The 250,125-nt window shown below is 47.2% G+C and overlaps 3 protein-coding genes and 1 long non-coding RNA gene across 6 annotated transcripts; 2 read left to right on the top strand and 2 right to left on the bottom strand.

The window, feature by feature from the left end:
• Positions 1-6,899: 6,899 nt before the first annotated feature.
• LOC144590107 (histone-lysine N-methyltransferase PRDM9-like) lies at positions 6,900-19,674 on the top strand (the record flags this gene model as incomplete). Its single annotated transcript, XM_078394969.1, has 5 exons — positions 6,900-7,171; positions 7,940-8,007; positions 15,132-15,322; positions 18,680-18,805; positions 18,836-19,674. Coding segments are annotated over 5 exons (1,496 nt in total), but the record flags the coding sequence as incomplete, so codon positions are not given.
• Positions 19,675-21,838: 2,164 nt separating this feature from the next.
• On the bottom strand, positions 21,839-224,789 carry LOC144590102 (sialic acid-binding Ig-like lectin 13). Of its 3 annotated transcripts, none has more exons than XM_078394965.1 (9): positions 224,712-224,789; positions 45,292-45,373; positions 43,579-43,944; positions 39,040-39,333; positions 38,146-38,427; positions 29,916-30,197; positions 26,912-27,028; positions 24,539-24,603; positions 21,839-23,243 (listed from the first exon to the last, which is right to left on the bottom strand). In XM_078394965.1, the coding sequence occupies exons 2-9, from the start codon at positions 45,329-45,331 to the stop codon at positions 23,187-23,189; spliced, it is 1,503 nt and encodes a 500-aa protein (XP_078251091.1). In that variant the 5' UTR covers positions 45,332-45,373; positions 224,712-224,789; the 3' UTR covers positions 21,839-23,186. The 3 variants fall into 3 exon arrangements, with proteins under 3 accessions (XP_078251091.1, XP_078251090.1, XP_078251092.1); XM_078394964.1 differs by lacking the exon at positions 224,712-224,789 and adding an exon at positions 64,136-64,206; XM_078394966.1 differs by lacking the exons at positions 29,916-30,197; positions 224,712-224,789 and adding an exon at positions 64,136-64,206.
• On the top strand, positions 80,853-106,600 carry LOC144590106 (histone-lysine N-methyltransferase PRDM9-like). Its single transcript, XM_078394968.1, has 10 exons — positions 80,853-80,876; positions 82,025-82,147; positions 83,723-83,753; positions 86,367-86,489; positions 86,812-86,882; positions 87,293-87,386; positions 92,157-92,428; positions 93,204-93,271; positions 101,707-101,897; positions 105,504-106,600. The coding sequence occupies exons 1-10, from the start codon at positions 80,853-80,855 to the stop codon at positions 106,598-106,600; spliced, it is 2,094 nt and encodes a 697-aa protein (XP_078251094.1).
• Positions 224,790-226,274: 1,485 nt separating the features above from the next.
• LOC144590103 (uncharacterized) lies at positions 226,275-231,199 on the bottom strand. The gene is made up of 4 exons (XR_013546172.1): positions 231,101-231,199; positions 229,606-229,753; positions 227,990-228,081; positions 226,275-226,353 (listed from the first exon to the last, which is right to left on the bottom strand). It is a non-coding gene; the product is annotated as an uncharacterized LOC144590103 (long non-coding RNA).
• Between the last annotated feature and the right edge of the window lie 18,926 nt (positions 231,200-250,125).

The raw sequence follows: 250,125 nt of genomic DNA, 5'->3' as shown, positions 1-250,125 counted from the left end.
GATCTACACTCTATCCCCCCCTCTCTCTCTCACCCCCCTCTCTACCCCTCCCTCCCTCTCTCTCTTCCCTCTCTCTCTTCCCCCCCCCCCTCTCCCCCCCCTCTCTCTCTCTCCCTCTCTCTCTCCCTCTCTCTCTTCCCCCCCTCCCCCCCTCTCTCTTGTTGTACTTCGTGGTCCGGTACCTGTTGTACCTTTAGTGACTCTGGACGGACCACAAGTACACGTGTATAAAAGGTTACAATGCTGGAGCTCAACTCCAGGCTGTTTATTCCGTGGTCATCTGGATCCAGAGTGACCACCCAATCACACCAACCTCTTATATACGCACTCCTGCACATGCAAACAAAGTAGTCCTTGGGATACACAAAGTAGTCCCAGGCAATATCACAACATCCCCCTTGTCTTATAAAAGAAATATATATATATATATATATATATATATGTAACAACAAACTCTAAACACAAACGTTTTTTTGAAACACCATAAAACATTAACAAATATCAACGGTAACGTGCAGGTTTCTTACTGGCACGTCCCGAGCGTGTCACATAATCCCCATCATCATTACGGGCCGGTCGTTCCTCCGCTTCACATTGGGTCTCAACCCTATCGCTGTCTGGGGGGACACAATAGGGACCAACCCCTGGCTTCTCCAGTGGAAGATCTCTCAACTGCACTCGATTCCTCCTGAACCGATTTCCATTCGGCGTCTCAATAATGTAAGACCTTGACTGGGGTTCGTCGCAGACCGATCTCACTTCTGCTGGAACCCAGACCTGATTCGCTTTATCCAGAACCCGGACCTTCTGTCCAGCGTGCAATGGCAACAAGTCATGTCTCTTGACCGAACTGTCAAACTGTGCCTTCATATTCTGCTTACGCTCCTCAAGTCGCTCAAAGGTCCTCTGCCCTTCGTATGCCTTGTTCATGTCAAGGTTCGTGGGGAGACGCGTCCGAATCTGTCTTCCAAACATCATCTCCGCCGGTGACGGTAACTTGGAATCAATCGGTGTAGTGCGCAAGTTGAGTAAAGCTGCTGCTACACTCTGTCTCGTTGCCAAGGACTTCTTGATAATAGACTTCACCGTTCGTACCATGCGCTCAGCCAGCCCATTCGACTGAGGGTACCTAGGCGACGACGTTTTATGGGTGATTCCCCATTGCTTGCACATGGACTGGAAAGCTTCACCCACAAATTGTGGACCATTGTCGGAGATGATCTCCGTCGGTGCTCCTAGCAGACCAAACATTCCAGTCACCATATTAGCAACCATGGCACTCGTGGTGCTAGTCAGTCGGTTGACCACCGGAAACTTGGAATGGTAATCCACCATGACAAGATATTGAACGTTGTCAATTTCAAACATGTCCATTGCTATTTTGGTCCAAGGTGTGACTGGTATCTCATGTGGCATGAGTGTTTCCCTCATTTGCTCTGGCATGTGCATCTGGCACGGACTACACCTTCGGACAAGGTCATCAATGTGTTGGTTCATGTTGGGCCAATAGACCATTTGTCTCGCTAGAAGTCTCGTCTTCTCAATGCCTTGGTGGCCAACATGAAGTTGCTGCAATACATCCTGTCTCATCGACTCAGGAATGACTACTTGCCGTCCTTTGAAAATGGCCCCATTTGACATGCCCAACTCATCTCGAAAAGACCAGTAGGGCCGCAGGTCGGTAGGTATCTCCTGTAGGGTCGCCGGCCATCCGGAATGGACATACTGCATAACCCTATGCAGTATAGGGTCACGACAAGTTTCTGTCTGCAGCTCCACCCTTTTGAGTTTGCCGAAGTGTATCAAGTCGACACCTAGCGTGTCCTCGATGTTGTCGAAGAAGATGCTCTCTACATGTACATCGAGATCTATGCTCTCTGTCTTCTCCGGATTGGGCAGCCTGCTGAGAGTGTCAGCAATGATCATCTCAGCCCCAGGTCTGTGCTCTATGGTGAAGTTGTATCCTTGCACCTTGATGAGCAACCGCTGCAGTCGGGGTGGGGCACTCGTGAGTGGTTTGCCGCAGATAGTGACAAGAGGCTTGTGATCAGTCAGCACCTTAAAATCCCGCCCAAATAGGTATGTATGAAACCTTGTGATGCCAAAAACCAATGCAAGGGTCTCGCGTTCAATATTGGAGTAGTTGGACTGGCATGAAGACAGTGCCTTCGAAGCGTACGCAACAGGCCGTCCTTCCTGCGAAAGGCATGCTCCCACTCCTTTCATTGACGCATCTACCTCAAGGGTGACAGGAGCATCAGGGCGATAGTACTGGAGGACAGATTCCCCCTGTATGCAGCTCTTCAGGTTACAGAACGCCGTTTGGTGGTCTTCTTGCCACAAGAATGGGACATCTTTCTTCAACAAATCCCTCAAAATGGCGACCAGGTCAGCATACTTTGGGATGTAGGGCGATAAAAAATTCATCATCCCCAGGAACCGTTGTAAATCTTCCTTATCTTGTGGTGTTGGCATCTTATGAATGTCCTGCACCTTACCAAGATCTGGCCGAATGCCTGTGTCTGAATACATTGTCCCGAAGAAGTTGATGGAGTTAGCCTTCACTACGCACTTAGCACTGTTGAAAGCTAGCCCTTCCCGGGACGCTGCCTCTAACAGCTTCTGTAGATTATAATCATGTTCTTGCGCTGTGGATCCCACTATGACAATATCATCCGCAATGCAGACGCATCCAGGAACCTGTTCTATGATTGTGTCCATACGCTGCTGGAATATATCCTGACTCACCGACAAACCGAAAGGCAACCTCCTATAGCAATACCTGCCAAAAGGCGTGCGGAACGTGGTAAGTTCCTGGCTAGCCTCATCAAGTCGGACAGACCAATAACCTGCTTTAGCATCGAGTTTGGAGAACAATTTCCCATTGGCAAAAGCCGGATTGATCTCCTCAAGTGTCTGGATCTTGTGCGGGCAACGTTTGAGACTTGCATTCAAACGCTTCGGGTCTAGGCATACCCTGATTGACCCATCCTTCTTAACGGAGGTGGTTATTGAACTGCACCAGTCCGTATGGTGAGTCACCTTTCGGATGACTCCATCATCTTCCATTTTGTCCAACTCAGCCCGCAACTTGTCTTTGAGATGGATACTACATTTCCTTGGCGCATCAATGTGTGGTGTGGCCTCCTCCTTGAGATGAAGGGTGGCTGGCCCCTTGAAGTTGCCAATCCGATCAAACTGATTAGGCCACCTCTTCATTAGGTCCCCCACCGAGTTGAAACTGTCTTGCTCCTTCCGAGCATCTGATGGGTGCTCCTCTGGTCCCATAGCATGTATCGTGACAACCTGAAGTTGCTTAATACCTGGGAGGCCGATGACAGTGGATCCTGCCACGTCTACCACAAAAAATTCCTGAGGACACCACATCGACCCTTGGTATCGGCACGAAATGGATATAGTGCCAAATGGATTTCCGTCCCATTATATGCTGTCAGACGGACTTTGCATGGTCGTAGATGCTGCTTGTATTTGTCATTGGGATACATGTCTCGTATGATCCGAAGGGGAAGAGTATTTCCTCCAGCCCCGGTGTCTATCTTCACCTTCAGTCGATGTTGCCCCTTCATTGACGGGCATTTGATGTTCAACACCGCAAATGCCTCATCACCCATTGGAGGCATCCTGTCCATACCTGAAATGGTGATATTATGGACATACATATCCGATCCTTCCTCTTGACTGTCACAGCACGATGCATCACCGTCATGGGACTGCTGCTGCACCTCGTCAACTCGCTTGTATTTGCCCCTGGACCATTTAGATGGGCGCACAGGATCCACTTTATTCCTACAGCATTTTGCCCAATGCCCTTTCTTGCCACACTTCTTGCATGTGTCGCGATACGCCGGGCATTGCCTGGGCTTATGAAACAAATCACAGTAGCCACAAGGGTTTTGTCTCTCATCCTGCGACTTCTGTTTCGTTGACCCTCGTGTCTTGACAGCATCAATATGGCTAGACCCGGGCTCTAAATTTGCAATGCGCTGTCTGCCCGCTGCAATGGCCTCATACTGCCTGCCTAACGTAAGCACCTCTGGAATGGTGTGACCTTTAGGCTTCTGTATAAGCTCTCGCTGTAGACCTTCATGGGGCGTGGACGTGATTACCAACTCCATGACTCTGTCAGTGAGCTCCTGCTCAGTGAAGTCACACTGGAGGCTTTTTTCGCGACACCGGGTCACAAACTGAGCAAGCAACTCCCCCGGCTTCTGGCGATACCGCATCAACTCCAACCTGTGGACCCTGAAATTTACCTTCGTCCTCAGCTGGTCCTCAAAAATGCCCATATGCACTCCGGTTTGCTCCGATCCTCCACACTCAGACCTGACGCATTCAAACGACGAAGGCCTTCCACTCCCAAAGCGATTTTTATCTTCGTGGCCTGCTTAGATTCCGATGCAACTTCTAAGTCTTCCAGGCACAGTTGCAACCTTTCCTTGAACAGGGAGAACTCAGTGGGGATGTCCAGCACTTGCCAGTTCATTTCAGGTAACCGAGACATATTATTTGCACTATATGGCGGAACCACGGTAACTTGAACAATTATAAATAAAACCAAAAACAACCGTATCACAGGACCCCAACCCTTGCTATCAGCAAATCTATAGCACTATATGCATTCACAGAAATAAACATACATATACCATAGTATCAAATGCAAACAGTAATCTTGCAGTATTACACACAGATAAGCACACAAAGCAATGTCCAAATCTTCCCTTCAAGAAGCAGACTGGCCGTGTAGATCAGCGTAGCGTAGGCTCTAGATGGGTGAAGGTCGCTGCTCCACTGCGATGATCTGCCTCGCAACGATGGGCCCGCAACGATGGGCTCGCAACGATGGGCTCGCAACGATGCAGCTCCCAGCTGCTGTAACCGCGGTGCGATCGGGCCTCGGCTGCGGTGCGCGTTGGCCCCGCCCACAGGTGCTCCCGGCCGCTGCTACTCAGTCGACGCGTGCTGCCGCTGCCTCGGGCCCAGGGCCTTCCCGACTCACCGGTCGCCGCGCCTGGGTAAGGATGCAGTGCCTCGGCCTTACCGGTCGTCGCGCCTCCGTGGGTGGTCGGTCCCTCCGGTCGCCGAACTCCCCCGCGATGTCGGGTCTCACCGGTCTCTGCACTCCCCCGCGATGTCGGGTCTCACCGGTCCCTGTCGGTGTCGGTGACGGTGTCGTCGTCGGTGTGGGCCTTCCTTCACACACCTCCCTCAGCAGCTTGCAACGTCCCGTCGGCAGCTCAGGGCTGACTGCAGATCAGGTAAGTGCACATTCACGGTAGGCCCTGTCGAGAGGCAATCCAGCGTCCCGTACGAGCTGGAAACTACTCTTTATTTCTGTTTCTTTCCCCTAGGGCACTAGTTTAATTATTTTCGTAGTATAGTTTTCACCAAAAAAAAATTATTTTAAATTTAATTTTTTTTTTTTTTTTTTTTGACTTGTGAACCTTTTCCGCTTGGGTTTCTCTTTACCTTTCTAGGCAAATCACCAAACCGCTGCCACCATGTTGTACTTCATGGTCCGGTACCTGTTGTACCTTTAGTGACTCTGGACGGACCACAAGTACACGTGTATAAAAGGTTACAATGCTGGAGCTCAACTCCAGGCTGTTTATTCCGTGGTCATCTGGATCCAGAGTGACCACCCAATCACACCAACCTCTTATATACGCACTCCTGCACATGCAAACAAAGTAGTCCTTGGGATACACAAAGTAGTCCCAGGCAATATCACAACAATTCTAAGAATAAAGGGGAGGCCATTTAATACTGTGAGAAGAAACTTTTTCACCCAGAGAGTTGTGAATTTGTAAAATTCTCTGCCACAGCAGGCAATGGAGGCCCATTCACTGAATGAATTTAAGAGTTCAGTAGAGCTCTTGGAGCTAGTGGAATCCAGAGATATGGGGAGAAGGCAGGTACAGGTTACTGATTGTGGATGATCAGCCATGAGCACTGTGAAGGGCCAAATGGCTCGAAGGGCCAAATGGCCTCCTCCTGCACCTATGTTCGATGTTTCTATGATGTTGGGGGAGTCCAAAACCAGGGACCACAATTTAAGAATAAGGGGTAGGCCATTTAGAACCGAGATGAGGAAAAACATTTTCACCCAGAGAGTTGTGAATTTGTGGAATTCCCTGCCTCAGAAGGCAGTGGAGGCCAATTCACTGGCTGCATTCAAAAGAGAGTTAGATAGAGCTCTTGGGGCTAGCGGAATCGAGGGATATGGGGAGAAGGCAGGAACATGGAACTGATTGTGAATGATTAGACATGATCACATTGAATGGTGGTGCTGGCTCGAAGGGCCGAATGGCTTACTCCTGCACCTATGTCAATGGTCTTAATTCATCTGCCTTGTTACAAATACTTCATAAGTTTACATAATAGACTGTTACTTTTATCCTTCAAAACACTTTTCTTGGAGTTGACTCCATGCACTACAGCACTGTTACCATTAAACATACTCTGCATTACATCATGCTTGGTATTACTAAATGCAAAATTATATTCCATGGTCATGATTTTTCTCTTGAGGTTTATAAATATCCATACAGTTCAATACGGCAGCCATTTTGAATTAAATAGCGGCATCTTACCCCGAAGATATTCATGGTGACCGACAAACATCACGAAGGGATTCTTCACAAATCGGCCACTATTAATCTCTCACATTTTCAATGCTTCCTCAGAAGAGTAATTTTGGAATGAGTAATTTTTCCAAGATCTTCTGCACAACATCTACATCATGGTCGTATTATATTCTGAAATACTTTTAATAAGATAACATCTTTTGTGGATCAACAAGCATTTTAAGTACCAAGTGCAGCCATTTTCAATAACGCCAACACCCTGATCAGTTCTTAATTTTATATTTTCTGTTTTAGTTTGTGAAGCCTGCGAGACATTTTTTATTGAAGAATGCCCTGTGCATGGCCCACCAATCTTCATGAAGGACACTGTCATTGATTGCAATCGCCCCGATAGAGCTCATTTAACTCTACCAGAGGGCCTCAGCATTGCCACGTCCAAAATTCGTAAAGCCGGTCTTGGCGTCTGGAATGAAGGGAAGGTTATTCCCAGGGGCATTCATTTTGGACCCAATGAAGGAGAAGTTTCAAATGAAGAAGAGGCTGCTATCAGTGGTTATTCATGGGCGGTAAGTGGTTCCAATAGTTTATCATGGAAAATGCTCAGCAGGTTTGATAACATTTGTTGAAGAAAGATCATCATCCTGAAATGTGAGCTGTGTTTTATCCTCCACGAATGCTGCCTGCCTTGCTGGGTATCTCCTGAATTCTCTGTTTTTATTACAATTTTTTTGTAGCTGAATTATTTTATATTCTAATCAAAGTCTTCAAGTTTCTTACCAATAAAGAAACAGTTTGAAGCTAACTGAAAATAAATTCTGTAACTTAGATTCTTAATTACATGTTTCCATTTTAATTTGGTTGTCAATGTGAATAGAGACTGAAGGGTCTGTGCTCTTTGTCTTTCTCTTCTGTTCCAGTGATTCCACTTCACTGCTCAGACTGGCATCCCTCTCCCTCACCCAATCTCTGAGCTGACTCAGTGCCCCATCTCCTTCCTGCTCTGCTGCCCCTCTTTCACCCTGATGTCCGACCTCCTTGTTTGAGAATACATTGAATGTTTCTGACTAATCAGAAATCATTAGCACAGTGACATTACCAAAATTAAAGAAACTATTACAACCCGACAAAGCTCCTTGAAATTGTGCAAAATGTTTATTATATTCTTGGGGTTTCTTTGCCATGTGATTTAATTCGCAGGAATTTTCGAGTGCTCTGATATAAAAGTGTAATCAAGTAAAATAGGTGAAGTTAGTTGAAGGGAACTGGGAACTGTAAGCTTCACGTTTGTTTTCTTTATCAATGTGGGTTTTTTTAACCAAATATCTCTTTTATAGATCAGTAAGGCAAACAATGACACTGAATACATTGATGCACAGGATGAATCTAAATCGAACTGGATGAGGTAAGGAAAGACTAATGCTTATCATAATAATAAGCAATAATTGGGTTATTTAAGAAAGGAGACACGAGACTGCAGATGCTGGATTCTTGGAGTAAAAGCAAAGTGTGAGAGGAACTCAATGGGTCAGGCTGCATCTGTGCAGGGAATCGACAGACAACGTTTCGGGTGGGACTTTTTTCAGACTGATGGAGTACAAGGGAATAAAGCTGATAAGGGGACTAGAGGTAAAAGAGCCATTAGGAGGCAGTGATCACAACATGATAAGTTTTACTCTGCAAATGGAAAGGCAGAAGGGAAAATCGGAAGTGTCGGTATTACAGTATAGCAAAGGGGATTACAGAGGCATGAGGCGGGAGCTGGCCAAAATTGACTGGAAGGAGGCCCTAGCAGGGAAGACGGTAGAACAGCAATGGCAGGTATTCCTGGGAATAATGCAGAGGTTGCAGGATCAATTTATTTCAAAGAGGTGGAAAGACTCTAAGGGGAGTAAGAGACACCTGTGGCTGACAAGGGAAGTCAGGGACAGCATAAAAATTAAGGAGAGGAAGTATAACATAGCAAAGAAGAGTGGGAAGACAGAGGATTGGGACTCTTTTAAAGAGCAACAAAAGTTAACTAAAAAGGCAATACGGGGAGAAAAGATGAGGTACGAGGGTAAACTAGCCAATAATATAAAGGAGGATAGCAAAAGTTTTTTTAGGTACGTGAAGAGGAAAAAAATAGTCAAGGCAAATGTGGGTCCCTTGAAGACAGAAGCAGGGGAATTTATTATGGGGAACAAAGAAATGGCAGACGAGTTAAACCGTTACTTTGGATCTGTCTTCACTGAGGAAGATACACACAATCTCCCAAATGTTCTAGGGGCCGGAGAACCTAGGGTGATGGAGGAACTGAAGGAAATCCACATTAGGCAGGAAATGGTTTTGGGTAGACTGATGGGACTGAAGGCTGATAAATCCCCAGGGCCTGATGGTCTGCATCCCAGAGTACTTAAGGAGGTGGCTCTAGAAATAGTGGAAGCATTGGAGATCATTTTTCAATGTTCTATAGATTCAGGATCAGTTCCTGTGGATTGGAGGATAGCAAATGTTATCCCACTTTTTAAGAAAGGAGGGAGAGAGAAAACGGGTAATTATAGACCAGTTAGTCTGACATCAGTGGTGGGGAAGATGCTGGAGTCAATTATAAAAGACGAAATTGCTGAGCATTTGGATAGCAGTAACGGGATCATTCCGAGTCAGCATGGATTTACGAAGGGGAAATCATGCTTGACAAATCTACTGGAATTTTTTGAGGATGTAACTAGGAAAATTGACAAGGGAGAGTCAGTGGATGTGGTGTACCTCGACTTTCAGAAAGCCTTCGACAAGGTCCCACATAGGAGATTAGTGGGCAAAATTAGGGCACATGGTATTGGGGGTAGGGTACTGACATGGATAGAAAATTGGTTGACAGACAGAAAGCAAAGAGTGGGGATAAATGGGTCCCTTTCGGAATGGCAGGCAGTGACCAGTGGGGTACCGCAAGGTTCGGTGCTGGGACCCCAGCTATTTACGATATACATTAATGACTTAGACGAAGGGATTAAAAGTACCATTAGCAAATTTGCAGATGATACTAAGTTGGGGGGTAGTGTGAATTGTGAGGAAGATGCAATAAGGCTGCAGGGTGACTTGGACAGGTTGTGTGAGTGGGCGGATACATGGCAGATGCAGTTTAATGTAGATAAGTGTGAGGTTATTCACTTTGGAAGTAAGAATAGAAAGGCAGATTATTATCTGAATGGTGTCAAGTTAGGAGGAGGGGGAGTTCAACGAGATCTGGGTGTCCTAGTGCATCAGTCAATGAAAGGAAGCATGCAGGTTCAGCAGGCAGTGAAGAAAGCCAATGGAATGTTGGCCTTCGTAACAAGAGGAGTTGAGTATAGGAGCAAAGAGGTCCTTCTACAGTTGTACCGGGCCCTGGTGAGACCACACCTGGAGTACTGTGTGCAGTTTTGGTCTCCAAATTTGAGGAAGGATGTTCTTGCTATGGAGGGCGTGCAGCGTAGGTTCACTAGGTTAATTCCCGGAATGGCGGGACTGTCGTATGTTGAAAGGCTGGAGCGATTGGGCTTGTATACACTGGAATTTAGAAGGATGAGGGGGGATCTTATTGAAACATATAAGATAATTAGGGGATTGGACACATTAGAGGCAGATAACATGTTCCCAATGTTGGGGGAGTCCAGAACAAGGGGCCACAGTTTGAGAATAAGGGGTAGGCCATTTAGAACGGAGATGAGGAAGAACTTTTTCAGTCAGAGGGTGGTGAAGGTGTGGAATTCTCTGCCTCAGAAGGCAGTGGAGGCCAGTTCGTTGGATGCTTTCAAGAGAGAGCTGGATAGAGCTCTTAAGGATAGCGGAGTAAGGGGGTATGGGGAGAAGGCAGGAACGGGGTACTGATTGAGAGTGATCAGCCATGATCGCATTGAATGGCGGTGCTGGCTCGAAGGGCTGAATGGCCTACTCCTGCACCTATTGTCTATTGTCTATTGTCTATTGAAAAGAGAGGTGGGGTGGGACAAAGGTGGGCAAGTGAGGGGAAAGAAACATAGAAAATAGGTGCAGGAGGAGGCCATTTGGCCCTTTGAGCAGGCACCGCCATGCACTGTGATCATGGCTGATCATCCACAATCAGTAACCTGTGCCTGCCTTCTCCCCATATCCCTTGATTCCACTAGCCCCAAGAGCTCTATCTGACTCTTTTAAATCCATCCAGTGAATTGGCCTCCACTGCCTTCTGTGTCGGAGAATTCCACAAATTCACAACTCTCAGGGTGAAAATGCTTCTTCTCACCTCAGTTTTAAATGGCCTCTCCTTTATTCTTAGATTGTAGTCCCTAGTTCTGGACACCCCCAACATTGGGAACATTTTTCCTGTATCTAACTTGTACAGTCCTTTTATAATTTTATACGTCTCTATAAGATCCCCTCTCATCTTTCTAAACTCCAGTGAATACAGGTCCAATCTTTCCAATCTTTCCTCATATGACAGTCCCGCCATCCCAGGGATTAACCTGGTGAATCTACGCTGCGCTGCCTCAATAGCAAGGACGTCCTTCCTCAAATTAGGAGACCAAAACTGCACATAATACTCCAGTGTGGTTTTACCAGGGCCCTATACAACTGCAGAAGGACCTCTTTGCTCCTATACTTAAATCTTCTCGTTATGAAGACCAACATGCCATTGGCTTTCTTCACTGCTTGCTGTACCTGCACACTTACTTTCAGTGCCTGGTGTACAAAGACACCCAGGTCTCGCTGCACTTCCCCTTTACCTAATCTGACACCATTGAGATAATAATCTGCCGCCTTGTTTTTGCCACCAAAGTGGATAACCTCATGCTTTGTGTCATCTGTAAACTTGCTAGTGTTACTTGTAATTCCATCATACAAACCATTAATTTATATGGTGAATAGTTGCGGCCCCAACACTGAGCCTTGCGGCACTCCACTCGCAACTGCCTGCCATTCCGAAAAGGACCCGTTTATTCCTACTCTTTGCTTCCTGTCTGCCTTCCAATTCTCTATCCATGTCAGTACCCTATCCCCAATACTGTGTGCTCTAATTTTGCTCACCAACCTCCCGTGTGGGACCTTATCAAAAGCTTTCTGAAAGTCTACGTACACTACATCCACTAGCTCTCCTTCATCCATTTTACTTGTCACATCAAAGAACTCCAGAAGATTAGTCAAGCAAGATTTCCCCTTCATAAGTCCATGCTGACTTGGACTTATCCTTTTACTGCCATTATTGTCAAATGTGCCGTTATTGCCTCTTTAATAATTGACTCAAGCATTTTCCCCACCACCGATGTCAGGCTAACTGGTCTACAATTCCCCGTTTTCTCTCCCGCTCCTTTCTTGAAAAGTGGGATAACATTAGCGACCCTCCAATCCACAGGAACTGATCGTGAATCTATTGAACATTGGAAAATGATCACCAATACGTCCACGATTTCTCGAGCCGCCTCCTTGAATACCCTGGGATGCAGACCATCATGCCCTGGGGATTTATCAACCTTCAGTCCCATCAGTCTACGCAATACTATTTCTCGCCTAATGCAAATTTCTTTCAGTTCCTCTGTCTCCCTAGATCCTCTGTCCTCTAGTACATGTGGGAGATTGTTTACGTCTTCCTTAGTGAAGACAGATCCGAAGTACCTGTTCAACTCTTCCACCATTTCCTTGTTACCCACAATAATTTCACCCGTTTCTGCCTTCAACGGACCCACATTTGTCCCAACTAATCTCTTTCTCTTAACACACTGAAAGAAGCTTTTACTGTCCTTCTTTATATTCCTGGCCAGCTTCCCCTCGTACTTCATCTTTTCAGCCCGTATTGCCCTTTTTGTTACCTTCTGTTATCCTTTGAAAGTTCCCCAAACCTTTGGCTTACTCCCCTTAGAATCTTTCTTCCTCTTTGGAAAGAAATGATCCTGCATCTTCTGGATTATGCCCAGAAATTCCTGCCATTGCTGTTCCACCGACATTCCTGCTAGGATCCTTTTCCATTCGACCTTGGCCAGCTCCTCTATCATGCCTTCATAGTCCCCTTTGTTCAACTGCAACACTGACATTTCTGATTTAACCTTCTCCCTCTCAAATTGCAGATTAAAACTATTCATATTATGGTCACTACCTCCAAGCGGTTCCTTTTCCTCGAGTTCCCTTATTAAATCTGGTTTGTTGGACAACACTGAATCCAGAATTGCCATCTCTCTGGTAGACTGGAGTACAAACTGCTCTAAGAATCCACCTTGAAGGCACACTGCAAACTCCCTTTCTTGGGGTCCAGAACCAACCTGATTTTCCCTGTCTCCCTGTGAACTGTGAGGAAGGTGCCATGAGGTTGCAGGGTGACTTGGACAGGTTGTGTGAGTGGGTGGATGCATGGCGGATGTAGTTTAATGTGGATAAGTGTGAGGTTATCCACGTTGGTGGTAAGAATAGGAAGGCAGAGTATTATCTGAATGGTGTCAAGTTAGGAAAAGGGGACGTACAATGAGATCTGGGTGTCCTAGTGCATCAGTCACTGAAAGGAAGCATGCAGGTACAGCAGGCAGTGAAGAAAGCCAATGGAATGTTGGCCTTCATAACAAGAGGAGTTGAGTATAGGGACAAAGAGGTCCTTCTGCAGTTGTACAGGCCCTCGTGAGACCGCACCTGGAGTACTGTGTGCAGTTTTGGTCTCCAAATTTGAGGAAGGATTTATTGCTATTTAATTGCTAGGTTAATTCCCGGAATGGCGGGACTGTCGTATGTTGAAAGACTGGATCGACTAGGCTTGTATACACTGGAATTTAGAAGGATGAGAGGAGGTCTTATCGAAACGTATAAGATTATTAAGGGGTTGGACACGTTAGAGGCAAGAAACATGTTCCCAATGTTGGGGGAGTCCAGAACAAGGGGCCACAGTTTAAGAATAAGGGGTAGGCCATTTAGAACTGATATGAGGAAAAACATTTTCAGTCAGAGAGTTGTAAATCTGTGGAATTCTCTGCCTCAGAAGGCAGTGGAGGCCATTGCTCTGAATGCATTCAAGAGAGAGCTAGATAGAACTCTTAAGGATAGCAGAGTCAGGGGGTATGGGGAGAAGGCAGGAACGGGGTACTGATTGAGAATAATCAGCCATGATCACATTGAATGGCGGTGCTGGCTCGAAGGGCCGAATGGCCTCATCCTGCACCTATTGTCTATTGTCTGCCTGCATATTGAAATCTCCCATAACCACAAACCTTTGTTACATGCCAGTTTTAACACCTGCTGCAACTTAAACCCTATATCTACGCTATTGTTTGGGGGTCTGTAGATAACTCCCATTAGTGTCTTCTTACCTTTACAATTCCTCAACTCTATCCACAGTGACTCTATATCGTCAGACCCTATGTCATCTCTCACAAAGGACTGAATTTCATCCCTTCCCAACAGAGCTACCCCACCTCCTCTGCCCACCTGCCTGTCCTTTCTATAGGACGTATAACCCTGAATATTCAGTTCCCAGTCGCGATCCTACCGCAGCCATGTCTCTGTAATCCCCACAATATCATATCTACCAATCTCTAACTGAGCCTCAAGCTCATCCTCTTTACTTCTTATACTTTGCACATTCATATATAACACTTTTAATCCATTACTCATCTCACCTTTCACATCGATTCCTATTACACTTGGCCATTCTCTCCTATCCTTTCGTGAGCTTTCTGTCCCGTTAATTCTGGGGTCTTAACTTTTCCGATACTCTCTTTCCCTTCAACTCCATCTTTGTTTATCCCATTTGACATCCCCCCCCCCCCCCCCCCCCCCCACTATTTAGTTTAAAAGAGGGGATGAATGGGAAATACATGACTCGGGGAAGGAAAATGGTCTATTTTACTCATTAATCCAGAAAGAATCAGCATTCTGTCTGGGCGATGCTTTCCTTGCCTAAACCAGCCTTTCTTCTTGAATCACTCCATGACCCACAACTCCTATCACAAGCCTCGTGCTCTTGGAATGTCACCTGATGCTGCAAAACTTTGCATCAAATATTCAGCCTGTCATGTCTTGATCTGTGACTGGGAGACTGATGCCACAGTTTAAAATCAGGTCTTGATGTTAAAATCTGGGGTATCTCCGTGAAGCCAATATTCCAAGAGAAGAATAACTCAATTCACGCCACGCTGCATCACAGCTGCTCTGTCTTTGCCTCCCTGTAAATAACACAGCCAGGGTCAACAGTGTTTAATTGTTCCACAATGAAATTCTAACTTCCTGCAGCTTAACAAGTCTGTTAACACAATAACATGCAGATAAATAGAAAGTAATCAATACAATACCAACAACAGTAATACCAGGTAGACATAAAAACAGAAAAGACTGGAAATACTGCGTAGGTCAGGCCGCATCTGTGGGAAGAGAAACAAAGTTCAAGTTTCCTTCAGCAGTGTGCTGACAAAGGGTGTACAATATTTCAGGTTGAATTTAGACCATGGCTGGGGACATCTCCCATTCAACAGACTTTGCTGATATACTTTACGTTCTGTGTTCACTTATAATTTTAAGTGACTGTTGTACCTTCTATCTGTGCTTGTTGTGTTGCAGATTTGTGAACTGTGCCAGAAAGGAGGAGGAACAGAACCTTGTTGCCTTCCAGCACCGGGGCAACATTTACTACAGGACTTGCAAGCCGGTTCCTCCTCACTGCGAGTTGCTGGTCTGGTACGGTGATGACTATGCCAAGGAGCTGGGAATCACATGGACCACAATGTGGATGTCAAACCAAGACCCAAAACGTGAGGATTCTGCACAAATCGGGGAACTGCAGGCAACTTTAATTGTGTGGGAAGGAACTGCAGATGCTGCAGATAGACACAAAACGCTGGATTTACTCAGCGGGACAGGCAACATCTCGTGAGAGAAGGGATGGGTGATGTTTTGGGTCGAGACCCTTCCAACTAGTTAGGGAAGAGGGAAACGAGAGATGTTTAACAACGATGTAGAGAGATAAAGAACAATGAATGAAAGATATGCAAAAAAGTAAAAATAATAAAGGAAACCTACCATTTCTGGACTATCTCGGACATCTCCATACCGTTTCTGGACCTCACCATCTCCATCACAGGAGACAGACTAGTGACTGACATCTACTATAAACCCACTGACTCGCACAGCTATCTGGACTACACTTCATCCCACCCTGTCTCCTGCAAAAAGTCTATCCCCTACTCCCAATTCCTCCGTCTACGCTGCATCTGCGCCCGGGATGAGGTGTTTCACACTAGGACATCAGAGATGTCCCACCCCATCAGCCAGAGTATCCAACAAATCATCCTCCAACATTTCCGTCACCTCCAACGGGACCCCACTACTGGCCACATCTTCCCATCCCCTCCCCTTTCTGCGTTCGACAGAGACCGTTCCCTCCGTAACTCCCTGGTCCACTCGTCCCTTCCTACCCAAACCACCCCATCCCCAGGCATTTTCCCCTGCAACCGCAAGAGATGCAACACCTGTCCCTTTATCTCCCCCCTCAACTCCATCCAAGGACCGAAACAGTCTTTCCAGGTGAGACAGAGGTTCACCTGCACTTCCTCCAACCTCATCCATTGCATCCGCTGCTCTAAATGTCAATTTCTTTACATTGGCGAAACCGAACGCAGGCTCGGCGATCGTTTCGTTCAACACCTTCACTCAGTCCGCCTTAACCAACCTGATCTCCCGGTGGCTGAGCACTTCAACTTCCCCTTCCACTTCCAGTATGACCTTTCTGTCATCATCATCATATCATATATATACAGCCGGAAACAGGCCTTTTCGGCCCACCAAGTCCGCGCCGCCCAGCGATCCCCTTACATTAACACTATCCTACACCCACCAGGGACAATTTTTTACATTTACCCAGCCAATTAACCTACATACCTGTACGTCTTTGGAGTGTGGGAGGAAACCGAAGATCTCGGAGAAAACCCACGCAGGTCACGGGGAGAACGTACAAACTCCTTACAGTGCAGCACCCGTAGTCAGGATCGAACCTGAGTCTCCGGCGCTGCATTCGCTGTAAAGCAGCAACTCTACCGCTGCGCTACCGTGCTGCCCTGTCATGGGCCTTCTCCAGTGCCATAGTGAGGCCCACCGGAAATTGGAGGAACAGGACCTCATATTTGGCTTGGGCAGCTTGCAGCCCAGTGGAATGAACATTGACCTCAACTTTAGATAATTCCTCTGTCCCTCTCTTCCCCTTCCCCTTCCCAGTTCTTCCTCTATTTTCCTGTCTCCACTTATATCCTTCCTTTGTCCAGCCCTCCTGACATCAGTCTGAAGAAGGGTCTCGACCCGAAACGTCACCCATTCCTTCTCTCCTGAGATGCTGCCTGACCTGCTGAGTTACTTCAGAATTTTGTGAATAAGGGAAACAGGCCTTTGTTATCTGTTTGTTTATGTGAAAATAAGAAGCTGGTGTGACTTGGGTGGGGGAGGGAGAGAGAGAAAGGGAATACCGAGGTTACTTGAAGTTAGAGAAATCAATATTCATACCACTGGGCTGCAAGCTGCCCAAGCAAAATATGAGATGCTGTTCCTCCAATTTGCGTTTAACCTCACTCTGACAATGGCGGAGACCTAGGACAGAAAGGTCAGTGTCATAGTGAGGCCCACCGGAAAGTGTGGGAATGGGTAGGAGAATTAAAGTGTTTAGCAACCAGGAGATCAGGTAGGTTCAGGCGGACTGCGTGAAGGTGTTCAGCAAAACGATGTTTGGTCTTGCCGATGTGTAAGAGTCCACATCTTGAACACAGTAGATGAGGTTGGAGGAGGTGCAAGTGAACCTCTGCCCAACCTGAAAGGACTTGTGGTGCCTGGACAGATTTGAAGGAGGAGGTATTGGGGCAGATGTTGCATCTCTTGCAAGGGAAGGTACCTGGGGAGGTGGTGGTTTGGGTGGGAAGGGCCCAATTGACCAGGGAGTTGCGGAGGGAATGGTTTCTGTGGAAGGCGGAAAGGGGTGGAGATGGGAAGACGTGACTAGTGGTGGGATACCGTTGGAGGTGGCGAAAATGTCGGAGGATTATGTGTTGTATGTGAGGGCTGATGGGGTGAAAGGTAAGGACTAGCGGGACTCTGTCTCTGTTACGAATAGGGAGAGGGGAGGAAGGCAGAGCTGTGGGGTACCGAGGAAACAGGAGTGAGGCCTCATCTCTGATGGGAGAGGGGAACCTCCATTCCCTAAAGAATGAGGACATGTCAGATGTCCTGGTAGTGTAGACGGAGGAATTAGGAGTAGGGGATGGAGTCTTTGCAGGAAGCAGGGTGGGAAGAAGTGTTGACAAGGTAGTTGTGGACTGTCAGTGGGTTTGTAATAGATGTCAGCCTGTTATGGAGACTGAGATCAAGAAAGGCGAGGGTGGTGTCAAAGATGGTCCAAGTGAATTTGAGTGCAGGATGGAAATTGGTGGTGAAGTTAATGAAGTCCATGAGTTCTGGATGGGTGCAGGAGGTAGTACCGATGCACTTGTCAATGTGACGGAGATAGAGGTCAGGGATAGGGCCAGTGTACGCCTGGAACAGGGATTGTTCAACACAATCAAACTTTAACTAATTTACTGTACAATAATTATGGGTGTTTAAAGTGGCACGTCAGAAACTATGATCAAAAACAAAGCAGCAGTTGTAGTAAGGATGAGAAATTTGCAGAATAGTGAAGTGCAGAGAATTGTGCTGAATGATGTCGCAGGTGTCAGAAGCACAAAAACTTTGTGGATGCACTGATTTTATTCAAAACATCCTTGGAGCAACTCACGCTGAATCACTGAGTTGCTCATGATGTTATTTGACATCTGACTTTGCTTTTCACTTGCCCATTTTAACAAACCAGTTATCACACTGGGTTAGAAGAATTCTTAAAAACTTACTGACGTGTACCTTGTTCCTTGGGGGATATCAAAGACAGAATCCATCCCCCTCGAGTCTTTATCAGAATCATCTGGTGATTGATAAATCCCTCCTTCCCACAATCTTTCACTAGTCACGCCTGTAAATTATTTCAATTAACATCTCCGAGCAGCTCCATTAACACTGAAGCATTTACTAATCTGTCTTCCAAATCAGAGCGTGGATTTTTTGCTGAATGTGATCATTTCTGTTTCCTTCTCCAGCGGTAGATGGCGTGACCCAAGGAGACTGTCATCCCTGCCCTCACTGCACTATAGCATTCACCACGGCGGAGTACCTTACAAGACATTTAAGAAGGCATCCTGAAGCCTCCATACCAACGCCAGCTGGTCAACCTTCTACTCCCAGAGTGGACACAGATCCACAAAGTAAACGTGAGCAGAGTCCGTTGACACCATCTGACGGAAGGAGGGCAATAGGGAAGTCAGGTGATATTCCAGGACGAATAACGGAGAGACGGCATGAATGTGCTGAATGTGGGAAGTGTTTCACGTGGGCAAGGAGCCTCCACGAACACCAGCGGACCCACACCGGAGAGAGGCCGTTCACATGTTCTGTCTGTGGGAAGGGCTTTGCACGGGCAGGGTACCTCCACGTACACCAGCGGACCCACACCGGAGAGAGGCCGTTCACATGTTCTGTCTGTGGGAAGGGCTTTGCATACTCAGGGGTCCTCCGGAAACACCAGCGGACCCACACCGGAGAGAGGCCGTTCACATGTTCTGTCTGTGGGAAGAGCTTTGCATACTCGGGGAGCCTCCACCTACACCAGCGGACCCACACCGGAGAGAGGCCGTACACATGTTCTGACTGTGGGAAGAGCTTTGCACAGGCAGGGCACCTCCATGAACACCAGCGGACCCACACCGGAGAGAGGCCATACACATGTTCTGTCTGTGGGAAGGGCTTTGCACGGACAGGGCACCTCCACCGACACCAGCGGACCCACACCGGAGAGAGGCCATACACATGTTCTGTCTGTGGGAAGGGCTTTGCACGGACAGGGCACCTCCATCTACACCAGCGGACCCACACCGGAGAGAGGCCGCACACATGTTCTTCTGTCTGTGGGAAGAGCTTTTTTAATCTCTCTCAGCAGAAAGCTCACACCTGCCGTGAAACGTGCCCCGTGTGTGGGAATGTTTTTAAGAACACAGCAGCTTTCACTGTTCACCTGAGAGCCTGTGCAGAACAGTAAAAGTTCACCAATTGTCAGTGTTATCATTTCCTTTATATTATTTTATTTTATATTATTTCAATTATTTCCTTTTGAATTACGTTGAGTAATTATTTATGTTTCCAGTCAGTATCAATATTGGCACTTGCTGTATTTCCCTCTTTATGGTGATACTTTGTGTGGAGAAGTCTGGGGTGTCAGGGATGGGTCCGTGGTTCCCACTCCCTGTGTGAATTGGGGACCAGGGACAGGTATCATTGCCGCATGTCCGACCCTCTCCAGACTGCATCTTCTGACTGGGATAGACTGCCCCCACTGGGATATTCTGACTGTGCTGTTGTGATGCAGTCTGTTTCTAGCACTGAGTTCATCAACACTGCGATTGATAAACCAGCCACTTTTATTGTTGCCGCAAGTCAGGAGAACCGTTCTGTGCCGTGGGCTCATTGCTCCGGTTACTTTGATCAAACTGCTGGTCCCTGCAGGTTTCACTTTATTCCTATGAGATTTCTTGAAGCGGTGATCAGTAAAATGCTGACACTGGAGTTTGAACGTTTGAAGTGTTGTTCGAAGTATAAGCAGAAGGTGAGTTTGTAAATTGAATCGTTGGTTGTGTTGGTTGATGTAATTTATTTAACGGAGGTTTGAGACCCGAAATGTGTTTTAATTTGTATTATTCGGCGTTGTATTTAAAATATTTCTGTGTGAGGCGATTGACCAGCACCCGCGTTGTCCCGGCTAAATCTGTTCATGTTATTCTAATGTTATTAAAGTAATTGTGTTGTGAATCAATGTGATTGGAGTATTTTTAATGGCGGTTGCACCAACTACCTGGGAGCTCCGTGCATCATGTTCCCTGTTGTTGCTGATGGGAAGTGCAGCGGCTCAGTGGACGCACGGCGCTGGTCACTGTGTAATCCCCTCCTGCCTCATCACCAAACCTTCCCAGCGCTCGGCGCTCCACCCCTGCCGCTGCAGCGCCTGCACACATGCACCGTCCAGTATTTATGCTCTTTGTTCAGCCGGCCGGCTTCACCCTCTGCAGCGCTGCATCAATACACACGCGGCTCATACAAGCTGTTTCCCCAGTCTGTGTCCGATGCTCTTGTGACGTGGTCCCTGCTCCTCCGGCCGCCGTGAGGTTCCCGCTTTGGGCGACGAGTGCGTGTATGTGTGGGACCCCGGTGAGTGCGGGCGGGAGGGAGGGCGAGGGCAGGGTCAGGAAATGGAGCGGAGACACAAGGAACTGCAGATGCTGGGTTACAAATAAAATACACAGCGTTGGAGTAACTCAGCGGGTCAGGCAGCATCTGTGGGGGACATGGATAGACGACGGTTCGGGTCGGGACCTGTCTTCCGATTCTAATGGAGGGGATTGGATTCAGCTGCCGTCAAGCTGACGAAGGTCATAAGTGATAGGAGCAGAATTAGGCCATTCAGCCCACGGATGGAACAAGCTGCCAGAGGAGGTAGTTGAGGCAGGGACCAGGGATCACCATGTATCACCCCACACACAAGCACTATCCTACACCATGAGGGACAATTTACTGCAGCCAATTAACCTACAAACCTGCACGTTTTTGGAGTGTGGGAGGAAACCGGAGCACCCGGAGAAAACCCACGCGGTCACGAAGACCGCGTATAAACCCCGTACAGACAGCACCCGTAGTCAGGATCAAACCCGGGTCTCTTTTTTAAAATATATACGAAAGCTTTTATTCAGAAAACAAAACAAACATACAAAAGGGTAACACGGTCAAAGGCTGCCGATATTGGCAGTTTACAAACAAACAAATATCAAACTAATACATCGCCAACTTTATCAATAATACACTCGACGTCCCTTGGCGACCAGCGTTCACGGAAAGCTTCCAGTGGCCCCATGGACACCAGGTGTTCCCTCTCCATGGACACGCGGGCACGGACGATGGCGCGGAACAGGGGCAGGCAGTCGACCCCGGTGCGGCCGTCGACTACCCGCTGCCTGGACCCGCAAATGGCCATCTTGGCCAGGCCCAGGTGCAGACCGACAGGGAGACCCCACCGTCCCTCCCGACCCTCCCCCCCTCTGTACCGGGTGCCCAAAAATCAGGAGCACAGGATTAAAATGGAGCCAAAACTTGGGGATCAGCCCCTTTAGACACTCGAACACGGGCTGCAACCTCTCACACCGTAAGTACAAATGGTACACGGTCTCTTCCTCACCGCAGAAGTAAGCTGTGAGGCAGCAACTCTACCGCCGCGCCACCGTGCCGCTCTATTCCCACAGTACCGTGATGCCCATGTTCATCACAAGACACAACAGGTCAGTCCTTCCCACAATAACAGTACAGGGGGAGAGGGGGAGTGAGAGTAACAGAACAGGGCGAGTGGGGGAGTGGGGGTAACAGTGCACAGAGAGAGGGGGAGTGGGAGTGACAGTACACGGGGGAGAGGGGGAAGACGGGGAGGGAGCAGTAACGATGCTCTCTGACTCTGTGCCACTTTGCAGATCATTCTGGCCCTAAATTCTTGACTTGCCCCTTTCCCCTCCCACACACAGTGAAACTGCGATAACCCGGCACGGATTTCTCGGTCACCCCGACGGGTCAGTATCTGGGTCACTGAGGCTCTGCGGTGTTGGCTGGCGTCCCGTGTGTGAACAGGGAGCGCTGCTGGATGGGGTACGGTCTGTGGGTCACTTGTGTAGCCCAGCTGGGGATTAAACTCTGAATAAGATGCAAATCAGACATCAACAAACTGCAGACTCTGGAAATCTGAAATAAAAACACTAAATGCTGCAACTCTCAGCGGGTCAGGCAGCGTCTGTGGAGACGCAAGCAGTCATAGAACGTAAAACAGTGCCGCACAGGAACAGGCCCTTTGGCCCACAATGCCCGTGCTGAACATGATACCAAGTTAAACTAATCTCTACCTGAACAACTCGTATCCCTCCATATCCACGTAAAAAGCTTCTTAAATGTCACTACTGGTGTCTGCTTCCACCACCACCTTTTAGCTTAATTTAGTTTATAGATACAGCGCAGAAACAGGCCCTTCGGCCCACCGAGTTCGCGCCGACCAGCGATCCCCACACACTAACACTATCATACACACGCTAGGGACACTTTTTACATTTACCAAGCAATTAACCTACAAACCTGTACGTCTTTGGAGTGTCGGAGTAAACCGGAGAGAACCTACACAGGTCACGGGGAGAACGTACAAACTCCGTACAGACAGCCCCCTTAGTTGTGATCGAAGCCGGGTCTCCGGCGCTGCATTCGCTGTAAGGCAGCGACTCTACCGCTGCGTCACCGTGCCCCCCTGACAGCACGTTCTGGACACCCACTCTCTGTGTAAAGAAAACTTTCCCTGTTCGTCTCCTTAAGTCAATGGAAGGGAGGTTGGTTGGAGAAAGTGAGGGAAGAGAGAGAGAGAGAGAGAGACAGAGAGAGAGAGAGAGAGAGAGAGAGAGAGAGAGATGGGCAGAGAGAAACAACAGAAAAAGTGGGCGGAGGCAGGGTACACACTGAGAGGGGTTGAGCAGCGGCTCATTTGTGTCTGAGGTTGAGGTCGCTGTACAGATCCCGCTCGCCGAGACGCAGCTCCTGTGAGGAGAGAAACACCGGTTACAGGAACAGAATAAACAGCCCACGGTGTCGGGGACGGAGGGGAGGGGGTTACAGAGACAGGGAGGGGTGTAGGGGACAGAGTTGGTTACACAGTCTGGGGGTGGAGGGACTTTCACTGAGCTAAGGGGGGGGGGGTTTACAGGGGAGTGAATGTTGGGGTGTGGAGGCACAGGATAAGGTTCTAGCCGCGGGGGAGTGGGGCAGGGACAGGGTTGGTGATGTTCAGTACGCGGAATGGGACGGAGCGGGGGAGTGGGGTACGAGGATGTTTCCACTAGTGGGAGATTCTGGGACCAGAGGCCACAGCCTCATAATTAAAGGACGTTCCTTCAGGAACGAGATGAGGAGGAATTTCTTTTGTCAGAGGGTGGTGAATCTGTGGGAATAATTGCCTCAGACGGCTGTGGAGGCCAAGTCAGTGGACATATTAAATTATTTCTTGACTAGTGCAGGTGTCAGGGGTTACGGGGAGAAGGCAGGAGAATGGGGTTAGGAGTGAGACATAGATCAGCGATGACTGAACGGCAGAGTGGACTTGATGGGCCGAATAGACTAATTCTGCTCCCATCACTTATGAACACCGTGGGCCAGTCTCAGTGGGCAGAGTGGGATGTGACGTAAGGATTCAGTGTGGTGGTGGTGGGTGCGGGGGTCAGTATCCTGGGGCAGACGGTGACGGGGGGGTGGGGACGGTGATTTGGGAGGCGTGGGTTCGGTGGGCAGGAGTGGGGGAGGTGGTTGGTGCCCGACACTGGGAGGGGGGAGAGAATTTAGTTCAGTTTAGTTTATTGTCACGTGTACTGAGGTACAGTGAAAGGCTTTTGTTTCGTGCTAACCAGTCAGCGGAAAGACAATGCATGATGACAATCGAGCCATTTACTGTGTATAGACGCATGATAAGGGAATAACGTTTAGTGCAAGGTAAAGCCAGCAAGGATAGCCCGAGGGTCATCAATGAGGTAGATAGTAGTTCAGGACTGCTCTCTGGTTGTGGTAGGATGGTTCAGTTGCCTGTTAACAGCCGGGAAGAAACTGTCCCTGAATCTGGAGGTGTGCGTTTTCACACTTCTGTACCTCTTGCCTGATGGGAGAGGGGAGAAGAGGGAGTGGCCGGGGTGAGACTGGTCCTTGATTATGCTGCTGGCCTTGCCGAGGCAGCGTGAGGTGCAGATGGCCGCGGTCATGGAGTTAGTATCTGAGGGGCAGTGCTGGTGTGGAGGGACAACAAGGAGACAAACGCCGACCTGCCTCTTTGCCACAACAGTGCCAACCTGATAGGGCGACTCCACCGGCCCATCTTCAGCTTTCTGCTCCTTCAGCTGTGCCACGGAACTTTCTGGAAGACAAAATTTCATTCAGACCGCTCACTTTCCTCTTTGCCTGTCTCCGATCTCTCTTTCTTCTGGAATTCCTTCATTCATCCTTCTCTCTCCCTCTCACTCTTCCTCATTCCTTTCATTATTCTTTCCCCGTATCCATCTTCCTCATTCAACCTCTTTCACACCATCGCGCCTCAATCCCTCCCTCCTTCCCTCCCTCCCTCATCCCCTCCCTCCCTCCCACATTAATTCTCTGACACACACCTTCCATTTCCCTATTTCTCCTCCTTTCCATGTCTCTTCCCATTGATCAGTGCGGGTGTCAGAGGTTACGGGGAGAAGGCAGGAAAATGGGGTTAGGAGGGATAGATCAGCCATGATTGAATGGCAGAGTAGACTTGATGGGCCAAATGGCCTATTTCTACTCCTGTCACATGACCGTATTCACCTTTTCTCCCACTGTAATTATTCAGAGTGAGAAAATTCCTGATGAGTTTGGTTTGATGAGCAGTGGCTAGAGTTTGGGGAGGAGTTTGGGTTTAGTTTAGAGATACAGCGCAGAAACAGGCCCTTCGGCCCATCGGGTCCATTAACGACCAGCGATCCCCACACATTAACACTATCCTACACACACTAGTGACAAATTTTTACATTTACCAAACCAATTTACCTACAAACCTGCACGTCTTTGGAGTGTGGGAAGAAACCGAAGATCACGGAGCGAACCCACGCAGGTCACGGGGAGAACGTACAAACTCCGCACAGAGAGCACCTACAGTTGGGATTGAACCCGGGTCTCCGGCGCTGCATTCGCTGTAAGGCAGCAACTCTACCGCTAAGCCACCGTGACCGCCGGTGCTTGGGGAGTGTGGGGGAGGGAATAGGGAAGGGTTCGGGTCTGTGGAGTGTGTGGGCAGAGGAAGAGAATGGGAAGTTGTGGGTGGTGGGAGGGAATGGGAAGGAGGTTGGGTCCATTGGGAGTGTGGGGAGCGGGAGAGAGTTTCAGTCCATGTGCAGTGTAGTGGGAGGGAATGGGGAGGAGATGGGTCCCTTGGGAGTGTGGATAGTGAGAGGGAATGGGGTGGCATTTTCAGTCCATGGGGAGTGGGGAGTGAATGGGGAGGGGTTTGTGTCCATGGGGAGTGTGGAGGGAGGGAATGGGGATGGGTTTGCGTTTGTGGGAAGTGTGGAGTGAATGGGGATGGGTTTGTTACCATGGGGAGTGTGGAGTGAATGGGGATGGGTTTGTTACCTTGGGGAGTGTGGAGTGAATGGGGATGGGTTTGTTACCATGGGGAGTGTGGAGTGAATGGGGATGGGTTTGCGTTTGTGGGGAGTGTGGAGTGAATGGGGATGGGTTTGTTACCATGGGGAGTGTGGAGTGAATGGGGATGGGTTTGTTACCATGGGGAGTGTGGAGTGAATGGGGATGGGTTTGTTACCATGGGGAGTGTGGAGTGAATGGGGATGGGTTTGTTACCATGGGGAGTGTGGAGTGAATGGGGATGGGTTTGTGCCCATGGGGCTTGTGGACAATGAGAGTGAATGGGATTGTGGGCAGCACTGAGATTGTTCCCAGATGATGTTGTTTATGCTGATGTGGATGAGGTATAAATATCAGCTCCAGGATACTTGGGCAATCTGTGCTGCCCCTCTTCCAAACACAGTGGTAGCAATGGGGAGGGGGGTTATGTGTAGGGTTGCCAACTGTCCTGTATTAGCAGGGACATCTCGTATTTTGGGCAAAATTGGTTTGTCCCGTACGGGACCGCCCTTGTCCCGTGTTAGGACCGGGGGGCGCTGTAGGCCCGGAAACTGTAGGCCCGGACGCTGTAGGCCCGGACGCTGTAGGCCCGGACACTGTATGCCTGGACAGTGTAGGCCCGGACACTGTATGCCTGGACAGTGTAGGCCCGGACAGTGTAGGCGCCTGGGCCGCTATAGGTCTGGACAGTGTAGGTCCGGACAGTGTAGGCCCGGACAGTGTAGGCGCCTGGGCCGCTATAGGTCCGGACAGTGTAGGTCCGGAGGCCCAGGCGCCACCTAACGATGGTTCCATAGCAACCCGCCTTCCGTCACGGACGGCCGCTATTGATGGAGCGGGAGCACGTGGCCACTGGCTGGGTGAGGTCACGCGTGGCGCGGGGCGGTGACGTCACCTTGTCCCTTATTTGGGAGTGAGATAGTTGGCACCCCTAGTTGGAGAGGGCCCTGATTTCAGGCTGACGCAGTGGGTACCTCCCCTCCCTCTCTCTCTCTCTCTCTCTCTCTCTCATGAGTAAATGGCAGTGAAGACATTCGGACATTTTCCAGATCGTCTCTCACCTCGTTTGCCGCGACATCGCGCTGCCCAGAAGATTGCGGCGGTGATGACGACACCAAGGGCGACGGCAAGAACAATCACGGCCACGACGTATTTCCCAGTCCTGTCCTGGCCACATACTGAGGGGTGGAGAAAGGAGTCGGTGAAAGCCCAGCTCCGAGACACAGACACCACAACTTAACCCCAGACCAAGCAGCGAAAGAGATTCTCCAGCATGCAGCTCTCCATTGGATTACACTGGAATTACATAACAGGCCATTCGGCCCGTCTTGTCCTGCTGTCCCTACTTTCCTCATCTCTCAGAATGTCCCACCTCCCTCTAAATCTACTTCTACTGTGCCCTCAACCCGCACCGAGAGCAGTGAGTCCACCACTCACCTCTCCCTGAGCAAAGCCATGTCCCTCTGAGGTCCCAACGGCTGTTTACTGCTGATGGCCTCCAGTTCTGCTCTTCCTCACACTCTGCCCACATTCACTCCATCCTAACCCTTCATTGTTTCAGAGTCGTGCAGTGGCACAGCACGGAAACAGGCCCTTCGGCACATCTCATCTAAGCAAGTCCCATTTGGTCCATTTATCTCTGAACCTTTCCTATCCATGTACCTGTCCAAATGTTGTTATTGAACAACTTCAACTACATCCTCTGGCAGTTCGTTCCCAGATACCAACCACCCTTTCTGTTAAAAAGTTGCCCCTCAGGTTCCTATTAATTTATTCCCTTCTACCTTCTAGTTCTCGATCACCCTATCCTAATTCTCCTCTCTAAGATCACCCACCCCTCAGTCTCCTGTGCTCCAGAGAAAATCTTCTCTGCACTCTTTCCAGCTTAATGACGTCTTTCCTGTAGCAAGGTGACTACAACTGAACAGGCAAAATGCAAATTGGAGGAGCAGCATCTCATAATTTCACTTGGGCAGCGTACAGCCCAGTGGTATGAATATTGATTTCTCTCACCTCAGGTAGCCCCGGCATTCCCTCTCTCTCTCTATCCCTCTCCCACCCATGTCGCACAAGCTTCTCATTTTCACCCAACAAACAACTAACAATGGCCTAGAACATAGAAACATAAAAATAGGTGCAGGAGGAGGCCATTCAGCCCTTCAAGCCAGCTCGCCATTCATTGTGATCATGTCTGATCATCCACAATCAGTAACCCGTGCCTGCCTTCTCCCCATATCCTTTGATTCCACTAGCCCCCAGAGCTCTATCTAACTCTCTCTTAAATCCATCCAGTGATTTGGCCTCCACTGCCCTCTGTGGCAGAGAATTCCACAAATTTACAACTCTCTGGGTAAAACTGTTCCTTCTCACCTCAGTTTTAAATGGCCTCCCCTTTATTCTAAGACAGTGGCCCCGGGTTCTGGACTCCCAAAACATTGGGAACATTTTTCCTGCATCTAGCTTGTGCAGTCATTTTATAATTTTATGTCTCTATAAGGTCCCCTCTCATCCTTCTAAACCAGTGAATACAAGCCTAGTCTTTTCAATCTATCCTCATATGACAGTCCCGCCATCCCAGGGATCAATCTCGTGAACCTACGCTGCACTGCCTCAATTACAAGGATGTCCTTCCTCAAATTAGGATACCAAAGCTGTACACAATACTCCAGGTCCGGTCTTACCAGGGCCCTATACAACTGCAGAAGAACCTATACTGAAATTCTCTCGTTATGAAGGTCAACATGCCATTAGCTTTCTTCACTTCCTGCTGTTCCTTTATAGAAACATAGAAAATAGGTGCAGGAGGAGGCCATTTGGCCCTTCGAGCCAGCACCGCCATTCATTGTGATCATGGCAGATCATCCACAATCAGTAACCTGTGCCCAACTTATCCCCATTCGCCTTGATTCTGCTAGCCTCGAGTAGTCCGGCACTCCCTCCTCCTCCCTGTACGCTCGGTAAATGGCTTTCGCCGCCAACAGCTCCATGGAGGGGAGTGGACGTGGGGGCCGAGTGGGTGGAGGGAAGGGTGGGGGTAGGAGGGGGGTGAGGGTGGGGGGAGGAGAGACTGGGGGAGGAGGGGGTGGGGAAGGAGAGAGTGGAGGAGGAAAGAGGGCGGGTGGTGGGGAAAGGGGGGGTGGGCGACAGTGAGAATGGGGCTGGAGGAGGAGAGAATGGGGGAAAGGGGGGTTGTGGGGAAAGGTGGGTGGGGGAAAGTGAGAGTGGGGGTAGGGGAGGAGAGAGGTGGGGGGGAGGGGGAGGGTGGGAGGAGAGAGTGGGGGTGGGGGTGAGGGTGAGGGGGAGGGGGAGAGTGGGGCTGGGGAGGAGGGCAGAGTGGGGCTAGGGAGGAGGGCAGAGTGGGGCTGGGGAGGAGGGCAGAGTGGGGGTAGGGGAGGAGAGAGTGGGGGGGAGGGGGAGGGTGGGAGGAGAGAGTGGGGGTGGGGGTGAGGGGGAGGGGGAGATTAGGGCTGGGGAGGAGGGCAGAGTGGGGCTGGGGAGGAGGGCAGAGTGGGGCTGGGGAGGAGGGCAGAGTGGGGGTGGGGGAGAGTGGGTGGGGAGGAGGGATGATTGGGATGGGGGCGACAGTGGGGTGCGGGCAGGGAAAGTGGGTGTGGGGGGAGGAGGGGGGGCCGAGTGGAGGTGAGGGGAGGGGTGAATAGCGGTGAGGAGGGGGGAATAGGGTGGAGGCAGGGCTGGGGGGAATGGGGATGGGGGCAGGGGAGGGGAAAGTGGGGTTGGGGTAGAGGGGATGGAGTGGGTCTGTGAGAGGAGGAGGGGGGTTAAGGGGGATTGAGTGGGGGGGGGGTTGAGAGTGCTACACCAATACAGGAGAGGCTTTGGGTCCACGGCTCACTCAGTGACACCCTCTCCCTTTCCCTGTTCCCCCTCTGTGAGGAATGGGCCCAACGGGTCCACTTGGTCCAGTATTATTTAAGCCTCTTCATCTTACAATAGGAGAGAGAGTGTGGGAGAGAGGCAGATGTACAATGATGTCCCTGCAATACATGATATATTCCATTAACTGCTCATTGATGTTCAGAGAGACATGACCGTGTGTCTACTCACATTCTACGACGAGGGTCACAGTCCCCTCCCCTGTCCCGTGTTCATTCTCCGCCACACACTGATAGTCCCCAGTGTCCCGCGGTGTCACCCGAAGGATTTTCAACCACAGCTCGTTGCTGGAACGTGTTGTGCTCAGCGTGACACCGAGATGTCGCCAGGTCAGGTTGGACGCTGGGAAACTCTGGACGGAGCATAGGATCGCTGCAGAGTTTCCTTCCTTTACACTGACCCCGTAATTGTTCACGTTGCTGGGGGAAGTGATGGAGAGATTCTGCGGCGCGTCTAAAGGCGAACGGTTTAAACTTGAGTTAACACGGCAGAATTCCACATGCCAACCAGGAGAATATGGAGAGAAAAGATGAAGGACGAATGTAACCAGTCTGAAGAAGGGTCTTGACCTTTATAGGGCCCTGGTGTGACCACATCTGGAGTATTGTGCGCAGTTTTGGTCTCCTAATTTGAGGAAGGACATTTCTTGCTATTGTGGGAGTGGAGCGTAGGTTCACCAGGGTAATCCCCGGGTTGGCGGGACTGTCATATGAGGAAAGATTGGAAAGACTGGGCTTGTATTCACTGGAATTTAGAAGGATGAGAAGGATTAGGCGAGTGGGCAAATGCATGGCAGATGCAATATAATGTGGATAAATGTGAGGTTATCCACTTTGGCGGCAAGAACAGGAAAGCAGAGTATTACCTGAATGGTGACCAATTAGGAAAAGGGGAGATGCAACGTGACCTGGGTGTCATGGTGCACCAGTCATTGAAAGCAAGCATGCAGGTGCAGCAGGCAGTAAAGAAAGCGAATGGTATGTTAGCATTCATAGCAAGAGGATTTGAGTATAGGAGCAGGGAGGTTCTGCTGCAGTTGTACAGGGCCTTGGTGAGACCGCACCTGGAGTATTGTGTACAGTTTTGGTCTCCTAATCTGAGGAAAGACATTCTAGCCTTAGAGGGAGTACAGAGAAGGTTCACCAGATTGATCCCTGGGATGGCAGGACTTTCATATGAAGAAAGACTGGATAGACTAGGCTTATACTCGCTGGAATTTAGAAGACTGAGGGGGGATCTTATAGAAGCATATAAAATTCTTAAGGGGTTTGAGAGGCTAGATGCGGGAAGATTGTTCCCGATGTTGGGGAAGTCCAAAACAAGGGGTCACAGTTTAAGGATAAGGGGGAAGTCTTTTAGGACCGAGATGAGAAAACTTTTCTTCACACAGAGAGTGGTGAGTCTGTGGAATTCTCTGCCAAAGAAGGTAGTTGAGGCCAGTTCATTGGCTATATTTAAGAGGGAGCTAGATGTGGCCCTTGTGACTAAAGGGATCAGGGGGTATGGAGAGAAGGCAGGTACAGGTTACTGAGCTGGATGATCAGCCATGATCATATTGAATGGCAGTGCAGGCTCGGAGGGCCAAATGGCACCTATTTTCTATGTTTCTATGTATCATATGGAGACGTATAAAATTATAAAAGGACTGGACCAGCTAGATGCAGGAAAAATATTCCCAATGTTGGGGGAGTCCAGAACCAGGGGCCACAAAGTCTAAGAACAAAGGGGTGGCCATTTAAAACTAAGGTGAGAAAAAACTTTCTTCACCCTGAAATTTGTGGAATTCTCTGCCACAGAAGGCAGTGGAGGCCAATTCACTGGATTAATTTAAAAGAGAGTTAAGGGCATGTCCCACTTAGGCAATTTTTTAGGCGACTGTCAAAGTCGTAGCAGAACGCCAAAATTTTATTTTATCCGACGTCAATGACCACGACAATGCTGAGTCAGGTCGAGATTACACCGTCTTTGGAAACATCGCGAAATTCCCACGCTGTTAATGCTTCTCCGGCGTCCTAATTTTCGCTGAAATCACTGACAAGTCGGTAAGTATTTGAGAGTTTTCAACTATAATATCTTGTATGGGTTACTTAAAAACCAAGCTTCACGGTGACAAGACATAAACTGGATTGACTTCCAGTTTACTAATGGAGGTATTAAGAAATTTAATTTTAAAAGTGGTTACATGGATTTTTGTGAAAAGTGTGTGAGCATTCTTTGAAAATGTACGGGAGATGCATATCTGGTTTCTGGGTTGCATATCTGGGTTGGGAGCCTACTTTAAATGTGATCGCTGATGGCCATAAACATTGCGAAAATTCCCACGCTTACCTGACCGTGAAACTGTCGCCTCCAATCTACCTGTCAAATGTCCTGACAGTAAATAAATTGGTTAAACACAAGTATTTTATGGTATCTTGAAATGACTTTACTTGAAATGATTTTAATATTATGTGCTTCTAAATGCATCTAGGAGAAACTAGCAAACCTGGGGACAGCATGCGACAGCGCCCGCAATAAGCAACGGTACCTGGCGGCAAGCCAGCTGTGGCCGAGAAATTTCACTCTGGATGATTTCCCAGCGACGCGCTGAGATCCACTACGATTCTTGGAAGACTCCTCACGATCATGCACGCGACACCCTGGCGAACTGTCGGCGACAGCCTAGTCACCGGCAGTCGCCTTAAAATCGCCTAAGTGGGACAGGCCCTTACGATAGAGCTCTAGGGGCTAGTGGAATCAAGGCATATGGGGAGAAAGCAGGCACAGGTTACTGATTGTTGATGATCAGCCATGATCACAATGAATGGCGGTGCTGGCTCAAAGTGCCAAATGGCCTCCTCCTGCACCTTTTTTCCATGTTTCTATGTTTCTAAAAGTCACCCATTCCTTCTCTCCACAGATGCTGCCTGGCCCACTGAGTTACTCCAGCACTATGTACCTGTCCACGTTCTCCAGAGATGCTGTCTGACCCGCTGAGTTACTCCAGCACTTTGTACCTGTCCATGTTCTCCACAGAGATGCTGCCTGACCCGCTGAGTTACTCCAGCACTTTGTACCTGTCTACATTCCCCAGAGAAGCTATCTGTCCCACTGAGTTACTCCAGCACTTTGTGTCTATAAACCTTGAACACTTTGAACCATCCTACCACAACCAGAGAGCTGTCCTGAACTACTATCCACCTCATTGGTGACCCTCGGACTATCCTTGATTGGACTTTGCTGGCTTTACCTTGCACTAAACGTTATTCCCTTATTATGTATCAATACACTGTAAATGGCTCGATTGAAATACAAATGTAACCAGTCTGACGAAGGGTCTCGACCCGAAACGTCACCCATTCCTTCTCTCCAAAGATGCTGCCCGATCCACTGAGTTACTCCGGCACTTTGTACCTGTCCAGGTTCTGCGGAGATGCTGCCTGACCCCCTGAGTTACTCCGGCACTTTGTACCTGTCCACGTTCTGCAGAGATGCTGCCTGACCCGCTGAGTTACTCCAGCATTTTGTGTCTATCTTCGGTTTAAACCAGCGTCTGCAGTTCCTTCCTACACATTTCGTCTGCTCCACTGTGAAATCTCCGCAAGGTATGTCTAGTTTGAGGAAGTTCTCCTCTTTCTGACGAGAGTTAGAGTCTTAGGGTGATAGTGTGGAAACAGGCCCTTTTGCCCACACCAGCCAACAGGCCCCATCTGCACTTGTCCCACCTGCCCGCATTGGCCCATATCCCTCCAAACCTGTCCTATCCATGTACCTGTCCAACTGTTTCTTAAACGTTGGGATAGTCCCTGCCTCAACTACATCCTCTGGCAGCTTGTTCAATACACCAACTACCCTTTGTATGAAAAAGTCACCCCTCAGATTCCTATTCAATCTTTTCCCCTTCACCTTGTATCTATGTCCTCTGGTCCACGATTCCCCTACTCTCGGCAAGAGACTCTGTGCATCTACCCGATCTATTCCCCTCGTGATCTTATATGCCTCTATAAGATCCCCCCTCATCCTCCTGCGCTCCAAGGAATAGTGACCCAGCCGACTCAACCACTCCCTATAGCTCACACCTTCTAGTCCTGGCAACATCCTCGTAAATATTCTCTGAACCCTTTCAAGCTTGACAATATCTTTCCTACAACATGGTGCCCAGAACTTTACACAATATTCTAAATGCGATCTCACCAACGTCTTGTACAACTGCAACATGATCTGCCAACTTCTCTACTCGATACTCTGACTGATGGAGGCCAATGTGACAAAAGCCTTTGTGACCACCTTATCTACCTGCAACTCAACCTTCAAGGAACCACGCACCTGCACTCCCAGATCCCTCTGCTCCACAACGCTCCCCAGAGGCCTAACATTCACTGTGTAAGTCCTGCTCTTGTTAGACGTCCCAAAATGCAACACCTCACATTTCTCTGTATTAAACTCTTGCCCAGAGTAGGGGAATCGAGGACCAGAGGACGTTTCGGGTCGAGGCCCTTCTTTAGACTGGTGAGGGAGAAGGTAAACGAGAGATAAAGACGATGGTGTAGAGAGATAAAGAACAATGAATGTCAGATCGGAGAGCAGGAGGCATCACAGAGAGGGAGCAGGATGTGGCAGAACTGCAATCTTGTGAAAGATTGCAGCAGGATCTTGATCGATTGGCCAGATGGGCTGAGTACAAAGTGCTGCAGTAACTCAACGGGTCAGTCAGCGTCTCTGGAGAACGTGGACAGGTACAAAGTGCTGGAGTAACTCAGCGGGTCAGTCAGCGTCTCTGGAGAATGTGGACAGGTACAAAGTGCTGGAGTAACTCGGCGGATCAGTCAGCATCTCTGGAGAACGTGGACAGGTACAAAGTGCTGGAGTATCTTAGCGGGTCAGTCAGCGTCTCTGGAGAACGTGGACAGGTACAAAGTGCTGGAGTAACCCAGCGGGTCAGTCAGCGTCTCTGGAGAACGTGGACAGGTACAAAGTGCTGGAGTAACCCAGCGGGTCAGTCAGGGTCTCCGGAGAAAAGGAATAGGTGGCGTTTCGGGTCGAGACCCTTCTTCAAACTGAGAGCCGGGGACTGGGAAACGAGAGATATAGACGGCACAAATGAATGAAAGATATGCGAAAGCAACGTTGATCAGGTAAAATGTGGAGCGCACAATGGTCCATTGTTGGCTCTGGGGTAGGTGATAACGAGCTATACAGGCAATGATAATCATGAGGACGACAGTAAATAAAAGACGTACCTCACCTGAAACGTCACCTTCCCTTGTCTTTCAGGATTGAAAGCCTGAGCTACAGGGAGAGGTTGGGGCATAGAAACATAGAAAATAGGTGCAGGAGGCCATTTGGCCCTTCGAGCCAGCACCGCCATTCATTGTGATCACAGCTGATCATCCACAATCAGTAACCTGTGCCTGCCTTCTCCCCATATCCCTTGATTCCACCAGCCCCTAGAGCTCTATCCAACTCTCTCTTAAATCCATCCAGTGATTTGGCCTCCACTGCCCTCTGTGGCAGAGAATTCCACAAATTCACAACTCTGGGTGAAAAAGTTTCTTCTCACCTCAGTTTTAAATGACCTCCCTTTTATTCTTAGACTGTGTGTGTGGCCCCTGGTTCTGGACCCCAACATTGGGAACATTTTTCTTGCATCTAGCTTGTCCAGTCCTTTCATAATTTTATACGTCTCTATAAGATCCCCTCTCATCCTTCTAAACTCCAGTGAATACAAGCCCAGTCTTTCTGGGCAGGCTGGGATTCTACTCCTTGGAGTGCAGGAGGATGAGGGGTGATCTTACAGAGCTGTGCAAAATCATGGAGGGAATTGATCGGGTAGACGTACAGAGATTCTTGCCCAGAGTAGGGGAATCGAGGACCAGAGGACAGAGACTGAAGGTGAAAAGATTTAATGGAACCTGATGGGTTACTTTTTTCCACACAGAAGTTGGTGGGTGTATGGAACGAGCTGCCGGAGGAGGTGGTTGAGTCTGGGACTATCCCAACGTTTAAGGAACATTTGGACAGGTACATGGATAGGACAGGTTTGGAGGGATATGGGCCAAACGCGGGCAGATGGGACTAGTGTAGATGGGGCATGTTGGCCGGTTGACTCCATCTACACCTCACGCTGCCTTGGCAAGGCCAGCTGCATAATCAAGGACCAGTCTCACCCCCGGTCACTCCCTCTTCTCCCCTCTCCCATCAGGCAAGAGGTACAGAAGTTTGAAAACGCACACCTCCAGATTCAGGAACAGTTTCTTTCCCAGCTGTTAACAGGCAACTGAATGATCCTACCACAACCAGAGAGCAGTCCTGAACTACTATTTTACTATCTTTGATCGGACTTTACTGGCTTTTTCTTGCACTCAACGTTATTCCCTTATCTTGTATGCGTACACTGTGGACGGCACTATTGTAATCGTGTAGACACAAAAAGCTGGAGTAACTTAGCGGGACAGGCAGCATCTCTGGAGAGAAGGAATGGTGACATTTCGGGTCGAGACCCTTCTTCAGACAATAGGGAGAGGTTATCCCTAGCGTGTGTGGGATGGTGTTAGTGTGCGGGGATCGCTGGTTGGCGTGGGCTCGGTGGGTGGAAGGGCCTGTTTCCGCGATGTGTATCTATAAACTAAGAATGTGTGTGTGTGAGAGAGAGGGAGAGTGAGTGTGTATGTGAGTGAGCGTGAGAGAGAGGGTGTATGTGTGTGAGTGAGTGTGTGTGAGAGTGTGTGTGTGAGAGTGTGTGTGAGAGTGTGTGTGAGAGTGTAGGTGTGTGAGAGTGTAGGTGTGTGAGTGAGTGTGTGTGAGCGAGTGTGTGTGAGTGAGTGAGTGTGTGTGAGTGAGAGAGTGTGTGTGTGAGAGAGAGGGTGTGTGTTTGAGTGAGTGTGAGAGGGAGAGTGAGTGTGTGTGTGTGAGAGAGAGTGAGTGAGACAGTGTGTGTGAGAGAGAGGGAGAGGGAGTGAGTGTGTGAGAGTGTGTGGGAATGAGTGTGTGTGTGTGAGAGGGGGAGAGCGAGTGAGTGTGAGAGTGTGTGTGTGTCTATGTGAGAGAGGGGGAGAGAGTGAGTGTGAGTGTGAGTGAGAGTGAGTGTGTATGTGACAGAGAGAGTGAGTGTGTGTGAGAGAAAGGGAGAGTGTGTGTGAGAGAGTGTGTGTGAGAGGGTGAGTGAGAGGGTGAGTGTGTGAGAGAGAGGAGAGTGTGGGTGTGTGTGTGTGTGAGAGAGAGAGAGAGGGGGAGAGAGTGTGTGTGTGTGTGTGTGTGTGTGTGTGTGTGTGTGTGTGTGTGTGTGTGTGAGTGAGAAACATAGAAAATAGGTGCAGGAGTAGGCCATTCGGCCCTTCGAGCCTGTACGCACCGCCATTCAATATGATCATGGCTGATCATCCAACTCAGTAGCCTGTACCTGCCTTCTCTCCATACCCCCTGATCCCTTTAGCCACAAGGGCCATCTAAATCCCTCTTAAATATAGCCAATGAACTGGCCTCAACTACCTTCTGTGGCAGAGAATTCCACAGATTCACCACTCTCTGTGTGAAAAAAAACGTTCACATCTCGGTCCTAAAAGACTTCCCCCTTATCCTTAAGCTGTGACCCCTGGTTCTGAACTTCCCCAACATCGGGAACAATCTTCCTGCATCTAGCCTCTCCAACCCCTTAAGAATTTTATATGTTTCAATAAGATCCCCCCTCAGTCTTCTAAATTCCAGCGAGTATAAGCCTAGTCTATCCAGTCTTTCTTCATATGAAAGTCCTGCCATTCCAGGGATGAATCTGGTGAACCTTCTCTGTACTCCCTCCAAGGCTAGAATGTCTTTCCTCAGATTAGGAGACCAAAACTGTACACAATATTCCAGGTGCGGTCTCACCAAGGCCCTGTACAACTGCAGCAGTACCTCCCTGCTCCTATACTCAAATCCTCTTGCTATGAATGCCAACATACCATTCGCTTTCTTCACTGCCTGCTGCACCTGCATGCTTGCTTTCAATGACTGATGCACCATGACACCCAGGTCACGTTGCATCTCCCCTTTTCCTAATTGGCCACCATTCAGGTAATACTCTGCTTAGAGTTTAGAGAGAGGGAGAGTGTGTGTGTGTGTGTGTGTGTGTGTGTGTGTGTGTGTGTGTGTGTGAGAGTGAGTGAGTGAGTGAGTGAGTGAGTGAGTGAGTGAGTGAGTGAGTGAGTGAGTGAGTGAGTGAGTGAGTGAGTGAGTGAGTGAGTGAGTGAGTGAGTGAGTGAGTGAGTGAGTGAGTGAGTGAGTGAGTGAGTGAGTGAGTGAGTGAGTGAGTGAGTGAGTGAGTGAGTGAGTGAGTGAGTGTGTGTGTGTGTGTGTGTGTGTGTGTGTGTGTGGTGAGCTCCATCATCTGTGATGGCCCAATAATCCATCTGTCGTTATAGAGTTGTGTCAGTGTGTGTGTACTCACATTCTACAGTGAGGGTCACATCCCTCTCTGTTGTCCCGTGTTCATTCTGTGCCACACACTGATAGACCCCAGCGTCCTGCGGTGCCAGCTGAGGGAACTCCATCCACAGCTCGTTGCTGGAACGTGTTGTGTTCAGCGTGACACCGAGATGTCGCCACGTCAGGTTAGACGCTGGTAAACTCTGGACGGAGCAGAGGATCGCTGCAGAGTTTCCTTCCTTCACACTGACCCCGGAACTGTTCATGTTGTTGGGGGAAGTGATGGAGAGATTCTGGGGGGCATCTGCAAAAAGATAAAATTTAGCAGCCAGTTTTGCGGCACTTTCAATTATCCTTGGATTATGAAAGACTTCAGACTTGAGATACAGCGCGGAAACGGGCTCTTCGGCCCACCATGTCCACGCTGACCATCGCTCACCCGTTCACACACTAGTTCTTTGTTTAGTTTCGAGATACAGCACGGAAACAGGCCCTTCAGCCCACCGAGTCCGCGCCGACCAGCGATCCCCGCATATCCTACACAATATCCTATCCACTATCCTACACAAACTAGGGACAATTTTTACATTTACCAAGCCAATTAACCTACAAACCAGCACGTCTTTAGAGTGTGGGAGGAAACCGAAGATCTCAGAGAAAACCCAAGCAGGTCGCAGGTCGTGGGCAGAACGTACAAACTCCGTACAGACAGCACCCGCAGTCGGGATCGAACCTGGGTCCCTGACGCTGCATTCGCTGTAAGTAGCAGCAACTCTACTGCTGTGCCACCGTGCCACCCACAAATTACTTGATGGGCCGAATGGTCTAATTCTGCTCCTATCATCTATGACCTTATGTACCAGCACTGCGAATAGATGATTGCTGTTCCTGCACAATAAACGATCTCCATACTTACATTGCACAGTCAGTGTGAGTTTCTGCTTGGATGAGACAGTTGGGTAACTGACTTTGCAGGTGAGGTCTTGCCCGTGATGTTTGGGCGCTGGGGTCAGGGACAGAACAGAAGTATATGTCAGCGTGTCACCCGGCTGAGTTTTGCTGTGCGAGACTGACGATGGTATATCAGCGGGGGTGACCCAGGTTAATTTGGGTGCCGTTCCATCACACGTGGTGTTGAAGGAGCAGGTCACGTTCACAGGCTGACCTGCCACCATTTTAGCAGGGAATATCATGGGTTTATCTGTGAAAGCTAACACACAGAGAAACGGATACTTTTAGTTAAATATCATTAGATGCATCGGTTCACATCGAAATCCCAGTCTTGGGTTGCCAACTGTCCCATATTAATAATAATAATAATAATAAACATTTATTTTTTATAGCGCTTTTCCAAGTGCTCAAAGACGCTTTACAAAAACAGTCAAGACATAAAAACAAACGAACTGTCCTGACGGAGAAGCGGCGAACAAATAGCGCCAGCGTCCTCTCACGTCAGGGTCCGGCAGTAGACAATAAAGAACACAAGACACACAATTACAATTTTTAACACAAACAGCCATCACAGTGATTGCTCCAGGCACACCCTCACTGTGATGGAAGGCAAAGAAAAGTCTTATCTCCTCCTCATTCTTCTCCCGTGGTGCCACGAGGCGATCGAGGCTCCCAACTCTTGAAGCCCCCACCGGGCGATGGAAAGTCCCAGGGCCGAGCCGAGCAGGCCGATGAAGGTCCTGAGCCCCCACCGGGCGATGGAAAGTGCCGCGGCCAGGCCATGCAGGGCGATGAAGGTCCTGCGAGCGGGGCAATCAAACCTCGCGCTCCGGGGCGGTCGAAGCTGCTACGGCTGGAGCTCCCGAAAGCCGGTCGCCAGCCAGGGACCTGCGAGCTCCTGATGTTGCGGTTTGCAGGGCCCACGGCCGAAGCCTCCGAGATGGTAAGTCCAGGCCCTGCGACCGGAGTCTTCAAGGTCGATCCCAGCTGGAGGCCGCCAACTCCACGGTGTTAGGCCGTAGCGCGAACGGAGATACGACACGATAAAGGTCGCATCTCCGTTGAGGAGATTGGAAAAAAAGGTTTCCCCCACCCCCCACCACCCCCCACATATACAGAGTTAAAAATAGATCAAAACGTACATTTAAACGATGACAATAGAAAAAAAAAAGAAAACAAAGACAGAGAGACTGCCGGTGAGCCGCAGCTGCAGAACACAGCCACGCCCCTAACACGCCACGCCACGTCGGGACATCCCGTATTTTGGGCTAAATTGGATTTTCCCATACAAGACTACCCTTGCCCCGTATTAGGCTCGAGGAACAGTGTAGGCCCGGACAGTGTAGGCCCGGACAGTGCAGGCCCGGACAGTGCAGGCCTGGACAGTGTAGGCCCAGAGGCCCAGGCACCCCCTAACGGAGGTTGCGTAGCAACCCCCCTCCCGCCCCGGGCGGCCGCCATTGGTTGAGCGTGAGCACATGGCCGCTGGCTGAGTGAGGTCACGAGCGGCGCGGGGCGGTGACGTCTCCTTGTTTCGTATTTGGGAGTACTATAGTTGGCACCCCTATCCCAGTCCCACAAGTAAATGGACATTCACAAGGATGATCCATGAACAGGGAGGAACAATGGTCAGGGGAAGTTGAAAAGGCCAGGGATCAGTAATGTCATGATGGCCTGTGATCAGGTAGATGGGGGCAGGATTCTCCACTGAGGGCTGTAAGGAGACCAAACATAGACTGGCCGATCATTTCGCTGAACATCTTCCCTCAGTCCGCCTGAACCTACCTGATCTCCCGGTTGTTAAACACTATTTCCCCTTCTCATACTGACCTTTCTGTCCTGGGCCTCCTCCATTGTCAGAGTGAGGCCAAACGCAAATTGGAGGAACAGCACCTCATATTTCACTTGGGCAGCTCACAGCCCAGTGGTATGAACATTGACCTCTCTGACTTCAAGTAACCCTTGCATTCTCTCTCTCTCCATCCCTCCCCCTTCCCAGTTCTTCGACGAGCCTATCTCCGACTACATTTTATCTCTGTTTGCTCTGTTTTTACCTTCTCCCCGCTAACAATGATCTGTTGTACATTTTCCTCAATCTCCATCCTTTGTCCTGTTTTCACCTCACACTTCCTTATCTATGTATCTCCCTCACCCCTGACTTCAGTTTGAAGGGTCTCGATCCGAAACGTCACCCATTCCTTCTATCCAGTGATGCTGCCTGTCCCACTGAGTTACTCCAGCATTTTGTATTGATCTTTAAACCAGCATCTGCAGTTCCTTCCAACAATAAACAGCTACCAATGGCCTGTTCCCTTTATCACCGTTACTTTTTTTGCGCATCTTTCATCCATTTGTTCTATATCTCTCTACTTCACTGTCTATACCTCTCGTTTCCCTCTCCCCTGACTCTCAATCTGAAGGGTCTCGACCCAAAATGTCACCTATTCCTTTTCTCCAGAGATACTGCCTGACCCGCTGAATTACTCCAGCACCTTGTACCTGTCCACATTCTCCAGAGATACTGCCTGACCCGCTGAGTTACTCCAGCACTTTGTACCTGTCCACATTCACCAGAGATGCTGACTGACCAGCTTAGTTACTCCAGCAGTTTGTACCTGTCCACATTCTCCAGAGATGCTGACTGACCAGCTTAGTTACTCCAACACCTTGTACCTGTCCACATTCTCCAGCGATGCTGCCTGACCCTCTGAGTTACTCCACCTTTTTGTGTCTACCTTAGGATAAGACAGTCACTGATAAATCTAATGGTTAATAACATTCCTAAGAGAAACGTGGGGAAATAAGGTCCTTGCTACTGTAGGGAATGCATATGGACAGGAAGGGTTCAGAGGGTGGGGGCCAAATATGGGCATTGGGACTAGCCCAGAATGCCAACATGGTTGGTATGGAGTAGATGGGCAGAAGGGCCTGTTTCCATGCTGTATATGACTTCGTCATGGGTGGAGATGAGTTTACAAAGAAGCTAGAAAAACCTGCAAAGGCCAGAGGAATACACATTTAGTATTAGTACTGGTTTTTATTGTTATGTGTACTAAGATACAGTGAAAAGCTATGTTTTGTGCTACGCAAGCAGATTAAACCATTCATGAGGAAAACAAGATGTGCAGAAGAGAAAATAAAGAGGGCACCGAATATAATGCCACAGCGACAGAGAAAGTGCAGATGAAAAAAGTGCAAGGGCTGCAATGAAGTAGATTGGAAGGTAGGTCTTTTGTCCCTAGCTTACAAGAGGTACAACCAAGTGTGTGATAACAACAGGGAAGAAGCTTTTTCTGAATCTGGTATGATGTGCTTTCAGCAGGGGGAAGAGAGAATGACCGGGTTATGAGTGGTACTTGTTTATATTGGCTGCTTTACCGAGGCAACGAGAAGTGTAGATGGAATCACTGTTAGCAATGTACACCGATCAGCCAAAACATTATGACCACTGACAGGTGAAGTGAATAACATTGATTATCTTGTTACAATGGCACCTGTCAAGGGGTGGGATATATTAGGCAGCAAGTGAACAGTCAGTTCTTGAAGTTGATGTGTTGGATGCAGGAGAAATGGGCAGGAGTGAAGACCCGAGTGACTTTGACAAGGGCCAAATTGTTATGGCCGGACGACTGGGTCAGAGCATCTGCGAAACAGCCAGGCTTGTGGGGTGCTCCCGGTCAGCAGTGGCGAGTACCGACCTACAGTGGTCCGAGGAGGGACAAACCACAAACCGGCGACAGGGTGTTGGGCGCCCAAGGCTCATCGATGCGCGAGGGCAGTGATGGCATCCTGATGCACTGTGGGAAGACGACAAGCCGGTGGAGGGAGTGTGATGCTCTGGGCAATGTTCTGCTGGGAAACCCTGGGTCCAGCCATTCATGGTGGACGTCATTTTGACTCATGTCACCTACCTAGACATCATTGAAGACCAGGTACACCGCTTCATGGCAATGGTATTCCCTGATGGCAGTGGCCTCTTTCAGCAGGATAATGCGCCCTGCCACACTGCACACATTGTTCGGGAATGGTTTGAGGAACACGATGAAGTGTTCACGGTGTTGCCCTGGCCTCCAAATTCTCCAGATCTCAATCCGATTGAGCATCTGTGGGATGTGCTGGATCGACAAGTCTGATCCACGGCGGCTCCACCTCGCATCTTACAGGACTTGAAGGATCTGCTGCTAATGTTTTGGTGCCAGATACCACAGGACTCCTTCAGGGGGCTTGTACAGTCCATGCCTCGGCGGGTCGGCGCTGTTTTGGCGGCACACGGAGGACCAACAGCATATTAGGCAGGTGGTCATAATGTTTTGGCTCATCAGTGTATATGGGCAATGCAAACCTAATAATAGCGCAAAAACTGGAGGTATCGTAATCGTCAGAAATGAGCCGAGGCTCCTGATGCTGCGGTGTGTGTGTGTGTGAACAGGGAACGTGTACAGTTCATGTTATTCCCCACTCACTGCTGAGCATCTGATGTTGAGTGATTATACAACGCACTTACCAATAACATTGAGCCGTGTTACAGGGTGGTAGTTGAAAATCCATCCAGTGAATTCAACTCTGAAAAAGTAGGGACCATGGTCATCCTGTGTGACGTTGTCTATAACCAGGGAACAGTCGTTGTCTCTCAGATCTCCAGACAGCCGGGTCCGATGGCGAAACTTTGATGATTCTTGACTGGGATTCCCGGAGTGGAAGGCTACAGAATGTTTGTTGTTTAGCTTCCCACCTTTATACCAGATTCCCGTCCGATCTTCATTCCTGTGAGCCGACGGGTAAGTGTAGTTACACGGAATCCGTGCACACAAACCATTCTGCGCTGTCACATGTCTTGGATTGCCCGCAGTCCACTGTCCCGACACCTCGGCTGAGGAGAGAAGGAATAATCTTTAGTACCGTGCAGGAAGGAACTGCAGATCCTGTTTTAAACTGAAGATAGACACAAAGTGCTGGAGTAACTCAGTGGGACAGGCAGCCTCTCTAGAGAGGAGGAATGAGTGACGTTTTGGGTCGAGACCCTTCTTCAGACTGGAGTCAGAGGAGAGGGAAATGGGAGACATAGACGGTGATGTGGAGAGATATAGAACAAATAAATGAAATTTTTGCAAAAAAGGAACGATGATAAAGGAAATAGACCATTATTAGCTGTTGATAAACTCAAAATGTTGGAGCAACTCAGCGGGGCAGGCAGCATCTCTGGAGAAAAGGAATGGGGGACGTTTCAGGTTGTGACCTTTCAGATTGTTAGCTGTTTGCGAGGTGAGAACGAGAAGCTGGTGCACATCTTGTGCTCCCTCACCACCCCTCCATTTAGTGTGGCTCTCCCTCCTCACTGCCCCTCCCACAGCACAGCACTCCCTCCTCACCGCCCCTCCCGCACTGCATCACTCCCTCCCCACCGCCCCTCCCACCGCGCCACACTCCCTCCTCACTGCCCCTCCCACAGCACGGCACTCCCTCCTCACCGCCCCTCCCGCACTGTATCACTCCCTCCTCACCACCCCTCGCACAGCACGGCACTCCCTCCTCACCACCCCTCCCACAGCACGGCACTCCCTCCTCACCGTCCCTCCCACCGCGCCACGCTCCTTCCACACTGCCTCTCCCACAGCACGGCACTCCCTCCTCACTGCCCCTCCCACAGCACGGCGCTCCCTCCTCACTGCCCCTCCCACCGCGCCACGCTCCTTCCACACCACCCCTCCCACAGCACGGCGCTCCCTCCTCACCGCCCCTCCCACAGTGACGAAGAATGGGTGACGTTTCGGGTCGAAACCCTTCTACAGTCTGAAGAAGGGTCTCGACCCGAAACGTCACCCATTCTTTCTCTCCAGAGATGCTGCCTGTCCTGCTGAGTTACTCCAGCGTTTTGTGTCTACCTTCGATTTAAACCAGCATCTGCAGTTCTTTCCTACTGAATATTCATACCACTGGGTTGTAAGCTGCCCAAGCGAAATATGAAATGCTGTTCCTCCAATTTGCGCTGGGCCTCACTCTGACGGTGGAGGAGGCCAGGACAAAGGACAGTGTGGGAATAGGAGGGGGAGTTAAAGTGTTTGGCAACCGGTAGATCGGGTTGGTCCAGGCGGACTGAGCGAAGGTGTTCAGCGAAACGATCATAGCGGTCCCAGCCCCGAACCTTACGGAACTCCGCTAGTCACCGACCAGTAAAAGCCCCCTCGCCAGAAAACACCTGAGTTGCTGCTGATGGTACCTTGGAGAAGGGTCAGGAGGAAGAACGATCTCCCGATCATCGTCCGATCCCAGATACCCCGTCAGTGTCCCGATCTCCTGGTCTGGAAGAGAAAGTAATTGCAGTAAAACTCCAGCGACCAATCTATCTATCTATCTATATACTAAAACTCTCGTTTGTTTGTTTGTTTGTTCCTGAACTACAGCCAAAACGGTACACGATAGCGCAACAATTTTAGGCCCACCTTACTCACCGTTGTCCCTTTTTGTGCAAATGGAAGAAGTTTCAGTGAAATCGGTGCTATATTTTAAAAGCTATTCACATTTTAAAGTTTAAATCTATATCCGAGGGAGGGAGGGGGGGGAGGAGGGAGGATAAGGGGGGCTGAGGGGGATGGAGGTTGAGGGGGAGGAGAAGGGGGAAGAGGAAGGGGGAGGGGGTGGAGGGAGTGGGAGGGGAGTGTCGGAGGGGCCAGGGGTGGGGGGAGGGGGGGTTAGGGGAGCGGTGTGGAGGGGAGGGTGGGGGGGGAAAGAGAGGGTGCTGCACCAATGCAGGAGAGGTTTGGGCCCAACTGGTCCACTTGCTCTAGTGTATTACTAAAACTCTCATCTTGTTTGTTTGTTTGTCCGTACGTACCCGAAATACAGCCAAAACGGTACACAATAGCGCAACAATTTTAGGCCCAACTTACTCACCATTGGCCTGCAGTTCAAATGGTTGCTATATTTTAAAAGTTATCCACCTTTTAAACTTTAAAAGATCACTTTTTAAACTTTCAGAAATTTGATTGGCTCCACCACCTCCCCCCACGTGGGGTCCGGCACATCCTGATTGGCTGCCTCCATGTTTGACGTCACAATGGGAACCCAATGGGTCCGTGCCTGCGCAGTTGGGGCCCGTTGATCTAATACTTACGCAACATGGCCGCCGGATCCTTGCGTGCGCAGTTGGGGGAGGGTTGCCGCTCGGAGGGGGGGGGGGGGCGGGACCAGTCCGAGTCACGGGAGTGGCGGCCAATGGGGGGGGGGGGGGGGGGGGGGGGAAGTAGTGATCTCAGCTCTCCATGCCGGGCGATCTGACCCTGGGTCGGGGCTGGTCCAACCTTCTGCGGCTTGGAGCTTCCCGACATCGGTCTCTACCCGAGACTATGAGCTCCTCGATGTTGAAGTCTGCAGACCGTGGTTAGAGCGTCGATCCCAGGCAAAGGATCACAGGCTCTGATGGAAAGTCCTCGGCCCCATGGTGGGGCTCAAAGTCAGTCCCGAGCAAGGCCTCCAGCTCCATGATGTTAGGCCACAGAGCGACCAGAGATACCATCTGGAAAACAATTGCATCTCCGGCATTTGAGCCCCGTATCTGAGGAAGGATGTGCTGGCTCTGGAGAGGATCCAGAGGAGGTTTACAAGAACGATCCCAGGAATGAGTGGGTTTGCATATGATGAGCGTTTGTCGGCACTGGCCCTGTGCTCGCTGGAGTTTAGAAGAATGAGGGGAACATCATTGAAACTTACTGAATAGTGAAAGGCTTGGAGAGAGTGGATGGGACAGGATATTTCGAATAGTGGGAGAGGTCATAGACTCAGAATTAAAGGACGTTCTTTTATGAAGGACATGAGGAGGAATTTCTTTAGTCAGAGGGTGGCGAATCTGTGGAATTCTTTGCCACAGAAGGATGTGGAGGCCAAGTCAAGGTTTCAAGGTCAGTTTATTGTCACATGTACCAATTGAGGTACAATGAAATTTAAATTACCATACAGCCATACTAAAAAATTAGTACGGGTGTCAGGGGTTATGGGGAGAAGGCAGGAGAATGGGGTTAGGAGTGACAGATCAGCCATGATTTACAAACATCGAAAATAGGTGCAGGAGTAGGCCATTCGGCCCTTCGAGCCTGCACCGCCATTCAATATGATCATGGCTGATCATCCAGCTCAGTAACCTGTACCTGCCTTCTCTCCATACCCCCTGACCCCTTTAGCCACAAGGGCCACATCTAACTCCCTCTTAAATATAGCCAATGAACTGGCCTCAACTACCTTCTGTGGCAGAGAATTCCACAGACTCACCACTCTCTGTGTGAAGAAATGTTTTCTCATCTCGGTCCTAAAAGACTTCCCCCTTATCCTTAAGCTGTGACCCCTGGTTTTGGACTTCCCCAACATCGGGAACAATCTTCCCGCATCTAGCCTCTCCAACCCCTTAAGAATTTTATATGTTTCAATAAGATCGCCCTTCAGTCTTCTAAATTCCAGCGAGTATAAGCCTAGTCTATCCAGTCTTTCTTCATATGAAAGTCCTGCCATTCCAGGGATCAATCTGGTGAACCTTCTCTGTACTCCCTCTAAGGCTAGAATGTCTTTCCTCAGATTAGGAGACCAAAACTGTACACAATACTCCAGGTGCGGTCTCACCAAGGCCCTGTACAACTGCAGCAGAACCTCCCTGCTCCTATACTCAAATCCTCTTGCTATGAATGCCAACATACCATTCGCTTTCTTCACTGCCTGCTGCACCTGCACGCTTGCTTTCGATGACTGGTGCACCATGACACCCAGGTCACGTTGCATCTCCCCTTTTCCTAATTGGACACCATTCAGGTAATACTCTGCTTTCCTGTTCTTGCCGCCAAAGTGGATAACCTCACATTTATCCACATTATATTGCATCTGCCATGCATTTGCCCACTCTCCTAATCTATCCAAGTCACTCTGCAGCCTCCTAGCATCCTCCTCGCAGCTAACACTTCCACCCAACTTCGTGTCATCCGCAAACGTAGAGATATTGCATTCAATTCCCTCGTCCAATCATTAATATATATATTGTAAATAACTGGGGTCCCAGCACTGAGCCTTGCGGTACCCCACTAGTCACTGCCTGCCATTCCGAAAAGGACCTGTTTATTCCTACTCTTTGCTTCCTGTCCGCCAACCAATTCTCTATCCACCTCAACACTGAACCCCCAATACCATGTGCTTTAAGTTTGTAACCCAATCTCTTATGTGGGACCTTGTCGAAGGCCTTCTGAAAGTCCAGGTATAACACATCGACTGGTTCTCCCTTATCCACTCTACTAGTTACATCTTCTTCCTCAGCACCCCTGCCAATTTGGTTCACCCAATCTATATGTAGATTGAAGTCACCCATTATAACTGCTGCACCTTTAGTGCACGCATTTCTAATTTCCTGTTTGATGCCATCCCCAACCTCACTACTGCTGTTAGGTGGCCTGTACACAACTCCCACTATCGTTTTCTGCCCCTTAGTGTTTCGCAACTCTAACCGTATCGATTCCACATCCTCCAAGCTAATGTCCTTCCTTTCCACTGCTTTAATCTCCTCTCTAACCAGCAACGCTACCCCACCTCCTTTTCCTTTCTGTCTATCCCGCCTGAATATAGAATATCCCTGGATGTTGAGCTCCCAGCCTTGGTCACCCTGGAGCCATGTCTCCGTAATCCCAACTATATCATAATAATTAATAACTATCTCCACATTTAATTCATCCGCCTTATTACGTATACTCCTTGCATTGAGACACAAAGCCTTCAGGCTTGTTTTTACAACTCTCTTACCCCTTATACAATTATGTTGAAAAGTGGCCCTTTTTGATTTTTGCCCTGGATTTGTCTGCCTGCCACTTTTACTTTTCACCTTGCTACCTATTGCTTCTACCCTCATTTTACACCCCTCTGTCTCTCTGCTCCTGCTCCCATCCCCCTGCCACATTAGTTTAAATCCTCCCCGACAGCACTGGCAAACACTCCCCCTAGGACATTGGTTCCATTCCAGTTCAAGTGCAGACCGTCCTGTTTGTACTGGTCCCACCTCTCCCAGAACTGGTTCCAATGTCCTAAAAATTTGAATCCCTCCCCCTTGCACCATTTTTCAAGCCACGTATTCATCTGAAATATCCGCCTATTCCTACTCTGACTAGCACGTGGCACTGGTAGTAATCCAGAGATTATTACCTTTGAGGTCCTACTTTAAAGTTTATCTCCTAGCTCTCTAAATTCACCTTGTAGGACCTCATCCCGTTTTTTACCTATATCGTTGGTGCCAATGTGCACCACGACAACTGGCTGCTCACCCTCCCCCTCCAGAATGTCCTGCAGCCGCTCAGAGATATCCCTGACCCTTGCACCAGGGAGGCAACATACCATCCTGGAGTCTCGTTTGCGGCTGCAGAAACGCCTATCTATTCCCCTTACAATTGAATCCCCTATCACTATAGCCCTTCCACTCTTTTTCCTCCCCTCTTTTGCCGCAGAGCCACCCACGGTGCCATGAACTTGGCTGCTGCTGCCTTCCCCTGATGAGTCATCTCCCCCAACAGTATCCAAAATGGCATATCTGTTTAGGAGGGAGATGACCGCAGGGGACTCCTGCACTACCTGCCTACTGCTACGCTGGCTAGTGGCCACCCGTTTCCTTTCTGTCCGCTTATCTTTTCCCTGCGGTGTGGCCAACTCACTGTACGTGCTATTCACGACCTTCTCAGCATCGTGGATGCTCCAGAATGAGTCCAACCGCAGCTCCAACCGTTCAATGCGGTCTACCAGGAGCTGCAGCTGGACACACTTCCTGCACACGTAGTCATCAGGGACACCAACAATATCCCTGATCTCCCACATGTTGCAGGATGAGCAATCCACGGGGCCGATCTCACCTGACATGTCTTACCCCCAAATTAAATCAAATCCCTCTTAATCCTTTAAACTGTACCTTTACTAAAAAGCACTGAACCCTTAACTCACTGAACCCTTAACTCACTGAACCCTTAACTCACTGAACCCTTAACTCACTGAACCCTTAACTCACTCAACCCTTAAATCACTGAACCCTTAACTCACTGAACCCTTAACTCACTGAACCCTTAACTCACTGAACCCTTAACTCACTGAACCCTTAACTCACTGAACCCTTAAATCACTGAACCCTTAAATCACTGAACCCTTAACTCACTGAACCCTTAAATCACTGAACCCTTAACTCACTGAACCCTTAACTCACTGAACCCTTAACTCACTGAACCCTTAACTCACTGAACCCTTAACTCACTGAACCCTTAACTCACTCAACCCTTAACTCACTCAACCCTTAACTCACTCAACCCTTAACTCACTGAACCCTTAAATCACTGAACCCTTAACTCACTGAACCCTTAACTCACTGAACCCTTAACTCACTCAACCCTTAACTCACTCAACCCTTAAATCACTGAACCCTTAACTCACTGAACCCTTAAATCACTGAACCCTTAACTCACTGAACCTTTAACTCACCGAACCCTTAACTCACCGAACCCTTAACTCACCGAACCCTTAACTCACCGAACCCTTAACTCACCGAACCCTTAACTCACCGAACCCTTAACTCACCGAACCCTTAACTCACCGAACCCTTAACTCACCGAACCCTTAACTCACCGAACCCTTAACTCACCGAACCCTTAACTCACCGAACCCTTAACTCACCGAACCCTTAACTCACCGAACCCTTAACTCACCGAACCCTTAACTCACCGAACCCTTAACTCACCGAACCCTTAACTCACCGAACCCTTAACTCACCGAACCCTTAACTCACCGAACCCTTAACTCACCGAACCCTTAACTCACCGAACCCTTAACTCACCGAACCCTTAACTCACCGAACCCTTAACTCACCGAACCCTTAACTCACTCAACCCTTAACTCACTCAACCCTTAACTCACTGAACCCTTAACTCACTGAACCCTTAACTCACTGAACCCTTAACTCACTCAACCTTTAACTCACTCAACCCTTAACTCACTCAACCCTTAACTCACTCAACCCTTAACTCACTGAACCCTTAAATCACTGAACCCTTAACTCACTGAACCCTTAAATCACTGAACCCTTAAATCACTGAACCTTTAACTCACTGAACCCTTAACTCACTGAACCCTTAACTCACTGAACCCTTAACTCACTGAACCCTTAACTCACTGAACCCTTAACTCACTGAACCCTTAACTCACTGAACCCTTAACTCACTGAACCCTTAACTCACTGAACCCTTAACTCACTGAACCCTTAACTCACTGAACCCTTAACTCACTGAACCCTTAACTCACTGAACCCTTAACTCACTGAACCCTTAACTCACTCAACCCTTAACTCACTGAACCCTTAACTCACTGAACCCTTAACTCACTGAACCCTTAACTCACTGAACCCTTAACTCACTGAACCCTTAACTCACCGAACCCTTAACTCACCGAACCCTTAACTCACCGAACCCTTAACTCACCGAACACTTAACTCACCGAACCCTTAACTCACCGAACCCTTAACTCACCGAACCCTTAACTCACCGAACCCTTAACTCACCGAACCCTTAACTCACCGAACCCTTAACTCACCGAACCCTTAACTCACCGAACCCTTAACTCACGGAACCCTTAACTCACGGAACCCTTAACTCACCGAACCCTTAACTCACCGAACCCTTAACTCACCGAACCCTTAACTCACTGAACCCTTAACTCACTGAACCCTTAACTCACTGAACCCTTAACTCACTCAACCCTTAACTCACTCAACCCTTAACTCACTGAACCCTTAACTCACTGAACCCTTAACTCACTGAACCCTTAACTCACTGAACCCTTAACTCACTGAACCCTTAATTCACTGAACCCTTAACTCACTGAACCCTTAACTCACTGAACCCTTAACTCACTGAACCCTTAATTCACTGAACCCTTAACTCACTGAACCCTTAACTAAAAGTACGAACAAAAAGCAGAAATACAACACCGGGGTTACGCCCAATCAGCTGCTTCCTCTAGTCCGCTTCCACCAATCAGCGGCTTCCTCCAGACCACTTCTTCTGAAGTGTGTGGGAACGTTTTTATCTCCAACCGTCTCCAACCGCTCCTGGGCCTCTGTGTGAACAAAGCCCCACACTGGGTTTTTAAACCTACCGCCCGGACGCTGCTCCAACCGCTCCTGGGCCTCTGTGTGAACAAGCCCCGCGCTGGGTTTTTAAACCTACCGCCCGGACGCTGCTCCAACCGCTCCTGGGCCTCTGTGTGAACAAAGCCCCGCACTGGGTTTTTAAACCTACCGCCCGGACGCTGCTCCAACCGTCTCCAACCGCTCCTGGGCGGTTACAAGAACGATCCCAGGAATTTAATGGGCCGAATGGCCTAATTCTGTTCCTATCACTTATGACCATATGAGCAATCTAGTTGCCTTCCGTTGGCTTTTTAAAGCTTCCCAATGGTTAGACTTCCTGCTAATCTTTGCCAAGTAACATGATGACGCACAGTGGCGCATCAGTAGAGTTGGTGCCTCACAACGCCAGAGACCCGACTTCGATCCCGACTACAGGTGCTGTCCGTACGGAGTTTGTACGTTCTCCCTGTGACCTGCGTGGGTTTTCTCCGGGATCTCCGGTTTCATTCCACGCTCCCAAGACGTACGGGTAATTTGTCCCAAGTGTGTGTAGGAAAGCGTTGGTCACTGGTTGGCACGGACTCTGTGGGCCGAAGGGCCTGTTTCCACGCTGTATCTCTAAACTAGAAAACTAAACTCAACTGACATCAATGGCTACTGGTCTGCCATGTGGGTACGTTCCACAAGATGCCCGGTACATGCATTAGGGAAGGTGTCTGAGGAACAGCATGGGGCTCTAAGCTGATCATTACTAATGTGGTAGTAAGAGGCTATTCATACAGAGGTTGATGAGGGGTCGTGTGGGTTTGTGGAACAAGCTGCCGGAGGAAGTAGTTGAGGCAAGTACAATAGCAACATTTAGTTCAGTTAAGAGATACTGCGCGAAAACAGGCCCTTCGGCCCACCAAGTCCATGCCGACCAACGGTCACCCCTTCACCCTCTGGTTCTGAGTTTAGTCTAGAAATACAGCGCGGAAACAGGCCCATCGGCCCACTGAGTTCACGCTGATCATCGATCACCCCTTCACACACTAGTTATATGTTTAGTTTACGAGGAATTTCATTTGCCAAAGTCATACCAATAATAAGCAAGAGAACACACAAAATACATTTTAACATGAACATCCACCCCAGTGACTCCTCCGCATTCCTCACTGTGATGGAAGGCAAAACAAAAGTTCAATCTCTTCCCTTGTTAGTTCTCCCGCGGTCGGGGGCCTCGAGCCTTCCATTGACGGGACGATCTTGGCTCCCGTAGCCGGTGGCGTTTGGACCGTCCGTATCGGGGCGATCAAGCTCCTGCATCGGGGGGAATCTCAGCTCAACCTACGCCGAGCGACCTGACCTTCTGCGGCTTGGTGCTTCCCGACACCGGTCTCTACCCGAGACTACGAGCTCCTCGATGTTGAAATCCACAGGCCTTTGCAGCGTCGATCCCAGGCAAGAGATCGCAGGCTCTGATGGTAAGTCCACCGCCCCGTGGTGGGGCTCAAAGTCAATCCCGAGCAACGCCTCCAGCTCCATGATGTTAGGCCACAGAGCGACTGGAGATACGATACGATATTGAGCCCCGTATCTGAGGAAGGGTGTGCTGGCTCTGGAGAGGGTCCAGAGGATGGTTTACAAGAACGATCCCAGGAATGAGTGGGTTAGCATATGATGAGCGTTTGTCGGCACTGGGCCTGTACTCACTGGAGTTTAGAAGAATGAGGGGAACATCATTGAAACTTACTGAATAGTGAAAGGCTTGGAGAGAGTGGATGTGGAGAGGATATTTTGAATAGTGGGAGAGGTCATAGCCTCAGAATTAAAGGACGTTCTTTTATGAATAGACAATAGGTACAGGAGTGGGCCATTCGGCCCCTCGAGCCAGCACCACCATTCAATGTGATCATGGCTGATCATTCTCAATCAGTACCCCGTTCCTGCCTTCTCCCCATACCCCCTGACTCCACTATCCTTACGAGCTCTATTTAGCTCTCTCTTGAATGCATTCAGAGAATTGGCCTCCACTGCCTTCTGAGGCAGAGAATTCCACAGATTTACAACTCTCTGACTGAAAAAGTTTTTCCTCATCTCCGTTCTAAATGGTCTACCCCTTATTTTTAAACTGTGGCCATGAGGAGGAATTTCTTTAGTCAGAGGGTGGCGAATCTGGAATTCTTTGCCACAGAAGGCCAAGTCAAGGTTTCAAGGTCAGTTTATTGTCACATGTACCAATTGAGGTACAATGAAATTTGAATTACCATACAGCCATACAAAAACATTAGTACGGATATCAGGGGTTATGGGGAGAAGGCAAGAGAATGGAGTTAGGAGTGACAGATCAGCCATGATTTAATGGGCCGAATGGCCTAATTCTGCTCCTATCACATGACCTTATGAGCAACAGTTTGCCTTCCGTTGGTTTTTTAAAGCTTCCCAATGGTTAGACTTCCCGCTAATCTTTGCCAAGTAACATGATGGCGCACAGTGGCGCAACGGGAGAGTTGCTGCCTCACAGCGCCAAGACCCGACTTCGATCCTGAGTACAGGTGCTGTCTGTACGGAGTTTGCACGTTCTCCCTGTGACCTGCGTGGGTTTTCTCCGGGATCTCCGGTTTCATTCCACACTCCAAAGTCGTAGGTTAATTAGGCTTCAGTAAAAAAAAAAAAATTGTCCCAAGTGTGTGTAAGATAGCTTTGGTCAGTGGTCGGCACGGATTCAGTGGGCCGATGGGCCTGTTTCCACGCTGTATCTCTAAACTAAACACAGAACTAGTGCGTGAACGGGCGATCGCTGGTCGGCACGGACTCGGTGGGCAGAAGGGCCTGTTTCCGCGCTGTATCTCTAAACTAGAAAACTAAACTTAACTGGCATCAACGGCTACTGGTCTGCCATGTGGTTACGTTCCACAAGGTGCCCGGTACATGCATTAGGGAAGGTATCTGAGGAACAGCATGGGGCTCTAAGCTGATCATTACTAATGTGGAAGTAAGAGACTATTCATATAGAGGTTGATGAGGGGTCGTGTGGGTTTGTGGAACTAGCTGCCGGAGGAAGTAGTTGAGGCAAGTACAATAGCAACATTCAGTTTACTTTAGTTCAGTTAAGAGATACAGCATGAAAACAGGCCCTTCAGCCCACCGAGTCCATGCCGTCCGATCACCCGTTCACACTCCAGTTCTATGCTTATTATATACAGCGCGGAAACAGGCCCACCGAGTCCACGCTGACCATCGATCGCCCGTTCACACACTAGTTCCACGTTTAGTTTGGCGATACAGCGTGGAAACAGGCCCTTTGACCCACCGAGTCCACGCTGACTATCGCTCACCCATTCACACACTAGTTCTGTATTTAGTTTAGAGATACATCATGGAAACAGGCCCTTCGGCCCAACAAGTCCGCGCCGACCAGCGATCCCCGCACAATAACACTACCCTACACACGCTAGGGACTATTTATAATTAGACCAAGCCAATTAACCTACAAACCTGGAGTGTGGGTGGAAACCGGAGGTCCCGGAGAAAACCCACGCAGGTCACGGGGACAACATACAAACTCCGTACAGATAGCACCCATAGTCAGGATCGAACCCGGGTCTCTGGCGCTGTGAGGCAGCAACTTTACCGCTGCGCCACCGTGCTGCTTAAAAGACACGCGCAGGTACGTGGAGAGGAAAGGTTTAGTGGGATAGGGGCCAAATGCAGGAAAAAGTGACTAGTTTGGATGGGGGTTCTTGGTCAGCATGGACAAGATGGGCCGAAAGGCCTGTTTCCTTGCTATATGACTCTATGAGGTTGCTGAAATTCCTGCCCCCCCCCCTTCACCAGAAAACATTGTGAAGAGTTTTAGGCCCCATATCTGAGGGAGGATGTGCTGGCATTGGAGAGGGTCCAGAGGAGGTTTACGAGAATGATCGTGGGGAATGAGTGGGCTCACGTATGATGAGCGTTTGACGGCACTGGGCCTGCACTCGCTGGAGCTGCGAAGGATCAGGGGGGACCTCATTGAAATGTACCGAATAGTGAAAGTCCTGGAGAGAGTGGATGTGGAGAGGATGTTTCCACTAGTGGAAGAGGTCAGAGCCTCAGAATTAAAGGACGTTCCTTTTAGGAAGGAGATGAGGAGGAATTTCTGTAGCCAGAGGGTGGTGAATCTGTGGAATTCTTTGCCACAGAAGGCTGTGGATGCCAAGTCAGTGAATAATTTTAGTGGGACAGTGTCGGACCAGAGGGCACTGCCTGAGAATAAAAGGAAGTACCTTTAGGAAGGTATTTATTTCACAAAATGCTGGAGTAACTCAGCAGGTCAGGCAACATCTCAGGAGAGAAGGAATGGGTGACGTTTCGGGTCGAGACCCTTCTTCAGACTGATGTCAGGGGGTCGGGACAAAGGAAGGATAGAGGTGGAGACAGGAAGATAGAGGGAGAACTGGGAAGGGGAGGGGAAGAGAGGGACAGAGGAACTATCAGCCACATCTGCTTTCTTGGAACCTTACACTACCTTGAGGAAGGAGTGGGCGGATGCATGGTAGATGCAGTTTAATGTGGATAAATGTGAGGTTATCCACTTTGGTGGTAAGAACAGGAAGGCAGATTATTATCTGAACAGTGTCAAGTTATGAAAAGGGGAAGTACAAAGAGATCTGGGTGTCCTTGTTCATTAGTCACTGAAAGTAAGCATGCAGGTGCAGCAGGCAGTGAAGAAAGCTAATGGGATGTTCGCCTTCATGACAAGAGAATTTGAGTATAGAAGCAAAGAGGCCCTGCAGTTGTACAGGGCCCTAGTGAGTCCGTACCTGGAGTACGGTGTGCACTTTTGGTCTCCAAATTTGACGAAGGACATTCTTGCTATTGAAGTGCAGCGAAGGTTCACTAGGTTAATTCCCGGAATGGCGGGACTGTCGTATCTCGAAAGACTGGAGCGACTGGGCTTGTATACACTGGAATTTAGAAGGATGAGAGGGGATCTTATTGAACAATATAAAATTATTAAGGGATTGGACACGCTCGAGGCAGGAAACATGTTCCCGATGTTGGGAGAGACCAGAACCAGGGGCCACCGTTTAAGAATAAGGGGTAGGTCATTTAGAATGGAAATGAGGAAAAACCTTTTCAGTCAGAGAGTTGAAAATCTGTGGAATTCTCTGCCGCAGAAGGCAGTGGAGGCCAATTCTCTGGATGCTTTCAAGAGTTAGATAGAGCTCTTAATGATAGCAGAGACAGGGGGTATGGGGAGAAGGCAGGAGAATGGGGTCGAGAGGGAAAGATAGATCAGCCACGATTGAATGGCGGAGTGGACTAAATCTGCTCCTGTATCTCATGAACTTGGGAAAAGCTGCCTGAGCCTCTGAGTTCCATCAGCACATGGAGTGTCGATGCAGAATCCAGCATCTGTAGCCTTTTGTGTCTCTAGTGGGAGAAAGTATAATTTGCAAATTTTCAGCTGATATGGAAATTTGTGACGTTGTGGTTTGCAAGGCAGGTGGTGTAAAGTTGCAGCAGGATAAAGGTCATGGAGGGGATCAATATACAGGTAGACTGGGAAATTCAAGTTGGTGCTGAATACCAAGAGAAGGCATTTGTGGAGTGTCTTTGAGATGGCTTCTCAGAGCAGCTTGTAATCGAGCATTCCAAGCAATTTGGTTTGGGATTGGTATTTGGGTGGCACAGTGGAGCAGTGGTAGAGCTGATGCCTCACAGCGCCAGAGACCCGGGTTCGATCCTGACTATGGGTGCTGTCTGTACGGAGTTTGTACGTTCTCCCTGTGCTCCGGTTTCCTCCCACACTCCAAAGAGTTGTGTGCGGGGATCGCTGGTCAGAGCGGACTCGGTGGTCCGAAGGGCCTGTATGCCCTTTGTATCTCTAAACTCAACATAGAACTAGTGTGTGAATGGGCGATCGATGGTCGGCGCAGACTCAGTGGGCCGAAGGGCCTGTTTCCACTCTGTATCTCTAAAACTAAAACTAAGAACTAAAACTATTGTGTAACGAACCAGATTTGATCAGGGTGGTTCTTGGTTCTTGGTCCTCCAAAATATTCCAAATGAAATTTAAACTGGTGGGTGATTATGGTAAAAGAACCGTTCGGAGGTAGTGACCATAAAATGATTAAATGCTGAGGCTTTATAACATGCTGGTCAGATCGCATATGGAGTTTTGGGAGCGGTTTGGGGCCCTATATATGACGAGGGATGTACTGGAGAGGGTCCAGAGGTTTATGAGAATGATTGCTTTAACATATGATGAGCATATGTCGGCACAGGGCCTGTATTCGCTGGAGTTTAGAAGAATAAGGGGGAACCTCATTGAAACGTACCGAATAGTGAAAGGCTTGGATAGAGTGGGAGAGTCTAGGACCAGAGGGCACAGCCTCAGAATTAGACGTTCCTTTACGAAGGAGATGAGGAGGAATTTCTTTAGCCAGAGGGTGGTGAATCTGTGGGAGAAGGCAGGAGAATGGGGTTAGGAGGGAGAGAAGATCAGCCATGATTGAATGGCAGAGTGGACTTGATGGGCCGAATGGCCTAATTCTGCTCCTCTCACTTATGACTGTAAATATCACCAACAGCTGCATCAGCTACATTGAAGCTGTGGTCAATAAAGCACACTCATGTCTCATCTTACCCAAAAGATGAAGGAAGTTGGGCATTTCTCCAGTGACTCACAGCAACCTCTCCACATGAACTGTGAAAGAACACTGTTGGGTTGCATCACACCTTGGTTTAGCAGCAGCTCTGCCCAAGGCCACAAGAAATTACTGACAGCTTAGTTTAGAGATACGGTGCGGAAACAGGCTCCCTCGGCCCACCGAGTCCACGCTGACCAGCGATCACCCGTTCACACACTAGTTCTGTGTTTAGTTTAGCGATACAGCATGGAACCAGACCCTTCGGCCCACCGAGTCCATGCTGACAAACGATCCCCGCACACTAGCACTATCCGACACCAACTAGGGACAATTTACAATTTTGGCAAGCCGATTAGCCTAGAAACCTGCACGTCTTTGGAATGTGGGAGGAAACCAGAGGAAACCCAAACAGGTCAAGAGCCCAGATTCAAGAATGTTTTATTGTCACATGTCCCAGATAGTACAATGAAATTCCTACTTGCAGCAGCACAAAACAATATGTAAACAGGCAAACTCTGTACAGACAAGCACCTGCAATCAGGATCGAACCCGGGTCTCTGGCGCTGTGAGGCAGCAACTCGACTGTTGCACCACCGTGCCCCCAACATGGATATCACCCAGTCCATCACACAAAGCAGTCTCCCCACTCCACTCCCCGAAGGGCCCGTTAGAAAGCATTTTATCAGGATGCATCGCAGCTTGGTTGGGGAACAGTTCCATCCACGCAGCAACAGGCTCTTCGGCCCACCACATCCATGCCAGCCCTTGTTTGGCCCATCTATTGGTATAGTTGTACAATTACCATGTGTACCAGGATTCAGTGTTTGCCTGCAGCCCAGGCAAGTCGTACCATATAAGGTCATAAGTGATAGGAGCAGAATTAGGCCATTCGGCCCATCAAGTCTACCCCGCCATTCAATCGTGACTGATCTATCTCTCCCTCTTAACCCCATTCTCCAGCCTACTCCCCATAACCTCTGACATCCATACTAATCAAGAATCCATCTATCTCTGCCTTAAATACATCCACTGACTTTGCCTCCTCAGATTCATCACGCTCTGACTAAATAATCCTACCACAACCAGAGAGCAGTGCTGAGCTACTAACTGCCTCTTTGATGACCCTCGGACTGTCCTTGATCAGACTTTGCTGGCTTTACCTTGCACTAAACGTTATTCCCTTATCATGTATCTGTACACTGTAAATGGAACAATTGTAATCATGTGTAGGAAGGAACTGCAGATGCTGGTTTAAACTGTAGATAGACACAAAATGCTGCGTAACTCAGCGGGGACAGGCAGCATCTCTGGATAGAAGGTATGGGTGACATTAAGGATTGAGACCCTTCTTCTTTCCAGAGATGCTGCCTGTCCCACTGAGTTATTCCAGCATTTTGTGTCTATCATCGATTGTAATCATGTGTTGTCTTTCCACTGACTGGTTAGAAACATAGAAACATAGAAAATAGGTGCAGGAGTAGGCCATTCGGCCCTTCGAGCCTGCACCGCCATTCAATATGATCATGGCTGATCATCCAACTCAGTATCCCGTACCTGCCTTCTCTCCATACCCCCTGATCCCCTTAGCCACAAGGGCCACATCTAACTCCCTCTTAAATATAGCCAATGAACTGGTCTCAACTACCTCTGCGGTAGAGAATTCCACAGATTCACCACTCTCTGTGAAAAAAAAGTTCTCATCTCGGTCCTAAAAGACTTCCCCCTTATCCTTAAACTGTGACCCCTTGTTCTGGACTTCCCCAACATCGGGAACAATCTTCCTGCATCTAGCCTGTCCAACCCCTTAAGAATTTTGTAAGTTTCTATAAGATCCCCCCTCAATCTTCTAAATTCCAGCGAGTACAAGCCGAGTCTATCCAGTCTTTCTTCATATGAAAGTCCTGCCATCCCAGGAATCAATCTGGTGAACCTTCTCTGTACTCCTTCTATGGCAAGAATGTCTTTCCTCAGATTAGGAGACCAAAACTGTACGCAATACTCCAGGTGTGGTCTCACCAATGCCCTGTACAACTGCAGCAGAACTTCCCTGCTCCTATACTCAAATCCCCTCGCTGGGGATGAATGCCAACATACCATTCGCTTTCTTCATTGCCTGCTGCACCTGCATGCCTACTTTCAATGACTGGTGTACCACGACACCCAGGTCTCGTTGCATCTCCCCTTTTCCTAATCGGCCACCATTCAGATAATAGTCTGCTTTCCTGTTCTTGCCACCAAAGTGGATAACCTCACATTTATCCACATTATACTGCATCTGCCATGCATTTGCCCACTCACCTAACCTATCCAAGTTGCCTTACAGCCTCCTAGCATCCTCCTCACAGCTAACACTGCCCCCCAGCTTCGTGTCATCCGCAAACTTGGAGATGTTGCATTCAATTCCCTCGTCCAAATCATTAATATATATTGTAAATAGCTGGGGTCCCAGCACTGAGCCTTGCGGTACCCCACTAGTCACTGCCTGCCATTCTGAAAAGGGCCCGTTTATTCCTACTCTTTGCTTCCTGTCTGCCAGCCAGTTCTCTATCCACATCAATACTGAACCCACAATACCATGTGCTTTAAGTTTGCATACTAATCTCTTATGTGGGACCTTGTCGAAAGCCTTCTGGAAGTCCAGATATAACACATCCACTGGTTCTCCCTTATCCACTCTACTAGTTACATCCTCGAAAAATTCTATGAGATTCGTCAGACATGATTTACCTTTCATAAATCCATGCTGACTTTGTCCAATGATTTCACCACTTTCCAAATGTGATGCTATCCCATCTTTAATAACTGACTCTAGCATTTCCCCCACTACCGATGTTAGACTAACTGGTCTGTAATTCCCCGTTTTCTCTCTCCCTCCCTTTTTGAAAAGTGGGGTTACATTAGCTACCCTCCAATCCTCAGGAACTACTCCAGAATCTAAAGAGTTTTGAAAAATTATCCTCATGATCAATTCACCTGTTTCTGACTGGAAGGGACCTACATTTGTTTTAACTAATCTTTTTCTCTTCACATATCTATAAAAACTTTTGCAGTCAGTTTTTATGTTCCCTGCCAGTTTTCTTTCATAATATATTTTCCATTTCCTAATTAAGCCCTTTTGCTGGACTCTGAATTTCTCCCAGTCCTCTGGTAGGCTGCTTTTTCTTGCTAATTTGTATACTTCATCTTTTGTTTTGATACTATCACTAATTTCCTTTGTTAGCCACAGATGCACTACCTTCCCTGATTTATTCTTTTGCCAAACTGGGATGAACAATTGTTGTAGTTCATCCATGCGGTCTTTAAATGCCTTCCATTGCATATCCACCGTCAACCCTTTAAGAATCAATTGCCAGTCTATCTTGGCCAATTTACGTCTCATACCCTCAAAGTTACCTTTCTTTAAGTTCAGAACCGTTGTTTCTGAATTAACTATGTCACTCTCCATCCTAATGAGGAACTCAACCATATTATGGTCACTCTTGCCCAAGGGGCCACGCACATCAAGACTGCTGACTAACCCTTCCTCATTACTCAATACCCAGTCTAGAATAGCCTGCTCTCTCGTTGGTTCCTCTACATGTTGGTTTAGAAAACTATCCCGCATACATTCCAAGAAATCCTCTTCCTCAGCACCTCTGCCAATTTGATTCACCCAATCGATATGTAGATTGAAGTCACCCATTATAACTGTTTTACCTTTGTTGCACGCATTTCTAATTTCCTGTTTGATGCCATCCCCAACTCTACTGTTAGGTGGCCTGTACACAACTCCCACTAGCGTTTTCTGCCCTTAGAGTTTGCAGCTCTACCCATATCGATTCCACATCCTCCAAGCTAATGTCCTTCCTTTCTATTGCGTTAATCTCCTCTCTAACCAGCAACGCTACCCCCACCTCCTTTTCCTTTCTGTCTATCCATCCTGAATATTGAATATCCCTGGATGTTCAGCTCCCAGCCTTGGTCACCCTTGAGCCATGTCTCCGTAATCCCAACTATATCATATTGATTAATAACTATCTGCACATTCAACTCATCCACCATATCACGAATGCTCTTTGCATTGAGACACAAATCCTTCAGGCTTGTTTTTACAACACTCTTACCCCTTATACAATTATGTTGAAAAGTGGCCCTTTTTGATTTTTACCCTGGATTTGTCTGCCTGCCACTTTTACTTTTCACCTTGCTACCTATTGCTTCTACCTTCGATTTACACCCCTCTGTCTATCTGCTCATGCTCCCATCCCCCTCCCACATTAGTTTAAATCCTCACCGACAGCACTGGCAGACACTCCCCTTTTGTTGTTAGCACGCAACAAAAGCTTTTCGTTGTCTCTCGGTACACATGACAATAAACATAGAAAACATAGAATAATAGAAAATAGGTGCAGGAGTAGGCCATTCGGCCCTTCGAACCAGCACCGCTATTCAATATGATCATGGCAGATCATCCAAAAGCAGTAATCCGTTCGTGCTTTCTCCCCATATCCCTCGATTCTGGTAGTCCTAAGAGCTAAATCTATCTCTCTCTTGAAAGCATCCAGTGAATTGCCATCCACTGCCTTCTGTGGCAGAGAATTTCACATATTCACAACTCTCTGGGTGAAAATATTTTTCCTCATCTCAGTCCTAAATGGCCTACCCCTAATTCTTAAACTGTGACCCCTGGTTCTGGACTCCCACAACATCGGGAATATTTTTCCTGCATCTAGCCTGTCCAATCCCTTCAGAATTTTATATGTTTCCATAAGATTCCCTCACATCCTTTTTAAATTCCTGCGATTACAAGCCCAGTCGATCCATTCTTTCATCGCATGTCAGTCCCACCATCCTGGGAATTAACCTGGTTAAAAATGTGTTGGAAAGAACCAGATGCTGGTTTAAATCAAAGGTAGACCCAAAATGCTGGAGTAACTCAGCGGGACAGGCAGCTTCTCTAGAAAGAAGGAATGGGTGATGTTTCAGGTCGAGACCCTTCGTCAGACCCGGTGAACCTATGCTGCACTCCCTCAATAACAAGAAAACTAATCTAAGCTAATCTAAACTCCAGAGATGCTGGCACTAAACTAATCTAATCTCCAGAGATGCTGCCTGTCCCGCTGAGTTACTCCAGCGCTTTGTGTCTATCTTCGGTGCAGTTACCTTAATACACAAGTCTTTCAGTGATCAGACTCTGTACAAAATCACAACTCAACTAAACAGATTTAGTTCCTTCTCTCCCGAGATGCTGCCTGACCTGCTGAGTTACTCCAGCATTTTGTGAATAAATCAACTAAACAGGTGTTTGACCGTGGGAACGAGCTAACAGACACGGAATTGCGTACCTGGGTTCTGTCCGCTGCTCGTCTCTGGAGTATCGACTGACAATCTATCAGCGGGCCAGCGTCCTTGTCTTCAGCGGCCGTCACTGTGTGGAGAACAAGAATGTGTGGAGAGGAAAATTTACATCAAGAAACGGAAGTAAAATAAGGAAGTATTTCTTTATCAGCAAACAGTTAACCCTTTTCATCCCTGATGTGGCATGACTTTGACTTAGTTTTTTCAATTTATATCAAAATATGTATTCAATTATTAAAAATCATATTTAAAATACAATAAAACAAAACAGAACCCACCACCAGAATACAAGACAAACAAATATACTAAATGAACTACTATACAACTACGTTACATTCCTTGTCCAGGATGCATTCCACCCCCCGCGGTGCCCAGCGGTCCCGGAAATCCCCCAGAATGCCCATGGACAGCGCCTGGTTCCTCTCCAGTGCCACCCGCGTACGGACGTAACCCCGGAAAACGGGCAGGCACTCTCGTCCCCATCTCTGTGACCTCCTCCACTCCTATGACTCTGTAACCCCCTCCCCTCTGACCCCTGCACTCCTCTCTGTCTCTGTAACCCCCTCCTCTCTGACCCCTACACTCCTCAACTCTGTAACACCCTCCCATCCATCCGGCACCTACACCCCTCTCCCCGTCCCTGTAACCCCCTCCCCTCCGGCCCCTTCACCCCTCTCCCCGTCTCTGTAACCCCCTCCCCTCCCCTTTGGCCCCTACACCACCCTCCCCGTCTCTGTAACCCACTCCCATCCCACCCCTACATCCCCCCGTTTCTGTAACCTCATTCCCTCCCCTCCAGCCACTGCACCCCACCAGTCTATGTAACCCCTGTCCCTCTGACCTCTACACACCTCCCTCTCTTTATAATCCTCCCTCTGGCCCCTATACCCCATCCCCTCCGGCCCCGACAACCCTCTCCCCGTCTCTGTAAACCCCTCCCCTCCGGTCTCTACACCCCTCTCTGTAACTCCCTCCCCTCCACCCCTCCCTGGCAAATTGGAGGTATTTAATCTAACAGGTGTGACAGTCTCCTGCTCCACTGTGCCATTTGGACAAGACTACACTGATTCAGGAATTGGAGGAAAGAACTGCAGTTGCTGGTTTAAATCGAAGATGTTGAGGAGGTCCACACGTCGTGTAAACACTCTGTTTAATCATTAACCGAATACAGTTCCGTCGCTCACCAGCGCAAGCCCGAGTTCCGTCGCTCAGCCGCGCATGCCCATGTTCCGTCGTTCACCTGTGCGTTCCCGCGTTCCGTCGCTTACCCGTGCATGTCCGCGTTCCGAGCGTTCACCCGCAAGTGCCCGCGTTCCGTCGCTCACCCGCACGTGCCCGAGTTCAAACTCCAATTGCCAAATCCTTTGTTCTCCTGGCACACGAATGCCCGACCCTCTGACCGTGTGGCTGTTCGGCCCAGATCACGCCCGGTCCACATTACAGTCCTGCCTGACAAACGATGGTTCAATACCAAATTGGCTTGGCCCGCTACAGGAACCCCCCCCCCGAACCAGAGTACTGGAGGCGGGTAGGGTGACGAGTGCGGCAGCCTGGTCGCGTGTACGTGTCTCCTGTGTTCAGGGTCCCAGCTGGCAGAGATAAGGGCGGGTGCGGTCATGACGGTGGATGCCCTGTGTGGTGGGGTTGTGCCACCTGCACTGGTTGGTCAACGTCCAAGTGTGCCGGCTTAAGACGGTCCACGGAGACGGTCTCGTGCCTGCCGCCCGTGTTGATGACACAAGTCATGGTGCCGTGCTGCAGTACCTGGATGGGGTCCCTCGTATGCACTTTGCAGCGGCGTACGGTGGGAATTGCGGCGAATGAAAACATACTGGCAGTTTGTGAGGGCCGGTGGTTCGTACGTGGGGGCGAGTCCGTGGCGGGACATCGGGACGGCAGAGAGTGTGCCCCCCTTCTCCCGGAGGCACGTCAGCATGGTCAAGGATGGTTCCTGATGTCCACGTGATGCTGGGATTAAATCCCCTGGGACAGTAAGTGGGGCGCCGTACAACAGCTCGGCTGAGGAAATTGCCAGATCCTCCTTCGGGGCAGTGTGTATTCCCAGCAGTACCCACGGCAACCATCCAGTCCGGGCCCGCGAGCTGTGCCTTTAAGGATATCTTCAGGTGCCGGTGAAAATGCTCCACTAGGTCGTTGGCTTGTGGGTGGTGGGCTGTAGTGTGGTGTAGATGAGCGCCAAACAGCCGGGCAACTGCTGACCACAACTCGGAGGTGAACTGCACACCTCTGTCCACTGACACAGCAAAACGGGCAATCCAGTGGCAGTGAGGGCACGTGGACACATTGCAGCAGACGTATCTGAGATCAGGGCGGCTCCTGATGAGGTATCCGAGAGCGAGACGGCTCCCGAGAGATTGTCCGTTCCCGATGGGGGCAAAACGCTGACCTCCGCTCACGTGTCCACCAGAAAACGCCGCCCGGTCCCATGTGCAGAGGAGGCGATGCCTCTGGCCGGCCACAGTAGCCACTACTGGCGGCCGGCCGAGGCGTTTCCCGGAATGTGCGCAGGGTGGTCGGCATCTGCGTGCCTCGGAACCCCACCTTTGGTGGTCGTAGCACCACGTACGTTTACTGGCATCGCTCGTGTCCAGCTTCTCCGGCGCACCTTCGGTGGAGGCTGGGACCGGCCGCTTGACCCGCCGAGGCCGCGCCACCACCCCGTTGATGGTGGCGCCACCCTGCTGTTTCGCCTGCCAAAGCACGTCTGCACGGGCAGCTGCCTGGCGGGGGACGGTGAAATCCTCGTCCGCGAGGAGCAGGCGAATGTCATCAGGCAAATGTCATCAGGCGTTTGTTCGAGGAAAATCTGTTTGAACAGGAGGCAGGGCGCGTGACCGTTCAGCAAGGCAAACATTTCGCTCATAAGAACAGACGGCTTGCGGTCGCCGAGGCCGTCCATGTGCAGGAATTTGTCGGCCCTGTCGCGGAGGCCGAGACCGAAAGTGCACAAAAGGAGCGCATTAAGGCCCTTGTACGTGCCCGCAGCTGGTGGCTGGCGAAGGTAATTGATTAGGCACCCGGTGGTGTCCTGGTCCAGCGCTCTGACCACGTGGTAATATTTTGTGGCATCGGCAGCGATCTGTCGAATGTGGAACTGGGCCTCAGCCTGTTCGAACCACACTTGGGGCTGTGATGTCCAGAAAATGTGGAGTTTAACCAAAACTGCATTCTGCTGGTCCAGGTTGCCGGCTGCAAACATGCCAATAATCCAAAATAAGCCGTTTTGGATCGACGGGGTCACCACTGAGGAGGTCCACACGTCATGTAAACACTCTGTTTAATCATTACCCGAATACAGTTCCGTCGCTCACCCACTCCTGCCCGAGTTCAATCTCCAATTGCCAAATCCTTTATTGTCCTGGCACACGATGGCCTGACCCCTGACCGCGTGATTGGTCGGCCCAGATCACGTCCGGTCCACACGAGAGTTCGAGCCTGACAAAGGGTGGCGAATCTGTGGAATTCTTTGCCACAGAAGGCTGTGGAGGCCAAGCCAATGGATACTTTTGAGGTAGAGATGGATAGAATCTTAATTAGTACAGGTGTCAGGGTTTATGGGGAGAAGGCAGGAGAATTGGGTTGGGAGGATAAGATAGACCAGCCTTGATTGAATGACGGTGTAGACGATGAGCCGAATGGCCTAATTCTGCTCCTATCATAAGGTCAGAAGGAATAGGAGTAGAAAAATGGCCTTTAATTGTGAGGCTTTGACCTCTGGTCGTAGACTCCCACTGGTGGAAACATCCTCTCCACATCCACTCTATCCAGGCCTTTCACTATTCTGTATGTTTCAATGCAGTCCCCCATCATTCTTCTAAACTTCAGCGAGTACAGGCCCAGTGCCAACAAACTCTCATCATAGGTTAACCTACTCATTCCTGGGATCATTCTCGTAAACCTCCTCTGGACCCTCTCCAGAGCCAGCACATCCTTCCTCAGATACAGGGCACAAAATTGCTCACCATATTCCAAATACGGCCTTACCAGCACCTGACAGAGGCTCAGCATTACATCCCTGTTTTGGTATACAAGCCCGATTGTATAAATGCTAGCATTGAGTATCCTCTCTTTACTACCGTTATCACTATAACATTTGAAGTGGCAGAGACTCGAGAGGCCCATGATCCCTTGATAGATGAGGAAGTAGACAGAAGTTGTAACAGGAAATTTAGTGCTAAAAATGAAAATGTTCTTTCACAGAATGAAGGGAAATGTATCATCGAGTTCCCCAAAGCTGACTGTGCAAAACACTCCCTTTATTCATCAAGAAAACAAAATGCTGGAGGAGCTCAGCGGATCTGTGGGGGTTAGACAAAAGTGCAGGAGGAACTCAGCGGGACGGGCAACACCACTATAGGGAAGGAATGGGTAACGTTTCGGGTAGAGACCCTTCTGTGTGTGCATCCCTCCTTCCCTCCCTCCCTCGCTCTCTCTCTCCCTCTCTCATTGTCTCTCTCTCCCAGGATTGTGTTTGTGTGTCTGCCTGTGTGTTTGTGTGTCTGCCTGTGTGTTTGTGTGCCCTCTCCACCTGTCTCTGTGACTCTCTCCCCTCCGGCCCCTACACCCCCTCTCCCTGTCTCTCTAACCCCCTACCCTCCGGCACCGACACCCCCTCTCTGTAATTCCCTCCTCTCCCCTCCTGCCCCTACACCCTCTCTCCCCTCCTCTGTAACCTCCTCCCCTCCAGCCCCTACACCCTCTCTCCCCGTCTCTGTCACCCACTCCCCTCCAGCACCTGCACCTCTCCCCATCTCTGTAACTCCCTTCCCTCCGGCCCTTACACCTCCTCTCCCCGTCTCTTTAACCCCCTCCCCTCCGCCCCCTACACACCCTCTCCCCATCTCTGTAACCCCCTCCCCTCCGGCCCTTACACCTCCTCTCCCCGTCTCTTTAACCCCCTCCCCTCCACCCCCTACACACCCTCTCCCCATCTCTGTAAACCTCTCCCATCTCTGTAAACCTCTCCCCTCCACCCCTCTCCCCGATTCATATCTCACAAAAATACCTTTCTTCATTTTGATTCCAGAGTTGACTTACGTAGGCCGAACACAGGTCAGTTTTCTCATCACCTTCGACACTGCAAATCGAAGGGTAGATAGATTAGACACAAAGTGCTGGAGCAACTCACAGGCATGTGAGTGAGGTCAACAAAAAAGGAAGAAAAGAGCCGAGCGCTTGCATGAGGCGTACAACGCAAAATTACACACAAAATTACTAGTTTCAAGCCTCTTTTAGTGCATTTCAAAGTAAAAACAGGCATTACAAAATAATGTGAATATGTCACTGCACACTAATAAAATTTTCAGTAAATTTGCACATTAATTGATAATCAGCCCAAAGAGGTGATTGGCTTTTCTGCTTTGTTTTATATTTTAACCCTGTCTTAATTAATTTAGTTATGTAATCTTGCACTTAAATTTAATATTTACTCATTACACTTCCACCACTGATTTTCTGGCACTCTTGGTTCCAGAGCTTTGCTGGTTTATCCAGCAGGCCAAGGAAGTCGCCTATGGGGATAGATTTACTGGCTCCAGCTGGACTGGAGTTCCAGAGCCCCGGCCGCAGGTTACAAATTCAACCCACCGATCGGCCGTGGAAGTCCCGATGGGGTCAAGATTGGCTGCCTTGCCCAGCCAAGGAGCCACATTTTCGGGAAGACTTCCAGGGCGCACCGGGGGGGGGAATTCTTGCGGAATCCCGAGCAACCTCTAGTGGAACCCTAGTGTTCATTACGTATATATATTGGTTTTTTTCTTTCTTTCGATCCGATTTCTCCCTTTATTTCGCAAAGTGAATAATACGGAAACCATGCAAAAAGCACACGAAATGGATTTTTAAAATGCGGAAATCTGCGGAAAATTCCAGTGCCTGAACTCAGTGGGACGGGCAGCATCTCTGGAGAGAAGGAATGGGTGATGTTTAGGGTTGAGACCCTTCTTCAGACTGAGAGTCAGGGGAGAGAGAAACAAGAGATATCGACGGTGATGTAGAGAGATATAGAACAAATGAATGAAATTTGTGCAAAAACAGTAACGATGGTAAAGGAAACAGGCCACTGTTAGCGGTTTGCTAGGTGAGAACGAGAAGCTGGTGCGGCTTGGGTGGGGGAGGGATGGAGAGAGAGGCAATGCAGGGGTTACTTGAAGAGAGCGAAATCAATATTCATACCAAACCGAGAGGCGGCAAGGGAGGCGGTGGAAAAGCATCGTCCGACAGAACAAAAATCTGTAATAAAGAGGTCTGCCATCACGAGGGTTTACGGTTGAGAGGGTGAATTTAGTTGAGGATGGAACAGCAGATACTGGCTGAAACCAAAGATGAACACAAAAAGTTGGAGTAACTCAATGGGTCAGTTTAGTTAGTTTAGAGATACAGCGTGTAAACAGGCCCTTCAGCCCACCGAGTCCGTGCTGACCAGTGATCACCCGTTCACACTAGGTATGTGTTTAGTTTAGAGATACATCGCAGAAACAGGCCCTTCGGCCCATCGTGTTCACGATGACCAGCAACGATTCTCTGCATTAGTGCGGCGATAGCGCGGTAGCGTAGCAATAGAACTACTGCCTTAGAGCGTGAGAGTCCCAGGTTCGATCCTGGCTACGGGTGCTATCTGTGCGGAGTTTGCACGATTTCCCCATGACTGTGTGGGATTTCTCCGGGTGCTTGGGTTTCCTCCCACACTCCAAAGAAGTACAGGTTTGTGGGTTAATTGTCCCCAGTGTGCGTGGGGCAGTGTTAATGTGCAGGGATCGCAGATCGCCCTGGACTCGGGCTGAAGGGTGTGTTTACGTGCTGTATCTCTAAGCTAAACTAAACTAACAAATAACACAAACAAATTGCTCTCACATTTATACATGAACACCAAAAATATATATATTTAATGTTATAAATTTAGTTTAATTTAGTTTAAAGATACAGCGTGGAAACAGGCCCTTCGTCCCACCGAGTCTGCGCCAACCATCGATCCCAGCACTATCCTACACACAGTAGGGACAATTTACATTTATACCATCAAAACGATAACAGGCAGCCTTGGAAGCCTATCCTCCCTAGTCAAACCGCATGTCAAAACCTTGGCGTGATATTTGACTCTGCATTAAAGTTTGACAAGCAAGTCAACGCTGTGGTAAAAGCCAGCTTCTTCCAGCTTCGTACCATAGCTAAAATCAAACCATTCCTCCAATTTGACGACATTGAAAAAATCATTCAAGCATTCATTTCCTCCCGCCTAGACTACTGCAACTCCCTATTCACTGGGATCAGCCAATCATCCCTGTCCTGCCTTCAATTGGTCCAAAACGCCGCAGCGAGACTCCTGACGGGTACCCGTAAAAGGGACCACATCACCCCGATTCTGGCCTCTCTCCACTGGCTCCCAGTACAGTACAGAATCAACTTCAAGCTCCTCCTATTCACATACAAAGCCCTAAACAGGCTTGCCCCCCTATATCAAAAATCTTCTAACTCACCACTCTATCTCCAGGTCCCTCAGGTCGGCCGACTTGGGGCTACTGACTATCCTGCGGTCTAGGCTTATGCTCAGGGGTGACCGCACTTTTGCGGTTGCAGCTCCTAGACTGTGGAACAGCATCCCTCTCCCCATCAGAACTGCCCCCTCCATCGACTCCTTTAAGTCCAGGCTCAGAACCTATTTCTACTCCCAGCGTTTGGGGCCCTCTGAGGGGGCGCTGTGAACTGTTTATGTATGTGCTGTTATGTTTATGTGCCATTGTATGTTCATTCTTAGTACCTGCACTGATGTACAGCACTTTGGTCAACGTGGATTGTTTTTAAATGTGCAATACAAATAAAATTGACTTGACTTGACTTGAATGTTGGCTGTGTGCTAGCTGAGAACGAGAAGCTGGTGCGAGTTGGGTGGGGGAGGGATGGAGAGTGAGGGAATGCACGGGTTACTTGAAGTTAGCGAAATCAATATTCATCCTGGACCGAGAAGGAATGGGTTATGTTTCGGGTCGAGTCCTTTCTTCATTGACAGCATTGATGTGCAGTGGGATGTTGGAGTCCAGGTTCACAGCTCACTGAAGGAGGCAGCATGAGCAGAGAGGGTGTGTGGCGTTGAGAGAATGCTAGGTTCGGCAGTGACCACTCCGACATTCACAGTAACACGGTGAACTCGGTTGCTTTATTCTATTCACAGCAGCATAAATGTCCAGGACCACATGGGGGCGCTGTCCCTCACCGACAGAGCCAAAGATACTAGAGAAAAAGGATGGGTGATGTTTCAAGTGTGGACCCTTCTTCAGACAAGGGGGGGAAGGTGAAGAGCTGGTATGAATCAGGACCTGATCTTTTAATTGGTTAGAGCCGATATGCAAAACAGTGCAACCCTGTATATCTCGCACACAAAATGATGTACATTTTACCATGAATGACAGAAATAAAAAGTGTAATCCTTGTTTGTGAAGTTCATTTTTGAATGATGTAAAATTGTAGGGGGTTGGTGCAATATACTGCTAACCCACAAATGTGTCGTTATGAGATATTCACATTTGAAAAATCCATAAATCACAAAAAATACAAGAAGGTGCCTATGTTATTTGACCAACTTATCGGTCAAATTTAAACATGAAATGTTTACAGGTTGTTGGGTAGTGGGTAAGGATCGTGCTAATGCATGTCAGTATCACAAAATGCTGGAGTAACTCAGCAGGTCAGTCAGCATCTCACCCACTGCTCCCTCTGCCCCGACTCTCTCCCCCCCCCACTCTCACCGCCCCCTCACTCTCCCCACCCCCCCCCTCACTCTCCCCACCCCCCCACTATCTCTCTCCCCCCCACTCCCTCACTCTCTCCCCCCCCAACTCTCTCCCACCCCTCTCCCAGTGATGGTCACTGTATTTTTCTGTTTTATAAATAATTGTACACCTACGATATATATATATTCCAATATTTCAAGCTCTTTTTAAAACTTGAATATTATTTATTTGTTGCGATATAAAGCACAGCAACAGAAGATGACTAAGAAGGCAAGCAACAGAAGATGACTAAGAAGGCAATACGGGGAGAAAAGATGAGGTACGAGGGTAAACTAGCCAATAATATAAAGGAGGATAGTAAAAGCTTTTTTAGGTATGTAAAGAGGAAAAAAATAGTCAAGGCAAATGTGGGTCCCTTGAAGACAGAAGCGGGGGAATTTATTATGGGAAACAAGGAAATGGCAGACGAGTTGAACCGGTACTTTGGATCTGTCTTCACTAAGGAAGATACAAGCAATCTCCCAGATGTTCTGGTGGCCAGAGATCCTAGGGTGACGGAGGAACTGAAGGAAATCCACATTAGGCAGGAAATGGTGTTGGGTAGACTGATGGGACTGAAGGCTGATAAATCCCCAGGGCCTGATGGTCTGCATCCCAGAGTACTTAAGGAGGTGGCGCTAGAAATTGTGGAAGCATTGGTGATCATTTTCCAATGTTCTATAGATTCAGGATCAGTTCCTGTGGATTGGAGGGTAGCTAATGTTGTCCCACTTTTTAACAAAGGAGGGAGAGAGAAAACGGGAAATTATAGACCAGTTAGTCTGACATCAGTGGTGGGGAAGATGCTGGAGTCAATTATAAAAGACAAAATTGCGGAGCATTTGGATAGTAGTAACAGGATTGTTCCGAGTCAGCATGGATTTACGAAGGGGAAATCATGCTTGACTAATCTTCTGGAATTCTTTGAGGATGTAACCAGGAAAATTGACAGGGGAGAGCCGGTGGATGTGGTGTACCTTGACTTTCAGAAAGTCTTTGACAAGGTTCCACATAGGAGATTAGTGGGCAAAATTAGAGCACATGGTATTGGAGGTAGGGCACTGACATGGATAGAAAATTGGTTGACAGACAGAAAGCAAAGAGTGGGGATAAATGGGTCCCTTTCAGAATGGCAGGCAGTAACTAGTGGGGTACCGCAAGGCTCGGTGCTGGGACCGCAGCTATTTACAATATACATTAATGACTTGGATGAAGGGATTAAAAGTACCATTAGCAAATTTGCAAATGATACAAAGCTGGGTGGTAGTGTGAACTGTGAGGAAGATGCTATGAGGTTGCAGGGTGACTTGGACAGGTTGTGTGAGTGGGCGGATGCATGGCAGATGCAGTTTAATGTGGATAAGTGTGAGGTTATCCATTCTCTGCCACAGATGCCAGTGGTATCCAAATCACTGGATGGATTTAAGAGACAGTTAGATAGGGGCTAGTGGAATCAAGGGATATGGGGAAAAGGCAGGCACAGGTTACTGACTGTGGATGATCAGCCATGATCACAATGAATGGCAGTGCTGGTGCTGGTTCGAAGGGCCAAATGGCCTCCTCCAGCACCTATTTTCCACGTTTCTATTATTAAGAAATTGGACACGTTAGAGGCAGGAAACATGTTCCTAATGTTTTGGGAGTCCAGAACCAGGGGCCACAGTTTAAGAATAAAGGGTAGGCCATTTAGAACGGAGATGAGGAAAAACTTTTTCACTCAGAGAGTTGTAAATCTGTGGAATTCTATGCCTCAGAAGGCAGTAGAGGCCAATTCTCTGAATGCTTTCAAGAAAGAGCTAGATAATGATAGCGGAGTCAGAGAGTATGGGGAGAGGGCAGGAACGGGGTACTGACTGTGAATGATCAGCCATGATCACATTGAATAGCAGTCCTGGCTCGAAGGGCCGAATGGCCTACTCCTGCACCTCTTGTCCATTGCCTATTGGAGCACTGCACTGTGGGAGGGGTGGTGAGGATGGAGCACTGTGCTGTGGGAGGGGCGGTGAGGAGGGAGCACTGTGCTGTGGGAGGGGCAGTGAGGGGGGAGCACTACACTGTGGGAGGGGCAGTGAGGGGGGAGCACTACACTGTGGGAGGGGCAGTGAGGGGGGAGCACTACACTGTGGGAGGGGCGGTGAGGAGGGAGCACTGCGCTGTGGGAGGGGCGGTGAGGAGGGAGCTCTGTGCTGTGGGACGGGCGGTGAGGAGGGAGCTCTGCGGGAGGGGCAGTGAGGAGGGAGCACTGTGGAGGAGGGACAGTGAGGAGGCAGCACTGGGGGAGGAGGGAGCACTACGCTGTGGGAGGGGCAGTGAGGAGAAAGTACTGCTGTGGGAGGGGCAGTGAGGAGGTAGCGCTGCGCTGTGGGAGAGGCAGTGAGGAGGGAGTGCCGTGTTGTGGAAGGGCTGATGATGAGGAAGCGTTGTTCTATGAGAGGAACTGTTCAATCCTTCCCCGCAGACATCCCCTGTCCCTGAGTCTCTCCTCACTTCCCCTCAAACCATCCTCCTTCACAGACCCTACTCCCTCACAACTCAGACCCTCCTGCCCTCGGTCCCTCACAACAGTCCCCCCTCCCAGGGTCCCGGGCTGAAACGTCGCCTATCCATGTCCTCCACAGATGCTGCCTGACCCGCTGAGTTACTCCAGCGCTCTGTGTTTTTTATTTGTAATCCAGCATCTGCAGTTCCTTGTGTCTCCCCTCCATTTCCTGATGCTGCCCTCGCCCTCCCTCCCGCCCGCACTCACCAGGATCCCACACACACACACACACTCGTCGCCCACCGCGGGAACCTCACGGTGGCCGGAGGAGCAGGGACCAGGTCACAAGCGCATCGGACACAGACAGACTGGGGAAACAGCTTGCATGAGCCGCGTGTGTATTGATGCAGCGCTGCAGAGGGTGAAGCCGGCCGGCCACACACACATTCTCAAAGTGTACCAGTGGAGTGAAATGGAAGGATCGAACCAAGGACCTGGTCTCAGAAAGCATTTACATTTCACGTGGGGAAAAAATCTCATGTCAGCATGCATCGTTAGAAAAGGGCAAAAAGGAAAAAAAAAAGGTCAATGATATTTTCTACAAACCATTGGCAAGCACGGGCTCATAATTCCGCTTCACGTTGTTATAACGGAGCTTCTCCAAGTCATTTATTTCTTCAAACTCTTCCTTGGAAAAATAGCCCGCAATGTCTTTGAACTGGTCAGCATCCTGGAAAAACAAACATTGTATCTGATACACTTTGGTGCATAATCTGTAAACATCAGATATTAATTCCAAAACAGATTTGAAAATATCATTTTTTTACTTAATACAGGACAATTCCAGGATAAAGAATCACAACTTAAAATTAAAGGGTAACTTCTTCAGGATAGAAATTATATATTTCTTCACTCAGAATATTGTGAGTTTTTTTCCTACGGTTGAAAGAAATCAGCTGTTAATTACATTCCAGCAAGATCAACACATTATTGATTCCAAGAAGTAATAAACCATATCACAGTAAGAGAGGAAACTGCATTTATAGTGCAGGTCTGGCGTGATCTGCCTGAAAGGTCCAGACCCAATATATTGCCTGTCAAGATTCAAGATTGCAGCTTCCAGCCAACAGACGTCAGTGTCTACATTTCTGGCAATGAAGACAGTGACAATCATGGGCTTCCCCCACACTAAAGTCAGGAGCAGCACACAGTGGCTGCTGCAAAACCACTAGTATAAAAAGGAATAAATTGTCAGAGATAATCAGCAAGTCAGGCAGCATCTGTGGAGGTAGAAACGGAGTGAATGTTTCAGGTTAATATTCTTTCCTCACAGATGGGGAAAGTTGCCAGATGGAGACAGACAACTAAAAGGATGAGGGAGATGGTCTGAACGGCCTCCCAGATCAATATTAATGTCAGTGATCCACTCCAGAGCCCAGGGAACTCATCCACTCCTCATTGACACCAATTCCTGGGGTTGGGATGGTCTGAGAAGGAGCAGCAGCATTTTCCCCGTTCCCAGGCCCCTGAGAGGACATTTATCAGGCATCTTCTGCCCACTCTCCATGTCAAAGCTCCCTGGAGTCTCACCTCTGAGCCCTGCATCCCAGACATGGTCTCGTCTCCTTCAGCATCACTTCGGCTCCCTTCCTGAGCTCAGATAACCACTTCACACCTCACCTCAACTAAACCTCACCTCGGCTAAACCACACCTCGGCTAAACCTCACCTCGGCTAAACCTCACCTCGGCTAAACCTCACCTCGGCTAAACCTCACCTCGGCTAAACCTCACCTCGGCTAAACCTCACCTCGGCTAAACCTCACCTCGGCTAAACCTCACCCATCGAATAAATCCTTGCCTTGACTCAACTTTATCTCACTAAACGTCGCCCCTCAACTAAACACACCTCACTACTAAATTTCACACCTAAACCAACAAAACCCCTTGCCTGGACTAAACCTCACACCTCACGACTAAACTTCTCACTCCTAAACCTCGTCTCAACATAAATCTTACAACTAAACTTAACCTCAACAAAACCTCACCCCTCAACGATAAATCCTTGCCTTGACTAAAATTCACCTCACACCTAAACCGCATGACTAAACCGCGCCTCAACTAAAACTCAATTAACTAAATTTCACTAAACCTCCCACCTCACAACCAAACCACCTCACACCTGAACTTTGCCACGAATAAAGCTCACACCTCGACTAAACCCTTCGCCTCACGACTTAAACCTCACCTCAACTAAACCTCGGCTCGACTAAACCTCCCCTCGACAAAACACTTTGCCTTGACTAAACCCCTCACCTCAACTAAACCTTGCCTCAGCTAAATTTCACACAACTAAACCTCCCCTCAACTAAACTTCGCCCCTCAACTAAACGTCACACTTCACTACCAAACCACCGCACACCTAAACCCTTCCCCTCGACCAAACCTCACCTCAGTTAAACCTCCCAACTCAGCTAAATTTTACAACCCACTAAACCTTAAACTCGACTAAATTCCACCTCACATCTAATCCCCGCCTCGACTAAACCTCCTACCTCATGACTAAACCTCACCTCAGCTGAACCTCACCTCAGCTAAACCTCACCTCGACTAAATCCTCACACCTCGACTAAATCCTCGCCTCGACTAAACTTTACCTCACTAAATGTCACCCCTCAACTAAACACCTCATTACTATATACACCTCATACCTAAACCAACTAAACCCCTCACCTCCACTAAACCACACTTCACGACTAAACTTCTCCTCACTCCTAAACCTCGCCTCAACCTAAACCACACCTCGATTAAGCCCCTCGCCTCGACTAAACCCTTCGCCTCGACTAAACCCCTCGCCTCGACTAAACCCCGCGCCTCGACTAAACTCCTCGCCTCGACTAAACCCCTCGCCTCGACTAAAGACCAAACCCCTCCTCGACCAAGCCCCTTCACCTCGTCTAAACCCCTCGCCTCGACTAAACCCCTCACCTCGACTAAACCCCTCGCCTCGACTAAACCCATCGCCTCGACTAAACCCCTCGCCTCGACTAAACCCCTCACCTCGACCAAGCCCCTTCGTCTCATCTAAACCCCTCGCCTCGACTAAACCCCTCACCTTGACTAAACCCCTCGCCTCGACTAAACCCCTCGCCTCGACTAAACCCCTCGCCTCGACTAAACCCCTCGCCTCGACTAAACCCCAGCCTCGACTAAACCCCTCGCCTTGACTAATTCCCTCGCCTCGACTAAACCCCTCACCTTGACTAAACCCCAGCCTCGACTAAACCCCACACCTTGACTAAACCCCAGCCTCGACTAAACCCCTCACCTTGACTAAACCCCAGCCTCAACTAAACCCCTCACCTTGACTAAACCCCAGCCTCGACTAAACCCCACACCTTGACTAAACCACAGCCTCAACTAATGTTCACCTCACACCCAATCCTAGCCTCCACTGAACTTTACCTCAACCAAAGATACTAGAGGAACAAGGTTGACCACTCGACCCTAAAAACCGTAGTACGTCATGACGCCATTTTAGTGGGCAGAAACTTGCGGAAATCAGTTTAAAAGAAAAATAACAAAAATCTGTGTATTGATAGATGAGACATATTCTGCATTTTAATGGTATCATCACACACACTGTTCCCCCACAACACTGATTACACTGCGAGTGGCAGAGCGGGGGGGGGGGGGGGGGGGTTGCTCACTAAAATGGCCCCTTTGCGCACTACACTACAGTACGGGCTATTTCAACGGAGTGGTTCATCTTGTTCCTCCAGTATCTTTGATCCCGACTCAACCTCCCCACTAATCGCCGCCTCTCTCCCGCTCCCGCTATTTATAGCCCCCCCCCCCGGCCGTTGGCGGCGCGTCACGTGAGCGGAGCGGCTCCAACCAGAGCGCGGGTCACGTGGACAGCTCGAGCCCTCGGCGGCAAAAGGCGCCAAAATCCGTCGCAGGTCGCCCGCTGTCCTCGCTTTCCCGCCGCCGCCGCGCCGCCGATGGGGGGGAGTGGCTGAGGCCGCGGGCGGAGCAGTGGGGTGCGGGGCGAGCGCGGAGAGCGGCGCAGGCGCACTCCCCGAGAGAGCCGGGGGGGAGGGGCGCAGTGCGCTGACGCTAACGATGACGTCGAGCCCCTGCCGCGCCGCCCGCCCGCGGCTGCAGCCCCCCCCTCTCTCGGCGGCGGGAAAGCGAGGACGGCGGGCGACTCGCAACGGCTTTTTCCGGCGAAGGCTCGAGCTGTCCACGTGACCCGCGTGGTTGGAGCCGCTCACGTGACGCGCCGCCAACGGCCGGGGGGGGGGGGGGGGGCTATAAATAGCGGGAGCGGGAGAGAGGCGGCGATTTGTCGAGGCGGAGTTTAGTGGTGAGGTGGAGTTTAGTGGTGAGGCGGAGTTTAGTGGTGAGGCGGAGTTTAGTGGTGAGGCGGAGTTTAGTGGTGAGGCGGAGTTTAGTGGTGAGGCGGAGTTTAGTGGTGAGGCGGAGTTTAGTGGTGAGGCGGAGTTTAGTGGTGAGGCGGAGTTTAGTGGTGAGGTGGGAGGTTTAGTTGAGGTAAAGTTTAGTCTTGCTCAGTTTAGTGAGGTGAGATTCAGTGAGTTTTGCGCATTAATGAAATTTAGTTAATTGAGATTTAGTTGAGGTGAGGATTAGACGAGGTGAGGTTTAGTTGAGGTAAAGTTTAGTCGTGAGGTGGGAGGTTTAGTTGAGGTGAGGTGGGGTTTAGCCAAGGCGGTTTAGTGAGGTGAGGTTTAGTTGAGGTAAAGTTTAGTGGAGGAGAGGGTTTTGTTGAGGTGTGGGGTTGAGTCAAGGTGAGGTTTGGGTTGAGGTGAGGTTTAGTTGAGGTAAAGTTTAGTCGTGTGGCGGGAGGGTTAGTTGAGGTAAAGTTTAGTCTTGTGCAGTTTAGTGAGGTGAGATTCAGTGAGTTTTGAGGTTTAGTGAAATTTAGTTAATTGAGATTTAGTTGAGGCGAGGTTTAGACAAGGTGAGGTTTAGTTGAGGTGAGGTGGGGTTTAGCCAAGGCGGTTTAGTGAGGTTTGAGGTAAAGTTTAGTCGAGGCAAGGGTTTAGTCGAGGTGAGGTTTAGTCGAGGCGAGGTTTAAGAGTGAGAAGAAGATTAGTCGTGAGGTGTGAGATTTAGTGGAGGTGAGGGGTTTAGGTGTGAGGTGAAATATAGTAGTGAGGTGTGTTTAGTTGAGGGGCGACGTTTATTGAGGTAAAGTTTAGTCAAGGCGAGGATTTAGTCGAGGTGTCAGGTTTAGTCGAGGTGGGGTTTCATCGAGGTGGGGTTTAGTCAAGGTGGGGTTTAGTCGAGGTGGGGTTTAGTGAAGGAGGGGTTTAGTCGAGGTGGGGTGTTGCCGAGGTGAGATTTAGTCGAGGTGAGCTGTGAAGTGAATGGCTGAGCTCAGGAAGGGAGACCGAGGTGCTGCTGAAGGAGACGAGACCATGTCTGGGATGCAGGGCTCAGAGGTGAGACTCCAGGGAGCTTTGACTTGGAGAGTGGGCAGAAGATGCCGGATAAATGTCCTCTCGGGAGCCTGGGAACGGGGAAAATGTTGCTGCTCCTTCACAGATCATCACAACCCCAGGAATTGGTGTCAATGAGGAATGGATGAGCTCCATGGTCTCTGAAGTGGATCACTGACATTAATATTGATCTGGGAGGCCATTCAGACCATCTCCCTCATCCTTCTAGTTGTCTGTCTCCATCTGGCAACTTTCCCCAGCTGTGAGGAAAGAATATTAACCTGAAATATTCACTCCGTTTCTACCTCCACAGATGCTGCCTGGCTAGCTGATTATTATCTCGGGCAATTTTTTTTTTTTTAAATAGTGTTTTTGCAGGAGCCACTGTGTGCTGCTCCTGATTTCAGTGTGGGGGAAGTCCATGATTGTCACTGTCTTCATTGCCAGAAATGTAGACACTGATGTCTGTTGGCTGGAAGTTGCGATCTTGAATCTTGACAGGCAACATTTTGGGTCTGGACCTTTCAGGCAGATCACGCCAGACCTGCACTCTAAATGCAGTTTCCTCTCTTACTGTGATATGGTTTATTACTTCTTGGAATCAATAATGTGTTGATCTTCCTGGAATGTAATTAACAGCTGATTTCTTTCAACCGTAGAAAAAAAACTCACTATATTCTGAGTGAAGAAATATCTAATTTCTATCCTGAAGAAGTTACCCTTTAATTTTAAGTTGTGATTCTTTATCCTGGAATTGTCCTGTATTAAATTTTAAAAATGATATTTTCAAATCTGTTTTGGAATTCATATCTGATGATTACAGATTATGCACCAAAGTGAATCAGATACAATGTTTGTTTTTCCAGGATGCTGACAAGTTCAAAGACATTGCTGGCTATTTTTCCAAGGAAGAGTTTGAAGAAATAAGTGACTGGGAGAAGCTCCGTTATAAGAACGTGAAGCGGAATTATGAAGCCATGCTTGCTGTTGGTTTGTACAAAATTTTGTCTACTTTTTTTTTCCTTTTTGCCCTTTTCTAATGATGCATTCTGACATGAGTTTTTTTTCCCCACATGAAAACTAAATAGATCTGTGGTTTCTGAGACCAGGTCCTTGGTGAGATCCTTCCTTTTCACCATTTCATTCCACAGGTATACTTTGACAATATGTCTGAGGATATTGAACATTCCTGTTCTTTGATAAACATAATTGCTGTTGGCTTCTTCCTTGTGATCTTGGTCTCTGAAGTCATTGGCAGATTTTCCTTCAAGAAAGTGAGTTTACATCAAGCATCCAGTCCAGACAGTGTTCATGGCTGAGTACGAAAAACCTGTGTCGAGTAACTACTTTGAGAATTCAGGAATATCCTCAACCTCTTGCATCTGTGCTCAAGGTTCCCACCTGATCCAACATTGGGTCTATCGTTCCCATGTTTAAGAAGGCCACTGTGATCTACCTTACTGTCTTCCATCTGGTAGCACTTAGATTCACGGTAATAAAGTGCCAACAGAGGTTGCAAAGGGTGCAAATCCACTCTTGCCTCACAAATGTTAGACAGAGCTCTAGGGGATAGTGGAATCAAGGGATATGGGGAGAAGGCAGGCACAGGTTACTGATTGTAGATGATCAGCCATGATCACAATGAATGGCGGTGCTGGCTCGAAGGGCCAAATGGCCTCCTGCATCTATTTTCTATGTTTTATGACTTGGATCCACTTCAGTTTGAACTTTCAAAGCTGGTCAACAGTAATGCTATCTCACTGGCTCTGCACTCTGCTGTAGACCATCGAGAATACATGTCAGACAGCTATTCATCAACTACGGCTTGGCATTCAACACTATCATCCCCTCCAAATTACCAGTAAGGCCCAGTACCTGGTTCTCTGTGCCTTCCTTTGCAACTGGATGTGAGAGAGAGGGAAATTGGTTGAATGGTGCTGCAACAATAACCTCTAGCTGAACTCTTAACAAACTTGTGCAGATGTACTGTAGAAAGTATCCTGACTGGTTGCATCATGGCCTGCTAAGGCAATCCAATGCAGAGGAATGCAAGAGGCTGTATGGTGTGGTGGACTCGACCCAGTCCATCACAGGCACACACCTCCCCACCATCAATAGCATCTACATGAGAACCCACCTCAAGAAGGCGGCATCGGTCATCAAGGTTCCCATTCATCCGGGCTGTTCTCTCATCTTGCTGCTACAATCAGGTAGGAGGTACTGAAGCCTGAAGTCTCACCACCAGGATCTGCTACTTTCTGACAACTATATTCTTGAAACCATATGTGCAATCCTAATGGAACCGTGATTCCTATTGCACAACCATAGACTTTTCATAACAACGCAATTTGACTGATGTCTTGTAGAGTTGCACAGTCTTCTCGCAGCAGTCTTACAGAATTTCTACATAATTAGTTTTATGTATATCCGTCTCTAAACCTGTTATGCTTCTGCAAAGTAGCCTTTCATTGTATCTACATCGTACATGCATACAACAATAAACTTGACATAATTTGGAAAAATTGGGATCGGGATCAAACAAATCTGTGTCATCACTTGTGCATGCCAGAGACTGAGTTATTCCAACACTTTGTGTTTTATCCTTGAAGTTCCTCTCTTAACATGTCACTGCTCCCTCAAGTACAGCACACTCCTGCAAAACATTTCCGTAATGAGCCTTGGAAAATGGGAATATATTTCCATATGTCTGGAAAAAACCATTGGAGGAAAACACAGGCAGTGATTTCTGTTGTGTGAAGGAATGAGTAATTGAAGATACAGACTCCAATCTGAGACTAACTGTTTGGTCCACTGTGCAACAGTAATTCCTGCTCTCCTTAATGTCTCAGAGACAGGTACTACTTGCAACAGGCTCCACAAGTTTGTAGATGCTTAATCAAATGTGTCATTAATGACGCATCTATAAGTTTGCAGATGACACCGCTGTCTGGTCATGAACAATGAGGAGACAGAGTACAGGAAGGAGAAAGAGTTCCTTGTAACAGTGTTAAATTAACAACATTCCCTTCAATGTCACAAGATGAAAAGCTAGTTCTCGACTTTAGGATAGAATACATGCCCCAATCATCATCAATAGTGCCAAAGTTCAAATGATTCTTGGGCGTAAGATTACCAACAATTCTTTGTGGACCAATCTCATTGAAACAACAGCCACTGTTTCCCACAGTTAACAGACTACTGAATGGTCCTTCGATAAGCTAGATACAGTCCCGATTCTCCAACCTAGTTGATTTTCTCTGGAACTGTTGCATGACAATACTGAGAAATATATTTTGCAGTCTGCCATCTTTCCCTTCACTCTACCTTTTCTACTTGTGATGTATTATGTGATTTGATTGGATAGCATGCAAGTTAAAGCTTTTCCCAGTATTGCAAACACGTGACAACAATTAACATAAACCAACTGCTCTCTGTAAAATTCTGCAAATTAATTGACAGGATTATGTAAACCATCGGCATTGGTTTCTCCCAGATGAACAAAGTGGCATCAAGGCTCCAGATCTTGCAGAATGCAGAAAATGCTTTATGGCTGCCCTTTGTGAAAATGTAACAGCATAATTAATTTGTGGGAATCCTTGATATATGGCTGTTCAAGATTGAGGAGGACAACCTGGAAGGCCTTTTGACCTCTTCAGGAAATCAAAGAGTCTCAAAAATATCATGATCCCAACCTCATAAGCCATTCACTCATATAGACATCAGCAGCAGAATCTTTAGCTTACTCAAAGACCTACAGAATCAGTTCTCTCAAAACTGACAGAGCTGGAATGGGAGTAGTGATCCTCTACACCAAGGGATTGCCAATAAACCAGGGATATCAATGTGGACATTGAAATGTATCTCAACATCCCTGGAAGAGATCATCCACAACACTCAAGAGGCCTGGCACTCTTCATTCCAAAGTACACTGGTTTCTCCAACCTGAAATGCACTGTTTACTATCCCCATAATGCACTGGAGTCTTTGTGGTAAGACTTCTATAACAACATGTCCCAAACCTGCAGCCTCTACATCATAAAGGTTGAGGGCAATGGGTGCTTGGGAGCACCACAACCTCCACATTCTGCACCATGTCACACAAGGAGCAATTTGGAAAGAACAAGAAATGCCAGCTCTGCCTGTGATGCCCTCATTCTTTCAAAAAATAAACAAATGTCTGAAAGATAATGTTGAGAGTAAATGTTGCGGTATCTGTTCCTGCCCTCATTTTTATGTGCACACACACTTTTTTGAGTTTTTGAGATACAGTGCGGAAACAGGCCCTTTCGGCCCACTGGGTCCGCGCCGACAAGCGATCCCCGCATTAACACTTTCCTATACACTTCTAGGAACAATTTCTTTTTACATTTACCAAGCCAGTTAACCTACATACCTGTACATCTTGAGTGTGGGAGGAAACTGAAGATCTTGGAGAAAACCCACGGGGAGAACGTACAAATTCCGTACAGACACCACCTGTAGTCGGGATCGAACCCGAGTCTCCGGCGCTGCATTCGCTGTAAGGCAGCAACTTAACCCCACTGGTCATTGGAAAATTTGAAAGGTCCCAAGGGAGAAACTCCTGCCTGATATATTAATGCCTTGCAAATTTATTGATTTTGCAAGGCATTGATATATCAGGCAGGAGTTAATAATAATATATCAGGCAGGTTACGTGTGTCAAACCGTAAGATTTGTCTTATAACTTTTGATGAAATGAGTACACCCAGCAGACTTGTGATTAGTCCCAGATTATTGGCAGCAGGATATGTACAGTTTTGCTTTTAATGACTATTTCCTCCAGGAGAGGTTCCTTACCAACATTCAAAAATTCCATCAGTGATTTCAAATTGAACTAACTTTACAATCAATACCAAAGCTTTATGTCATTCAGAAGATGGTGACCATGGATAGCACAACCCCATAGACATTGGGCACAGTTATGCTTTTTGATGTTGCAACTTGTCACAGTCCTGAAATCAGAAATTGGACAAAGGTCAATGTTCCCAATAATGAAGAGGTGGGTTGCCCTAGTTGTTCATTATTCAATCCATTTACTCAACCATGGCACAAAGTGTCACTGTGAGTACAGGCAGCTAGAATAAGCCATTACTTTAAACCTGGAGGAATGGAAAGAAGAATTCTGATTGATTTCACTTACCACAGGGACGAGTGGTCATTGCGATTTCTGACCTGGAAATATACACATTCTCATCTGTCATACTCTTCATGCTGGTTGATTTTTCTTTAACTCTGAAAAATAATTGTAAGGTTGTTTGCTGTCTTTGTCAAATAGACGTGACAATTGAATAATAGCATGAATACTCTGGAGGAAATAATGATAACATTGCAAAGTGATATTTCGACAGATAAATATCTGTCGAAATATCACTTTGCAATGTTATCATTATATCACTTTGCACTGTTAAGTTCAGTGAAGATAAATACTTGAAGTTGGCCATAACAGATGATGAGCATTTTTATTTTTCACAGGATTGGATGTACCAAAGCCAGAATTCATGACAAATCGGAGGAGAAGGCGTCAAACCCAAGTCTACGAATCTAGCGAATCAGATGAGGATTCGACACCTAAACTTCTGACAAAAAATGCAAAACGTAATTTAAATCTGTTTGAAATATTAAATGCAGTTTTTCAACTATAATTGATTCTAATCAATTTGGCCATTAGCCTATGGAATCTGGTGCAAGGGTGATTTTATTCTTATCTTTGAAGTGGTAGGATACTTGTTAAATTGGAAATGTTTTTCCCAATGTGTTATTTATGAAATGTAAATTTACTTTTCCTAATTTTTAATTTTGTGATATGTTGCTTCCATTTTTAACTCTAAAACATTAGATATATCCAGAATTGCCAAACTATTGAGATACAGTCTGTGCTTTTCCAAAGCAGCACTGATGTGGCACTTTTTTTCCTAAGGAGTCAGAATCTTTAGGCATCCTTTTAAGAATGCAAAAGGCAAGAATACGAAAAGAAAGCCCGTCGTAAAGGTAAGAACAGAAATTATTCCCAGGATAAAGGACATGTGAGAATTAACAGAGTGGCTCTACATTGGCATTTTATTTTCTACAAGATAGAAATGACTGCTTTTTAGACAAATCTTCGTCACTGCTGTTGGAGTCAGGTGCTAACATTCGCAAATAAGTTTTTATTGTTGAAAGAGGAACAATTGTTCCCACATTTTCCCATATTTGCTGACAATATCAAACTTCCTTTTAGAGTAGAGTATGAAAGACGAGAGTTCACTGAAATATTGCACACAAGGCAGTTACTGCTTTTATTAGTAGCTTATTTGAGTATCCAAGTTAATAATGCGATGGAAGAAATAATCGAGAAGAAGTAGAGCCAATCTATTTGTGTCCTTATGAATCACAGGTTGCACCAAAATGTCTCTTTACAGGTCATTACAGGGGAGGGCAAAAGAGATTTGGGAGGAGCCGCTGAGGAAACGAAGGAAGGCACAGTGTTGATGAAAAGAATCAAAAGAGCAACAGGTAATTCTGTTTGTAAAAGTAAAACTCAAAATGAGTAACTCCTGTGCATTCCAGTAAATGATGGAGATGATATAATGACCATCTGACTACCACCATGTCAATTCAATTCAATTCATAGAACATGTTGCATATTATGTAACTAACTTCCATATTTTACAGTTCAACCACTTACCTGACTTGAAACAATGTAATTAGGTTATTTTTAGCTTTCTTTTTTCAGTTTTGGGATCTACAAGCGAGGAAACGACCAAACAGACAGACAAAATAATTTATAATTTACGAAATAAAGAGAGGATCATCTATACAAAAGAACAGGAGCTCCGTAATGACGATTACCTGTGCATGTCCAAAGGAACCAATTTATTTCTTCAAAGCAACCATATTTCATTAGGAGCATTGAAGTGATGGCATGGTGCATTGGTAGCCAGTGCAATGGTGGAACAATGCGGGCTTTGGTTCAAGAGCACAAAATTGTGTTCACTCATGAAGAATTTTTTTCTTTTAACATTAATCACTGGTACTTTCCGTAACATTTGATGTTAACTTCTGGAATTTTGTCAGACATTGGAATCTGACATTGATTCCCCGGTAAACTGACAGTGACTGTTTAAAGAAAGTGTGGTTCATGTCCAATTTATGTGGGCACTTTCCTGGTAACTCTGGGCATCATAAAGGATGTGAATGTAAGAGTATTGCTTTGTGTATTATTAATGTAGGGCTATGTGCAGTATGACCAACTGACGTTACCAAAAATATTAATCAAACTGTTGTGATACATTGTGGGAAGAACAATGAATTGTTAATCTTTATCTTCTTGTCTTTTAACTTTTCCTGCTATGTCATTTTGTGGGTATCTATGTCATTTTGTGAGTTATTTTGCCATCTACCTTCTTGTCAGCAATAATCTTGGAAACATTGCAGGTGCCTTGCTCGAAGATGTCTTTGAAGATGTCTATTTGCCAACTGTCATAACTTTCCATTTAATTTCCTAATCTAAGCAATCTGACCTTAATATATCAGTAAATGGCTTAATATATTTCTCTATGTTCTGTTTTCACTTCATCACTCATAAGATCAATGTACGTTCCTGTCATTTAAACAAGGAGTCCCAAAGGATTCTTTATTGCAAAGCTACCAGTTAATTCTGTCATGTTGCACAAGATATCCAGCATCATCTGTGGAAAGAGAAACACAACTAATGTTTGAGGAGGAAGACCCTTTGTTGGAACTTCAATGTGAGATGCTAACACTGTTTTTATTTCCATAATTCTTCTCTGACTTGCTGGGATTACCAGCATTCATCTTGGATAGAACATTTCCAGACTCATTTCAGTTTCAAATTCATTTTCCCACAAATTCAGCATTTTTTTCCTTTCTATATGAAGATTGAATTTGACAACACAAATATTTGATTTCCCTTTTGTGAAATGCTCTCTTTCTTTGACATTTTTGATTAACCTTCTCTCTTATTCCACCACATGATTCCCTGAGCCAAATCTGTTCATCACAGTTGCACTCATGTAAAATTATATTAGTCCGGCCACCTCAACCTTGTCTTGCATTTGGTAAAGTGCAGTTTAGATACAAACCATGCATTTACTTTTCTACATTGTATACTTTATTAAATCTCTTTTCTTTTTGCATAGTTATAGGGTGCAAGTTGCATCAGGAGTTAAAATTGGCAAGTAATAAAGGTACAGTAGCCTGGATATAGGGTGCAAGTTGCATCAGGAGTTAATATTGGCATGTAACAAAGGTAATGCTAGTAGGGTGGTTAAAGAGGTTTCAATATGCAGGCAGACTGGGAAAATCAGTATGATACAGGACCCCAAGAAAGGGAGTTTGTAGATTGCCTCCAAGATGGATTCTTTGAACAGCTTGTATTGGAGCCTACCAGGGAGAAGGCAATTGTGGATTTCGTGTTGTCCATTGAACCAGATTTAATAAGGGAACTCAAGGTAAAGGAACCGCTTGGAGGTAGTGACTGTAGTATAATTAGTTTTAATATGCAATTTGAGCGGGAGAAGGTTAAATCAGAAGTGTCGGTGTTGCAGTTGAACAAAGGGGACTATGAAGGCATGAGAGAAGAGCTGGCCAAGGTGAAATAGAAAGGGATCCTAGCAGGAATGACGGTGGAACAGCAATGGCAGGAATTTCTGGGCATAATCCAGAAGATGCAGGATCATTTCATTCCAAAGGCGAAGATAGATTCTAACGGGAGGAGGAGGCAACCGTAGCTGACAAGGGAAGTTAGAGATGGAATAAAACGAAAAGAAAAGATGTATAAGATAGCAAAGAGTAGCAGGAAGCCAGAGGAGTGGGCAACTTTCAAAGGACAACAGAAGACGGCAAAAAGGGCAATACGGGCTGAAAAGATGAGGTAGGAAGCGAAACTGGCCAAGAATATAAAGAAGGATAGTAAAAGCTTCTTTAGGTATGTTAAGAGAAAAAGATTAGTAAAGGCAAATGTGGGTCCCTTGAAGGCAGAAACGGGTGAAATTATTATGGGTAACAAGGAAATGGCTGAAGATTTGAACAGGTACTTTGGACCTGTCTTCACTAATGGGCACGAACAATCTTCCAGATGCACTAGTGGACAGAGTATAAAGGGAGTCAGAGGAACTAAAAGAAATTTGCATTAGGCGAGAAATAGGATTGGGTAGACTGATGGGACTGAAGGCTGATAAATCCCCAGGGCCTAATGGTCTGCATCCCAGGGTACTCAAGGAGGTGGCTCTAGAAATCATGGACGCATTAGTGATTATTTTCCAATGTTCAATATATTCAGGATCAGTTCCTGTGGATTGGAGGGTAGCTAATGTAATCCCACTTTTCAAGAAAGGAGCGAGAGAGGAAACGGGGAATTATAGACCAGTTAACCTGACATCGGTGGTGGGGAAGATGCTGGAGTCAATTATTAAATAGGTAATAACGGCACATCTGGATAGTGGTAAAAGGATTGGTCCAAGTCAGCATGGATTTATGAAGGGGAAATCCTGCTTGACTAATCATCTGGAATTTTTTGAGGATGTGACAAGTAAAATGGATGAAGGAGAGCAAGTGGATGTAGTGTTTCTAGACTTTCAGAAAGCCGTTGTTTGATTAGGTACCACACGGGAGGTTGGTGAGCAAAATTAAATCACATGGCATTGGGGGTAGGGTATGGACATGGGTAGAGAATTGGTTGGCAGACAGGAAGCAAAGAGTAGGAATAACGGGTCCTTTTCAGAATGGCAGGCAGTGTGAGTGGAGTGCCGTAAGTCTCAGTGCTGGGGCCACAACTATTTACAATATAAGTGATTTGGATGATGGAAGTAGAAGTAACACTAGCACGTTTGCGGATGACACAAAGCTGGGTGGCAGTGGGAACTGTGAGGATAATGTTAGGAGGTTGCTAGGTGAATTGGACAGGTTGAGTGAGTGGGCAGATGCATGGCAGATGCAGTATAATGTAGATAACTGTGAGGTTATCCACTTTGGCGGCCAAAATAAGGAAGCAGATTATTATATCAATGGTGTCAGATTAGGTAAAGGGGAATTGCAACAAGACCTTGGTATCCTTGTACACCAGTCACTGAAAGTAAGCGTGCAGGTACAGCAGGCTGTGGCCTTCATAACAACAGGATTTGAGTATAAGAGTAAAGAGGTCTTTATGCAGTTGTATAGGGCCCTGGTGAGACCACATTTGGAGTATTGTGTGCCGTTTTTGTCTCCTAATTTGAAGTAGGACGTCCTTGCTATTTAGGCAGTGCATTGTAGGTTCACGAGGTTAATCCCTGGGATGGAGGGACTGTCATGAGGAAAGATTGGAAAGACTATGGTTATATTCACTGGAGTTTAGAATGATGAGAGGGGATCTTATAGAGACATAAAATTATAAAGGGACTGGACAAGGCAGATGCAGGAAAAATGTTCCCAATGTTGGGGCAGTCCAGAACCAGGGGACACATTCTAAGAATAAAGGGGAGGCCATTTAAAACTGAGGTGAGAAGAAACTTTTTCACCCAGAGAGTTGTGAATTTGTAGAATTCTCTGCCTCAGAAGGCAGTGGAGGCCAATTCACTGGCTGCATTCAAAAGAGAGTTAGATAGAACTCTTGTGGCTAGTGGAATCGAGGGATATGGGGAGAAGGCAGGAACAGGGAACTGATTGTGGATGATTAGCCATGATCACATTGAATGGTGGTGCTGGCTCGAAGGGCCGAATGGCTTACTCCTGCACCTATGTCAATGGTCTTAATCTGCCTTGTTACAAATGCTTCATAAGTTCACATAATAGACTTACTTTTATCCTTCAAAACACTTTTCTTGGAGTTGACTCCATGCACTACAGCACTGTTACCGTTAAACATACTCTGCATTACATCATGCTTGTTATTACTAAATGCAAAATTATATTCCATGGTCATGATTTTTCTCTTGATGTTTATAAATATCCATTCAGTTCAACACGGCAGCCATTTTGAATTTAATAGCGGCATCTTACCCCGAAGATATTCATGGGGGACAAACATCACAAAGGGATTCTTCACAAATCGGCCACTATTAATCTCTCACATTTTCAATGCTTCCTCAGAAGAGTAATTTTGGAAAGAGTAATTTTTCCAAGATCTCCTGCACAACATCTACATCATGGTCGTATTATATTCTGAAATACTTTTAATAAGGTAACATCTTTTGTGGATCAACAAGCATTTTCAGTACCAAGTGCAGCCATTTTCAATAACGCCAACACCCTGATCAGTTCTTAATTTTATATTTTCCGTTTTAGTTTGTGAAGCACGTGAGACATTTTTTACTGAAGAATGCCCTGTGCATGGCCAACCAATCTTCATGAAGGACACTGTCATTGATTGCAATCGCCCCGATACAGCTCATTTAACTCTACCAGAGGGCCTCAGCATTGCCACGTCCAAAATTCGTAAAGCCGGTCTTGGCGTCTGGAATGAAGGGAAGGTTATTCCCAGGGGCATTTATTTTGGACCCTATGAAGGAGAAGTTTCAAATGAAGAAGAAGCTGCTATCAGTGGGTATTCATGGGCGGTAAGTGGTTCCAATAGTTCATCATGGAAAATGCTCAGCAGGTTTGATAACATTTGTTGAAGAAAGATCATCATCCTGAAATGTGAGCTGTGTTTTATCCTCCACGAATGCTGCCGGCCATGCTGGGTATCTCCTGAACTCTCTGTTTTTATTACAATTTTTTTGTAGCTGATTTATTTTATATTCTAATCAAAGTCATCAAGTTTCTTACCAATAAAGAAACAGTTTGAAGCTAACTGAAAATAATTTCTGTAACTTAGATTCTTAATTACATGTTTCCATTTTAATTTGGTTGTCAATGTGAATAGAGACTGAAGGGTCTGTGCTCTTTGTCTTTCTCTTCTGTTCCAGTGATTCCCACTTCACTGCTCAGACTGGCATCCCTCTCCCTCACCCAATCTCTGAGCTGACTCAGTGCCCCATCTCCTTCCTGCTCTGCTGCCCCTCTTTCACCCTGATGTCCGACCTCCTTGTTTGAGAATACATTGAACGTTTCTGACTAATCAGAAATCATTAGCACAGTGATATTACCAAAATTTTAAAACCTATTACAACCCGACAAAGCTCCTTGAAATTGCAAAATGTTTATTATATTCTTGGAGTTTCTTTGCCATGTGATTTAATTCGCAGGAATTTTCGAGTGCTCTGATATAAAAGTGTAATCAAGTAAAATAGGTGAAATGGTTGTTAGTTGAAGGGAACTGGGAACTGTAAGCTTCATGTTTGTTTTCTTTATCAATGTGGGGTTTTTTTAAACCAAATATCTTTTTTATAGATCAGTAAGGCAAACAATGACACTGAATACATTGATGCACAGGATGAATCTAAATCGAACTGGATGAGGTAAGGGAAAGACTAATGCTTATCATAATAATAAGCAATAACTGGGTTATTTAAGAAAGGAGACACAAGAGACTGCAGATGCTGGAATCTTGGAGTAAAAGCAAAGTGTGAGAGGAACTCAGTGGGTCAGGCAGCATCTGTGCAGGGAATCGACAGACAACGTTTCAGGTGGGACTTTTTTCAGACTGATGGAGTACAAGGGAATAAAGCTGGAAAAGAGAGGTGGGGTGGGACAAAGGTGGGCAAGTGAGGGGAAAGAAACATAGAAAATAGGTGCAGGAGGAGGCCATTTGGCCCTTTGAGCAGGCACCGCCATGCACTGTGATCATGGCTGATCATCCACAATCAGTAACCTGTGCCTGCCTTCTCCCCATATCCCTTGATTCCACTAGCCCCAAGAACTCTATCTGACTCTTTTAAATTCATCCAGTGAATTGGCCTCCATTGCCTTCTGTATCGGAGAATTCCACAAATTCACAACTCTCAGGGTGAAAATGCTTCTTCTCACCTCAGTTTTAAATGGCCTCTCCTTTATTCTTAGATTGTAGTCCCTGGTTCTGGACACCCCCAACATTGGGAACATTTTTCCTGTATCTAACTTGTACAGTCCTTTTATAATTTTATACGTCTCTATAAGATCCCCTCTCATCTTTTTAAACTCCAGTGAATACAGGTCCAATTTTTCCTCATATAACAATCCCGCCATCCCAGGGATTAACCTGGTGAATCTACGCTGCGCTGCCTCAATAGCAAGGACGCCCTTCCTCAAATTAGGAGACCAAAACTGCACACAATACTCCAGATGTGGTTTTACCAGGGCCGTATACAACTGCAGAAGGACCTCTTTGCTCCTATACTTAAATCTTCTCGTTATGAAGACCAACATGCCATTGGCTTTCTTCACCGCTTACTGTACCTGCACACTTACTTTCAGTGCCTGTTGTACAAAGACACCCAGGTCTCGCTGCACTTCCCCTTTACCTAATCTGACACCATTGAGATAATAATCTGCCTCCTTGTTTTTGCCACCAAAGTGGATAACCTCATGCTTTGTGTCATCTGTAAACTTGCTAGTGTTACTTATAATTCCATCATCCAAACCATTAATTTATATGGTGAATAGTTGCGGCCCCAACACTGAGCCTTGCGGCACTCCACTCGCAACTGCATGCCATTCCAAAAATAACCCGTTTATTCCTACTCTTTGCTTCCTGTCTGCCTTCCAATTCTCTATCCATGTCAGTACCCTACCCCCAATACCATATGCTCTAATTTTGCTCACCAACCTCCCGTGTGGGCCCTTATCAAAGGCCTTCTGAAAGTCTACATACACTACATCCACTGGCTCTCCTTCATCCATTTTACTTGTCACATCAAAGAATTCCAGAAGATTAGTCAAGCAAGATTTCCCCTTCATAAATCCATGCTGACTTGGACTTATCCTTTTACTGCCGTTTTTGTCAAATGTGCTGTTATTGCCTCTTTAATAATTGACTCAAGCATTTTCCCCACCACCGATGTCAGGCTAACTGGTCTATAATTCCCCGTTTTCTCTCCCGCTCCTTTCTTGAAAAGTGGGATAACATTAGCGACCCTCCAATCCACAGGAACTGATCGTGAATCTATTGAACATTGGAAAATGATCACCAATACGTCCACGATTTCTCGAGCCACCTCCTTGAATACCCTGGGATGCAGACCATCATGCCCTGGGGATTTATCAACCTTCAGTCCCATCAGTCTACGCAATACTATTTCTCGCCTAATGCAAATTTCTTTCAGTTCCTCTGTCTCCCTAGATCCTCTGTCCTCTAGTACATGTGGGAGATTGTTTGTGTCTTCCTTAGTGAAGACAGATCCGAAGTACCTGTTCAACTCTTCCACCATTTCCTTGTTACCCACAATAATTTCACCCGTTTCTGCCTTCAACAGACCCACATTTGTCCCAACTAATCTCTTTCTCTTAACATACTGAAAGAAGCTTTTACTGTCCTTCTTTATATTCCTGGCCAGCTTCCCCTCGTACTTCATCTTTTCAGCCCGTATTGCCCTTTTTGTTACCTTCTGTTGTCCTTTGAAAGTTCCCCAATCTTCTGGCTTACTCCCCTTAGAATCTTTCTTCCTCTTTGGAAATAAATGATCCTGCATCTTCTGGATTATGCCCAGAAATTCCTGCCATTGCTGTTCCACCGACATTCCTGCTAGGATCCTTTTCCAGTCGACCTTGGCCAGCTCCTCTATCATGCCTTCATAGTCCCCTTTGTTCAACTGCAACACTGACATTTCTGATTTAACCTTCTCCCTCTCAAATTGCAGATTAAAACTATTCAATATTATGGTCACTACCTCCAAGCTGTTCCTCAAGTTCCCTTATTAAATCTGGTTTGTTGGACAACACTGAATCCAGAATTGTCATCTCTCTGGTAGGCTGGAGTACAAACTGCTCGAAGAATCCATCTCGAAGGCACACTGCAAACTCCCTTTCTTGGGGTCCAGAACCAACCTGATTTTCCCTGTCTCACTGTGAACTGTGAGGAAGATGCTATGAGGTTTCAGGATGACTTGGACAGGTTGTGTGAGTGGGCGGATGCATGGCAGATGTAGTTTAATGTGGATAAGTGTGAGGTTATCCACGTTGTTGGTAAGAATAGGAGGGCAGAGTATTATCTGAATGGTGTCAAGTTAGGAAAAGGGGACGTACAACGAGATCTGGTGTCCTAGTGCATCAGTCACTGAAAGGAAGCATGCAGGTACAGCAGGCAGTGAAGAAAGCCAATGGAATGTTGGCCTTCATAACAAGAGGAGTTGAGTATAGGAGCAAAGAGGTCCTTCTGCAGTTGTACAGGGCCCTAGTGAGACCGCACCTGGAGTACTGTGTGCAGTTTTGGTCTCCAAATTTGAGGAAGGATATTCTTGCTATTGAGGGAGTGCAGCGTAGATTTACTAGGTTAATTCCCAGAATGGTGGGACTGTCGTATGTTGAAAGACTGGATCGACTAGGCTTGTATACACTGGAATTTAGAAGGATGAGAGGAGGTCTTATCGAAACGTATAAGATTATTAAGGGGTTGGACACATTAGAGGCAGGAAACATGTTCCCAATGTTGGGGGAGTCCAGAACAAGGGGCCACAGTTTAAGAATAAGGGGTAGGCCATTTAGAACTGAGATGAGGAAAAACATTTTCAGTCAGAGAGTTGTAAATCTGTGGAATTCTCTGCCTCAGAAGGCAGTGGAGGCCAATGCTCTGATTGTATTCGAGAGAGCTGGATAGAGCTCTTAACGATAGCGGAGTCAGGGGGTATGGGGAGAAGGCAGGAACGGGGTACTGATTGAGAATGATCAGCCATGATCACATTGAATGGTGGTGTTGGCTCGAAGGGCCGAATGGCCTCATCCTGCACCTATTGTCTGCCTGCATATTGAAATCTCCCATAACCACAAACCTTTGTTACATGCCAGTTTTAACTCCTGCTGCAACTTAAACCCTATATCTACGCTACTGTTTGGCGGTCTGTAGATAACTCCCATTAGTGTCTTCTTACCTTTACAATTCCTCAACTCTATCCACAGTGACTCTATATCGTCAGACCCTATGTCACCTCTCACAAAGGACTGAATTTCATCCCTTCCCAACAGAGCTACCCCACCTCCTCTGCCCACCTGCCTGTCCTTTCTATAGGACTTATAACCCTGAATATTCAGTTCCCAGTCGTGATCCTACTGCAGCCATGTCTCTGTAATCCCCACAATGTCATATCTACCAATCTCTAACTGAGCCTCAAGCTCATCCTCTTTACTTCTTATACTTTGCATATTCATATATAACACTTTTAATCCATTCAGATGAATACGTGACTTGAAAAATGGTGCAAGGGGGAGGGATTCAAATTTTTAGGACATTGGAACCAGTTCTGGGAGAGGTGGGACCAGTACAAACAGGACGGTCTGTACCTGAGCTGGAATGGAACCAATGTCCTAGGGGGAGTGTTTGCTAGTGCTGTCGGGGAGGATTTAAACTAATGTGGCAGGGGGATGGGAGCAGGAGCAGAGAGACAGGGGTGTAAAATGAGGGTAGAAGCAACAGGTAGCAAGGTGAAAAGTAAAAGTGGTAGGCAGACAAATCCAGGGCAAAAATCAAAAAGGGCCACTTTTCAACATAATTGTATAAGGGGTAAGAGAGTTGTAAAAACAAGCCTGAAGGCTTTGTGTCTCAATGCAAGGAGTATACGTAATAAGGTGGATGAATTAAATGTGGAGATAGTTGTTAATGATTATGATATAGTTGGGATTACGGAGACATGGCTCCAGGGTGACCAAGGCTGTGAGCTCAACATCCAGGGATATTCTATATTCAGCGGGATAGGCAGAAAGGAAAAGGAGGTGGGGTAACGTTACTGGTTAGAGAGGAGATTAAAGCAGTGGAAAGGAAGGACATTAGCTTGGAGGAAGTGGAATCGATATGGGTAGAGCTACGAAACACTAAGGGGCAGAAAACGCTAGTGGGAGTTGTGTACAGGCCACCTAACAGCAGTAGTGAGGTTGGGGATGGCATCAAGCAGGAAATTAGAAATGCATGCACTAAAGGTGCAGCAGTTATAATGGGTGACTTCAATCTACATATAGATTGGGTGAACCAAACTGGCAGGGGTGCTGAGGAAGAGGATTTCTTGGAATGTTTGAGAGATGGTTTTCTAAACCAACATGTCGAGGAACCAACGAGAGAACAGGCCATTCTAGACTGGGTATTGAGTAATGAGGAAGGGTTAGTTAGCAGTCTTGTTGTGCGGGGCCCCTTGGGCAAGAGTGATCATAATATGGTAGAGTTCTTCATTTGGATGGAGAGTGACAAAGTCGATTCAGAAACAAGTGTTCTGAACTTAAAGAAAGGTAACTTTGAGGGTATGAGGCGTGAATTGTCCAAGATAGACTGGCGATTGATGCTGAAAGGGTTGACGGTGGACATGCAATGGAAGGCATTTAAAGGTCGCATGGATGAACTACAACAAGTGTTCATCCCAGTTTGGCAAAAGAACAAACCAGGAAAGGTAGTGCATCCGTGGCTAACAAGGGAAATCAATGATAGTATTAAAACAAAAGATGAAGCATACAGATTAGCCAGAAAAAGTAGCATACCAGAGGACTGGGAGAAATTCAGAGTCCAGCAAAGGAGGACAAAGGGCTTAATTAGGAAAGGGAAAATAGACTATGAGGGAAAACTGGCAAGGAACATAAAAACAGAATGCAAAAGTTTTTATAGATATGTCAAGAGAAAAAGATTAGTTAAGGCAAATGTAGGTCCCTTGCAGTCGGAAACAGGTGAATTGATCATAGGGAACAAGGAGATGGCAGACCAATTGAACAAATACTTTGGTTCTGTCTTAACTAAGGAAGACATAAACCGTCTGCCGGAAATAGCGGGGGACCGGTGGTCTAATGAGATGGAGGAACTGAGGGAAATCCAGGTTAGTCGGGAAGTGGTGTTAGGTAAATTAAATGGATTAAAGGCAGATAAATCCCCAGGGCCAGATAGGGTGCATCCCAGAGTGCTTAAGGAAGTAGCCTCAGAAATAGTGGATGCATTAGTGATAATTTTTCAAAACTCTTTAGATTCTGGAGTAGTTCCTGAGGACTGGAGGGTAGCTAATGTAACCCCACTTTTTAAAAAGGGAGGGAGAGAGAAAACGGGGGATTATAGACCAGTTAGCCTAACATCGGTAGTGGGGAAAATGCTAGTCAGTTATTAAAGATGTGATAGCGAGAATCTATGCTATTAGCTGGTATAGTCAATTAGAGATATTATATTTTGTTGTAGTAAAGATGGTTTCTTTTGTTGTTTTAGCTAATATAAAATGGATGCTTATTTTAGAGGAAAGCAGTAAGATGGATGCTTGTGGCAGAAACGTTATCCTTGGGAACAGAATGTGTTTGTCCCTTTACGAGTGATAAGGAGTGTACAGAAGAGATGGGCTATTGTCCTCTCCTCACACTGTCTGACTGCGAGAAGTTGTTCTTCCCCTCCCCTGAGTTGAGGTCTCTTCAGACACTAGTGTTGTGTCTGGAGATCTTCTCGGGAAGAACCCCATGGTGGAATAAATCTGATGTGCTAATCCAGTATCACGTGAGATTATTCAGACTGAAGGTAAAGAATTTGATTTAACAATAGCATCACATTTGGAAAGTGGTGAAATCATCGGACAAAGTCAGCATGGATTTACCAAAGGCAAATCATGTCTGACGAATCTTATAGAATTTTTCGAGGATGTAACTAGTAGAGTGGATAAGGGAGAACCAGTCGATGTGTTATATCTGGACTTTCAGAAGGCCTTCGACAAGGTCCCACATAGGAGATTGGTGTACAAACTTAAAGCACACGGTATTGAGGGTTCAGTTTTGAGGTGGATAGAAAATTGGTTGGCGGACAGGAAGCAAAGAGTAGGAATAAACGGGTCCTTTTCGGAATGGCAGGCAGTGACTAGTGGGGTACCGCAAGGCTCAGTGCTGGGACCCCAGTTATTTACAGTGTATATTAATGATTTGGACGAGGGAATTGAATGCAACATCTCTAAGTTTGCGGATAACACGAAGCTGGGTGGCAGTGTTAGCTGCGAGGAGGATGCTAGGAGGCTGCAGAGTGACTTGGATAGATTAGGCGAGTGGGCAAATGCATGGCAGATGCAATATAATGTGGATAAATGTGAGGTTATCCACTTTGGCAGCAAGAACAGGGAAGCAGAGTATTACCTGAATGTGACCGATTGGGAGAAGGGGAGATGCAATGTGACCTGGGTGTCATGGTGCACCAGTCATTGAAAGCAAGCATGCAGGTGCAGCAGGCAGTGAAGAAAGCGAATGGTATGTTGGCATTCATCGCAAGAGGATTTGAGTTTAGGAGCAGGGAGGTTCTGCTGCAGTTGTACAGGGCCTTGGTGAGACCGCACCTGGAGTATTGTGTGCAGTTTTGGTCTCCTAACCTGAGGAAAGACGTTCTTGCCTTAGAGGGAGTACAGAGAAGGTTCACCAGATTGATCCCTGGGATGGCGGGACTTGCATATGAGGAAAGACTGGATAGACTGGGCTTGTACTCGCTGGAATTTAGAAGACTGAGGGGGGATCTTATAGAAACATATAAAATTCTTAAGGGGTTGGAGAGGCTAGATGCGGGAAGATTGTTCCCGATGTTGGGGGAGTCCAGAACCAGGGGTCACAGCTTAAGGATAAGGGGGAAGTCTTTTAGGACCGAGATGAGAAAACATTTCTTCACACAGAGAGTGGTGAGTCTGTGGAATTCTCTGCCTCAGAAGGTAGTTGAGGCCAGTTCATTGGCTATATTTAAGAAGGAGTGAGATGTGGCCCTTTTTGCTAAAGGGATCAGGGGGTATGGAGAGAAGGCAGGTACAGGCTACTGAGCTGGATGATCAGCCATGATCATATTGAATGGCGGTGCAGGCTCGAAGGGCCGAATGGCCTACTCCTGCACCTATTTTCTATGTTTCTATTACTCATCTCACCTTTCACATCGATTCCTATTACACTTGGCCATTCTCTCCTATCCTTTCGTGAGCTTTCTGTCCCATTAATTCTGGGGTCATAACTTTTCCTATACTCTCTTTCCCTTCAACTCCATCTTTGTTTATCCCATTTGACATCCCCCTCCCCCCACTATTTAGTTTAAAAGAGGGGATGAATGGGAAATACATGACTTGGGGAAGGGAAATTGTCCATTTTACTCATTAATCCAGAAAGAATCAGCATTCTGTCTGGGCGATGCTTTCCTTGCCTAAACCAGCCTTTCTCCTTGGATCACTCCATGACCCACAACTCCTATCTCAAGCCTCATGCTCTTGGAATGTCACCTGATGCTGCAAAACTTTGCATCAAATATTCAGCCTGTCATGTCTTGATCTGTGACTGGGAGACTGATGCCACAGTTTAAAATCAGGTCTTGATGTTAAAATCTGGGGTATCTCCGTGAAGCCAATATTCCAAGAGAAGAATAACTCAATTCACGCCACGCTGCATCACAGCTGCTCTGTCTTTGCCTCCCTGTAAATAACACAGCCAGGGTCAACAGTGTTTAATTGTTCCACAATGAAATTCTAACTTCCTGCAGCTTAACAAGTCTGTTAACGCAATAACATGCAGATAAATAGAAAGTAATCAATACAATACCAACAACAGTAATACCAGGTAGACATAAAAACAGAAAAGACTGGAAATACTGCATTGGTCTGGCCGCTTCTGTGGGAAGAGAAACAAAGTTCAAGTTTCCTTCAGCAGTGTGCTGACAAAGGGTGTACAATATTTCAGGTTGAATTTGGACCATGGCTGGGGACATCTCCCATTCAACAGACTTTGCTGATATACTTTACGTTCTGTGTTCACTTATAATTTTAAGTGACTGTTGTACCTTCTATCTGTGCTTGTTGTGTTGCAGATTTGTGAACTGTGCCAGAAAGGAGGGGGAACAGAACCTTGTTGCCTTCCAGCACCGGGGCAACATTTACTACAGGACCTGCAAGCCGGTTCCTCCTCACTGCGAGTTGCTGGTCTGGTACGGTGATGACTATGCCAAGGAGCTGGGAATCACATGGACCACAATGTGGATGTCAAACCAAGACCCAAAACGTGAGGATTCTGCACAAATCGGGGAACTGCAGGCAACTTTAATTGTGTGGGAAGGAACTGCAGATGCTGCAGATAGACATAAAATGCTGGATTTACTCAGGGGGACAGGCAACATCTCGTGAGAGAAGGGATGGGTGATGTTTTGGGTCGAGACACTTCCGACTAGTTAGGGAAGAGGGAAACGAGAGATATTAAACGACGATGTAGAGAGATAAAGAACAATGAATGAAAGATATGCAAACAAGTAAAAATAATAAACGAAACCTACCATTTCTGGACTATCTCCGACATCTCCCTACCGTTTCTGGACCTCACCATCTCCATCACAAGAGGAAGACTACTGACTGACATCTACTATAAACCCACTGACTTGCACAGCTATCTGGACTACACTTCATCCCACCTTGTCTCTTGCAAAAAGTCTATCCCCTACTCCCAATTCCTCCGTCTACGCCGCATCTGCGCCCGGGATGAGGTGTTTCACACTAGGGCATCAGAGATGTCCTCATTCTTCAGGAAACGGGGCTTCCCCTCTTCCATTATAGATGAGGCACTCTCTAGGGCCTTTTCTGTATCCCGCAGCTCCGCTCTTGCTCCCCCTCACCCCATTCGCAACAAGGACAGAATCTCCCTCGTTCTCACCTTCCACCCCATCAGCCAGAGTATCCAACAAATCATCCTCCAACATTTCCGTCACCTACAACGGGACCCCACCACTGGCCACATCTTCCCATCCCCTCCCCTCTCTGCGTTCCGCAGAGACCGTTCCCTCCGTAACTCCCTGGTCCACTCGTCCCTTCCTACCCAAACCACCCGAACCCCGTGCACTTTCCCCTGCAACCGCACGAGATGCAACACCTGTCCCTTTACCTCCCCCCTCAACTACATCCAAGGACAGAAACAGTCTTTCCAGGTGAGACAGAGGTTCACCTGCACCTCCTCCAACCTCATCCGTTGCATCCGCTGCTCTAAATGTCAATTTCTTTACATCGGCGAAACCAAACGCAGGCTCGGCGATCGTTTCGCTCAACACCTTCACTCAGTCCGCCTTAACCAACCTGATCTCCCGGTGGCTGAGCACTTCAACTTCCCCTCCCACTTCCAGTATGATCTTTCTGTCATGGGCCTCCTCCAGTGCCATAGTGAGGCCCACCGGAAATTAGAGGAACAGCACCTCATATTTGGCTTGGGCAACTTGCAGCCCAGTGGTATGAACATTGACCTCAACTTTAGATAGTTCCTCTGACCCTCTCTTCCCCTTCCCAGTTCTTCCTCTATCTTCCTGTCTCCACTTATATCCTTCCTTGACATCAGTCTGAAGAAGGGTCTCAACCCGAAACGTCACCCATTCCTTCTCTCCTGAGATGCTGCCTGACCTGCTGAGTTACTTCAGCATTTTGTGAATAAGGGAAACAGGCCTTTGTTATCTGTTTGTTTATGTGAAAATAAGAAGCTGGTGCGACATGGGTGGGGGAGGGATAGAGAGAAAGGGAATGCCGGGGTTAGAAACATAGAAACATAAAAAATAGGTGCAGGAGTAGGCCATTCGGCCCTTCGAGCCTGCACCGCCATTCAATATGATCATGGCTGATCATTCAGCTCAGTAGCCTGTACCTGCCTTCTCTCCATACCCCCTGATCCCTTTAGCAAAAAGGGCCACATCTAACTCCCTCTTAAATATAGCCAATGAACTGGCCTCAACTACCTTCTGTGGCAGAGAATTCTGTGGCTTGAAGTTAGAGAAATCTATATTCATACCACTGGGCTGCAAGCTGCCCAAGCAAAATATGAGATGCTGTTCCTCCAATTTGCGTTTAACCTCACTCTGACAATGGCGGAGACCTAGGACAGAAAGGTCAGTGTGGGAATGGGTAGGAGAATTAAAGTGTTTAGCAACCAGGAGATCAGGTAGGTTCAGGCGGACTGCGTGAAGGTGTTCAGCAAAACGATCGCCATAATCCGTCTATGTTTGGTCTTGCCGATGTATAAGAGTCCACATCTTGAACACAGTAGATGAGGTTGGAGGAGGTGCAAGTGAACCTCTGCCCAACCTGAAAGGACTGTTGGGGTGCCTGGACAGATTTGAAGGAGGAGGTATTGGGGCAGATGTTGCATCTCCTGCAGGGGAAGGTACCTGGGGAGGGGGTGGTTTGGGTGGGAAGGGCCCAATTAACCAGGGAGTTGCGGAGGGAACGGTTTCTGTGGAAGGCGGAAAGGGGTGGAGATGGGAAGACGTGACTAGTGGTGGGATACCGTTGGAGGTGGCGAAAATGTCGGAGGATTATGTGTTGTATGTGAGGGCTGATGGGGGTGAAAGGTAAGGACTAGCGGGACTCTGTCTCAGTTACGAATAGGGAGAGGGGGGGAAGGCAGAGCTGTGGGGTACCGAGGAAACAGGAGTGAGGCCTCATCTCTGATGGGAGAGGGGAACCTCCATTCCCTAAAGAATGAGGACGTCAGATGTCCTGGTAGGGAACCCCTCATCTTGATGTTGCGTAGACGGAGGAATTAGGAGTAGGGGATGGAGTCTTTGCAGGAAGCAGGGTGGGAAGAAGTGTAGACAAGGTAGTTGTGGACTGTCAGTGGGTTTGTAATAGATGTCAGCCTGTGATGGAGACTGAGATCAAGAAAGGCGAGGGTGGTGTCAAAGATGGTCCAAGTGAATTTGAGTGCAGGATGGAAATTGGTGGTGAAGTTCATGAAGTCCATGAGTTCAGGATGGGTGCAGGAGGTAGTACCGATGCACTTGTCAATGTGACGGAGATAGAGGTCAGGGATAGGGCCAGTGTACGCCTGGAACAGGGATTGTTCAACATAATCAAACTTTAACTAATTTACTGTAAAATAATTACGGGTGTTTAAAGTGGCACGTCAGAAACTATGATCAAAAACAAAGCAGCAGTCGTAGTAAGGATGAGAAATTTGCAGAATAGTGAAGTGCAGAGAATTGTGCTGAATGATGTCGCAGGTATCAGAAGCACAAAAACTTTGTGGATGCACTGATTTTATTCAAAACATCCTTGTAGCAACTCACGCTGAATCACTGAGCATTTACAAAGATGCAGTCAGCCCCTTTGCCCTGCTGTCGTCCTCAGCAACTCCCAGCTCATGATGTTATTTGACATCTGCAATTTGCTTTTCACTTGCCCATTTTAACAAGCCAGTTATCACACAGGGTTAGAAGAATTCTTAAAAACTTACTATCATATCATATCATATATATACAGCCGGAAACAGGCCTTTTCGGCCCTCCATGTCCGTGCCGCCCAGTGATCCCCGTACATTAACACTATCCTACACCCACTAGGGACAATTTTTACATTTACCCAGCCAATTAACCTACATACCTGTACGTCTTTGGAGCTGACGTGTACCTTGTTCCTTGGGGATATTAAAGACAGAATCCATCCCCCTCGAGTCTTTATCAGAATCATCTGGTGATTGATAACTCCCTCCTCCCCACAATCTTTCACTAGTCACGCCTGTAAATTATTTCAATTAACATCTCCGAGCAGCTCCATTAACACTGAAGCATTTACTAATCTGTCTTCCAAATCAGAGCGTGGATTTTTTGCTGAAAATGATCATTTCTGTTTCCTTCTCCAGCGGTAGACGGCGTGACCCAAGGAGACTGTCATCCCTGCCCTCACTGCACTGTAGCATTCACCACGGTGGAGTACCTTACAAGGCACTTAAGAAGGCATCCTGAAGCCTCCAGACCAACACCAGCTGGTCAACCTTCTTCCCCCAGAGTTGACACAGATCCACAAAGTAAACGTGAGCAGAGTCCGTTCACACCATCTGACAGAAGGAGGGCAATAGGGAAGTCAGGTGATATTCCAGGACGAATAACGGAGAGACGGCATGAATGTGCAGAATGTGGGAAGTGTTTCACGCGGGCAGGGAGCCTCCACGAACACCAGCGGACCCACACCGGAGAGAGGCTGTACACATGTTCTGTCTGTGGGAAGGGCTTTGCACACTCAGGGACTCTCCACCGACACCAGCGGACCCACACCGGAGAGAGGCCGTACACATGTTCTGTCTGTGGGAAGGGCTTTGCACAGGCAGGGGACCTCCACCGACACCAGCGGACCCACACCGGAGAGAGGCTGTACACATGTTCTGTCTGTGGGAAGGGCTTTGCACAGGCAGGGACTCTCCACCTACACCAGCGGACCCACACCGGAGAGAGGCCGTACACATGTTCTGTCTGTGGGAAGGGCTTTGCACAGGCAGGGGACCTCCACCGACACCAGCGGACCCACACCGGAGAGAGGCCGCACACATGTTCTGTCTGTGGGAAGGGCTTTGCACAGGCAGGGAACCTCCATGTACACCAGCGGACCCACACCGGAGAGAGGCCGCACACATGTTCTGTCTGTGGGAAGGGCTTTGCACAGGCAGAGAACCTCCACCAACACCAGCGGACCCACACCGTAGAGAGGCCGTACACATGTTCTGTCTGTGGGAAGGGCTTTGTACAGGCAGGGGACCTCCACCAACACCAGCGGACCCACACCGGAGAGAGGCCATACACATGTTCTGTCTGTGGGAAGGGCTTTGCACGGACAGGGCACCTCCACCGACACCAGCGGACCCACACCGGAGAGAGGCCATACACATGTTCTGTCTGTGGGAAGAGCTTTTTTTATCTCTCTCAGCAGAAAGCCCACACCTGCCGTGAAACGTGCCCCGTGTGAGGGAATGTTTTTAAGGACACAGCAGCTTTCACTGTTCACCTGAGAGCCTGTGTAGAACAGTAAAAGTTCACCAATTGTCAGTGCTATAATTTCCTTTATATTATTTCATTTTATATTATTTCAATTATCTCCTTTTGAATTACGTTGAGTAATTATTTATGTTTCCAGTCAGTATCAATATTGGCACTTGCTGTATTTCCCTCTTTATGGTGATACTTTGTGTGGAGAAGTCTGGGGTGTCAGGAATGGGTCCGTGGTTCCCACTCCCTGTGTGAATTGGGGACCAGGGACGGGTATCATTGCCGCATGTCCGACCCTCTCCAGACTGCATCTTCTGACTGGGATAGACTGCCCCCACTGGGATATTCTGACTGTGCTGTTGTGATGCAGTCTGTTTCTAGCACTGAGTTCATCAACACTGCGATTGATAAACCAGCCACTTTTATTGTTGCCGCAAGTCAGGAGAACCGTTCTGTGCCGTGGGCTCATTGCTCCGGTTACTTTGATCAAACTGCTGGTCCCTGCAGGTTTCACTTTATTCCTGTGAGATTTCTTGAAGCGGTGATCAGTAAAATGCTGACACTGGAGTTTGAAAGTTTGAAGTGTTGTTCGAAGTATAAGCAGAAGTTGAGTTTGTAAATTGAATCGTTGGTTGTGTTGGTTGATGTAATTTATTTAACGGAGGTTTGAGACCCGAAATGTGTTTTAATTTGTATTATTCTGCGTTGTATTTAAAATATTTCTGTGTGAGGCGATTGACCAGCACCCGCGTTGTCCCGGCTAAATCTGTTCATGTTATTCTCATGTTATTAAAGTAATTGTGTTGTGAATCAATGTGATTGGAGTATTTTTAATGGCGGTTGCATCAACTCCTGGGAGCTCCGTGCATCATGTTCCCTGTTGTTGCTGATGGGAAGTGCAGTGGCTCAGTGGACGCACGGCGCTGGTCACTGTGTAATCCCCTCCTGCCTCATCAACAAACCTTCCCAGCGCTCGGCTCTCCACCCCTGCTGCTGCAGCGCCTGCACACATGCACCGTCCAGTATTTATGCTCTTTGTTCAGCCGGCCGGCTTCACCCTCTGCAGCGCTGCATCAATACACACGCGGCTCATGCAAGCTGTTTCCCCAGTCTGTGTCCGATGCGCTTGTGACATGGTCCCTGCTCCTCCGGCCGCCGTGAGGTTCCCGCGGTGGGCGACGAGTGCGTGTGTGTGTGGGACCCCGGTGAGTGCGGGCGGGAGGGAGGGCGAGGGCATTGTCAGGAAATGGAGGGGAGACACAAGGAACTGCAGATGCTGGATTACAAATAAAAAACACAGAGCGCTGGAGTAACAGCGGGTCAGGCAGCATCTGTGGGGGACATGGATAGGCGATGTTTCGGGTCGGGACCCGTCTTCCGACTCTAATGGAGGGGATTGGATTCAGCTGCCGTCAAGCTGACAAAGGTCATAAGTGATAGGAGCAGAATTAGGCCATTCAGCCCACGGATGTGTGGAACAAGCTGCCAGAGGAGGTAGTTGAGGCAGGGACTATCCCAACATTTAAACAGTTTAGTCTTGCACTGATAGGAAACTTCACTGGAATTAAGACATCTTTATTTTAGGCTTCAGAGATGGAGCGTGCAAACAGGCCCTTTGTCTCAACGAGCCCACGCTGACCAGCGATCACCATGTATCACCCCACACACAAGCACTATCCTACACCATGAGGGACAATTTACTGCAGCCAATTAACCTACAAACCTGCACGTTTTTGGAGTGTGGGAGGAAACCGGAGCACCCGGAGAAAACCCACGCGGTCACGGAGAGAGCGTATAAACCCCGTACAGACAGCATCCGTAGTCAGGATCAAACACGGGTCTCTTTTCTAAAATATATACAAAAGCTTATATTCAGAAAATAAAACAAACATACAAAAGGGTAACACGATCAAAGGCTGCCGATATTGGCAGTTTACAAACAAACAAACATCAAACTAATACATCGCCAACTTTATCAATAATACACTCGACGTCCCGCGGCGACCAGCGTTCACGGAAGGCCTCCAGCGGCCCGTGGACACCACGTGTTCCCTCTCCAGGGACACGCAGGCACAGACGTTGGCCCGGAAGAGGGGCAGGCAGTCGACCCCGGTGCGGCCGTCGACTACCCGCTGCCTGGACCCGCTAAAGGCCATCTTGGCCAGGCCCAGGAGCAGGCCGGCAGGGAGGCCCCACCATCCCTCCCGACCCTCCCCCCTTCTGTACCGGGTGCCCAAAAATCAGGTGCACAGGAGCCAAAACTTGGCGAGCAGCCCCTTTAGACACTCGAACACGGGCTGCAACCTCTCATACTGTAAGTACAAATGGTACACGGTCTCTTCCTCACCGCAGAAGTAAGCTGTGAGGCAGCAACTCTACCGCCGAGCCACCGTGCCGCACTATTCCCACAGTACCGTGCTGCCCATGTTCATCACAAGACACAACAGGTCAGTTCTTCCCACAATAACAGTACAGGGGGAGAGGGGGAGTGAGAGTAACAGAACAGAGGGAGAGGGGGAGTGAAAGTAACAGTACACAGGGGGAGAGGGGGATTGAGAGTAACAGTACACAGAGAGAGGGGTAGTGAGAGTGACAGTACCCAGGAGGAGAGGAGGAGGAAGCAGTAACGATGCTCTCTGACTCTGTGCCACTTTGCAGATCATTCTGGCCCTAAATTCTTGACTTGCCCCTTTCCCCTCCCACACACAGTGAAACTGCTATAACCCGGCACGGATTTCTCTGTCACCCCGACGGGTCAGTATCTGGGTCACTGAGGCTCTGCGGTGTTGGCTGACGTCCCGTGTGTGAACAGGGAGCGCTGCTGGATGGGGTACGGTCTGTGGGCCACTTGTGTAGCCCAGCTGGGGATTAAACTCTGAATAAGATGCAAATCAAACATCAACAAACTGCGGACTCTGGAAATCTGAAATAAAAATACTAAATGCTGCAACTCTCAGCGGGTCAGGCAGCGTCTGTGGAGACGCATGCAGTCATAGAACGTAGAACAGTGCCGCACAGGAACAAACCCTTTGGCCCACAATGCCCGTGCTAAACATGATACCAAGATAAACTAATCTCTACCTGGACAACTCGTATCCCTCCATATCCACGTAAAAAGCTTCTTAAATGTCACTATTGGTATCTGCTTCCACCACCACCTTTTAGCTTAATTTAGTTCAGAGATACAGTGCAGAAATAGGCCCTTCAGCCCACCGGGTCCACGCCGACCAGCGATCCCCGCACACTAACACTATCCTACAAACACTAGGGACAATTTTTACATTTACCAAGCCAATTAACCTACAAACCTGTACGTCTTTGGAGTGTCGGAGTAAACCGAAGATCTCAGAAAACCCACGAAGGTCACGACGAGAACGTACAAACTCCGTACAGACAGCCCCCTTAGTTGTGATCGAACCCGGGTCTCCGGCGCTGCATTCGCTGTAAGGCAGCGACTCTACCGCTGCGCCACCGTGCAACCCTGACAGCACGTTCTGGACACCCACTCTCTGTGTAAAGAAAACTTTCCCTGTTCGTCTCCTTAAGTCAATGGAAGGGAGGTTGGTTGGAGAAAGTGAAGAAAGAGAGAGAGAGATGGGCAGAGAGAAACGTCAGAGAAAGTGGGCGGAGGCAGGGTCCACACTGAGAGGGGTTGAGCAGCGGCTCATTTGTGTCTGAGGTTGAGGTCGCTGTACAGATCCCACTCGCCGAGACCCAGCTCCTGTGAGGAGAGAAACACCGGTTACAGGAACAGAATAAATAGCCCACGGTGTCGGGGCCGGAGGGGAGGGGGTTACAGAGACAGGGAGGGGTGTAGGGGACAGAGGGGAGGGGGTTACAGAGACAGGGGGGGTGTAGGGGCCGGAGGGGAGGGGAGGGGGTTACAGAGACAGGGAGGGGTGTAGGGGCTGGAGGGGAGGGGGTTACAGAGACAGGGAGGGGTGTAGGGGACAGAGTTGGTTACACAGTCTGGGGGTGGAGGGACTTTCACTGCTAAGGGGGAGGGGGGGTTTACAGGGGAGTGAATGTTGGGGTGTGGAGGCACAGGATAAGGTTCTAGCCGCGGGGGAGTGGGGCAGGGACAGGGTTGGTGATGTTCAGTACGTGGAACGGGACGGAGCGGGGGAGTGGGGTACGAGGATGTTTCCACTAGTGGGGGATTCTGGGACCAGAGGCCACAGCCTCAGAATTAAAGGACGTTCCTTTAGGAACGAGATGAGGAGGAATTTCTTTTGTCAGAGGGTGGTGAATCTGTGGGAATAATTGCGTCAGACGGCTGTGGAGGCCAAGTCAGTGGACATTTTTAAGGCAGAGATAGATAGACTCTTGACTAGTACGGGTGTCAGGGGTTACGGGGAGAAGGCAGGAGAATGGGGTTAGGAGTGAGACATAGATCAGCCATGACTGAACGGCGGAGTGGACTTGATGGGCCGAATGGGCTAATTCTGCTCCCATCACTTATGAACATCGTGGGCCAGTCTCAGTGGGCAGAGTGGGATGTGACGTAGGGATTCAGTGAGGTGGTGGTGGGGGGGAGTCAGTATCCTGGGGCAGAGACGGTGACGGGGGGTGGGGACGGTGATTTGGGAGGCGTGGGTTCGGTGGGCAGGAGTGGGGGAGGTGGTTGGTGCCCGACACTGGGAGGGGGGAGAGAATTTAGTTCAGTTTAGTTTTTTGTCACGAGTACTGAGGTACGGTGAAAAGCTTTTGTTTCGTGCTAACCAGTCAGCGGAAAGACAATGCATGATGACAATCGAGCCATTTACTGTGTATAGATGCATGATAAGGGAGTAACGTTCAATGCAAGGTAAAGCCAGCAAGGATAGTCCGAGGGTCACCAATGAGGTAGATAGTAGTTCAGGACTGCTCTCTGGTTGTGGTGGGATGGTTCAGTTGCCTGATAACAGTCGGGAAGAAACTGTCCCTGAATCAGGAGGTGTGCGTTTTCACACTTCTGTACCTCTTGCCTGATGGGAGAGGGGAGAAGAGGGAGTGGCCAGGGTGAGACTGGTCCTTGATTATGCTGCTGGCCTTGCCGAGGCAGCGTGAGGTGCAGATGGCCGCAGTCATGGAGTTAGTATCTGAGGGGCAGTGCTGGTGTGGAGGGACAACAAGGAGACAAACGCCGACCTGCCTTTTTGCCACAACAATGCCAACCTGATAGGGCGACTCCACCGGCCCATCTTCAGCTCTCTGCTCCTTCGGCTGCACCACGGAACTTTCTGGAAGACAGAATTTCTTTCAGACCGCTCACTTTCCTCTTTGTCTCTGTCTTCCTTCTCTCTTTCTTCGGGAATTCTTTCATTTATCCTTCTCTCTCCCTCTCACTCTTCCTCATTCCTTTCATCATTCTTTCCCCGTATCCATCTTTCTCATTCAATCTCTTTCACACCATCGCGCCTCAATGCGTCCCTCCCACCCTCCCTCCTTCCCTCGATCCCTCCCTTCCTCCCTCCTTCCCTTCCTCCCTCCCTCATTAATTCTCTGACACACACCTTCCACTTCCCTCCTTCTCCTTTCCATGTCTTTTCCCATTGATTAATACGGGTGTCAGAGATTATGGGGAGAAGGCAGGAGAATGGGGTTAGGAGTGAGAAATAGATCACCCATGATTGAATGGTGGAGTGAACTTGATGGGCCGAATGGCCTCATACTCCTCCTGACACATGACCTTATTCACCTTTTCTCCCACTGTAATTGTCCTCGGATCACCTCTCTGGGATGGGGTTTGGCTCCACTGAAACTCTGTGGAGGGGGAATTCTGGGGACCCATTGATACATGGGAGTGAATGGGGAAAGGACTGGGTGTATCGTAGGGTTGCCAACTATCTCACTCCCAAATACAAGACAAGGTGACGTCACCGCCCCGCGCCCCACATGACCTCACCCAGTCAGCGGCGGCCACGTTCTCCCGCTCCACCAATGGCGGTCGCCCGGGCCTCCAGACCTACACTGTCCGGAGCTAAAATGTCGGAAACCTAGAGTGTCGGGACCTAAACTGTCGGAACATAGAGCGTCGGGGCCTACAGCGTCTGGGCCCACAGCGTCTGGGCCTACAGCGCCCCCCAGGGCTACAGCGCCCCCCCTCCCCGGCCTAGTACAGGACAAGAGCGGTCCCATACGGGGCAAACCAATTTAGCCCAAAATACGGGATATCCCAGCTAATACGGGACAGTTGGCAACCCTAGGGATGGGCAGTGGGGAGAGAGTGGGGAGGGAGGGAGTTTTGGTCCATGGGGAGTGTGGAGGGAGGGAATGGGGAGCAGATGGGTCCGTGCAGAGTGTGGGGAGTGGGTTTCAGTTCGTGGGGAGTGTTTCATATATATTTTTTTCATATTTCAGATACAGCGCGGAAACAGGCCTTTTCGGCCCACCAAGTCCGCACCTCCCAGTGATCCCCGCACATTAACACTATCCTACACCCACTAGGGACAAATTTTTACATTTTACCCAGTCAATTAACCTACATACCTGTACCTCTTTGGAGTGTGGGAGGAAACCGAAGATCTCGGAGAAAACCCACGCAGGTCACGGGGGGAACGTACAAACTCCTTACAGTGCAGCACCCGTTGTCAGGATCGAACCTGAGTCTCCGGCGCTGCATTCGCTGTAAAGCAGCAACTCTACCGCTGCGCTACCGTGCCGGTGGGAGTGAGTGGGGAGCAGTGTGGGGCCATGGGAATGTGGGGAGTGGGAGAGTGTTTGGGTCCATGGGGAGTTTCAAACTGAGATGAGAAAAACATTTTCACCCAGTGAGTTGTGAATTTGTGGAATTCTCTGCCACAGAGGGCAACAGAGGCCAATTCACTGGATGAATTTAAAAGAGAGTTGGATAGAGCTCGAAGGGCTAATGGAATCAAGGGATATGGGGAGAAAACAGGCATGGGTTATTGCTTGTGGATGATTAGCCATGATTGTTGTAATATATAAGACAAGGGGGATGTTGTGATATTGCTGGGACTACTTTGTGTATCCAAGAACTACTTTGTATGGCTGTGTATATAAATGATGGGTGTGATTAGGCGGTCACTCTGGATCCAGGCGGCCTTGGAATAAACAGCCTGGAGTTAAGCTCCACCATGATAACATCTTAAACATGTGTACTCGTGGTCCTTCCAGAGTCACAACAAAGGTACAACAAGTACCGGACCACGAAGTACAACATGGTGGCAGCGGCTTGGTGTTTCGCCTAGGGAGGGAATGAAGCATGCCCGAGCAGAAAAGGTTAAAAAGAAGAAGAAAAAGAAGAAGAAAAAAAAGCCCTGAAAGGAAACAAAACAAAAGAAAAGTTTCCAGCTCGGGACGTTTGGAGTGCATCCCGACAGGGCCAGTGTGAATTGGTATAGTTACCTGCTGAGTAGTCGGCGCCGAGTTGCCGACGTGACGCTGCAAGCTGCTGGGGGCGGTGCGTGTAGGTCCACTTCGCGCCCCAGCACCTGTGTAGGCCCGAGATTAGAAGCCTGCGACTGCTTCGTGGGGGAAGAGACCGGGAGAGCTGACACACACGGAGATGTGCGGTGACCGGGGAAGACCGGGAGACCCGACACACACGGAGATGTGCGGTGACCGGGGAAGACCGACACCCATGGAGGTGAGCGGCAACAGGGGAAGACCGGGAGACCCGACACACACGGAGATGTGCGGTGACCGGGGAAGACCGACACCCATGGAGGTGTGCGGCAACTGTAGGAGACCGGGAGACCCGACACCCACGGAGGTGTGCGGTGACCGGCGAAGACCGACACCCATGGAGGTGTGCGGCGACCGGGAGAGCCCCGGAGGAGACCGACACCCACGGAGTTGTGCGGCGACCGGGAGAGCCCCGGGGGAGGCTGACACCCACGGAGGTGTGTGGCGACCGGGAGAGCCCCGGGGGAGGCTGACACCCACGGAGGTGTGCGGCGACCGGGAGACCCGACACCCACGGAGGTGTGCGGTGACCGGAAAGACCAGGAGACCCGACACCCACGGAGGTGTGCGGTGACCGGGGAAGACCGACACCCACGGAGATGTGCGGCGACCGGTAAGACCGACACCCACGGAGGTGTGCTGCGACCAGGGGAGGCTGACACCCACGGAGGTGTGCGGCGACCGGGAGAGCCCTGGAGGAGACCAACACCCACGGAGGTGTGCGGCAACCGGGAGAGCCCCGGAGGAGACCGACACCCACGGAGGTGTGCGGCGATCGGAGGGGGTCGGCGACCGGAGGGATCGACCACCCGCGGAGGTGCGGCGGCCGGTAAGGCCGAGGCACTAAATACTCACCCAGGCGCGTCGACCGTAGAGTCGGGACGGCCCTGGGCCCGAGGCAGCGGCAGCGCGTTGGAATTGCGCGGCAGCTGCCAGGAGCACCTGTGGGCGGGTGCAGGGAGCACCTGTGGGCGGGGCCAGCGGCAGCGCATTCGAAAAGTTGAGCGACAGCTGCCGGGGAGCACCTGTGGGCAGGGCCAGAGCGCACTGCAGCGGAGGCACGATCGCACCGCGATTACAGCAGTGCCAGCCCAGCAATGCCAACCCAGCAGTGGGAGCCCAGCAATGCCAACCCAGCAGTGGGAGCCCAGCAGTGCCAGCCCAGCAGTGGGAGCCCAGCAATGCCAACCCAGCAGTGGGAGCCCAGCAGTGCCAGCCCAGCAGTGGGAGCCCAGCAGTGGCAACCCAGCAGTGGGAGCACAGCAGTGCCAGCAGGGGGGAGAGTGGGAGGGAGCTTTAGTCCATGGGGAACGTGGAGGGAGGGAATGGGAGGAGAGTAGCCTGTGGGGAGTGGGGAGAGAGTTTCAGTCCATGGGGAGCGTGGAGAGAGGGAATGGGAAAGAGTTTGGTTTTATGAGCAGTGTGGGGAGTGGGTAGAGTGTGGGGAGGAGTTTGGGTTTAGTTTAGTTTAGTTTAGAGATACAGCGCGGAAACAAGCCCTGCTGACATCTCTCAGATGCGATACCCTAGAGCTCCGCAGAATCAGGCTAAAACTTATAGCAATTTACAAGGAGATTCACAAAATCACGCCATCAAATCTTCCGTCATCCCAGAGCACCAACCGCCATGAAACAAGACAAAATACCCGTCCCCACATCATCAACTCGCTGAATTTCAATAAACTTTGCTGCCAATATTCCCTTTACCCAAGGATGATAAGGGGGAATGGAATATGTTACCACCCAACATACGTGCCGCTCCCGATGTTCAGTCATTTAAACTGGGGATTGGGCAACTAGATCTCCTCAACTTGATCAAAAAGGGCCACTTCAAAATTTAATCACTACTCTACCTGCGCGAGATAACCACTGTGTCATTAATGAAGTCAATCTGGACCTCTCCTTTTGTCATTGGTAACTTTAAAACATGAATTGACTGTTTGTCCTTCAGCCTTTTTTAATTATTTCTCCTACTTCCTTCGCTGTTGCTGGAGGTCAGGTGTGACTCAGAAGTGTCTCCCGTCTCCAATCGATCCCTTTGGTTTTGAGAGAGGTGGACCATTATTCCTAATCCCGGGACCCCAAAAAAACAAATAAGGGTTGACCGCTAATTGTTCGATGTTATTCAACCAGGGGGAGACTATTTCCTGGTACCCGGCATTAGGGAGGCATGTGTATAATGCAGTGCAATGTGATCGTTTATGTTCTTGGCTAGTTTCAACAAGATACTGTAAATACTGGCTTTTTAAATCCTGCACTCTTTGCAGAGCACAATGGATTTGGTTAACCAATTGACTGTACGGATTGCTACTCAATTGGCAACAATATCGGATGGGCATCTTTTACCCTTGTTCTTCCTCCTTAATTAAAATTAGCAATTGATGTGTGTGCATTTGAGGGGGTTCCATAAACATGCCGACTGCAGTACAGTATAAGACTGCTCCCAGTTTGAAGAACCTGTCTTCCCAATAACGGGAGTGACGCTGCTCTAGAGATTATAAAATGTCAGTAAGTGGCTTGCCATTTATCTGCACACGAGTGGGTTCTGATAATTGTTCTATCATGGGGACACCGGCAACCCCAATAGTATTAATATTTGACTGACTGACGGGGATGTCCACGGAGGGGGGGGGGGGGGGGGGGCAGAGGACATTGTGTCTCCGGTATCGACCAGAAGGTCTAAATGGCAGTCAACTATCTTGCCTGCAGCTTTGGGTTCTTCTTCTGATTTAGACAATCTGATCACAGCCGCCTGTACTGCCTTACCTCTGCGGCATCCCTGTGGTGATGGATTAGGATTACCGGATAGGAAGGGGTTACTGAATGAGAAGGGGGCAAGGCCTGGATCCCTTCCCTGTTGCTGTGGGGAACGTCTGCAATCTCGAGCCCAATGCCCCGTCTTACCACATCTCCAGCATTTGCCTCGTGTTGTATCTTTTATTTGCCATTGTCCCCTTCCTCGGCCCCTACCTCTACAACTTCCTCCTCTTCCCCAGCCCCCTCTCCCCGTGTAATACTTTTAAATATTTATTTTTTATTGAAGGAAAGATACAATACAAAAAACGTAATGCATTACATTCCCCTCCATTTTGTTCTTTATATATAACAACAAAAATAACCCTCACCCACCCTCCCTGGACACCCCTTTGCAGCTGATGTGTTCACAATATATCATATCACAAATACAAATGCACAATTTGACTGCAAAACCTCTACATTCTTCCAAGGCGCAGGCCCATAAATATCTACAACATGTCAGATGGTTCAGGATTCTCTCATTCATTATGCATCAGCCATCCTGTGAGGTCATCGGCAATTGTGTAAACAAAAATAAGTAAATAAATAAAAGTAAAACATAATTAAAGGCAGATCCCCAACTGCAATCAAGTGCCCTCAGTCAGTGGGTAGTTCTTTTATATTCTCAAAGTATGACAGAAAAGGTTCCCATTCTGAATAAAACTTTTTCACAGACCCCCTCAGTGTAAATTTGATCTTTTCTAGTTTTAGAAAAAACATTACGTCCTCTAGCCAAGCGGCAGCAGATGGAGGAGTTGTAGATTTCCAGACCAGCAAAATTCTCCTACGGGCCAAAAGTGATGTGAATGCAATGATGTCAGATTGGTTTGCATTTCAACCCAAAGTTCCATCTGTTACGCCGAATACAGCTACAAGTGGGCAAAGCCTCACTGTCACCCCAAGGACTTCACTGATGGTTTTGTAAACCACTGTCCAGTAGTCACCAAGTTTGGGGCAGGACCAGAATGCGTGAGCTAGATTGGCTGGAGAGAAGGAGCACCTGTCACAGCCAGCGTCTGTCCCCGGATATATGTCGGCAAGCCTAGCTTTGATTAAATGAGCCCTGTGTAAAACTTTGAATTGTATGAGCCCCAATCTCCACATGATGACGAGGAATTAACTCTTTTCAGTGCTTCTGACCAGCATTCCTCAGACAGATCCATACCAAGGTCATCCTCCCACCTAGTTTTAATTTTGTTCAGGTTTTGATCCCCTAAAGACATCAATTGAGAATATAATGCAGAGATCAGTCCTTTATTTGCAAAGGTAAGAGTGAGTTTATCCAACCCTGTGACAGATGGGAGATCAGGAAAAGAAGGAAATGTTTTCATGGCAAAGTGGCGGATCTGAAGATATTTAAAGAAATGATTATGTGGGAGGTCATATTTTCTGCACAGGTTATCAAAACTATCAAATATCTTGTCAGTGTATAAATCCTTAATGCACTTAAGGCCATTCAAACCCCATAGTCTAAAGGTTGAGTCAAGTGTAGAGGGGGGAATAAATGGTTACTGTGAACGGGACCCAGAACTGAAGCTGATGTGAACTTAGTGACAGCGAAATTGATTAAAAAAATTGAGGGCGGATAGTACGACAGGATTGGATGTGAATCGAGAGGATTTCAATGGCAGGGAGGAATATACTAAAGCTGGAAGCGACGAGGAGTAACAAGACTGTGACTCAAGCAGACACCAGTCTGCATCTGGTCGGTGGAGCCAGAATAATATCTTTGGGATATTAGATGCCCAATAATAATGAATAAAACTGGGAAGGCCCAGTCCACCTACTTCACGACCTCTTTGGAGAGTACACTTATTAACCCTTGAAACCTTTTTGCCCCATATAAAGGAGGTTATAGATTGGTTAACTTTGTTAAAAAATGACTTGGATAGGAAGACCGGCAAACACTGGAGCAAATAAAGAAATCTGGGAAGTACAGTCATCTTCACCGACTGTACTCTCCCAGCCATAGTAAGTGGTAGACTATGCCATTTCATCAATCAGAGTATTTAGAGTTTGGGAGGTTTTGTTGCAGTTATAGATGACATAGGTGAGGCCACATTTAGAGTATTGTGTTCCGTTCTGGGCACCTTGAATCCGATAGCCTTAAGAGCTAAATCTAACTCTCTCTTGAAAACATCCAGTGAATTGGCCACCACTGCCTTCTGTGGCAGATAATTCCGCACATTCACAACTCTCTGGGTGAAAAAGATTTTCCTTATCTCAGTCCTAAGTGGCCTACCCTTATTCTTAAACTATGACCCCTGGTTCTGGAAGCCCCAAAATTTGGAACATTTTTCCTGCATCTAGCTTGTCCAATCCTTTAAGAATTTTATATGTTTCCACAAGATCCCCTCTCAGCCTTCTAAATTCCAGTGAATATAAGCCCAGTCGATCCATTCTTTCATTATATGTCAGTCCCGCCATCACGGGAATTAACCTGGTGAACCGAAGCTGCACTCCCTCTGTAGCAAGAATGTCCTTCCTCAAATTAGGAGACCAAAACTGCACACAATATTCCAGGTGTGGTCTCACCAGAGCCCAGTGCAACTGCAGTAGGACCTCCTTGCTCCTAATCTCAAATCCACTTGCTATGAAAGCCAACATGCCAGCTGCTTTCTTCACTGCCTGCTTTACCTGCATGCTTACTTCAGTGACTGGTGTACAAGAACATCCAGGTCTAGTAGCCCCTCCACCTTTCCTAATCTGACAACATGCAGATAATAATGTGCCTTCTTGTTCTTGCCACCAAAGTGGATAACCTCTCATTTATCCACATTATACTCCATCTGACCACTCACCCAACCTATCCAATTCAACCCGCAGCCTCATAGTATCCTCCTCCCAGCTCACACTGTCACCCAGCTTTGTGTCATCCACAAACTTGGGGATGTTACATTTAATTCCTTTGTCTAAATCGTTAATGTATAGTGGACCAAGTGGACATGATGGACCCAAACCACTCCTGCATTGGTGCAGCACCCTCTCCACCCCCCTCCACCTCCCCCCTCTCCTCCCAAGGTGGAGGGGGGTAGGGGGAGAGGGGGTGTAGGGGGAGAGGGGGAGATGGGGTTAGGGGGAGAGGGGGGTAGGGGAGAGGGGGGTGGGGGAGAGGGGAGTGGGGGGAGAGGGGGGTGGGGGGAGAGGGGGGTGGGGGGAGAGGGGGGTGGGGGGAGAGGGGGGTGGGGGGAGAGGGGGGTGGGGGGAGAGGGGGGTGGGGGAGAGGGGGGTGGGGGAGAGGGGGGTGGGGGGAGAGGGGGTGGGGGGAGAGGGGGGTGGGGGAAGAGGGGGGTAGGGGAAGAGGGGGGTAGGGGAAGAGGGGGGTAGGGGGAGAAGGGGGGTAGGGGAGAAGGGGGGTAGGGGAGAAGGGGGGGAGGGGGTAGGGGGAGAGGAGGGGAGTAGAGGGTGCTGCACCAATGCAGGAGAGGTTTGGGCCCAACGGGTCCACTTGGTCAAGTAATCAATACATTTCCTGAAACATGGGTGTCATCACTGCTGTATTCCATTTCTCTAATTTTATGCTTTGGCTGCGTTTCCCTAACACCACATTCCCACAATCCACATCCCTATTCACTAGTTATTAGTGGGAGCTGCTTTACGTCCTCGTCGTCCACCCTGGGTAGTTCTACAGAACTGGCAACATTTGCAGCAAAGCGTCAACTACGGTTCTCTGAAGCACCAATTGCCACTTTTGATTGTTGTAGTTGACATACGAAAGAAGTTATTAGCCCTCACTATTTCTTCCCCGACAATACCGTTGTCTTAAGCTGAGAGGGGAGAGATTTAAGAGGGACTCAGAGACAACCTTTTCAGTCAGAGGGTAGTCAGTATCTGGAATGAGCTGCCAGAGGAAGCTATGGAAGGGAATACTAAAAAGGCCTTTAAAAGAGCAGGTAGATGAAACTAGGTCAGAGACAGTGGTCGGCGTGGACTGGTAGGGTCGAACGGGCCTGTTTCCGTGCTGTAATTGTCATATGGTGATATGGTTAAAGACATTTAGACAGATATACGAGTAGGAAGAACTTAGAGGGCTTTGGGCCAAATGCAGGGAAATGGGACTAGGCCACTATACCCACTTGATCGGCGTGGACAAGGTGGGTGAAGGGCCTGTTCCTGTACTGTACACCTCTGGAAATAAAGACAACGAACTGGGGCCACAGTTAGATGTGGGCTTATGGCAGTGGTCATGTCTTAATGTTGGGAGGAGAAGCTGCTGAACTTTGCCAGATACAGGTTTCATAGGAGACCTAAAATACAAAGATGCCCAGGCTCTGATGATTGGGAATTTCAACAGCATTTTCACCAACTGGGATACCACTGCAAGGAAGGGGAGAGATGCAGAAGTATTCTCAGAATACACTGAAGAGGAAATATAGAACATAAAACAGTACAGCACAGAAACAGGCCCTTCAGCCCACAATGTCTGTGTCAAACATAATCCCAAGTTAGGCTAATCTTCTCTGTCTGCACATGACCTATATGCTTCCATTACTTGCCTATCCATATGCATCTAAAAGCTTTTTAAGCACCAGTATAGTATCTGCCTCCACTGCAGTGCGTTCCACATACCCACCAGCCTCTGTGTAAACAAATACTTGCCCTGCATATCATCTTTAAATTTTGCCCGTGTCAACTTAAAACTATGCTCTCCGGACCTTAACATTTCAATTCTGGTCAAAAAGCTATCAACACTCAATTTACAACTGCAGCTTGCAGGCAATACAAAGCAGGGGGAGTCAATCATGGAGAACAGAGTGAAGACTTGGAACAAATATGTTCCCATTAAAGAATTGGAGACTCTAATCCAAGAGGCACACAGATCTCGAGGAAAGCATGGGGTTGGCCAAAGCAAAAATAGGGAGATTTAGGATAGATACCAAGAGCCGTAAAAGTAGATACGGAGAGGAGGTGCAGAGGATGTTCGGTTTACAAGGTCAACCAGGAAGACACATGGGTGAAGAACACTGACATATAAGCAACAAAAGCACTTGAGATGTTGTGTAAAGTATGGAAAATGAAAAAATGGAAAGAAAATAGAGAGCTGTGTCGCTGACCAGACAACAGCTTGTATTTGGAGGCAGTGTCCAGTTCTAAACACACCTCTTTTTTAGTTTAGTGTAGAGATACCGTGCTGAAACACACCCTTTGGCTCACCAAGTCCATACCTGACCAGCGATCCCTGCACGGGAACACTATCCTACACATTAGGGACAATTTACAATTATACCAAGCCAATTAGCCTACAACCCCCAACATGTTTGGCGATCGGGAGGAAACCAAAGCACCCGTAGAAAACCCACGCAGGTCACGGGGAGAACGTACAAACTCCATGCAGACAGCAGCCAGAGTCAGGTTCGAAACGGGTATCTAGCGCTGTGAGGCAGCAATTCTACTGCTGCACTACCATGCCACCCTTTGCACTGGTCTTTCACAGAAGAGGGCAGTGGTATCAGCTGTGACGTTGAGGTGGTGAAAGTGAAATAATGTGCAAGAATGGAGCTGATAGCGATATCAGTTTTGTAGAATCTTTAATTTAAACAGCCCATCACACATACAGAATAGAGAGATTGGCGGAAAAGTTGCATCAGCTGAATGTGGAAAACTAAGTTACCTGCTCCTTCATATCAATATTGCTGCCTTTTCAAACTTGCTGTCTTTACTTTTTAATACCTGTTCTAATATTCTGTGTCAAATTTTAATTGGTCATGGCCCATTTGCACTGAATAGATACATTGCTATTGCTCCTGTACAGACAATATATAAATCCCAATTCTTCTTGCCGTACACAACACACAGTTTACCCCTGTTGGAAATTACTCACTCAGAGAACCCAGGATCAGTAGCAGAACCCTCATTTCACCAGGTGACATTCTGCAAATGAAAGCACAGAATTAAAATCAGAGAGAAATGAGGTACAAGGGTCTTGTGCAAGCTGTAAAGTGGGACAGCAATTAATAGTGGGTGAAACACATGACTCCCTGACTGGGAGATCTACAGACAAACGTAAGATCTCCCTCTCAGCGTTGTACAGGAAAATTAATTACAATCAATTAACATGAGGTAAAATTATGAGATTGATCAAGTGGTGATGTCTTCTTACCTGATTCTGCAGAGGTGCTGCTGCCTGGGATGGAGGGAGATAAGACCACCTGCAACCTCCTCAGTCCCGGGGACTCTACCGTGAGTGTTGACAGACTCAGCGACAGCTCACCCGCTACCTTCCACATCCACTTCCCGAGTGAATAACTGCAGGGCTGGATAACAGTGCAGCCGATGCGGGTTTGGGGAAAACATGCAAAGCAGACAAACCAACACCCCCCATTCTGTGTCTGTGGAATGAAGAGTCCATTGTTTCCCGTCGACTTCCTCTAACAACCGCAGATCAGTGAAGGGTCAGCACTGAGCAGGGGGCTGCAATTGTAACAGACAAATGTATCAGAGAGGAAATACACTGTAGGTCCTGAAAAATCTGGCCAAATGACCAGGTGACCATTATTACACAGAGGGCCATACTGGAACAGAAATGGACATAAGTATTAACAGAGGGAGTAGTCATCGGATAAAAGCTGCCAGTGGACTGTGTATTGGAAATGTAATGGACAGTGTGGGCTAGAGAGGAAGTAGCCACAAAATAATCCATGCCAGAGAATTTTATCAGATTTATCGTCCATCATCCCACGTGGCAGCATTGTGCTGTGTGGTGGATCTACAGTGAACAGAGGGGGCTGCAAAAGGAAACTGGCAGGATCATTCCTGTTGTACTAAAACATGTCGCATCAGATATTGGTGTCTGTGCTCCGGTCCCAGAACAGACAGTAAACAGGATATTGGCAGCTGAAGCACAACTACGGCATGCAAACAGGCTCTTTGGCCCAACTCCCGTTTGCCTCTGCCTGACCATAATTATCCCTCTAATCCTTTTCGATCCATGAACCTGTCCAAAAGACTTTCAAATGTCATAATTGTTCCTGCCTTTACCACTTCTGGCAATTCATTCCATACATCCATCACCCTCTGTGTGAATAAAACTGTCTCACACGTCCTATTTAAATCTTTCCCTGCTCACATTAGGATATTGAATAGCACATCACAGAAACAACCCTATGGCCCACAATCTCTATGCCGAATGCAGCACGATAAAATTAATCATATCTCCTTGCAAAAGATGTTATAGAGGTATATAAAATCATGAGGGAAATAAGTAGGGTAAACGTGCATGGTCTTTTCCCAAGTGTTGGGGAATCAAGAACCAGTGGACATAGGTTTAAGGTAAGAGCGGAAAAAATTAACAGGAACTTGGGAGTAATTTTTTCACTCAGAGGATGGTGGGTAAATGGAACATGCTGCCAGTGGATGTAGTTGATGCAGGACTATAACGGCATTAAAAAGATACTTGGACAGGTACATGGAAAGGTTTAGAAGGAAATGGGCCAATGGGACTACCTAAACTAGGGGATCTTAGCCGACATTAATGAATTGGGCCGAAGGGTTTTTTCCCTGCTGCATGACGACATATGATCAATATCCCTCCATTCCCTGCAGGTCCACGAGCCTATCTGTAAACCTCTCCGATGCCACTATTGTATCTGCTTCCTCACCACCCATGGCAGGATGTTCCAGGCACCCATCACCCTGTGTAAAAAAAACTAAACCTACACATCTACTTTAAACTTTGTCTCTCTCACCTTAAATCTATTCCCTCTAGTGTTTGACAATTTCACATTGGGAAAGAAGGTCCAACTGACTTGTCTCTCTATACCTTCCGTAACTTTATATACTTCCATCAGCTATCCTCTCCTTGTAGTCATGTGTGGCTGTGCCTAACGGCTGCGGCTCGCTGGCAGTCTGTTTGTCTTTTTTCCTTTTTTTTGTTTGTGTGTCGGTGTTGGGATGGTTTATATTTCTGTTTTTGGCTGTGTATGTGTGGGTGGGGGGGGGGGGCGGGGGGTGGTGGGGTGGGTGAAACCTTTCTTTTTTTAGGTCTCTTCCCCGGGGCGCAGCTTGGCCGCGGGGCCTTCCATCGCCCGCGGGGCCTTCCATCGCCCGCGAGGCCTTCCATCGCCCGGCGCAGCTCGGCCGCTGGACTTAACATCGCCAGCGCGGCTCGGCCGCGGGTCACAACAGTGCCCGGCGCGGCTCAGCCGCGGGGCCTTCCATCGCCCGGTACGGCCACGGGACGTTTCAGCGCTCGGTGCGGCTCGGCCGCGGGGCCTTCCATCGCCCGGTGCGGCTCGGTTCAGCCTTCCATCACAGTGAGGGGGTGTTTGGAGTCACTGTGATGGATGTTTGTGTTGGGGTCGTGTGTCCTGTGTTCTTTTCTTTTTTGTTGTGTTCTGTGACTGCTGGAAATGTAATTTCGTTCGGTATCTGTACCAAATGACAATAAAGTTCTGTACTGTAGGTAATAGCCCATAATCCAGCCAGACATTAAACCCATGGCCTCCAGCTTTAGTCAGCCTATAGAGGCCTCCAACCTCTGCCTTGGTAAAATGAATGCAAGCATCAATCTTATCTATGCCCCTCGTAATTTAATAAACCTCGGCAAGGTCACCTCACAGCCTCCTTCACTCCAAAAAAGAAACAGCCCCCACGCATCCAAGCTCTCCTCACATCTTGAGCATTCCTGTCCCGGCAACATCCTTCTGCAGCCTCTCTATCTCAATCACATTCTTTTCATTCAATAGCATGGTGACCAGAAATAATAATAATAATAATAATAATGTATTTTATTTATATAGAGGTTTTCATATACTCAAAGACGCTTTACAGAGATTTAGAGAACATAGGGAAATGAATAAATATATAAATAAGTAAATAAATAAACGAACAGAGAAAGGAGACAGAAGGTGAGGTGACCTTCAGTGGTTGAAGGCAGTACTGAACAGGTGAGACTTCAGCGATGTTTTGAATGTGGTGAGTGTGGAGGAGTCTCTAACGGTTTGGGGTAGTGAGTTCCATAGGGTGGGAGCAGCGATGGAGAAAGCCCTGTCCCCCCAGGATCTGAGTTTGCACATGATACTCATGTAGTCTCACTAATGTTCTATCCAGATGCAAGGTGATGTCCTAACCCTTCACTCAATGTCCTGTCCAATGAAGGCAACAACGCCATATGCCTTCTTCACACTGTAAATGAAAGGACCCAGGAGTGTAACACTGTAAATGACAGGGCCCAGGAGTATAACACTGCAAATAACAGGGCCCAGGAGTTTAACACTGTATGGAGGATGGTGATGGCAGAGGCTATCACAACATTTCAGAAGTATCTAGATGAGCACTTGAATCACCAAGGCCTAGAAGGTGACAGATCATATATTGATATCTGGGAATGATATAAATTGATACTTAATGATCAGTATGGACAAGGTGAACTGAATGTCCTGTATCCGTGCTGTATGACACTTTGACGATATCAGTTGAAGCCTGGGGCAGATCAGTTATGATTGCATTGACACAGGGCAGGCAATCTACTTTTGTCCCTGTTTTGCTGTGTTCCTGTGAGAAGACACTGAGTGATCTTGGCAGTCATTGATGGAGGATTCTAATTCAATGATAAATAATGCAGTGGTGGAACAGCAGAAAAGGACACAGGAAATTCACTCCTTGGTCGAGCAGGCCAGAACTTTATAACTCGGGAGTGCAGGAAGATGAGGGGTGATATTATAGAGGCGTATCATTTCATGCGAGGAATACATAGTATAAATGCACAGTCTTTTCCCCAGAGTAGGGGAATCAAAACCAGAGGCCATGGATTGAAGGTGAGGGGGGTAAGATTGAATAGAAAGGAACGTGAGGGGCAACTTTTTTTTTTTAAATGCAAAGGGTGGTAGGTATATGGAACGAGCTGTGGCCTTTCACAAAATGTTACCTGTGCCCGATATGTAAAGTACTTTGTTTTCCGTCTAGATGTTTCTTGTTACAAACAGGATTGTGGGAATGGTGGCAAATTAATCTGCAGCGCTTCCATTGGAAATGTTATGATGGCAGATTTGAATTTGGTACACAGAAACAAGTATTTAAGCCCTTCCACTCAAACTCCTATGAAAACTGCCTCTCTCTGTCCATGCCCTCCTCCTATCCTCAGCCACTCTCCTTTTCCATAAATTCTCGTTTTCTTGTCGCTCAATTTGCATCTGAGCCCTTTCATCAATGGTTACCTGATTCCTTGGTGTGAAAGGTCCCTTGTTCTCAGTCTATGGATTTCCTGGTAAAAACAGGGATGACAGAGCAGGAAAGTGAACCCTTTAGTAATGTAGTGGTTGCAAAAACAAGGGTGTTTTGTATGGAAGTTACTGCAGAGGAACAGGCCATTCAGCCCAACAACATTGACTTGTTTTATACTGCACACCAACATCCTGCAATGTGGAAGCACTGTGCACTCAGCTGTGTCCTGGGACTGCAGTGAAAGAGGAGACTGGACAAGGAACATCCACACAATCATTCCTCATTCACGAAAAATTACATCAGTTTATCTAAAGATCTGAATTGGAGGCAGCCATATATCTTGGACCATTAAAAATTATGGAGAGTACTGCAACGAGGGAGACAGATGGGACCACTAAACGGTTTGAAAATTAGCATGAGAACATCGTGACTGAGCTCAACACAGAGGAAATAGTGGAACAAGACATAACACATACTGGAAAACAGGGATCATCAGTTATTCACTCAAGCTTCCAAGGATACTGATTCTCATTCTGTACAACCACTTGTCACTCTCTCCTGTTCCCTCATATTCCAGTCCTCATTTCACCAATTGCCCTTTTGATTCTTTATGTCGAATTTTGCTCAGTTTGCATCCTTCCATTCACCAATGTTACCTGCGCTCCTGATATTGAAAGTTGCTTGTTTCCACTTTCTTCAGTCTGACCAACCCAAAATGGCTTTCCATTCCTTCAGCAAACTCTGCCTGAGCCGTTGTATTACTCCAGCATTTTGCTCAAGATTCCAGTAATTGTCGTTCCCGAATCTTGCTCTCATTTTGCCAGGATGGTTGAAGGGGGCAGAATTGACCAGAACATGTGTTTCCGTTTGACCTGCAATGGCCACAGAAGGGAAGATGAATTATTTATGTCCCTGCATAGAAACAGGCCGTTCTGCCCAGCAGCTCCATGATATGTTTTACATTCTACATCAACCTCCTGTAACGTGGCAGCTCTGGACACTCAGCTGTGCGGTGGGACTACAGTAACAGAGAGGACTGGAAAAGGAACATCCACAAAATCATTTGTTTTGCACATTGGTGTCAGTGCTCGAGAACTATCATGAGCAGACACCACATGGGGCCTTGGCAGCTGCAAAACAGCCAAAACTAGAAAATGTTGTTGGGACTTTTGAGTTTAAAGGGAGAGAATGGATAAGCTGTCTATTTTCCCTGGAGCAAGGATAAAACCTGAGTAGTGTCTTTATGGAGGTTTATAAAATTGAGGAATGTTAGTAAGCTGGATAGTCACAATCTCTTTCTCCGGATAAAAGTCATAGGTTTAAGGAGTGACACATTTTTCAGAGTGTGATGAGTATATGGAATGAGCAGCCAGAGGAAGTGGTTGAGGCATGTACTATTATCATGTATTAAAGAAATTTGAAGAGCTACTTGGACAATAAAGACACACAACAAACTGCATATTCTGCAATTCTGACCAAAACTCCAAGTGCTGGAAGAGCTCAGCAGGTCAAGCAGCATTGTGGAGGGAGTGGACAGGTGATGTTTCATGTCAGGCCCCCTCTTCAGACTCAGACCACCATCTGTCCATTCCCTCTACAGATGCTATCTGTCCGGCTGTGTTGCTCCAACACTTCGAGGAACACTTGCTCAGGGATATAGGCAAACCACTGACATGTTGGGCCAAAGTGCATGCTTCCATGCTGTTCAACTCTCTGCCAGCTATGAAAACATTAAATGTGCAGATGAGTAGCTAAGATATATCAGATGCTGCACGGAATGGATTGCAGAGATAAGGAGGAGTAAGACTATAGAGGGAACTGAAAATCATAAGATGTTGTCACTGACCCCTCAATGTACCACAGAATGTCTCTGTCTGTCTTCCCAGAAAGCCTCTTACTTAATCTCGTACTTTTCAGTTGTTAATATTGCCCAATATGCAACGACTGGTGTTTTTTTTGTCAGAAGTGAAGAATCCTCTATTCTTGCTTTGCAACCGGCATCTCACAAACATGATATCAGGAATGGGTAAAAATGATTGAAGGAGTGAGTCCATTGGATCGTCAATGGAACCGAAAGCTGGAAAGAATTATTTAGAATTCACCACACAGGAATGTCCAGTTCAGGCCAAAATCACAGCCATGCCATGTGCCCATCCCAGCTTGCTGCAATCACGCAATTCTGTTCCTGTCAAAATTAACATCATCGTTCCTAACATTACGTACTTTACAACACTCTCATCGCTCAGTGTCCAACATTAATAGTGAGTGTTCCTGGGGAGGGATGTACCTTTTCTCTGGATGTTTATTATCCAATCCATTCTATATATTATATTCCAGTACACAGAGGGCCAACATTAGCTCACTGCTGGTGTGGGAGAAAATTATCCTGCAGATGATGCCTCTCTCACACTCATGTCCTCTGATTCACCATCTCTGCTCACTGTGCACCAGCCCCCCACTCCCTCTCCTGCCTTACCCAGCTGTGCTCCTCCCAAAACAAGGCATCTTAGACAGGCACGGATCGAGAGAATGGGTTTAAACCGGGCAAACGGAACTTAATGAAAAACAATGCCATCGGACAAAGTCAGCATGGATTTACAAAAGGCAAATAATGTCTGACGAATCTTATAGAATTTTTCGAGGATGTAACTAGTAGAGTGGATAAGGGAGAACCAGTCGATGTGTTGTATCTGGACTTTCAGAAGGCCTTCGTCAAGGTCCCACATAGGAGATTGGTGTACAAACTTAAAGCACACGGTATTGAGGGTTCAGTGTTGAGGTGGATAGAAAATTGGTTGGCGGACAGGAAGCAAAGAGTAGGGATAAACGGGTCCTTTTCGGAATGGCAGGCAGTGACTAGTGGGGTACCGCAAGGCTCAGTGCTGGGACCCCAGTTATTTACAGTGTATATTAATGATTTGGACGAGGGAATTGAATGCAACATCTCTAAGTTTGCGGATGACACGAAGCTGGGTGGCAGTGTTAGCTGCGAGGAGGATGCTAGGAGGCTGCAGAGTGACTTGGATAGATTAGGCGAGTGGGCAAATGCATGGCAGATGCAATATAATGTGGATAAATGTGAGGTTATCCACTTTGGCGGCAAGAACAGGAAAGCAGAGTATTACCTGAATGGTGACCGATTAGGAGAAGGGGAGATGCAACGTGACCTGGGTGTCATGGTGCACCAGCCATTGAAAGCAAGCGTGCAGGTGCAGCAGGCAGTGAAGAAAGCGAATGGTATGTTGGCATTCATAGCAAGAGGATTTGAGTTTAGAAGCAGGGACTGCAGTTGTACAGGGCATTGGTGAGACCGCACCTGGAGTATTGTGTGCAGTTTTGGTCTCCTAATCTGAGGAAAGACGTTCTTGCCTTAGAGGGAGTACAGAGAAGGTTCACCAGATTGATCCCTGGGATGGCGGGACTTTCATATGAAGAAAGACTGGATAGACTAGGCTTGTACTCGCTGGAATTTAGAAGACTGAGGGGGGATCTTATGGAAACATATAAAATTCTTAAGGGGTTGGAGAGGCTAGATGCGGGAAGATTGTTCCCGATGTTGGAGTCCAGAACCAGGGGTCACAGCTTAAGGATAAGGGGGAAGTCTTTTAGGACCGAGATGAGAAAACATTTCTTCACACAGAGAGTGGTGAGTCTGTGGAATTCTCTGCCACAGAAGGTAGTTGAGGCCAGTTCATTGGCTATATTTAAGAGGGAATTAGATGTGGCCCTTGTGGCTAAAGGGATCGGGGGTATGGAGAGAAGGTTACAGGTTACTGAGCTGGATGATCAGCCATGATCATATTGAATGGCGGTGCAGGCTCAAAGGGCCGAATGGCCTACTCCTGCACCTATTTTCTATGTTTCTATGTAATGCGAGGTTAAGCACTTGTATGAAGTATGAAAAGGCAGTAGAAATCAAAAGTGGGTGGAGTGCAGACAGATCGAGATGTTCTTGTGCATGAGACACCTGACAGTCGACATGAAGGTGCGACAAACGTCAGGAAGGTAAGCAGCACATTGGGATTTATTGCAAGCGGGGTTGGAGATGAAAATACAGTTTAAGTTTAAGTGCGATGTTGGTCTCGTTATTTAAGAGTACATTTGCATTCAAAATAGCCCAGAAGAGATTAACTCACCTAATTTCAGGGATAAAGCTTTTATACTACCACAAATGTCTAAAAGTGTTGGGTTGTGTTGTTTGGAGTTGACAAGGATGCGGGATGAGGGGTGAGCCACACACGGTCCCACAGCGGCAGAACAGTGTAGTTGTTGGGACAGAGTCAGAGATAAACAGCATGGAAACAGGACCTTTGAGTGCACACCAAGCATCCTTTAAAAAAGAAATCCTACCCTCAACTATGTTATTCTCCCCCATTTTATCTTTGGGCTTGCTTTGTTTTTCACTAATATTGTTTTTATTAATGAACTGAAAATGTATTTGTTTTTATGTTATCGTTTAGACGTATTATGGTACTGCAAATAAGAATTTCATTGCTCCATTTCGGTAAATATATTACAATCTCTCTCTTCTCCCTCCTCCCTTCTCCTATTCCCCCATCCTCTCCCCCCACCCCCTTTCCCGCTGCCTCTTCCCATTCTGCCCACCCAAATTGCTCCATTCACCACAACACAGAACAATGTAAAAGATAGAATTAAAAGAAAGTACCATCAATGATGTTTTGGGAGCTGAGAAGACACCCACAAGATCAAAGGGAGAATGTGTAAATTCCACACAGTCAGCACCCGAGGTCTCGTTCGATGCCAGATGATGGGAGAGCCGAGGCAGCAGCTCTACTAGCTGCACCACTGTGAGATGTTTTGAACAAGACTATTTAAGAGGGGAATTATTGAAAAGGGCAGCAAGAATAAATCAGGGAGCTACAGAACAGTGGGCCCGATATCAGTGGCGCAGAGGTTATTTGAGAGAAGTTGGAGGGACTGGATCTACACCATTTGGACAGGCATGGACATTCTCAAGGGGAGGGTGAGTGCTGTGCATGTTGGCACCAATGACATTAGGAAAATGGAAGAGGTCCCGCAAAATGAATATACGTAGTTAGGCAAATGGTTCAAAAGCAGGACCTCCAGTACCATGTGCTAATGACGGCAAGTACAAGAAATTTGGACAGATAAATGTGTGGCTGAGGAGTTGTTGCAGACAGAAAGCAAAGAGTGGGGATAAATGGGTCCCTTTCAGAATGGCAGGCAGTGACTAGTTGGGTACCGCAAGGCTCGGTGTTGGGACTGCAGTTATTTACAATATACATCAATGACTTGGATGAAGGGATTAAAAGTACCATTAGCAAATTTGCCGATGATACAAAGCTAGGTGGCAGTGTGAACTGTGAGGAAGATGCTATGAGGTTGCAGGGTGACTTGGACACGTTGTGTGAGTGGGCGGATGCATGGCGGATGCATGGCAGATGCAGTTTAATGTAGATAAGTGTGAGGTTATCCACTTTGGTGGTATGAATAGGAAGGCAGATTATTATTTGAATGGTGTCAAGTTAGGAAAAGGGGACGTACAACGTGATCTGGGTGTCTTAGTGCATCAGTCACTGAAAGGAAGCATGCAGGTACAGCAGGCAGTGAAGAAAGCCAATGGAATGTTGGCCTTCATAACAAGAGGAGTTGAGTATAGGAGCAAAGAGGTCCTTCTGCAGATGTACAGGGCCCTAGTGAGACCGCACCTGGAGTACTGTGTGCAGTTTTGGTCTCCAAATTTGAGGAAGGATATTCTTGCCATTGAGGGCGTGCAGCGTAGGTTTACTAGGTTAATTCCCGGAATGGCGGGACTGTCATATGTTGAAAGACTGGAGCGACTAGGTTTGTATACACTGGAATTTAGAAGGATGAGAGGGGATCTTATCGAAACGTATAAGATTATTAAGGGGTTGGACATGTTAGAGGCAGGAAACATGTTCCCAATGTTGGGGGAGTCCAGAACCAGGGGCCACAGTTTAAGAATAAGGGGTAGGCCATTTGGAACAGAGATGAGGAAAAACTTTTTTAGTCAGAGAGTTATGAATCTGTGGAATTCTCTGCCTCAGAGGGCAGTGGAGGCCAATTCTCTGAATACATTCAAGAGAGAGCTAGATAGAGCTCTTAAGGATAGCGGAGTCAGGAGGTATGGGGAGAAAGCAGGAACGGGGTACTGATTGAGAATGATCAGCCATGATCACATTGAATGGCGGTGCTGGCTCGAAGGGCCGAATGGCCTACTCCTGCACCTATTGTCTATTGTCTATTGGTAGGGATTTAGATTTATGAACCATTGGAATCTCTTCTGGGGCAGAGGTGATCCATACAAGAAGGACGGGTTACACTTGAACTGGAGACCAACCAATATCCTGACAGGAAAGTTTGCTGCTGGTAATCGGGTGGGTTCAAATTAAAATTGCTGGGTGGAGGGGGGGGAAGGAGTTCATTGCAGAACTGAGAGAACTGAGGCAGGTGAGTGGCTGGAACTCGGTATGGAAGGTGATAAAGAAAGCTCACTAGGCGGGATAGCACAGCAGGAAGCAACGTAGGACTGTTGTGAATTTGTGGAATCACCCACAGATTTGTGAATTTGTGGAATCACCCAGAGAGCAAAGAATTTGTGAATTTGTGGAATTCTCTGCCACAGAAGGTAGTGGAGGCAAATTCACTGGAATAATTGAAAAGAGTTAGATAGAGCTCTTGGGGCTAGTGGAATCAAAGGCTATGGGGAGAAGGCAGGCATGGGTTAGAGTGATAGAGTGATATATTGTGGAAACAGGCTCTTCAGCCTAACTCGCCCACACCGACCAACAATGTCCCAGCTACCCTAGTCCCACTTGCCTGCACTTGGTCCATAACCCTCCAAACCTGTCATATCCATGTACCTGTCCAACTGTTTCTTAAACGATGGGCTTGGTCCAGCCTCAACTACCTCCTCTGGCAGCTTGTTCCACACACCCACCACCCTCTGCGTGAAAAAATAACTGTTCAGATTCCTATTAAATCTTTTCCACTTCAGCTTGAGCCTATGTCCTCTGGTCCTCGATTCCCCTACTCTGGGTAAAAGACTGTGCATCGACCCAATCTATTCCTCTCATGATTTTGTGTACCTCTATAAGATCCCTCATCCTCCTATGCTCCATGGAACAAAGACCCAGCTTATTCAACCTCCCCCTTTAGCTCACACCCTCTAGTCCTGGCAACATCCTCTGAACCCTTTCAAGCTTGACAATATCTTTCCAATAACATGGTGCCCAGAACTGAACACAATATTCTAAATGCAGTCTCACCAAGGTCTTCTTCAACTGCAACATGACCTCCCAACTTCTATACTCAATACTCTGACTGATGAACGCCAAAGTGTCAAAAGCCTTTTTGACTACTTTATCTACCTGCGACTCGACTTTCAAGGAACCATGCACTTGTACTCCTAGATCCCTCTGCTCTACAACACTAGCCAGAGGCTTACCATTTACTGTGTAGGTCCTGCTTTTGTTCGACAACCTAAAATGCAACACCTCACACTTCTCTGTATTAAATTCAATCAACCATTCCTCCACCCACGTGGCCAATCATTCCAAATCCTGCTGCAATCATTCACAACCATCTTCACTATCTGCAAAACCACTAACTTTTGTATCATCAGCAAACTTGCTGATCTTGTCCTGTATGTTCTCATCCAAATTATTGACTTAGATGACAAACAGTAACGGGCCGAGCACCGAACCCTGTGGCACACCACCAGTCACAGGCCTCCATTCTGAGAAGCAACTTTCCACCATCACCCTATGCTTCCTGATTACTGCTTACTTCCGGGTTACTGATTGTGGATGATCAGCCATGATCCCAATGAATGGCGGTGCAGGCTCAAAGAGCCGAATGGCCTACTCCTGCACCTATTTTCTATGTTTCTTTGTTTCTATTGAATTGCATCTATTTAATGGGAGAGGCCTGATGGGCAAGACTTGGATAGGTACATGCGACTGGGACATTTTAAACATTACAAAAACATCGCTAAGCAAGGTACAGAACTGGCAGCTTAATGATCTCGGGTACAGGTGCGAGAGGTACAAGATAGAGGTGGGGGTAAAAGAGGAGGGGATGGTGCTCGATTGATTAAGAAGAATGTCACAGCAGTAATCAGATGACATTTCTGATGGGTCTTGCAATGAGGTTATAGGGGTGGAGCTGAGAAATAAAAAACAGATGATTAGCTTGTTGGGAGTGTAATAGAGGCCCTTAAATAGTCAACGGGAATTATAAGAACAAATGTGCAAGGAGATTTCCGACAGCTGATTAATAGGGTCACCACCATCGGCAATTTTAACTTTCCCAATATAGACTGGGACTGACAGAGTGTCAAGGGCTGCGATGGGATGGAATTTGTCAAATGAATTCAGGAAAGTTTCTTTAGGTAATACAGTGCATTCAGAAAGTATTCAGACCCCTTCAGTTCTTCTACATTGTGCTCTGTTACAGCCTTATTTTAAAATTGATTAAATTCACTTTTGTTATCATCAATCTACACACAATACCCCAGAATAAAAAAGCGAAAACAGGTGTTTTGAATTTTTTTTAAAGTAATTTGAAAAGAAATAACTGAAATATCATATTTACATAAGTATTCAGACCCTTTTCTATGACACTCAAAATTGAGCTTTTGTTCATTCTATTTCTATTGATTATCCTTGAGGTGTTTCTACAACTTGACTGGAGTCCACCAGTGGTAAATTAAATTGATTGGACATGACTTGGAAAGGCACCCACCTATCTACATAAGGTCCCACAGTTGAAAATGCATGTCAGGGTAAAAATCAAGCCATGAAGACGATGGAATTGTCCATAGATGTCCGAGACAGGATTGTGTTGAGACATATCTGGGGAAGGGTATAAAACAATTTCTGCAGAATTGCAGGTCCCAAAGAGCATAGTGTCCTCCATCATTCTTAAATGGAAGAACTTTGGAACCACCAAGACGCTTCATAGAGCTGGCTGCCCGGCCAAACTAAGCAATCAGGAGAGAAGGGCCTTGGTCAGGGAGGTGACCAAGAACCCAATAGTCACTCTAACAGAGCTCCAGAGTTCCTCTGTAAAGATGGGAGAATTTTCCAGAAGGACAACTATATCTGCAGCACTCCACCAATCAGACCTTTATGGTGGAATGGCCAGACGGAAGCCACTCCTCAGTAAAAGGCACATGATAGCCCGCTTGGAGTTTGCCAAAAGGCACCTAAAACACTCTCAGACCATGAGAAACATGATTCTCTAGTCTGATGAAACCAAGATTGAAATCTTTGGCCTGAATGTCAAGCGGCACCGCTCATCACCTGACCAATACCATATCTACGGTGAAGCATGGTGGTGGCAGCATCATGCTGTGGGGATGTTTTTCAGTGGCAGGAACTGGGAGACTAGTCAGGTTCGAGGGAAAGATGAATGGAGCAAAGTACAGAGAGATCCTTGATGAAAACCTGCTCCAGAGCGTTCTGGACCTCCGATTGGGGCGGGCGTTTATGATTAAAAAATGAATTAAATCCATTTTAAAATAAGGCTCTAACGTAGAAAATGTGGAAAAAGTGAAGGGGTCTGAATACTTTCTGAATGCACTGTATGTAGAGGCCACTATTGGAGAGGGCAAAGCTTGATCTTCTCTTTGGAAATTGGGACAGGCAAGTGTCTGAAATGTCAGTGGATGAGCGTTTTAGGGCCAGTGACCAGTTCTGTTAGCTTTAAAATAGTTATGGATAAAGAGACGGTGGGCCCACAGTTAAAATTCTAAATTGGGACTAGTGTAACTTTGATGGTATGAGACAGGTACTTGCTCAAGTTGATGGAGTAGGTTGTTTGCAGGCAAAGGAACATCTGGAAAGTGGGATGCTTTTAAAAGTGTGATGGCATGAGCTCAGAGCATGCATGTTCCAATTCGAGCAAAGGGCAAGGCAGGTGGGAGTAACGAAGCCTGCATGATCAGAGAAATTGAGCCTCTTGTCTGGAAAAAGGAGGCATGGAACTTGCATAGGCAGCTGGGATCAAGTGTAACCCTGGAGAAGTTTTGGGAAAATCAGGAGGGCAAAACATAAGGAAATAATATTAAGGAAAATCCAGAGAGATTTTATGTACATTAAGATAAAGAGGGTCAATAGAGAGAGAATAGGGTCCTCCAGAAACCAAAATGGTTATCTCCGTGTGCTGCAGGAGATGGGCAAGGTCCTCAGTTAGGACAGTCTGTAATATGGTTGAAGAGGTGCTGGATCTCCTAAGGTAATTGAAAGTACATAAATCTCCTGCACCTGATCAGACATATCCGAGAATACCGTAGGTAGCTTGAGAAGAATTGCAGGATCCCTGGCTGAGATATATGAATCATCATTAGGCACGGGTGAGGTGCCGCACGAGTGGAGGGTGGCTAATGTTGTGCCCCTATTTAAGAAGGGCTGCAAGGAATAGCCTGGGAACTGTAGACCAGGAAGCCTAACATCTGTGGTTGGCAAATTACTGGGAAGGATTCTGAGATAAGACACACATGCATTTGGATTAGGCTTGTATACACTGGAATTTAGAAGGATGAGAGGAGGTCTTATCGAAACGTATAACATTATTAAGGGGTTGGACACGTTAGAGACAGGAAACATGTTCCCAATGTTGGGGAAGTCCAGAACAAGGGGCCACAGTTTAAGAATAAGGGGTAGGCCATTTAGAACTGAGATGAGGAAAAACTTTTTCAGTCAGAGAGTTGTGAATCTGTGGAATTCTCTGCCTCAGAAGGCAGTGGAAGCCAATTCTCTGAATGCATTCAAGAGAGAGCTGGATAGAGCTCTTAAGGATAGCGGAGTCAGGGGGTATGGGGAGAAGGCAGGAACGGGGTACTGATTGAGAACGGTGCTGGCTCGAAGGGCCAAATGGCCTCCTCCTGCACCTATTGTCTATTGCCTATTGTCTATTGACATGGGCTGATTAGAGTTACACAGCGTGGAAACAGGCCTTTCAGTCCAACTTCCCCACGTCGACCCATATGCCCCATGAACACTAATCCTACCTGCCTGGATTTGGCCCAAATCCTTCCAAACCTATCCTTCTACCTGTTCAAATGTTTATTAAATGTTATGACAGTACCTGCTTCAACTACCTCCTCTGGCAGGTTGTTCCATATATCTACTACCTTTTGATGTAAAATGTTTTTTTTTTTAAAGTGAGTGGGGAAAGATTTATCAGGAACCTAACTCCTCTGATTCTTGACTGATTTGGAATAGTCAGCATGGTTTTGCATATGGGAGATTCTAAATACAAATCTAATTGAGTTATTTGAAGAAGCAACCAAAAATGTAATTGACATTTGTCTATATAGTTTTCAGCAAGGAATTTGGTCAGGTTGTGCATATTTGGCTGCTCTGGAAGGGAGTGCTGGATCGAGAATTGGCTTCATGGAAGAAAGCTGAAGGTGATGGTGGAAAGTAGTTTTTCAGACTGGAGGATTGTGACTAGTGGAGCGCCTCAGGGATCGGTGCTGAGTCCATATCTGTTAGTGGTTTACATCAATGATTTGGATGAGAATGCACAAGTCATGAATTGCAAGTTTGCAGATGACACTAAAGTGAGTGCTATTGAAGATAGCAACAATGGTGACCAAAATTCACAACAGGATCTTGATCAGCTATGTAATTGGGCTGAGGAATGGTTAATGGAATTTAATGCAGATAGGAGCAAGGCATCATTGCATTTTGGAAAGTCAAACTAGGGGAGTATCTTCACAGAGAATGGCAGGGCCGTGGGGAGTGTTGTAGGGCAGAGGGATCTTGAAAGTGCAGCGACAGCCACAACTGATTTCTTGGAACTTGCCTGCGCCTCCATCTTATCTGTCCCTCTCTTCCCCTCTCCTTCCCAGTTCTCCCTCTATCTTCCTGTCTCCACCTATATCCTTCCTTTGTCCCGCCCTCCTGACATCAGTCTGAAGAAGGGTCTAGGCCCAAAACGTCACCCATTCCTTCTCTCCCGAGATGCTGCCTGACCTGCTGAGTTACTCCAGCATTTTGTGAATAAATACCTTTGAAGTGCAGGTGCTCAGTTCGCTCAAAGTGGCCGCACAGGTAGATAATGTGGTCAAGAAGCCTTTAGGTACATTGGCCTTCATCAATGAGTATAAAAATTGGGATGTTATGTTAACAGTTGTACAAGTTGTTGGTGAGGCCCAATTTGAAGTATTGTGTTCAGTTTTGGTCACCCTGTTAGAGGAAGGATATTGTTAAGCTGAAAAGAATGCAAAGAAGATCTATGAAGATGTTGCCAGGACATGAGGGCCTGAGCTATAGGGTGACAAAGATAAATTGCAATGCTTCAAGAAGACAGAATGGGATAGGGAAAGGTTGAGTGCTTAAAATGTTTAAGCTCTTCATGCATTATAATAATTCTGTGCTTCAAAGAAGGTTGAAACTGAGCATGCGTAGCTGACACTGCAGTTTACTTTAGTCAGATTCTGTTCTCTGTTGTCAAAGGATAAATCGCAATCATAAAGCAATAAAATAAGGTTGAAAGGGTAACAGGATATTTGCTTATCTGTAATGGTGTAGAATTGGGCTGTGTTTATTCTGCTGTGCTTTCGGAAGTGCGCGATGTATAGTTGTTATAAGACCATTTGGAGGAAGGAAAACCTCTAAAGTGTTTGCCCTGGTAAACCAAACATCAAAAGGAAAATCTGTACATAAGAAGCAGATGATTTTTTTTGTTCGTTGAGCAATCTCTTAAAATTGCTCCAAGTGATCACTGTATTTGGCGCTTTTGAATAAAGTCTTGGTTGTATTGCTAGGTCTTTGTGTTGTGTTTTAAAGTTTTCTTTAACAAGGGGGAGCTGGGCAGGCTAGGGCTTTATTACTTTGAGTTCAGAAGGCTAAGAGGTGATCATATGAAGGTGAATACATTATCGTCTATCTCGTCTGAGCATTTGACAGCACTGGGCCTCCACTCGCCGGAGTTTAGAAAGTTGAGGGGGGACCTCATTGAAAATTACAGAATAATGAAAGGCATAGATAGAATGGATGTGGAAAGCATGTTTCCACTGGTGGGAGAGTTTCGGACCAGAGGTTATAGCCACAGAATGAAAGGGCACTCTTTTAGAAACGAGGTAAGGAGGTAGAGATCAGTCATGATTGAATGGGGAGTGGTCTCGATTGACTAAATGGCCCAATTCTACTCGTGTAACTTGCAAACTTTTATCCTGAGTAGGGAAATCAAGAACCAGATGGACTTAAGTTTAATGTGAGAGGGAAAAGATTCAATAGAAATCTGAGGGCAGCATTTTCATACAGAACGAGCTGCCAGAGGAGGAGGTTAAGACAGGTGCTGTAAAAACATTTAAAAGACATTTGGACAGGTACTTGGATAAGAAAGGTTTAGAGGGATATGGGTCACATTCTGGCAGGTGAGACTAGCGTAGATAGGAAATTTGGTCTGGATAGGCTAGTTGAACTGAAGAGCCTGTTTCTGTGCAGTACGACTCTAGGTCGGATAAGAGATAGTCAGCATTGCTTTGTCCATGGGAAATCTTATTTCACAAACCTGACAAGTATATTTCGAAGATGAGGGCAGGACAGTGAGCAGGGCAATTTACATGGACTCTAGAACACCATTGACAAGTTGCCATATGGTAGACTAGCGTGGAAGGTTAGATCACATGGAATCCAAGCCAAGCTAGACAATTCGATTCAAGATTGGCTTGGAGGAAGCAGTCAATGTGTAGTTTTGGAGCACTGGTTTTCTCATTGGAGGCCTGTGACCAGTGGAGTGATGCAGAAGCCGGTGCTGTTTCCACTGTTGTTTGTTATCTACATTAATAAATTGGATGACAGTGTAGCTAAATTTGTTGGTGAATTTGCAAATTATGGTAATTACACAATAATTGTTCAGGCACATTCAGGGTGAGCATGGCGATGCTGGAATTCTCCACCCTGGAGGTTAAATTGTTGATGATAAAGAGGTCACAGGTCAGTTTTTCAATGATCAGGGAATGAAAAGCTATGTACACTTGGCACAGCAGAGGATTTGAGGAGTGGAGCAAATTGGCTCTGGTCACATTACATTATGGAGCAGGTTTGAGGAGACAGGTGGCCTACTCTCACTTCTACCCTTTTACACCACAATAACAAAAGGGACAGAGTGCTTTGGGAGGTGATTCTAGGGAAGAGGGTCTAATCTGCCATGTCTGGATGATCTAAATTCAAAGAGATAAAGGAAGAGGTGAGATCTTAATGACGAGTAAGCAAGACAAAACACACACCCATCTTCCAGTCCCAGCTCCCTCTTACCTCAGCCTTCCGTGTGTCTGTTGCTCTAATGTTCCCTGTGGCCTTTCACCAGACCTTGCCTCTGTCTCTGACATGTAGAGCCCATTGTTCTCGCTCTATCCGCTTCCTGAAACAAACACGACATCAGTCAGGGACGCGACAAATCTGGCTGCTGGAACTTTAATGAATGTTGGAATACAAAGAGGCATGCAGCACCACAAGTCCCCTTTAATTTTTCCGCTCTCACATTAAACCTACAGACCCTAGTTTCAGAACTTCACCCGATCTGTGCTCACGTGATTTTATAAACAGGTCATCCCCTGAGTTTCTTCACTCCATGGAAATCAATCCCAGCCTGTCCAGCCTCTCCTTCTCACTCAAACCCTCCAATCCAGGTAATCCATCAATCTATGTTGCATCTTTTGCGGTTTACTAACACCCTTCCTGTAGCAGGGTGATCAGAACTGTACATATCACAGCAGGTGTGGTCTCCCCATGTCTTGTACATTGAGACAGGATGCTGCAGAGCGGACTAGAGACAGATGACCTCTGGTGCTGTCTGCACCCCCTTTACCTCCCTGGCCAGGCTCAGTCTCCCAGCTACAACCCCCTCCATGTCTCCCTCCTAATCTCCCCCTCCCCAGTTCCAATCCCAATGCCCCTCTGTGTCTGCCTCACGTGTCCTAAACCCTCACCATCCCCTCTGCCCCCCCCCCTCGATCCTGTGCCCATCCCCCTGCCCCCTCCCCACCCGCTCCACTCCCATAACCCTTGCTATCTCCTCTCCATCCTCCTTGTTACCCCTGCGCAACCATCCTCCCCTCCAGCCCCATGCCCTCCCACCCACCCTGCCTACACCCCTCACTGCCCGTCCTTCTCCCACCCCACTCTCCCCCCACCGCTACGCCCTTCTCTCCTTCTCAGACCCCACCCTGCGCCACTCGGCCCCACCTGTCGTCTCTCCCCGCTCCATCCTCCGTCCCCTCGGGCGCTCCCTCGCTCTCCGACCGTTAAACCGCCATCCTCGCGCAGTTCGCGGTCGCCATGACGGCATGACGTGGGGCGGGGCTCGCGATCCACCTGACGGCGTGACGTGGGGCGGGGCTTGCGATCCACCTGACGGCGTGGCGTAAACGGGGCGGGGCTCGCGATCCACCTGACGGCGTGACGTCGTTTAGACTCACGGTCTCCATAACGACGTGACGTAAACAGAGGTCGCGGTCCACCTGACCCTGGTTGATTCTGATTCTGGTTGATTACTGCGCAAACACCTCATAAGTGGTGATCTCGCGCAGGTGCGAGTGAGTAGAGGAATGATTAAATTTTGAAGTGGGCCTTTTTGACCGGAGGGCTGGACTCACGGTCTCCCTGACGACGTGACCTAAACAGTCGTCGCGGTCCACCTGACGGCGTGACGTGGGGCGGGGCTCACGGTCTCCCTGACGACGTGACCTAAACAGTCGTCGCGGTCCACCTGACGGCGTGACGTGGGGCGGGGCTCACGGTCTCCCTGACGACGTGACGTAAACAGTCGTCGCGGTCCACCTGACGGGGTGACGTGGGGCTGGACTCAGGACCACCTGAGGGCGAGACGTCTTGGGAATCTTATAGAAACGTACAAAATTCTTAAGGGGGTGGACAGGCTAGATGCAGGAAGATTGTTCCCCATGTTGGGGAAGTCCAGAACAAGGGGTCACAGTTTAAGGATAAGGGGGAAGTCTTTTAGGACCGAGATGAGAAAGTTTTTTTTCACACAGAGAGTGGTGAATCTGTGGAATTCTCTGCCACTGAGGTAGTTGAGGCCAGTTCATTGGCTATATTTAAGAGGGAGTTAGATGTGGCCCTTGTGGCTAAAGCGATCAGGGGGTATGGAGAGAAGGCAGGTACGGGATACTGAGTTGGATGATCAGCCATGATCATATTGAATGGCGGTGCAGGCTCGAAGGGCCGAATGGCCTGCTCCTGCACCTATGTTCTATGTTTCTATGAATCCCGCGGGCTACCTGACGCGTGACATAGAGGGGAAATCCAATGGCTACCTGACACGTGACGTAGAGGGAATCCCGCCAGGAGCCTGGCCTCCGCCCCTTAGAGAGATCGGGGCAGTGAGGAGCGGTGGGGGGGGGGGCAGCTCCACCAGCCGAGTGCCCACATGGTCCTCATGTGCACCAGTGTGTAACCGCCAGCTGTGTGTCCACTGGATCCCAGTGTCCCCAGTCATGGATATGTACTGCCAAAGTCCCATCACCTGTGTGTCCACAGGGTCCTCATGTTCACCTACTCTTTACAACGGTGAACTGAAGACCGTTGGGCGGGTGGCTGCTGGGAGCAAGTCCGACCCTGTGTCTGGATCTATGAACACAGGAGCTTTGTAGATGCTACAGGATTCCACAACCTCGCCTGTGAGTGGACGGTGGTCTTACTGTGTCAGTGGGTGCCCGGACATAGAAGCTGAGTTTTGCTCGCCCGCCCGTCTCCCTGAAATCTCAGCCGCTCACCAGCCGCACGTTCCTGCGGAAGTCTGAAGAAGGGTCTCGATCCGAAACGTCACCTATTCCTTCTCTCCGGAGATGCGGCCTGTCCCGTTGAGTTACTCCAACAGTAGTGGTTCCGAAAGGGGACAACATAGTGAGATTGTGTGGAGACTACAATGTGGCCATCCAACCAGGCAGTAGATGATGAACAGTATCCAATACCAACCTCACAAGATTTATACGCTGAACTTGCTGGTTCCAAGGTATTCTCTAAGCTAGATCTGTCACATGCATATGCTCAGCTAAATGTTGATCGTAAGAGCCAGCTGTACCTCAAGATAAACACACACGTGGGGCTGTATTCCCACACAAAACCACCCTTTGGTGTGAAGTCAGCACCAAAAATCTTCCAAGCTACAATGGACAAAATTCCGCAAGGGACATGACATTGTTTGAGCAATCAAGATGACTTGCTGATTGCAACTGTTACTGAGGAGGAGAATCTGGAGATACTCGGTGAAGTGTTGAAAAAGCTTGGTGATCACAATATAAAGTTGAAAAGAAGCAAATGTGCATTCTTACAGACCGAAGTAGTGTATCTTGGTTTGAAAGCGGATCAACATGGACTACAACCAGTGAAGGAAAAGATTGAAGCTGCAGCAAATGCACCAACACCACAGAATATATCTCAACTCCGCTCCTTCCTGGGTATAGTACAGTATTACTCATGCTTCTTACCCGAGTGAGCAACAAAGCTAGCTCCTCTTCACAAGTTGTTGAACAAGGATAAAAAATGGCAATGGTCCAAAGAGCAACAAAATGCTTATGATGCATGTAAGAAGAACTTGACCAGTGATGCATTACCTCTTTACTCCGAAACAAATCGTGAGTTAAAGTTAGCTTGTGATGCACCTAGTTGTGGGGTAGGAGCTGTAATTTCCCATGAAATAGAACAGGGACAAGAAAATCCAAGAGCATTTGCAGCACGCACACTTATTCTTGGTCCTCGGTCAGCAATACCTGCAATGGCAGCCTCGAGGATGCAGCGATGGGCAGTTCTCCTGTCACAGTATGACTACAGCTCAAAAGAAAATGCTATCGCTGATGCATTGTCGCGTTTGCCTCATGAGGAATCAGATGTGGGCACTGAAGGTGCTATCCACATCACAGAAGCTGTGGACTATGACTTTCCAGTCACAGCAGCTGAAATTGCTGCTGAAACTCAAAAGGACACAGTGCTAAAACAAGTCTATGAACAAACTTTATGTTAACTTATGTTTATGTTAACTTTTATGTAGATGTGTGTCTTGTTGCTTTTACTTTAATACAGCTGTATGGTAATTCGAATTTCACTGTACCTTGACTGGTACATGTGACAATAAACTGACCTTGAACCTTGAACTTTGTGTGGGTGGTCAGAAATAAATCCATGTACTAATGAACTAAAACCTGATCACAATAGACGACATGAACTGTCATGTGAGCAAGGGTGTATTAAATCAGGTCACAGAGTAGTAGTACCTAATTCTTTAAGACAAAGATTACTTATAGAACTCCATAGTGAACACACACGTATTGTGGGAATGAAGTCCTCAGCCAGAGGTTGCATGCATTGGCCAGGATTGGACAATGACATAGAAGCAATGGCAAGCAAATGTAGTACCCATCAGTTGTGTAGAAGTAGGCCTGCCCAAATCCATTTGTAAATATGATCTTGGCCTACTAGACTCTTTCAGAGGGTTCATGTGGATTTCTGTGAACACGGGAATAATAATTTTCTTGTTTTGGTAGATTGCCACTCAAAGTGGATTGAGGTGGTACATATGGGTACAAACGCAACAACAGAAAGAACAATGGATGCATTGCAGTCTATCTTTGTGTGTCATGGATTACCTGAAGAGCTTGTCTCTGACCATGGCCCCCAATTTCATGCTGCACTGTTCCAAACTTTCATGGAGCTAAATGGTATCAACTTATCATCCGGCATCTAACGGCGCAGCCGTCAGGATAGAAACGTCAAAGGAGCTCTCAAGAAACATGTTCTTGAAGTGGATTCAAAATTCAGTATGTCACAGCGGCTAGCTAGTTTCTTACTGAAATATCGTAGCACGCCACAATCTACCACAGGGTATATGCCAGCTGAACTTATGAAAAGAAGGCTCAGAACTAGACTGTTCAGTTCTACCTAACCTATCTCCTAAGGTTGAACTCAAATAATCTGATCAGAAACGTCATTATGGTGGAAGTAAAAAAAAATGTAGGCTCAATACCCTTGATCAGGTTTGTGTTCTCAGCCCCCCTTACAAAGCAAACAAATGGGAGGTGGGAACAGTAGTTGAAGTGTGTGGTACTCGGAGGGACTTGGTAAAATTTGGAGGACGTGTTAGAAGTGTGCACATAAACCACACGATCCCAACAAGGGATGAACCGGTACAAGAGCAAAGCATCGACGAAGTAGATCTGTCAGACTTTGATATTATTCCGTTCAGAAGTAAAATCAGCATCTCCAAAGAAAATAGAGACAAAGATAAACGATCCTGAACTTGACTCTCCTTTAGAACCACAACCTTACACTCCCCCTAAACTACTCAGGCGATCAGAAAGAGTGTGTCAAGTCGTCAGATCAAATTTCTAAAATTATTCTTCTTTGTCTAATTTACAAGTTAGTTTACTTTCTAAAGGGAGAGCAGTGCAGTGCATATAATGGTAACTGTAACTTTAAGAACTGAATACTAGAATGGTATGGTTGAGCAGATAAGGAAGCATGTTTTTCTTTCAGCTGCGAGTTCACTGTGTTCTGTGTGCAAGTTCGTTTGACTGTGATTTTTTTAAATGCTCTAAAGCTTCCACTGCCAGTCAAATCCTGCATTTTTAAATGAATCAGTTTCCAGTTCAGCAAAACCGTAGAAAAGTTTGCTTTAAGAAGAATTGGATGTTTTGACACACTCGAGGAAATAACATGTGTACAAATTCTCAATAGTTGGGGGTTTTGATTTACAGAAAATATATATATTTTATTGCTTATGCATTGTCAAACTACCGTTATGAAGAACATATCAAACAAAATAGATTTACTAGGTCTTGGAAAAAATAGACACTAATTGCTGGAGTAAGTGAGTCAGCAAATCTGGGAACATTGGGAGGTGACGTTTCTGGTTGGGACCCTTCTTCAGACTGATTTTAGTGCCTGGTGGAAGCTGGAAAAGAGCTGACATCGGTACTAAGATGATCCCTCACCCCCGACAGCACGCCTGGCTCGCCCGCTGCAGAACCGGTTGAGGGAAACCGCGGAGCCCGGCCCCTGCTTGGCCCCAACCACGGCGGTGGGCGTGAACGCTGAACAAAGGGTCATGAAGAAAGAACCAGTGGTGTGGAAGAACTTAATTTAAAGGGAAATTAAAGGAAAATGAAAAGCAACAGACTTCGCAGGTTTGCTTCAAGAGACTTTATTGCATAATATCATGGAGAGATGGTGGCAGTAAACTGCTCACCAGTTCTCTGACTTCACAGCAGAATTAGCCGACAGTTATACTGAGCAGTAAGCAACTTTTGTTTTTTGTTAGATACAACTTTACGAAAATATACTATCTACTACATGGGTACCAATTATTTCATTCGTCATAACATACTTTATGTTTATGTTAATCTTATTCAACAACAGATGGTTAATACAAGTCAAACACAATAAAAGGGCATCTTGGCATTATTCTTTAGGCGGACCGCGCCACCCTCCCCTCTCCGAGCCAATCATAAGCCCCCTATTCACAGTAACATTTCTATGTTACTAGCGGTGGGGGGCGCGGGTAGTCTACTGTAACACACTGCTGAGAGAAACAAGCTTTCTTATCTCCGTCTACTATTTCATATTTACATTTACCATCCACCATTCAACATATTCTTAGACACGTCTAATTTTACTTTGCCGAAACCCACGAACCTCTTCTGCACCTGGTCAACGAGAGTTGCCAATTGTCACATCCAAGCACCCTTTCGTTTCCTTGTTCAATTCCAATCAAAATTAAGTAAGAAAGGATATTAATATTTTCTTCCACAGTTCCTTCCTTGTTGATCTTTATGATCAACACTTATATTATTATAAGAAAGGATTTTAATATTTTCTCTCATTAATCAGTTGTAAAAATGGAGGCATACGTGTCTGAATATAATTTTGGTTGGAACCCGTCCTTGAGCTTGCAAAGGGATTCCTTCTTCTGCAGGCGAAGGGATATGGGCACAAACCCAACATTCTAATCAGATAAGGAAGCATGTTTTTCTTTCAGCTGCGAGTTCACTGTGTACTGTGTGAAAGTTGTTAGTTGAATTTCATACTCCAACTTCTACCTTCATCCTGTTTCTCATAACTAGATGCCTCTCTTCACTCTCATGTCCTCTATGACCCCATATAATGTTACTATATTCATAAGTATTTAATATTCTAAAGACAGTTAATAAAGAATATGTCTATATTTCGACACTTTTTTTTATCAATACAAAATTTTACGGTTCTTGCGTTTCCTTCTCCTGGAGGGTTCTGTCTGAGTGATACAGTTTACATCTGGTGGCATGTATCCAATCAGGTTTTTCTTTTACTTTTACTGCTGTTCGTGTTGTTAGCAGCACCACATATTGTCCTTTCCATCTAGGAGAGAAAGAATCTTTGTTTATTGCTCATACATAAATCTGATCTCTGGATTTAAACGGGTGCTTTTCTCATAGACTTTACCAATCGTATCACACATGGCTTGAGCATTTCTTATCGAAATTAGTGCTACCTTCTCAGGAGTCATCGGTGGTCGTGTTTCTGTTGTCATAGGTCGCCCCATCAAAATCTCGTGAGGTGTTAGGCCCGTGTTTCCATTTTTCTGATTTCTCAGGACACACATCACAATGGGCCATGGCGTCTGGCCACAACAATCTATTTTAGACAATAGACAATAGGTGCAGGAGTAGGCCATTCGGCCCGTCGAGCCAGCACCGCCATTCAATGTGATCATGGCTGATCATTCTCAATCAGTACCCCGTTCATGCCTTCTCCCCATACCCCCCGACTCCGCTATCCTTAAGAGCTCTATCCAGCTCTCTCTTGAATGCATTCAGAGAATTGACCTCCACTGCCTTCTGAGGCAGAGAATTCCACAGATTTACAACTCTCTGACTGAAAAAGTTTTTCCTCATCTCCGTTCTAAATGGCCTACACCTTATTCTTAAACTGTGGCCCCTGGTTCTGGACTCCCCCAACATTGGGAATGTGTTTCCTGCCTCTAAAGTGTCCAACCCCTTAATAATCTTATATGTTTCGATAAGATCCCCCCTCATCCTTCTAAATTCCAGTATGCAAGCCCAGTCGCTCCAGTCTTTCAACATATGACAGTCCCGCCATTCCAGGAATTAACCTAGTAAACCTACGCTGCACCCCCTCAATACAAGAATATCCTTCCTCAAATTTTGCTGGCATACTTTGCGAAAGTAACTTTTATCTCTCAATTTACTCTTTCTACCATCCATGAGGACTGTGGTTGATATGGTATGTGCGATTTCTATTGGAACCCAAGAGCCTTCGACAAGTTCTGAACTAATTTACTTGTGAAATGAGTTCCTCTGTCACTGTTCATACTCATGGGTATCCTGGATCTTGGTATTATTTCTTTCATTAAAATATTAACTACCGATTTGCATCATCCCTCCATGTGGCGGGTGCTTCCATCCATCTGGAGAACATATCAACTATGACCAGAATGCACTTAAAACCCTTTGCTGCGGGCGTGTGTACAAAATCAATTTGTAAATTCTCAAAAGGCATTTCAGGTTGTGGTATGTGTTCAAATTTTGCAGGCGTCTTCCCTCTATTATTTTGTTGACACACCAGCCATGTTCTTGCAACTTTATCAATTATGACTGTTATCCAAGGTACATACCATTGTTGGGACAATGCATATGCCATCCCCCCTTTTCCCATGTGAGCCTGTCCATGGGCTAGGCGAGACAGGGGCAAAAATATGCTCCTGGGGCAAACTACACGACCATCAGGGTGGACCCAGACAATAGGGTCTTGATAACACCCTGCTTTGCTCCAGGAATTCTTATCCTGGAATGATGCTGGGTTCTGGGCATCCTGTAACTGGGTTACATCAATGCTAACCGGGAGCATCCTTTGTGTTGCATACTTAATTTTAGCCGCTTATAATTGCGGGGTTTGCCTGAGGGCAATCTGGCTACATAATCAGCTGATCTGTTTCCCTTTGATGCATCATCATCTGATGGTATGAGCCTCGCATTTAATAAATGTAATCTGCCATGGCAATTGAATAGAATCCCATATATTTAAGACCAGTTTATCATGCTTAATAGTCTTTCTTGTTAATGTAATGAATCCTCCATTTTTCCATAACTGCCCAAAGTTATGTACAACCCCAAACACATAGTGAGAATCAGTGTAGATATTAGCACGTTTATCTTTTGCCAATATGCAGGCACGAGTCAGGGCACACAGCTCAGCTACCTGAGCAGACACGAGTCTGGTAAAGCATATGCCTCCAGCATTTGGTGTGGTGTGACCACCGCATATCCTGCTAATAATCTGGGATCGCTAGGTCGGTGTGAAGAGCCATCAGTAAATAGGACCAGGTCAGGATTATCAATCGGATGACTCTGTAAGTCCACCAGCAGAGTGGCAGTGGCTTCTACAAGCAATAGACAATTACGGTCACATCCTTCTTCTGGCAGTGGTACAAAGGTAGCTGGATTTATAGCAGTTGATTGCTGATAAGTATAGTTGGGGTGTGATAAACGGATAACTGCATATATACCTGGACTATCTCTGACATCTCCCTCCCGTTTCTGGACCTCACCATCTCCATCACAGGAGAAAAACTAGTGACGGACATTTATTACAAGCCCACCGACTCGCACAGCTATCTGGACTACACTTCTTCCCACCCGGTCCCCTGCAAAAGTCTATCCCCTACTCCCAATTCCTCCGTCTACGCCGCATCTGCGCCCGGGATGAGGTGTTTCAGACTAGGGCTTACGAGATGTCCTCGTTTTTCAGAAAACAGGGCTTCCCCTCCTCCATTATAGATGAGGCTCTCACTAGGGTCTCTTCTACATCCCGCAGCTCCGCTCTTGCTCCCCATCCCCCCACTCGCAACAAGGACAGGATCCCCCTCGTTCTCACCTTCCACCCCACCAGCCAGCGGATCCAACATATCATCCACCAACATTTCCGTCACCTACAACAGGACCCCACCACTGGCCATATCTTCCCATCCCCTCCCCTCTCTACATTCCGCAGAGACCGTTCCCTCCGCAACTCCCTGGTCCACTCGTCCCTTCCTACCCAAACCACCCTAACCCCGGGCACTTTCCCTTGCAACCGCACGAGATGCAACACCTGTCCCTTTACCTCCCCCCTCAACTCCATCAAAGGACCCAAACATTCTTTCCAGGTGAGACAGAGGTTCACCTGCACCTCCTCCAACCTCATCTATTGCATCCGCTGCTCTAGATGTCAACTCATCTATATCGGCGAAACCAAGCGCAGGCTCGGCGATCGCTTCGCTGAACACCTGCGCTCGGTCCACATTAACGCAACTGATCTCCCGGTGGCCCAGCACTTTAACTCCCCCTACCATTCCCAGTCTGACCTCTCTGTCATGGGCCTCCTCCAGTGCCATAGTGAGGCCCGCCGGAAATTGGAGGAGCAGCACCTCATATTTCGCCTGGGCAGTTTGCGGCCCGGTGGTATGAACGTCGACTTCTCCAACTTCAGATAGCTCCTCTGTCCCTCCCTTCCCCTCCTCCTTCCCAGATCTCCCTCTGTCTTCCTGTCTCCACCTATATCCTTCCTTTGTCCCACCCCCGACATCAGTCTGAAGAAGGGTCTCGACCCGAAACGTCACCCATTCCTTCTCTCCCGAGATGCTGCCTGACCTGCTGAGTTACTCCAGCATTTTGTGAATAACTGCATAACCTGTTCTTCTAGCGGCTGTGAAATGTTGTTTGGATGCAGAGTTCAATAATAACATCACGGCATGAGGAACAGTCACTACACACAGGTGATCAGGAACGACGGGGATTGTGTTTTCTATCATAGCCGTTGCCGTTACAGCTCTCGAGCAGGCTGGCATGGCATTTACTGCAGCTTGTAAAGCCACGGAATAATAGGCTACCCGTCTTTTTCCCCCTCCATGTTCTTGAATCAGGACTCCAGTCACAAACCACTTTGATTAATTTACATAAAGTTGAAAGGGTTTTTATAATTTGGCAATCCCAGGGCCGGAGCAGTAACCATAGCGTTCTTTAGATTTCTAAACGCCTGGTCTCTTTCTGCAGTCCATACTACTCTGGAGGGCCCAGTCAGCAAGGTGGCTGAACGTAATGCTGTATCTAGTTCCCTGTAGTCATGGATCCATTGTCCGCAGTAACCCACCATGCCAAAGAAGGAGAGAATGTCCTTCTTTGTTTTCAGGACCGGGACGTTCTCTGTTGCCTTTATTCTATCTTTTCCAAGTCTCCTTCTGCCTTCCTGCAGCTGGAATCCCAGATACTGTAGTCTCGGCTGGCAGAACTGTAATTTTTCCAGGGATAATTTATGCCCTCTTTCTGCTAAATGTTGCAGCAATTTAATTGAGTCTTTACAACCAGGACCTGTCACAGACGCTACCAAAAGGTCATCGACATACTAGATCAAAGTAGACTTTGCTGATAATTGACATTCCTCAAGATTATTTTTCACTTCTGCTGCATATCCGGCCGGGCTTTCAGTATACCCCTGGGGTAGCCTAGTCCAGGTGTATTGTTGATCTTTGTAGGTAAAAGCAAACAGGAACTGGTTGTCTTTATGCAGGGGTATGGAGAAAAAGGACAAACATAGGTCAATTACTGTAAAGGTGTCGGCTTCCGCCGGTATAGATGACAGAATAATATTGGTGTCAGGTACTAAAGGAGCAATATGGATCACCATTCTGTTAATAGCTCTCAGGCCTTGGTTGGCAGAATGGAAGTATTACATGGACTTTGCGTTTTCACTAATACTTCTTGTTGTAATAAACAAATGATGACTATAGCTATCCCTTCTTAAGTCTCCGGGGTCAGTCGATACTGTTTTAAACATGTCAAGGCAGCACCCTTTTTAAAGCAGTATGAACATTGATTTCTCTAACTTTAGATAGCTCCTCTATCCCTCTCATTCCCCTCCCCTTCCCAGCTCTCCTGTTGTCTTCCTGCCTCCAACTACACCCTTTCTTTGCCCTGCCCCCTCCCCTGACATGAATCTCAACCCGAAATGTCGCCTATTCCTTCTCTCCTGAGATGCTGCCTGACCCGCTGAGTTACTCCAGCATTTTGTGATACCCTTGTTTAAAGTCACTTTATGTTCAGGGGCTGAACGCACTCGCCCCACATGATTCTTATGCTTTGCCCATAGTTCAGAGGGTACTTGGATCAGAGCCATTGGGAACCTTGACGGATCCTCAGTTGGCGGCTGTTGCTTTTCAAAAATAGTGTCCCATTCCTTTCTGACCCATGTGATCTTTCCTTCTGTGTCATTAAATAAGTCAATCAGGACCTCTCCTTTTGCCATTGGTAACTTTAAATCATGAATTGAATGTTTGTTCTTCAGCCTTTTTATCATTTCTCCTATTTCCTTCGCTGTTGCTGGAGGTCAGGTGTGACTCAGAAGTGTCTCCCATCTCCAATCGATCCCTTTGGTTTTGAGAGAGGTGGACCATTATTCCTAATCCCGGGACCCCCAAAAACAAATAAGGGGTAACCGCTAATTGTTCGATGTTATTCAACCAGGGGGAGACTATTTCCTGGTACCCGGCATTAGGGAGGCGCGTATATAATGCAGTGCAACGTGTTCGCTTATGTTCTTGGCTGGTTTCGACAAGATACTGTGAATACCGGCCTTTTAAATCCTGCACTCTTTGCGGAGCACAATGGATTTGATTAACCAATTGGATGTACGGATTGTTACTCAATTGGCAACAATATCGGATGGGCATCTTTTACCCTTGTTCTTCCTCCTTAATTAAATTTAGCAATTGATGTGTGTGCATTTGAGGGGGTTCCATAAACATGCCGACTGCAGTACAGTGTAAAACCGCTCCCAGTTTGCAGAACCTGTCTTTCCAATAACGGGAGTGGCGCTGTTCTAGAGATTATTAAAGTGTCAGTAAGTGGCTTGCCATTTACCTGCACACGAGTGGGTTCTGGTAATTGTTCTATCATGGGGACACAGGCCACCCCAATAGTATTACTATTTGACTGACTGACGGGGATGTCCACGGAGGGGGGCACAGACGACATTGTGTCTCCGGTATCGACCAGAAGGTCTAAATGGCAGTCACCTATCTTGCCTGCACTTATGGGTTCTTATTCTGATTTAGACAATCTGATCACAGCCGCCTGTGCCGCCTTACATCCATAGCATCCATGTGGTGATGGATTAGGAAGGGGTTACTGAATGAGAAGGGGGTAAGGCCTGGATCCCTTCCCTGTTGCTGTGGGGAACATCTGCAATCTCGAGCCCAATGCCCCATCTTACCACATCTCCAGCATCTGCCTCGTGTTGTATCATTTATTTGCCATTGTCCCCTTCCTCGGCCCCTACCTCTACAACTTCCTCCTCTTCCCCAGCCCCCTCTCTCCGTGTAATACTGGCCCGATGTTTTGGTTTCGGCTCTCTCGCTTGGGCAAACAGCCATTCCCTCTCCATGTTCACAAGCGCTGTTATCACATTATCCCATGGCTTATTTTGCCATTCTAGATTAACCAATTAAGAAATGCATTGGACTTTCTTAAGGGATCTGGAGCTTCGGCAACCATGGCTCTAACTTCAGCTGCGGTCCAGGGTTTCAACACGGGGACTTCTCCTATCATAGTACGGGGGAGGGGGGGGGGGGGGGGACTACATCAGTGACTCGGACTTAGACTCTTCCTCAACATTCATCATCTGGAGCTTTGTTTGCTCATCCTTCATGATATCTTTTTGATATCTCCAAGATCGTGTATCAGGTCCCTCTCAGAGGTACTATCTGCTTCTGCCAGACCTGCCTGAGGAGCTGTGGCTCCTTTACCGATGGACTGATCCACCCGAGACGCCAAATGTAGAAACAGAGCCTCAGCACCTGACGGGGCAGCGGCCTGTTCTCCTTCTATATACGCCGGGTTATACGGAGGTTGTCGCGGGCGAAATGCACCCGCCATCATCAACAGATCATCAAAATCATCCTCTACTGGGGGTGCCTTCTCCACAGGGAGTCGGGGATATATTGCTGCCATTTGCTTTGGTATTATAGGCACAGGTCCCTCATTTCCCTCTTTCTGCTTAACACCTTTTCCCTCCTCCAGGGGCTGGTGTCTTCTCTCCATCCCCACCCATTTCCTTATTATTTCTATCAATTTTAAAGGTATACACAGCACTCCAAATATAACTAATAACACTGCCACTACAAATATTAATTGTGTTCCCATCTCGCCAAACCATTTCTTTTTTAGAAATGAGTAGGACAGAGACAGCTTATAGCTTCCCCCATCCGGCCAATCTCCATTTGATCGATCAGCTAGATTACCACAAAAAATTACCACACATTGGTCATCTCCGTTGTTTTTTATTACCACATCTGCTGGCGATCCCGGTGGAACAATGGGATCTCCTACCTTTTCCCGGTGTTTTATGGTCTTTTTTATCACCTTGGCAATGTTCTCTCTTATCTGCATCTTTTCCTCAGGCCTCCCTCTATCAGTAGGATCAGATTTCTCCGATCGACAACTGTTTCGTCCCATATTCTTTTCACAAGTCTGTAAAACAAAAGTTAGGTTTCCGTGGACAATACCTTATAATATACTATTCACAGTTTGCGCGCACCGGGTTTACTCAGTCCGCAAACTTCCAAGTCACGTTTCAATTTTTAAAGCGCGCTTTACGGCACCTGCTTCAATTTATCTTCTACGCTCAGCGTGAGCAAATTAATCTTCTCCGCTTTATTCCGCCTCTTGGCTCAGCGTGAGTCACCGGCCAGACAAGCTAGGTTGCCCGGGGGCTCTCCCTCCTCTCTGGGACCCCCCCCCCCCCCCCGTCCCCCTTTCGGTTAGGAATATTTTATCATTCCCTTTAATTTCCCACTTGTATTCGTTCGAATCCCTTTACATTTGGGATCATGCCGACGACGTCAAATTCTGTGGAAGAAATTAATTTTGAGGGAATGAAAGGAAAATGAAAATCGGAGACTTTGCAGGTTTGCTTCGAGACTTTATTGTACGATCTCATGGAGAGATGGCGGCAGTAAACTGCCCACCAGTTCTCTGACTTCACAGCAGAATTAGCCGACAGTTATACTGTGCAGTAAACAACTTTTGTTTTTTGTTAGATACAACTTTCCGATAATATGCTATCTAATACATGGGAACCAATTATTTCATTAGTCATAACATTAATTTTGTTCATGTCAACTTTATTCAACAACAGACGGATAATACAAGTCAAACACACTACAAGGGCATCTTGACATTATTCTATCTCACATTTTATGCGGACCGCGTCATCATCCCCTCGGGGTGGTGGTGAGGGGTGGGGGGTCGCTCAATGCATTCGGGGCATTGTCGCCAGTCACGGAGCCAGTTTGTTCACCGGTATCGAAGGGGGGAAAACTTAAATTATTTCACAAATCACAGATTCTCCACCAAGACAAATCTCAACGTTGCCAAACGTTGCGGAATAAGGAATCGTTATTTCCCACACCTGAGGGAGAGCCGATCACTACTGCGTCCTCCCCTGAGAGAAGGGTGACCTCAGCAGCGATGAGATTGTGTCAGCCGTGTCCTTACCAATTCTCATTATTAGCATCCATATATATTCTAATTATTCTCATATATATAGACGCTCCAGGGGACACCAACATTTTATATCCCCTTTGAGAACCCGGCCCCCAGCACCATTCCACCCACCCATCGGACACCCAGCGACAAGGAGACAGTTATCAGAAGTGATCAGAATAGTTTATTCCCGGTCACTATAAACAACCTGTTTCCTGTGTGATTCATGCACAAGGTGATGTGACTGCGCTCTGTTATCCCGTGACTTACAATATCCAGTATTGCTGCACTTGGACAACATTGAGATTATATTGTGTAGAAAGGAGTTGCAGATGCTGATTTATTGGTTGTAAATGGCAGCTACTGAATTACATAATTCGCACACCCGGATACCTCCTGAAAAGGTCGGTTTAAGATGCGTACATCTGTTTAATGTTCTGCTATATTTATAACTAGACTGGGAATACTAATGCTTCAATGATATGATTAATTTCACAATGAAATTCACGGGGTATTTAACCACGTTCTTCAGCTCCTCTCGGAACTTTCTCTGGGTCAGGACATAAATACACGTGTTGGTGCAGGTACTCGGACGCTGGAGCATAAACGAAATTGCCGGAAGATCACTTTCTGCGAAGTAGCCAGCGCCTAAAGTGCGCTCAGACACAACATAAACAAGCGTTGTGCTCCACAACGCGATGAAACTCCCTGATATGCTGAAGAGTAAAACGATGGACTTCCTCCGGTTTTCCATCTCCGGGTCTTTGCCATTCTCTCCACTGTTGCGGCCCCGGAACAATCTGCGGACTCTACCAGAGACTAGAATGTACCTGGCGGTCAGTGAATTGACCAACAAAAGCAAAATGAACGGGAGACAAGGAGTTACCGTAAAGTACAAGAACTCAAACGCAGTCCATGAAGGTGAGGTGAAGAAAGACAGTTTTAAGTCACACCCTCTGGGTTTATTGTCGTTAATATATGCTGATTCGAATGTAAAATACCACGGTACGTTTATTAAACAGCTCAGAACAATGACCGTTCCGAGAACACCACTCGCCGTTCGCTCGGTGCAATATTTTGTTCTCAGCTTCTGACAACAAATGGCCACAAACCGATCAAACGTGAAACCCACGGTGAACCAGACAGAGATTGTTGTGGCTGCGATGGCCAGGGCCCAGGTGATGGAGCACACGGGGGTGATGGTGAAGAACGACAGCGGGAAATACATCACAACAATGGTCCCTATTATGACATCAATGATGAGGACCATGAGGTCGGCCGCTGCCATTGCCACCAGGTAGCGAGTGATGCATTTGGAGAGACCGCACTTTCCACGGGACAGGATCACAATCGCCACCAAGTTAACTGCGAAAGAACGAACGAAGGATGTTATCTGGCGTTCACGAACAATACTCTGAGCTGAAAGGATTTCCTAGTGACATTTACTACTGAGTTTCCAGAATAAATTAAATTACAAGACATATCAGCAGACAGATAATGAAAAGATACGTGGCCCGCACAGCTCTCGGGATCCGGGTTGGATCCTCTCCTCTGACTCGGGCTTTCCGTCGGTTCCCGCGCGAACGGGTGTTTTCCCTCGTAGCACCAGTTACCTGATCCAATCGAGAGATCATTCCGTATCTTAGCTGGGTGCTCTAATTGACTTCGCAATGCAGACGACAAGTGTGCCAGTGGCGGTGCGTGGATCAGTGTGCGAGAATAATCTGCAGGCTCAAAGTAACTCAGAAGGTAGCCGAGAGGCTGACAGTATTCCTCTTTGGGAATGGCAAATCTAGATAGACCGTTTGTCCTCCTTACCGAAAGATAATTGTCGTTATTGGAGCACAATGCACAGATAGTGATAAAGTCCTTCCGCGTGTAAACAGGCTTTTCGGCCCAGCTTGCCCATGCCTCATCTACTTTTGTTCCACCTGCGCATGTTTGGTCTAGATCCTTCTAAACCCTTCCTATCCATGTACCTATCAAAAGGTTCAAATATTGGGTCGAAAAACACAATCGCCACAATTTGTGAAGGCAGAGTCTGTAACTGGGGCAATAACAGTTCAATTTGAAATCGTCCAACGGTTTCCAGTCCTGCTAAGTTTCGACTAACCTCAAAGCAATTTTCGAAGGCTTCTCTACCCCGTTCTTGAGTTCTGGTCGCCACATTACAGAAAGGATGTGATGGCTTGGAGAGGGTGCAAGGATTTACGAGAATGATGCCTGGACCAGAGGGTATTGGCTACAGAGAGAAGTTGGACAGAATTGGATTGTTTGTTTCTGGAATGCTGGAGGATGCGGGGCGACCTAACAGAAGTATAGAAAATAGCAACCTTATTTCCAGGATAGGAAAACCAAATATTAGAGGGAAGAGATCTAAAATGTGAAGGGCAAAGCTGAAGGAAGGTGTTAGCGCCATTTTCTTAATACACAAAGGCTAAGTGCCCGGACGCTGCCAGGGTGGGGGCGTGGGTTGGTGTTTGGGCCAAGTCGAATAGTGGTGTTTCAGAGACATTTGGATACGTAAATAGATTTGCAGAAAATAGAGGGATATGTGTCAGCTCAGGCAAATAGGAGTTGGCCTTGGCATCATGTTCGACACAGACATTGTGGACCGAATGGCCTGGTTTGTGATGGACAGTTCTATGATTTATATTTTGTTTAAAATAATTTCCTGTCACCACCCGACTCCTACCACTGGAACAACTTTGTATCTAATTCTTCCCAACTGGATCCTATTTGCGCTAACCTTCCAGGCCAGTCGACCATGCAGGACCCTGTGAAAGCCACGGCTAAAGTACACGTCAGCCATCATGCCCAAGTTAATTCCCTTGGTTATTTATTTGAAAAGTTCAATCATATTCTTGAGACACAGTTTCTCAGGACCAAACTCACGCTCCCTATTTATAATCAGTGTTTACCTTTCCAAATTCCGATGAGTCGTGTAGCACTGAATTCCCTCAGGCAAATTTGCCACCACCGATATCAGAATGACCCGCCTGCAGATCCGTGCATACATTCCACACAAAAGAAAGGCATCACATCAAGGTCAATACCCAACATTATGATTGGGCAGGGTCAACCGGCAGTGGGGACTGGGCAGGGTGAAGGTACAGTGGGGACTGGGCAGGGTGAGGTTACAACGGGGACTGGTCAGGGTGAGTTTATAGTGGGGAATGGGCAGGGTGAAGCTACAGTGTGGAATGGGCAGGATGTGGTGAAAGTGGGGAATTGGCTGGGTGACTGGCCAGTGGGGATGGGGCAGGGTGAAGGGGCAGTGGGAGCTTGGCAGGGTGAAGGGGCAGTGGGTACCGGGCAGGGTGAGGTTAATGTGGGGACTGGGCATGGTCAACGGTCACTGGGCAGGGTGACGGTGCATTGGGGACTGGGCCGGTGCAAGCCGCGGGCGGGATGAAGGTGCAGGGGGAAGGTGCAGTGCGGACTGTTTAAAGTAGGGTGTACAGCGGAGGGACAGACTGCACGTCAGGATAGATAACAGCGGGGAGTGAGCAACCACGGGTGGCTTATCGTGCGGATTTCCATTGTAATGTTTTATGTCATGCTGATCAGGGAATTTGCAGGTTGACTATGGGTGATCTGAGCTGGAAGCAAATGCTACAGTCAGAAGTGTTCTGTCGAATTACAGCAGATGTCCCGAAACTACAAACCACGTTGATTGTTCCATGTACAACGCATTCAGTGTATGCCCGCGCTGCAGTCCACACCCCGACCCACGCTCTCCACTCTGTCTCCACCATTCTCGCGCACTCCACCTCCCTATTCCCATTTCCCGTCAATACACTTTGTAGCGCTTCCATCCACCACATTCTCCAGTTCCTTCCCCAGAGGGAGAGCTTCCCACAGCTCGGAAACAAGCCATTACACCCACCACAGCCAAACTGACATGGATGTACCCACAGAACCCGTAGTCTCCATGCCTTGGAGTTTCAAGTGTTCCTCTTGATGTCTTTGGTGTCCCTGCCTCCGTCAAACTCTTTAGTAGCGCGTCCTAGATTCCGAGTCTGAATGAGAAGATACCACATCAGATTATTTCAAACATTTAATCTAAGGGGGCGTGTCCAATGCTTGGCTGAGTAGACATAACTTTTCAGCACTCCCGAAAACAAAGCCCTAAACTGCTAAAAAAGACGAACTAAAGGAATCAAGTACTTTAAATTAAATCAGAAAGTATACAGAACGTACGGATGCCTTCCAAGAAAGTAAAAGGAGGAGTACAACTGCCACAGAAGCAAGCAAAGGAATCAAGAAAAAAAATCGAAGGTAGGCCCACAGCTCTGATGGAGCAGGGGACTAGATTTGGTGACCCCTCGGCAGGCGGTGAGTCTGGGGAGGGCTCCGGTACGAAGCTGGAGTCTACTACTCCCAGCAAGCGCTCTTTGACTTGGGTCAAAATACGAGGGAGTCGCCGTGAGTTACCAAAAAGGCCCACTGTTTGCCAAGAGGCTGCTGATGTTGTGTCTGGAGTTTTGGACACGAGTGACGATGAGGTAACGGGAGACTCCACTAGCAGTGGAAGTGGAAATGAGGAGGAAGAAGAAGAAAAGCAAGAAGATACAGAGACTAATATAAAAACGATGCTTCAAGAAATTATTAACAGGCTTAAGAAAATTGAAGGAGATAACAAATTAATGAGGAGAGATAACAAGAAATTTCATAAGATTTTGAAAAAAATGGAGGAGAAATTTCAAACAGTGACAAATAAAGTGGATAAAAATGAAGACAGTATTACTGCTGCAGCAATTGAAAGCAAAAAGACGGCGGAGAAGTTGGATGCCTTGGAAAACTATAGCAGGAGAAATAATGTTAAAATTGTTGGTTTGCCAGAGGGAGTGGAGGGGGAAGACCCAATTAGAGGATTGGACACATTATAGGCAGGAAACATGTTCCCAATGTTGGGGGAGTCCAGAACAAGGGGCCACAGTTTAAGAATAAGGGGTAGGCCATTTAGAACAGAGATGAGGAAGAACTTTTTCAGTCAGAGAGTGGTGAAGGTGTGGAATTCTCTGCCTCAGAAGGCAGTGGAGGCCAGTTCGTTGGATGCTTTCAAGAGCGAGCTGGATAGAGCTCTTAAGGATAGCGGAGTGAGGGGGTATGGGGAGAAGGCAGGAACGGGGTACTGATTGAGAGTGATCAGCCATGATCGCATTGAATGGCGGTGCTGGCTCGAAGGGCTGAATGGCCTACTCCTGCACCTATTGTCTATTGTCTATTGTCTATTGTTTAATTAACTTTTTTCAAGATTGGATAGTGACCACTCTGGGAATAGATAAACAAGGTCGGATGGAAATAGAAAGAGCACATAGGGCTCTAAGACTGAAACCCTCGGCTAATCAAAAGCCACGATCTGTGTTGATTAAATTTTTAAGATACCAAGATCAAGTATTGGTTTTCAAAACAGTCGGGAATAATATAAGAGAGGGAAAACCAATAGAACATGAAGGCACTAAAATTATCTTTTACCCAGACATCAGTAATGCCTTGTTGAGCAGAAAAAAAGAATTTAATAAGGCAAAAAATATTCTATGGAAGAAAGGCTATAAGTTTATTTTACTGCATCCGGCTACTTTGAAGATTATGATCAACACTGGAGAAAATAATTTTTTTAAAGACTTTGTCAAAGCAGAAGAGTATGCGGAAGAATTGCCATCGAGATATGCTTAAGAAGATTCATGAATGAATGATTATTAATAAGATCTGTATACTACAGAGGGGATTAACTGTATTAAGGATTGTTAATTTTTAGAAGTACTTGATATATCCGGGGGGTTGGAGAATGTGGATGTTCCACCATAATCATGGGCACAAGTGTGGTGCGGACCACACCTCGTATAATAGAGGGGGGTAATGTTGCTAATCTATTTATTAACAACATTAGAGGGAGGGTCTATTTCTCTATCTTTCTTATTTCTTTTCTGTTTTTATACCTGGACTATGGAGGGGAGCACACTGAAATACGGCACAATGTAAATACCGGAAGAGGTATCAAGGTAAGGAAAAAGGAAGAGAAAAAAAAAGGAATGAATGGATAACACATTAAATTTTTAAAGCTATAATGTGAATGGGTTAAATGGACCGATAAAAAGGAAGAGAATTTTAACACAGATGAAAAAATTGGAAGTAGATATAGCTTTCTTGCAAGAAACACATCTAATGGAAAAAGAGCATCAAAAGTTAAAGAGAGATTGGGTAGGAAGTATGGTCGCATCTTCTTTTAACTCAAAAGCAAGAGGGGTTGCTATCCTATTTAAGAAAACGCTACCAATTAAGATACAAAATATTGTAAGTGACCCAGTAGGTAGATTTGTAATGGTACATTGTCAAATTTTCTCAGAATTGTGGTCCTTAATGAATATATATGCACCAAATATAGATGATGAGAAGTTTGTGCAGGGTACCTTTTTAAATCTGGCGGAAGCACATGAAAATATATTGATAGGGGGAGATTTCAATTTTTGTTTAGATCCAGTAATGGATAGATCATCAAGGACAACGACAAGGACAAGAGCAGCGAAGACAACCTTGAATTTAATGGAACATTTAAATTTAATAGATGTTTGGAGGAAAAGCCATCGCAGGGAAAGAGACTACTCCTTTTATTCCAATAGACATGATACATATTCTAGAATAGATCTATTTATTCACAAAATGCTGGAGTAACTCAGCAGGTCAGGCAGCATCTTGGGAGAGAAGGAATGGGTGACGTTTCGGGTCGAGACCCTTCTTCAGACTGATGTCGGGGGTGGGACAAAGGAAGGATATAGGTGGAGACAGGAAGATAGAGGGAGATCTGGGAAGGAGGAGGGGAAGGGAGGGACAGAGGAGCTATCTGAAGTTGGAGAAGTCGACGTTCATACCACCGGGCCGCAAACTGCCCAGGCGAAATATGAGGTGCTGCTCCTCCAATTTCCGGCGGGCCTCACTATGGCACTGGAGGAGGCCCATGACAGAGAGGTCAGACTGGGAATGGGAGGGGGAGTTAAAGTGCTGGGCCACCGGGAGATCAGTTGCGTTAATGCGGACCGAGCGCAGGTGTAGCGATCGCCGAGCCTGCGCTTGGTTTCGCCGATATAGATAAGTTGACATCTAGAGCAGCGGATGCAATAGATTAGGTTGGAGGAGGTGCAGGTGAACCTCTGTCTCACCTGGAAAGAATGTTTGTGTCCTTTGATGGAGTTGAGGGGGGAGGTAAAGGGACAGGTGTTGCATCTCGTGCGGTTGCAAGGGAAAGTGCCCTGGGTTAGGGTGGTTTGGGTAGGAAGGGACGAGTGGACCAGGGAGTTGCGGAGGGAACGGTCTCTGCGGAATGCAGAGAGGGGAGGGGATGGGAAGATATGGCCAGTGGTGGGGTCCTGTTGTAGGTGACGGAAATGTTGGTGGATGATATGTTGGATCCGCTGGCTGGTGGGATGGAAGGTGAGAACGAGGGGGATCCTGTCCTTGTTGCGAGTGGGGGGATGGGGAGCAAGAGCGGAGCTGCGGGATGTAGAAGAGACCCTAGTGAGAGCCTCATCTATAATGGAGGAGGGGAAGCCCCGTTTTCTGAAAAACGAGGACATCTCGGAAGCACTAGTCTGAAACACCTCATCCCGGGCGCAGATGCGGCGTAGACGGAGGAATTGGGAGTAGGGGATAGACTTTTTGCAGGGGACCGGGTGGCAAGAAGTGTAGTCCAGATAGCTGTGCGAGTCGGTGGGCTTGTAATAAATGTCCGTCACTAGTTTTTCTCCTGTGATGGAGATGGTGAGGTCCAGAAACGGGAGGGAGATGTCAGAGATAGTCCAGGTATATTTAAGGGCAGGATGGAAATTGGAGGTGAAGTGTATAAAGTCAGTGAGTTCTGCATGGGTGCAAGAGGTAGCACCAATGCAGTCGTCGATGTAGCGGAGGTAGAGTTCGGGGATGGGGCCAGTGTATGTCTGGAACAGGGATTGTTCGACGTACCCGACAAAGAGGCAGGCATAGCTAGGGCCCATGCGAGTGCCCATAGCTACGCCTCTGGTTTGGAGGAAGTGGGAGGAGTCAAAGGAGAAGTTGTTGAGGGTAAGAACCAGCTCTGCTAGGCGGAGGAGAGTGTTGGTCGATGGGGATTGGCTGGTTCTACGGTCGAGGAAGAAACGGAGGGCTTTGAGACCATCCTTGTGGGGGATGGAAGTGTAGAGTGACTGGACATCCATGGTGAAAATGAGGGAGTGGGGGCCTGGGAACCGGAAGTTATCCAGGAGATGGAGAGCGTGTGAGGTGTCTTGGACGTAGGTGGGGAGGGATTTGACCAGGGGGGATAGGATGGAGTCGAGGTAGGTAGAGATAAGTTCGGTGGGGCATGAGCAGGCAGAGACAATGGGTCTGCCGGGACAATTGTGTTTGTGGATTTTGGGTAGGAGGTAGAATCGGGCCGTGCGGGGCTGGGGAACTATGAGATTGGAGGCACTGAGGGGTAGTTCGCCGGAGTTGGTGAGGTCGGTGATAGTGCTGCTGATGAAGGTCTGGTGTTTATCGGTGGGGTCATGGTCCAGGGATAGGTAGGAAGAGGTGTCTGATAGTTGTCGTCTGGCCTCGGTGCGGTAGAGGTCAGCACGCCAGACTACCACAGCCCCTCCCTTGTCAGCGGGTTTAATTATTAAGTCCGGGTTGTTGCGGAGTGAGTTGAGGGCTGCACGTTCAGGAGGGGAGAGGTTAGAGTTAGTCAGGGGAGTGGAAAATTTGAGGGATTTCAGCTCAATTAAGGGGTAGAATAATACAAATAGATTACAAGGCTAGGTTGTTATCGGATCACTCACCATTATTAATGAAAATTACGATGCCAGATAAAGAACAGTCAGTGTATAGATGGAGACTCAACTTTTACTATTGAAAAGGCAAGACTTTTGTGATTTTATTCGAGGACAAATTGAATTATTTTTGGAAACAAATTTAAATTCAGTTGATGATAAATTTATTGTATGGGATGCAATGAAGGCTTATTTGAGAGGCCAAATTATAAGCAACTCATCTAAGATAAAGAAAGACTATAGGAAGGAATCTGAAAGATTAGTAAAAGAAATCACCGTATTAGAAAAAGACTTACAGAAAACTTCTTCAGATACGAAAAAAATACAACTTGCAAAAAAAAAATTTCAATACAATACTTTACATACTTACAGAACAGAAAAACTAATATTACGAACTAACCAAAGATATTATGAATTAGGAGAAAGAGCACACAAGGTATTGGCATGGCAACTGAAAGAAGAACAAATATCAAGAACAATAAATTCAATTAGAACAGATCAAAACATTATTACTTATAAACCAAGAGAAATCAATGAGGTATTTAAGCAATTCCAAACTAATCTGTACCATTCTGAATCTGAAAAGGATGAAATTACGATAAATAATTTTTTATCCAAGATACAATTACCAACAATCTCTAATGAGGAGCAGATGGGACTAAATGCCTCCTTTACTTTGAGAGAAGTGGAGGAAGTATTATATTCTTTACCAAGTAATAAATCTCCAGGGAAGATGGTTTCCCGCCTGAGTTCTATAAAAAAATTAAAGATTTGTTGTTACCAGTATTTATGGAAGTGACACATCAAGCGGAAAAAACTTCTACATTACCAGAATCCTTCTCACTGGCAATTATAACGGTAATTCAAAAAAAAGGGAAAGACCCTTTAAATGCATCTTCTTATAGACCAATATCATTGTTGAATGCAGATTATAAAATAGTTGCTAAACTCTTGGCAAGGAGATTGGCAGAAGATTGGCAGAATATTTACCGAAGCTGGTTAAAGAGGACCAAACTGGATTTGTCAAAAAAAGGAAAATGTCTGATAATGTAGCAAGATTTATGTATTCTACATTTAGCATAGAAAAGAAAGGAATTGAGCGTAGCAGTTGCTTTAGATGCTGAAAAGGCGTTTGACAGGTTAGAATGGGATTTTTTATTTAACATATTAGAGAAGTACGGATTGGGAAATGGTTTCATTAACTGGGTAAAAGCTCTTTATAAACAACCTAAAGCCAAAGTGGTGACAAATGGTCAATCTTCTCAATCATTTAATTTGGAAAGATCTAGTAGACAGGGATGTCCCTTGTCTCCGGCTTTATTTGTATTGGCCATTGAACCTCTGGCAGAGCTAATAAGATCAGATTTAGACATTGAAGGATTTAAAGTTAATCAGGAAAATCACAAAATTACTTTATTTGCAGATGATGTTTTAATTTGTTTTACTAGACCATTGGAATTCTTAAGAAAATTATATTTCAGACTGGAAGAATATGGGAAAGTATCAGGATACAAAATTAATAAAGATAAAACTGAAATAATGCCTCTTTCTGAAGGTAATTATGATCAATGTAAAAGAGAAAGTCAGTTTAAATGGCAAAAAGAAGGCATGAAGTACCTAGGGGTTAAAGTAGATAATAAGTTAAATAATCTGTATAAACTAAATTATAAACCACTAATTAAAAAAATTGAGGAGGACTTGAAGAAATGGATGAATCTTCCAATTACATTGCTAGGGAGAGTGAACTGTATTAAGATGAATATTTTTCCGAGGTTACAGTATTTATTCCAAACACTGCCTATACCTTTACCAAATAATTTTTTTCAAGAATTGAATAAAATTGTGAGAAATTTTCTTTGGAAAGGTAAAATGCCAAGAGTGTCTATGGAAAAATTAACATGGAAATTTGAATTAGGTGGACTGCAATTACCAAATTTTAAAAATTACTATCTGGCAGCACAAATGAGTTTTATTTCATCCTTTTATCAAGAGGGAGGAAAAACAGCATGGGTTAAAATTGAAATGTATAAAATAAAAGAACTATGCCCAGAAGAATTTATATATAAATGGGAAGCAAAGCTATTAGTTAAGGATCAAGAGTCACCTTTGCTAAAACATTTAATTAATATATTGTTGAAAACAGTTAAAGCTAATGATAAAAGATTTTTTCTAACAGCTAAAACTCCATTAGTAAAAAATAGATTACTGCCGTTTGCTTGGAATAATCAAATATTACAAGTCTGGGAACAGAAGGGTATGAAACATATAGGAGATTGCTACGAAGGAAATAATTTTTTGACATTTTCTCAATTGAGAAACAAATATCAAATTCCATATTTGTATAATCAAATATTTTTTTCTATTATCAATTACAATCTTTTTTAAGGGAAAAGTTAGGTAATTCAATGTTTTTATTTCAAATTAAAGGAATTGAATCCCTGATTCAGGGCAAGAGAACTAAAAAATGTATATCTTCAATGTATAAATTGTTACAAAAATCTAGTCCAAAGACAGGAATTCAAAAATCAAGACAAAGATGGGAAACAGATCTGAATATTAGCATTGATGAACCAAGTTGGGAAAGATTATGTTTAGAAAGTATGAAAAATACTATTAATGTGAGATATTGTTTAGTACAATACAATTTTTTACATCAACTATATTTAACTCCGAAAAAATTAAACAATTTAAATCCAAATTTACCTGAAATTTGTTTTAGATGCAACCAGGATGTGGGTACTTTTTCACACTCCACATGGGCATGTCCGAAGGTAACTCCTTTTTGGAAAGACCTAAAAAACTTTTTGGAACAATTGATGAATAAGACCATACCATTGGATTCAAGGTTGTTTTTATTGGGAGATACTAAAGGAATATTACCAAGATTAATTTTAGATAAATATCAGGAAAGATTTCTCAAAATAGCAATAGCAATAGCAAAAAAATGTGTGGCGGTCACTTGGAAAGATCATAATGAAATAAGAATTGCAAGATGGTATGCAGAAATGCGTAGTTGTATCCCATTAGAAAAAGCTACTTATAATCTGAGAAATAAATATGATTTCTTTTTGAAACTTTGGAACCCATTCACTTTAAAACTAGGATTAAGAATTGGAAATATTTAATTTCAGGATTGTTTTTATACCCCTAAATTTTTTTTAATAAGAAATTAGCCGGAAGTGTTTCCTTCTTGTCTCCAGGTTTCCTTCTTTCTTTCTTTCTTTCCTTTTTTTTCTTCTTTAAAAAAAAAATCTATCTTCTTCTCCTTTTTCCTCTTTTTTCTAACTGGGGGGTGGGGGGGAGGGGGGTTGTGGGTTGGGAGATAATACAGAACAATACAAGTATAATCGAATTTAAAATGTATAATCGAATTTATCATGTAGGTATCATCGCGTACTATGAGTTCATACGTGTATTTGTTTTGTTAAAATTTAAATAAAATTAATTTAAAAAAAACAACATTTAATCTAAACCAATGCCCTCTGGATATAGCTCTGTCTTGTTTGGGACATGTTTCATAGCACGTATCCTGTCCATGCCCCTTAATTTGTCCAATTGTTGGATCTTCACTGTGTCTTTTTCGTGAAAATAAAATAACCTCAGTCTATCGACTCTCCCGTCATTACCAAACTTTGCCATCGCAGAAAACATGCTCATGGATCTCCTCCCCACCTTCGACCTAGCAGTTAAGTTCTTCCTACAGAGTGGTGACTAGAGGTGCCCACAGAGGTGCAGATGTGGGCTAGCGAACATCGTATAAAGATGTACCCCAACCACTCTGCTCTTGGTTTGTTTGTACGGCAGGAAAAATAAAATGTCACATACACATTCAATGACAACTGATCGACAGTACCTGTATTGTGAATAAATACCTTCGATTTGTACCAGCTTCTGCCGTTATTTTTCTTATACTGACAGTACCTTTAATGCCGCCTCCGAAGATCTTTGGGCTTGTACACCATCGGGTTCGAAAGATAATCCTTTCTAGGAGCCTACCCTCTGCCCCGGGTTTACTCAGCTTCACCCGAGTTATTAGTGAATGCAGACTCAGGAAGCTGTTGGTAGGGGAGAAGGGAATGTTGATGCTGATGTGTACCGAGTGCAGAAGATTGGGTAATCTCCTTGGAGACGGCCATGGTATGGTATGCATATCTGTAGCGGAATTTCTCCGATCAACCAGTTGCAAGTAAATTAATAATGTATTCGTAGAAAACTTCCTACGTGTATGCGGACCATTTGGCTCATTGTTTCTGTGCCGAATAATCGGGCTTTGCAACGTGGGTGTATAATCGTTTAGATCAGTGCTTGCAAATACACATTCTAGGGTTTACATGTAAGTTAAGTCTTTCATCTTCCAGACTTTCTGCGGACAGCTCTGGGCCGTTCGCGATGTCTGAATCAATTTATTATCACCATCCATCTCCTCGCATCGTACTGGAAATGCCTGCTCTCTGCCAAATAAACGGTTTCCCATTCAAGTTGTTCCGCTCTATCCAACCATTCCTAATTGCCCGCTCATCTCAGCAGCGCCAAGCACCATAGGTGCAGTGTGCTGACAGAAGCTACATGCAATCTTCAAACTGGAACCTGACCGGTGATTTACGCCAGTCAAACAGAATATCGCAGCTCTGGGAAAAGATACGAAAAATATATTATTTTAAATGCCTGATTGGCCTGTCTTCTTAACCCTGGTTTCCTTTGGACACACAAGCTGGTTGGCAGAATAATTTACCTGGATGCGGCATGGAGCTAGAAGCTTATAAAATACATGTCCTTCGGCTCACAGAATCAGGTGTCAAAAGTCGAGCAACCATTTCCTCGAATCATGCTGTTTTAATTCAACGACATTAACAACAATTTACCTCAAATACTACTATTCTTCTGCTGGCATACAGGTAACTTACAGCAGCGAATTACCTAACAAACTGCACATGTTGGGTCGAGGAAGGAAACCGGAGCAAATGGAGGAAACAAATGCGTTCACGAACAGAATGCGTCGACATCATAAAAAGCAGTGCAAGATCGGAGCTCGTTCGCTTGATCTGTGAGGCCACAGAGCTACCAACTACATAACTGTACCGACTGTGGAAAAAGAAAATTCAGAACCAGACACAGAAGTCAGTCATGATTTGTTAGAAACAAGTCGGGGCTGCACACGCCTGTAGAAGGACCAAATTCAACACATCTCAGGCGAGCTGCAACACCGCACATTCTCAGTAAAACGAAGGTTAAATTACGAAATTGTAACATGCCAGTAAGTAAGTCGGGAAATCTGAGACGTGCAGAAGAATCAGCAACAATTCTCAGCTCCCAATGAGTGACCGCGGGGACCTGTTACAACGCAACATCCCATCAAATTGCCGTTCCTGCAGCTCACTGCAGTCGTCAACCCCAGCCCCAGTGTCCTATAGCTCAAAGACTATTTTCAAATGGACCACATACTGCCTTTGTCACTGATAATGATCGCAGAGTCGGACATCCTCATCACACACCACTTTGGCAGCAACGTCACCACTCGGAGCGGCAACGGTTCAACAACCTGTCCGCAGTCAGTTGATGCGACCGTTCTGGAACAGCGGGGTTCCCCTCACAGAGCAACAAGTAACGAGGAACAGAAACAGACCCGCGGCTGGGCTGTCATCCGTGCCTCCCGCCGCAATATACAGATCTGATCTCAGGTTGGGACAAGACATAGAAAAGAATTGAAATGTACTCAGTCCACCCAATAATACGGTGCCATCTCTCTTGACGACTGCCTGAACTGTCATTAACCCAGAAACGACCGAACTCAAGCAACGTCGGCAGGTACAGAGGGTGAAGCTAAAGCGGCTCCGTTACAGAAAGCGGAGCATCACAACCAGGGGGCAGCGGGAAAGTCAAAAATAAATTGTTGATGTTGCAAATCTGAGATAAATCAGAAAATATTGCCAACAACTGGAAATGCTGGAATATCCTGGGCAGCTCCCACTCGACCAGACTGTACAAATTCACCCGAATTCACACCGTCACCAACAGTAAAACCGCACACGAAATGCATGACGCCAAGGTTAGGAGCATGTTACACAGATAATGTCGTTCAATGATCTATTCAGCAAAAACCTACATTCGCTACACTCCAGCCGTTGTTCTTTCCAGCATCACTGCCGCACAGATCAACGTGTTTGTTCCCTTCCTGGCTTCCCGTGAAAGAAACTTAGATTTGAAACATTAACTCTTTCTCTTTCCACAAATGCTCCCAGACATGCGGTTTCAAGCATTTTCGCATTCACTCCAGGCCAGCGGGGATTATTTCCAAAATATGGAAATCTTCCACGCCGCCTGTGAATAAAGAAAGTGCGCGGAGTGAAACTGGAGCGTTTCTCTGGCAGCAGAGCAACAACCCTGGTCTCACACTCGGGCGGGAACATCAACGGCTGATTTTTATTCCCGGAAAAAGCGAGAAAGTAATTGGCAGCCGGACAGTTACACTCAGTGCAGTAACAACTGGCAGCTCCTGGATTATCTGAACACTTATCCCGAACACCTATACTGGATTATTTCAAGATGCATTTCACAAAGCGTGGGATCAGCAGTCTGTTACTCTAATTAGTCCACACACCAGAATGTACTGTGCATTCACAACGATACTGCTGACGGGACAGTGGCGGCAGGTTCATAGATCCACTGCTAGACGTTTTGGAGTCAACATAACACAGGACCATCTTGCCTGAGACTACCGTTTGAATGAAGATACGTGGTTATTTTAACATCAACGTCACCGTTCGCTAAATACCATACACAGAATCGTCCAACAGTGAGACAAGCGGTCAATACGGCGCGCAGCCATCGCGGATGTCAGATAAAACAGTGATAAACACGGTAAGTACCTGTGAGTAACCACTCACCGGGAACACCAACCGCGGCCATAATCGGATAGTAAATCGACATTATTTGATCAAGTATTGAGATATCCATGTTCTCGGTGAGTGACGACTCCTCTGTGATACAACACGCCAGGGCAGCTGCCGAAAGAGTGATGAGATGCTCATGGCATCCCTTGTTATAGCAGAGAGAAATCTCCAGCGGCACCAGTCTCCTGGCCAACGACGTCAGTGACACTCACTGAACAAACACGTCACGCCAGCTGCTCCCAGTTTAGCGCTACTTTGGGAATTACTGACTTAAAGTGACGCGTCAAACATCAGAAAGCAGTCTTTGGTTTACATGGCAGTGAACATTGGCTAAAGTGTACAGAGTCTATGCAGAAATCGGGCAGGACGAACTGACCAACCCGTTGCTTCACTGTTTGGAGCAGACACGTTACTGTCCGGTGCTAGTCGTGCCGCACCAGGTGTTGTGGCTAAAAATGACTGACACGGAATGGACTCATGCTGGTGCAGCAACTGTGAAAATGTGATCATGAGGAGTGCGTTGCAACAATGCATGGGGTCAAATTATGAAGTATATTGTTAAATGCCACATCACATTTTCTGACAGCTTCTGATTGCGTGGAAGTGACAGCTGCCATCCATACTGGGCCTGGCCCATATGTAACTGATGGTCAAGTCAAGTCAATTTTATTTGTATAGCACGTTTAAACACAACCCACGTTGACCAAAGTGCTGTACAGCAGTGCAGGTACTAGAAAAGAACACACATTAGCACACCGACCGAACAACACAGACATAAACATTTAACTGCGCCTCCTCAGAGGGCCTCAAACGGTAGGGAATATAAGTAGGTTTTGAGCCTGGACTTAGGAGTCGATGGAGGGGGCAGTTCTGATGGCAAGTGGGATGCTGTTCCACAGTCTAGGAGCTGCAAGCGCAAAAACGCGGTCACCCCTGAGCTTAAGCCGAGACCGCGGGACAGTCAGTAGCCCCAAGTCGGCCGACCTGAAGGACCTGGAGTTAGTGGTGGGTTAGAAGATTTTTGATATGGGGGGGGGGGGGAGGGGGGGGGGGGGCGAAGGGGGCGGGGGGCATGCCCGTTTAGGGTTTGATATGGAAATAAGAGGAGCTTGAAGTCGATTCTGTACCGTACTGGGAGCCAGTGGAGAGAGGCCAGAATCGGGGTGATGTGGTCCCTTTTATAGGTACCTGTCAGGAGTCTTGTTGCGGCGTTTTGGACCAATTGCAGGCGGGACAGGGATGATTGGCTGATCCCAGTGTATAAGGAGTTGCAATAGTCCAGGCGGGAGGAAATAAATGCGTGGATGATTTTTTCTAGATCTTCAAATTGGAGGAATGGTGTGATTGTAGCTATGGTACGAAGCTGGAAGAAACTGGCCTTTACTACAGAGTTGACTTGTTTTTCAAACTTAAAAGCGGAGTCAAATATCACGCCAAGGTTTTTGACATGAGGTTTGACTAGGGTGGATAGGCTTCCAAGGCTGCCTGTTGTCGTTTTGGTGGAGACGGGCGGGGGGGGGGGGGGGGGCGAATAGGATGACCTCAGACTTGCTCTCGGTTAGCTAGAAAGATACTTTATTGTCACATATACCTTGGATACCTAGGTATAGTGAAATACTTTGTTTTGCACACAATCTAGACGGTACACAAGTGTCGCCACGCGTTGCCGCACCAAGTCCCACTAAGGTGATTGTCCCTGCAGTGCCCTTGTGAGACTGGCCGGGAACGGACATAAATCCGAGGCGACCACTCAGACACCAGAACAGCGCCACACAGCGACACACACAGTCCTGTTACACTGTGATCCTCTCACTCATTCCCGCGGCCCAGTGCAGCAGGACAAAAACTGTCACGCAGATAAGACCAGGAGATGCTACATCGGCGGCCTTGTAGATCCCTACATGCTACCCAGTCTCCGAGAACACCCTGCGCAGCATTCCCCACAACATGAAACGTCAACTAACATCGGGACGAGGTATGAGTAACATTGCTGCAAGGACTCGGTCTTAAACCAAGTTCCCAGGAACTATCACTGATTCCCGCAATATTGGCCTTAAGGCCGCCAGGACAATGAAACGAAAGCGGATGAAACGAAGGGCTGGGTGGGGCAAGGACACTGTCCTCCACCAGAGTGGCCTGACAGTGACTATACCAAGACACCTGGTACAGTAAGTATCCTGGTGTTTGAAAGAAGTGATCTATCCCGTACCCTAAAACATTCTGAACACCAATGTGGTAAGCCTATTCTTTGAAAACCTGAGCAGAAAATCTCAGGTCAGGTGCAGCCTCATATAAGCCATAAGTGACAGGAGTAGAATTAAGCAATTCGGCCCATCAAGTCTACTCCGCCATTCACTCATGGCTGATCAATCTCTCCCTCCTAACTCCACTCTCCTGCGTTCCCCTAAAACCTCTAACACCTGAACTATTCCAGAATCTCGCTGTCTCTGCCTTAAAAATATCCACTGACTTGGCCTCCACAGCCTTCTGTGGCAACTAATTCCACAGATTCACCACACTTTGACTAATGAAAATGTCATCATCTCCTTCCTAAAAGAACGTACTTTAATTTTGAGGCTATGACCTCTAGTCCTGGACTCTCCCACCTGTGGAAACATCCTCTCCACATCCACTCTACCCAAGCCTTTCACTATTCTCTATGTTTCCACGAGGCCCCCGTTATTCTTCTAAAATCCAACCAGTACAGGCCCAGTGCCGATAAACGCTCATGATGGGTTAACCTACTCATTCCTGGGATCACTGGTATACCTCCTTTAGACCCTCTCCAGAGCCATCACACCCTTCCTCAAATATGGTGCCCAAAATTGCTCACGTTATTTCAAAGGCCTTATCAGCGCATTCTGGAGCTGAAAAATTACATCACTGTTTTTGTCTATCAGCGCATTCTGGAGCTTAAAAATTACATCACTGTTTTTGTATATCTGCCCTCTTGAAATAAACGAGTTTACTTTCCTTTCTACTGAGTCGACTTGCAGATTAACTTTTTGGGAATCCGGCACTAACACTACAAAGTCCCTTTGCACCTCCGATTTCTGTATTCTCTCCCGTTTAGAAAATATGATCTGTGCCTTTATTCCCACTATTCCCACGTGGGCACGAATGACGTCGGGCGGAAGAGGAAGGAGGTGCTACAGCGGGAGTTTAGAGAGTTAGGAAAAAGACTGAGAAGTAGGACGTCGAAGGTGGTTATCTCTGGACTGCTACCGGTACCTCGTGCTGGTGAGGCCAGGAACAGAGAGATAGAGGGTATGAATTTATGGCTGAGGGGCTGGTGCAGAGAGCAGGGATTTAGATTTCTGGACCACTGGGATCTCTTCTGGGCTAGGGGTGACTTGTACAAAAGGGACGGGTTACATCTTAACAGCAGGGGGACAAACAATCTGGCAGGCAGGTTTGCTAGTGCGACACCTGTGGCTTTAAACTAAGTAGTGGGGGGGGAGGGGTTAACAAATTGTGAATATGAAGATGAGGTAAAAGGGAATACAGGAGATATTGCAAAAGACTCTCGGAAGAATGGAAACAGAAGTTCTAGAGGGGAAAAGAAATTGAGGGCAGGGCCATTTGTGACCAATGTGAGAGGGGAGGTAAATACAGAAGTTAAAGTGTTGTACTTAAATGCGCATACTATAAAAAATAAAGTGGATGAGCTTGAGGCTCAGTTAGTCATGGGCAAGTATGATGTTGTAGGGATCACTGAGACATGGCTACAAGAGGACCAGGGCTGGGAACTGAATATTCAGGGGTACACAACGTATAGAAAGGACAGACAGGTGGGCAGAGGGGGTGGGGTTGCTCTGATGGTAAGGAATGATATTCATTCCCTTGCAAGGGGTGACATAGAATCAGGAGATGTTGAATCAGTATGGATAGAAATGAGAAATTGTAAGGGTAAAAAGACCCTAATGGGAGTTATCTGTAGGCCCCCAAACAGTAGCCTCGACATAGGGTGCAAGTTGAATCAGGAGATAAAATTGGCGTGTCAAAAATGTAACGCTACGGTGGTTATGGGAGATTTCAACATGCAGGTAGACTGGGAAAATCAGGTTGGAAATGGACCCCAGGAAAGAGAGTTTGTAGAGTGCCTTCGAGATGGATTCTTAGAACAGCTTGTACTGGAGCCTACCAGGGAGAAGGCAATTCTGGATTTAGTGTTGTGCAATGATCCTGATCTGATAAGGGGACTAGAGGTAAAAGAGCCATTAGGAGGCAGTGATCACAACATGATAAGTTTTACTCTGCAAATGGAAAGGCAGAAGGGAAAATCGGAAGTGTCAGTATTACAGTATAGCAAAGGGGATTACAGAGGCATGAGGCAGGAGCTGGCCAAAATTGACTGGAAGGAGGCCCTAGCAGGGAAGACGGTAGAACAGCAATGGCAGGTATTCCTGGGAATAATGCAGAGGTTGCAGGATCAATTTATTCCAAAGAGGTGGAAAGAATCTAAGGGGAGTAAGAGACACCTGTGGCTGACAAGGGAAGTCAGGGACAGCATAAAAATTAAGGAGAGGAAGTACAACATAGCAAAGAAGAGTGGGAAGACAGAGGATTGGGACTCTTTTGAAGAGCAACAAAAGTTAACTAAAAGGGAAATACGGGGAGAAAAGATGAGGTACGAGGGTAAACTAGCCAATAATATAAAGGAGGATAGCAAAAGTTTTTTTAGGTACGTGAAGAGGAAAAAAATAGTCAAGGCAAATGTGGGTCCCTTGAAGACAGAAGCAGGAGAATTTATTATGGGGAACAAAGAAATGGCAGACGAGTTAAACCGTTACTTTGGATCTGTCTTCACTGAGGAAGATACACACAATCTCCCAAATGTTCTAGGGGCCGGAGAACCTAGGGCGATGGAGGAACTGAAGGAAATCCACATTAGGCAGGAAATGGTTTTGGGTAGACTGATGGGACCTGAAGGCTGATAAATCCCCAGCACCTGATGGTCTGCATACCAGGGTACTTAAGGAGGTGGCTCTAGAAATAGTGGAAGCATTGGAGATCAGTTTTCAATGTTCTATAGATTCAGGATCAGTTCCTGTGGATTGGAGGATAGCAAATGTTATCCCACTTTTTAAGAAAGGAGGGAGAGAGAAAACGGGTAATTATAGACCAGTTAGTCTGACATCAGTGGTGGGAAGATGCTGGAGTCAATTATAAAAGACGAAATTGCTGAGCATTTGGATAGCAGTAACAGGATCATTCCGAGTCAGCATGGATTTACGAATGGGAAATCATGCTTGACAAATCTACTGGAATTTTTTGAGGATGTAACTAGGAAAATTGACAGGGGAGAGTCAGTGGATGTGGTGTACCTCAACTTTCAGAAAGCATTCGACAAGGTCCCACATAGGAGATTAGTGGGCAAAATTAGGGCACATGGTATTGGGGGTAGGGTACTGACATGGATAGAAAATTGGTTGACAGACAGAAAGCAAAGAGTGGGGATAAATGGGTCCCTTTCGGAATGGCAGGCAGTGACCAGTGGGGTGCCGCAAGGTTCGGTGCTGGGACCCCAGCTATTTACGATATACATTAATGACTTGGACGAAGGGATTAAAAGTACCATTAGCAAATTTGCAGATGATACTAAGCTGGGGGGTAGTGTGAATTGTGAGGAAGATGCGATAAGGCTGCAGGGTGACTTGGACTGGTTGTGTGAGTGGGCGCATATATGGCAGATGCAGTTTAATGTAGATAAGTGTGAGGTTATTCACTTTGGAAGTAAGAATAGAAAGGCAGATTATTATCTGAATGGTGTCAAGTTAGGAGGAGGGGGAGTTCAACGAGATCTGGGTGTCCTAGTGCATCATTCAATAAAAGATAGCATGCAGGTACAGCAGGCAGTGAAGAAAGCCAATGGAATGTTGGCCTTCATAACAAGAGGAGTTGAGTATAGGAGCAAAGAGGTCCTTCTACAGTTGTACCGGGCCCTGGTGAGACCGCACCTGGAGTACTGTGTACAGTTTTGGTCTCCAAATTTGAGGAAGGATATTCTTGCTATGGAGGGCGTGCAGCGTAGGTTCACTAGGTTAATTCCAGGAATGGCGGGACTGTCGTATGTTGAAAGGCTGGAGTGATTGGGCTTGTATACACTGGAATTTAGAAGGATGAGGGGGATCTTATTGAAACATATAAGATAATTAGGGGATTGGACACATTAGAGGCAGGAAACATGTTCCCAATGTTGGGGGAGTCCAGAACAAGGGGCCACAGTTTAAGAATAAGGGGTAGGCCATTTAGAACGGAGATGAGGAAGAACTTTTTCAGTCAGAGAGTGGTGAAGGTGTGGAATTCTCTGCCTCAGAAGGCAGTGGAGGCCAGTTCGTTGGATGCTTTCAAGAGAGAGCTGGATAGAGCACTTAAGGATAGCGGAGTGAGGGGGAATGGGGAGAAGGCAGGAACGGGGTACTGATTGAGAGTGATCAGGCATGATCGCATTGAATGGCGGTGCTGGCTCGAAGGGCTGAATGGCCTACTCCTGCACCTATTGTCTATTGTCTATTGTCTATTGTCTATTGTCTATTGCCTATTGTCTATTGTCTATTGTCTATTGTCTATTGTCTATTGTCTATTGTCTATTGTCTATTGTCTACCAAAATGCATGAGTCCACACTTTGTCACGCTATATTCCACCTGCCCAAGTCCTTCTGTATAATCCCTGCTTTCTCTAAACAACCTGCCCCTCCACCTATAATCCACAAACTTGGCTGCAAAGCCCCCAATCCCCTCGTCCAAATCATTAATATACACCGTGAAGAGTAGCGGCCCCAGCACCGACCCTTGCGGAACACCGCTGGTCACTGGCAGCCAACCAGAAAATGTCCCCTTTATTGCAATTCTTTGTCTTCTGTCATTCAGCCAACCTGCTATCCATACTGGTATGTGCCCTTTGATACTGTGGGCTCTCAGCTTCCTTCGCAGACTCACATGCGGCATCTTATCAAAGGCTTCCTGAAAATCAAAGGAAGCAACATCTTCTGAATCTACTTTGTCTGTCTTGCTATTTACTTCTTCAAATAATTCAAGCAAACGTGTCACGCAAGACCTCTCCTTCACGAAGCCTTGCTGACTTAGACCTAATTTATCGTGAACTTCGCGGTACTCCGTGACCTCATCATTTATAGTGGACTCTAAAATCTTACCAACCACTTTAGTCACACTAACCAGACAAAAGTTCCCTCTATTCTGCTTTGCTCCCTTTTTGTGCAGCGGGGTAATGTTGACAATTTCCCGATCGTCTGGGACCACTCCTGGCTCCAGTGATTCTTGAAATAGCACTGCCAATGCCTCCTCAATCTGTAAAGCCACCTCTTTCAGAACCCTGGGGTGCATTCCATTCAGTGCAAGTGAATTATCCACCTTCAGCTGTTACATATGCTACATATTCATTGTAGCAGTCCCAACCTCCTGCACTACTTTGTATCAGGCACACTCACCACACACACACACACACTGTGATTAGGTATGTAAGCACTTTTCAGTATCACTACGCCACACAGGCAAGGAGCTGAATAAAGGAGTAAATTAAGGCAACTGAAACAACCTGAATTGTGTCGTTATTATCAGGACATCAAACCCGAAGACACAACATGGTGGCAGCGGTGACTTTCGAGTAAAAACCCGCGCTATTGTGAATCGCTATTGTGAATTAGGAACAGCGGCTGCAGAGAAATTGATTTTTTTTGTGCACCCGCCTAACAACACAAGATGGCGGCCTCCACAGCAGCAATGAGCCTCCACCCTACGATGAACTGGGACGCCGATGATGTGGTGGAGGCGTTCAAGAAATTCAAACAAAAGAGCCAGCTGGCATTTAAAAGCTTCCTGAAAGGAACTGCAGATGAAGAGAAGGTCAGTTATATTTTACTATGGCTCGGGGAGAAGGGTCTAGACATTTTTAACAGTTGGAGCTTAACAGAGCCTGACTGCAATAATCCGGGAATAGTCCTTGAAAGGTTTGCGAACCATATGGAGCCCAAATCAAACCACAGAATCCATCGGTATGAGTTCCAAGGGCTAAGACAAGACCCACAAGAAACAACCGACACTTTCCTTTCGAGACTAAGGAACGTGGCCAAGAAATGCAGATTTGGTGATGAAGATGACAGAATTGTCGACCAGCTAATATGGGGGTGCGCCCACCAAGAGGTCCAAAAGTCCCTAATAGGGAAAGACACCCTCAACCTAAAAGACGCCGTAGATGCTGCCAGAGCTTTCGAAGCCACAAGGAAACAAATGTCCTCCCTCTGCCTTCAAGTTGGCTCATCTCAGAGCAGCACCAGAGTGAATATAGACGCTCTCTCAAAACGTGACCCTGGCTCCACCTTAAAGGCTCCAAAGCAGACATTTTCTAGGCATGCAAACAAACAAGCAAGCCAAAGAAGCTGCTGGAACTGCGGTACAGAGCATGCATTTGATGATCGCAGGGCGTGCCCAGCATACGGGACTACCTGCAACTCATGTGGGAGGCCTAACCACTGGAAGAAAATGTGTAGGTCAACAAAATCATACAGCACCAAGCCAAAGCAGCAATGGTCAAAGAACGATAGAAATACGAGAAGGAAACAAATACACGCACACGTCCAACAGGAAGAGGAGATAACCTCAGATACCTCTGAGGAAGAATTCCTTTCCGTTGGGACCATTGACGTCCACGAAATGGGAAACAGCAAAACACATAGCAACAGAGAGGAAGCATATACTATAATACAACTACAGAAAAAAGTGGGAAAGAAAAGAACAACGATTAATCTAAGGCTCAAAATTGATACTGGAGCCCAGAGCAATATCTTACCAGTCAATCTTTACGGAAAGATATTCCCTGAACACATGACAAAAGATGGCAGCGTCAGGAAAGGAATCCTTGGAAGTAGCGATGTAGTCCTAGCTGCATACGGAGGTTCCATAATCCCACAGCTAGGCAAAATAATCATAGCAGGAACATACAAAGGGAAAGAAGTGAAATGCCCCTTCTTCATCACTAAATCGAAAGGACCTGCTATTCTCGGCCTGAACACGTGCCAAAGACTGAAGATTGTGTCAATCAACTATGAAATCAAGACAAACTCCTGCAGAATTGACAGAAACATACCCATCAAAAACCGGCCGCCCATCAGGAACAAAGAAGAATTGATGGACATGTACCCAGAGTGTTTTGACGATACCGTTGGTTGTTTTGAGGAATACGAATACCATATCACAGTAGACCCCAGTGTGAAGCCAGTGATCCACCCACCCCGCCGTGTTCCCCTTGAACTGAAAGAGAGGCTAAGGGAACAACTAAACGAAATGGAAGAAAAGGGCATCATCACAGCAATAACTAAACCAACTGATTGGGTAAATTCAATTGTTATCAAAGAAAAGCCAAACGGAAAACTAAGGATATGCCTTGATCCCAGGGATCTGAACAATGCATTGAAGCGCGACCATTATCCAACTCCAACCCTTGAAGAGATCACACCCGCACTAGCCGGTTCCAAGGTGTTCAGCAAGCTGGATGCTAGCAATGGATATTGGAACGTCAAAATAGACCGGAAGTCATCAATGCTCACCACTTTCAACACGCCATTTGGCAGATTCAGATTCAACAGGCTCCCATTCGGGCTGAAGGTGAGTCAAGATGTCTTCCAGCGGAAAATAGATGAAACATACAAAGGCTGTAAAGGGGCAATCGGGATAGCAGATGATATCCAAGTATACGGCAGAGATGAAAACACGCATGATTACAACCTCCATGAGGCTATGGAAAAAACTCGAAGAGCCGGCATAAAGCTCAATGCAGACAAATGCATAATCAAAGAAAGGGAGTGCAAATTCTTTGGACTGATTTACTCTGCAGAAGGAGTGAAACCGGACCCTACAAAAGTGGATGCTATCAACCACATGGAGGAACCCAAAGACAAGAAACAGTTAAGAAGTTTCCTAGGGCTCATACAATACATGGGAGTCTTCATACCTAAGCTTGCTAATCATACAGCAAATCTCCGTGAATTGATGAAAGACGACGCTGAATTTGATTGGTGTGCTTCACATAGCCAAGATTTTGGGAAATTAAAACAACTCATCAGCAAAGAAACGATCCTGCAGTACTATGACAGACAGAAACCTGTAACACTCCAAGTTGATGCCTCCATGAGAGGAGTTGGAGCAGTACTGATACAAAATGGCCGACCTATTGCGTATGCATCCAAAGCACTCACTCCTACAGAATCAAGGTACGCAAACATAGAGAGAGAACTCTTAGCAGTAGTCTATGGCTGCGAGAAATTTCACACTTACCTATATGGAAGGTATTTCGACATCGAAACAGACCACCGCCCTCTAGAACAAATCGGAAAAAAAAACCTCACCAAAGCACCAGCCAGACTACAGAGACTATTACTGAGGCTACAGAGCTACGACTACAACATCAGATACAAGCCAGGAAAAGACCTGCTGCTAGCTGACGCCCTATCCAGACTATCAACACATGACAAACAAGAGATGGAAGGGCTGAGCATAAAGATCCACCACATTGTGAGTGTGACAAGCGTGAAGCTGGAACAGATTAAAGAGGAAACAGCCAGAGATGAAGAACTCCAGCTCCTCACCCAAATGGTAATACAGGGGTGGCCAGAAAAGAGACAACAAGTTCAGCCTATCCTCCGCGAATACTGGACCATCCGTGATGATATTTCGGTAGAGAATGGAGTCCTGCTGGCCGGATCACGAATCATCATACCCAAGTCCATGAAAAAAGAAATCCTCGAAAAGATCCACCAAGGACACTTAGGAATGGAAAAGTGCAGACTCCGTGCTAAATCCGCTGTGTACTGGATAGGCATGTACAAGGACATAGAAAAGCTGGTATCTACATGCCACATATGCCAAAAATACAGGAATTCACAACAGAAGGAGGAAATGACACCCAGTGATATCCCAAGCCGGCCATGGCAAACCATCGGAGCAGACCTGTTCACAGAGAACCAGCAATGGTATTTGATTATGGCCTGCTACTACTCCAAATTCCCATTTGTGAGAAACATAAAGGACTTGAAAGCTAAAACAATTGTGTCAATTGTTAGAGGGTTGTTTGCAGAGCAAGGAATACCTGAGCAGATCGTATGTGACAATGGAACCCAATTCACATCTCGGGAATTCAGAGAGCTGGCCACCGAATACGGGTTCAAAATCACAACATCTTCACCACATTACCCAAAGGGCCATGGGTTTATTGAAAGGCAAGTACAGACAGCCAAGAAAATACTAATAAAATGCCGAGAGGCAAAGGAGGATCCAAACCTGGCACTATTATCCTTACGGGCAACTCCACTAAAGGCTGACATGAAGTCTCCTGCAGAAATGCTAAATGGCAGGAAATACAAAACCACCCTGCCAAGCAAAATCCAACCCCCTATCGACCAAGAAGAAACAAGGGCAAAATTGGCAGCTGCCCAGGAGGAGGGGCTGAAACAATACAACAAAAATGCACAGTACTTGCCTGAACTATTTCAAGGCCAAAACGTACATGCTCAGGATCCAATAACAAAGAAATGGACCCCAGCACAAATCACCAGTAGGGCTGGAACCCCAAAATCATATATCATAGAGACAGAACCGGGCAGGCAGTTGAGACGAAACAGAATTCACATCCGCCCGACACCTGAAATGTCAACACCTGCAACTTCAAAGACAACACCAGCAACTCCTAGGACACCACCCACAGCAACAGCAACACCTGCCATTGATGACAACACATTCTCACAAACTGCTACCAGTGAGTTATATAGTCAACCAGCACCAACCAATGGCCAGGAAACGACTCAACAAGTCACCAATACATCGAGTGCAACACTGCAGGCAACAACCAGATCTACTAGATCCAGGAGCAACATCTTACCCCCAGCGCGTTATCGCTAGCACTGGAAGGGACAAGTCACAAGTCACGCCAAGACATGACTCTTGACTGGCTACGCACTACCTGAAAGAAAACAAGCTGCCATTATATATTTTGTTGTGTAGTATAGTAGAAAGCAGAATGCCATGAATGTGGGCAGAATAATCCCACGGTATCTGCTACAGGATTGCCACCCTCGCTCTGGAAATCCTCTAGTGTCACTAACTTTTATTCTTTTCTTTTGAGAAGGGGGGATGTTACATATGCTACATATTCATTGTAGCAGTCCCAACCTCCTGCACTACTTTGTATCAGGCACACTCACCACACACACACACACACTGTGATTAGGTATGTAAGCACTTTTCAGTATCACTACGCCACACAGGCAAGGAGCTGAATAAAGGAGTAAATTAAGGCAACTGAAACAACCTGAATTGTGTCGTTATTATCAGGACATCAAACCCGAAGACACATTCAGCATCCCAAGCACCTACTCCATTGTAATAGCCATCCATTAACATCTACCCCCTGACTCTCTTGAATTTCAGGCACTTTGTGGTGTCTTCCACTGTGAAGACTGTTGCAAAAAAGTTATTAAACTCCTCTGCCATTACTTTATTCCCCATTATCACTTCTCCTGCATCATTCTTCAGCTGTCCAACGCCCAGTCTTGCCTCTTTCTTACTCTTTGTATAACCGAAGAAACTCCTGCAATCCTCTTTTATTGGCTAGCTTCCTTTCGTATTTCACCATTTCTCCCAATATTGCCTTTTTAGTTGCCTTCTGTAGTTCTTTAAAATCTTACCAATCCTCTGGCTTCCCACTATTCTGCTATGTTATACGCATTCTCTTTTAGTTTTATAGTGTCCTTGACCTCCCTTGAAGGCCACGGTCGCCTCCTTCACCCCGTAGAACCTTTCTTCTTCGGAATGAACAGATCCTGCATCTTCTAGATTATTTCCAGCAATTCCTTCCATTGCTGTTCCACTGTCATGCCCGCTAGGGTCCCTTTACAGTCATGTTTGGTCAGCTCCTCACTCATGCCTTTGTAGTGCCCTTTCCTCATCTGCAAGACCGACACATCCGATTTCACCTCCTCCCTTTGAAATTGCAGATTAAAACTTCTCATATAGTGGTCGCCACCTCTTTATGGTTCCTATCAAATCCGGTTCATTAAATAACACTAAATCCTTAATTGTCTCTTCCCTTGTATGCTCCACAACAAGCTGCTCTAAGAATCCATCTCGGAGGCACACTACAAATTCCCTTTCTTGGGGTCCAGTACCAACATGATTTTCCCAGTCTACGTGTATATTGAAAACTCCCATGACCACCTTCAACAAACAAAAGCCTTTTTTTACAAGCCAATTATTATCTCCTGGTGTAATTGTACGCTATATCCTGGCTACTGTTTCGTGGCCTGTAAATAACCTCCATTAGGGTCTATTACCCTCTATCCACAATGACTGTACTTCTTCTGATTCTCTATCGCTCCTTGCCAAGAAAGGAATCTCATTCCTAACCATCAAAGCTACCTCACACCCTCTGCCCGCGTTTTCGACTTTCCCATATAAAGCACAACCCTAAATATCCAGCTTCCAGCTGCGATCCTCTTGCAGCCATGTCTCTATAATTCCCACAACATCATACCCACAAATGTAGATCTGTGCTACAAGCTCATCCACGTTGTTTCTTATAATATGCGCATTCAAATGCAACACCTTTAATTCGGTATTCACCTCGCTTGTTATACCAGTCCCGATTTTACCTGTCCTTACTATCTTGTCCCTTCTTGAACTTGCCGTCCCATTGATTCGGGAGACTTCCGCAACATTTCCTGCGCTCTCTTTCCGTTTAACTCCACCGCTACACTTCCAATTTGTTGCCCCACAACTATTTAGTTTAAAGCTCCATCCACAGCCCTGGTTATACAGTCTGGGTTGCAGTCGGGTTCCAATGCAGTCCTTCCGGTCGGAACAGTCCATCCTTTCCCAATACTGGTGCCAATGTCCTACAAATTCAAAATCATTTCTTCCACACCATTCTTTGAGCCATGCAATCAACTCTCTAATCCTCTCAACCCTATGCCAATTTGCACGCGGCTCGGGTGGCAATCCAGAGATTATGCATTTCTTAATTCTGCTTTTTAATATGGTACCCAGCTGCTCAAATTCCTTTAGCTGAACTTCGTCCCTCGTTCTACCTAGGTCAATGGTACCAACATAGACCACGAAGAACGGATCTTTCCCCTCCCACTCCAAGTTCCTCTGCAGGTCAGACAAAATATCTTGAATTCGGGCAGCAGGGTGGAAACCCAACCTTCGGGACTCTGGATCCTTGCTACAGAGAACAGTGTCAACGCCTCCAACCACAATGTCCCCAATGACAACTACGTTTTTCTTCCTTGTTGCCTCTCGAATGGCCTCCTGAACCACGATCATGTTGCTCATCTTTGCTACAGTCCTTCAACTCAGTCCTCAGCTCTGTCTCCTGCCTGCCTCTCCAGCACTCACACTCTTTCCGTCACCACGGACCACGTTGGAACCTGTTACTCCAGCGGGCGTAACTACCTCCAGAAACAGTGCGTCCAGGTAATTCTGCCCAACCTTGCTCTGTCTCCACGTTTGAAGCTCAGACTCCAGGTCGTCCACCTTCAGTTTTAGAACTTCACTCAACCAGCATTTGCTGCAGATGTGGTCACCAGGATTGACCAAGGGGTCCACCAGCTCCCATATCATGGAGCTGCAACACATCGCGTGATCCCGCATGTCTCCTTTGCGTATCTCACAACCCTTTACTTGCTGTTGCTCTGGGTCTTGCAGGTCCGCTCCCCTCTCCTCATCACTTCTCGCCGTAACCTCTCGAGTCAAAGCCTCAAGATGCACTTTTCCTCTACAAGGCATTTCCCCTCATTTCCCTCCCAACTGGTCACTCCCTTAGACTGGCTTCCCTTTAATTTGCTGGAATTAAACATATGGGAGATTGCTACGAAGGAAATTATTTTTTGACATTTTCTCAATTGAGAAACAAATATCAAATTCCAGGGAATAGTATTTTTTTCTATTATCAATTACAATCTTTTTTAAGGGAAAAGTTAGGTAATTCAATGTTTTTATTTCAAATTAAAGGAATTGAATCCCTGATTCAGGGCAAGGGAACTAAAAAAATTATATCTTCAATGTATAAATTGTTACAAAAATCTAGTCCAAAGACAGGAATTCAAAAATCAAGACAAAGATGGGAAACAGATCTGAATATTAACATTGATGAACCAAGTTGGGAAAGATTGTGTTTAGAAAGTATGAAAAATACTATTAATGTGAGATATAGTTTAGTACAATACAATTTTTGACATCAACTATATTTAACTCCGAAAAAATTAAACAATTTAAATCCAAATTTACCTGAAATCTGTTTTAGATGCAACCAGGATGTGGGTGCTTTTTTACACTCCACATGAGCATGTCCTGGGGTGGCTCCTTTTTGGAAAGACCTAAAAAACTTTTTGGAACAATTGATGAATAAGACCATACCATTGGATTCAAGGTTGTTTTTATTGTGAGATACTAAAGGAATATTACCAAGATTAATTTTAGATAAATATCAGGAAAGATTTCTCAAAATAGCAATAGCAATAGCAAAAAAATGTCTGGCGGTCACTTGGAAAGACCACAATGAAATAAGAATTGCAAGATGGTATGCAGAAATGCGTAGTTGTATCCCATTAGAAAAAGCTACTTATAATCTGAGAAATAAATATGATTTCTTTTTGAAACTTTGGAACCCATTCACTTTAAAACTAGGATTAAGAATTGGAAATATTTAATTTCAGGATTGTTTTGATACCCCTAAAAATAATTTAATAAAAAATTAGCCGGAAGTGTTTCCTTCTTGTCTCCAGGTTTCATTCTTTCTTCTTTCTTTCTTTCTTTCATTTTTAAAAATGTTTATTTCTTTAACTTCCTTCTTCTCCTTTTTCCTCTTTTTTCTAACTGGGGGGTGGGGGGAGGGGGGTTGTGGGTGGGGAGATAATACAGAACAATACAGGTATAATCGAATTTAAAATGTATAATCGAATTTATAATGTAGGTACCATCGCGTACTATGAGTTCATACATGTATTTGTTTTGTTAAAATTTAAATTAAAAAAAATTAAAAATAAAAAAAATTGCTGGAAACAATCTCCAGCTAAGCCTACCGGACACTTTGATGCCCCGCCTGCAGAATTAGAACTCTGAAACTGCGACTCTAACTTTTTTACGCCGAGTTTTAAATACTTTTTCTTTTAAAACGCAGATTTTTACTTGCAACAAGATTCCACTTCTCCCTCTGCCTTCAGTTTTTGCATCAGAAAAACTCTGCCCGGTAATGTCAGAGAGAACAGCGCAATAACGGAGATCATGCTCATGTCCAGAGGACAAATGACAATATGGAATGGAATGTAATACCTTATTGTCACGTGTGACAAGGCACAGTGAATTTCTTTGCTTGCACAGCCAAAGTATGCAGTTAGCGACCACATCCGGCGCTGACGAAGTTACAAAGTACACCAGCTCCTCCTTTGTTATCCCCTCTCACCCAGGGCCGTCTTTACAGCATTATGGGCCCCGGGCAAAGCAGTGTACTGGGGTTCCTACGACAACTACTCACAGGAATAAAAATGTAAATGGTCGATAAAATTAAACATATATTGTATTGTAGGGTATTGTAGCACCCTCAACCCACCTTATCCCCCCCTCCCCCTACTGACCCACTCCACCCCCTCTAGCCACCCCCACTTGCCCCTCCCCTGCCCCCACCCGGGTACGCGGGGGGGGGTGGAGTGGCTGAGTGTTAGACCAATGCAGTAGAGGTTTGGGGGAGTTTCAAAGGGGGTTCAGGGAGGATGAATTGGGTGAATGGAGGGTGGAAGAGAGGGGGGGATAAGGGGGCTGGGGGGATGGAGTGGGTGAGAAGAGGATAAGGGGGGATGAGGTGGGTTGTGGGGGGTGGGATGAAAAGTGGAGTTGAGGGGGTGTGGATGGAGTGGGTGAGTGGGGCTCTTAAAAAAAACCCTGAAACCAATTTAAGTTAATGCAGCACAGGTCTGGGGGAGTTTTAAGGGGGATCAAGGGGGGAATGGAGTGCATGAGTGGGGCTCTGAAGAAAAATCCTAAACACAATTTCACGACCCCTGTTGTCCCCCTCCCCAGTGACCATTCTCAGACCCCCCTATTCTCTCTCCCCAGACCAACTGTTACTCTCCACCACCCCCCTTTCCCCAGCACCCCCATTTCCCCCACTCTCTCTCTTCCCCCCCACCACTAACCCCCACCCTTGCTGCCCCCCTCCCCAGTCCCACTCTGCCTCCTCCCACCCCCACTCTCTCCTCCTCCCACCCTCCCCGTCGCCCCCACCGTTACTCTCCCCAACCCCTTTCCCTACCAGCCCCCCCCCTGTCGTGCCGGCGAAAAGCACTTACCGAAAAGCACTTAGCGATGGACTTAGGGTGGTATATTGTTGCGAAAAGCACTTACAGATCGCTGTGAGAAGCACTTAGGGATGGAAAAGCAAAGCACTTAGGGAGCTAATTGTTGCGAAACAGATCGCTGTGAGAAGCACTTAGGGACGGAAAATGTTGCGAAAAAAACACTTAGGGACCGAAAATGTTGCGAAAAAAGCACTTGTTGAACCTACATTTTTTAAAGTAGTCTTTATTTATTGCAAGTCACTTAACATACACAGATCAGCATGAGGCCCCTATGCTCGTGGGGCCCCGGGCACGTGCCCATCAGGCCCATGCGTTAAGACGGCCCTGCTCTCACCCACAGCGGATCCCCCACGCCGGGACCCCAATGTCCACTGTTCTCCCCCCTCCCTGACGGTGGTCCCCACACAGCGGGTCATCCACTGATGAACCGCTGTGGTCATGGTGAGCGTTTGTCGGCACTGGGCATGTACTCGCTGGTGTTTTGAAGAAAGAGGGGGACATCGTTGAAACATACAGAGTAGTGAAATGCTTGGATAGAGTGGGTGTGCAAATGATGTTTCCACTATTGGGAGAGTCTAGGACTAGAGGTCAGCGCCTCAGAATTACATAACGTTATTTTAGGAAAGAGATGAGGAGAATGTTATTTTGTCAGAGGGTGGTGACTCTCTGGAATTCTTTGCCACAGAAGGCTGTGGGGGCCAAGTCAGTGGATATTATTAAGGCAGTGCTAGATAGATTCTTGATTACTACGGGTGACAGAGGTTATGGGAAGGAGGCAGGAGAATGGGGTTAGAAGGGACAGAGAGATCAGCCATGATTGAATGGCGGAGTAGACATGATGGTCTAATGCTCTAATTCTACTCGTATCTCTTATGACCTGGTGACTATATGATGACTCTCTGAGTCGGACCTGCGGCGCGGGTTCCGGGCGCGGTGCGGTTGTTCGGCGGGTCGAATATCTGATAATCTGGTGTGGCGAATATCTGACAGTATACGACAATATGCCGCTGGCGGGCAGAGTCGTACAGCATGGACACCAACCATTAGCACCAGCACGTCGGCCGATGCATACACATTGCTGCACTTTCTGCGTAGACCCAGTTGATTGATTTACTCGCCTAGATACTTCTGAAAACCTGCGGCGACTCAGCTTCAGCCATTCCCTCAAGCAGTGTATTTTGGATACTCAAAATAGACTGGATAGACTAGGCTTGTACTCGCTGGAATTTAGAAGACTGAGGGGGGATCTTATTGAAACATATAAAATTCTTAAGGGGTTGGAGAGGCTAGATGCGGGAAGGTTGTTCCCGATGTTGGGGAAGTCCAGAACCAGGGGTCACAGCTTAAGGATAAGGGGGAAGTCTTTTAGGACGGAGATGAGAAAACATTTCTTCACACAGAGAGTGGTGAGTCTGTGGAATTCTCTGCCACAGAAGGTAGTTGAGGCCAGTTCATTGGCTATATTTAAGAGGGAGTTAGATGTGGCCCTTGTGGCTAAAGGGATCAGGGGATATGGAGAGAAGGCAGGTACAGGTTACTGAGCTGGATGATCAGCCATGATCATATTGAATGGCGGTGCAGGCTCGAAGGGCCGAATGGCCTACTTTCATGGTACCTATTTTCTATGTTTCTATGTTTCTATGTTTCAACATTATCTGTGTGAGAATGCTCCTCTCAGATCCCCAATGCGCCGTTCTACATATATGCACGGCAATACTTTGGACTGGGCGGGCATGTCTCCTCATAGCACAATGCTGGGCTAACCCAGCTGTGTCCCGTTTCGGCACAGTTCAAGTTTAATTAACATTATTTAGCCTATTCATAGTGTCGTCGTTGTCCTGCATGGAAATGGTCTCTTTGATCAACTACGTCTATTCCAATCATCATGCCAATCTATATTGTTTCCATTTCAATGCACAGTATTAATCGCGTATCCCTTTATGACTTGCCCTGTTGAGACGCTTCTTAAATATTGTTAGTCTCCGGCCTCCACCGCCTCCACGGGCTGCTCATTTCAGATCTGCGGAAAGTTAAGCCTCCTCCTTCTTATCCGACCAATATCCTGACGTTGTAGACAACCCAACCATGGAAAACAAAAGCTCACTATCTACACGGTAACCTCCTTTCGTTATTCTACAGTAAACCCTCGTTAGAACGGACGTTCGAACATGGGAGGGGGTTGTCCGATTTAGACGAGTGTTCGTTATAACAGAGTAAGGTATTATCATTGTATGTATTTGAAACAAAGACGTAGTCCTCACCTGTCAGCTGTCGCATAAAGCACATGATCCTCTGACATTTTCGCCACCTCCAACGGGGTCCCACCATTAGCCACATCTTCCCCTCTCTATGCCATTCCGCTTTCCTCCGAGACCATTACGTCCGCAACTCCCTGGTTAACTCACCCCTTCTCACTCAAACCACCGCCTCCTTAGGTACTTTTCCCCTGGAACCGCAGGACATGCAGCACCAGTCCCTATACCTCCTACCTCGACTCTGTCCTTGTCGCCGACTGCTCTTTCAGGTGAGGCAGAGGTTCACTTGGACTTCCTCCAACCTCATCTACTTTATCCGCTGATCCAGGTGTGGACTCTTATTTATCGACGAGACCAAGCACAGGCATGGCGGTGGTTTCGCTAAACACGTCTGCTCAGTTCACCTAAACCTACATGATCTCCCGGTTGCTAAACACTTTATTTCCCATACTGTCCTTTCCGTCCTGGGCCTCCTCCAGTGTGAGGCCCAACTTGAATTGGAAGAATAGCACCTCATATTTCACTTGGACAGCTTACAACGCAACGGTATGAATAATGACCTCACTCACTGCAAATAACCCTTGCTTTCCCTCGCTCTCCACCCTTCCGCCATTGTAGTTATCCCAGCAGTCTGTCTCTCTTCCTGATTGAATTTTATCTTTGTATGCTTCAATATCACCTTTCCCTAGGTTACAATGATCTTTTCTACGTTTTCCTTGAACTGCGTCCCGTTTGACGTCTCATTTTCACACCTTACCCTTCCATATCTCCGTGTCTCCCTCTCCCCTGACTTTCAGTCTGAAGACGGGTCTCGAACCGCGACGTCATCCATTCCTATCCAGAGATGGTGCCTGTCCCGTTGAATTACTCCGGCATTTTGTTTCTATCTTCGGTGCAAACGAGCATCTGCAGTTCCTTCCTACACACTCTGTACCTACTTATTGTACTCGAGTTTGACGACCGTATTACTGTATGTTATTATCTGATCTGGTTGGATACCATGCAAAACAACGCTTATCAATGTGCCTCGGTGTACGTGGCAATAATAACTCTTAACGAACACCTAACCCATGCGGAGTTCCTGCAGAAATGTAACAATTTGGTTTCAGTATGTCTCTCACATTGTTAACGGTTCTCCGTTCAGATGGCTTCAATCTTGTTCCAACTCTTCCCATTACAACGTCCAATAAATCTCTTCAACCCTTTCTTATTTACTGCTTCAATATGGAATGTTGTATCCACTTTTTCCATAGCTGGTGGGAAATGTATGCACCATTGGCATTATTTGCTGCCCTCGCTTCGAATTCATACTGTTCCTTTTTCTGTTATTTCACAATTTTTAAAAAATCCCTCACCAACCCTTTTCTAAGGTAGAGTCTGACGTATCTGACTACCACACTATTGAATGAACCCACATTTGCAATATGCAACCACATTTTTGCATTCTCGGAGACAGGAGGCCGGGCTGGTCATTTGCATTTGCCAGACAAAATAGCAATTACTTCAAAACAATCTTTCCTGAAATAAATCAAAGTCTGTGATTCAAGCTATCTTCTACATTTTCGGAAAATAAATATTGAGATTAATCCACACTTGTTCCGATCTATGAGCAACTGGAGGGGATCAGGATCACTCGGGTGACTGTGGGTATTAGAGATATGTGTTATAGTGAAGTGGTCGCACCGAAGGTACAAAGGTACGGGCTGAACTCATTCAATAGTATGGTAGTCAGATACGTCAGACTCTACCTTAGAAAAATGGTTGGTGAGGGATTTTATTTTAAATTGTAAAATAACAGAAAAAGGAACAGTATGAATTCGAAGCGAGTGCAGCAAATAATGCCAATACTTGACCACTAGGAAAGGAAGAAGGAAGAGAGTGCAGTAATCCACTGGGGCAGTCCCCTCGACAACAACTATGCCTCATTGGATATTGCCGGGAGGATGTCTGTTCTGTAGAAGTCAGGTGTATGGCGCAGCCGTGACCCTGGCTCTGAGGCACGGCGGGAAAATGTGGAGACAGGCAGTCCATAGTGATAGGAAATTCGTTACATATGTTGGAAGACATGAGATTCTGTGGTAGCAAACGTCCACAGGAAGGTGTGTTGCCTCTTTGGTACCAAGGTCCAAAATTGCTCGGAGCGGCTGGATACATTCTCAAGGGAGAAGGTGAGCAGCCGGAAGTCGCTGGTTAAATTGGCACATATGAGATTATTAAGAAAATGAACGAGGTCTCGCAGTGAATAGAGGGAGCGAGGTAAAATGTTACAAAAGCAAGATCTCTGGGGTAGTAATCTCCGGTTTGCTCCCGGATCCGCATGCTGGTGAGAGTAAGAACAGGAGATAGACCAGGTGAGCGCATGGCTAAGGAACTGGTGCAGAGGGCTGGTATTCACATGTTTGGAGCAATGGGGTTATCCTGAGGCAGAGGTGGCCCGTACAAGGGGAATGGGTTCACCAGGAGTGGAGAGGGCCATACGGATCATTCTGGGACAGAGGTGATCTGTACAAGAAGAGCTGGGGGAGGCGGGGGGGGGGGGGTCACCAGGTTTACGAATGCTATTTGAGATGGTTGACATTAGATTGGCAGATCCCATGTAGAGCTGACGTGCGGGAGAGGCTTGAAGTCGGTACGGTAGGCGATTAAAGCATTTTAAGGGCACGGGATAGGTAGCAACATGGCAGGGAGAGAGGCAGGAGTGGGATTAAATTGGATTTATTTCAGTGTAGGAAGCCGGACGGATAAGGGTGGTGAACTGAGCACGTCGATATGTATGGATGTTATAGCCGTAACCAAAACCTGTCTAGGAAACGGACACGACTGGCTTCTTAATGCTCCAGGGAACATGTGCGACAGGCGAAATAGAGATAGGGTTAACATTGGCGGCGGATCTCGTTTGCTAAATAAAGAAAGCGTCCGAGATGGCATTAGTGATGGCTCGTTAGCCAGGCTATGTGGGTGGATTTGAAAATAAAAAGGTGGTGATCACATTGTTAGCAGTGCCATTAATAGATACGATATGGAGGAATTAGGAGAACAAATACGCTGCGGCCTACCATCGGCCCAACTCCTGGAGCTGGCGGCCTCCAGGGCTCTGGTTCGCAGAGCCCGCGGATCGGACTCACCATCAGCGGAGCCGGCCGTCTTCGGAGGCTGCGGGAGCGGCTGCGACTCGCCTTAGGCTCGGGCCGCGTGGATGCCGACATCGGGAGCTCCGGCAGCGGCAGCGTGTTCGCCCGTCCCGGGTCGCGGGGCTTGGGTCGCGGACATTTCACCGTCCGGCGCGGCTTAAAATAGGCCGCGGGATTTTTCTCTGCTGGGCGGGGGCTTCAGTGTTGGGAGCCACGACCGCCCCGACGTGCAGCAACAGCGGCAGCGTGTTCGCCCGCCCCGAATCGGACTTATCATCGGCGGTGCCGGCCGTCTTCGGAGGCTGCGGGAGCGGCTGCGACTCGCCTTAGGCTCGGCCCGCTGCGGACCGTCCGGCGCGGCCTGCAACCACAACAACCTGACCGCGGGAGAGGACAGCAGGAGAAGGGAAAAGACATTGTGGCCTTCCATCACAGTGAGGAGAGGACTGGAGGTGACTCACTGTGATGGATGTTTCTTTGATGGATGTTTCTTTTTTTGTGTGTTTTTGGGGTTGTGTAATTTTAATGCCTATTTAATGCTTTTATTGTTGGACTGTGGGTGACTGAATTTCGTCCAATTTGGATGACAAATAAAGCTATCTTGAATCTTGAATCTCTTGAAGGAGGTGGGCCAATGCCCTGCAACGATAGGCGGATGTACATGTGGGACCGATGAGTAGAGACGTCGACAAGCGTGAGATACGTAAAGAAAACAAAGGCTGTCAAATAAGGAGAAACGTTGTGGAATGGAATGTAAACCGCAGCGAGGGATATGGTGGAAGTGGACGTTAGGGAAGGAAGTAGTCGGGATATGCAAGGGAAGTGGGGAACACGGGGAATGGATATATGCGTACGGAGCAGGGAGAAGTAGCAGGGTACAAGGCTGGGGAGAGAAATATTTGCGCAACAGTATGGGGGAGGGGTAAGATAGGGTGTAGGGGATATTACTTCAACGGACATGTGGTATTCCTTAGCGCATACAGGTCACGTTCTTAGCGAAATGTTGAAAGCGACGCCCCTGCGGTTGAAAAGAGGACTCGCATGGAGGGATTCCATAGTCTGGGTTAAGCAGAGCGGGGAGATGAATCTCCGTGACCCAGACCGCACAACAGGATGTCACGTTACAACTTTGTAAAACAAAGTCATATTTAAAATATTGGGTGGAATCGTGGACTGCGCAAACGACAGAGGTTGCAGGTGAACTAGGATGCTACCTGAAGTGGTGGCTGCTGTCTCCGAGTACAGGCGGGCATGTGCGTTTAGAACCAGAGATGAACCAGGAGCGGGGTTCTGTTTGAAGTTCACAAAGTGATGAGGGCCGGAGCGGGTCGAGAGACGTGAGAAACGTATCGGCTTCGGATAGGTTGCCGTAATCGGAGCGCAGGCTGTTTAAATGACGGGGTAAGAGGGTGTATGAGCAAGGGTTATGCCACCTAGTATTAGCTTCAAGAACGCATTGCTTGAGTTCGTGATGGATGCAGCCATTGTCAGCGTTTGAAAAAAACCCATCAAGATGAACCTTTGAAATGTAATGACAAGAACGGCTACCATCCGAGTGATGGGACAACTGAGGAATGCCGATAGGTACGTAATGAATGGCGAAGACACCGTGGGCAGAATGTCCTGCCCCTGGACTACCTGTCTCTGTGGCCCTGAGTCACACTCGTTCAGGAGAATATCTGGACAAGAACGTCAACTTACAATGTTTGTTGATCAGAGACGTTAATTACGACAGCTCAGTGGCGTTTAGATTCGTTGGCTCTGTGGCTTTCAGATGTGATACAATAAAATCGGAGTGAGGTGCAGATTTTAATAGCGTCGAAGGGGCGCAAGAGGCGGTGTTCCGGCCGTTGCTTGCTGGGAAAGATTTGCAAAAAAATAACAACAGTGGGACTGAAACCATGGGAGACGTTTCATCCGGTTTGGCGCGTTCCAATCATGTTCAGCTATATCCTATGAAACGTGCGAATGAAATCCCCCATTAACCATTCATCAGCCCACTTGCCCAACATGTCAAGATCCTGTTGCAATTTTGACAACCATCTTCGCCACTTTAGTGTCATCTGCAAACGTATTAATTATGCCTTGTCTGTTCGCATCCAATTCATTGATATAGATAACAAACAGCAATGGGCCCAGCACCGAACCCTGGAGCACCCACTACTCACCCGCCTCCAGTCCGAAAAACAACGTTCTACCGTCACCTTCTGCTTCCTTCCATGAAACCAATTTTCTATCCATTCGGCTAGATGTCTTTTGTTCCCATTCCATGTAGCCTTACGGAGCAGGCTGCCACACGTACCTTCTCAAACCCCTTGCTCAAATTCATATATACGTCGTCCTCAGCTCTGCCCTCAACAACCTTTTTGCTGAGATCTTCAAAACCGAACGGGAAACTACAGGGAACTTGATCAATCACCTTGTTTAATTCTCGTTTATATGGAACACTTCGGGATACGTGCCAATCACACAAAGCCCAACTATTCACCTGCAAAGAATAAACTCACTGAAACCGCCAAGTAATTGGAAAAGATACTTCACATTGGTGGAACTTGTAGCGCTGCTGGCAAGTAGCTACGGAGCCCCTGTTTCAATCCGGACACGTTGTGCTGATAGTGTGGAGTTTGAAACCTCTCCCTGAGACCTCTTGGATTCCATCAGTCTCCCCAGAGTTCCTCTGACATTTGAAAGACTTCGGTGTTGTTCGGCTGATTTGACTGTTTAAAATGTGTCGATAAGTGTACCACCTGGAGAAGCTAATGGGAACACGGGGTACATTGAAACGAATGTTGTCTGTAGGTTCTTGTTCAATGGCGGGATATATAGGGGTCGGGGCTGTGAACACATTATGTGACTATGATTTAGATTTGAGTGAAGCGCGCGGTTGAAAATAAGCCATGGAATAAATGGTTTAAAAATCAGTGCTAAGACTTTGCTTATCATTGGCAGTAATACCCCAGAATCCAAGCCAGTTGGTGGGAATGCAGGAGAATAAAAGTAAATTAGTGTCAAACGGATTAAATAGGTCGACTGCACGGATCTGATTACCTGCTCTTTGTGTCTGCAACGATTGTTTGCGACCCAAGACAAATAAGAGCAGCAATTAGTTTAAACCAATTCTATTCAAGCCAAACACACGAGAACACAAACTGGTGTCTCCGGCATTGGAAGCGTGATTTCATTGTCATCAACTGTATTGTTCACAAACGGTGGAGAAAATCAGGAGGTAATAAATTGTGACTGTAATACTTTATGTTTCCATGCACGGAGACGACTTTTCGATTGAATTATGACTCTTTCGATTTGAAACCAAGCACATTCCATTGGTATTTCCCTGACGATGATTTGGAATGACAACTCATCCCTTCAGACAATCCATAGCGTCACCGATTCACGGCGAAATTAAATGTGTCACCTCCTATGGATAGAAAATTGTCTTAATGGAAGGAAGCAGAGGGTAATGTTGGAAGGTTGCTTCTCGGATTGGAGGCCTGTGACTAGTGGTGTGCCTCAGGGTTCGTTGTTGGGTCCGTTACTGTTTGTCATCTATATCAATGATTTGGATGAGAACATACATGGCAAGATTAGCAAGTTTGATGATGGTACAAAAGTGGGTAGTAGTGCAGAAAGTGGAATACATTGCAGCAGGATCTTCAGTTCAGTTGTGTTTAGTTTATTGTCCCGTGTACGGACGTACAGTAAAAAGCTTTTGTTGCGTGCTGACCAGTCAGCAGAAACACAATACATGACTACAATCGATCAATTTACAGTGCATACCTACTGTGCATGAAAGGGAATCACGTTTAATGCTAGGTAAAGCTAGCAAAGTCCAATAAATCTTGATCAGGTGGGCTGAGGAAAGGTTGATGGAATTTAATACAGAGAAATGTGAAGTGTTGCATTTTGGGGAGTGTAACGTGGGCAGGACTTATACAGTGAATGGTAGGGCTCTGGCGAGTGTTGTGGAGACGAGGTGTGTTGGAGTGCAAGTGCATGGTTCTCGAGGGTGCAATCGCAGGTAGATAGGGTGGTAGAAAAGGCTTTTGGCACATTAGCCATCATTCAGTGAATTGAGTCTAGAAGTTGAGAGGTCAAGTTGCAGTTGTTCAAGTCGTGAGTGAGGCAGCATTTAGAGTATTTGTTCAGATCTGGGCACCATGTTATAGGAAATATGTTGTCAAGCTGGAAAGGGAACAGAGAAGATTTACAAGTATGCTGTCAGGACTAGATGGTGTGAGCTACAGGGGGCGGTTGAGTTGGATGAAACGGTATTCCTTGGAGCGCTGGAGGATGAGAGGTATTATTATGGAGGTGTATAAAATCATGACTGGAATAGATATGGTAGATGAACGAAGTCCCTTGCCCAGAGGCGGTGAATGAAGGATCAGAGAACATAATTTTTACAGTGAAGGTAAAACCATTTAATAGAAATCTAAGGGGCACCTTGTCACACAAAGTGTGGTTGTGTTGGACAAGCTGCCAGAGGAGGTAGTTGAGGCAGGGACTTCCCCAACGTTTAACAAACATTGAGACAGGTACATGGACAGGACAGATTTAATGGGATATGGACCAAACGCGGGCAGGTGGGACTAGTGCAATGAGGACATGTTGCCCGGTGTGGGCAGGTTGGGCCGAAGTATCTGTTTCCAAGCTGCATCACTCTATAACTATGTCCGTTAGCCAGTACTGGCTGGGACTTAAGAAATAATCTCGTGAGTCAGTCAGTGTTAAAAATTATTTCAAATATCAATGGAGATAACGTTTAACTTTAAAAATGTAGTCCGACCAAGTATTTGAATCTCGGTGTAGGAGTTGCCTTTTTTGAGGCAATGTAAATCAGTGACTGGGCATTTAAAGAACCGCTGACGATGGAGCTGTGGACGTCACTGGGCTAAAAATCATAAGGAACACACTCTTGAATGTGCCTCGTGTCATTAATGTTGGAAGTTTTACCATATACAAATAGCGGTGGCGAAAGCAATGGTTTTAAAAAATACAGGGTTCGAAACACAATGTAGATATTTAGGTTTTGATTTAACTTTGACAGATAAAGTCCAATCGGCAGAGGCTGGAAGATGTGCGGTTTGCAGAAATCGCGATGAGGATTTGTTTTCTCCGAAGTGCCTGAACAATTGTTCAGCCTTGTGGAGCTTCACCTGAATAACCACGTGGTACTTGCTTCACAATATTATGCAACTCTGTGAACAATAGGTTTGCTCAGGGACTGTGATCAACATGAAACTAATGACACCCAACGATCCCGCAGGGATAATCCCTTTCCTTCAAATAAGGGAACTTTTCCAATGATCCATTCCACAATCAAATAAGGAAATTACCTAAATGCCATTGGAGGATAAGCGGTGACAAGGAGATGGACGAAATACAGATTGTTCGAGTCATATATGCGATGCAAAAAATATACTACCCGATCCTGGCTATTCTCGGTGTTCCGGGTAAGTGAGGAGAGCTGTCGTTTACGCTGTGCATATTTGAGAATCTGGCTGTATGTCTCTCGAAACTGCCTCTTTTAATTTCAAGTTCAGTGATCGCACTGCCGAGGGATTGTTAATGCGCGAACCATTCTTGCTGTGACTTTGAACATCGTATTTTGCAGGATTAAACGCAGAGTGATCGGCAATTTCCCGGTGTTTGCACTGGTTAACATTGAGCACAGTCACGTTTTATTGCATCCATTATGCCCATTGTCTAGTTCCAGCTGAATTGATGGAACACACAAAGTCACAGTGGATGGTGGAAATGCTAAATGTTAAAGGAAACCCATTAGTAAGTGGGGCAGCAGCTGTGCCGGTCAATGTTTCAATTCAGTGCCCTTCCACTGGGTGATTTCGTGGCTTACATTATCACAGCAGAATCGGGTGAATTGCGGAGCGGGTTTAGAACTGCAGACTCAATGTGAATTATTAACCATCTCGAACCTAATCATGTTTCTGTCGAAATCATCCCAGTCTCCTCTTTGCATCAACTGATCTTCTCTTTGTGATTAAAATCTGCGTTTCATGTTTGCCGTTTAGTTCGATTGATTGATTTCCAAAACTTCCCTTGAAGAGAAAGTTGCACGTCATCGAGGTGTTGTGTGATGCACTTCACAGTGCTAGGAGAACGGGCTTTGTTCCCTCTCTCTATGATAACTGTGTGACTTAGCAAGTGTGCGATCATTCGATATCACACTCATTCCTCAATTACAATTGCAATTACTCCAAGCACAAATATACCAGAAATCACACATTCCCATCAGTAACCAAGTCAAAGATAAGCATCATCTGGGTGAATTGCAAAATGGAAGTTAATCCATATTTACCAACTGCATGGTAAACGCCAATCTGGGTCACGCTAATGTAAATTTGGGTTCCTGTCTGATACTGAACCACATGTCAGGGGTGATCTACTTGCATTTTCACACAACATAAACGGACCGCGTTGTTGCTACGGATGTTTATATTGCGCAGTGCATTACCCACATCGTATTATTAACCCTTATTCGTTGAGACCCATAACATTGTTCTTTGCTTTCGGAATCACACAGATGCAATGGTGAAATTGCTGATGACCTTCATCGAAGTAAAGTGTGTTTGTTCACGGTGTTTAACTCATGCAAACCACATAATGCGGAGGTTGCAATCATCTTGCACTAAAAATATGATCATTTTTTTTGCATCACAGTGAATCTGGTGACAATTGTGGTCCTGTGTCGAGGAAAGTGTGGTCTCTCCAGCTGTGTGACCCGCTACCTGGTGGCCATGGCAGCGGCGGATCTACTGGTCATTATCTTTGACCTGATATTGAGACAGAATCCGATTGCTCATCGCCTATATTTTGTGTGGTCAATCCCCCTGTGTAACATCCACGCCGTCTTGCTTTACACAGTGACCGACTGTTCTGTGTGGTTCACCGTCTCCTTCACCTTTGACCGATTTGTTGCCATCTGTTGCCAAAAACTGAAGCATAGATATTGCACCGAGAAAACAGCGGCTGTGGTTCTGGGCACAGTGAGTGTACTAAGCAGCGCAAAGAATGTTTTCTGGTATTTTATGTACACACCTTGGTACAGATTGGCGAATACTCCCTGGTTTTGTTACATGGATGTCCGTGTTATGGTTTCAGTTACCTGGTCAACGATTGAGTTTCTTCATTATATTCTCACCCCCTGTGTCCCGTTTGTTTTGATTCTGCTGCTCAATGTTTTAACGGTCAGACATATTTTGTTGGTCAGCAGAGCCCGCAGGAGACTCCGGGACCAGAAAAGTGCGAAGGGCCCCAGTGATCCCGAAATGGTGAATCGAAGGAAATCCGTGATATTGTTGTTATTTATCTCCGGAAATTTCGTTCTGTTATGGGCGATATTTACATTTTATATAATAAGTAGACGTGTGTGTGATTTCCAAGGATATGAGTTTCCCCTTCCTACCTTTGTATCGGAAATAGGATTCATGCTTCAATTACTTAGCTGTTGCACAAACACGTGCATATATGCTGTGACACAAATGAAATTTAGAGAGCAGTTGTTGACTGTGTTAACATATCCCCTTGCTCGACTGATAAGATTAATTAAACACTGAAACATGATAACAATCTGAAGCATTTAAAGCATCATTAGATCACAGTCACTATTAGAATCAAATCTGTTGAGATGCATTACTGAAACGGGCGCGGCACACATTATGACCGCATGAACCATCTACTGACACTAATCTGACATATTATCCATACAGTGTATACCTTATACCTTATAGGGCTCCCCCCAATTCGAAATTCAGCGAAATACTCCTAGGAATTTACAGAGGATGCACAACGTCCAAATTGCTCGTTATTGGAAAGTGGGAGGTTACGGAACCTTTCGGGCTAAATCTATGTGGTCAAGGGGAGAAGCCACAAAGTCCACAAGCCAACAGGCGAGGTTGGGATTGAACCCGGGTCTATAGTGTCGTCAGGCAAACGCTCTAATAGCTATGGCACTCTCCTCCGGTGTCCCCGCTTATTTTACCGCAGTCTCCAACAGTAGCTTTCTTGCAAACACGGGGCGTTTAGTCGGACACTGCGTATCCCAATGTTGCACTGTAGTTGTATCTACCGTTCTCCAAATTAGTGTATATCCCCAGGTAAAGTGGATTAAATAGTTCTAACACTGCAAGGTGGGGACCGCGACTCGGTCAGTTTATGTGCAGTCGACACACTTCTTCCCGGAACTCCAACGTAATTTCGAATTAAATGTCGTTCTTCAGTGTGAGCAATTAGAGGAATACCGAGGCTGGGGAACCAGCATGTGGACAGAACATCCAAACTACACGCTTATCAAGTATCAGCTTTGCTCCCTGACTTATTTCCTCCCATTATATAGGCAGTGGTCGTGGTTTCTATATGAAAATAAAACGAGAATAGCCAAGCAATGAGATGGAGATCGCATAATCAATAATCTAAGCACAATCCTCCGGTAAGGTGATGGACGGACGGGATCAAACGCTGGGTTTCTGAAAGGGGCTTACAAGATAGTTGGGAGATAACCCGTGCTCAATGGTCAGCAGTGAACCGTGATTAAAACCACGTCTTTGGTCATTTCAGGGCACTGTCCCATCGAAATCCCGCAGCAGAGGTGTCACTCCTGGGAGCGGGAGATCTTGGGTGTAAAGGTGACGTAGCAAATTATGGAAGTCATAAGACATTTGGGCAAGTTTGTAATATATTTAACACAAAATCTTACATATTAAAGTGTTAACGCAAAAATGTTTAACTGTCATGTAGACAGAAAATGCTGGAGTAATTCAGCGGGTCAGGCAGCATCTCTGGAGAGAAGGAATGGGTGACGTTTCGTGTCGAGACCCTTCTTCAGACTGATGTCAGGGGAGGGGGCGGGACAAAGAAAGGATGTAGTAGGAGGCAGGAAGACTAGTGGGAGAACTGGGAAGGGGAGGGATAGAGAGGGAATGAGGAACTATCTGATGTTTTTGAAGTGACACAAAATGCTGGAGTAACTCAACGGGTCAGGCAGCATCTCGGGAGTGAAGGAATGGGTGACGTTTCGGGTCAAGACCCTTCTTCAGACTGATGTCAGGGGAGGGGGCGGGACAAAGAAAGGATATAGAATTGTCATGTGTATCATTTCAAAAATGTAAATTCCGCATGTAACCATTGTGACGCGAGCTATAGATACTGTAAGTGCTGTGAATGCGTGAAAAATGTGGGTCCTCTCAGTGTTTTCCAGCACCACTGTGAAGTTCTAAGAAGTTCTATGAATGTTTGAGAAAATCACCGCTACTCGACCAAATTTTCTCACTGATTTCAGCCATAATTGTGAGTCCCACGCCGTTTCGCATAGTTGTCGGGATTACAAGAAGCGAACTGCACGGCGAAACCGTGAGGCTTTGCCAGCTTCAGAGAAACAAATGATTTTACAGGAACTGCCTACTTTCAGGAACCATGGCGATCAGACATTTTGGGACACGCGAGCAAAGTTTAAGGAGGCTCAAGACTGAATAGTGAAATGAAAACAGCGAATGATGAGTGGGCATGTGTTTTAATTGTGGACATCATGTCATTTTGCGAGTCAATGTAGGTCACTTTGCTAATAACTAACAAAGGGTCAAGAATGCTCTATAATCAGTACAGTGCTAATGGGAATTAGAAGCTGTTGGAGGGATGATGCGGGGTTATTTATTGTATGCCTTTGCGTGAACAATGCCGTCTGGCATTTCCGTGTGTTAATGCTTTAAGGATCTGAATATTTCCTTGAGGTGTGCTTGATTATGTTTTATTCGTATTTCGATTATTGAGTGAAATTTATATCGTATGCAATGTGTGAGGGGTCTGGGCGTTTTAGCATATGGCATGTGGCGTGACAAATTGTTGAGATAATTGTCATTTGCTGACAAGAAGTGAAAATCCATGAAGTGCGTGATTGACAATAGACAATATAGACAATAGACAATAGGTGCAGGATGAGGCCATTCGGCCTTTCGAGCCAGCACCACCATTCAATGTGATCATGGCTGATCATTCTCAATCAGCACCCCGTTCCTGCCTTCTCCCCATACCCCCTGACACCGCTATCCTTAAGAGCTCTATCTTGCTCTCTCTTGAATGCATTCAGAGAATTAGTCTCCACTGCCTTCTGAGGCAGAGAATTCCACAGATTCACAACTCTCTGACTGAAAAAGATTTTCCTCATCTCCGTTCTAAATGGCCTACCCATTATTCTTAAACTGTGGCCCCTGGTTCTGGAGTCCCCCAACATTGGGAACATGTTTCCTGCCTCTAACGTGTCCAACCCCTTAATAATCTTATACGTTTCGATAAGATCCCCTCTCATCCTTCTAAATTCCAGTGTATACAAGCCTAGTCGCTCCAGTCTTTCAACATATGACAGTCCCGCCATTCCGGGAATTAACCTAGTAAACCTACGCTGCACTCCCTCAATAACAAGAATGTCCTTCCTCAAATTTGGAGACCGAAACTGCATACAGTACTCTAGGTGCGGTCTCACTAGGGCCCTGCACAACCGCAGAAGGACCTCTTTGCTCCTATACTCAACTCCTCTTGTTATGAAGGCCAACATTCCATTGGCTTTCTTCACTGCCTGCTGGACCTGCACGCTTCCTTTCAGTGACTGATGCACTAGGACACCCAGATCAAGTTGAACGTCCCCAGAAGCCATGAAGTGCGTGATTGCAAACGTTGTTTGTTGTTAAATCTGCTCTGTGAGAATGTTGAAGTCATTCCACGGAACAGATAGAATGGGGTGCAACTGAATGTTTCGGCTCTTCCACCTGAAAACTCTTGTGGCTGAAGAAACAGTGTCTCGTTGAGAGATTGTCAGTTGAACGAAGGGGTCGCTACAATCCATTCATCGTCTATTCTTTGTGGAAACTACCTGTTTATTCTTTGTTTTGTAGTTTCTTGTGAAATATCTAACTAAGGAGATATGCAAGCATGCTGTATTGCTTTGTCTTACCCGTGTTTTAAGCTTGATTTTTTATTCTTTTCCGATTTCTTTGCTCTAGAATTGATTTTAAAGACAGCCCTGGATTCCACGCTGGCCATGTGAAAACCAGCTTGAACAGTTTATTGCAGATACGATCCGAACATTTAGGAAATAATTTGTCATTGGGGAAATTGTGAATAGTGTGTGTTTATACTGGGAATTTGAGTTTGGGAGATATAAACTCAAACCTTTTGAGTCATAAAGTCAGAAGGAAACAGAAACTTCAGCCCAACCCGCCCATGCCGACCAAGATGCAGCATCTCAACCAGTCTCATTTTCTCGCGTTTCTCCTACAACCCTCGCAAACTTTCCTATCCATGTACCCGTCGGTCTTTTTAAATTATGTTATAGTAACCACCTGAATATCTTTCTCTGCCACCTCGTTCCACATACCCACCACCCCTTGATTGAAAATACTGTTAAGGCTCAGATTAAATTCTTCTCCTTTTAACTTATAAGTATGTACTGTGGTTATTGATTTCCCTACCTTAGCTAATAAACTCTGCATTCTCCCAAGATGTCCCACTCCTGTCTTTTTTATACATCTCTGTAAGCACAAGCCACAGCATTCTCCGTTGCTGGGGAATAAACGTCTAACCCTGCCCCAGCTTTCACTAGACGTTAGGCCCTGGAGTCCTGCCAACATTTTCATAAATCTTCTCTGTACTCTTTCCATCTTAAGGACATCCTTCCTGTAGCAGGCTGACAACAACTGAACGCAGTACTCCAAATATGGCCTCACCAACGGCTTTCAATCAACTTAGAAATATTCGCGAGATATTCGCGAGATGTCCCACTTAAATGAACATGCTGACTATCACGTATTATGTCTTGTCTATCTAAATGACTGTATATTTTAGCTTTCAAAATCCCCTCCAGTACTTTGCCTACTACAGATCTCAGGCTCATTGATATACAGTCCCCAAGCTTTTCTTTTCACCCCGTCTTGAACCGAAACACGATATAAGTGACTCTTCATGCGGCATCACATGCGTGTATAATGATGATTGAGATACCTCAGCTGAGTTCCCTGTAAATTATATTTTCTATCTCCCTGCAGTATCTTCGGATGTATCTATCAGGCCCAAGAGATATATTTATGTTGGAAGCTTTAGGACATCCAGGAGCTCCTTGACTGTAATACGAACTGTCAGCTGCATTAACTGCCCAACTTCCCAAGCCTTGTGTCCTTCGCCAAGGTAAGAAGAGACGAGACGGTCATTAAGGACCGTGTAACCTCCTGTGGCTTCACAGGTAAACCGCTTTGTTTTCTGAGGGTCTCTATTGGCCTCTCCAGATAGCCCGTTTCCTTAATGTACTTACAAAATCGCATAATATTCTCCTTAATTTATGCAGCAGGGGAACAGTCCCTTCGTATCAACTTGCCAAAGCCGATCAAGCTGTCCCATCTGCATTAGTCCCACCTGCCCGCGTTTGGCCCATATCCCTCTGACAGCTCCCAAGAGGGTGTACCTCTATCTGAATGGTATCAGGTTAGGAAAAGGGGAACTACAACGAGACCTGGGTGACCTTGTACATCAGTCACTGAAAGTAAGCATGTAACAACAGGCAATGACGAAAGCTAATGGCATGTTGGCCTTCATAAAGAGAGGAGTTGAGTATAGGAGCAAAGAGGTCCTTCTGCAGTTGTACAGGGCCCTGGTGAGACCGCACCTGGAGTATTGTGTGCAGATTTCTTCTCCTAATTTGATGAACGACATTCTTGCTATTGAGGGAGTGCAGTGTAGGTTCACAAGGTTAATTCCTGGGATGGCAGGACTGTCATATGAAGAAAGAATGGCGCGACTGGGCTTTTATTCACTGAAATTTAGAAGGATGAGAGGGGATCTGAACGAAACTTATAAAATTATAAAGGGATTCGACACGCTGGATGCAGGAAACATGTTCCCGATGTTGGGGGAGTCTAGAACCAGGGGCCACAGTTTAAGAATAAGGGGTAGGCCATTTAGAACTGAGATGAGGAAAAACTGTTTCACCCGGAGAGTTGTGAATTTGTGGAATTCTGTGCCTCAGAAGGCAGTGGAGGCCGATTCGCTGGATGCATTCAAAAGAGAGTTAGATCGAGCTCTTCGGGCTAGCGGAATCAAAGAATATGGGGAGAAGGCAGGAAAGGGTACTGATTGTGAATGATCAGCCATGATCACATTGAATGACGGTGGAGACTCAAAGGGCCGAATGGCCTTCTCCTGCACCTATTTTCTCTGTATCTATGGCATCACTGCCAAGAGGAGGAGCAATTGTTGACTGCCTTTCTGAGCCTCACCGCCTCCTTGGCTGATCCCAGGCAGCAGTCTGAAGGTCACAAAAGATGAATCCATCTTCTGCCTGACTCGCTGAGTTACTCCAACACTTTGTGTCTTTTTGATTGCCAACAGCTGCTGTTCCTTACATCTTCCAACCAGACCCACTCCCACCCCTTTCCCACCTTCGGGCCAGGCCCTCTCCAACACCACTTTCCAGCCTGGACCCTCTGCAGCACCACCCACATCCTCCTGCACCAGCCCACTCCACCCCCAGCTTCATCCCTCACCGTGTCCACCCCTGGCCCACTTTCCTCCCCAGACCCTCTCCCCCATTGTTTGTTTGTTTGTTCTCTCTCTCTCTCTCTCTCTCTCTCTCTCTCTCTCTCTCTCTCTCTCTCTCTCTCTCTCTCTCTCTCTCTCTCTCTCTCTCTCTCTCTCTCTCTCTCTCTCTCTCTCTCTCTCTCTCTCTCTCTCCTCTCTCCCTCCCTCCCTCCCTCCCTCCCTCCCTCTCTCTCTCTCTCTCTCTCTCTCTCTCTCTCTCTCTCTCTCTCTCTCTCTCTCTCTCTCTCTCTCTCTCTCTCTCTCTCTCTCTCTGGGAATGCAAACATGTAATGTGCTTGTAAAATAGGCATCGTGCAATCGTGTGATCTGAGATTCATCAGAAAGCTCTACCTTAGGAAAAACAGATGGGTTGAGAGATTTTTAAAAAATTGTGAAATAACAACAAAAGGAAACAAATAATTCTTAGTGCGGACAGCAAATGACCTAAATGATGCATAATTTTCCACCAGCTATCGCAAAGTGGACACAATATTCCCCACTAAATTGATTTACTGGACGTTGCGATGCGAAGTGTTGAAACAGAATTGAAGCCGTTTGAAAATGAAACAGGTATGGGAGACATACTGAAACTGAATTGTTAAATTTCTGCAGGAGCTCTATGTTTCAGCTGTGCGTTTAGAATTATTATTGCTACATGCACCGAGGTACAGTGAAAAGCTTTGATTTGCATGTTATCCAACCAGATCATACAATAGCATACAGTAACACGATCGTCAAACTCATATACAATAAGTAAAGCAAAGTGATGATACAGAGTGTTGAAGACAGTCGTAGAGTCATGGATTCATACAGCATGGGAACAGTCCCTTCGTATCAACTTGCCAATGCTGATCAAGGTGCCCCATTTGCATTAGTCCCACCTGCCCGCGTTTGGCCCATGTCCCTCTAAACATTTTGTATACATGCTCCGGACCAAATGTATATTAAATGTTGTTGTAGTTTCTGCCTCAACTACCTCCTCCGGCAGCTCAACCCATACGCTCACCTCCCTCTGTATGAAAATGCTGACGTCATCCTTGCAAATATTATCTGTACCCTTTCCAGCAAAATATTTCCTATAGCATGGTGCCCAGAACTGACCACCAATACTCTAAATGCGGCCTCAACAAAGTCTTATACAACTGCAACATGACCTCCCAACTTGTATACTTAATACTTTGACAGATGAGGGCCAACGCACCAAAAGCCTTTTTGACCAACCGATCTACCTGCGACTCCACCTTCAAGGAACCATGCACCTGCACGCCTACATCCCTCTGCTCAACAACACTCCTCAGAGCCCTGCCATTCATCGTGCAGGTCCTGTCCATATTACACTTCATATAATGCAACATCTCACATTTCTCTGTATTAAATTCCACCAACGATTCCTCAGCCCACCTAGCCAATCGATCAAGATCCTGCAGCAATTTTACACAGCCTTGTTCATCATCTGCAAAACCACACACTTATGTATCATCTGCAAACTTGCTAATCTTGCCGTGTATGTTCACATCCAAATCATTGATGTTGATGAAAAACATTAACGGTGCCAGCACCAAACCTTAATGCACACAGGCTTCCAGACTGAGAAGCAACCTTCCACCATCACCCTCTGCTTCCTTCCATGAAGCTAATTTTCTATCCATTGAGCTCTCTCTCCTTGGATACCATGTGGTCCAACCTTCCAGGGCAGCCAACCATGCAGAACCTTGTCCAATGCTTTGCTGAAGTCCATATGTACAACATCTATAGCCCTGCCCTCATCTACTTTTTTGGTCACTTTTTCATAAAACTAAATGAGATTTGTGAGACACAGCCTCACATGTACAAAACCGTGCTGATTATCCCGAATCAGCCCTTGCCCATCTAAATGCCTGTTTATCATATTCCTCAGAATACTCAAAAATAAGTTTCCAACTGCAGATGTTCAGCTCACCTTTCGATAGTTCCCAGCATTTCCCCTGCATCCCCTTCTTGAATAGAGGCACAACACTTGCCATCCTCCAGTCTTCCGGCACCTCTCTTGGAAAAAGACGACTCATGAATCTCAACCAGTGCCCCCGCAACTTCCTCATTAGTTTCTCACAATGCCCTCAGATATATGTAATTAAGCCTTCGAGATTTGTCTACCTTCATACATGATAGTACCTTCAGCACCTCTTCGGCCATAACACTGACTGCTCTCAAGCCATTTTCATTGACTGCCCCAAGTTTCTCCGTCCTCCTGTCTTTCTCCTCGGTAAATACAGAGGAGAAATACTCATAGAGGACCTTCCCCATCTCCTGTGGCTCCAGAGTTGGCCGCTTTGATTGCTGAGGGGTCCCACTCTTTCTCTAGTTACCCATTTTCCACTTATGTATTTATCATATCTCTTGGGATTGTCCTTAATGCTGTCTGCCAGAGCTATCTCCTGGCCCCTTTTTGCCCAACTGGTTTCCTTTTTTACTTTGCTCCTTAGTTCCCAAAACTCCTCCAGGGATACACTTGATCCCAGCTGCCTGTACCCATCCCATTCTTTCTTCTTATTTTTGACTAATGCCTCAATTTCTCTTGTCAGCCAAGCTCCTTTACATTTGACTGCCTTACCCTTCACTCGAACAGGGACGTGCATATCATGAGCTTTTGTCAACACTTTTATAAACATCCCTCTTGGCTGATCTTCCTTTTCACTAAAATAACCTGCTCCATTCAACTTGAGCGAGACATTCTCTCATACCCTCAGTTGGCCTTAACTGTTGAAACCCTGTCTTTTGCCTGATTCTCTGTATTCACAGCTCTCAGGCACCTCCTCCTATTGATCCGTGGACCATGATCCTGCAGATGAGCACCATGTCTTAATCTCACGGACCATTTCTGATTTTATCACTTAGGCTATCTGCCTGCTAAACAAAGCTGCTCTGGCAGACCCATTGTTACTGCTTGCTTCTGCCCCACTGAATTACTTTCCACATACCTCAACTCCATCCTATCCCCCCTGGTCTAATCCCTCCTGACCTACGTCCAAGACACCCTGCACACCTTTCGTCTCTTCTATGACTTCCGTTTTTCAGGCCTCCACTCCCTCATCTCTAATATGGATGTTCAGTCACTGGACCTCTCTCCCCACCAGGAAGGTCTTAAAGCCGTCTGCTTCTTCCTCGACCACAGACCCACTCAATTTTCATCACCAACATTCTCCTCGGCCTAGCAGAGCCAAAATGCTAAGGGCTTAGATGGAAGCCCTTTCTCTGTGTTCAGCAAATGTCCTCCAGTTGACTTATAAGGACCCCCCATTGGGATAGATCAAAGTTTGACTCACTCTTGGAAAATGGGACAGGGGAAGTGACTGAGATGTCATTTGGGGAGCACTTTAGGACCAGTGACCATAGTTATATTAGTTTTTACATGGTTATGGAAACGGGCAGAACTGGTCCTCACGTTAAAGTTAGAATTGAGGCAAGGCGAACTTCAATGGTTTTGGCAGCCTGCAAACACTTATTGGAGTGAGTTATTACACAGATAGTGGTAGGTGGCTGGCATGTGTTGCCAGGGTTGGTGTTGGGGACAGATGCCCTAGCAGCTGCAGCTTACCTGCAGTCCTTCTGTCTTTGTGTTTTTATGTTGTTTTTTTGTCTTGATTGTAGTGTAAATGTGATGTGTTTTTTTGGGGTTGTGTACTATGGGGGGGGGGGGGGGGGGTGGCGGGAACTGTAAATGCAAAATTGTCTCTTCCCAACGGAGAGGCGACCTTTTGCCTTTTGTTTCTGGGCCGTGTTCACGCTGCAGCCTACCATCGGCCAAACCCCTGGAGCTGACGGCCTCCACCTGGGACTCGCCTGTGGAAGCTCCGGCCGTGGGGATGTCGGAAGCTCGCAGCCCTGGATGGGTCCGACATCGGGAGCTCCGGCAGTGGCAGCATCTTCGCTCGCCCCGAATCGCGGGGCTTGGGTTGGCCCGCCGCGGAATTTTCACTGTCAGGCGCGGCCTGAAATAGGTGCTGGTTGTCATGTATGAAGGTAGATAGATGCTGGTTGTCATGTATGAAGGTAGATAGATGCTGGTTGTCATGTATGAAGGTAGATAGATCTCCTGAGGCTGATCTGCTATATTCAAAGCACAGAGGGAAGCCGGAGAAGAAAGCCGGCTGAGAGATAGGCATCATTGTTAGCCAGAGTGAGGTGCCACAAGATGGTGGATGGCTGATGCTGTTCTTTATTTCAGTAGGGGGACAAAGAAAAACCTGGGAACTATGAACGAGAAAGCTAACTAATCTGTGGTAGGTAAGTTACTGAGGAGATTCTTAGGGTTAAGAAAATACATGCATTTGAAAAGATAGGAGTTGAATAGTGACAGCAAACACAGCTTTAGTGCGCGGGAGATCATGTTCCACAAACTTTATTTAGTTTCTGAAGCTGTAAAAAAGGAGAATAATGATTGGGCAGTGTACGTAGTCTGTATGGGCTTCAGCAAGGCATTCAATAAGATGCTGTGTGGAAGATTATTCTGCAAGGTTTGATGGCATGGGTTCGAGGGAATGGATACTATTGAGATACTTAATGGACTTAATAAAAGGCAGCAGAGGGTGATGGTCGAAGAATGGTTTTCGGACTGGTGGCCGACTGGTGAAATACACCATGACTGGTGTATTTCAGGGGTCCGTATTGGGTCCACGTTGGCTGGCAATGTATTAGACATCGTCAGTAGGTTTGCAGATTACAATAAAATAGGTAACATTGTGGACAGCCAAACGTTTGCCATGAATTGTAGCGGGATCTTGATAAACTGGGTAAGTTTAGCAGAGGAATGGCAAATGGAATCCATGCAAATACGAGGTGCTGGATTTTGGAAAGTCAAACCAGGAAAGGATTTTCCGAATGAATGGTAGGAACTGGGGAGTATTGTAGTTTAGTTTCTTTAGTTTAGAGATACAGCGCGGTGAGGCTCTTTGGCCCACCGGGTCCGCGCCGACCAGCGACCCCGCACACTAACTCTATCCTACACCCACGAGGGACAATTTCTATATGTGCCGATCTAAAAGCTTCTTGAACTCCACTAATGTATCTACTTGCACCACCTCCCCTGTCAATACATTCCAGGCCCCGTCACTCTCTGTGTACAAAAACTTGCCTGGAACATCTCCATTGTACTTTCCCCCTCTCACCTTATACCTACGTTCTCTAGTCTTGGACACTTCCATCTTGGGAAAAGGTTCTCAATGTCTAACCTACCGATGCCACTCATAATTATACATGCTTCCATCAAATCTTCCCACAACCTCAGGCATTCCAGAAAAAAACAAACTGAGTTTATCCAACCTCTCCAAGTACTGAAACACTTTCATCCAGGCAGCATTCCAGTAAACTTCCTCAGCACCCTCGTCAAAGTCCCCACATCCTTCCTGTAATGGGGAGACCTCTACTGCATACAATACTCCAAATGAGGCTTAACCAAAGTCCTATACAGCAGCATCATAACTTTCTGACCCTTCCACTCAATGCCACTGGCAATAAAGGCAAGCATATCATCTGCAATCTTTATCACCCCATCTGTCACATTCATCGAGCTATGAACTTGAACTCCACGATCCCCCTGCACATCAATGGTGTTAAGGGACTTAACATGATTGCATCCTCTCCCCTTACATTCAACCTCCCATAGATAGGATGGTGGTGGGTGTGTGGGTGATTCTCAGGTATCTCAGGCCCAAAGGATGTTCCACTGTTATTAATCCTCCCTCAGTGAATCAGCTCACAGTCAGGGAGAACCAAAAGGCAGGACACACACAAGAATTAACAGGATTATGTTCCATCGCCATCGCTCTGACAATCTTACCAACTAATCACCATCACCTTGTACTCAAGACAACCCTCCTCAGTGGCAGCAGCACCACCAGGTTTTGTGTCATCTGCAGTTTATTTCCAATGATCTCCTTGATCAGCAAGGATTTACACAGGATTTACTTTGTGTCTTTATTGTATTACTTTTTAATAATATTAGTAAATTAAAGTTGCATTACAGCTAACGGAAACATAGAAATATATTATTCTTCAACAGTGTGTACTGTCAGATGCATCAGAAATATTGAGACATTACAGGAATAGGTAATTGAATGTAATCATGTTTAATTCTGTCACGTCACTGAGAAATAACCAACTGTGTAATTTTCAGAATGAAATAGGAACTTTATCAATAAAACACAGAAATTATGATGGAATAATTAGATGGCAGTTAATACAGATATCTCTGACACCATCAGCTTGGATTCCTGCCAAACCACCACAACCCAACACAGCCCATCAGCCCACCCTACACACCCACCACCCCAATCCACACACATCGCCCACACGCCCAGCCCATTCACCGCACATCACCCCATACGCCCATCCCACCCTCGCCCATCCCACCCTACCCCAACCCACACACCCACCCCACCCTACAAAAGTATCCCACCCCTCTCCTCCTGCCCGCTCCACCACACTCTCAATCACACACCTCCCCACCCCACCCTTCCCCAACTGCCCACCCACACGTCTACCCTACCCCCATCCCACACACCCACCACCTCCCCGCGTCATCCTGTGACGTGTTGGATGATCGCAATCCAGAACCTTCCGGCTCAGTTCCTTCCCCTCTTCTGCCGTTTTCCGGTCTGTGGGCCCTTGGGCTTGACTTGTTCACAGGGCAGCTGCTTCCTCAGCACCTCACGTAACTGTGGACCAGAGCAGTGGATAATAATATAATATTCATTTATTGTCATTGCAACGAGTACAACGAAATTAAAAAATAGCCAATCCTGACGGTGCGTACAAACATATATGCAATAAATGCAAAAACAAATAAATACATTAATACAATTAAATACAATCATATTAAGTACAAGATTTTTTAACGGTGTTGCCTAGTGCAAAGGTAGTGTTCAGTTCTCGTATGGCCCTGGGGTAAAAACTGTTCTTAAGTCTGTTTGTTCGGGATTTGATCGACCTGAAACGTCGACCAGAGGGCAGATGAACAAACAGACGGTGGCCGGGGTGGGATGGATCTTTTATTATTTTGCCTGCTCTACTGAGGCAGCGTAGGCTGAACAGGTGCTCCAGGGAGGGCAGTGAGCAGCCGATGTCTTCTCTGTATTAACTTTAATTTATATGCTATAACTGTAATTCTTTTTTTGCACAATCCGCATGCATTGCCACTTTCATTTCACTGCACATCGTGTATGTGACAAATAAACTTGACTTGACTAATAATATTGGACTCTAAAATCTTAGAGATCACTGAAGTCAGGCTAAAATGTCCTTTCTATTGCCTCGATTCCTTCTTAAACGGTGGTTCCTAAAAGCTTTCCAAACCTCTAGCTTCCCGCCAATCTTTGCCATATTGTATGCCTTCACATTTGCTTTGATGCTGTCTTTGAGGAGCGGTGTGTGGAGAAACCATCATCTATCCCTTTTCACTGCCTTTCCCATCCAAACCTCCATCAACCACCTCACTCTCCTCAGTCCGAGTCACGATGAATTTTGGGAACTGACCAAGGGGAACACCGTTTCCTTCAATGATTCCTGTCACTGAAAGGTGGGCTGGGGTGTCCAGCAGTGGAACTGTGCACGTCCAAAATCCCTCACTCTCCTAGTCCACCTTCATCTACACAGCCTCTCTTCAGGCCACTCCTTCCCCCTCTGGGACATTCCAATTCTCCTTTCACTCCCCCACCCAGGGAACACTGACTGTGGACAGTGAGGGACACTGGTGTTAGTGGGAGATATCCGGGTGTATCTCAGTCCCCAGGGAACACTGACTTTGGACAGTGAGGGACACTGTGGGTCAGTGGGGGAATATCTGGATTTATCTCTGTCCTCAGGGAACATTAACAATTATTAATCTCAGCCAAGTTATTTTACTCCTAATGACTCGCTGAGGCCTAAGCACTGACCCCTCTTGTCCCCGAGTCATCACAGCACCTTACAAATGTATTTTGTAATCCAACTACACACCATCGCACAACATTGTTGCATCACAGCTTGGTTTGGGAGCAGCTCTGCCCAAGACAGCAAGAAATTGCAGAGTTGTGGATGTTGCCAAGTCTGTTACGCAGACCTGATTCCCACCATTGGCTCCATCTGCACTTCACACTTCCTCGGGAAAACAGCCAACATAATCAAGGACCTTTCCCACCCCGGTTATTGCTGCCTTACAGTGCCAGAGCCCTGGCTTCCATCCTGACTGCAGGTGCTGTCTGCATGGAGTTGGTAAGTTCTCCCTGTGAGCCAGTGTGCTTTCCCCAGCCGCTCCGGTTTCCTCCCACTTTCCAAATACTTATAGGTTTGTTGGTTAATTTAGCTTCAGCAAAAATTGTAAGGCCATATTTCAGGAAAAAATATGGAGTTAATAGTGAGACCATTGAGACCATTGATGTGCAGAGGGGGTTTGGGGTCCAAGTCCATAACAACCTGAAAGTGGCAATGATCAAAAGGCATATGGTATGCTTGCCTTCATCGGTCAGGGCATTGAGTATCAGAGGTAGTGGTTATCAAGGAGTCTTTTGTTTAGGCAAGTGGACATAGAATGAATGGAGGGATATGGATTACATGCAGGCAGGGGAGATATGTTTAACGGCACGGATATTGTGGGACAATGGGCCTGTTCCTGTGTTTCATGCTCCCCACCACTGATACCTGAACTTGCAGACCCTGCTGGGTCACTGGTCAATCCTTGACTTGAGTCTCCACTCGTTGCTCCCTGGGGTTCCTGAGTTGTGCCCGACGGTGGATCTGGAAAAAGAGAATGGAGGCGGGAGAGGGAGGGTGACAGATTAAAACAGAATGATCAGCTGATCAGGTGGGAAGTCGGCTGCAAAGAGTCCGTGCAAACACCAAAAAATACCAACTCTCACAGGTCACACGTCTCGCCTTCAACATTGCATCCTCCTCGAACACGATCTACGCCTCGCTCCCTTTGCAGAGTGCTCTCACATTCTCTCCCAGACTCTCTCGCCGACTCTCTCTCGCGCCGACTCTCTCTCTCTCTCACTGATTCTCTCTCTCGCCGACTCTCTCTCTCTCTCTCTCCTTCCCTGACTCTCTCTCTCTCCCTGATTCTCTCTCCCCCTCCCCGACTCCCTCTCTCTCCCTCCAAGACTCTCTCTCCCTCCAAGACTCTCTCTGACCCCCTCTCTCTCCCTGACTCTCTCACTCTCTCTCCCTGACTCTCACTGACTCTCTTTCTCCCTGACTCTCTCTCTCTTTCTGATTCTTGCTCTCTGACTCGCTCTGGCTCTCTCTCTCACTCTGACTCTCTCTCACTCTGACTCTCTCTCCCTGACTCTCTCTCTCTGACTCTTTCTCTCTCTCTCTGACTCTTTGTCTCTCACTGTGACTCTCTCTCTGACTCCAGCATTCAACCCCCTGCCCCTAGGGGTCAGTCTGTTTTCAAAATACATTCTCCTCAAGCTCTCCACTTACTTTCCACTTCATCCTCAATCTCAGGTTCATAAATTCATGTCAGAGGAACAGAATGAGGCAATTCGGCCCATCGACTACTCCGCCATTTAGTCATGGCTGATACTGTATATTGTTCCCTGTCAACCCTATTCTCCTTCTCCTCAAAACCTTTGACCAACTACGTAATCAAAAACTGTCAATCTCCATTTGAAAAATACCATCGTCTTGGAGATACCAATGTCCACAGCCTTCTGTGGCAATGAATTCAACAGATTCACCACCCTCTGGCGAGATAAATCTTCCTCAGCTCATATCTAAAGGTATGTCTCTTTATTCTGAGGCTGTGCCCATTGGCCCTGTACTCTTTCAATACTGGAAACATCCTCTCCACATCCACTCTATCTAGGCCTCTCATTATAGGGCAAGTTTTGATGTGATCTCCCCCTCATCTTTCTAAACGCCGCAGCGAGACTCCTGACGGGTACCCGTAAAAGGGACCACATCACGCCGATTCTGGCCTCTCTCCACTGGCTCCCTGTATGGTACAGAATCAACTTCAAGCTCCTCCTATTCACATATAAAGCCTTAAATGGACATTCCCCCCCTACATCAAAAATCTTCTAACCCACCTCTCTAACTCCAGGTCCCTCAGGTCGGCCGACTTGGGGCTACTCACTATCCCGCGGTCTAGGCTTAAGCTCAGGGGTGACCGCGCTTTTGCGGTTGCAGCTCCTAGACTGTGGAACAGCATCCCTCTCCCCATCAGAACTGCCCTCTCCGTCGACTCCTTTAAGTCCAAGCTCAAAACCTATTTCTACTCCCTAGCGTTTGAGGCCCATTGAGGAGGCGCTGTGAACTGTTTTGTATGTGCTGTTAAGTTTGTGTGCTACTGTATGTTTCATTTTTTCCTTAGATGTACAGCACTTTGGTCAACGTGGGTTGTTTTTAAATGTGCTATACAAATAAAATTGACTTGACTTGACTTGACTCCATCGATACCTGAGCTTGTATCTGGTTCTGGGGCGGTGGACAAATCCTCCCAGGGTTGGGGTGTTGCTTCCTGGGGTTCCTCAGTTGGTACGGAGGCTGGATCTGTAATAAAGTGTGGACAGACAGTGTGTGTAGTGCGGAAATAATCCAGCAGCTCTGTGGGATGGAACGAGACCGAAGTGCGTGGCCAACACCAGTCTCTGGTGACCCCAACGATTATCCATCCCTCTCCTGCATTCCCTCTCCCTCCACTCCTTCATTCCATCCATTACTCAATGCAATCTGTCCATCATTATCCCTCTGATTTCATGGCCCTTCCCCTTGCCTTCTCACCCCTCTCTCCCTCCCCTTGCCCACCAGCCTCTCTCCCCGTTCGCTCCCTTCTCTTTTCCCCCTCTTCCCATCGTACCCGGGGAGGGGAGGTGTGGTGAGGGGATGACTGATTCCAGGGGGGGAACAGCTGAGTCCCGGGGTGGGAGGTTGGGCGGGGGGTGGGTGTTCCCCCAGCGGAGGGGGTAAGGTAGGACTCGATCATGGTTGGAGGTGAGGGAAAGAAGCAACAGATCACGTCCCCTTGATAACATATGATTAGTGTTTGTCGGCACTGGGCCTGCACTCGCTGGAGTTTAGAAGGATGACAGGGGACCTCATTGAAACTTGCCAAATAGTGAAAGGACTGGATTGAGTGAATGCAGAGGATGATTCCACAAGTGGGAGAATCTGGGACCAGAGGACATAGCCTCCGAACAAAAGCAGATGAGGAAGCATTTCTTTAGCCAGATGGTGGTGAATCTGTGGACTTCATTGCCACAGATCGCTGTGGGGACCATGTCAATGGATATTTTTTAGCTGGAGATTGATAGATTCTTGATTAGTATGGGTGTCAGGGGTTATGAGGAGAAGGCAGGAGAATGGGGTTGATAGGGATAGATAGATTGAATGGTAGAATAGACTTGATGGGCCGAATGGTGTAATTCTGCTCCGAGAACATCTGAGCTTGGTCACAGGGGGGAGTGGGACAAGTGACAGGGTGGGGGCAATGTCCTCTGGGTCTTGCTTCCCCAACCCGAGATAAACGATGTTCTGCATTTACCCTGACGTTTATACCCCATACGAGATCATCCCTCAGCCTCTTGCCCTCCAAGGAATAAATTCCAAGCCAGTCCAACTTCTCCTTATAGCTCAGGCCATTGTTCCTTGCAACATCCTCGTAAATCATCTCCGCAATCTTTCCAGCTTAAGAACATCTTTCCTATAATAGGATAACCAAAACTGATCACACACTCCACATGTGACCTCACCAACATGACATCCCAACTTACCAATGACATCACATGTTACCTCACAATGGTAACACGACATCTCCTAATTTATGTATTTAGTACCTTTACTGATGAAGGCCAATGTACCAAAAGCCACCTTTGCCCCCCTGTCGATCTGTAATGTCACCCTCAGGGAACTGTGCTCATGAACAAGGACCAGGGGCCACAATCTTCGAATAAAGGGGAGGCCATTTAAAACTGAGGTGAGAAGGAACTTTTTCACCCAGTGAATTTGTGGAATAACCTGCCACAGAGGGCAGTGGAGGCCAAATCAGTGGATGGACTTAAGAGAAAGATAGATACTCTAGGTGCTACTGGAATCAAGGGATATGGGGAGAAGGCAGGCACGGGTTACTGATTGTGGATGATCAGCCATGATCACAATTAATGGCGGTGCTGGCTCGAAAGGCCGAATGGCCCCCTCCTGCACCTATTTTCTATGTTTCCAGCTCCTAAATCTCGCTGCTCTACAGCACTTCCCAGGGCCCTGCCATTCACTGATCCAGGGCACAAGCCTGGCCAGATGTTTCAGAGCATTTTGGAAAAAGTTCCCATTTTGGGAACATAAATTATCTCTATAACTCTTCCCTCGACTGTTATATAGGACTGTGGATAGGCTGCATTTGAAGTGTTGTTTGTCATTCTGGTCACCCCATTACAGGAAGGATGTGGTGGCTATGGAGAGGTTCCACCAATACCCCTGGGAGCCGCTCCAGGCATCCTCTACTCACTGGGTCCAAAAAAAAACTTGTCCCCACTTCACCCTTAAACTTTACTCCTTTCATATTAAAACCATGCTCCCTCAGCTTTGACATTTCCACCCAGTGGAGATGTACCAGAATGCGGGTTGGATTAGACGGTATTGGCTGTTATGAAGGTTTGGACAAACCTGGATTGTTTTCTCTGGGTCGTCGAGGCTGAGTGGAGACCAGACAGAAGTAAATAAAATTATGAGAGGCATTGATAGGGTTAGAAATTTTACCCCAGGGTGAAAATGTCAAAGACGAGGGAGAATAGTTTTAATATGAAACCAGCGCCTTATAAAGCCTCAGCATTACATCATTTGTTTTATCTTCTAGTCTGAAAAATAATGCTAACCTTGCATTTGTGTTCCTTACTAGCGAATGAACCTGCAAGTTAATCTTTCGGGAATCCTGAACCAGCATTCCCAACACCCAATTCAGATTTATTGATCCTCTATTTAGAAAATAGTCTAAACATTTATTCCTTCTACCAAAGTGCATGACCGTACACTTTGCTGTGCTGTATTCCATCTGCCACTTCTTTCCCCAATCTGCCAACTTGCCCAAGTCCTTCTGCAAAGTCCCTGCTTCCTCAATACTACCTGCCCCTACACCTATCTTCATATTATCGCCAAACTTGGCCACAATGCATCAATTCCATCACACCGATCTTTAACATACAACATGGAAAGTAGTGGACTCAACACTGGCCCCTGTGGAATACCACACGTCACCGGCAGCCAACCAGAAAATGCATCCTTTATTCACACTCTTTGCCTTCTGACAGACTGCCCACCGTTACTACATGTTTGTACCTTGCCTCTAATACCACAGGCTCTTTTATAGTTGAGCAGCCTCACTTGCAGCACCTTATCAGAGGCCTTCTGAAAATCCAAGTTAACAACATCCTCTGCCTCGCCTTTATCTGTTCTGCTTGTTGCTTCCTCACAGAATTCCAACAGATTTGTCGGGCAAGATCACCCCTGAACAAAACAATGTTGATTTTGGTCTATTTTATGACATGCGGCCGAGTACCCTGAAAGCTTATCCATTATTGTACCGGTGCCAAAGAATGCCTCTCCAGCTTGTTTAAATGACTACCGACCGGTGGCCCTCACCTCGGTTGTCATGAAATGCTTCGAGAGACTAATCAAGAAGCACATCTGTGCCCTCCTTCCTCGCAACATGGACCCACTACAGTTCGCATACCGTCCGAACAGGTCCACGGATGATGCGGTCTCCCAGGTTCTGCACTCTCTCTCATCTGGACAGCCAGAAGGGGGGCTATGTGAGGATGCTGTTCATTGACTTTAGTTCAGCTTTCAATACCATAGTCCCCACCAGACTGGCTGAGAAGCTGCTGGAACTGGGGCTTAGCACCCCTCTGTGTGCCTGGGTCCTGGACTTTCTCACCGCCAGACCCCGAGTGGTCAGGATGGGGGAACACACATCCAGCCCCCTCACCCTGAACACAGGATCCCCCTAGGGTTGCGTCCTTAGCCCCCTACTGTACTCCCTGTACACACATGACTGTGTGGCCCGGTTCAGCTCCAACTCCATCATCAAGTTTGCTGATGACACTGTGGTGGTGGGCCGGATCTCCGACAACGATGAGAAGGCCTACCGGGAGGAGGTGGCTGATCTGGCACTCTTGTGTCAGGACAACAGCCTCCTCTTGAATGTCAAAAAAACTAAGGAGCTGATTGTGGACTTTAGAAGGGCTCAACATCCAAGGACGTACACGCCACTGGATATAAATGGGTCTACTGTGGATAGGGTGAGCAGCTTTAAATACCTGGGAGTTCACATCAAAGAGGATCTGACATGGACAACACACATTGCCGCACTGGTGGGTTAGGCAAAGCAGCGCCTTAGACAGCTGAGGAAATTCAGAGTGTCTCTGAGGATCCTTCAATGCTTCTACTCTGGGGCTGTAGAGAGCATCCTGTCCGGTAACATCACAGTCTGGTTTGGGAACAGCTCTGCCCAGGACAGGAAGGCCCTGCAGAGAGTAGTGCATTCGGCCTGTTCCAGCTGCTATGGTCAGGCAAGCGCCTCCGCTGTCACGCTGTGAAAACGGAGAGGATCAGACGGAGTTTCTTCCCACAGGCCATCAGGACTGTTAACTATTATAACTCCAGGGACTAAATTTTGCCTTCTCTGTATTAACTTTAATTTATATGCTGTAACTGTAATTCTTTTTTTGCACAATGCACAGGTATTGCCACTTTCATTTCACTGCTCATCGTGTATGTGTATGTGACAAATAAACTTGACTTGACTAATAATAATGGACTCTAAAATCTTATAGATCACTGAAGTCCGGCTAAAATTTCCTTTCTATTGCCTCGATCACTTCTTAAACGGTGGTTCCTAAAAGCTTTCCAAACCTCTAGCTTCCCGCCAATCTTTGCCATATTGTATGCCTTCACATTTGCTTTGATGCTGTCATTGAGGAGCGGTGTGTGGAGAAACCATCATCTATCCCTTTTCGCTGCCTTTCCCATCCAAACCTCCAGCAACCACCTCACTCTCATCAGTCCGAGTCACGATGAATTTTGGGAACTGACCAAGGGGAACACCGTTTCCTTCAATGATTCCTGTCACTGAAAGGTGGGCTGGGGTGTCCGGCAGTAGAACTGTGCACGTCCAAAATCCCCCACTCTCCTAGTCCACCTCTATCTACATACCCTCTCTTCAGGCCACTCCTTCCCCCTCTCTGGGACATTCCAATTCTCCTTTCACTCCCCACCCAGGGAACACTGACTGTGGACAGTGAGGGACACTGGTGTTAGTGGGAGATATCCGCGTGTATCTCAGTCCCCAGGGAACACTGACTGTGGACAGTGAGGGACACTGTGGGTCAGTGGGGAATATCTGGGTTTATCTCTGTCCTCAGGGAACACTAACAATTATTCATCTCAGCCAAGTTATTTTACTCATAATGACTAACTGAGGCCTAAGCACTGACCCTCTTGCCCCCGAGTCATCACAGCGCCTTACAAATGTCTTCTGTAATCCAACTACACACCATCTCACAACATTGTTGCAACACAGTTTGGTTTGGGAGCAGCTCTGCCCAAGACAGCAAGAAATTGCAGAGTTGTGGATGTTGCCAAGTCTGTTACGCAGACCTGATTCCCCACCATTGGCTCCATCTGCACTTCACACTGCCTCGGGAAAACAGCCAACATAATCAAGGACCTTTCCCACCCCGGTTATTGCTGCCTTACAGCGCCAGAGCCCTGGCTTCCATCCTGACTGCAGGTGCTGTCTGCACGGAGTTGGTAAGTTCTCCCTGTGAGCCAGTATGCTTTCCCCAGCCGCTCCGGTTTCCTCCCACTTTCCAAATACTTATAGGTTTGTTGGTTAATTTGGCTTCTGCAAAAATTGTAAATTGTCCCTAGTGTGTTGGATAGTGCAAGTGGTTACTGGTCACCGTGGACTCGGAGAGCCAACGGGCTTGTTTCCACACTGTATATCTATATTAAACCCCATGTGGAGACATAATGAACTGCAGATGCTGGTTCACAAAAAAAGACATAGTGTTGGAGTAACTTAGCGGGTGAGGCAGTATTTCTGGAGTGGTTCCCTCAATCAACCTCAATCCAAGGGGAATTGTTGTCCACTGCAGAACAAACTACTGTCCTCTCCAAAAGCTGGCTGCAAGGACAGGCGATAACGTATGAGGGGGCTTGGTACCTGAGGACGTGTCTCCCACTGGAACGGAAGACGGTTCCTGGGTAGATTCTCCAGTTGATGATCCCTGGGTCTGTTCCCCTGTGGAGATCTTGTGATCTGGAATGAAGGAACAGAGAGACGGTAGTGCGGCAACACCGCAACATGGCATCAAACTTCGAGATGTGTACAGCAATTCAAGGAGTGCCCATGTGGAGATATCAGCATCATCTAATATCCCATCACCCACTCTCCATCAAAAACGTTCTTCACTCCACGTGCCCCCTCCCACTCCCCTTTAGAGTCAGGGTGAATTTCAGGGATTGACCATAGAGCACAGAAACAGGTCCATCGGCCCACCTCGTTCATGCCGACTTATCTGTTAGTCCCATTTGTCCACATGTTGCCCATATTCCGGTAAAATGTTATTATCCATGCACATGACCAAGTGACTGTTAAATTTTGTTATTGTATCTGCCTCGACTATCTTCTCCGGCAGTTTGTTCCATACATCCACCACACTAAATGAAATGTTTGCCCATCATGCTCCTATTAAATCTTTCCCCTCTTATCTTAAATTTAAGTCCTGTGGTTCTTGCTTCCCCAACCCTGGATAAAAGGTGCTGTGCATTCACCCTATCAATTCCCGTCATAACCTAAAGCCTTCTTTACCACCCTATCTACTCGTGACTCCACTTTCAGGGAACTCTCTCATTCACTCTGTCGGTCCTGTCCAGTTTGACTTCCCAAAATGCAACCATGTAACGACCAAGGGGAAGAACCTTCCCTTTTATGAGCCAGGAAATGAGCATCTCCTGGTGTTTCAGTGAGAGAACATTTTGGCAACAAAGATTACAGCTCCATAGTTTTAAAAGAGTTATGAATTGGTCTGTCTGGACCTTGGGGGAAGTATTAAATTGGGGCAGGGTTCATTACAGCATTATTAGGCAGGAACTTGGGAGACTGAAATGGGGGCTGCTGTTGTTATGCAAGTCCAAATCTGACTTAGTAGTTTCACTGGGAAATGTCCATGTTCTCCGGAGATGCTGCTTGACCTGCTGAGTTAGACCTGCCAGCACTTTGTGTCTTTTGTAACTGTGTGGAGATGATAAAATTGGTGAAGGTGCGGATGGTGAGGAAGGTTGTCAACGTATTCAGCGGGATGTAGATTTGCGGGATGTAGATGTAGAAATGGGCAGAGAAACTGCAGATGGAATTTAATCCAAGTAAGTGTGAGGTGTTGCACTTTGGAAGCCCATATTTCTGGAAAAATTATGGAGTTAATAGCGAGACCCTTGAGACCATTGATGTGCAGAGGGGGTTTGGGGTCCAAGTCCATAACAACCTGAAAGTGGCAATGATCAAAAGGCATATGGTATGCTTGCCTTCATCGGTCAGGGCATTGAGTATCAGAGACAGTGGCTATCAAGGAGTCTTTTGTTTAGGCAAGTAGACATGCAATGAATAGAGGGATATGGATTACGTGCAGGCAGGGGAGATATGTTTAATGGCACGGATATTGTGGGACAATGGGCCTGTTCCTGTGCTTCATGCTCCCCACCACTAATACCTGAGCTTGCAGACCCTGCTGGATCACTGGTCAATCCTTGACTTGAGTCTCCACTCGTTGTTCCCTGGGGTTCCTGAGTTGTGTCTGACGGTGGATCTGGAAGAAGAGAATGGAGGCGGGAGAGGGAGGGTGAGAGATTAAAACAGAATGATCAGCTCATCAGGTGGGAAGTCGGCTGCAGACAAAGAGTCCGTGCAAACACCAAAAAATACCAACTCTCACAGGTCACGCGTCTTGCTTTCAACATTGCATCCTCCTCGAACAAGATCTATGCCTCGCTTCCGTGTGAAGCCAGGCTTTTGCAGAGTGCTCTCACACTCTCTCCCAGACTCTCTCTATCCCCGACTCACCCTCTCTCTCTCCCCCACTCTCTCTCTCTCTGTTCCTCACTCTCTCTCTCTCTCACTCTCTCTCCCTCACTCTCCCTCACTCTCTCACACTCTCTCTCTCTCCCTCACTCTCTCTCACTCTCTCTCTCTCTCTCCCTCCCTCACCCTCTCTCTCTCTCTCTCTCTCTCTCCCTCACTCTCTCTCTCCCTCATTCTCTCTCTCCCTCACTCTCTCTCTCCCTGACTCTCTCTCCCCCTGACTCTCTCTCCCCCTGACTCTCTCCCTGACTCACTCTCTCCCTGATTCGGCCCATCGACTACTCCGCCATTTATTCATAGCTGATACTGTATATCGTTCCCTGTCAACCCTATTCTCTTTCTCCTCGAAACCTTTGTCCATCTTCGTAATCAAAAACTGTTAATCTCCACTTTAAAAATACCATCGTCTTGGAGATACCAATGTCCACAGCCTTCTGTGGCAATGAATTCAACAGATTCACCACCATCTGGCTAGATAAATCTTCCTCAGCTCGTATCTAAAGGTATGTCTCTTTATTCTGAGGCTGTGCCCATTGGCCCTATATTCTTATTCACAAAATGCTGGAGTAACTCAGCAGGTCAGGCAGCATCTCGGGAGAGAAGGAATGGGTGACTTTTCGGGTCGAGACCCTTCTTCAGACCCTATATTCTTTCAATACTGGAAACATCCTCTCCACATCCACTCTATCTAGGCCTCTCATTATAGGGTATACTTTGATGTGATCTCCCCCTCATCTTTCTAAACTCCAACGAGTACAGGCCCGATCTCCAATCACACATTCCCTCCTTACCGCCTGTTTATTTGTTCTACACTTGCTCGTTTCACACATTTCTACTTGCCCTTTCTTAGGAGGGGACAGCTTGGACCTGAGTGAGTGGGAAACGAGGGAACTGTCTTCTCCATAAAGGATGGAGGCAATGAGTGAGTCGGTGAGCTGGGTCAGAGGACATCTTGCACTTGAGGTGGGTCAGTGACAGGGTGGGGGCAATGGGTGAGTGACAGGGTGGGGGCAATGGGTGAGGTAAGTCAGTGACAGGGTGGGGGCTATGGGTGAGTGGGCCAGTGACAGGGTGGGGGCAATGGGTGGGTGGGTGAGCTGGGACAGGGGCCATCCTACACTTGTGTTGGGGTCAGTGACGGGGTGGGGGTCAGGCCCCCGTGGTTTGGCTCAGACAGTCGGTGTAGGACTGTGAACCAAGATGATCACCAGTGTTTGGAAAATTGCTGACTCAGCACTTGCCGGATTTTCCCAACAACCTCTCAGATGCATTACTGGGAACTGCGACGTACCTGTACAATACACCTTGTTACAGTAGAGTGTGAGTTCCAGTTGATAGACAAAGAAACCGCCGCAGTGTTTTACCTTGATCTCATGCTGTGTCTCACAGTGCTTTCCATGCCAGTTGAACCAGACTGTCCTGGTCACCTCCCCGTCTCCCACACTGGGATGGGGACCTGGAATGAAGTTTATAAACATTGTAAAATGTACCCGGTCCCACAGTGCTGCATGGGATGTGAATCTGGAACCGGTGTAACAGAGTGATCACAACCCACCGTCCGGTCTGACCTGCCTCAGTCAGTGGTGAGCTGCTGCCCTCACCCTCCCCACCCACACTCCCCACAGCAGCACTGAGAACAGCTCCAGATGGTGACACCCTGGGGTGCCGGGTCTGGGGTTATGGGGACAAGGCAGGAGAATGGGGTTGGGAAGGAGATATAGATCAGCCACGATTAAAAGGCGGAGTAGACTTGATGGGCCAAATGGACTGATACTGCTCCTATCACTGATGAACTTATGATGGGAAACACAATGATGGGTGCCGATGTGTCAGGGGCGGAGCTTCACCCGTCAGTGCCCATCAAGGGGCGGGGCTTCATCTGTCAGCACCCATCAGGGGCGGGGCTTCATCTGTCAGTGCCCATCAGGGGCAGGGCTTCACCTGTCAGCACCCATCAGTGGCAGGGCTTCACCTGTCAGTGCCCATCGGGGCGGGGCTACACCAGTCAGTGCTCATCATGGGCGGGGCTTCATCTGTCAGTGCTCATCATGGGCGGGCCTTCACCTGTCAGCACCCATCAGGGGCAGGGCTTCGCCTGTCAGTGCCCATCAGGGGCACTCTCCCCTCTTCTGACCCTCCCCGGCCATCCCCGAGCCCCAGAGTTGCAAACTCTGACCCTACCATTTAACCAGCCCGGGCTGGTCCCCGAGCAGTGATGGGTGGGAGCAACAGTCTCGGAAATCTTCCATCCGCCGGAACTGAAATAACAATCAGATAGTCAGCCCCTGAACTGAGGGAGTTTGTTCACCCAGAGAGAGACTGGCATTGGGCCGACTCTCAATATTCACTCACCGCAGGGATTCATTCATTTATTGCCCCCTCAACAGAGTCATGCAGCTTGTACAGTGCAGTAATGGCCCTTCAGTCCACAACGTCCAGGCTCACTCTTTTGTCAAATCCTATTTGCATGTATTTGGACCAAAGTGTGTGGTTCCCTATTTGACCATTTAAATGATCCTTACACATAATATTTGCACTGATTTGCATCTCATCCTTTGGGTGTGTTTTCTGGGTAATAAACCACTCCCTGTCCCATTACTGTCACTGATGATGATCCCAGTCTCTGTGTATCCACACTGTCCATTATTGTCACTGATGATCCCAGTCTCCCTGTATCCACACTGTCCCATTACTGTCACTGATGATGATCCCAGTCTCCCTGTATCCACACTGTCCATTATTGTCACTGATGATCCCAGTCTCTGTGTATCCACACTGTCAATTACTGTCACTGATGATCCCAGTCTCCCTGTATCCACACTGTCCATTACTGTCACTGGTGACCCCAGGGTTTCTATATCTTCTCATTGGCACATTACTGTCACTGATCGCCCTGCTCTCTATCCACTTTACCTCACTGGCCTGCATTTCCGATACTTTCTCAACATCATTGACTAATAGAATTATCTCTTTGTTTTACCTCTTAAATCTGTACCACCCCACTCTGTGGTTTTCATCATTCTTCCAGTCCCCACTGGTGCACTCAGTGCTGGTACAACCCGTGCTCCTCCAGGGCTGATCCAGGACGGTGTGGTTTACACACGGATCACCGAGTGTGGAGTCTGCGGCTGGGGGCACGATGATGGTTAGAGTTAATGTCCAGTTCATTCAAAGTCACACAGACTCTTGTACCCCCACCCACATCCACCAACCTCCGCTGTACTCTATGAAATATAACATCATCACCCAAATAAAGATCTCTGACAGTGTATTCCAGGTGGTCACTACTCTCTGGAGATGGCATCTGCCTTCTAACTCTCTTCCCCCCTCACCGTAAATATATACCCTCCAGTTTTGTCTGACTCTGAGGGGAAAGTTTCCTGCACTCTATATTCCTCATTAGTTTATAATATCCCATCTAAATTGCCTGAGCCACAGGGAAAATAGGCTTTGCCCCTCCATGGCGGATTTGGAGAGAGTACAGAAGGGTTTTTACCAGAATGTTCCCTGTATTTGAGAGTATTTAGCTGTAGGGGAGGTTGGACAGATTAGTTTTTCTCGAGCATCGGACCACAGCTGACAGGTGGCCTCATAGAGTCACAGAGTGATACAGCCTGGAAACAGGCCCTTCAGCCCAACTTGCCCACACCGGCCAACATGTCCCAGCTACACTAGTCCCACCTGCCTGTGCTTGGTCCATATCCCTCCAAACCTGTCCTATCCATGTACCTGTCTAACTGTTTCTTAAACGTTGGGATAGTCCCAGCCACAACTAAATCCTCTGGCAGCTTGTTCCATATCCCCACCACCCGTTGTGTGAAAAAGTTACCCCTCAAATTCCTATTAAATCTTTTCCCCTGTACCTTGAACCTATGCCCTCTGGTCCTCAATTCCCCTACTCTGGGCAAGAGACTCTGTGCATCTACTCTATCTATTAATGGAGTTAATAGCGAGACCCTTGAGACCATTGATGTGCAGAGGGGGTTTGGGGTCCAAGTCCATAACAACCTGAAAGTGGCAATGATCAAAAGGCATATGGTATGCTTGCCTTCATCGGTCAGGGCATTGAGTATCAGAGACAGTGGCTATCAAGGAGTCTTTTGTTTAGGCAAGTAGACATGCAATGAATAGAGGGATATGGATTACGTGCAGGCAGGGGAGATATGTTTAATAGACAATAGACAATAGACAATAGGTGCAGGAGTAGGCCATTCAGCCCTTCGAGCCAGCACCGCCATTCAATGCGATCATGGCTGATCACTCTCAATCAGTACCCCGTTCCTGCCTTCTCCCCATACCCCCTCACTCCGCTATCCTTAAGAGCTCTATCCAGCTCTCTCTTGAAAGCATCCAACGAACTGGCCTCCACTGCCTTCTGAGGCAGAGAATTCCACACCTTCACCACCCTCTGAATGGCACGGATATTGTGGGACAATGGGCCTGTTCCTGTGCTTCATGCTCCCCACCACTAATACCTGAGCTTGCAGACCCTGCTGGGTCACTGGTCAATCCTTGACTTGAGTCTCCACTCGTTGTTCCCTGGGGTTCCTGAGTTGTGTCTGACGGTGGATCTGGAAGAAGAGAATGGAGGCGGGAGAGGGAGGGTGAGAGATTAAAACAGAATGATCAGCTCATCAGGTGGGAAGTCGGCTGCAGACAAAGAGTCCGTGCAAACACCAAAAAATACCAACTCTCACAGGTCACGCGTCTTGCTTTCAACATTGCATCCTCCTCGAACAAGATCTATGCCTTGCTTCCGTGTGAAGCCAGGCTTTTGCAGAGTGCTCTCACTCTCTCCCAGACTCTCTCTCCCCGACTCACCCTCTCTCTCTCCCCCACTCCCTCTCTCTCTGTTCCTCACACTCTCTCTCTCACTCTCTCTCCCTCACACTCTCTCTCACTCTCTCTCTCTCTCTCCCTCACTCTCTCTCACTCTCTCTCACTCTCTCTCACTCTCTCTCTCTCTCCCTCCCTCACCCTCTCTCTCTCTCTCTCCCTCACTCACTAATGTAGATAAGTGTGAGGAATGTAGATAAGTGTGAGGTTATTCACTTTGGAAGTAAGAATAGAAAGGCAGATTATTATCTGAATGGTGTCAAGTTAGGAGGAGGGGGAGTTCAACGAGATCTGGGTGTCCTAGTGCATCAGTCAATGAAAGGAAGCATGCAGGTACAGCAGGCAGTGAAGAAAGCCAATGGAATGTTGGCCTTCGTAACAAGAGGAGTTGAGTATAGGAGCAAAGAGGTCCTTCTACAGTTGTACCGGGCCCTGGTGAGACCACACCTGGAGTACTGTGTGCAGTTTTGGTCTCCAAATTTGAGGAAGGATATTCTTGCTATGGAGGGCGTGCAGCGTAGGTTCAGTAGGTTAATTCCCGGAATGGCGGGACTGTCGTATGTTGAAAGGCTGGAGCGATTGGGCTTGTATACACTGGAATTTAGAAGGATGAGGGGGGATCTTATTGAAACATATAAGATAATTAGGGGATTGGACACATTAGAGGCAGATAACATGTTCCCAATGTTGGGGGAGTCCAGAACAAGGGGCCACAGTTTAAGAATAAGGGGTAGGCCATTTAGAACGGAGATGAGGAAGAACTTTTTCAGTCAGAGGGTGGTGAAGGTGTGGAATTCTCTGCCTCAGAAGGCAGTGGAGGCCAGTTCGTTGGATGCTTTCAAGAGAGAGCTGGATAGAGCTCTTAAGGATAGCGGAGTGAGGGGGTATGGGGAGAAGGCAGGAACGGGGTACTGATTGAGAGTGATCAGCCATGATCGCATTGAATGGCGGTGCTGGCTCGAAGGGCTGAATGGCCTACTCCTGCACCTATTGTCTATTGTCTATTGTCTATTGTCTCACTCTCTCTCTCCCTCATTCTCTCTCTCCCTCACTCTCTCTCTCCCTGACTCTCTCTCCCCCTGACTCTCTCCCTGACTCACTCTCTCCCTGATTCGGCCCATCGACTACTCCGCCATTTAGTCATGGCTGATACTGTATATCGTTCCCTGTCAACCCTATTCTCTTTCTCCTCGAAACCTTTGTCCAACTTCGTAATCAAAAACTGTTAATCTCCACTTTAAATATACCATCGTCTTGGAGATACCAATGTCCACAGCCTTCTGTGGCAATGAATTCAACAGATTCACCACCATCTGGCTAGATAAATCTTCCTCAGCTCGTATCTAAAGGTATGTCTCTTTATTCTGAGGCTGTGCCCATTGGCCCTATATTCTTATTCACAAAATGCTGGAGTAACTCAGCAGGTCAGGCAGCATCTCGGGAGAGAAGGAATGGGTGACGTTTCGGGTCGAGACCCTTCTTCAGACCCTATATTCTTTCAATACTGGAAACATCCTCTCCACATCCACTCTATCTAGGCCTCTCATTATAGGGTATACTTTGATGTGATCTCCCCCTCATCTTTCTAAACTCCAACGAGTACAGGCCCGATCTCCAATCACACATTCTCTCCTTACCGCCTGTTTATTTGTTCTACACTTGCTCGTTTCACACATTTCTACTTGCCCTTTCTTAGGAGGGGACAGCTTGGACCTGAGTGCGTGGGAAACGAGGGAACTGTCTTGTCCATAAAGGATGGAGGCAATGAGTGAGTCGGTGAGCTGGGTCAGAGGACATCTTGCACTTGAGGTGGGTCAGTGACAGGGTGGGGGCAATGGGTGAGTGACAGGGTGGGGGCAATGGGTGAGGTAGGTCAGTGACAGGGTGGGGGCAATGGGTGAGTGGGCCAGTGACAGGGTGGGGGCAATGGGTGGGTGGGTGAGCTGGGACAGGGGCCATCCTACACTTGTGTTGGGGTCAGTGACGGGGTGGGGGTCAGGCCCCCGTGGTTTGGCTCAGACAGTCGGTGTAGGACTGTGAACCAAGATGATCACCAGTGTTTGGAAAATTGCTGACTCAGCACTTGCCGGATTTTCCCAACAACCTCTCAGATGCATTACTGGGAACTGCGACGTACCTGTACAATACACCTTGTTACAGCAGAGTGTGGGTTCCAGCTGATAGACAAAGAAACCGCTGCAGTGTTTTACCTTGATCTCATGCTGTGTCTCACAGTGCTTTCCATGCCAGTTGAACCAGACTGTCCTGGTCACCTCCCCGTCTCCCACGCTGGGATGGGGACCTGGAATGAGGTTTATAAACATTGTAAAATGTACCCGGTCCCACAGTGCTGCATGGGATGTGAATCTGGAGCCGGTGTAACAGAGTGATCACAACCCACCGTCCGGTCTGACCTGCCTCAGTCAGTGGTGAGCTGCTGCCCTCACCCTCCCCACCCACACTCCCCACAGCAGCACTGAGAACAGCTCCAGATGGTGACACCCTGGGGTGCCGGGTCTGGGGTTATGGGGACAAGGCAGGAGAATGGGGTTGGGAAGGAGATATAGATCAGCCACGATTAAAAGGCGGAGTAGACTTGATGGGCCAAATGGACTGATACTGCTCCTATCACTGATGAACTTATGATGGGAAACACAATGATGGGTGCCGATGTGTCAGGGGCGGAGCTTCACCCGTCAGTGCCCATCAAGGGGCGGGGCTTCATCTGTCAGCACCCATCAGGGGCGGGGCTTCACCTGTCAGTGCCCACCAGGGGCAGGGCTTCACCTGTCAGCACCCATCAGTGGCAGGGCTTCACCTGTCAGTGCCCATCGGGGCGGGGCTACACCGGTCAGTGCTCATCATGGGCGGGGCTTCATCTGTCAGTGCTCATCATGGGCGGGCCTTCACCTGTCAGCACCCATCAGGGGCAGGGCTTCGCCTGTCAGTGCCCATCAGGGGCACTCTCCCCTCTTCTGACCCTCCCCGGCCATCCCCGAGCCCCAGAGTTGCAAACTCTGACCCTACCGTTTAACCAGCCCGGGCTGGCCCCAGAGCAGTGATGGGTGGGAACAACAGTCTCGGGAATCTTCCATCCGCCGGAACTGAAACAACAATCAGATAGTCAGCCCCTGAACTGAGGGAGTTTGTTCACCCAGAGAGAGACTGGCATTGTGGTCACTCTCAATATTCACCCATCAGGGGGATTCATTCATTTATTGCCCCCTCAGAGTCATGCAGCTTGTACAGTGTAGTAATGGCCCTTCAGCCCACAATGTCCAGGCTCACTCTTTTGTCAAATCCAATTTGCATGTATTTGGACCAAAATTCTTCTGTGCTTTCCCTATTTGACCATTTAAATGATCCTTACACATAATATTTGCACTGATTGCATCTCATCCTTTGGGTGTGTTTTCTGTGTAATAAACCACTCCCTATCCCATTACTGTCACTGATGATCCCAGTCTCCCTGTATCCACACTGTCCATTACTGTCACTGGTGACCCCAGGGTTTCTATATCTTCTCATTGGCACATTACTGTCACTGATCGCCCTGGTCTCTATCCATTTTACCTCACTGGCCTGTATTTCCGATACTTTCTCAACATCATTGACTAATAGAATTATCTCTTTGTTTTACCTCTTAAATCTGTACCACCCCACTCTGTGGTTTTCATCATTCTTCCACTGCCCACTGGTGCACTCAGTGCTGGTACAACCCGTGCTCCTCCAGGGCTGATCCAGGACCTGACCCTACCAATGTTGGGGGAGTCCAGAACAAGGGGCCACAGTTTAAGAATAAGGGGTAGGCCATATAGAACTGAGATGAGGAAAAACATTTTCAGTCAGAGAGTTGTGAATCTGTGGAATTCTCTGCCTCAGAAGGCAGTGGAGGCCAATTCTCTGAATGCATTCAAGAGAGAGCGAGATAGAGCTCTTAAGGATAGCGGAGTCAGGGGGTACCGGGAGAAGGCAGGAACGGGGTACTGATTGAGAATGATCAGCCATGATCACATTGAATGGCGGTGCTGGCTCGAAGGGCCGAATGGCCTCCTCCTGCACCTATTGTCTATTCAGTGTGAGAGACCAAGAACTGAGGCCAATCTGTCCGCATCCTGTCCTATTTCAATATTCCCCACTGCCAGATAATCTCCCATTGGATCCCGACCCCTATCCTCCCCGTCTCTCAAGGTACAGAATTTGAGAGCTCCACATCCCAGTCTTTAATCACTGCTCCTCTGTGATAACTGACAACCTGATCTTCCATCATGTCCTCACCCCTCCTCCTCCCTCACTGACTGGGTTTGATTGAATTATTTCCTCACGTTACCTGTTGAATCTGTACCATCCTTCAGCAAGGTTTTTATCAGACTTCCATTGGCCTTTTGTGCACTGAGTGTTGGAACAATCTGTGCTCCTCCAGGGCTGATCCAGGACGGGGTGGATTACACACGGGTCACTGCCTACAGAGTCTGTGGGTGGGACACAAGATGATGGGTAGTGTTAGTATAATGTCCACTTGCCTTCACCCAGCCTCTGATACACCCAGCTGCACCTCCACCGATCTTGGAGCAGAAAATCTTCAGTTTTATTCTTCAAGCAGCAGATCGACCACCCTGAATAAAAGCCTCACATACGCCACATTTCAAAACGTTGCCCCATTGCTGTCCCCATCTATTAACTTGATGTTGCAGATATATTGGTCTGATACAGTAAATCTTGCATTTATATAGCACCAGTGAAACTCTCTGGCTGCACTGGAGCATGTTAGTGAACTGCATGAGGGGTTTGGCTGCTGTTGTAATGTGGGAAGTCCAGCAACCAATTACTGAAGAACTATGTTTCCACAAACAGTTGATCAATAATGTGTTGTCCAAGATACAAGGAACTGCAGATGTTGGATCACAAACAAAGCACAAAGTGCTGGAGTAACTCAGCAGGTTAGGTAGCATCTCTGGTGATCATGGAAGTGTGACACTTTGGACTGGGATCCTTTTGAAGAAAGGTCCTGACCCGAAACGTCAGAAATCCATGTTCTCCAGAAACGCTGCTTGACCTGCTGAGTTACTCCAGCACATTATGTCTATTATGTGCTGTCATCATGTTCAGGCCCGAACATCGCCACCCATCTCTCCCCTGCACCCCTCTGTCTCTCCTCCACTCTCTCCTTTTACTAACACTCCTCCCTTACAATCCACTTCTAACCCCTCCCTTTTCTCCCTTCCCCTCAGGGGAATGAACCACTTCTGAAGCCTGACGTCCTTCAGTGAAGGAAGTCTGCTGCCCGATAGCCAGGTCTGTGCCTCCTCCCAGCAAAACAGTGGCCCAGCCGGTGAGGCTGCTGCCCCCACACAGTGGCTCAGCCATGAGGCTGCTGCCCCCACACAGTGACCCAGCCAGTGAGGCTGCTGCCCCCACACAGTGACCCAGCCAGTGAGGCTGCTGCCTCCACACAGTGACCTAGCCGGTGAGACTGCTGCCTCCATACAGTGACCCAGCCATGAGGCTGCTGCCTCCACACAGTGGCCCAGCCAGTGAGGCTGCTGCCCCCACACAGTGGCCCAGCCAGTGAGGCCGCTGCCTCCACACAGTGGCCCAGCCAGTGAGGCTGCTGTCTCCACACAGTGGCCCAGCCAGTGAGGCTGCTGCCTCCACACAGTGACCCAGCCAGTGAGGCTGCTGCCTCAGCTCCACATCTCCGATCTTATCGCAGCTTCTGGTGCTCTCTAAGTGGAGGCTGCATGATCTGGTCACTATTTGCATCCCCCAGATATTTGGTTTGTCTCTCATGCGCCAAACACCAGGATGTTGTGTGGCCACCATGCAATGCCCCAAGTGTCTAGATTAGTACTAGAGTTTGGGGGCAGTGGATGGGAATGTGGTGATAATAATTTTGGATCAGAATAGGATTGGTGTAAATAGGTTGGCTTATTCTGTGGGCCAATGCTACAGGTTCTGTGCTCCGAGTTCAAGTTTCCCACCCCAGTCATTCCTGCTTCTCCCCGTTCCATCGTGGTGGCTGTGAGGGGGGGGGGGGGGGGTGGGACATTGGTGGGGGAGAGGGGGGTGGAATGTGTGGAGAGGCAGTGGGTCGGCTGGGAGGGGTTGGAATTTCTCCGGGTATGGTGGGTGGGGTTTGGCAGGGGGTGTTGGGGATGTGGGTGCTCAGCGCAGGATGGGATGGGGTGGGACACAAGGCAGGAGTGGGAAGGAAAGGGGGTTAGGGGGGTGTGATAGTCGGGAGGGGGGTGTGGGTCCACCCTGTCCTGGGGGAATTATTACTCTCAATGGAACAATGAAAGGAGCCGTCAGCCCGAGGGGCTGTGACAAATCAGGGTGCAAGGGTAGGGGGCTCAGATTGGTGCTCCGTGGTCAGGCGGTAGGGGCAGGTTGTCTAGAGCCAGGTTCTCTGCCTGAGACATCCTGCCCAGCTTCGGTGGTCACCCTCAGCTAGAGCGTGAGTGTGTGGGATGCACCATTCAATGTGGGGCAGGGGAGGGGTGACCATGGCAGACAGGGTCAGTTCACCAGGTGGGGGGTGAGTAACGGTACCGGGGGTGGGAGTAGACAGGGTATTGGTCCAGGTATTCTAGTTGGGAGTATGTGACCCCGACTGTGGACAGGTCACACGTCGGTCATGGGGAAGGGGACAGGGAGTGGGGGTACAGGTCATTCACAGGCTGGAGGTCACAGGTCACTCCAGGAAGGCGAGGTCCAGACACAACAGCTTGATCAGACTGTGGGAGAGGGAGATCTGAGTGAGGGAAGCACTGACCACGGACAGCAACATTCAGCCCTGTGTGTGGGCTGATGACTCGGGACATCCCAGAGTTTACTCCCTCCCCCCCACTCCTCACAAGCCCCACCCCCACCCACACTTTATCAACATGGAGAGCAATATACCTGCACAATACACACTGTAATGTCCGGGTGTCGGCTTCAGAAGATACACAAAATAACCATCACAGTTTTTGATTGTGATCTCCTGATGCTTGCGGCAGGTGTGTTCATTGCGGTTGTCTTGAATCCAGGTGAAACAGACTGTCCTGGTCACCTCCCCGTCTCCCACACTGGGATGGAGACCTGCAATGAGGTTTATAAACATTGTAAAATGTACCCGGTCCCTCAGTGCAGCAGGGAATGTGAATCTGGAGCCAGTGTAACACAGCGATCACAACCCAGTCAGTCTCAGTCTCAGTCAGTGGTGAGCTGTTGCCCTCACCCTCCCCACCCACACTCCCCACAGCAGCACCTGCTCCATGAGACCCTGTGGGTCACTGGGCTCTTGAATGGACACACAGACCCAACCCTGGTCTGCCTAGCCTCAGGCTGATTGGCCATTAAACATCGCAAAGTCTTCAACTTTCACACATATTTACAGACACAAACATTGAAATTATACAAATCCTATTCAAATAAAATCAGAATATTAAAACAAACAAAGTCAGGTTTTGCAAAAAGTTAATTTGATTAACTTAAAGCAGCGGTCTTGTTGCAACTGTGCAGTGTGTTGATGAGGCCATACCCTGGCCACGCTCTCATCTCATGACTATCATCAGGAAGAAGGTGCAGGAGCCTGAAAAATGCGACCTCCAGGTTCAAGAACAGCTTCTTCCCAGCAACTATCAGGCTCTTGAACACTGCACAACACTAACCTCAGCAACCACGATCTTCTATCGATTGTGTCTTTGGTTGCACTACAGACTTTGGTATTTGCTCTATTACAGTTACCTGGAGTTGTAGTTATTAATACATTGTATTTTTTATTATTCTATTTTATCTGTAGAGCTGTAGAAATCTGGATCACTCTGACCTTTGCTAAAGTAACAGAGTGCACCAGTTGTACATTCTCGTCCACCTACCATGTAACCAGCCGGGACTCCACGCAGAGCAGCGATGGAATGGAACTGCACTCTCAGGAATCTTCACGTTGTCATAACTGAAACAACAAGCAGAGAGTCAGCCCCCGACTGAGGGAAAGATTAGCGACTGGGGTCTACACCATCGCACCATCCAATATAGGTCCAGTGCCAGGAAACCCTTTTTTCCGTTTACAAAATCTCTCTTCCCTTCCTGCAGAATGTGGGAGTTTCTTTTCCCTGTATTCCATTCCCTGTCCCACAATGGGGGCTGATACTATCAATCTAACATGCCTTATTATCTTCCAGTTACTTAATATATAACAGTAAGTTGCCAATCGGCCCATCGCGATCATACTGGCCCTCACAAAAGTTGTCCTTTCAGCCCTCTGCCCCCTCTCCGAAATTCGTCTTTTGGCCATCTGGACCAATCGCAAACGCCTCCAATAGGTCCATATCCTTCTGTGTCTTGCCTGTTCACATACTTGTGTAAACAAATCATAATTCCCATGATTGGTTCTGATTCTACCACCCTCTCTGGCTGCACATCCACTCTGCGTGGAAGAACCAAGCATTACAAGTCATACCCTCTTGCCAGTATAAAGGTCAACCAAATGAACACACAAATGATTCCTCTATCTTGTTTTCACTGCTTTACACATATTGAAAAAGGGATCGGGGGAGACCAATGGGCCCATCTGGATGATGCCAGCTCCTGGTGCAGGAACCCCATCATTTCCATTCCTCCCTCATTAGTCCCCTTCAGCCCTGCAACTTATTCTCTTTCACACAAGCTATTCAATTCACTTTTCATAGAGTCATATATCATGGAAACGGCACTTCAGCCCAACCTGCCCACACTGGCCAGCATGTCCCAGCTACACTGGTCCCACTTGCTCACGTTTGGCCCGTTATCAATGTATATTTAATATAAATTACTTAATATAAATCTTGTACAGGTGCAAGCTGTATTGAAGGGAGCTGATTGGGCAAAGAGAAGCTGGCCATGCTGATTGAGGAATCTAGGAACAGAGTCAATCCTTTCAGGGGTGGGTCGGAAGAGATCTAAATGGAGACGGAGGTATAATATTTGTAACTTTCTCCTGCAAATCAAATTAAAATTGGAGGAATAGTGGAAGCGAAGGTGGTTATCTAATAACAAGATCATTATGAGCCGGCCGTCTTCGGAGGCTGCGGGAGCGGCTGCGACTCGCCTTAGGCTCGGGCCGCTGCGGACCATCCGGCGCGGCCTGCAACCACAACAGCCTGACTGCGGGAGAAGACGGCAGGAGAAGGGAAATACATTGTGGCCTTCCATCACAGTGAGGAGAGGACTGGAGGAGACTCACTGTGATGGATGTTTCTTTGATGGATGTTTCTTTTTTTGTGTGTTTTTGGGGTTGTGTAATTTTAATGCCTATTTAGTGCTTTTGTTGTTGGACTGTGGGTGACTGAATTTCGTCCAATTTGGATGACAAATAAAGCTATCTTGAATCTTGAATCTTGAATTATCAACTGGGTCAATGAGCCAAGCAACAGCAGATAGATATTAATGCAGATAAATGCGAGGTGTTGCATTTTAGTAAGACAAGCCAGGCAGGACTTACACAGAGAGACTGAGGGGTACAGGTATATAATTCCAATGAAGTGGCGATACAGGTAGACCAGGAAATAAAGAAGGTGGTGACACAAGACACTGCAGATGCTGGAATATAGAGCAAAAATACAAAGTACTGGCCAAATCAGTGGGCCAGGCAGCACCGTTGAATAAATGGACAGAAGACGATTTGGATGAGGCCCCTACAGACTGATTGGAAAGCTGTAAAAGAGGTGAGGGTGGGGGCGGGACAAAGCCTGGCAAGTGAAAGATGGATGCAGGTGAAGGGTGGGAGATTGGCAGATGGAAGAAACACTCAGCAGATTGAGCAAAGAGAAATAGATTAAACGTTTCAAGTTAAGACACTTCATTCAAAAAGTGCAAGTTAAAACCTTTGCATATTGATAAACTTTTTAGAATGTGGAAAGACAGCAGTCAATTTCGAGAGTGCATCGCCCACAAACTGCAACAGGATGTCGAACAATAATGTGTTTAATGACAATAACAGGACAATACCACAAAGGCAGAACTCTTGCAGTTTACTTGGAGCATGGCTGGGGTGTTCAGTAGAGCTCCTCTCCTTGAGCAAAGCTGACTCGGCACTGATGTGGAAATCAGCCTAATGTCAGTCTGAAGTCTCTGACGCACCAACCAGACACAGGGGATGGGAGTACCGAGGATGCTGGCAGCAATTCCAGAAGGGACAGGAGCAATAATGGTTGTGTGAACAAACTGAAGGGAGAGACATGGGTCTGCTGGGTGGACGAAGCAGGGACTGGGGCAGAAACAAAATGTTCCGTTGGCAAGTATTAATTGATATTTGTTTAATGCAGTAGAGATTCACCAGGATATTTTTAAGGCAGAGATAAATAGATGGATTCTTGATTAGTACGAGTGTCGGGGCTTATGGGGAGAAGGCAGAAAAATGTAGTTCAGAGGGAAAAATAGTTCAGCCATGATTGAATGGCAGAGTAAACTTGATGGGCCGGATGGCTTCATTCTGCTCTATCACTTATGAACTTGAATCAAGGACAAGTCGCACCCTGGCCACCCTCTTTTAAATCAAGGACGAGTTGCACCCTTTTCCTCTTCTCCCCTCTCCTATCAGACAAAAGGTATAGAAATGTGAAAACGCACACCTCCAGATTCAGGGACAGTTTCTTCCCAGCTGTTATCAGGCAAGTGAACCATTCTACCACAACAAGAGAATAGTCCTGAACTACTATCTACCTCATTGGAAACCTTACTGGCTTTATCATCGGACCTTACTGGCTTTATCTTGCACTAAATGTTATTCACGTTATTCCCTCTATCATGTATCTGTACACTGTGGATGGCTCAATTGTAATCATGCATTGTCTTTCCGCTGATTATTTAACACATAACAAAAGCTTTTCACTGTACTTCGGTACACATGCCGATAAACTAAACTCAACGCAACTCAGAATGTTACTTGGGCTTGAGGACTGAGTTATCGGGAGAGGTTGGATAGGTTGGGACTTTTTTCTTTGAAGCATTGGTGGCTGAGGAGTGACCTTATTGAGGTGCACAAGAACATGAGGGACACGGACAACACTCAGTCTTTTTTCCCCAGGGGAGATAATTCTAAACCGAGAGGCCTTACCATGAATTAAAATCCTAAATTGTGGTGAAGCCATATTTGAGGGTCTGAGAGAGGGACTCGCTCAAGTTGATCGGAGAAGATTGTTTGCAGGAAAAGGAACGTCAGGAAAGTGGGATGTTTTTTAGTGTGCTGACAAGAGATCAGGACATGCACGTCCCTGTTAGAGTGAAGGGCAAGACAGGCAAACATAAGAAACTTGGTGTTTGAGGGAAATTGAGGCTTTGGTCAAGATTCAGAAGGAGGCATGGGAATGTTTTGGCAGCTGGGATCTAGTGCATCCCTGGAGGAGTTTTAAGAACTAAGAAGAAAATTTAAAAAGGATATCAGAATGGCAAAAAGGGGCCAGGAGATAGCTCTTGCAGATAGCATTAAGGACAATCCGAAGAGATTTTATAAATACACAAGACAAAAAAGGGTAACTGGAGAGTGTAGGACCCCTCTGGAATCAAAGCGGTCAATACTGTGTGGAGACACAGATGGCTAAGGTCCTCAATTAGTATTTCTCCTCTGTTTTTACAGAGGCGAAAGACAGGAGGACGGCAGTCAATGGAAGTAAATTGAGAGCAGCCAGTATGACCGTCAAATAGATGCTTAAGGTCTTAACGGGTATCAAGGTAGACAAATGTCCCGGACCGGATCAGATATACCTGAGAACACTGTGGGAAGCCAGAGAGGAAATTGTGGAAGCCCTGGCTGAAATTTATGAGACATCATTAAATATAGGAGAGGTGCTGGAAGACTGGACAGTGGCAAACATTGTGCCTCCATTTACGAAAGGCTGCAGGGAAAAGGCTGGAAACTATACGCCAGTGATCAACAACTCGCTAACGCTGCAGTCATCAACTCGCTAACGCTAACGCTACCGCTAACGCTAACAGCTGCCTGGCTGCCTGGCTACCTCCTCTGCCTGCACGTCCTCAGCTCCCTATTTAACCCTTAGGCTGCTCAGCTTCTTCGGTCCTCATAGGCCTTGCTCTGGATCAGCCTGTTGTGCCTGCTGTGACGTTTTGATCTCTCCGGGCTCTATGCTCCTTCGCTCCTGCCTGGCATGGCACGGAAGTACTTCGCTGTGAGGCTGCTCCAGCTCAACAACCACTCCACGGCGACCCAAATACATCCACAGAGGCTCCGGTCACAAGTTTGTCTACTCCCAGACCGGTCACTCCATCCCTGCACTCTGGTCAGCTGATCGGACTTCCACTCGTCCATTACGTCATCACAACAACGCACACGAGCGTGCCCCCTGTCTACAAGCCCTGGCTAAATCACCCGTGTCCATCCACACCACACAAAGCAACATGAAGCTCACTGCTCAACATCCGGTCCCTCAACAATAAAAGCCACATTCTAAATGACTTCATCCTGGAAAATAAACTGGACTTCCTCTGTCTGACTGAAACCTGGCAACAACCTCTGGATTACCTCCCACTCAACCTCACTACACCCAACGGATACTCCTACATCAATAAACCACGCTCGGAGGGCCGAGGTGGTGGGATTGCCGTAATTCACCGACAGGACTTCAAGATCAACCTCATCTCCATCTCATCTGCTCCTTCATTTGAACACCTGGCTTTCAAACTCTCTGGCCACACAAAATTAGTCATGGCAGTTGTCTACCGCCCTCCCAAACCACACCCATCATTCCTTTCTGACTTCTCTGACTTTCTGACCCAGTTCTGTTCTCTCTCCCCCTCAATCCTCCTCCTCGGTGATTTCAACATCCATATGGACTCCACTGACTCCACAATAACCGCTGACTTCACTGAAATACTCAACTGCTTTAACCTCACTCAACACGTCAATTTTCCCACCCATAACCGTGGGCACATTCTGGACCTTGTCTGCTCCACTGGACTAAATCTACATCACCTCTCTGGCTCCGACCCCACCCTCTCTGATCACTTAGCCATCACCATGTCTGTCAACATTCCCACCCCAGCTCCAAAACAAAAACGCAAAATCAACTTCCGTAAGCTGAACTCTGTTTCACCTACCTCGCTCTCATCCTCCCTCTCGGAAATAATGTCCACCTCTCCCTTCGTTGACCTCCACAGCCCCTCTGACCTCACTGACTACTACAACCGCACTCTCTCCTCCTGCCTCGACCAGCTTGCACCTATAAAAACCAAAACAGTTTCCTTCACCCACTCTGCTCCCTGGTTTACCCCTGAACTCCGCGTGATGAAAACTCATGCCCGCCAACTTGAAAGACTCCGCAACAAAACAGGTCTCACAATTCACTCCCAAGCCTACAAAGACCACATGCAGCACTACAAAGATGCCCTCTCCCGCGCCCACTCCACCTACTACTCTCAAATAATTCACTCTGGCTCCGGAAACCCAAAAACACTCTTCTCTACAATAAACAAACTCCTCAGCCCCCTGGACACCATCTCCCAATCATTCACAGTTGACAAATGCACCACTTTCCTTTCATTCTTCCAAAGCAAAATAGACAACATCTACAGCACCTTAACCACCAACGCACCTGCTCCCCCTCAAACCACCTGCCCCCCCTTATCCTGTCAGCCCCTGCCTCAATTCTCCCCAATCTCCACCACCGACCTCTCTGACCTCTTCACAGGAATAAAAACTGCCACCTGCTCTCTGGACCCCATCCCCTCCAGCTTTGTCAAGGCCTGCCTTCCTGCTCTCTCTCCACTTATCACTGCAACAATAAACTCCTCCCTGTCCACTGGCATCGTCCCGCCATCCCTCAAAATCGCTGCTGTCACCCCCATTCTGAAAAAACCTGGTCTAAACCCTGACACCCCAAACAACTTCAGACCAATCTCCAACCTACCCTTTCTGTCCAAAGTTTTGGAACGTGCTGTAGCTTCCCAACTCAAATACCACCTCTCTACCAATAACCTGTATGAAACTTTCCAATCTGGATTCCGCTCAAACCACTGTACTGAAACTGCGCTCCTCAAAATCACAAACGACATTCTCCTCTCCTCCGACGCTGGCAACCTCAACATCCTCATCCTACTTGACCTCAGCGCCGCCTTGACACCATAAATCACTCCATTCTCCTCACCCGACTTGAAACCTCCCTTAACATCACCGGCACAGCCCTATCCTGGTTCAAATCTTACCTCTCTGACAGACACCAGTTCATCTCCATTAACAACTGTAAATCCCCCACCGCTCCCCTCCCCCAAGGTGTCCCCCAAGGCTCAGTCCTTGGCCCCCTCCTCTTCATCCTCTACCTGTTCCTCCTTGGTCAATTAATCCGCCGTCATGGTCTCAACTTCCACTGCTTCGCCGATGATATCCAGCTCCTCATCTCCACCAAGTCAATCTCCCCCACCACACACTCTACACTGACAAACTGCATCACTGAAATAAAATCTTGGCTTCAATCAAATTTCCTCAAACTCAATTGCAACAAATCTGAAATCATCATCATTGGTCCAAAAACGCTCACCAAATCCACCCAAAACTTCATCCTCAACATTGATGGTCTCCCAGTATCCACCTCACCTCACATCCGGAATCTTGGAATCATCTTTGATCAAGCCCTCTCCTTCGACAAACACATCAAACACATCACAAAGACAGCCTTCTTCCACCTCAAAAACATTGCCCGTCTCCGTCCATCCCTCTCCTCCACAGCTGCAGAAACCCTCATCCACGCCTTCATCACCTCCCGTCTGGACTACTGCAACAGCCTCCTCTATGGCGCACCCTCAAAAATCATCAGTAAACTTCAATACATTCAAAACTCCGCTGCCCGTCTACTCACCCACACCCCGATCCGTGACCATATCACCCCCGTCCTTTATAAACTCCACTGGCTCCCCATCCCCCAGAGAATCCAGTACAAAATCCTCCTCATAACCTACAAAGCCCTCCATAACCTGGCCCCATCCTACCTGACCGACCTCCTCCACAGGCACACTCCCACCTGCACCCTCCGCTCTGCTGCTGCCAATCTCCTATCCCCCCACATCCGGACCGAACTCAGATCCTGGGGGGACAGGGCTTTCTCCATCGCTGCTCCCACCCTATGGAACTCACTACCCCAAAACGTTAGAGACTCCTCCACACTCACCACATTCAAAACATCGCTGAAGTCTCACCTGTTCAGTACTGCCTTCAACCACTGAAGGTCACCTCACCTTCTGTCTCCTTTCTCTGTTCGTTTATTTATTTACTTATTTATCTATTTATTAATTTCCCTATGTTCTCTAAATCTCTGTAAAGCGTCTTTGAGTATATGAAAAGCGCTATATAAATAAAATACATTATTATTATTATTATTATCTTAACACTTCTGTTGTTACTAGTGAGTATTTCTGAGTGATAGGATATGTATGCATTCAGATCGACAAGGGCTGATTCGCAAGTCAGCATGGTTTTGTATGTGGGAGGTCGTGTCTCACAAATATGAATGATTTTTTTGAGGATGTGACCAAAAAGGATGATGAGGGCAAAGTTGTCGATGTTGTATCTATGAACTTCAGCAGAGCATTTGACAAGGTTCCATGTGGTAGACTGGTCTGGAAGTTTAGATCACATGGGATCCAAGGATAGAAAGCTGAATGGATGGAAAAGTGGCTTCATAGAAGGAAGCAAAGAGTTGCTGGTGAAAGGTTCTTTCTCAGACTGGGAGGTCTGAGACTAGTGGTGTGCTTAAAGGATCGGTGCTGTGCCCATTACTGTTTGTCAGTTGAATCAATTATTTGGAAGAGAACTTTCATGGCAATATTGCAGATGATACAAAAGTGGGCGGTTTTGCAGATTGTGAAGATAGATGTCAAAAATTGCAGCTGAACCTCGATCGGTTTGCCAGGTGGGCGAAGGAATTAATACAAAGCAATGCGAGGTGTGGCATTTTGAGAAATCTAACATGAGCTGGACCTACAGAGTGAATGGTCAAGTCAAGTCAAGTCAAGTCAAATTTATTTGTCACATACACATACTCGATGTGCAGTGAAATGAAAGTGGCAATGCCTGCGGGTTGTGCACAAAAATAATTACAGTTACAGCATATAAATAAAGTTAATAAGTTACTAAACATAGCACAAAAAGTGTCGACAAAAATTTAGTCTCTGGGGTTATCAAAGTTGACAGTCCCGATGGCCTGTGGGAAGAAGCTCCGTCTCATCCTCTCCGTTTTCACAGCGTGACAGCGGAGGCGTTTGCCTGACCGTAGCATCTGGAACAGTCCGTTACTGGGGTGGCAGGGGTCCCTCATGATCTTGCTTGCTCTGGATCTGCACCTCCTGATGTATAGGTCCTGCAGGGGGACGAGTGTAGTTCCCATGGTGCGTTCTGCCGAATGCACCACTCTCTGCAGGGCCATCCTGTCCTGGGCAGAGCTGTTCCCAAACCAGACTGTAATGTTGCCGGACAGGATGCTCTCTACAGCCCCAGAGTAGAAGCAATGAAGGATCCTCAGCGACACTCTGAATTTCCTCAGTTGTCTAAGGTGGTAAAGGCGCTGCTTAGCCTTACCCACCAGTGCGGCAATGTGCGTTGCCCACGTCAGATCCTCTGCGATGCGGACTCCCAAATATTTGAAACTGCTCACCCTATCCACAATAGACCCATTTATCTCCAGTGGCGTGTACGTCCTTGGATGATTAGCCCTTCTGAAGTCCACAATCAGCTCCTTTGTTTTAGTGACATTCAAGAGGAGGCTATTGTCCTGACACCAGAGTGCCAGATCAGCCACCTCCTCCCGGTAGGCCTTCTCATCGTTGTTGGAGATCCGGCCCACCACCACAGTGTCATCAGCAAACTTGATGATGGAGTTTGAGCTGAACCTGGCCCTACAGTCATGTGTGTACAGGGAGTACAGTAGGGGGCTAAGGACGCAGCCCTGGGGGCTCTAGGGAGTGTTGTTGAACAAAGGGATCTAGGAGTGCAGGTGTATGGTTCCTTGAAGGTGCAGGCACAGGTAGATAGGGCGGTCAAAAAGGCTTTTGGCACATTGGCTTTCATCAATCAGAGTATTTAGAGTTTGGGAGGTTTTGTTGCAGTTATAGATGACATAGGTGAGGCCACATTTAGAGTATTGTGTTCCGTTCTGGGCACCTTGAATCCGTTAGCCTTAAGAGCTAAATCTAACTCTCTCTTGAAAACATCCAGTGAATTGGCCACCACTGCCTTCTGTGGCAGATAATTCCGCACATTCACAACTCTCTGGGTGAAAAAGATTTTCCTTATCTCAGTCCTAAGTGGCCTACCCTTATTCTAAAACTGACCCCTGGTTCTGGAAACCCCAAAATTTGGAACATTTTTCCTGCATCTAGCTTGTCCAATCCTTTAAGAATTTTATATGTTTCCACAAGATCCCCTCTCAGCCTTCTAAATTCCAGTGAATATAAGCCCAGTCGATCCATTCTTTCATTATATGTCAGTCCCGCCATCACGGGAATTAACCTGGTGAACCGAAGCTGCACTCCCTCTGTAGCAAGAATGTCCTTCCTCAAATTAGGAGACCAAAACTGCACACAATATTCCAGGTGTGGTCTCACCAGAGCCCAGTGCAACTGCAGTAGGACCTCCTTACTCCTAATCTCAAATCCTCTTGCTATGAAAGCCAACATGCCATTTGCTTTCTTCACTGCCTGCTTTACCTGCAAGCTTACTTTCAGTGACTGGTGTACAAGAACATCCAGGTCTAGTAGCCCCTCCACCTTTCCTAATCTGACAACATGCAGATAATAATGTGCCTTCTTGTTCTTGCCACCAAAGTGGATAACCTCTCATTTACCCACATTATACTCCATCTGACCACTCACCCAACCTATCCAATTCAACCCGCAGCCTCATAGTATCCTCCTCCCAGCTCACCCTGTCACCCAGCTTTGTGACATCCACAAACTTGGGGATGTTACATTTAATTCCTTTGTCTAAATTGTTAATGTATACTAGACCAAGTGGACCTGTTGGGCCCAAACCTCTCCTGCATTGGTGCAGCACCCTCTCCTCCCCCCTCCACCTCCCCCCTCTCCTCCCAAGGTGGAGAGGGGGTGTAGGGGGAGAGGGGGTGTAGGGGGGGAGGGGGTGTAGGGGGAGAGGGGGTGTAGGGGGGGGGGGGGAGAGGGAGGAGAGGAGAGGGTGCTGCAGTAATGCAGGGGAGGTTTGGTCTAGTAATCAATACATTTCCTGAAACATAGGTGTCATCACTGCTGTATTCCATTTCTCTAATTTTAGGCTTTGGCTGTGGTTCCCTAACACCACATTCCCACAATCCACATCCCTATTCACTAGTTATTAGCCGGGGTGGGAGCTGCTTTACGTCCTCGTCGTCCACCCTGGGTAGTTCTACAGAACTGGCAACATTTGCAGCAAAGCGTCAACTACGGTTCTCTGAAACACCAATTGCCACTTTTGATTGTTGTAGTTGACATACGAAATAAGTTATTAGCCCTCACTATTTCTTCCCCGACAATACCATTGTCTTAAGCTGAGAGGGGAGAGATTTAAGAGGGACAGAGACAACCTTTTCAGTCAGAGGGTAGTCAGTATCTGGAATGAGCTGCCAGAGGAAGCTATGGAAGGGAATACTAAAAAGGACTTTGAAAGACATTTAGACAGATATACGAGCAGGAAGAGCTTAGAGGG

The sequence above is a fragment of the Rhinoraja longicauda genome, unplaced genomic scaffold (genome assembly GCF_053455715.1).
Source record: "Rhinoraja longicauda isolate Sanriku21f unplaced genomic scaffold, sRhiLon1.1 Scf000135, whole genome shotgun sequence".
NCBI lineage: Eukaryota > Metazoa > Chordata > Chondrichthyes > Rajiformes > Arhynchobatidae > Rhinoraja > Rhinoraja longicauda.
Note: the sequence above shows the minus strand (reverse complement) of the source record. Positions and strands in the feature narration are given on the sequence as shown.

Excerpts from the sequence above, each read along its gene's own strand:
- LOC144590102 (XM_078394965.1), bottom strand. The coding sequence starts at position 45,331 with ATGATCGGGAGATCGTTCTTCCTCCTGACCCTTCTCCAAG. Across the intron at positions 43,945-45,291 it reads CCTCCTGACCCTTCTCCAAG|CCGAGGTGTCGGGACAGTGG; the intron begins GTACCATCAGCA and ends TTCTCTCCTCAG. Across the intron at positions 30,198-38,145 it reads TGTGACCCTCACTGTAGAAT|ACGCGCCGCAGAATCTCTCC; the intron begins GTGAGTACACAC and ends GTTCGCCTTTAG.
- LOC144590106 (XM_078394968.1), top strand. The coding sequence starts at position 80,853 with ATGTCTGGGATGCAGGGCTCAGAG. Across the intron at positions 80,877-82,024 it reads CTGGGATGCAGGGCTCAGAG|GTATACTTTGACAATATGTC; the intron begins GTGAGACTCCAG and ends TTCATTCCACAG. Across the intron at positions 92,429-93,203 it reads TCAGTGGGTATTCATGGGCG|ATCAGTAAGGCAAACAATGA; the intron begins GTAAGTGGTTCC and ends TCTTTTTTATAG.